The 288358-nt window shown below is 46.9% G+C and overlaps 3 protein-coding genes and 2 long non-coding RNA genes across 16 annotated transcripts; 4 read left to right on the forward strand and 1 right to left on the reverse strand.

Annotated features, from left to right (window-relative positions):
* The first annotated feature begins 8483 nt into the window (after positions 1 to 8483).
* LOC116968123 lies at positions 8484 to 19861 on the forward strand. Its single transcript, XR_004410411.1, has 3 exons — positions 8484 to 8514; positions 17388 to 17394; positions 19852 to 19861. It is a non-coding gene; the product is annotated as an uncharacterized LOC116968123 (long non-coding RNA).
* Positions 19862 to 85034: 65173 nt separating this feature from the next.
* On the forward strand, positions 85035 to 127795 carry tpm1 (tropomyosin 1). Of its 12 annotated transcripts, none has more exons than XM_033014896.1 (10): positions 85116 to 85362; positions 85902 to 86027; positions 86201 to 86326; positions 96949 to 97082; positions 101414 to 101531; positions 102414 to 102484; positions 104099 to 104174; positions 105326 to 105388; positions 105474 to 105543; positions 126517 to 127529. In XM_033014896.1, the coding sequence occupies exons 1-10, from the start codon at positions 85249 to 85251 to the stop codon at positions 126597 to 126599; spliced, it is 981 nt and encodes a 326-aa protein (XP_032870787.1). In that variant the 5' UTR covers positions 85116 to 85248; the 3' UTR covers positions 126600 to 127529. The 12 variants fall into 12 exon arrangements, with proteins under 12 accessions (XP_032870776.1, XP_032870781.1, XP_032870779.1 ...); XM_033014886.1 differs by lacking the exons at positions 86201 to 86326; positions 126517 to 127529 and adding exons at positions 106913 to 106991; positions 109901 to 110104 and having other exon boundaries at positions 85117 to 85362; XM_033014887.1 differs by lacking the exons at positions 85902 to 86027; positions 104099 to 104174; positions 126517 to 127529 and adding exons at positions 102882 to 102957; positions 106913 to 106991; positions 109901 to 110104 and having other exon boundaries at positions 85122 to 85362.
* LOC116968220 lies at positions 116437 to 120386 on the forward strand. The gene is made up of 2 exons (XR_004410424.1): positions 116437 to 116871; positions 118759 to 120386. It is a non-coding gene; the product is annotated as an uncharacterized LOC116968220 (long non-coding RNA).
* A 16379-nt stretch (positions 127796 to 144174) lies between the features above and the next one.
* On the forward strand, positions 144175 to 213529 carry lactb (lactamase beta). Its single transcript, XM_033015138.1, has 6 exons — positions 144175 to 144662; positions 170407 to 170473; positions 184755 to 184945; positions 207821 to 208082; positions 210058 to 210223; positions 212772 to 213529. Exons 1-6 carry the CDS (start codon positions 144381 to 144383, stop codon positions 213346 to 213348), a joined length of 1545 nt encoding a protein of 514 aa, XP_032871029.1. The 5' UTR covers positions 144175 to 144380; the 3' UTR covers positions 213349 to 213529.
* On the reverse strand, positions 154396 to 155811 carry LOC116968353 (vimentin-like). Its single transcript, XM_033015140.1, has 2 exons — positions 154540 to 155811; positions 154396 to 154503 (listed from the first exon to the last, which is right to left on the reverse strand). The coding sequence occupies exon 1, from the start codon at positions 155660 to 155662 to the stop codon at positions 154622 to 154624; it is 1041 nt and encodes a 346-aa protein (XP_032871031.1). The 5' UTR covers positions 155663 to 155811; the 3' UTR covers positions 154396 to 154503; positions 154540 to 154621.
* Positions 213530 to 288358: the final 74829 nt, after the last annotated feature.

Genomic DNA, 288358 nt, shown 5'->3' on the forward strand with positions numbered 1-288358 from the left:
CTTTAATTCTGAGGCTGTGGTCTCTGGTCCTAGATTTTGATTTTGAGCCACAACTTTCAGAATCAGACCAAGGTTAGCACGCTTAAGAGTCGTTTTTCTGTTAAAATGAGCCACTTCTTGCACTGCCAGCCTCTGTTTAAGAAACATTACCAATAATGGAGGGCAGCCTGCTGCTATTATAGTTCAATCCTCCAGGCCTGAGCTCCAGGGAGAGGTTGGGCAGGCTAGGACTTTATACCTTGGCGTGCAGGATGCTGAGGGGTGATCTTATAGAGGTAAGGAATAGATAAGGTGAATGTACAGAGTCTTTCACCCAGGGTAGGGGGATCAAGAATCAGAGGACATAGGTTTAATAGGTAACTTTTTCATCAGAGGACGATTGCTTTATGGAAAGAGCTGCTAGATGAGGTAGTTGAAGCAGGTACAAATACAACACTTAAAAGATGCTTGGCCAGATATGTATATGGTTGTGGATATGGGCCAAATGCTAGCAAATGTGAACAGCTTAGATGGGTCAGCATGGACGAGTTGGGCTGAAGGGCCTGTTTATGTGCCGAATGACTCTGACTCTCTGGTGCAAGGTTTATTCAGTTACAATTATCTGCAGTTCTCTGGAACTCCACTAGGTGGAACCTCCCAACAACCATGTCGTTTGGATTGGGAAGCAAGATTGGAAGAGCAAACTAGTGGGATCATGTCAGACAGACTGAGATGGTACAAAACTCCCCTCCCCTCCAATGCTCACACACAACCCACTGAATCCACAGCAAGTGGAACTGATGGTCCTTGACTTAAGATAGACACAAAATGTTGGAGTAACTCAGCGGGTCAGGCAGCATCTCTGGAGAAAAGGAATAGGTGATGTATAGGATGAGAGTGGATCTGATAGAAACATATACAATTCTTAAAGGAATGGAAGGTTACATGCAGGAAAAACGTTCCCGATGTTGGGGGAGTCCAGAACCAGAGATCACAGTTTAAGAATAAGGGGTAGGCCATTAAGGACAGAGAGGAGGAAAAACATTTTCATTTTCTCAGTTGTGAATCTGTGGAATTCACTGCCACAGAAAGCAGTGGGGGGCAATTCACCTGATGTTTTCAAGAGAGAGTTAGATTTAGCTCTTAAGGGCTAGAGGAATCAAGGGATGCGCGGGGGAAAGCAGGAACAGGGTACTGATTCTGGATGTGAATAAATGTGAGGTTATCCACTTTGGTGGCAAGAACGGGAAGACAGATTATTATCAGAATGGTGTCAGGTTAGGAAAAGGGGAAGTACAACGAGATCTGGGTGTCCTTGTACATCAGTCACTGAAAGTAAGCATGCAGGTACAGCAGGCAGTGAAGAAAGCGAATGGCATGTTGGCCTTTATAACAAGAGGAGTTGCGTATTGGAGCAAAGAGGTCCTTCTGCAGTTGTACAGGGCCCTGGTGAGACCACACCTGGAGTATTGTGTGGAGTTTTGGTCTCATAATTTGAGGAAGGACATTCTTGCTATTGCGGGGTGCAGCATAGGTTCACGAAGTTAATTCCCGGGATGGCGGGACTGTCATATGATGAAAAATGGAGCGACTGGGCTTGTATTCAATGGAATTTTGAAGGATGAGATGGGATCTTATAGAAACATATACAATTATTAAGGGATTGGACACGCTAGAGGCAGGAAGCATGTTCCTGATGTTGGGGGAGTCCAGAATAAGGGGCCACAGTTTAAGAATAAGGGGTAGGCCATTTAGAACTGAGATGAGAAAAAATATTTTCACACAGAGTTGTGAATTTGTGGAATTCTGGCCCTCAGAAGGCAGTGGAGGCCAATTAACTGGATGCATTCAATAGAGAGTTAGATATAGCTCTTAAGGCTAGCAGAATCAAGGGGTATTAGGAGAAGGCAGGAACAGGGTACTTATTGGGGATGATCAGCCATGATCACATTGAATGGCAGTGCTGACAAGAAGGGCCGAATGGCCTAATCCTGCACCTGTTGTCTATGTTTCTATGTATTGGGTCGAGACCTTTCTTCAGACTGAGAGTCAGGGGAGAGGGAAACTAGTGTTCATAAGTTCATGTCTTAGGGGCAGAATTAGGCCATTCGGCCCATCAGATCTACTCCATCATGAGTTATGAAAAGGTACAACGAATGAATGAATGAAAGGTATGTAAAGAACAAATCAAAGCCAGCCAGATGATCAAGGGAAGGTGGAGCCCACAATGGTCCATTGTTGGCTGTGGAAGAGGTGTTAATGAATGGATACAAACAGTGAAACTAAGCAGGACTACAGTGAAACTGGAAGATGATTAGTTGGGACTGAGAGAGGGAGGAATCAAGGGTTACACTTTAGCTGAAAGCGGCCTGTGAGAATCCCCGGGTCACACAGCATGTGGAGATCCACAGCCATCAGTTCAATGTCTGGGCCACACACACACACGCTCCTTCACCGTGATGTGACCTGAGTTGTACCGACCGCTGTCACTCTCTCTGCAGTCCCTGTTCATCCGAAGAGTCAGAAAGCCGTCCACACTCGCACCAGACTCCGGGATGTCCTCATGGAGCCATGTCCCCGCAAACACCGTGTTCGCTGCACTCACGGCACTCCCTCCGAGTCCCCACCAGCGCAGACAGCATCCATCTTGTTTTTGGGCAACCTCACGTTCCCCACTGTGATGGAAGGCAACTAACTTTTACCTTCTTCCTCCTCTTTAGACAGTGAAGATGGTTATCAAAAATTGCAGCAGGAACTTGATCAGCTGGCCAAGTGGGCTGAGGAATGGCAAATGGAGGTTAGCGTAGATAGTTTCGTTTCGTTTAGTTTAGAGGTGAGTGTTGCAGGTGTGTAAATAGGGGAGAACTTTGGGACTAGGGACCACCATTCTCATGGTTTTTATGCAATTCTGGTAAAGGACTGGAATGATACAGAGTTTGATGTCCTAATTGAGGCAAGGACAATCTCTGTGACATTAGTGAAAGGTTGAATGGGGAGAGGCTGTTTGCAGATAAAGGGGCATCTGGCAAGTGGGAGGATTTTACAAGTTATACATGGCCAGCATATCCATGGTAAAATAATGGGCAAGGCTGGCAGGAGTAGGAAGGTGAGATGACAGAACACTGAGGCTCTGGTCAAGATAAAGAAGGAAGCTTGTGTCAGCTGGGTACCGGCATCTGGGATCAAATGAACCCCTTTCATAGTACAGGGGTGTAGCGCATGTAAGAGGAAATCAGGAGGCAAGAACAAATCAGGAAATACCTTTGGCAAAAAAGGTAAAGGAGCTCAAATGGATTCTGCATGGCACAGTGGGTAGAACTGCTGGGTTCGATCCTGACCTCGGGTGCTGTCTGTGCAGAGTTTGTATGTTCTCCCTGTGGCCGCGTGGGTTTCCTTCAGGTGCATATATTTTCCTCCCACATCCCAAAGACGTGCAGGTTTGTAGGTTAATTGGCTTCCGTAAAAAAATGCCCGCAGTGCGTAGGATGCAAAAGTGGAATAACATAGAACGTGTGAGCAATGGACAGTATGGACTCAGTGGGCCGAAGGGCCTCTATCCACATTGGATCTCTAAGCTAAACCAAACTAAAGTGTATTCATGGCAAAACAGGAACTAGGGAGAGAATAGAGAGTCTTAAAACTCAAGGAGATCATCGACGTGTGGAGCCACAGGAGGCGGTGAGGTGCAACATGAATATTTCTTACCTGTATTTACCCTGGAGATAGACATGGATGTTACAGAAGGTACAGAAGGAAGTAGGCAACGTTTCGGGCCGAAACCCTTCTTCAGACTGATGGGAGGGGGGGGGGGGGGGGGGGGGGGAGAAGAAAGGAAAAGGAGGAGGAGACAGCCCAAGGGCTGAGGGAGGAGACAGCAAGGACTAACAAAATTGGGAGAATTCAATGTTCATGCCCGCAGGATGCAGACTCCCCAAGCGGAATATGAGGTGCTGTTCCTCCAATTTCCGGTGTTGCTCGCTCTGGCCATGGAGGAGACCCAGGACAGAGAGGTCGGATACGGAGTGGGAGGGGGAGTTGAAGTGCTGAGCCACAGGGACATCAGGTTGGTTACTGCGGACCGAGCGGAGATGTTCGGCGAAACGATCGCCCATCCTCCGCTTGGTCTCACCGATGTAGATCAGCTGACATCTAGAGCAGCGGATGTAATGGATGAGGTTGGAGGAGATACAGGTGAACCTCTGTCGCACCTGGAACGACTGCTTGGGTCCTTGAATGGAGTCGAGGGGGGAGGTGAAGGGACAAGTAAAGGGAGGTAAAGGATATTACAGAACTCGGAGAAGTTAATGGTGATGTCATGAGGAATCCACACGGCCGAAGAAGAGGAGCTCGAGGTCTTAAAATAGATCAAAGTAGATAAATTCCACGGACCTGATCAATTGGAGCTAGGATATGGTGGGAAGTGCGGAGAGAAGCTGCGTGGTGGAGATAGTTGTATCACAATTAGCCACGGGTGAAGTGCCGGGCGTCTGGAGGGAGGGAGGCTCATGATGTGCCTTCATAGAAACATAGAAATTAGGTGCAGGAGTAGGCCATTCTGCCCTTCGAGCCTGCACCGCCATTCAATATGATCATGGCTGATCATCCAACTCAGTATCCTGTACCTGCCTTCTCTCCATACCCCCTGATCCCTTTAGCCACAAGGGTAACATCTAACTCCCTCTTAAATATAGCCAATGAACTGGCCTCAATTACCTTCTGTGGCAGAGAATTCCAGAGATTCACCACTCTCTGTGTGAAAAATGATCTTCTCATCTCGGTCCCAAAAGACTTCCCCCTTATCCTTGAACTGTGACCCCTTGTTCTGGATTTCCCCTACATCAGGAATTGATTTCAGGAAGGCTTCAATAAAAGGCCATAGTCATCCAGTTATAGAGTGATACAGCGTGGAAACAGACCCTTCGGCCCAACATGTCCTACCTGCCCACGTTTGGTCAATATCCCTCCAAACGTGTCTGGTGATCAGGTAGGTCAGGGAACTGCTGTCTGGTAATACATCAGTGGTGGGAAAGTGATTGTAGGACATTCTGAGAGATAGGATCTAGTACATTTGCAATAGACATTAGACAATAGGTACAGGAGTAGTGATCACGGCTGACCAGCCACAATCAGTATCCCATTCCTGCCTTCTCCCAATACCCCTTGATTCCGCTAGCCCTAAGTCAGGATGGAACCTGAGTCTCTGGCGCTGTAAGGTAGCAGCTCTACCGCCGTGCCATCGTGATGCCCCTTTTACTGTGAATAAAAGACTATCTATTCCCCTCATGATCCTATATAACCTCTCATCCTCCTACGCTCCAAGGAAAACGTGCTCAACCTCTCTATTGCTCAGGCCCTTAAGCCCTGTCAGCATCCTTATAAATATCCTTTGTACTCTTTCCAGGTTTCCTATAAGAGGGTGATCACAACTGAACACAGTACTCCAGATCTGGCCTCACCAATGTATAACTGTAATATAACATCCCAATGTATGCTTTATCTCACTCTAATCATAATAATTCTAATCATACTTTATTAGCCAAGTATGTTTTGCAACATACGAGGAGTTTGATTTGCCGTGCAGTCATACTGATAAAAGGTAACAGGACACACAAAATACATTATAACATAAACATCCACCACAGTGACTCCTCCACATTCCTCACTGTGATGGAAGACGAAAAAAAAGTTAAATCTCTTCCCTTCTTTGTTCTCCCATGGTCGGGGTTCTCCCAAGATCGGGGGTGATCTTGGCTCCTGTAGTGTGCGGTTGGGCCCTCCACGACGGGGTGATCAAGCTCTGCATTTGGGGGGGGGTCTCAACTCCCCCGCGCCGAATGATTGACCCCGGGTCGGGGCTGGTCGAACCTTCTGCGACTGGAGCTTCCCAACATCGGTTTCTACCCGGGACTGCGAGCTCCTCCATGGTGAAATCCGCAGGCCGCGATTGGAGTGTCGATCTCAGGCAGGGATCGGCTGCGATGGTAAGTCCACGGCTCAAAGTCAGTCCCGAGCAAGGTCTCCAGCTCCATGATGTTAGGCCGCAGAGTGACCGGAGATACGATCTGGAAAATAATCGCATCTCTGGCCAGGTAAGAGATTGAAAAAAGTTTCCCCTTCCCCACCCCCCCCCCCCACATAAAACAAACCAGAGAACATTAATACAAACTTTTAAAACACACTACAAATAACAAAAAAACGACAGAAAGACAGACTGTTGGCGAGGCTGCCATCGTGCAGCGCCCCCTGGTGGTAATGAAGGACACTTCTTGTCCACCCTGTGATGCCACTTTCACGGGACTATACACCTGCACTCTAGATCCATCAGTTCTACAACTCTCCCCAGGGCCCTGCCCTTCACTGTCAAGGTGACTTCCCAAAATGCAGCACCTTGCACTTATCTGTATAAACTGCATTCACCATTACTCAGCCCACTTGTCCAACTGATCAAGATCCTGCTGTAATTGTTGATAACCATCTACAATAGTACTTTAGTGTCATCTGCAAACATACTAATCATGTCTTGCACATTCTCATGCAATGGTTGATATAATGGTGATATAAACCACAAACAGCAATGGGCCCAGCACTAAACCCTGAGGCACACCACTAGTCACAGGCCTCCAGTCCAAACATTAACCCTCCACCATCACCCTCTGCTTCCTTCCGCTATGCCAATTTTTGATCCAGTCAGCTCACTCTCCCTAGATCCCGTGCAATCTAACCTTCCAGAGCAGCCTACCATGTGGAACCTTATCAAATGCTTTGCTGAAATCCAGCTACGGCTCTGTCCTTATCAACCTTTTAGGTTACATCTTTTATCAGATTCGTGAGACATGATTTGTACAAAACCAGGCCAACTCCCGTTTATCTAAGTGTATATATCCATCAGAGTAATCTCCAGTGAGCTGCCTGCTAGAGATGTTAGGCTCACTGAACTATAGTAAATAGAGGCTGAACTTTAGCCACCCTCCAAATTTCTGGCACCTCACCCACATCTAATGATGATTCATACATCTCAGCTGGGGCTTTTCTACCTTTGTCCTCGCATATATCTAATCAGGCCCATGAGATTTGTCTACCTACATACGCTTTAGTATGGTCGGTACCTCCATGTCCGTAATACTGTCTGTCCTCAAGACACTGCCATTAACTGTCCCAAGATCCCTTGTCTTTATGTCTTTGTCCGCAGTAAAAACAGAGGAGAATTGTTCATGAGGACCATGCCCATCTTGTAACTCCACACAGGGATGGCCATTTTGGTTTCTGACAGCCCTGTTCGCTCTCTCTCTCTCTCTCTCTCTCTCTCTCTCTCTCTCTCTCTCTCTCTTTTTTCAAAACTTTATTCGACACAATCACACGATACATCACATCAAAACATAATGAGAAATACAATATAACAAATAATCATAGTACAATGATGGATTCATTGTTTACGATACTCTCAACCCCACGTGGTGACCACCGCCCACAGAAGGCCTCCAGAGTCCCCGTGGACACCGTGTGTTCCCTCTCCAGGGACAAGCGAGCACGGGCGTCGGCCCGGAAGAGGGGCAGGCATCCGACTCTAGCCTGACCATCGACCGCCCGTTGCCTGGACCCGTGAATGGCCATCTTTAGCCAGGCCCAGGAGCAAACCGACAGGGAAGTCCCACCCCCCCCGATCGGCTCTCCTCACTCTCTGCCTTGTGTCCAAACACTAGAATCATGGGACTAAAATGCAACCAGAACTTGAGGAACAACCCCTTCAGATATTGGTACAGGGGCAGTAACCTCTCACACTCCATATATACGCGTGGAACACGGTCTCCTCCTCACCGCAGAAAATACATGCGGCAGACGGGCCCGTGAACCGACTCAAAAGTTTATTACACGCCACCGGTCTGTGCAACACTCTCCACCCCAGGTCCCCGATGTTAAGGGGGACAACTCCCTTGTAGCTCTTTCTCCCTCTCTTTCTCTCCCTCTCTCTCTCTCTCGTCACTCTCTTTCCCTTAATGTACTTATAAAACTTTGGATTTCCGTAAATATTACCTGCCTGTCCTCCCTCCTGCCCTTGTTTGTCCTTCTGCTTTCCTTCTTAACTTGCCGTCTCGACTTCCTTCAAACATATGTGAGTGTAGGTGGCAAGGTTGGCAGGTCTGTGGGTAGCATGGTGGTACGCTAGGCCGTGAAGAAAAGGTATCTATAATTACAACAGGATTTATTTGATACAACTTGATAAAGTGGGCCAAGGAGCAGAGCAATAACAGATGAGGTTTACTTCAGATAAATGGTGTGATGTTGCAATGTGGTAAGACACACCAGGGCAGGACTTCCAGCGTAATAGGTCGGGCCCTGGGGGATGTTGTAGAACAGAGAGATCGAGGTGTAATGTATATATTTCCATGAAAGTGGCAACGAGGTACATGGTGGTGATGAAGACATTTGGCACGCTTGGCTTCAACTGTCAGTGTATTGAGTATAGGGTTCGGGACATCATGTTACATCTGTACTAGATGTTGGGAAGGCAATATTAGGAATATGGTGTCCAGTTCTGTTCACTCCGCTATTTGAAAGATGTCATTAAACTGGAGAGGGTGTAAAAATAGATTTACGAGGATTTCTGAGGATGCCAGTGTACGGATAGGGAAGTGAATATGGGCCGGATGCAGGGAAGTGAATATGGGCCGGATGCAGGGAAGTGGGTCGAGCTCGGTTAGGGCCTGTTTCCAAGCTGTCTAGCTCTAACGCTCCAAGATAGACACAAAAAGCTGGAGTAACTCAGCGGGTCAGACAGCATCTGTGGAGAAATGGAATAGGTGACGTTTTGGGTGGAGCCTTCTTCAGACAGAGTTAGGGGAAAATGGAAACGGGAGATATAGATGGTGATGTAGAGAGATATAGGTAAATGAATGAAAGATTAGCTGTTTGTTAGGTGAGAACGAGTACAGATAATGAGACTCAACTTGAAGTTAGAGAAATTAATATTCATCCCACTGGGTTGTAAGCAGCCCAATACTGTTCCGCCATTTTGCGTTTGGCCTCACTCCGACAATGGAGGCCTAGGACAGAAAGGTCAGTGTGGGAATGGGAAGGGGAATTAAAGTGTTTGGCAACCGGGAGATCAGGTAGGTCCAGGTGGACTGAATGAAGGTCTTCCGCGAAACGATCGTCCACTTTACGTTTGTTCTCACCGATGTATAAGAGTCCACATCCTGAACAAATAATACAGTAGATGAGGCTGGAGGAGGTGCAGGTGAGGCTCTGCCTAACCTGAAGGGACTGTCGGGGTCCCCAGACAGAGTCGAGGGAGGAGATACAGGGGCAGGTGTTGCATCTCCTGTGGTTGCAGCGGAAGGTTTTATTACCAGTTTCTACGAAGCTTTTGGTGGGAGCCTTCAACTGTTTCACATCTGAATGAAGGGGGGGGGGGGGGGGGGGGGGGGTGAGCCAGCCTACCCCAGGACAGTAGGGGGAGGAGTTTGATAGCCACAGGGAAGAAGGATCTCCTGTGGCGTTCTGTGCTGCATCTTGTTGGAACCAGCCTGTTGCTGAAGATGCTCCTCAGGTTGACTGACCAGTGTGTCACGGAGGGGGTGAGCTGTATTGTCCAAGATGCTCTGCAGTTTGAGGAGCATCCTCCACTCCAACCAACCTCCCATGAATCCAACTCCGCCCCCAGGACAGAGCCGGCCTTCCTGATGAGCTTGTTGATCCTGTTGGCGTCCGCGGGCATTCACCCTGCTGCCCCAGCACACGGCAGTGACGGAGATGGCACTGTCTACCACTGATTGGTAGAACATCTGCAGCATCTCACTGCAGACATTGAAGGATTGGAGCCTTCTCAAAATGTACAGCCAGCTCTGTCCCTTCTTGTACAGAGCCTCAGCGTTCCTGGACCAGTCCAGTTTACTGTCCAGGTACACTCCCTGGTAAACTTCACATCCACACCATTAATGGAGAGGAACAGGGGTGTTCCTCTCCTCCTAAAGTCCACCACCAACTCCTTAGTCTTGTTTGTGTTGAGCTGCAGGTGATTCAGCCCACGTCACTCAACAAAGTCGTTGACAACACCCTCAACTGTATTCAACTTCCCTCCCCTCACTGATGCAGCCCACAATTGCAGAGTCATCCGAAATCTGTGTCCGGAATACATCTGAAGTCTGAGGTGTAGGTGGTGAATTCATATCTATATATAGGAGATGTGAGCAATCCATAATCTGGATGCCTCGGCAACTCAGATTGAGACCTCCTGGGGAAACATCCTAAAACCATGGATTGTAACTCCCCAAAGTCGATCCACCTTCGACAGGGCTTGATGCAGGCGTGTAATAGAATGTATTTGTCTTCAACAGCGTTCCTGGAACTCAGGACATAGCAGCTGATTCAATTGTCACCCCATTCACCACCATTTGCTCAATCCACCACTGCCCCACTGCACTGCAGTATGTACCATCTACAAGATGCACTGCAGCAACTCTGCAACACGTCTTAGCCAGCACCTTCTAAATGCATCACCTCTACTGAAGAAGGGTCTCGACCCAAAACGTCACCTATTCCTTTTCTCCAGAGATGTTGTCTGAACCGCTGAGTTACACCAGCTTTTTGTGTCTATCTTCAGTTTAAACCAGCGTCTACAGTTCCTTCCTACACCTCCAGCAGCTCGGAGGGCAGGGGCAGCATGGAGACGCTACCACCTGGAAGTTGTCCTCTAAGCCACTCACCATCCTAAGCTGCCTTCACTCTCACTGAATCAAAGTGCTGGAGCTCCCTCCCTAACACCACTGAGCATATTCACATCTCCAGGACAATACACAATAAACAATAGGTGCAGGAGCAGGCCATTCGGCCGTTCGAGCCAGCACCACCATTCAATGTGATCATAGCTGATCATCCCCAATCAGTACCCCGTTCCTGCCTTCTCCCCATATCTCCTGACTCCACTATTTTTAAGAGCCCTATCTAGCTCTCTCTTGAAAATATCCAGAGAACCGGCCTCTGGGGCAGAGAATTCCACAGACTCATAACTCTCTGTGTGAAAATTTGTTACCTCATCTCCGTTCTAAATGGCTTACCACTTATTCTTAAACAGTGGCCCCTGGTTCTGGACTCTCTGAACATCGGGAACATGTTTCCTGCCTCTAGCGTGCCCAAAGCCTTAATAATCTTATATGTTTCGATAAGATCCTCTCTCATCCTTCTAAATTCCAGAGTGTACAAGCCCAGCCATTCTTTAACCTTGTAAACATACACTGTACTCCCTCAATAGCAAGAATGTCCTTCCTCAAATTAGGGGACCAAAACTGAGCACAATACTCCAGGTGTGGTCTCACTAGGGCCCTGTACAACTGCGGACGAACCTCATTGCTCCTATACTCAACTCCTCTTGTTATGAAGGCCAACATGCCATTCGCTGTCTGCTGTACCTGCATGCTTACTCTCAGTGACTGATGAACAAGGACCCCCAGATCCCGTTGTACTTCCCCTTTTCCCAACTTGACGCCATTTAGATAATAATCTGCCTTCCTGTTTTTGCTACCAAAGTGGATAACCTCACATTTATCCACATTAAACTGCATCTGCCATGCATCTGCCCACTCACCCAACCTGTCCAAGTCACCCTGCATTCTCATAGCATCCTCCTCACAGTTCACACTGCCACCCAGCTTTGTGTCATCTGCAAATTTGCTAATGTTACTTTGAATCCCTTCATCTAAATCATTGATGTATATTGTAAATAGCTGTCCCAGCTCTGAGCCTTGTGGTACCCCACTAGTCACTGCCTGCCATTCTGAAAGGGACCCATTAATCCCTACTCTTTGTTTCCTGTATGCCAACCAATTTTCTATCCATGTCAGCACTCTACTCCCAATACCATGTGCCATAATTTTGCCCACTAATCTCCTATGAGGGACCTTATCAAATGCTTTCTGAAAGTCCAGGTACACTACATCCATTGACCCTCCCTTGTCCATTTTCCTAGTTACATCTTCAAAAATTCCAGATGATTAGTCAAGCATGATTTCCCCTTCGTAAATCCACGTTGACTCAGATCGATCCTGTTACTGCTATCCAAATGTGTGGCTATTTCATCTTTTATATTTGACTCCAGCATCTTCCCCACCACCGATGTCAGGCTAACTGGTCTATAATTCCCCGTTTTCTCTCTCCTGCCTTTCTGAAAAAGTGGGATAACATTAGCTACCCTCCAATCCACAGGAACTGATCCTGAATCTATAGAACATTGGAAAATGATCACCAATGCATTTACGATTTCTAGAGCCACCCCCTTGAGTACCCTGGGATGCAGACCATCAGGCTCTGGGGATTTATCAGCCTTCAGTCCCATCAGTCTACCCAACACCATTTCCTGCCTCATGTGGATTTCCTTCAGTTCTTCTGTCACCCCAGATCCTCTGGCCACTATTACATCAGGAAGATTGTTTGTGTCCTCCTTAGTGAAGACGGATCAAAAGTACCTGTTCAACTCATCTGCCATTTCCTTGTTCCCCATAATAAATTCACTTTTTTCAGTCTTCAAGGGTCCAACTTTGGTCTTAACTATTTTTTGCTCTTCACATACCTAAAGAAGCAGCACTTCCCACCACCTTCTCCAAGCCCTTTAGACTTTAGACGTTGAGGTACGGCGCAGAAACAGGCCCTTCGGCCCATCAAGTCCACGCCGACTAGCAATCCCCACACATTAGTACTATCCTACACACTAGGGGTCATTTACAATTTTTCCAAAACTAATTAACCTACAAATCTGTATGTCTTTGGAGTGTGGGAGGAAACCGGAGCACTCAGAAAAAACAGGCAGTCACAGGGAGAACATACAAACTCCGTAAAGACAGCACCCATAGTCAGGATGGAACCCTGTATCTGGTGCTGTAAGGCAGCAACTCTACCGCTGCACCACTTTGCCATCCATTGGGAATGGGCAATGAAATGCTGGCTCAGTCTGGGAAGCCCACATGCCCTGTATAAATAACAAGTGTATCAGAGAAGCTTGAATTCACAGCACAGTTTCTTTAGATACAGATTAGTTCCAGTTATGGCCAACAACAATAAGCCATCCTCATCGAGATTTAGAAGCAAGGAAAGACAGTGTAATTTAGTGTGACTCAGCGAGTTAAGTGACATCTCTGAAGAAGGGTCTTGACACGAAACATCACCCATTCCTTCCATTCAGAAATGTCTCACTGAGTTACTCCAGGATTTTGTGTCTATCTTCAGTGTGAACATCCCTGACGTTTCAGGACACTTGTTCAGCCTCTAATCAACTTCAGATTTCTGCAAACAGTCTGAAGAGGGTTCCTGACTCAAAACGACACCTATTCATGTCCTCCAAGGATGCTGCCTGACCCACTGAGTTACTCCAGCAATTTGTGTCTTTCCTCTTTGAGATTAGTTGTGTTTGGTAGGTTGGGTTGGTGACTTGGTACCTGTTGCTTCCGTTGTTGGAGAGGTTACATCTGACGTTACTAATACTGCTACTGATCACAGAGTCACAAATTCATCAAGTTGTGCAGCACCAAAAACCCCAAACTCTTCTATGTTTTCCAGACGGCAATAGTAGCAGTTTGGAATAGATGGGGATTCACAAACTACACAGCGGCATCAACACAACTGGTGAATCTTTACAAAAATCCAACTGGTTTTGCAGTTGTTGTATATGGTACAAGCTCAGTAACTAATCAGATTTACAGTAGTCAATAGACAATAGATAATAGGTGCAGGAGTAGGCCATTTAGCCCTTCGAGCCAGCACCGCCATTCACCGTGATCATGGCTGATCATCCAGAATCAGTACCCCATTCCTGCCTTCTCTCCTTAACCCCTGACTCCGCTATCTTTAAGAGGTCGATCTAACCCTCTCTTGAAAGCATCCAGAGAATTGGCCTCCACGGCCTTCTGAGGCAGAGCATTCCACACATTCACAACTCTCTGGGTGAAAAGGTTTTTCCTCATCTCCGTTCTAAATGGCCGACCCTCATTCCTAAACTGTGGAACTGTGGATGTCTCCATCCTTCCAATTTAACCTTAGTCTCTGGATTAGAAAATAGAACAGTGCAGCACAGGTCAGGCCCTTCGATCCACATTGTGTGTGCTGAGCATGATGCCAAGTTAAACTAATCTCCTCTCCTGGCACATCATGCATATTCCTCTTTTTCCATCATATCCATGTACCTATCTAAAAGCTTCTTAAATGCCACTGACTTACCTGCCCCCCACCACCTTCCCTGCAGCACATTACAGGTACCCTGCTCTGAAGAAAATAGCCCCGCACGTCTCCTTTAAACATTGCCCCTCTCACCTTAAAGCTTCACTATATAGCTTTTGACATTTCCACTGGGGGAAAAGGTTCTGACTGTCTATCCTATCTATGCCCCCCCCCCCCCCCCCTTCTCATCATTTTATATTCTATCATCGAAAAGGGAAATGCCAAAGCAATTAAATAAATATTTTCTTTACAGGAAGTACAGGAAAGCAGTAATTGCTGACAGCTGTGGTTAATTAGTTATTGGAGCTCTTTGAAGGATCACAATAAGCTTAAAGGGGAACCAGTTTAATTTCAGAAGCAATTTGCTCAGATGCGGCATGAAAACTAATTGTAACAAATAAAAATGTACAGGAAGCAACATATTATATAGTAAACAGGAAATGGGAAGTAATGGTAAATAGGTTTCCTGGTTGGCAACATGTACGGAGTGGTGTCACAGGTATTGATGTTGGGCGTGCATTTACACAATTGGAGGCGGCACGGTGGCGCAGCGGTAGAGTTGCTGCCCTAAAGCACCGGAGACCCGGGTTCGATCCTGACTACCGGTGCTTGTCCGGGTCTGTACAGAGTTTGTACGTTCTCCATGTGACCCGTGATGGGTTTTGTCCGAGAACTTCGGTTCCCTCCCACACTCCAAAGACGTCTGTAGATTAATTGGATTGGTTTAAATGTAAATTGTCCCTAGTGTGTGTAGGATAGCGTTAATGTGGCGGATTGCTGGTCGGTGCAGATTCGGTGGGCCGAAGGGCCTGTTTCCACGCTGTATCTATACTAAACTAAAAACGAATGTATATGACTATGTGAATGTGGGGTTCTGAATGTGGAGAGAGTGGAGGGCAGGAACGAGGAGGTCTCCTCAGGGACGATCAATGTTTGGAGCCAGGGGAAGTGGGCAAGCTGTGACAGAATATTCTCCATACACACCGGGGACACTGGCATGGAGACGGCAGGGTTAAGCGAATATCGCTGATATTCTGCAGCATGTCTGTATCAGGAAGGAAGAGGCGCGAAAAATATTGGACCACGTTGGGTGCCTCAGGCGATCTATCCCTGGGATACCAAGGGAAGCAAGGGATGAGATTACTGGATGGTGAATCTGATGAATTTATTGCCACAGACGGCTATGGAGACCAGGTCAATAGATATTTTAAAGTTGGAGATTGATAAATTGTTGATTAGTACGGGTGTCAGGGGTTACGGGGAGAAGGCAGGAGAATGCGGTTGAGAAGGAAAGATAGATCAGCCATGACTGAATGGCAATAGACAATAGACAATAGGGGCAGGGTTAGCCCATTCGGCCCTTCGAGCCTGCACCGCCATTCAACATGATCATGGCTGATCATCCCCAATCAGTACCCCGTTCCTACCTTCTCCCCATATCCCCTGACTCCGCTATCTTTAAGATCCCTATCTAGCTCTCTCTTGAAAGTATCCAGAGAACCAGCCTCCACTGCCCTCTGAGACTCATAACTCTCTGTGTGAAAAAGTGTTTCCCCATCTCCGTTCTAAGTGGCTTACCCCTTATTCTTAAACTGTGGCCCATGGTTCTGGACTCCCCCGACATCGGGAACATGTTTCCTGCCTCTAGCGTGTCCAAACCCTTAATAATCTTATATGTTTCAATAAGATTCCCTCTCATCCTTCTAAATTCCAGAATATACAAGTCCAGCCGCTCCATTCTCTCAGCATATGACAGTCCCGCCATCCCGGGAATTAACCTTGTAATCCAATGCTGCACTCCCTCAATAGCAAGAATGCCCTTCCTCAAATTAGGGGACCAAAACTGCACACAATACTCCAGGTGTGGTCTCACTAGGACCCTGTACAACTGCAGAAAGATCTTTTAGCTCCTATACTCAACTCCTCTCGTTATGAAGGCCTACATGCCATTAGCTTTCTTCACTGCCTGTTGTACCTGCATGCGTACTTTCATAGACTGATGTACAAGGACCCCCCAGATCCCATTGTACTTCCTCTTTTCCCAACTTGACACCATTTAGATAATAATCTGCCTTCCTGTATTTGCTACCAAAGTGGATAACCTCACATTTATCCACATTAAACTGCATCTGCCAGCTTTATTCCCAGAGCTATAGCGGCTCTGAACCGGCCCTGCTGAGTGCCCCCCACCCCCCCTGGACTGTCTCCCTCGGATGGTCATAACACACAGCTTATTTATTTATTTTACTTTTCTTTTTCATCGGTTGGAGCTGCATACTAAATCTCGTTGCACTGACGTGCAATGACAATAAAAGATATTATTATTATTATTATCTGCCCACTCACCCAACCTGTCCAAGTCACCCTGCATTCTCATAGCATCCTCATCACAGTTCACACTGCCACCCAGCTTTGTGTCATTTGAAAATTTGCTAATGTTACTTTGAATCCCTTCATCTAAATCATTGATGTATATTGCAGATTTGATTGGCTTAATTCTGCTCCTATCACTTATGAATTTATGACTGGTGGAGATATACATCTTCACTGTCGAGGGTGAGGTGAGGTGAAGTTAAATTTGTCCCCTTGCACAGAAAGGGCAGCGGCCAAAGGGCAGAACAGTGACCCTATCAGTGGCAGGGAGGTTGTTGGATAGAATGTGAGGGACAGGATGTATGAAAGGCAGGTGGGACTGACTCGAAGAAGACAGTGTGATTTTGTGCAGATGACTCACATTTAATTGAGTTTTATGATGAGATAAATTTAAAAATAGACCCGACAGGTCGATGTTGTCCATATGTTCTTCAGTAAGGCTTTTACCGTCGGCACGGTGGCATAGCAGTTGAGATGCTTCCTCACAGCGCCAGAAACCAGGTTCGATCCTGACTACTGGTGCTGTCTGTACAGGGTTTTTACATTCTCCCTCGGACCACATGGGTTTTCTCCGGGTGCTCTGGTTTCCCCCAACACTCGAAAGACGTACAGTTTTGTAGATCAAGTGGCTTGGTAAAAATTGTAAATTGTCCCTAGTGTGTGTAGGACAGTGTTAGTGTCGGTTGGTCAGAGCAGACTTGGCTAGGCAAAGGGCCTGTTTCTGCACTGTATCTCTCAACTAATCTAAACTAAACAAGGTGCCACATCCCAAGAAAGATTTGATGCAGGGTTGCAAAGTGGATGTAAAATGGGCTTGGTGTTCGGAGGCAGAGGGTCACGGTGGATGGGTGTTTCTGACTTCAAGCAGCATCACTGGAGGGAAGGGATGGGTGATGTTTCGGGTGGAGACCCATCTTCAGCCTGTAATCAGTGGTGTACCCTAAACATTGGTGCTGGGACCTGTGAGGTTTGTCTTTTATGTGAGTTGAGTGTCCTGGTTAAGAATGTAGGGGCATAATCAGTACATTTGTCGAAGACTCTAGGGCCTGAGCTGCAGGGAGAGGTTGGACAGGCTAGGTAGGACATTATTCTTTGCAGCTCAGGAGGATGAGGGGTGATCTTATAACCGTGTATAAGATCATGAGGGGAATAGAAGGGGTGAATAGAATCACAGTCATACTGCACATCAACAGACCCTTCGGCCCAGGTTCTTCATACTGACCAAGATGCCCATCTAAGTTAGTCCCATTTGCCCTCATTCGGTCCATTTCCCTCTAAACCTTTCCTATCCATGTCCAAGTGTCTTTTAAATACTGTTAGATTACCTGCCTCAACTGCCCCCTCTAGAAGCTCGTGTAATATACCTATCACCCTCTGTGTGAAAAAGTTGCCCCTCAGGTTTCTATTAAATCTATCCCCACTTCACCTTAAACCTATGTCGTCTGATTCCTGGTTCCCTACTCTGGATAACTGACCCTATAACTTCCCCTCGTGATTTTATACACCTCTATAAGATCACCACTTGACTTCCTGCACTCCAACATGAAGTCTCAGCATGGCCAATCTCTTCTTACAGCTCAGGCCTCTGAGTCCTGGCAACCTCATAAATCATCTCTGCATTCTTTACAGCTTAATGACATCCTTCTTATAGCATCTTTCGTAATGCAGTCTTTTCCCTAGGGTCAGGGAATCAAGTATAAGTGGCGAGAAGGGAAAGATTTAAGAGGAATCTGAGGGGTAACCTTTTCACACAGTGGGTGGCAGATATGTTGAGTAAGCTGCTAGAGGAGGTAGTAGCGGCAGGTACTTGAAAAACACTTGGACAAGTATATGGATATGAAAGGTTTAGAGGGATATGGGCCAAAGGAAGGCAAATGAGAAAAGTTTAGATAAAGTATATTGGTGAAGTATATTGATCTTATAGAGGTGTATAGAATCATGAAAGGAATAGATTGGGTAGATGCACAGAATCTCAAGTCAAATCAAGTCAAGTTTTATTCGTCACTTGCACATAAAGTACAAGTGAAATGAATTTGCCAGCAGCGGTACAATAAAAAAAGATCACACAATACACAATAAAAATGTAACACAAACATCCACCACAGCATTCATCACTGTGGTGGAAGGCACAAAAATTGGCCAGTCCCCCTCCATTTCCCCCCGTGGTCGGGACCTCAAACCTCAGCAGCCGTCGCTGCGGGCGTCCAGATGTCCAGACAAGGTAACATATATAACATATATATATAACAATTACAGCACGGAAACAGGCCATCTCGACCCTTCTAGTCCGTGCCGAACACGTATTCTCCCCTAGTCCCATATACCTGCGCTCAGACCATAACCCTCCATTCCTTTCCCGTCCATATAACTATCCAATTTATTTTTAAATGATAAAAACGAACCTGCCTCCACCACCTTCACTGGAAGCTCATTCCACACAGCCACCACTCTCTGAGTAAAGAAGTTCCCCCTCATGTTACCCCTAAACTTCTGTCCCTTAATTCTCAAGTCATGTCCCCTTGTTTGAATCTTCCCTACTCTCAGTGGGAAAAGCTTATCCACGTCAACTCTGTCTATCCCTCTCATCATCATGTTAAAGACCTCTATCAAGTCCCCCCTTAACCTTCTGCGCTCCAAAGAATAAAGCCCTAACTTGTACAACCTTTCTCTGTAACTTAGTTGCTGAAACCCAGGCAACATTCTAGTAAATCTCCTCTGTACTCTCTCTATTTTGTTGACATCCTTCCTATAATTAGGCGACCAAAATCGTACACCATAGTCCAGAATTGGCCTCACCAATGCCTTGTACAATTTTAACATTAGATCCCAACTTCTATACTCAATGCTCTGATTTATAAAGGCCAGCACACCAAAAGCTTTCTTTACCACCCTATCTACATGAGATTCCACTATCAGGGAACTGTGCACAGTTATTCCCAGATCCCTCTGTTCACCTGCATTCTTCAATTCCCTACCATTTACCATGTACGTCCTATTTTGATTTGTCCTGGTAAGTCCAGGTAAGTCCTGAATCGGTGCCTCCCCACCGGAGGCCGCGGCTTTAAGATGGTGTAGGCCGCAGGCCGGCGGTCGAAGATTTAAAGTCCCCGCCGCACCGCAGCCAGAAGCACCGCAGACTGCAGGACCAGCGGTCGGAGCTTATAGCCCTCTTCTTGCCAATCTCTTGCCCAGAGTAGTGGAATCGAGGACCAGAGGTTCAAAGTGAAGGGGAAAAGATTTAATACGAATCTAAGGGGTAACTTTTTCACACAAAGTGTGGTGGGTGTATGGAACAAGCTGCCAGAGGAGGTTGTTGAAGCTGGGACTATTCCAATGTTTTAGGAACAGTTAGACAGGTACATGGATAGGACAAGTTTGGAGGGATGTGGACCAAATGCAGGTAGGTGGGACTAGTGTAGCTGGGACATGTTGGTCAGTGTGGGCGAGTTGGACCGAAGGGCCTGTTTCCATAATGTTTGGGACAAAGACCCATCATTTATTTATTTGCCTCTGTACTCCACAATTTGAGATTTGTAATAGAAAAAAATCATATGTGGTTAAAGTGCACGTTGTCAGATTTTATTAAAGGCCATTTTTATATATTTTGGTTTCACCATGTAGAAATTACAGCTGTGTTTATACATAATCCCCCTTATGTCAGGGCACCACAATGTTTGGGACACATGGTTTCACATGCGTTTGTAATTGCTCAGGTGTGTTAAATAGTAAGATTAAACGAGAACTTACCAGTTTGAAGTTTGATCTTTATTTTACGAGGAGTAACGTTGAGGGATTACGTGAAGACCCCGTCCAGTACGCATGCGTGTCAATCTTCAAAGCAGCGGTGTGAAATCACAGATAACAGTTATTGAACTGAACATAGTAAGATAAGAGAACCATAATACCAGTTGAACTTTATGATAGAGGGCTGGGAGCGGAGGGCAGGTAATCCCTCAACGTTACTCCTCATAAAATAAAGATCAAACTTCAAACTGGTAAGTTCTCGTTTAATCTTACTATTTTACTTCGGAGTCACGTGAGTGACTACGTGAAGATTTTAAAGCTCTGTGATTTCATGCCGTGGAACCGAGTCCAGGCGTCATACACTGCATCAGTAGGCCAATGATGAGTGAACATTAAGAATGCATTCAGACATGACATAGATAGAGACATGTTGATGCTATTAATGAATAATAATGGCAATAGTAACCTCCCTCAACCTGGAGGAAGTATGAACCATACCTAACATAGAGTTTGCAAATATCTCTGATCTGGCAATAGGTTTATTCTGAATATTTGGACAGATCAATAGTTTGACCATCCTGCAACCGCTAGGATGTGGTCCATCCCTGCTGCTGAGGTATGGTGGTCCTGGTGGAGTGAGACTCAATGTCAATGTACACTCCTGTATATGCCAGACCCATATAACCATCTGGAGAAGGTTCGTAGTGATTCCTTCTAACAAGATTTTATGTAACTAATAATATTGCTGTCAGTCTATAAGGTTCTTAGGAACCTTGACATACTGGTGTAAATGCGTGATCACACGCAACCCAAGGTCCATGGGATATGCAACATCTAGTTTGGTCTTGTGTCCCTGTCTAATCTCATTGATTATTCATAAACAAAACATGTTATTATAGCCCGCAGATATGATCATCCTATCCAGTGTTGCAATGACTGGACCCATAGCGCTGTACTCAGTGCCATGGCGTAATCACTAGTACGTGAGTATGACCATGGACAGGGATGTTGCTGGTGCCCATCGGTGAAGTGACGTAGTACAATGTTAACAACCCATATCTCTGCGTCCCTAAGCCTGGGAGGTTTTAAGCTGACGATACCTTCATATTCTGGATATCAGAGGGTGAGACCGGACAGAGCGGTTTATGTACTCCTCAGCCAAATGATGAGGAGGTACTTAAGGCACAGTAATGGAATAGTAACTTAATGTTATAATCCCATAAAACTGAATTTTAATGTGTCAGTCATCCGTGCCGAGTTAAACGTAAAGAAGCATAAACAATGCTTCCCATCTCCTATGCAGATTGCTGCTATTTGGTGCTATCCCTGCAATCTGTAGTGAGCACTCTTAACGCTTATGGTTTGACAACCCGAGCCGCAGAAACGATCTCTCAGAGTCTGTAAATCTATGAATTGATTATATCATGCAGAGAATGGTTTCAACATCACAACTGAACCAGCATCTTTTTATCCGGAATTAACCATGTAAGGTTTTATGTTCATTCTTCACCTCAGCAGGAGCCATAGGTATATAACCCAGGCAGGCACTATGAAAACCCGGAAGCGGGAATCTTGCTGAATTTTGCAAGACCCGTCTATTGAGGCCAAATGGAGGAAGACATAAAAGAACATTCCTTCCTAGTGTAGCGAGAATGCACCCTTCGCCACTGTATACCTCGTTCACTGTTGATTGAAACTGGATGCAAGCAACTCAATAGTTAGTGTTCTATCAATCCACATTGTCATTAAATACTTTGTGATCACACATTCATTCTGTGTTGTCATTGATTTTGCATAATAATACACCAGTGCTAAATGCGGTTTGGTAAAACTATCACCGGATACTTTGATTTGATTGTACCTTTGTGATTAACATATACCACCACCAAAGTGTATCACCTTGGACTTGTGCATGCCGTATATGCATATCCACACACCATTTAATGCACAGAATGCACCTGGTGTCCATTGGCAGTTGATACCATGACTGAACACTTGATAACTCATGCTAATCCCATCTGCCTCCGTAACTAGAGATGGTATTAATAAATTACCCATCTTTGGGCAATAGCATCAGTTTGGAAATGACTGAAGATTTACGGATAAGAGGTTTTAGTGGAGCAAAGCTGTCCATCATTGTGACTTTGATTGTTTCAGCTAAAAATAGCAGAGGTCTAATTTTTTGTCTCAGAGCTGATCCCAGACCAATAAATGTATCCAATAATCAATAGTTTCAGTTGGTATCAACTTAATTTAAATTTAACTGGACGGGTGAGAACCAATTCCTCAAATATAGCTATGTTGCTGATAAGGCTAATTTAGTAAAATACAGTATGTTCAATATCATCCAGATTGGCCATGTTACTTATTTGTTAGCTCTGTGCAGCCGAAGCACTGATAGTAGTGATTTGGTAAATAATCTGGAAACTGGAGTTAGCCCATTTTGTAACGCTTCTGAGTATATCGTTGCTTCATCCAGTTAAATTTCAAATATCTTCAACCCTGTGAGCGGAAATGATCACATGTTAGAAATAACCTTTTTTTTCTTCGGGCACGGAGCTGGAAATTTTTTTTTTTACAAAGGCTACGGAAGTCTTTAGAATTCTAGCCACGTTAGTGTGGCTATCACTAACTACACTAATTGTAGATGTAGTTCTTTTTCTTTCACCCTATACTAACCAACTCTATCACTTTTTTCACTTTAAATATTTTTATAATTTAATGTTTGAATGGAAAAATAAGACTAATACAAGGAGATGTGTTCGGAAGAGCGATGTATATGATTTTAAATTCATCTATTTGAGGTTCGGGAGCAGGGTCAGGTTCTATGTGTTGTACCTTCTGCTCGGTTATAGACCACCTTAGAAACAATATGCAAGATGTTAATATGATAAGAGGGGGTCAGGGAATAACATTTTGTAGTTGGAATGTCAAGGGAATTAATGAACCAATTAAGAGAGGTAAAGTTTTGGCACATCTAAATTTAATCAAAACAGATATAATATTTCTACAAGAAACACACCTTAAAAAGGAATCCCAACATAGACTTAAAGCTAAGTGGATCGCTGAATCATATCATTCCTCCTTTTCCCATAAGTCCAGAGGAGTTGCAATACTAATTCGTAAAGGAATACCTTTTAAGAACTCTTCAACAATAGTGGATATTGATGGTAGATATATTATATTAGTTGGAGAGTTAAATGGAGAAAAAGTGATTCTTCTTAATGTTTATGGGCCTAATTTTGATAACCCCAAGTTTTTTAATAAAACATTTAATAAAATTCCTGAATTTACACAATATAAATTAATAATTGGAGGAGACTTCAATTGTACACTAGATCCATACTTAGACAGATCATCAAGGCAAAAAAAAGTAAAATCTCAATCAAGTGTATTTCTAAATTCATTTATTAATACCACTAATATTAAGGATATCTGGAGAATAGAAAACCCAACGGGACGGGAATATTCATTTTACTCACCAGTACACAAAACATACTCAAGAATAGATTATTTTTTAGTTGACTCTACGTTTATCCCATTTATTTATAATTCAAAATACCATAACATTATAATCTCAGATCACGCACCTGTAACATTCATGATTAAATTAAATGGAATGTCCGAGAAACAAGCATATTGGAGATTTAACCCACAAATTTTGAACGAAAGATCATGCCAGGAATATATTATTAAACAGATTCAAATATTTTTTGCGGTAAATGACAACCCTGAAACACCTACTTCTCTTATGTGGGAAACGTTTAAAGCGTATGTTCGAGGTACATTAATTTCTGCTCAAGCATTTTATAATAAAGAGAACAGGATTAAGCAACAAACATTGGAAATTGAAATCAAGCAACTAGATATAGAAAATGCGAGAATGCCATCTACTTTAAAACATAATAAAATTGCTGTATTGAAATATAAATTAAATAAAATGTATTCAGAACAAGTAATAAAACTTTATCAAAAAACCAAACAACTACATTTTGAATTTGGAGACAAACCACAAAAATTATTAGCACGTCAGTTACGAAAAATGGAAGGGGAAAAAACAATTCATAAAATTAGAACAGAGACAGGAGAATTATTAAAAATGCCCAAGGACATAAATGATAGATTTCTCCAATACTATCATAACCTTTATTCAACTAAAACCGTAGCACAATCAGAAGGAATAGCAGATTTTTTAATAAAATGTAATTTAAAAGGTTTAGATTCAAACGATAGAGAATTATTAGAAAGGGAGATTACGATAAAGGATATTGAGGAGTCTATTGGCTCTTTAAAAAATGGTAAAGCAGTAGGACCAGATGGTTTATATTCCGAATTTTATAAAAAATTTTATGATTTGCTTAGCCCACGTTTACAAAGACTGTATGAGTATATCTATACTCAACAGAAACTTCCAGACACTTTAAATGAATCAATAATAACACTTATTCCTAAAGCTGATAAAGATCTGGAAGACCCGGGATCATACAGAGCAATTGCACTTTTAAATACAGATCAGAAAATTTTAACTAAAATACTAGCGCATAGATTAGGTACAGTGATGAATAAATTAATACACCCTGACCAAACAGGCTTTATTCAGAAACGGTACTCATATTATAATCTAAGAAGATTATTTAATATTATATATTCTAAGAGAATTATTAATGAAGATCTAGCAATAATTTCACTTGACGCTGAAAAAGCATTTGATCAGGTCGAATGGCCTTATTTATTTTCGGTGATGGAAAATATGCAGCTAGGGGAGAAATTCTGTACATGGATAAAACTGTTATATACAAATCCCACGGCTAGAATACTTACAAACCAAAGGTTGTCACCTAAATTTAGCCTATCTAGAGGTTGTAGACAAGGATGCCCATTATCTCCATTATTATTTGCGCTTGCTATTGAGCCACTGGCAGAAAGAGTTAGGGGGCATCCGGAAATACATGGGTATAACACAAAGGACACAGTGAAAAAAATTTCTCTATACGCAGATGATGTATTAATTTACATTACAAAACCAGAAATTAGTATTCCAAACTTATTAAAGCTAATAACCCAATTTGGTTCACTTTCAGGATACAGAATAAATTGGAATAAAAGTGAAATTATGCCAATAAGGGAACATAACAAACAGACAATACAACAATTTCCATTTAAAATAGTAAATGAAAAATTTAAATATCTAGGTATTTATGTAACTAAGATATATACATCATTATTTAAAGCAAATTTCCCCCCATTACTGAACAAACTACATAAGAATATTCAATACTGGAAAACACTTCCTATCTCAATGGTAGGCAAAATCAATGCCATAAAAATGATTTTTTTACCGCAAATACTATATCTTTTTCAGACAATTCCGATATATCTGGCAAAAAACTTTTTTAAAAAATTGGACTCTATTGTTAATGATTTATCTGGGATTATAAGAATCATAGGATAAACAAAAGACACTTGTGTAAATCAAAAATAAATGGAGGCTTGGTTTTACCCAATTTTTTGTTTTATTTCTGGGCAGTTAACATTAAAAATATGAATTTCTGGTTGGAAGAAATAGATCATCAACCAGACTGGTTAAAAATGGAAAAGGAAGATTGTTTACCTTTTGATATCGGTTCGATATTATTTGCTACGTCTAAATTAAACAAAAAAATTTATAGGGAAAACCCTATAATATTTAGTGCTATACGAATCTGGAATCAATTAAAAAAGACATTAAAATTAGATAATTTATCACTTTTCTTCCAATTGTGAATAATCCTTTGTTTAAGCCTTCATGGTTGGACGGGGGTTTTACACAATGGAAGAATTATGGAATTAAAAATATGGGACAACTTTACAAGGAAGGTACTTTTCTGACATTTCAGGAATTGCAACAGACTTATGGACTTCGAGGAAATGATTATTTCAGATATCTTCAACTTAGAGATTATGTAAAATCGAACTCCCAAAATTTTCGAATTAGAAATTCAGAAATTCTTGATGAATGTTGGAACAAACATCCTAATACAGAAAAATTAATATCTTATATATACAATATTTTATTAGACAGTGACATTCCCTCGACGGACTTACACAGACAAACATGGGAAAAAGAATTAAATCAAGTAATAACGAAAGATACTTGGGAAGAAAGTTTGCAACACATACATCAGTGTTCACTAAACGCCAGACATTCTCTAATACAATTTAAAGTAATACATAGGTTACATTATTCAAAAACAAAACTACATAAAATTTTTCAACATATCTCACCTATATGTGATAAATGTCAACATTTAGAAGCTACATTATCTCATATGTTTGCAAACTGTATAAAAATAAAAAAATTCTGGGTAAATATTTTAGTATAATATCTAAAGTAACCAGCATACAATTGGACCCAGATCCAAAATTAATAATACTCGGAATATTAGAATTAAATCAAACACTTAGAACAACACAAAGAAACTTTATTGATTATAGTTTAATAACAGGAAAAAAATTAATTCTAAAATTTTGGAAAGGCCCTACGGCCCCCACAATCAAAATGTGGATTATAGAAATGACGGAGACCTTAAACGTGGAAAGAATCAGATTTTCCCTGTTGGATAAACAGGAATCATTCGTTGGAACATGGTCTCCTTTTATTGATTACTTAAAGGGTCAGAATGGTTCAGCACAGGAACCTGACTAGCACGCGGGCTAAAGAATGGATGAAATATTATACTCTGAAATGTACGAAAATATCTCGAATGAAGTCTTTTTTATTTTAACAAATTTTTCCATTCTTCTCTAACTACCTTTTTTTTTTTGTTTGTTTGTTGTTTTGTTTTTTGTTTTCTTCTCTTTCTTTTCTTTCTTTACTTCATCTATCTCTTTAGTTCTATCTAGTTTAAAAAAAAAAAAGGTAAAAAGTATTGGAGACAATGTAATAATAATTGACATGTAATGATGTATTTTGGTTATGTACCTATCTCCAATAAAAAATATTTTCAAAAAAAAAAAAAAAAAAAAAAAAAAAAAAAAGGAAATGATCACATGGAAGTTATTCAGAAAAGTCTATACTGCACATGCGGGTTGAGGCTGTTGACAATGATCAGTCCACATCCCATTCTTGTGAGCCTTGTCTTGAAACTCCAACTATACCTGTGTGCAGTATAAACTAATCTAGTGTTATCCCAAACCAGTGTAAATATTCAAACCAGTTTAATATTACCAACTTTTATCCGTGACAGGAGACATCATCGATGAGGTTCCATACCTTTATCCGAATGGGAGGACTTATGCAACCCGAACCAGGAGCTGCCTCAAACATGTGTGCATGATTTTACATCTGCTCCTGAGAGGTAGAGGAGCTCGAGTACGAGGTTGGCGCATCTTCCAGGAAGGCTGTTCTGGGCTGTGGCCTAAAAAAGACCTTTGTCCTGGTTGTACGGCCTTCAAGCTTTCACCAGCTTCAGTTCATCGTGGTTTGCTGGTGGGTGCGTAGGGGCGCTGCCGTCGAAGATGTGAGGTCTTGCGTGATGATGTGGCCTTCGTGAACCCGACGGCCACTCGTCGAGCTCCTGCTGCTTGTAGTGTTGTTCCTGCACACCCTGCACACTTGTGGTTTCTTCAGCCAAACCCCTGTCTTCAGAGTCAGCCCAGAAGTGACTCCTAATGCTCCCCTCTGTCGAGGGAGATGCATTATGCAGCCCTCAATAAGGTGCTGCCATGGGCGTCCCAGGACCCCCTGGTGACTAGACTCCATATACCGGAGCATGTCACATTGGAGCTTCTGATGCATCAACCGCTCCATGCGGGATATGCGATGCAGTCTGCAGCTGCTGACTGCCCGCAATTCCGCCGTCCTCCGCAGTCAGTCTGGATGTGGTCCTTTCCTGTAACATATTCTCACAAAATAGCACAAAACGACCTTCGAGTAAGGAATTTACCTGCATGTCCTTTTTAAACATTCTGCTGCGGGTCAACGCTCCTCCCGAGCCTGGTCTCGTGGTCGTGGTTTGTTACAGCTGGGGTTCCCTCTGTGGTCCTTGTAGAAAGGTTTCCATTGCGGGTTATTTCTCCCCCGAGCTTTTTCTCTGTGGTCCCTTATAACAGGGCTTCTCCACGGTGCTCTCCAGTCGGGGCTTTCTTCCCCCCGGGGTTCCCTGAAGTTCGAGACTAGGGTTTCCCCTCCGTCCCGACTGCCCCGGACTTTTAGCAGGACCTCTAAGTAGAGGTTCCTGCAAGAAGATTTAACCTGAAAGTTTAAAAAAAAACTTACCTCAGGGATGTTGCTGGCAGGAGAATCACGTTCACCCTGCCAGTTGTCACGCAATGCGATAGATGATATGCAGGGCTTTCATATGAGGAAAGACTGGATAGACTCGGCTTGTACACGTTGGAATTCAGAAGACTGAGGGGGGATCTTATAGAAACTTACAAAATTCTTAAGGGGTTGGACAGGCTAGATGCAGGAAGATTATTCCCGATGTTGGGGAAGTCCAGAACTAGGGGTCACAGTTTAAGGATAAGAGGGAAGACTTTTAGGACCGAGATGAGGAAATCATTTTTTACACAGAGAGTGGTGAATCTGTGGAATTCTCTGCCACAGAAGGTAGTTGAGGATAGTTCATTGGCTATATTTAAGAGGGAGTTAGATGTGGCCCTTGTGGCTAAAGGGATCAGGGGGTATGGAGAGAAGGCTGGGATGGGATACTGAGTTGGATGATCATCCATGATCATATCAAATGGCGGTGCAGGCTCGAAGGGCCGAATGGCCTACTCCTGCACCTATTTTCTATGTTTCTATGTTTCTATGACACGCATGCGTACTGGACGGGGTCTTCACGTAGTCACTCACGTGACTCCGAAGTAAAATTGCCTCCTTAATGCAATTATAAGAGAGCTCTCAGCACCTAGTCTTTCCTCCAGTCTTTCCATCACCTTTGGAAACTTTTATTGCTGTTTATCAACATGAGGACCAAAGTTGTGCCAATGAAAGTCAAAAAAGCCATTATGAGCCTGAGAAACAAGAATAAAACTGTTAGAGACATCAGCCAAACCTTAGGCTTACCAAAAATCAACTGTTTGGAACATCATTAAGAAGAAAGAGAGCACTGGTGAGCTTACTAATTACAAAGGGACTGGCAGGCCAAGGAAGACCTCCACAGCTGATGACAGAAGAATTCTCTCTATAATAAAGAAAAATCCCCAAACACCTGTCCGACAGATCAGAAACATTCTTCAGGAGTCAGGAGTGGATTTGTCAATGACCATTGTCCGCAGAAGACTTCATGAACAGAAATACAGAGGATACACTGCAAGATGCTACACTGGTTAGCCGCAAAAATAGGATGACCAGGTTACAGTTTGCCAAGAAGGACTTAATAGAGCGACCACAGTTCTGGAAAAAAGTCTTGTGGACAGACAAAGATTAACTTATATCAGGGTGATACATACATAGATACAAAGAAAATAGGTGCAGGAGTAGGCCATTCGGCCCTTCGAGCCTGCACCGCCATTCAATATGATCATGGCTGATCATCCAACTCAGTATCCCGTACCTGCCTTCTCACCATACCCCCTGATCCCTTTAGCCACAAGGGCCACATCTAACTCCCTCTTAAATATAGCCAATGAACTGGCCTCAACTACCTTCTGTAACAGAGAGTTCCAGAGATTCTCCACTCTCTGTGTGAAAAGAGCAAAGTATGGAGGAGAGAAGAAATTGCCCAAGATCGAAAGCATACCACCTCATCTGTGAAACACGGTGGTGGGGGTGTAATGGCCTGGCCATGTACGGCTGCTGAAGGTACTGGCTCACTTATCTTCATTGATGATACAACTGCTGATGGTAGTAGCACAATGAATTCTGAAGTGGATAGACACATCCTATCTGTTCAAGTTCAAACAAATTCCTCAAAACTCATCGTCCGGCGGTTCATTCTACAGCAAGACAATGATCCCAAACATACTGCTAAAGCAACAAAGGAGTTTTTCAAAGCTAAAAAATGGTCAATTCTTGAGTGGCCAAGTCAATCACTCGATCTGAACCCAATTGAGCATGCCTTTTATATGCTGAAGAGAAAACTGAAGGGCACTAGCCCCCAAAACAAGCATAAGCTAAAGATGGCTGCAATACAGGCCTGGCAGAGGATCACCAGAAAAGACAACCAGCAATTGGTGATGTCCATGAATCGCAGACTTCAAGCAGTCATTGTATGCAAAGGATATGCAACAAAATACTAAACATGACTACTTTCATTTACATGATATTGCTGTGTCCCAAACATTATGGTGCCCTGAAATGGGGGGACTTTGTATAAACATTGCTGTAATTTCTACATGGTGAAACCAAAATGTATAAAAATGGCCTTTATTAAAATCTGACAATGTGCATTTTAACCACATATGATTTTTTTCTATTACAAATCTCAAATTGTGGAGCACAGAGGCAAATAAATAAATGATGGGTCTTTGACCGAAACATTATGGAGGGCAGTGTATCACTCTATGACATGGATTTTGGGCTAAAGGACCTGTTTCCTTGCTGTATACTCTATGACCCTAAACCACCAAAAGATGTGATTGTAGATGAAGAAACGTTGTCTAAAGATGCAGTGGGAAAGTTGGTCAGATGGAATTGAATCCAGACGGATGTACGATGTTGTACTTTCAGTGGTCAAATTGCAGTTGTAAATATGGAGTTAATATTAGGGAGGGTATGAGTGTTGATGTGCATCGACACCTCGGTGTGCAAGTGCATGGCTCCCTGAAACTGGTGACACAGGGTGGTGAAATTGGCATTCGGTGTGCTTGTCTTCATAGGTCAAGGGTTAGTGTGTCAGAGAAACACAGAAACAGGTCCTTCGGCCCGACTCGTTCATGCTGACCAACATGGTCCCATACATTTGCCCCATATCCGTCTAACAATTTCTCATCCATGTTTTTGGCTAAATGTCTTTTAAACTTCACATTTGTACCCGCCTCTACAGCTTCCTCTGGCAGTTCGTTCCACGCACCCACCATCCCAGATATACTTCACATCACTTTCAAATCTTTCCCCTCCCAACTTAAATCTATGCCCTGGAGTTTTAAAGTGGCCGACTCTGGGAAAGGATCAGTGTCGACCATCCATCTTATCTCTGCCCCTCATGTGTTTATACATGTCCTCCGCCTCCTGCACTCATAACTTAAACCCTCCCGTCCCTGTAACATCCTCGTGAATCTTTTATGCACCATTTCTAGATATGATACCTTCATTCGAACAGGGATATGCTGACCCTGAACTCTCCCTATCTCGCTCTTAAAAGCTTCCAACTTGATAAGTATTTTTTTACCTGATGTCAAATACCCTGGGCCTAATGGTCTACATCCCAGGGTCCTCAGGGAGGTGACTCTAGAAATAGTGGACGCATTGGTGATCATTTTCCAATTTTTCATAGATTCAGGATCAGTTCGTTGACATGGATGGAAAATTGGTTGGCAGACAGGAAGCAAAGAGTAGGAGTGAATGTGGGCCCTTTTCAGAATGGCAGGCAGTGGCGAGTGGAGTGCCGCAAGGCTCGGTGTTGGGGCCGCAACTGTTTACCATATATATTAATGATTTGGAAGAGGGAATTAGGAGCAACACTAGCAAGTTTGTGGATGACACAAAGCTGTGTGGCAGTGTGAACTGTGAAGAGGATGTTAGGAGGTTGCAGGGTGACCTGGACAGGTTGAGTGAGTGGGCAGATGCGTGGCAGATTGGATTGGGTTGGATTGGATTCCTTTATTGTCATTCAGACCTTTTGGTCTGAACGAAATTTTGTTGCCTGCAGTCATACATATAATAATAAATAACGAAACATACAATAAACACAAATTAACATCCACCACAGTGAGTTTACCAGGCACCTCCTCACTGTGATGGAGGCAAAAGTCTTAAAGTCTCTGTCTCTTCCCTCCTTGTTCTCCCTCTGCGCTGAGGCGATCCAGGCTTCCGTTGTTGTGACCCCGCCGGATGATGGTGAGTAAGTCCCGCGGCTCAACCGTGCTCCGCGAACGGGCCGGTTCAAGCTCCGTGGCCCGGGGTGGTTGAAGCTGCCGAAGATGCCGCCCTCCAGTCCAGCGGACGCAGCTGTAGTTGCGGGAGCTCCGGAAAAACAGGTCACCAACCTGTGACCTGCGAGCTCCCGACGATGTCGTCCACTGGGCCCGCGTCCGTGCCCCGAATTCAGGTCACCGCCACCGGAACGCCGGAACACCGCCTCAGCCCCAAAGCCGGGCCACCGCCACCTGAACGCCGCAGTATAATCTAGATAAATGTGAGGTTATCCACTTTGGCGGCAAAAACAAGGGGGCAGATTATTATCTCAATGGGGTTAGGTAAAGGACAGGTACAGCGAGACCTGGGCATCCTTGTACACTTAAAGTTGGCGTGCAGGTACAGCAGGCAGTGAAGAAAGCTAATGGAATGCTGGTCTTCATAACAAGAGGATTTCAGTATAGGAGTAAAGAGGTTCTTCTCTGCAGTTGTATAGGGCTCTGGTGAGACCACATCTGGAGTATTGTGTACAGTTTTGGTCTCCTAATTTGAGGAAGGACATCCTTGTGATTGAGGCAGTGCAGCGTAGGTTCATGAGATTGAGCATGAGTATCCGAGGAATTTGTGGGTAGCAAGGGAAGAAATGACAGGGCGCCTGGCAGAGATGCTTGTTTTATCGATAGATGAGTGAGGTGCCGGAAGGCTGGAGGGTGGCCAATGTTGTGTCTCCATTTCAGAAAGGCGGCAAGGAAAAACCTGTGAATTACAGACTTGTGAGCCTAACATTAATGGTGCTTAGAAACAAGGAACTGCAGACACTGGTTTACACAAAAGGACACAAAGTACTGGAGTTACTTAGCGGGTCAGGCAGCATCTCCGGAGCGTAGGAATGTTCTCCGAAGTGTTGAGTTACTCCAACACTCTGTCTCCTTTATCAGTGGTGATGAACTTGTTGGAGGGGATTCTGAGACACAGGAGCCACATGCATTTAGAGTGGCAAGGACTGGTTAGAGGTAGCTGGCGTAACTTTGTATGTGGCAAGTCATGTTTCACAATTTGAGTGTCAAAATGGCCTTTAGCAAGGCCTTTGACAATGTACCACATAATAGATTGGTCTGGAAGGTTAGGTCACGTGGGACCCTGGGTATACCAGCTAACTGGAAACAGACCCGAAACGTCGCCCATTCCTTCTCTCCAGAGATGCTGCCTGTCCCGCTGAGTTACTCCGGCATTTTGTGTCTAACTGGAAACAAAATTGGTTTGAAGATAGAAGACAGAGAATGGAGGTGGAGGGTTTCCTTTTAAACTGGAGGCCTGTAGTAATTGATAGTAAGTGACGAGATTGAGACCTGGGATGGCGGGACTGTCATATGAGGAAAGATTGAAAAGACTAGGCTTATATTCACTAGAGTTTAGAAGGATGAGGGGTTATCTTATAAATACATATAAAATTATAAAAGGACTGGACAACCTAGATGCAGGAAAAATGTTCCCAATGTTGGGCGAGTCCAGAACCAGGGGCCACAGTCTTAGAATAAAGGGGAGGTCATTTAAGACTGAGGTGAGAAAAAACTTTTTCACCCAGAGAGTTGTGAATTTATGGAATTCCCTGCCACAGAGGGCAGTGGAGGTCAAATCACTGGACGGATTTAAGGCAGAGTTAGATAGAACTCTAGGGGCTAGTGGAGTCAAGGGATATGGGGAGAAGGCAGACACGGTTTATTGATAGGTGACGATCAGCCATGATCACAATGAAGGGTGGTGCTGGCTCGAAGGGCCGAATGGCCTCCTCCTTCACCTATTTTCTATGTTTCTATGTAAAAAGGCAGAAAACCGGAGACGCAAAACATCACCTATTCCTTTTCCCCAGAGATGCTGACTGACCGAGTTACTTTGGATTTTTGGTCTATCTTCGGTGTAAACCAGCATCTACAGTTCCTTCCTCCATAACCTCTGCAAGTTTCTGTCTAAGATCCTGTGTCGCAGCTGGTACAGCTGCTGTCTCAAAGCTGCTGCCTCAAGACCTGAATTTGATCCTGACCTCAGGTGCCCACAGTGTGGAGTTTGCGTGTTCACCCCTGTGACAGCGTGGGTTTCCTCCGGGTGTTCTGGTTTCCTCCCACATCCCAAAGACGTGGGGATCTATAGGTTATTTGGCCTCTGTAAATTGCCCCTAGTGTGTAGGGAGTGGATCAGAAAGTAGGATAACATAGAACTGGCAATTAATTGGTGATGGTTGGCGTGGCCTATAGTACAATCCCATCAAAGAGATCACCCTTCTTACTTTATAGTTCCATCCATGCAGCCTCACATGGACCACACCCTCAGACTCATAACAAGAGGAGTTGAGTATAGGAGCAATGGGGTCCTTCTGCAGTTGTACAGAGCCCTAGTGAGACCACACCTGGAGTACTGTGTGCAGTTTTGGTCTCCAAATTTGAGGAAGGACATTCTTGCTATTGAGGGAGTGCAGCGTAGGTTTACAAGGTCAATTCCCAGGGTGGCGGGACTGTCATATGCTGAGAGAATGGAGTGGCTGGGCTTGTATACTCTGGAATTTAGAAGGATGAGAGGGCATCTTATTGAAACATATAAAATTATTAAGGGTTTGGACACGCGAGAGGCAGGAAACATGTTCCCGATGTTGGGGAGTCCAGAACCAGGGGCCACAGTTAAGAAGAAGGGGTAAGCCATTTAGAACGGAGACGAGGAAACACTTTTTCTCACAGAGAGTTGTGAGTCTGTGGAATTCTCTGCCTCAGGGACTCCATTTCAAAAAGGCTGCAAGGAAAAACCTGTGAATTACAGACTTGTGAGCCTAACATTAGCGGTGCTTAGAAACAAGGAACTGCAGACACTGGTTTACACAAAAGGAGACAAAGTACTAGAGTAACTCAGCGGGTCAGGCAGCTTCTCCGGAGCGTAGGAATGTTCTTCAAAGTGTTGAGTTATTCCAACACTCTGTCTCCTTTATCATGTGGTGATGAACTTGTTGGAGGGGATTCTGAGACACAGGAGCCACATGCATTTAGAGTGGCAGGGACTGGTTAGAGGTAGCCAGCGTAACTTTGCGTGTGGCAAGTCATGTTTCACAATTTGAGTGTCAAAATGGTCTTTAGCAAGGCCTTTGACAATGTACCACATAATTGATTGGTCTGGAAGGTTAGGTCACGTGGGATCCTGGGTATACCAGCTAACTGGAAACAGACCCGAACCGTCACCCATTCCTTCTCTCCAGAGATGCTGCCTGTCCCGCTAAGTTACTCCGGTATTTTGTGACTAACTGGAAACAAAATTGGTTTGAAGATAGAAGACAGAGGAGGCCTGTAGTAATTGATAGTAAGTGACGAGATTGAGCCCTGGGATGGCGGGACTGTCATATGAGGAAAGATTGAAAAGACTAGGCTTATCTATATATTACTAAAAGTCTGTTCTTGACCGTTTTGGCCATCTGTGCTGCGATTTCCGAGAGAACGCCACCACCTACGGCCGTCATTTTTGGCCACCTTGCTCAGAGCCCCCCTCCGCCATATGTGTGCCGAGGATTTTTCCCGTCGATGAAAAATGACAGAGATATTAATGTTTTTACAAAATTCCCAATTCTCTCTGCTGCCCCTGCTGGCGGCAGGGGGGAGGAGACTATAAAACCAGGAAGTGGTGTGCCTCACAGACTCTTCAAGATGGAGGAAGGCAGAGGGTCACGTTTCTCTGAGCTGTGAATAACACTGAACACATGTGTACTCAAATGTAAGTGGCCTTAGTGGTTCTAAAACGCTTGCAGAATGTGTCCTATTGGTTCTAAAATGTTTGCAAAAAGTCAATTGGTTCTAAAATGTTTGCAAAAAGTTTCTCTTTTGGTTCTACAATGCTTGCAGAATGTGTCTTTTTCGGTTCGAAAATGTTTTTTAGGTTCTCCCCCCTTTCCTCTCCCCCCTCTCCTCTCCCCCCCCTCTCCTCTCACCATCTCCTCTCCCCCCCTCTCCTCTCCCCACCCTTTCCTCCCCCCTCCCCCTTCTCCCCTCCTCTCCCCCCCTCTCCCCCTCCCTCCTCTCCCCCCTCTCCCCTCCTCTCCCCCCTCTCCTCTCCCCCCCTCTCCTCTCCCCCTCCTCTCCTCTCCTCTCCCCCCCTCTCCTCCCCCCTCCCCCCCCCCCCTCCCCCCCCCCCTCTCCCCCCCTCCCCTCTTCCCCCCCTCTCTCTCCCCCCTCTCCTCCCCCCCTCTCCTCTCCTCTCCCCCCCCTCTCCTCTCCCCTCCCCCCTTCTCTCTCCCCTCTTTTTCTCCCCCCCTCCCCTCCCCACCATTCCTCCCCTAAATACCCCTCCCCTCCCCTCCACACACCCCTACCCCCTTCCCTCCCTCCCTCCCCCTCCCGCTCCCCACCTCTCCCCCTCCCCTCGCAGCACACCCCTCTCTCTCCCCCTCTTTCCTCTCTCTCCCCCTCTTTCCCCTCACTCCCCTCTCTCCCCCCCTCCCCCCTCTCTCCCCCCTCTCCTCCCCCCTCTCTCCCCCCCTCACTTCCTCCCTCTCCTCCTCCCCCTCTCTCCTCCCCACTCCCCTCCCCCTCTCTCCTCCCCCCTCTCCCCCCCTCTCTCTCTCCCCTCCCCCACCCTCCCTCCCTCCTCTAAACCCACTCCCCTCCACACCCCCTACCCTCTTCCCTCCACCCTCCCCCCTACCTCCCCCTCCCTGCTCCCCACCCCTCCCCTTCACCCCCATCTCCTCTGCCCCCACCTCTCCTCTCCCCACCCCCCCCCCCCCCCCTCCTCTCCCCGGGTTATTGATTGGGGACGATCAGCCATGATCACAATGTATGGCGGTGCTGGCTCGAAGGGCCGAATGGCCTCCTCCTGCACCTATTTTCTATGTTTCTATGTGCTGGGTGTTATTAGAAAGTATAGAACATAGAACAGTACAGTACAAGAACATCCCACTGTGTCGAACATGATGCCAAGACCATCACTGATCTACCTGTCTCCATTCCCTGCATATCCATGTGTCTATTCAAAAGTCTCTTAAATGCCACTAACGTAACTGCCTCCACCACCAACTCCAGCAGCACATTCCAGGCACTAACAACGCAGTATAAAAAAAAGTTACAGCGCACATCTCCTTTAAACCTTGCTCCCACCACCTTTACAACTTCCAGTGTAAAGAAAAAGCTGCCCTCTAGTGTTTGACTTTTCCATCCTGGAAAAAGGTTCTGACTGTCTACCCTGTCTATATTTCATCCTTTGTAATACTTCGATCAGTTCTCCTCTCAACTTTCAGCATGCCAGAGAAAACAATTCAAGTCTGTCTAACCTCTCCCTGTAGCTAATATTCACTAATTCAGGCATCATTCTGGTGAGCAGAACTGCATACTACACTCCAAATGTGGCCTCATCAACATCTTATAAAGCTGCATCATAACTTCCTGAACATTATACTCACTGCCCCGGCCTATGAAAGCAAGCATACCATATCCTTCTTTACCACTCTATCTCCTTGTGTTGCCATTTTCGGGGAGTTGTGGACTTGGACCCCATGAACCCTCTGTACATCAATGCTGTTAAAGGCCATGCCATTAATTGTATATTTCTCAAACTGCAGCACCTCACACTTGCTCGGATTAAACTCCATCTGCCATTTCTCCGCTCATTTCTGTAGCTGATCTATATCCCGCTGTATACTTTGTCAGCATTCTCACAGCCTGCGATGGTGTCGTCTGCAAATTTATTCAGCAAACCAACTACGTTTATGTCCAAGTCATATATACTGCATATATCACAGACAGCTGCGGTCCCAGCATAGATCCCTGAGGAACTCCACTGCTCACAGTCCTCCGACCTGACTATTGTCCTTCCACCACAACCCGCTGTCTTAAATCTGTAAGCCATACTGAATCCATACGACCTAGTCAATGTTAATCCCATGTATCTTAATCTTCAGGATCTGCCTACCATGGGGCACTGTATCAAATGCCTAACTAAAATCCATGTCTCTGTGACACAGTCTCCAATACTCCAGTGAGAATAAACCAGTGTCTCCTTCTAAATTCGGCGTTCCTTGCCACACAACATCCCGGGGAATCTCTGCTGCTCTCCCTCTGTTGCTGCTACATCCTTCCCAATGTTCTCTACAAGTCCCATCATGTTGTATGTGTACAAGACATTGGATAGACAATAGGCAATAGGTGCAGGAGTAGGCCACTCAAGCCAGCACCGCCATTCAATGTGATCATGGCTGATCATCCCCAATCAGTACCCCGTTCCTGCCTTCTCCCCATATCCCCCCACTCCGCTATCTTGAAGAGCCCTATCTAGCTCTCTCTTGAAAGTATCTTGAGAACTGGCCTCTTTTTAAAAAAATATTTTTAATAGAAGCAAGTACATAATAAGAACATTTCATGTATATCAGTCGTACATTGCTAATATTATCAGTTATTTAATGACTGCTTCTATTTTATTTATAGATAGAAAATAATAAAGAGAGGGAAAAAAAGGCATAATAAAGAAGAATGTAATAATTTACTAATAATACAACATTGGAGATAGGTTCGAAAATTATTAAGTATAACTTTTCATCTAATCCTGAGTTCGAGCTTCAGTCAGTTTTTCGTGCCGAACCATTCTACCCCTTCAAATAGTCAATAAATGGAGACCATATTCTGACAAAAAGTCCTTGTTTGTCCATTTAGACAAATCTAGTTCTTTCCAAATGTAAGGTCTCTGACATTTCCATAATCCAGATTTTAATTGTGGGGGTTGTAGGGCCTTTCCAAACTTTTAATATTATTTTTTTCCCAGTTATTATACTATAGTCGAGAAAGTTTCTTTGGCTTGTAGTAAGTGTTAGACTTTGTTCTGATATTCCTAGTATTATTAGTTTTGAGTCGGGATCCAATTGGGTGTTGACAACCTCCAAAATTATTTTATGTTTATATAATGTTTAATTTTTATATTATTTACAAATGTGTGAGTTAGCCTCTAAATGCTGACATTTTTCACAAATAGGAGAAATATGTGGGAAGATTCTATTTAATTTCATTGTTCAGTAATGTAACCTATGTAATACTTTAAATTGTGTTAAAGAATGTCTGGCATTTAACGAGCATTGACGTATATGTTGTAAACATTTGTCCCAAATATCTTTCATTATTGGTTGCCCTAGTTCATTTTCCCATGTTTGCTATCCAGTCAAATCACGTTATACATGTGTACAAGTAATCCATACACAAATACACAATAATTATAGGAAGGGTGTCAACAAAATAGAGAGCGTACAGAGGAGATTTACTAGAATGTTGCCTGGGTTTCAGCAACTAAGTTACAGAGAAAGGTTGAACAAGTTAGGTCTTTATTCTCTGGAGCGCAGAAGGTTAAGGGGGGACTTGATAGAGGTCTTTAAAATGATGAGAGGGATAGACAGAGTTGACGTGGATAAGCTTTTCCCACTGAGAGTAGGGAAGATTTAAACAAGAGGACATGACTTGAGAATTAAGGGACTGAAGTTTAGGGGTTACATGAGGGGGAACTTCTTTACTCAGAGAGTGGTGGCTGTGTGGAATGAGCTTCCAGTGAAGGTGGTGGAGGCAGGTTCGTTTTTATCATTTAAAAATAAATTGGATAGTTATATGGACGGGAAAGGAATGGAGGGTTATGGTCTGAGCGCAGGTATATGGGACTAGGGGAGAATACGTGTTCGGCACGGACTAGAAGGGCCGAGATGGCCTGTTTCCGTGCTGTAATTGTTATATGGTTATATGGTTAAGATCAACAGGTAGTGCAAAGAAAAAAATAACCAGAGCGCAGAATGTCGTGTTACAGCATTAATGTCTTGCAGTTACAGAGAAAGTGCAGGTAAAAAAGTTGCAAGGGGCAAGTCGAAATATGTTGGGTGACAGACAAAACTGCAAATGCTGGAATCCTGAGTAGAGCACGAACTGCTGGAGTTTACTCAGCGGGTCAGTCAGCATCTGGGGAGGGAATGGATTAGGGTCAGAACCTTTCTTCACACTGGAGAAGGGTCCTGATCCAAAATTTTACCTATCTATTCCCTTCCCAGATGCTGCCTGACCCGCTGAGTTACTCCACACACACGTTGTGTTTTGAAGTCGGGTGGCCTGGCACCTCCATAGTAAATACAGATGGGAAATATGCCTTTAACATCTGCTGTGGCCCCAGACATTGATCACCGTGTTGATCTTCTAGCTCCCCTATTCTATCCCAAGTTACTCTCTTGCATTTAATATATTCGTAGGTTCTCTTTGGGTTTCTCCTGTACCTCATCTGGCAGATCCATCTCCTGATCCCACCACCTCCTGAATTCCCTCTTGGTTTCCACAGAAGAATCATCACCGTTCCATTTACTGCACCCACAGAGTCTCCCCAACCCTCTCCTCCCCTCACACCCCTCTGCTCCCCTCCCCACCCAGGTCTCCCATCCCTCCCAACCCCTCTCAACCCTCCCAACCCCTCCACTCCCCTCCCCACCCTCCCCACCCTCCCCTCCCCACCCTCCCCTCCCCTCACACCCCTCTGCTCCCTTCCCCACCCAGGTCTCCCATCCCTCCCAACCCCTCCCAAACCCTCCCAACCCTCCCAACCCTCCCAACCCCTCCACTACCCTCCTCTCCCCTCCCCACCCTCCCCTCCCAACCCTCTCCTCCCTCTCCTTCCCCCTCTCCCTCTCTCCCTCCCCCTCTCCTTTCCTCCTCCCCCTCCCTCTCTCGCTCCCTCCCTACCTTCTCCCTCTCTCCCTCCCTCTCCCTCCTTCCCTCTCTTTCCCCCTCCTCCCCATTCCCCTCCTCCTCTTCCCACTCCCTCGCTTTCTCACTCTGTTTCCCTCCTCTCTCTCCCTGTCTCTCTCTTCCCCTCCTCCCCCCTCCCCCCCTCTTATCTCCCCCCCCTCTCTCTCTCCCCTCCCCTCTCTCTCTCCCCCACTCGCCCTCTTTCTCCCCCCCTCTTTCTCCCCCCCTCTCTCTCTCTCCCATCTCTCTCCCTGTCTCTCTCTCCCTGTCTCTCTCCCCCTCTCCCCCTCTTTCTCCCCCCCCCCCCCTCTCTCCTCTCTCCCCTCCCCCCCTCTCTCTCTCTGTCACTCTCGCTCTCTCTGAGAATGGAATTGTTGCAAGCCGTGCTTTTAGCTAACACCATATTTGGCCTTTTCCAGTCGCTGCCGTCTCCCTGCATCCACCAGTTGTGTAACTTTGCTCAGACTCGGACAGTGTGTTGTTCTGCTTCAGCGTGTGAATGGAATTTATGTAGAAATACATCTCTTTTTTTGCAGTTTTGTCAACTAATCTGATGAATAAAAATTAACTCTTTCACACCCTTAAACCCAGAAGAGTTGGAAATAGTTTTGGCAATCAGAATAAGAAGGCAGATTTGGAATAGAACATAAAACATAGAACATAGAAAAGTACAAGAACTGACCCTTCATCCCACAGTCTGTGGTGAACATGATGTCAAACTAAACTAATCTCTGCCTGTGTGTGATCTGTATCTCTCTAGTCCCTGCATATCCATATTGTAGTTTGGTTTACTTTTAGAATTACAGCGTGGAAAGGCAGTGAGGCTCCCAGAGTCCCCGCTGAACAACGCCCACCCGTACACTAGTTCTTCCACATACCCCGACTCCATCCTATCCCCCCTGTTAAATCCCTCCCGACCTATGTTCAAGACACCTCAGACACTCTCCGTCGTCTCCGAGCATTCCGTTTTCCAGGCCCCCATCCCCTCATCTTCACCATGGATGTCCAGTCACTCTACACCTCCATCCCCCACCAGGAGGGTCTCAAAGCCCTCCGGTTCTTCCTTGATCGGAGAACCCACCAATCCCCGTCTACAGATACTCTCCCCCGCTTGTCCTTACCGTTAATAACTTTTCGTTTGTCTCCTCCCATTTCCTCCAAATACAAGGCGTAGCTATGGGCACGCGCATGGATCCCAGCTACGCCTGCCTCTTTGTAGGGTATGTCGAACAATCCTTGTTCGAGACGTACCAGGGCCCCATCCCCCAACTCTACCTCCGTTACATCGACGATTGCTTTGGTGCCACCTCCTGCACCCACACACAACTTACTGACTTCATCAACTTCGCCACTCACTTCCATCCGGCACTCAAATACACCTGGACCATATCCGACATTTCCCTACCATTTCTTGACCTCACTATCTCCATCTCAGGTGATAGACTTCTGACCGACATTCACTATAAACCCACTGACTCCCATGGCTATCTAGACTACACGTTTTCCCACCCTGCTTCCTGTAAGAACTCCTTCCCCTACTCCCAATTCCTCCGTCTACGCCGCTTCTACTCCCAGGATGAGGTGTTCCACAGCAGGGCATTGGAAATGTCGTCATTCTTCAGGGAACGGGGGCTCCCCTCCCCTACTATAGATGAGGCTCTCACCAGGGTCTCTTCAATACCCTGTAACACTGCTCTTTCTCCCCATCCCCCCACTCGGAACAAGGGCAGAGTCCCCCTAGTCCTCACCTTTCACCCCACTAGCCAGCACATACAACAAATAGTCCTCCGACATTTTCGCCACCTCCAACGTGACCCCACCACTCGCCACATCTTCCCATCTCCCCCCCTGTCTGCTTTCCGCAAAGACCGCTCCCTCCGTAACTCCGTGGTCAATTCTTCCCTTCCCACCCGCACCACCCCCTCCCCGGGTACTTTCCCTTGCAACCGCAAGAGATGCTACACTTGTCGCTTTACCTCCCCCCTCGACTCCATGGAAGGACCCAAGCAGTCGTTCCAGGTGCGACAGAGGTTCACCTGCATCTCCTCCAACCACTTCTATTGCATCCGCTGCTCTAGATGTCAGCTGATCTACGTCGGTGAGACCAAGCGTAGGCTTGGCGATCATTTCGCCGAACACCTCCGCTCGGTCCACATTAACCAACCTGATCTCCCTGTGGCTCAGCACTTCAACTCCACCTCCCATTCCGAATCCGACCTTTCTGTCCTAGGCCTCCTCCATGGGCAGAGTGAGGACCACCGGAAATTGGACAAGCAGCACCTCATGGGCAGTTTGTACCCTAACGGCATTAACATTGACCTCCAATTTCTGGTAGCCCTCTGCCTCCTCCTCTTCTCCCCTTCTCAGCTCTCCCTCAGCCCTCTGGCTCCTCCTCTTCCTTTCTCCTTTCTTCTCCCCACCCCCGAACCCCCCACCCTCCATCAGTCTGAAGAAGGGTTCCGGACCAAAACGTTGCCTATTTCCTTCGCTCCATAGATGCTGCTGCACCCGCTGAGTTTCTCCAGCACTTTTGTCTACCATCGATTTTCCAACATCTGCAGTTCCTTCTTAAACACTAGTTCGATGTTATCTCAGTTTTGCATCCTACACATTAGAGGCAATTTACAGAACTCAATTAACCTGCAAACCTGCATGTCTTTGGAATGAAGGTGGCAAGGGGGAGGTGCAGCGAGACCTGGGTGTCCTTGTACACCAGTCATTGAAAGTTGGTGTGCAGGTACAGCAGGCAGTGAAGAAAGCTAATGGAATATTGGCCTTCATAACATGAGGATTTCAATATAGGAGCAAAGAGGTTCTTCTGCAGTTGTATAGGGCTCTGGTAAGACCACATCTGGAGTATTGTGTACAGTTTTGGTCTCCTAATTTGAGCCTTGTGATTGAGGCGGTGCAGCGTAGGTTCACGAGATTGATCCCTGGGATGGCGGGACTGTCATATGAGGAAAGATTGAAAAGACTAGGCTTGTATTCACTGATGTTTAGAAGGATGAGGGGTAATCTTATAGAGACATATAAAATTATAATAGGACTGGACAAGCTAGATGTAGGAACATTTTTCCCAATGTTGGGCGAGTCCCGAAACAGGGGACACAGTCTTAGAATAAAGGGGAAGCCATTTAAGACTGAGGTGAGAAAATACTTTTTCACCCAGAGAGTTGTGAATTTGTGGAATTCCCTGCCACAGAGGGCAGTGGAGGCCAAATCACTGGATGGATTTAAGAGAGAGTTAGATAGAGGTTTAGGGGCTAGTGGAGTCAAGGGATATTGGGAGAAGGCAGGCATAGGTTATTGATTGGGGACAATCAGCCATGATCACAATGAATGGCGGTGCTGGCTCAAAGGGCCGAATGGCCTCCTCCTGCACCTATTTTCTATGTTTCTATGTTTCTATGAAACTGGAGCACCTGGTGAAAACCCATGCGGTCACAGAGAGAACGTACAAACTCTGTACAGACAGCACCCGCGGTGAGGATCAAATCTAGTGCCAGAGATCTGGGTCCAATCGTGACTACGGGTGCTGTCTGTACAAGTTTGTACGTTCTCCCCATGACCTACGTGGGCTTTCTCCAGGAGCTCCAATTTCCTCCCACATTCCAAAGACGTCCAGGTTTGTGGTTTAATTAGCATGGCAAAATTGCAAATTGTCCCTAGTGTGTGCAGGATAGCATTAGTGTGCAGGGATCGCTGGTCCGCGTGGACACGGTCGGCCGGAGGGCCTGTTTCGATGCTGTATTCCTAAATTAAATTAAACCAAACTCTTTTAGTGATATTAAAGCAACTGGAGGTGTGGGGAACAAAGGCCATTTCTCTGAAGAAGGGTCTCGATCCGAAACGTCACCCATTCCTTCTCTCCAGAGATGCTGCCTGTCCTGCTGAGTTACTCCAGCTATTCGTGGCTATTTCACTATTATCACTTTATCCAATAGTAATGACAAACAAAGCCAGAGAATACTGGAATTACTCAGCGGGATGGGCAGCAACTGCAGGGAGAAGCAGTCACTCATTAGCTCCAGCCTCCCAGGCAGCTTGACATTGTCTCCAACACAACAGGTCATGACAGACCTAATTTCCCCGACCCTTCACTCATCTGTGGAACATCTACACACAAGGACCTCGGACTCTGATTTATTGAATATAGCTCTGCCTTCAACACTGTAATCCCACCTAAACACGGACCTGCCCATCAGCACCCCTCCTCTGCCACATCGATGTCCTGACCCACAGACCACAACCAGTGATGATAGGTGACAAAATAACCTCCACAATCATTCCCAACATCACAAGGAGGTGTTCTCAACTCTACATTTGCAGATAACATCACTGTAATGGGCCAGATAGAGTTTAGTTTAAAGATACAGCATGGAAACAGGCCCTTTGGCCCACTGAACCTGGGCTGACCATTGACCCCGTACACTAGCCAACATACCAGGCACATTTTACAATTTACAGAAGCCAAATTAACCGACAAACCCGTCCGTCTTTGGCCTGTGGAAGAAAACCGGAGCATCTGGGAAAAAGCCGCGTGGGTCATGGGGAGAACGTGCAAACTCTGCAAAGACAGCACTCAGACTCAGGATGGAACCTGGGTGTCTGGCGCTGTAAGGCAGCAACTCTACCGCTTCACCATTGTCCCGCCCCATCTTGAATAATGATGAGACGGACTACAGGGAGGGATTGAATGTTTAGGAACATAGTATTGACAACAATCATCCCTCAATGTGGGCAACGCAAAGGAGATAGTCATTGACTTCAAGCAAGTAGAGTGCGTGCCCCAGTCAGCATCGATGGTGCACAAGTGGAGATGGATGAGACTTTCATGTTCCGAGGTATGAATATCAACAACAATTTGTCCGGAACCAACAGCTATTGCCAGGAAAGCACACCAATGCTTCCACTTCCCCAGGAGACTAAGTCCGTCAGGTCTTCAATTATGTTTCCCAGCTTCTACAGATGCACTGTTACAACCATTCTACCAGAATGCATCGCAGCAATAGCTCTGTCCAAGACCATTGTAGACAACTGTGGATGTCCATCACACAGGCCAGTCTTGCCACCATCAATCCATCCACACTTCACATTGCCTTGGGAAAGCATCCAAGACAATCAAGGACCATTTACAACCCTGTCGTTCATACCTGTCCCCATTCCCGTCAGGCTGAAGATATAAGAGCCTGAAAGCATGTATCACCGTACGTGTGCGGACAAGGTGCCGATGGACGAGAAGCCGGAGCCAAGAGGCCGGAGCCAAGAGGCCGGAGCCAAGAGGCCGGAGTCAAGATGCCGAACGGTTCTTGGCTTTGACCTCCCGTCATACCCAGGAACAGATTCTTCCAGCTCGTTATCACATTACTGATAGTTTTCCCAATCAGCTAGCGTATCGTCCCAATCTCCCAACCTATCTCATTGTAGCTCTTGCACTTTTTACTACTTGTTCTTTCTCTAAGTGTAACGCTATAATGCTGTGACACTCTCTCCCCAACTGTGGTGAATGAAGAAGGGTCCCTACCCGAAACGTCACATATCCCTGTTCTCCGGGGATGCTGACTGACCCAGTTACTACATCATTTCTCTGGTATATTCTGGTGTCTTTCTTTGGTAGTTTACTCTTTGCTCTACCGTTTGTACTTGTGTGTGGCTTAGTTGTACATAATATGAGTTGTCTGGACAGCACTAACGCAGCTTTTCACTGTATCTCAGTACATGTGATGATAATAAACAATATAATACAAGATAGACACAAAAAACTGTAGTGACTCAGCGGGACCGGCAGCATCTCTGGTGAGAAGCATCTGCAGTTCCTTCCTACACACTACAATACAAGAGGCGCCTGTCTATCATGCGATTATTAATTTTTAATAGATTGCTAGCCACATATAATTATTACATGTTTGATAAAATCTGGTGAAGATGAACAAGAGGTGAAAGAAATTCTATCCTTACTCCTCCAGCTCTTTTCTTTCTTTCTTGGATCCAGATGTTATCAGCTGGGGCAGATGTTAGTGCCTGACCTGACTGCCCTTGAACTGAATGTATTGTTAGGCCAGTTACGTGCTTGTGACATGTGAGCAGCGCACATTATCCAGACAAGGGACAATATCAGACCACTTTCCCAGAACCACGTCAGTTCATGTTTTCCCGGCCACCATCAGTAAAACAGCACCCTGACTACATGATGGCAGATTACATCACGATAAATCACTACAATGAATCTTTGCCTCGTGTAGCAGTGCAGCGGGTAGTGCCACTGCCTCACAGGGCGGCATCGTGGTGTAGAGTCGCGGCCTCACAGCGGCAGGCAACCCGGGTTCGATCCTGACTACGGGTGCTGTCTGTACGGAGTTTGCACGTCCTCCCCATGATCCCGTGGGTTTCCTCCCACACTCCAAAGATGTACAGATTTGTAGGTCAATTGGCTTGGTATGTGTAAATTGTTCTTAGTGTGTGTAGGATAGTGTTAAATCGGTGCGGACTCGGTGGGACGAAGGACCTATTTCCGCGGTGTATCTCTAAACTAAACTTTAGATCCTGACCTCAGGTGCAGTCTGTGTGGAGTTTGCATGTTCTCCCTGTGAACACGTGGGTTTCCACTTGTTCTGGTTTCCTCCCACACCCCATGGATGTTTAGTGTCAGTGGAAGTACAGACTACCTTCTGGTGTGCTTTGAGTGGTGCAATCTGATCATAGAAACATAGAAACATAGAAAATAGGTGCAGGAGGAGGCCATTTGGCCCTTCGAGCCAGCACCGCCATTCATTGTGATCATGGCTGATCTTCCCCAATCAATAACCCGTGCCTGCCTTCTCCCCATATCCCCTGACTCCACCAGCCCCTAGAGCTCTATCTAACTCTCTCTTAAATACATCCAGTGACTTGGCCTCCACTGCCCTCTGTGGCAGGGAATTCCATAAATTTACAACTCTCTGGGTGAAAAAGTTTTTTCTCACCTCAGTCTTAAATGACCTCCCCTTTATTCTAAGACTGTGGCCCCTGGTTCTGGACTCGCCCAACATTGGGAACATTTTTCCTGCATCTAGCTTGTCCAGTCGTTTTATAATTTTATATGTTTCTATAAGAACCCACTCATCCTTCTAAACTCCAGTGAATACAAGCCTAGTCTTTTCAATCTTTCCTCATATGGCAGTCCCGCCATCCCAGGGATCGTGAGAATGTGGGCAGAATGGAACTGTAAAGGGGGGGTTGATGGTCGGCATGGACTTAGTGGGATGCAGGGCCTGTTGCTGTGCTACATCGCTCATTCTAACAGTGTAGAATGGTGACAGTTATTCCAACTGTGGTTAATGAAACTGAATTTAACTTGTTACCTGTCACAAACAGTTTGCACGTTTGACACCAGGGCAGGCTGGGCAACATATTTTTAGTTTTAGAGATACAGCACGGAAACAGGCCCTTCAGCCCACCGGGTCCATGCTGGCCAGTAATCCCCGTACACTACACTCGCCTATATACCAGGGACAATTTACAATTTTTACTGAAGCCAATTGATCTGGAGCACCTGAGAAACCCTATGCTGTTTCAGAGAGAAGATGCAAACTCTGCACAGACAGCACCCTTAGTCAGGATTTAGCCCCTGTGTCTGATGTAGTAAGGCAGCAACTCTATCTCTGCGTCGCCATGCTGCCCCGACTTTATTATGAAGAATTACAAATCAATAGAACAATTTTAAATAGACGTATTTGAAATATGGTTCAGATCAGGTAGTATCTGTGAAGAGAGAAACGGGCGTCACTTTACAAATCAATGCCCCACCGACAGCCTGGAAGGTGTGAGCCCTGTGTTTAATGATTTGAGTTTGAGTTTAGTTTAAGAAAGAACTGCAGATGCTGGTTAAAATCGAAGGTAGACATAAAATGCTGGAGTAACTCAGCAGGTGAGGCAGCATCTCTGGAGGGAAGGAATGAGCGACGTTTCGGGTCGAGACCCTTCTTCAGTAAAGTTTAGTTTATTGTCACGTGAACCAAGGTGCAGTGAAAATCTGTTGTTGCGTTCTAACCACTCAGCAAAAAGACAATACATGATTCAAATCTCCAATCAAAGTGCACAGAAACATGATGGATAGAATAACATGAATAATGCTCAGTGCATAATAAAGTCCAGTAGAGTCCAATCAAAGATAGTTCAAGGGTCTCCAATAAGGTAGATAGTAGCTATGAACCACTCCCTAGTTGTTGATAGGATGGTTCAGTTGCCTGATAACAGCTGGGAAGAAAGCGTCTCTGAATCTGGATGTGTGCGTTTTCACACTTCTAAACCTTTTGACGATGGGATAGGGGAGAAGACGGAGTGACCAGAGTGCAACTCGTCCTTGATTATGTTGCTGGCCTTTCCGAGGCAGCGTCAGGTATAAATGGAGTCAATGGAAGGGAGGTTGGTTTGTGCGATGGTCTGGGCTGCGTCCACAATTTTCTGCTCTCTGAAGAAGGGGAGAGGAAGGGCGAGGGGGGGAAGAGAAAACTGCACATGACCGGACCTTTCCCTCTGCACCCACTGCCTCTCCTCCATCACCCACAACGCTCTCCTCTTCACACTGCATCGCTCCGTCCACTTTCCACAGTTCACAGTCAGTTCATATGTTCATAAGTTTTAGGAGCAGTATGAGGCCATTCAGCCCATCAATACAGCATGGCTCATCTATCTTTCCCTCTCAACCGCATTCTCCTGCCTTCTCCCCATAAGCCCCGACACCCTTATTAATGAAGAAGCTATCAATCTCCAGGTTCTCTAAGGCCAGTTAGTTATAGAGTTATAGTTATGTAGCATGGTAACAGGCCCTTTGCATATGATGTCCCATCTATATAGTCTCACCTGCCCACATTTGACCCAAATCCTTCTCCATACTTCTATAAGATCACCCCTCATCTTCCTGCGCTCCACGAAATAAAGTACTAACCTGCCCAAACATTCCCTATAGCTCAATTCCTCAAGTCCTGACAACATCCTTGTAAATCGTCTCTGTGCTCTTTACAGCTTAACAATATCCTTCCTTCAGCAGGGTGACCAAACTGAGCACCATACTCCCAATACAGCCTCACTAACGGTTTGTAGAACTGTAACACAATATTCAAAATTCTATACTTAATAGCCTGACTGATGAAGGCCAATGTACCAAAAACCTTCCAGACCACCCCGTCTACCTGTGGTGACATTTTCCTAGAACTATATGCCTGCACTCCGAGATTCCTCTGCTCTACAACACTCATCAGAGCCCCGCTATTCATTGTGGGTCCTGGGTACACTCGTCCATTCTCATCCAAATCAACCACAAACAGCAATGGGTCCATCCCTGATCCCTGAGGCACACCACTAATCACAGGCCTCTGAAAAACAACCTTCAACTACCAGCCTCTGCTTTCTTCTATGAAGCCAATTTGCTCTCCAGCTGGCGAGCTCTTTCTGGATCCCATGCGATCTCACCTTCCAAACAGCCCACCATGTGGGACCTTATCAAATGCTTAGCTGGTAAAACACGAGAGGCAGGGAGAAGGAAAAACAGATGGAAAAGGAAGATGCAAGTCCCCAGGGAATCAATGAATCAGGGAATCAATGGGCTGAACTGGGAACAGAAGATTCACCGACCTGTCTGAGAGACTGGATAGATCAACAATTTGGATGAGAATGTAGAAGGCATGATTAGTAAAGCCCCTGTCCCACTTACGTGTGCTTGGCACGCAAATAACGCGACCACGAGCCGCGACGGTCCCGCGAAGGTAGCGCGCGATTTCATGCGCCCGCACAGCTGTCTGGAGCGTGTGATGTCATTTGAAGATGGACACAAAGCTGGAGTAACTCAGCGGGGCCGGCAGCATCTCTGGAGAGAAGCAATGGGTGACGTTTCATGTCGAGACTCTTCTTCAGTGTGAAAAGAAGGGTCTTGACCCAAAACGTCACCCATTCCTTCTCTCCAGAGATGCTGCCACGACAGGCCGTTGGCGCGCAAAGATTTCGTTCGGTTCAAAACTTTTGGAGCGCCGCACGATGTCGCACACAACTACATACCCCTCCGCGCTTCTCAGTGGGACCGGCCCTGCGCGGCCATGTTGGCGCCTCAAAGCCACCACAAGGTCGCGTAATTTACATGCCAGGGACACATAAATGGGACAGGCCCTTAAGTCTGCAGATAACTCGAATGTAGATGGTATCATGGGCAATGAAGATGGTTGTAAAAATGCTGTTGCTCACATTTCCATTGAACTGTGGTGGAACACAGTTGCAGCCTGAGGATAGCATGGTCCAAGAGGGGCTGAAAGTCCAGGGTCAGGACTGTGGGCCGATTGGAGGCATCCGGCAGAGCAACTTTGTTCAATACAAGGACACAAAGGAAAACCTCATTGAAACATCGAATAATGAAAGGCCTGGATATAGTGGATTTGGAGAGGATGTTTCCACTAGTGGGAGAGACTAGGACCAGAGGGCCTCAGAATAAAAGAACGTTCCTTCAGAAAGGAGATGAGGTGGATTTTCTTTAGTCAGGGTGGTGCATCAGTGGAATTCATTGCCATAGGCAGCTGTGGAGGCCGAGTGAATGAATGTTTTTAAGGCGGAAATTGACAGATTAGGGGTTATGTGGAGAAGGTAGGAGAATGGGGTTGAGAGGGAAAGGTTGCATGGCAGAGTAGACTTGATGGGTTGAATATCCTAATTTTGCTGCTATAACTTATGAACATGAAGGAAAAAGAGACTGCAGTGTGAGCAGCAATGCAGTGTAAAAATAATACTGAATGACTGGAGGGTGACTAATGTTGTGCTTCTATTTAAGAAGGGTGGCAACGAAAATCCTCGCAACTATAGACAAGTGAGTAACATCTGTGGAAGGCAAGTCACTCGAGAGTATTCTAAGGGATAAGATATATATGCACCAGCTTCTCATTTTCATCCTACAAACAGTTTACAATTTGCCTTTATCATCGTTACATTTTTGCATATTTTTCATTCATTATTCTTTATCTCTCCACATCACCGTCTATATCTCTTATTTCCCTTATCCTTAACCACAGATATAACCATATAACCATATAGCAATTACAGCACGGAAACAGGCCATCTCGGCCCTACAAGTCCGTGCCGAACAATTATTTGCCCTTAGTCCCACCTGCCTGCACTCATACCATAACCCTCCATTCCCTTCTCATCCATATGCCTATCCAATTTATTTTTAAATGATACCAATGAACCTGCCTCCACCACTTCCACTGGAAGCTCATTCCACACCGCTACCACTCTCTGAGTAAAGAAGTTCCCCCTCATGTTACCCCTAAACTTCTGTCCCTTAATTCTGAAGTCATGTCCTCTTGTTTGAATCTTCCCTATTCTCAAAGGGAAAAGCTTGTCCACATCAACTCTGTCTATCCCTCTCATCATTTTAAAGACCTCTATCAAGTCCCCCCTTAACCTTCTGTGCTCCAGAGAATAAAGACCTAACTTATTCAACCTTTCTCTGTAACTTAATTGTTGAAACCCAGGCAACATGCTAGTAAATCTCCTCTGTACTCTCTCTATTTTGTTGACATCCTTCCTATAATTGGGCGACCAAAATTGTACACCATACTCCAGATTTGGTCTCACCAATGCCTTGTACAATTTTAACATTACATCCCAGCTTCTATACTCAATGCTCTGATTTATAAAGGCTAGCATACCAAAAGCTTTCTTTACCACCCTATCTATATGAGATTCCACCTTCAAGGAACTATGCACGGTTATTCCCAGATCCCTCTGTTCAACTGCATTCTTCAATTCCCTACCATTTATCATGTACGTCCTATTTTGATTTGTCCTGCCAAGGTGTAACACCTCACATTTATCAGCATTGATGAAGGGTCTCAACCCGAAACGTCACCCATTCCTTCTCTCCAGAGGTGCTGCATGTCCCGCTGAGTTACTCCAGCTTTTTGTGTCTATCTTCAGTTTAAACCAGCATCGGCAGTTCTTTCCTACACATTATGTCTGCTCCACTGTGAAATCTCCTCAAGGTATGTCTACTTTGAAGAAGTTCTCCTCCTATGTGCAACATCCTCTCTCGCTGCTCACCTTCTGTGATTCCTCCTGCACTGTCTTCCAGGGACCACCGAAGCAGCTGCTGAGGACCCGTATCTCTACTCCAGTCCTCCACAGGCTTCCACCAGCGACTCCGTCGATCCTCACCTCTCCACCGCCCACCAGCGGGCCAGAGCTATTGCCTCACCAGAGTTCCAGGTTCAGCACCGGGCCTACAGCGTCCATGATGCAGACTACCACACCATGTGGTCTGACTCTGCTGGGTCCCACTACCCCATCCGGGTTCGCCACAACGTAGAGTTTTTCTTCCGTTGCCTCTGCCTCCATGCCTTGTTCTATAGGACAGAGTCCTCACCGCCCAGTGATGACCCCTTCTCCCATCTCTACCTGTCCCTCTCCTCTTTTGGACTCCACAAAACAACCTTTTTATTTCTAACTGCCGGCGTGACTTCAACCGCATTAACTTTTCCACTTCCCTTACTACTCTAACCTCACCCCCTCTGAACGTACAACCCTTACATACGTACAACCCTCCACTCACTCTGCAGCAACCCTGACATTATAATCAAACCCGCCGACAAGGGAGGTGCCATGGTAGTCTGGCGCGTTGACCTCTACCAGGCATAGGCAGCTCTCAGACACCTCCTCCTACTTATCCGTGGACCATGATCCCACAGATGAACATCGGGCCTTAATCTCAAACACCATTACTGATTTCATCATTTCCGGCTGTCTGCCTTCCACAGCCTCCAACCTTATCGTTTCCTAGCCCCGCACAGCCCAGTTTTACCTTCTCACCACAATCCACTATTACAACTGTCCTGGCAGACCCATTGTTTCTGCCTGCTCTTGTCCCACGGAAATTATTTCCACGTACCTCGACTCCTATCCCCCTGGTCCAATCTCTCCCGACCTATGTCCAAATACCTCACATTCCCTTCGTCTCTTTAATGACTTCCGCTTTCCGAGCCCCCACTCCCTCATCTTTACTATGGATGTTCAGTCACTCTACACCTCCATCCCCATCAGGAATTCCTTAAAGCCGTCTATTTCTTCCTCGACCGCAGAACCATCCCATTTCCCTCCACTAACACTCTACTCTGCCTAGTCCTCACCCTCAACATCTTCTCCTCTGACTCCTCCCACTTCCTCCAAGTCCAAGGCGTAGCTATGGGCACCCGCATGGGCCCCAGCTATGCCTGCCTCTTTGTAAGGTACGTTGAATAATCAGTGTTCCAGGCTGCACTGGCCCTATCCCGGAACTCTATCTCCGTTACATTGATGACAGCATTGGTGCTACCTCCTGCACCCATGCAGAACTCATGGACTTCATAAACTTCACCACCAATTTTAATCCTGCACTCAAATTTACTTGGACCATCTCCGACACCTCCCTCCCCTTTCTTAATCTCACAGTCTCCTTCTCAGGAAATAGACTATTTATCCAGCACTTTTGTCTACCGTCTATTACAAACCCACGGATTCCCACCACTATCTCGACTACACTTCTTCCCACCCTGCTTCCTGCAAAGACTCTATCCCCTACTTCCAATTCCTATGTCTACGAGGCATCTGCGCCCAAGATGAGGTGTTCCATACTAGAACATCCAAGATGTCCTCATTGTTTAGGAAATGGGGATTCCCTTCTCCCATCATAGATGAGGCCCTCACTCATGTCTCCTCACTACTTCTTAGCTCTGCCCTTGCTCCCGCTCCCCCTAGTCGCAACAGAGCTAGCGTCCCCCTAGTCCTTACCTTCCACCCCAACAGCCAACACATAATCCTCCAAAATTTCCACCATCTCCAACGGGATCCCACCATTAGCCACATTTTACCATCCCCATCCCTTTCCGTATTCCACAGAACCATTCCCTCCGCAACTCCCTGGTTAACTCATCCCTTCCCACCCCCTCCCCAGGTATCTTCCCCTGCAATCGCAGAAGATGCAACACCTGTCACTGTACCTTCTCCCTCGACTCTGTCCAGGGACCCCCACAGTACTTTCAGGTTAGGCAGAGGTTCACTTGCACCTCCTCCAACCTCATCTACTGTATCCGCTGTTCAAGATGTGGACTCTTATACATCGGCGCGCCAAACGCAGACTGGGCAATCGTTTTGCGGAACACCTTCGCTCAGCCAGCGTGAACCAACCTTATCTCCCGGTTCATATAACCATATAACCATATAACAATTACAGCACGGAAACAGGCCATATCGGCCCTACAAGTCCGAGCCGAACAACTTTTTACCCTTAGTCCCACCTGCCTGCACTCATACCATAACCCTCCATTCCCTTCTCATCCATATGCCTATCCAATTTATTTTTAAATGATACCAACGAACCTGCCTCCACCACTTCCACTGGAAGCTCATTCCACACCGCTACCACTCTCTGAGTAAAGATGTTCCCCCTCATGTTACCCCTAAACTTCTGTCCCTTAATTCTGAAGTCATGTCCTCTTGTTTGAATCTTCCCTATTCTCAAAGGGAAAAGCTTGTCCACATCAACTCTGTCTAACCCTCTCATCATTTTAAAGACCTCTATCAAGTCCCCCCTTAACCTTCTGCGCTCCAGAGAATAAAGACCTAACTTATTCAACCTTTCTCTGTAACTTAGATGTTGACACCCAGGCAACATTCTAGTGAATCTCCTCTGTACTCTCTCTATTTTGTTGACATCCTTCCTATAATTGGGCGACCAAAATTGTACACCATACTCCAGATTTGGTCTCACCAATGCCTTGTACAATTTTAACATTACATCCCAGCTTCTATACTCAGTTCCTGGACACTTTAATTCTCCTTCCCATTCCTACACAGACCTTTCTGTCCTCGGTCTCCTCCATTGTCAGGGTGAGGCTAAACGCAAATTGGAGGAACAGCATCTCATATTTTGCTTGGGCAGCTTATAGCCCAGTGGTATGAATATTGATTCCTCTCACTTCAGGTAGCTCCGGCATTCCCTCTCTCTATCCCTCCCCTACCCAAGTCGCCCTAGCTTCTCATTTTCACCCTACAAACAGCCTGTTTCCTTTATCCGTTACTTTGTTATATATCTTTCATTCATTGTTCTTTATCTCTCTACATCATCGTCTATATCTCTCGTTTCGCATATCCCTAACCAATCTGAAGAAGGGTCTCTCCCTGAAACGTCACCCATTCCAGAGATTCTACCTGTCCCGCTGAGTTAATGAGTTGGATGTGAATGTATAAGGCATGAGTAGTAAGTTTACAGATGACACTACAATAGGTGTTGTAGATGGTTATCAATAATTGTAGCAGGATTTTGATCAGCTGGCCAAGTGGGCTGAGGTGCGGCTCATGGAATTTAATGCAGTTAAGTGCGAGGTGTTGCATGTGGACAGTGAAAAGTGGAGCTCTGGGGACTGTTGTAGAGCAGAGGGATCAATGAGTTCAGGACATGGTTCTCTGAAAGTGGCAGTCACTATCGTGGTAAAGAGGACTTTTGGTACATTGGCTTTCACCAGTCAGGGTATTGCGAAGAGGAAAAAGGCACAGAGTGCTGGAATAACTCAGGGTGTCAAGCAGCATCTCTGGGGTCAGTGACTTTATAGGTCAGGACACTTATCCAGCACTTGGTGTCCTTTTTTTGTAAATTAGCATCTGCAATCGTCTCCTATTGAGTATTGAAGTTGGGACGTTATGTTGCAGTTGCACAAGATGCTGGTGAGGGTGCATTTGTAGTATTCTTCAGTTTTGATCATTACGCTGGAAAGAATGCAGAGAAGATTTATGAAGATGTTGCCGGGGCTTGAGGGGCTGAGATATAGGGAGAATTTGGGCAGGCTAGGTCTATATTCTTTAGGCCATAGGAGGATGATGGGTGATCTTATAGATGTGTATAAAATCATGAGAGGAATAGATCAGGTGAATGCACAGACCCTTTTACACAGAGTTTGTGCAACCCGATGTCAGAGGTTTAAGGTGAGAGGGGAAAGATTTGAGGGGAACCAGAGGGGCAACATTTTCACACATAGAGTGGGTGAGTGAGTGGAAGAAGGTTGCTTCACCTGGGTTTGCTGAGAAGACCATGGTGGGTTTTGTTGAGGATACCAGTGCTTTGTGTTTCCTGTGTGGCGTTCCCGCCTCTCAGAGACGCAGATGCCTGGCGGTGGAGTTGGCGCTGGAGAACACTAGATGCTTCTGAGTCAGCAAGGAGTAAGCTTTCTAAATCAGGCCCGAGCTAATTTAGGGAACGTCCTAATTTATCACGAAGGAGAAAGTCTCTCCCAGTCCTCAAGCTGCTGCAATAGACTCCGAGCAATAGACTCCGGCTGCGGGGAAAGGTTTAAAGACTCAGCTGGGATCTAAAATGGAGCGATTTCGATCCTTCATGAACGCCCCCCCCCCCCCCCCCCCCCCCTCCCCTCACCTCCGGCCACACACCTGGCCCTGTCTGCTGCCGCTTCATTCTTGCTGCTTGCACGGCGGGGCTGGATGGTGCGTAATGCGCTGAGTGAGCAGATCAAGCCCCAATCTTAGTGAGCTGAGCTCATCAGCTGAAACCTGATGCCCAAGGAGCCTGATCATCCTCCTTCTTCAGACTCCAGTCATCTCCCGCGTTCCACAGGGTCTAAATCAGTGGAGGCTTTCAGCCCAGACCCAGACTGCCCCTCGCACTCTCCTCCATTCTGCCACTTATCCTCATTCTGCTGCCGTGGAGCTAAATATCACAGCAGCATCAGGCAGGTGTGAACATGTGTGCAGGAACAAGCCGCAGATGCGGGTTTATACCAAAGGTAGACACAGAGTGCTGGAGTAACTCAGCGGACCAGGCAGCATCTCTGGAGAAAAACGGTGGGTGACATTTCAAGTCAGAACCTTTCTTCAGATTAAACGTGAGGGGGTGTGGGGGGTTGGAAGCAGCCAGAACAAGGTTCAGGACAGAACAAGCAGAGGTTCAGGACTGGATCCACATGTTGAGGATCATTACTGGTTGTTATAGAGGCTCCAGGTCTGCTGATCATTGCCTCACTTGTCTCACTATGTCAGTAAAAGATAAAACACTGGATGAACTCAGCGGACCAGGCAGCATCGCTGGTGGCAATGGCCCATTGACGTTTGGACTGTCTGAAGAAGGGTCCAGACCCGAAATGTCGACTGTTCATTTCCTCCATAGATGCTGCCAGACCCGCACAGTTCCTCCAGCACTTAGTGTTTTGTTCAAGGTTCCAGAGCCTGCAGTTCCTTGTGTCTCCACTGGCTTATGTCAGGTGCAGTTGTCAGAAAATGTCAGCTGTGGACAAGATTCTGACCTTCTGTGGTGAACAGGTGGTGATAAAGAGTGTATGACTTGTCGCAGGGTGAGGGGGAGGGGGGGAGGGGGGGGGGGGGGGGTTGGAGATTGGAGATTGGGAGACTTCTGGCACAAAGGAAGCATGGTTAATACATTTGATCGCTTGGAGCTTTCATTCGATCACAAACTTGTCTCAATCTCACAATTTTGGGCGGTATCAACTATTTGTGCTCAAGGGCCTGTTTCTGTGCTAGACACCTCTGACTGTTTAGTTTAAGTTTAAATTTCTTTAGAGATACAGTGTGGAAACAGGCCCTCTGGCCCACCACGTCCCCTCCAATCATCGATCACCTCATACATTTGTTCTATCCTACACTCTAGGGACTCTAGGGACAAGTAAGTAAGTAAGTACGTTTATTGGCCAAGTATTCACATACAAGGAATTTTCCTTGGTGCTCCGCCCACATTTACAGAAGGTAAATAACCGACAAACCTGTAAATCGTTGGAACGTGGGAGGAAACCAGAGCACCCAGAAAAACCCAGGCGGTCAAGGGGAGAACGTTCAAACTATGTGCAAAGAGCTCCCCTAGTCAGGATCGAACCCAGGTCTCCGGTGCTGTAAGGCAGCAACTCTAACACTGCGCCACCGTGCCACCTCTCGTGTAAGGTTGTGGATTGACTGGATGGCAAGCATCATGGGAGAAGTAATGGTGTTGGCCATGACAGTTGTGACGAGCCCACTGAGTTAGGCGGTTGTGGGTACAGAACTGGCCCCAGAGGGCCGTAGAGTGTCACTGACATACAGTGTGGAAACAGGCCCAACTTTCCCATGACGACCAACATGTCCCATCTGCCTGCATTTGGCCCATAGACCTCTCAACATGTCATATCCATGTATCTGTCTAAATGCTTCTTAAACAAATGTGACCAGGTAGTTGTGGAGGGAACGGTCTCTGCAGAATGCAGAAAGGGGTGGTGATGGGAAGATATGACTAGTGTTGGGATCCCGTTGGAGGTGGCAACATTTTGGAGGATTATGTGTTGTATGCGACGGCTGATGGGGTAAAAGGTGAGGACTAGGGGGACTCTGTCTCGGTTGCGACTAGGGCGAGGGGGAGATATTGGGCATCGATGAGACACAAGTGAGGGCCTCATCTCTAATGGGAGCGGAAGCCCCGTTCCCTAAACAATGAGGACATCTCGGATGTCCTGTAAAGAACACCTCATCTTGGGCGCAAAGCGGCATAGATGGAGGAATTGGGTGTAGGGGATAGAATTCTTATAAGAATTCTTATCCCTTCATCTTAAACCTATGCACTCTGGTTCTCGATTCCCCTACTCTGGGCAAGAGACTGTGCGTCTGCTCGATCTACGTATTCCTCATGATTTTATACACCTCATCCTCCTGTGCTCCAGGGAGTAGAGCACCAGCCTGCTCACTCTTCCCCTTTAGCTCAGGCCCTTGAATATTCCCCCCGCATTCTCGATAACATTCCCAGATTCCACTACTCGCCCACAATTAACCCACCAACCTGCAGGTCTTAGATATTAGTGTATTATTGTCACGTGTACTGAGATACCGAGATTTGTGTTTCTTATGACACTTGCTAGATTAATTTCCCCCCTGGCGTGCTACCCAGTCTAATCAAATCGTACCACAAATGAGTACAATCAAGCCATTCATAACTACACAGATGGGATGTGGGAGAAAACACAGCATTCGAGGAAACCCCACACAGTCACGGGGAGAACATACAAACTCCACACAGACAGTACCAGAGGTCAGGATTGAACTCAAGCTGCCTCACTGCTCCCCTACTCCCTTCCTCCTGTTAGTTTCAGAAACAATATCTTGTATCTTCAATCACAATCACAATAATACTTTATTAGCCAAGTATGTTTTGCAACATTCCAGGAATTTCATTTGCCAAGTCAGTCATACAAATAAAAAGCAACGGAACGCACAAAATACATTTTAACATAAACATCCACCACAGTGACTCCTCCACATTCCTCACTGTGATGGAAGGCAAAAAAAAGTTCAAATCTCTTCCCTTAGCTCTCCCGTGGTCGGGGACCTTGAGCCCGCCATTGACGGCACAATCTTGATTCCCGTAGTTGGCGGTGTTTGGGCCCTCCACATCGGGGCGATCAGCTCCTGCATTGGGGGGATGTCAGCTCCCCTGCGCTGGCGATCAGACTCCGGGTCGGGGCTGGGGTCAAACCTTCCGCATCGTCGGAGCTCCTGCCCAGGCCTCTCTCAAGACAGCGAGCTCCCGATGTAAAGTCCGCAGGTGGAGCAATCCCAGGCAAGGGATCGACACCGATGTTAAGTCCATGCCCAGCAGTGGGGTTCAAGTCAGTCCAAGGAGGCCTCCAACCGGAAGTGGCGGCACTGTGATACAGCTGCGGCTCGCCTGCAGTCTGTCTGTTTTTACTTTTTATGTCGGTTTTTTTTGTCTGGTTTAGTAATTTTTTTGGTTATTAGGTGGTGTTATGTGTGTGGGGGGAGGGTGAAAGAGCTTTCTGTCTCTCCCTTCGGGGGAATGCGACTTTTTGTCGTATTCCCCTTCTCTTCCCCCGTCTGCGCTGAGGCCTAATGGCGGAGCTGGCGACCTCCAACCTGCGACCGACCTCGAGGGTCCGGAGGTAGAGCCAGCCAGGACTCACCAACGCGAGGCTGGCCGTCTTCGAGCTGTGGCGACGTCCGGGTAGCGGCACGACTCGGCGCTCCGGTGAGGGCGAACGGTGCGGGGCTGAGACACTCCTGTGCGGCCGGCACGGCTACTGGCTGGAAGGCGCTCCCGAGCGAGCAGCCTGGTGCGGAGCTGAGACACTCCTGTGCGGCCGGCACGGCTACCGGCTGGAAGGTGCTCCCGTGTGAGCAGCCCGGTGCGGGGCTGAGACGCTGCCTTGTGGGCGGCCCGGTGCGGAGCGGAGACGGTGCTACGGCGGCTGAGGCGGCGGCGACCTGGATCCTGGGCTCGGCCGCGGGCCGGTGGAGGACAATGTCGGGAGCTCGCAGGTCACTGGCTGGTGCCTGTTTTCCGGAGCACCCGTTGCAACAGCTGCGGGCAGCTTCGACCACCCCCCGGGCCGCCATCGCCCGGTGGGGTATCGCCTCGGCGCAGAGGGAGAAGAGGAGGGAAGAGACAGTAACTCTAAGACTTTTGCCTCCATCACAGTGAGGAGGTGTTTGGTGAACTCACTGTGGTGGATGTTAATTTGTGTTTATTGTGTTTTGTTATTATTACATGTATGGCTGCAGGCAACAGCATTTCGTTCAGACCGAAAGGTCTGAATGACAAATAAAGGTATTCAATTCATTCAATTCATTGATGGTAGGCCGTAGAACGACTGGAGATGCGATCTGAAAAATAATCACATCTCCAGCAAGGTAAGAAACTGAAAAAAATGTTTCCCCCTCCCCCCACATAAACAAACCGGTGAATATTTACACAAACTTTTAACACACACAAAAAAAATTTAAAAAGACAAAAAACAGACTGCCAATCGTGGTCGGATACAAGGTGCAAACACGCTCCATTTTTGTGGTCGGGGCAGAGCTCCTGGCAGTCACTGTGCCTCTCAGTTTTGACATGTAACTCTGCACAACTAACTCCCCAGGAGAATGCCCATCTCATAGGATAAGTTGACAGGATATTGGATAAAGAAGCAGAGATTCAGTCTGCAAAATAAATAAAGTAGGTAATTTCCTCATATATTGAGATCAGAAAATTTCACTGTTTTGAATGACCTTTGAAAAAATATTATCGAATTGGAATCCATTAAATTAACCAAAGGGAAGGTCTAAACGTTCCTAGAACATAGAACAGTACAGCACATCACGGGCTCTTCAGTACAAACCTGTACGTCTTTAGTGTGGTAGGAACCTGAGATCCCAGAGAAAACTCATGCAGGTCACGGGGAGAGCATGCCAACTACATACAGACAGCACCCATAGATAGTCAGGATTGAACCCGGATCTCTGGGTTCATGACTGAAAATAAGGCAGCAACTCCACCACTGCGCTCCCGTTTTCAATGCCACAAACGTATCTGCTTCAAATACCACCCCCACATCACACTCTAGGCACTTATCACTATCTGTGTGAAGAAACTTGTCCTGCACTTCCTTTAAACATTGCCCTCTCACCTTAAAGCTATGCCCTCTGGTCTTTGATTTTTCTATCCCAGGCGAAAGGATTCTGACTGACTACCTACCTTTGCCTCTTAATAATTTCATCTACTTCCATTAGGTCTCTCAGGATGCAAGCAGAAGCCTCCATGTGGCGCATCCCGGGCAATGCTGATAACAGAAACTGTAGCACAGTGACTGACTGAAGTAGCCAATTCTGCAACCACCGACCGTCAACTGTCACTGACCGACCGGAAAGACGTGATATGGAAGATGGCCGGACATGAGGAAGAAGAAGAATTAGGTCTCCCAGTAACCTTCAGCAATAAAAAAAACCCAATCCAAGTATGTCTGACCTCTCCCTGTAGATAATACCTCGTAATCAAGACATCATTCTGGTAAACCCCTTCTGCACCCTTTACACAGCCTCCACATCTGGGGCGACCAGAATTGCATGCAATACTCCAAATGCAGTCTAACCAAAGTCCTATAATGATCTATCATAACTTCTTAACTCTTATACTCAATGTCCTGACAAATGAAGACAAATACATCATATCTGCCTTCCTTACCACTCAATCAAACTCTAACAGAGGGCAGTGGAGGCCAAGTCACTGGATGGATTTAAGAGAGATTTAGATAGAGCTCTAGGGGTTAATGGAGTCAAGGAATATGGGGAGAAGGCAGGCACGGGTTATTGATAGGGAACGATCAGCCATGATCACAATGAATGGCGGTGCTGGCTCAAAGGGCCGAATGGCCTCCTCCTGCACCTATTTTCTATGTTTCTATGTTTCTATCGACATTTGTTGTCACTGTCAGCGAGTTTCGGACGGACATCCACGGTGTTAAGTATCATGCCATTAATTATATATTTTCTTTTAGTTTAGTTTAGTTTTGAAACAGGCCCTTCGGCCCACCTAGGTCAGCGATCCCTGCACACTAACACTAGACACACATGAGGGACAATTTTATATTTATACCAAACCAATTAGCCTATAAACTTGTACGTCTTTGAATTATGGGAGGAAACCAGAGCTTCATCGAGAAACCCCACGCAGGTCATGAGGAGAACGTACAAACTCTGGACAGACAGCACCCATAGTCAGGATTGAACCTGGTGCTCTGGCGCTGTAAAGGCACCATGCCACACATCCTTATGTTAGACCTCCCAAATTGCAACACCTCACACATGCTTGAATTAACCTCCATCCATTTCTGTAGGTAATGCCGCTATATCCCGCTGTGTAATTTGACGGGCTTCCTGGTGTTGTTCCCTTGAACTCGAGGCATTCGTTAGCAGTGAGAAAGTGAGAAAGTGACGTGTTCCTGTCCAGATAGGCTCATGATGTCAGAAGTCCCAAAGCAATTCATAGCAATAAAGAGTAATGAGATAATGACTGAGATTATGTGATTTAATGCTGTAATTATGATCAGCCTGGGCCGGAGGGCCCGAGCTCTTTGATGAACGGGTTCACATAGTGACCAAGTGACACCTCATTGTGACAATGTTCCTGGGTTCAAAGCCACTGCAGAGGTTTGAGCCCGTGACCAGGTGTGAATCTTTGTGACAAATGGTACATTTCAGTTGAGACAGGCATTTCACTACTGTCTAATCCGGACCCAAGTCCAGCAAATGTTATCCAATTAAGAGTTTCGAACTGAAACGTCACCTATTCCTTTTCCCCAGAGGTACTGCCTGACCCATTGAGTTACTCCAGCACTCTGTGTCTATCTCCAGCCAACGTTAACATGGTAATGGAGGGGTTTCACTGTGACGTGACCTTGTACAGCCGGGCAGTGATCAGTCTGCGATGATTCACAGTCATGACCAGTGCAGAAGTTCCAGTTCCCTGCTGTCTCTCTGTCAGTCCCGGCTCCCTCATCCACAGACTTACTGACCTGCCCTTTCCCTTCGAAAGCATTCAAACAATTCCCACTTTGCCCTACAGGCTGAACTGCAAAGCTGGAATTTCTCTCAGATAGCAAAGATTTCACTGAAAACAAACTCCAGCTGCTTCCTCTTACTGTAGTTTAGTCGAAGTTCCACAACCCTTGCAGAGGGACCCCGCTCAGTCAGCGAGTTCTCACTAGTGGAATTATAGCACTGGTGCCCCATCACTGTGCCTCAATCAACCCTCGGTCCAACTCACTACTTCCCACTAGTTTAGAGGAACAGCACGGAAACAGGCCCTTTGGGGCACCGAGACCACAACGACCACTGATCACCCATTCACACTAGTTCCCTGTTATCCCACTTTCTCAGGGACAATTAGGGAAAGAGGGAAATTAATCGACAAACCCGCAAGTCATAGAGTCATATAGTCATATAGTGATAGATTGTGGAAACAGGCCCTTCAGCCCACCTTGGCCACACCGGCTAACTATGTCCCAGCTACACTAGTCCCACTTGCCTGCGCTTGGTCCATATCCCTGCAAACTTGTCCTATCCATGTACCTTTCTAACCGTTTCTTAAACGTTGGGATAGTCCCAGCCTCAACTGCCTGTTCTGGCAGCTCGTTCCATACACCCACCAACCTTTGTGTGGAAAAGGTTACTACTCCTGGCCTACTCCTGCACCTAATTTCTATGTTTCTATGTTTCTATTTCCCCTTGAACACTCTGGTCCTCGATTTCCCTACTCTGGGCAAGAGACTCTGTGCATCTACCCGATCTATTCCTCTCATGATTTTGTACACCGCTATAAGATCCAATCCTCATCCTCCAATGCTCTATGGAATAGAGACCCAGCCAACTCAACCTCTCCTTATAGCTCACACCCTCTAGTCTTGGCAACATACTTGTAAATCTTCTCTGAACCCTTTCAAGCTTGACAAATCATTCCTATAACATGGTTCCCAGAACTAAACACAATACTCTAAATGTGGTCTCACCAACGTCTTATACAACAGCAACATGACCTCCCAACTTCTATCCGCCTCTGGGGTGTGGGAGGAAACTCACAGGGAGAACGTGCAAACTACACATAGACAGCGCCGTAGGTCAGGGCTGAATCCAGGTCTCTAGTGCTGTGAAGCACCAGCTCTTCCAGCTGCCGCCCTTTTCAATATATGGGATAAAGTTATGAAGTTCAATGCCTCTCATAATTTTTGGATGCTTCCATAGTCTCCTCTTAATCTCGAATGTTCCAGAGAAAACAATCCAAATCTGTCAAACCTTCCCCCATAGTTAATATGTCCTCATCCAGGCATAATTCTGGTAAACCTCCTCTGCACCCTCTCCAAAGCCACCACAGGAGAGGAAAAGACTACAAAAAGTAATAAACACTGCCCAGTCCATCATCGGCTCTGACCTTCCTTCCATCGAGGGGATTTATCGCAGTCGTTGCCTCAAAAAGGCTGGCAGTATCATCAAAGACCCACACCATCCTGGCCACACACTCATCTCCCTGCTACCTTCAGGTAGAAGGTACAGGAGCCTGAAGACTGCAACAACCAGGTTCAGGAATAGCTACTTCCCCACAGCCATCAGGCTATTAAACCTGGCTCGGACAAAACTCTGATTATTAATAACCACTTTCTGTTATTTGCACTTTATCAGTTTATTTATTCATGTGTGTATATATTTATATCATGGTATATGGACACACTTATCTGTTTTGTAGTAAATGCCTACTATTTTCTGTGTGCTTAAGCAAAGCAAGAATTTCATTGTCCTATACAGGGACACATGACAATAAACTCACTTGAACTTGAACTTGAACTCCTTCCTGGAATGGGGTGAACAGAACTGCACACATTCATCCAAACACGACCGATCTAAATTGCTATTAAGCAGCTTCATGACTTCCTGACTCTTATACTCTATAACCATATAACAATTATAGCATGGAAACAGGCCATCTCCACCCTTTTAGTCCGTGCCAAACACGTATTCTCCCCTAGTCCCATATACCTGCGTTCAGACCATAACCCTCCATTCCTTTCCCGTCCATATAACTATCCAATTTATTTTTAAATGGTAAAAACGAATCTGCCTCCACCACCTTCACTGGAAGCTCATTCCACACAGCCACCACTCTCTGAGTAAAGAAGTTCCCCCTCATGTTACCCCTAAACTTCTGTCCCTTAATTCTCAAGTTATGTCCCCTTGTTTGAATCTTCCCTACTCTCAGAGGGAAAAGCTTATCCACGTCAACTCTGTCTATCCCTCTCATCATTTTAAAGACCTCTATCAAGTCCCCCCTTAACCTTCTGCACTCCAAAGAATAAAGCCCTAACTTGTTCAACCTTTCTCTGTAACTTAGTTGCTGAAACCCAGGCAACATTCTAGTAAATCTCCTCTGTACTCTCTCTATTTTGTTGACATCCTTCCTATAATTAGGCGACCAAAATTGTACACCATACTCCAGAATTGGCCTCACCAATGCCTTGTACAATTTTAACATTACATCCCAACTTCTATACTCAATGCTCTGATTTATAAAGGCCAGCACACCAAAAGCTTTCTTTACCACCCTATCTACATGAGATTCCACTTTCAGGGAACTGTGCACAGTTATTCCCAGATCCCTCTGTTCACCTGCATTCTTCAATTCCCTACCATTTACCATGTACGTCCTATTTTGATTTGTCCTGCCAAGATGTAGCACCTCACACTTATCAGCATTAAACTCCATCTGCCATCTTTCAGCCCACTCTTCCAACTGGCATAAATCTCTCTGTAGACTTTGAAAATCTACTTCATTATCCACAACCCCACCTATCTTAGTATCATCTGCATACTTACTAATCCAATTTACCACACCATCATCCAGATCATTGATGTACATGACAAACAACAGTGGACCCAACACAGATCCCTGTGGCACCCCACTAGTCACTGGCCTCCAACCTGACAAACAACCATCCACCATTACTCTCTGGCATCTCCCATTCAGCCACTGTTGAATCCATCTTGCTACTCCACCATTAATACCCAACCATTGAACCTTCTTAACCAACCTTCCGTGAGGAACCTTGTCAAAGGCCTTACTGAAGTCCATATATACAACATCCACTGCTTTACCCTCATCAATTTACCGAGTAACCTCTTCAAAAAATTCAAGAAGATTAGTCAAACATGACCTTCCAGGCACAAATCCATGTTGACTGTTCCTAATCAGACCCTGTTTATCCAGATGCTTATATATATTATCTCTAAGTATCCTTTCCATTAATTTTCCCACCACTGACGTCAAACTAACAGGTCTATAATTGCTAGGTTTACTCTTAGACCCCTTTTTAAACAATGGAACAACATGCGCAGTACGCCAATCCTCCGGCACTATTCTCGTTTCTAATGAAATTTGAAATATTTCTGTCATAGCCCCTGCTATTTCTACACTAACTTCCCTCAATGTCCTAGGGAATATCCTGTCCGGACCTGGAGACTTATCCACTTTTATATTTCTCAAAAGTGTCAGTACTTCCTCTTCTTTGATCCTCATAGTTTCCATAGCTACTCTACTTGTTTCCCTTACCTCACATAATTCAATATCCTTCTCCTTGGTGAATACCGAAGAAAAGAAATTGTTCAATATCTCCCCCATCTCTTTTCGCTCTGCAGATAGCTGTCCACTCTGACTCTCTAATGGACCAACTTTATCCCTCGTTATCCTTTTGCTATTAATATAGCTGTAGAAACCCTTTGGATTTACTTTCACCTTACTTGCCAAAGCAACCTCATATCTTCTTTTAGCTTTTCTAATTTCTTTCTTAAGATTCTTTTTACATTCTTTATACTCCTGACGCACCTCATTTACTCCATGCTGCCTATAATTATTGTAGATCTCTCTCTTTTTCCGAACCAAGTGTCCAATTTCCCTTGAAAACCATGGCTCTTTCCAGTTTTTACTATTTCCTTTCAACCGAACAGGGACATAAAGATTCTGTACTCTTAAAATTTCACCTATAAATGTCCTCCATTTCTCTTCCACATCTTTCCCATAAAACAAACTGTCCCAATTTACTCCTTTTAAATCCTTTCGCATCTCCTCAAAGTTAGCCTTTCTCCAATCAAAAATCTCAACCCTAGGTCCAGTTCTGACCCTCTCCATAATTATATTGAAACTAATGGTATTGTGATCACTGGTCCCGAACTGTTCCCCAACGCATACCTCTGCCACCTGACCCGTCTCATTTCCTAACAGGAGGTCCAGCACCACCCCTTCTCTAGTAGGTACTTCTATGTATTGCTGCAAAAAACTATCCTGCACACATTTTACAAACTCCAACCCATCCAGCCCATTTACAGAATGTGTTTCCCAGTCTATGTGTGGAAAATTGAAATCTCCCACAATCACTACCTTGTGCTTACTACTAATATCTGCAATCTCCTTACATATTTGCTCTTCCAATTCTCGCTCCCCATTTGGCGGTCTATAATACACCCCTATAAGTGTTGCTACCCCTTTCCCATTTCTCAGTTCCACCCAAATAGCCTCCCTTGACGAGCCCTCTAATCTGTCCTGCCAAAGCACTGCTGTAATATCTTCCCTGACAAGCAATGCAACACCTCCACCTCTTGCCCCTCCAATTCTATCACACCTGAAGCAACGAAATCCTGGAATATTTAGTTTCCAATCACAGCCCTCCTGCAACCATGTTTCACTGATCGCCACAACATCATACTTCCAGGTGTCAATCCAGGCTTTAAGTTCATCCACCTTTCTTACAATGCTCCTAGCATTAAAATATACACATTTAAGAAACCCACCATCTCTTATTCTCTGTTTATTTTATTTTTCTTCTCTCTCCCCTACATTTTGGGTCAGAGTGCTACCATTCTCTGCCTCCTGCCTTACACACTGACTGCTAGCTTTCCCAATTCGAGTCCCTCCCCCCAACCATACTAGTTTAAAGTCTCCCCAGTAGCCTTTGCAAATCTCCCCGCCAGGATATTGGTCCCCCTCGAGTTCAAGTGCAACCCGTCCTTTCTGTACAGGTCGCACCTTCCCCAAAAGAGGTCCCAATGATCCAGAAACTTGAATCCATACCCACTGCACCAGTCCCTCATCCACGCATTTATTCTCCACCTCGCTCCATTCCTACTCTCACTGTCGCGTGGCACAGGCAGTAATCCTGAGATTGTTACCTTTGCAGTCCTTCTCCTTAACTCTCTACCTAACTGTAAATTCTTCTTTCAGGACCCCTTCTCTTTTTTTACCTATGTCATTGGTACCTATATGTACCACAACCTCAGGCTCTGACTATAGAGTCCCCTATTACAATTGCCCTCCTCTTCTTTTCCTTAACCTTCTGAGCAACAGGACCGGTCTTTGTGCCAGAGGCCCGGCCGCTGTCGCTGCCCCCAGGTAGGCTGTCTCCCCCACCCTTATTCAAACATGAGTACTTATTTTCAAGGTGTACAGCCACCGGGGTACTATGCCCTGACCAATGAAGGCAACATACATCCCATTTGCCTAAGATAGACACAAAATGCTGAAGTAACTCAGCGGGACAGGCAGCATCTCTGGAGAGTAGGAATGGGTGACGTTTCGGGTTGAGACCCTTTTTCAGACTGGTTAGGGATAAGGGAAATGAAAGATATAGACAGCGATGTGGAGAGATAAAGAACAATGAACGAAAGAAATACAAAAACGTTTCAAAAGTTTCAAAGGTCTTTTATTGTCTCGTGTACCAATTAAGGTACAGTGATATGCAAATTACCATACAGCCATACGAAAAAAAAAGCAACAGTACATAAAAGTTAACATAAACATCCACCACAGCGGAATCCCCACATTCCTCACTGTGATGGAAGGCAAAAATGTACCAACATCTTCCTTTTTATTCTCCTGCAGTCGGGGCAGTCGGACCATCCATCGAAGCCTCTGCATTGGGGCGATCAAAAATCCCACGGCTTGGAGTCCCTGACATTGGTCTCTGATCAGAGACCGCGGACTTCGTGATATTAGACAATAGACTTTAGGTGCAGGAGCAGGCCGTTTGGCCCTTCGAGCCAGCACCGCCATTCAATGTGATCATGGCTGATTATCCACAATCAGTACCCCGTTCATGCCTTCTCCCCATATCCCCTGACTCCGCTATTTTTAAGAGCCCTATCTAGCTCTCTCTTGAAAGCATCCAGAGAACTGGCCTCCACCACCCTCTGAGGCAGAGAATTCCACAGACTCACCACTCTCTGTGAGAAAAAGTATTTCCTCGTCTTCGTTCTAAATGACTTGCCCTTTATTCTTTAACTGTGGCCCCTGGTTCTGGACTCCCCCAACATCGGGAACATGTTTCCTGCCTCTAGCGTGTCCAAGCCCTTAACAATCTTATATGTTTCAGTCCACAGGCCCCCACGGTTGGAGCTCCGAGGTCGATCCCTGGCTAAGAGATTGCGAGCTCCACGATGGTAAGCCTGCAAGCTCCGCAGTGGAGCTTCTCGAAGTCGGTCTCCAGCAAACGCCACCAACTGCTCGAGTTAGGCCACAATGTGGACGGAGATACGATAGGGAAAGAATCACCTCTCCGTCGAGGTAAGAGATTAGAAAAAGTTTCCCACACCCCCCACATAAAATAAACTAAAGATCTCTAAAAACATACATTTAACACATACTAATAAACACAAAGGAAAGAAAGGACAGACAGACTGTTGACGAGGCAACAGTAATGATGATAAAGGAAACAAGCCATTGTAAGCTGTCTGTAGGGTGAAAATGAGAAGCTAGTGCGACTTGGGTGGGGGAGGGATGGAGAGAGAGGGAATGCCGGGGCTACCTGAAGTGAGAGAAATCAATATTCATACCACTGGGCTGTAAACTGTAAGAGAAATATGAGATACTGTTCATCCAATTTGCGTTTAGCCTCACTGACAATGGAGGAGACCGAGGACAGAAAGGTCTGTGTAGGAATGGGAAGGAGAATTAAAGTCTGAAGAAGGGCTTCGGCCCGAAATGTCGCCTATTTCCATCGCTCCATAGATGCTGCTGCACCCGCTGAGTTTCCCCAGCAATTTTGTGTACCTAGGAGAATTAAAGTGTTCAGCAACCAGGCGATCAGGGTCGTTCAAGTAGACTGACCGAACGTACTCCGCGAAACGATCGCCCAGTCTGCGTTTGGACTCGCCGATGTATAAGAGTCCACATCTTGAACAATGGATACAGTAGATGTGGTTGGAGGAGATGCAAGTGAACCTCTGCCTAACCTGAAAGGACTGTCAGCGTCCCTGGACAGAGTCGAGGGAGGAGGTATAGCGACAGGTATTGCATCTTCTGCGGTTGCAGGTGAAAGGTACCTGGGGAGGGGGTGGGAAGGGATGAGGTAACCAGGGTTGCGGAGGAAACAGTCTCTGCGGAAGATGGAAAGGGGTGGAGATAGGAAAATGTGGCTAGTGGTGGGATTCCGCTGGAGGTGGCAAAAACTTCGGAGGATTATGTTTTGTATGCGACGGCTGTTGGGGTGGAAGATAAGGACTAGGGGGACTCTGTCTCTGTGGCGACTAGGGGGAGGGGGAGCAAGGGCGAGGCTGCGGGGTACTGAGGAGGCATGAGTGAGGCAGATGCGGCGTAGACGGAGGAATTGGGAGAAGGGGATAGTCTTTGCAGGAAGCAGGGTGGGAAGAAGTGTAGTCGAGATAGTTGTGGGAGTCAGTGGGTTTGTAATAGACGTCAGTCAATAGTCTATTTCCTGTGAAGGAGACTGTGAGATCAAGAAAGGGGAGGGAGGTATCGGAGATGGTCCAAGTAAATTTGAGTGCAGGATAAAAATTGGTGGTGAAGTTGATGAAGCCCATGAGTTCTGCATGGGTGCAGGAGGTAGCACCAATGCAATTATCAATGTAACGGAGATAGAGTTCGGGGATAGGGCCAGTGCAGCCTGGAACACTGATTGTTCAACGTACCCTACAAAGAGGCAGGCATAGCTGGGGCCCATGCAGGTGCCCATAGCTACGCCTTAGACTTGGAGGAAGTGGGATGAGTCAAAGGAAAAGTTGTTGAGGGTGAGGACCAGCTCCGCTAGGTGGAGGAGAGTGTTAGTAGAGGGAAATGGGGTGGTTCTGTGGTCGAGGAAGAAACGGAGGGCTTTAAGGCTTTCCTGGTGGGGGATGGAGGTGTAGAGTGACTGAATGTCCATAGTAAAGATGGGGGAGTGGGGGCTCGGATAGCGGAAGTCATTAAATAGACAAAGGGAATGGGATAACTTTACCACTCTGTCTATTTGTGTGGCCTCTTTCAGGGAATTATGGACTTGGACCCCTAGATCCCACTGTAATATGTCACATTGCTGGTTCCATGAATTCCTCGTGACTTGCCAACCCACCATTTTTGTTCCAGCTAAAACATTACAATGGTACACGCTGGGTCATCTTATATCTTGTGAATATAAACAGTTGAGGCTTTCAGTAACAGCATGGATCACTGTGACTCCATGCCAGTTACTGATGTCCAATCCAAAAATGACCCATTCATCTCAGTTGATTAGCTCTTCGCTATCCGTGCCAACATAATGCACAATCCCCACCTTGAGTAATATTCTTTTATGCGGCAGCGTATTAAATAACATTAGGAAACCCCGATGCACTTTTCTGCTCCCTTGCCAATCATTCATATTATTTGTAATATCTTTAAACAACCCGGGCAAATCTGCCAAATTCCATCTTCGCTCCTGGCTACAACCATGTTGATTTAGTTTCATTGATTTATGATTTTTCTCTATATTCTGAATCAATGCTTGGCAAAACTCCTCAAGTGCTTTTATCTTTAGCTTCAGGGGTTTCCAATCAGGTGGAAATGAAATGTAAAATTCTGCACAGTTGATTCTCAGTGCTCCATTCTCACAGGTGAAAGTGGGGATTGAGGTTATATGCTGCAGAATAGACAGGAGCCAGAGGCAGGCAGTGACTGGGCTGTGGTGGGATTGGCTCGTCTAAGTTTAGTTTAGAGGTACAGCGCGGAAACAGGCCCTTAGACCCGCTGACTTCGTGCAAAACAGCGATCCCCGTACACTAGCACCATCCTACACACAAGGGACAATGTCCAATCTTTACCGAAGCCAACTAACCTACAAACCTGTATGTCTTTGGACTGTGGGAGGAAAGCAGAGCATCCGGGAAAAACCAACGCCGATCACATGGAGAACGTACAAACTCCATACAGACAAGCGCCCGTCATCAGGATCGAACCCGGGTACTGGCACTGTAAGGCAGCGACTCTACCGCTGCTCCGCCGTGCTGCACCTTACTGCTTATCCCTTGCTCTATGAGAGCGGCAGTCTTCTGCTTCAACATTACAGCACGCCACACAGTGTAAACTGGAGCCCAGGGAAGCTAATTTCTCATTGCTCCTCATCCCTGGAATTCAGAAGGCTTTGCTCCTCATCCCTGGAACTCAGAAGGCTTTGCAGTCAGCCACTGCATCCTTCAGGTGAGCCATTCCAGACAGGTTATTGACCTGTTGTGATGTTTGCAGGCTACAAGGGAGCAATTCCAAACTGTCCCACCTACAAGCAACACATTCCAGAGAAACCTATCCATTCTGTTGGAAGGAACTGTAGATGCAAGTTTATACCGAAGATCGACACTAAATGCTGGAGTAACTGAAAGGGTCCGACTTAGTAGAAAAGGAATAGGTGACGTTTCGGATCGGAACCTTTCTTTAGACTTATCTACTGCTCGTGTGGATTACCGAATGCCGTAGGAGTTGTGATAGAACAGTGGAAGGGCTGCAGCTGAGATGGTCAGAAGGACAGCCAATAGAAATGAGACAGAAACAGAAAATGCTGGAAAATTCAGCAGTGCGGGCAGCATCTGTGGAAAGAGAAACAGATGACCTTTCAGGTCTGGGACTCTTCAGCAGAACTGAGAAAATGAGGAAACAGGTTTGTTCAGGGATTGTACAGTACAGAAGCAAGTCTATGATAGAACCTGGTCCATAGTCCATGATGCCTATCCACACAACTCCCATTAGCCTGAATTAGGCTGCCTCGCCAACAGTCTGTCCGTCCTTTCTTTCTATTGTGTTTAATAGTATGTGTTAAACGTATGTTTTTAGAGTTATTTCGCTTGTTTTATGTAGGGGTGGGGGCAGGGGAAACTCTTACCTCAACAGGGATGTGATTTTTTTCCCCTATCGTATGTCCATCCGCACTGTGGCCTAACATCGAGCAGTTGGTGGCGTTTGCTGGAGACCGACTTCGAGAAGCTCGTGGAGCTCACAAGCCCTTTGCCAGGGATCGACCACGGAGCTCCAACTGTTGGTGCTTGCAGAATTTAACATCATGGAGCCCGCGGTCACTGGTCAGAGAACGACTTTGGGAACTGCAAGCCGCAGGAGCTTCAATCGTCCCGACAGATGGTTCGACTTCCCCGACTGCGGGAAAATAAAGGGGAAGAAGATTGGACTTTTTTGCCTTCCATCACAGTAAGGAATGTGGGGAATCTGCTGTGGTGGATGTTTATGTTCACTTTTAAGTAGTTGTGTGTCTTGTTGCTTGTTTTTTGTATGGCTGTATGGTAATTTGCATATCACTGTACATTAATTGGTACACATGACAATAAAAGACCATTGAAACCTTTGAAACCTTAGGCCTGTATCCCTCTACTCTATTCCTATTCAAATGCCTTTGACTGTTAGAATTGTAACTGGCAGATCGTTCCAGATGACCGCCACTCACAGTGTTAAAACCCTACTCCTCAGAACTTCTTTAAATTTCTCCTCTCACCTCCGCACTCTAGTTCCAGACTCCATCTACACCCCTCATAGTATTATAAGCCTCCATTTCAATGGCAATCTAGGGTTGAGTGTAGTTTACTGTCACATATACCGAGGTACAGTGAAAAGCTTTTGTTGCGTGCTAACCAGTTCGTGGAAAGCAAATACCAGATTACAATCGAGCCATCTATAATGTACAGATACGTGATAAAAGGAATAACGTGAATAATGTTGAGTGCAGGATAAAATCCATTAAAGTCTGATCAAAGATAGTCCAAAGACAGTCTGGCAAGTGCCCATCAAGTCAGAATGTACAAAGAGGAATAGAGGAATAGATCGGGTAGATGCACAGAATCTCTTGCCCCGAGTAGGGGAATCGGGGATCCGAGGACATGGGTTCAAGGTGAAGGGGAAATGATTTACTAGGAATCTGAGGGGTAACTTTATCACGCAAATGTTGGTGGGTGTATGGAACAAGATGCCAGAGGAGGTAGTTGAGTCTGGGACTATCCCAACATTTAAGAAACAGTTAGGACTGGTTTGGAGGGATATGGACCAAGAGCAGGCAGGTGGGACTAGTGTAGCTGGGACATGTTGGCCAGTGTGGGCAAGTTGGGCCACAGGGCCTGTTTCCAGAAACAATGGTGATGTTTTAGGTCAGAACCCTTCTTCAGACTCACCCATCCTTTTTCTCCAGAGATGCTGCCTGGCCTACTGAGTTACTCCAGCATTTATGTCTATCTTCAGTATAAACCAGCATCTGCTGTTCCCTTCTACACATAGAACAGTGCAGCATAGGAGCAGGCCTTTTAGCCCACAATATCTGCGCCAAACATGATACCAAATTGAACTAAACAGTCTTTTACCCAAAGTATGGGAATTAAGAACCAGAGGACATATTGTAGGATGAAGGTGAAAGGGGAAAGATTTAGTAGGAAAATGAGGGGCAACATTTTTCACATAGAAGGTAGTTGGTATATGGATTGAGCTACCAGAGGAGGTAGGTGCGGCAGAAACTAGAACTACATTTAAAATACATTTGGACGGGTACGTAGAAGGGAAGGTTTAGAACGATGTGGGCCAAATGCAGGATAGATTTTGGCCTTGTTTCAGTGTTGAATGATTCAATGACTCTAATCCCCTCTAACTGCATGGGATCCATATCCCTCCATTCCCTGCATGTGCCTATCTAATTGCTTTTTAAATGTCTCTATGAACTAGAAGGAGAGAGGGCCGTGCCCAGATGTAACATGAGGTGTGTTTCCTGGAGCTTGGTGTAACGGCAAGAGGCACTGTGGAGGATGAGGGGAACATGCTCCTGCTCTGTCCAGGAGCAGAGTGTGGGAAACAAGATGAGACAAGGCCAGGAGCGCTGTGTGCTGTGGTAGTGGGGAAGCCCTCCAGAAGGGAGAATTCCTTTCGCAGTGAGTGGTCACTACCTGGATTGAGGAAGAAAATTCCACAGCAGCTTTCAAAGCAGAATTAGATATGAACAAGGGGAGATTCTCAGTGCGATTGAGAAAATGCTGGCCTGACCAGTGAACATAGTGCTGGCAGAGGCATGGCACTTCCTGGCTGCCAGTCCACGATTCTATGAAGCAAATTAACCGGTGCCAAAACCCAAATCGGGCATTTGGTGCTGGCCCATTGGCCCTTCAGCAATTCACTTCAAAACCTACTGATGGAACATAGGCACCAGGCCAGGCCCTTCAACCCACAGTGTCTGTACCATACATGATGCCAAGACCATCTCCTATCTGCCTGCACATAACCCAGATCCTCACATGTACATGTCTGATCTGATAATGAGGAACTGAGTTAGATTGTAATTCAGTGGTTTAACACAAGTGTGGAGAAGTCATAGAAAGAGTTATAGAGTCATGGAGCTGTACTGCACAGAAACCGACTGTTCGGCCCACCTACACCAGGCCAACCAAGTTGCAATAGCACTTGCCTTTGTTTAACCCATATCTTTCTGACCCCTTCCTATCTCGATATCTGTCCAAATGTATTTTAAAGGTTGTACTGTGGTATCATCGATGTCCATTCAGACAGCTGTATATCACTGGGGGCAGAGGTTGAATGGAGAGCATGTCTTGTCCATCCTTAATTGCCCTTGATGAAGGTAGTGATGAGCCATCAGCCTGAACTGCTGCTGAGTTATTAGTGCCATTCAATGGGCAAAACCTGTCCACATCCGAGTAGTGTTGATGGGGCAGTGGCAAGTATCTCAACTACAACCAGCTCACTGGGTTTGTGTCTCTACTGACAGCTGATTTGACCAACTGATGTAATTCTGCAGGATGCTGAATAATGCTGAATATTACTGAATAATGCTAAATAATGCTAAATATTACTGTATAATACTGGATCGAGCTGAATACTGCTTGACATGCTGGACATTGCTGTGTGATGCTTGATTTTGCCAAAGTAACACAAGATAATAAAGATAGACACAAAATGCTGGAGGAACTCAGTGGGTCAGGCAGCATCTCTGGAGAGAAGGAATAGGTGATGTGTCAGGTCGAGACCCTTCTTCAAACTGAGAGTCAGGGGAGAGGGAAACAAGAGATATGAAAAGGTCCAAAGAACAAATAAATGAAAGGTATGCAATAGGATAAATCACAGCCAGCAATGATGATGAAGGAAATGTGGAGCCCACAATGGTCCATTGTTGGCTGTGAGGAAGGTGACAATGAATGGATACAAACAGTGAAACTAAGCAGGATGACTGCGAAGCTTGTTGGACAACTAGGGTGGATGAGGCACACAGAGAGAGGGGATGCAAGGATGTTAGAGAAATCAATATTCATATCATTGGGTTGTAAATGAAGAATTATGTTTGTGATGTTAATCACTTATTGGAGCCCCATTTGTTCCTGGGTGTTTGAGTCACAAAACCAGACCAACTGCGTCTTACACCTGTAGAAATTCAATAGAGTATTCAGCGATATGCTGAACTTCTAAGGAAGTAAAGGCATTGATGAGCTTTCATTCAGCTTGGATCAATGTGCTGGACCCAGGACATGATCAGAGATATACACGCCCAGGAACTTCAATCTGTTCACTGTCTCCATCACTGTCCCATCGATGAATTTAGGTTCATGGACTCTCGACTTTCTTTTCCTGATGCCAACCATCAGTGGGAAGGTGAGAGCGGGATTGGTGTTCTGTCACCACTCGACCAGATTATCGCTCTCCCTCCTGTACTCTGATTATTGTTCGACGTCCAACAATGGTGGGATTATTGGCGAATTTAAAGATGGCGAGAGTAGAGCTGGAGACTGAGAGGTTGGTTTAGTTAGGTTGGGGAAGTGGGATTCCTTTCAAAGTGAAATAATGAGCATTCCTGCCATTGCCACCCTGTGAGGGTGAAGGGTAATGGGCGTGTCCCACAGGCGATTTTTATGAGTGACTATAGGCGACTGCCGCAAAATGTTCAACGTTGATAATTTTTGGGTGACAATGGCGACAATTTTTAGCTGTTGTAGGTTGTCGTAGATGTTGTCGTAGGTTGTCGCCAGGTGTTGTGAATTCCATTAAAACCAGTCCCTGGCAGTGGCCTAAAAAGTTGCCTAAGTGGGACAGGCCCATTAGGATGGCAAATTCCTGGAAGGCAAGTAATATTGAGGGTTCAATCAAGGCAAAAGGAGATGCATCTGAAGAAGGGTCCTGACCCCATTATTTTTCTCCAAAGATGCTGCCTGACCCGCCGAGCTACCCCAGCACTTATGTCTATCTTCGGTTATACCAGCATCTGCAGTTCCTTTCTGCACAGGGGATGTGGATAGTAGGTAAAGATACTGAAAAGAGGAGTAGGTTGTCAGGATTATAGTATTGGAGAGGTGTTTCAAACGGGAAGTACAAGGGCAGAGGGGCAATGGAATACATAAAACATCACTGGAGATCAGATTAAGAACAACTGTGGGCATGAGATGAGTATATGAACAGCAAGACAGCCCCCAGAGGAAGAATGGAGCCATTGGGAATAAAGGGACAATCAGTACATGGGCCGGGGCAACTCAGGTGTGGTGTGAAAGGAGTAATTCTCCTCTTTGGATTTTTCCACTATCACAGTGGACAGCGCCCCTGGCCTTCCCCACATAGACACTGCTGGAGTAACTCAGCGGGACAGGCATCATCAGTTTTGAATTGGATATCAGTAACTAATATGGAATCACAGTGATCCATGCTGATGCCTCAACTGTTTATGTTCACAAAATAGACGAAGGTACAGGATGTATTGTAGCATCTTGTCTGTTGATACAAAAATGTTGTGATTATCTGAGAGAGGGTGCGGAGCAGATTTGTTAGGATATTGCGTGGGATGGGAAGTTTCACTTCAGGCGTTCAGAGATACAGTGTGGAAACAGGCCCTTCGGCCCACTAACGATTATCCTGTACACTAGCACTATCCAACACACCAGGGACAATTTACAATTATGCAAAGCCAATTAACCTACAAACCTGTCTGGGAGGAAACCGGAACACCCGGAGAAAACCCATGCAGTCACAGGGAGAACATACAAACTCCAGACAGACAGCACCCGTAGTCATGATTGACCCCGGGTCTCTGGCTGTAAGGCAGCAACTCTACCCCTGCGCCACTGTATCATCATAGTTCTAGGGAGAGACTGGATCAGCTGGGTATGTTTTCCTTGGAGCAGAGAAAGAGAGAATTGTACGAAAGAGTAGACAGGAAGATAATGCCCATGGCAGAGGTGTCTAAAACCAGAGGGAATAGGTTTAATGTGAGGAGTGAGAGATTTGGAAGGATGTGAGGAAGAATTCTGTCACCTAGACATAGAGAGTGACAACAATCTGTACCAGTGGTGGAGGCAGAGATGCTCACAATTTTTAAGCTGGGACGAGCACTTGAAAGATCAAAGCACAGTGAGTTACAGACCAAGTGGGATAGGGAGCTGATGGTCGGCATTGACACAATGGGCTGAAGGGCCTGGTTCCGTGCTGCAACACCTTCAGACTCTAATTCAGGAGTCACATCTCATAATTTCAGGTCATTGTTGGATAAAACTGCAATAATTCTTGAACATCATAAAGCTGGATAATGTGGAAGATTGTTCTGCTAGGGTTGACGTAACGATGGAATAAGTTGGATGATCCGGAGTAATGCAGGGTTTCCACAGGGATTTGTCATGGTGATGCATCAAAGGGCATTGTGCAAAGGAAGCATGGTGGCAGAAGAGGTAATGTACAGGTCAGGGAAGAAACACTTTGTGTACGTGGAGACACAAGAGGCTGCTGCATGCTGGAGCAAAAACAAACTGATGGGTATTCATAGATATTCAACTGACTGACCTATTCCAAGTAGAACAGTGCAAACTGCAGAGACCCATTCATATCAATCAGAAAATTGTGTCATAAAATGGCACAAAAACATGGCGTCTCTTGCATGCGGGCTCAGTAGAGTATTTCTGTAAACGTGCTAATCAAGGATGTGGGAATACAGTACTGGACTGTATGTAAGGAAATAATTCCACTGTGCGTGTGCACGTGTGCCAATAAAAGCACGATCGAACCATTGAAGGGTCCTGACCCAAAACATTGAGTGTTCATTTCTCTCCACAAATGCTGCCTGACCCGCCGAGTTCCTCCAACGCTTTGTCTTTTACTCGGTGTGAATGGGTCATTTACTGGTTAACAAATGTAACACAATATGGAAATAGTTACCTGGCCTCAGCGTTTTACAGTTTATATCGATGGTTTGCTGAAGGTGTGGTAGTTGATATTAGGAGAGTGAGTTGTACAGAGGATTTGTGAGGACTATAGGAGGTGGGTTAAGTGGGCGGGCAACAATCTAGCAATGGAATATAATCTAGGGCAATGTGAGGTAGTTCATTTTGACAAGAGCAAGCCCGTTATTTAATATGTGAGAGATCACAGAGCAGGGACATGCACAGGGCCCTGGATCTTCTGGGGCACAACGTTTAAAAGTCTACATTACTAGTAACAAATGAAGCTAACAGAATAGAGTTGTTAATTTTCATAAGTCCACAAGCCATAGGAAGAGACACAAAATGCTGGAGCAACTCAGCAGGACAGGCAGCATCTCTGGAGAGAAGGAATGGGTGATGTTTCGGGTCAAGACCCTTCTTTATGCTCCACCTTCAGCTGCACAGCTTCATTTGAAGAACTTCCAAGTGTATCCTCATTCATTACAGCAGTAAAGCACATCTCAACCATGTTTGCTTTGACCTTTCCCTTTTGCACCTTAAGTGAATACATGGCATCCGATTTCATGACTGAAGCTGATATTGTAACTGGGGAATTCAGCACGGGAGATGGTGAAATCCAAGAACGTCAATATTAAGAGGAGGAGGCATAAGTGTGGGCAGGTCGGGGAGGGTGAGAGTAGGGGCAGAGTAGGGTGTGGCAGGGTGGGGTTGGGCTGGATGGGTGGGTGGGGGAGGGTGAGAGTAGGGGCAGAGTAGGGTGTGGCAGGGTGGGGTTGGGCTGGATGGGTGGGTGGGGAAGGGTGAGAGTAGGGGCAGAGTAGGGTGTGGCAGGGTGGGGTTGGGCTGGATGGGTGGGTGGGGGAGGGTGAGAGTAGGGGCAGAGTAGGGTGTGGCAGGGTGGGTTTGGGGTGGATGGGTGGGTGGGGGAGGGTGGGAGTAGGGGCAGAGTAGGGTGTGGCAGGGTGGGTTGGGGTGGGGCAGGAGGGTTGGGGAGGGTGGGGTCTGGGTGAGATTGGTGGGTGGGGATGAGAGGGTAAATGGGGCTGGGTGGGGGAGGAGGATGGAGAGGGTAGGGAAGGTGAGGCAGTGTTGTGGAGGGGGGTAAGGATGGTGGGTGGAGGAGGTTGATTCTTGTCCCTCTCTTGCTCAGTTCTGATGAAAGATCCCAGACCTGAAACATTAACTGTTTCTCTCTCCACAGATGCTGCCTGATCTTCTGGGTTTACCTGGAATTTTCTGCATTTATTTCAGATTTCCAGCATCTGCAGTTTTATTTTAGTTTTAATTTTTTTAAATATTTTCTAAGTCTGGATTTAGTGCTGAGATGAGGAGGATCTCCTTCACTCGGGTCATTTAGAATTCCCTGTCAGGAGGACCTCATGACCAGCCCTGGAGCACTGTGGTGCTGGCAGTTTCTCCTGAGGCTGGTCCTCATTCCTCACCCACTGCCCACCCTCCAGTGCCTCTAACTGTGTCCTTTTTGCAGGGAGACTGTTCCTCCCCATCCGGCCTGCCTGTCCCCTGCCCACAGCCTGGCCCTGTCCATTGGGAAGATCCATATCCCAGCCCTGGTTCCCAGACCAGGTGCAGGTTCCTACTGATCCTTCCTTCAGTATTCCATCCTGCTGCATTTCTTCCGACCCAACTCATGTTCATAAGTTCTTGGAGCCGAATTAGGCCATTCGGCCCATCAAATCTACTCCGCCATTCGATCATGGCTGATCTATCTTTCCATCTCAACCCCATTCTCCTGCCTTCTCCCCATAACCACTGACAACCGTACTACTCAAGAATCTATCTATCTCTGCCATTAAAAATATCCATTGACTTGGCCTCCACAGCCGTGTGTGACAATTTATTCCACAAATTCACCAAACTCTGACTACAGAAATTCCTCTTCATCTGCTTCCTAAAGGACCATCCTTTTATTCTGAGGCTGTGGCCTCTGGTCCGAGATTGGAACCATCCTCTCCACATCCACTCTATCCAGGTCTTTCACGATTCTGTAAGTTTCAATGAGATTCCCACTTATCTTTCTAAACTCTAGCGAGTTAGGCCTAGTGCCATCAAACGCTCATTATATGTTAACCTCCTCAATCATCTCTGCGATCATTCGAGTAAATCTTCTCAGGACCCTCTCCAACGCCAGCACATCAGATTGGTTGCAGGATTCCAAGTGCTTTCCTGGTACTGTTTCCATCTTTCTTGAGCTTTTGCCTTAACGAGGGGCTCCTCGCATCCATCACCCCCCTCCCTCCATGTATAGGTCGTTTAGATAATTAAGATCACTTGACTGCACATAAAGGTGTCAAATCCTATTCCACATTTGGCCACAAGTTTACAAATGCATTCAGAAATTCTATTTTTTTAATTGGAAAGCAATTTATTCTTGACCCTTCACTGCCCCGACATGGAGATGACCCATCCCTACTCCAGTTTATGTGATGAGAGCACAAGAAATGGAAGAGACGGGGGCATCCAGCGCCACCCGAGGGTCGCGCCCAAAGACGTCGCCTCCCCGTGTCCTCCACAGACGGTGCCTGGCCCGCTCACAACCAGTCAAAGGTCCTGTACCTCCCCGCCATGTCCCGGCACCAGCTACGCATCGGGTGGCTGGAGTAACTCTACTCCAGATGATGGGTCTCGACCCGAAACATCACCTCCAGAGATGCTGCCTAACCCATTGATTTACTCCAGCAATCTGTGTCTTTCTTAGCTGGAGTAACTCAGCGGGTCAGGTAGCATCTGAGGAGAACATGGATCGGTGACCTTTCGGGGTGGGACCGTTCCTCAGATCAATTCCAACACCCATTGATCCCCTTCATGGGCCTGCCGACCGCTGGCCTGAACCTCCTCGGTAGCAGCCTCCATGCAGCCTCGGTAACGATTCAGGGTTCCTGCCCGGGGTACATTTCTCTCCGAATATCAACTCCTGATATTTACAATATATGCTTTCCTGGTCTTGTGGCAAAATGAATGTCATCACCTTTCCCTATCTCCGCTTTCCCATCCCCTGCCCAGTTTCAGTGAGAGTCCCTGTGTCTGTGCCCAATGCCCAGTGCCCGGACTCCTGACTCCTCTCCCTGTCTGACTCCCTTTCCTTCACTGAACTCCGGCCACCATTCCCTCCACAGATGCTGCCTGGTCCGCTGAGTCGCTCCAGCTTTTTGTGTCCGACCCTCAGCTCCTGTCTGTGGGGGAGGCCCACTGCTTTCTACCCGGTAACCCGACACAAGGTGGCGCAGGGGGTGAAGTTGCTGCCTCACAGCGCCAGACACCCGGGCTCCATCCTGTCTACGGATGCTGTCTGTGCGGAGTTCGCACGTTCTCTCCGTGACTTGCGTATGTTTTCGCCGGCTGCTCCAGTTTCCTCCCACACTTCAAAGGCGTATCGGTTTGTAGATTAATTGCCTTGGAGTATTTGTAAATTGTCCCTAATCTGAAGAAATGTCTCGACCCGAAACGTCACCCATTCCTTCTCTCCAGAGATGCTGCCTGTCCCGCGGAGTTACTCCAGATTTTTGTGTCTTCGGTATAAAACCAGCATTTGCAATTCCTTCCTAAACGAAACTAAGTACGTGTATGAAACTAAGACACAAAATGCTGGAGTAACTCAGCCCCTGACTGTGTCTGAAGAAGGGTCTCGATCCAAAACGTCACCCATTCCTTCTCTCCAGACCCGCTAAATTACTCCAGCTTTTCTGTGTCTATCTGTGGCCGCTGGCGGGATGTGTGAAACATAGAAACATAGACAATAGGTGCAGGAGTAGGCCATTCGGCCCTTCGAGCCAGCACCGCCATTCAATGTGATCATGGCTGATCATCCCCAATCAGTACCCCGTTCCTGCCTTCTCCCCATATCCCCTGACTCCACTATCTTTAAGAGCCCTATCTAGCTCTCTCTTGAAAGTATCCAGAGAACCGGCCTCCACAGAGAATTCCACAGATTCACACGTCTCTGGGTGAAAAGGGTTTTCCTCATCCCAGTCTGTGTGATGGGAGACTCCCTATTCGTGTTGCCCAATGTAGACTGTGCGCCCTTCTGCCCGAGAGTCTCCCCGTGTCTGTCCCGGTCGGTGTGCGGGCGGGTGGGTGGTAGAGTCCCGCTTTCGTGTGGTTGAGAGAGAGGGGGGAATGTGCTGACGCGGAGCGGCGGCCCAGGCCGCTCCCCATATACGGTGCTGTGCTGGTCAGCGGCTCCCGCAACAAATCAGCTGGAGCCAGATCGCCATAGGGTAGGGCGGACCAGGCTGCTTCCAAAAAAGTATTAGATATCCAGAGGAATTCAATCTGCCCCCCCCCCCCCCTCCCCCCTACCAAGGAGATATTTCTGAGGCCACTGGAAGATTTGGTTCACTTCAGCCCCGACTCCGCTGCGCTCGCTGCTCCTTCCTCGCGGTCTCTCTCTCTCTCTCTGTCCCTCGCCACCACACACCGACAGCCATGGAGGCCATCAAGAAAAAGATGCAGATGCTGAAGCTGGACAAGGAGAACGCCTTGGACCGAGCCGAGCAAGCGGAGGCCGACAAGAAAGCAGCCGAGGACAGGAGCAAGCAGGTCGGCCGCGCTCAGACACCGGGGAGCCGGAGGGGGAGGGGGGGGGGGGGTGCGGGGTCTGCCTGTAGCGCGGGGTCCGGGGTCTAGACTGGTCCGTAACGCGGGGTCCGGGGTCTAGACTGGTCCGTAACGCGGGGTCTAGACTGGTCCGTAACGCGGGGTCAGGGTAGCGGGGTCTGCCTGTAGCGGGGGTCGGGGGTCCGGGGTCTGTAGTCCTTGCCTGCAGCGCGGGGTCCGGGGTCTAGACTGGTCCGAAGCGCAGAATCCAGGGTGTGATTTTTCCGTGGTGCGGGTTCTGGGGTGTATGATTGTCAGGGGCAAAAGTGAGCGTGTAGATGATGAAATGGAACTGTGTTGGGTTTAGAATGAGTCGAGCCGAATTATTGTCAGATTGAAGCAGGTTCTGGCGGGTTACTTTATCTGTAAATTGCAATTCACTGCACTGGGATGGGAACTGTCTCCAAACTCCGGGGAGTAACGGTGACCAGGGAGCGTGTGATGAATGCGCCTTTAATCTGTGCACGATTGATTGTGTGTAGTTTGAGGACGAGGCTTTGCAACTGGAGAAGCAACTGCGGACAGTGGAGGACGAGAGGGATAAGTTTTTGGAAGATTTCAACAAGGCGGAGGAGCGGCAACTGGCGGCCGAGGATAACGCAGCGAAGGTATCGCGGCGGACGGATCTCTGTTTGCTAATCTCTCTGCTTCTCTCTCCTCTCTCTCTCTCCCTGTCTCCACATCTCTGACTGTCCACCTGGCTGCCTGTCGCCCGCTCTGTCTCCTCTCTGCTGCGCGCTCTCTGTCTCTCTCTGTGTCTCGCCCGCGGTGCGCCCTGAAGCTGGAGGATGAGCTGTTGTCGCTGCAAAAGAAGCTGAAGCAGACAGAGGATGAGCTCGACAAGTACTCGGAGGCTCTCAAAGACGCGCAGGAGAAGCTGGAGTTGGCGGAGAAGACGGCGACAGACGTGAGTATATGAGACGCCCGCTTGCAGTCACTCTCCGCCCGCTCCGGGCACACACTCACTCACTCTCACTCATTCTGCATGGGCAGCGCCGTCACACCTTCTCTCACCCCCCCCCTTGCCTGAAGAATCTCCTTACACCCACCTCCAATGCCCCCCGCCGGAGCCTAAAAATAACCGCGCAAGGGTTAAAACGGGCAGAGTAAACAGCAAGCGAGCGAGAGGCGGTGTAATAATAGTGGCAGCACTTTATAAGGCGCTGGGCTAATTGTGTCTTTCGCGGCCGAGGCGAGAACTCGTTGCCCGGTTGTGGTACAAGGTTGTCCCATGTTTGACAAGCCCCTGGGTGGCGACCCGGGGGAGTGCGGGGGGAGGGACTAATGACAGAGGCGTCAACACCCCCCCCCCCCCCCCCCGGGCCATCAGCGTGCAATGTGAGCGGAAGATCACGTTGCCGTTCACACTCCTTAAAAGGAAAAGTATGTGGAGTATTCGGCTCACCACTTACGTCCTTGGCATCCGGAGCAAGTGGAGTCCGCGCTGGACACAGGCTTGAGGGGACCGGCACGGGCCAGGCACGGCTCCCAGCCCGCTCGGTGTAAATCCCCTCTAACTGCCAGGGTCTTTACACCCAGGCCCGGCCAGCTCCCCACCCCGGCCGCGCCTGCCTGGGACAGCGCCCACAACCTTACCGGCCACACTGACACAATCCGTGTCCCAGGGGTAGAGTGAATCTTTTGCGGGGGAGAGATAATCTGTATCCAGGGAGTGTGAATCTGCGCCCCCAGATAGAGGGACAATCTCCTGAGACAATACTTAGTTTCAATGTTTTCAGAGAAAATTCCAAATAATTTAGTTTGCTGCTCTCTGATCCCCGCTCTCGGCCACACGCTGTCATTGCGAGTGGGCACCGTGGGGTCTGTAGTGCAAACACACACCGCTAAACGTTTACAAGGGTGCCGCCTGGATTAGAGGGAATTCTCTCCAAGGAGAGTTTGGACAAACTTGGATAGTTTTCTCTGGAGCCGACGGGGGTTGAGGGGAGACCTGATAGAAGCGATGTGAGGCAGTTTTGGGTAGATGGTCAGATACCACAGGGTGGAAACGTCCACCACTCGACGGCAGAACATTAAAGTGAGAGGGAGAAACTTTAACAAAAGTTGTGTAGTGCAAGTTTTTTACACAGAGCGTGATGTGCTTGGAATGCACGGCCAGGGGCGGGGGTGACGGTAGGTAGGACAGTGGCGATGAAGAGGTTTAGGAGACAGGTACATGTTTATGCAGGGGTGGCGGGATATGAATCAGGTGCAGACACAGGAGGTTAGTTAGCTTGGCATCGTGTTCGGTATGGACATTGTGGGCTGAAGGGCCTGTTCCTGTGATACACTACTCCAAAATCTAGTTAGTACTGGGGACTTTCCCCACAGGAATTGTTTTTTTTATCAATGATAAGCTGCCCAACACAAGCTGACCAGCTGCTCGCCGACCACCTTGCCACCACTGTGAGCACCCCCCCCCCCCCCCCCACCTCACCCACACAGTGAGACAACCCTGGGACAGACAGCTCTCCACTGGCCACAAGCATTGTCCATTCTGCTCAGGGGGTAGGTCTGGTCTGTCCCACACTGCCAGGGGGAGGGCCAGGGTGGTCTCACCTGGACAGAGGTCATGGTCTGACCATTGATGCTCCTGGACACAGATCATGGTTTGACCCCTACAAACAGGAACAGATGTCATAGGCTCCTGGACAGAGGTCACAGTACGGTGACCCATGGTGGCGATGGACAGTCATGCTTTGACCTCTGGGATCCATGGACAGGGAGTCACAGTCTGACCCCTGGTGCTCCTAAACAGAGGTCACTCTCCCCCAGTTACTATCTGACTCTGGGGCTTTGACACAGAGAGGTGAGACTGACCGCTGAGGTTCTTGGGCAGAGGTCACAGTCTGTCCTCTGAGGCCGAACACTAGGGACAATTTACAGAGCCAATTAGCCTGTCAACTCGCACGTCTTTAGGATGTGGGAGGAAACCGGAGCACCTGGAAAAACCCACATAGTCACAGGGAGAACGTGCAAACACCACTTCACCATGGTTAGAATCAAACCCTGGTCTCTGGCACTGTGAGGCAGCAGCTCTACCCGCTGCACCACCGTGCAGCCCTCCAACTTTTAGAATCGTAGACTCACAGAATATTACAGCAAGGAAACAGGCCCTGCGGCCCAACTTACCCACACCAGCCAACATGTCCATCCACTTGCATTTGGCCCATATCCCTCTAAACCTGTCCTATCCATATAATTTTGATTAAGTTGTTGCAGACTCTCTAACATCCCCTCGGAAGGGGAGAGCAGCTGAGGCCTGAACTGGTGGAGCCACTGTCTGACAGCTCCAGTGATCTGGTTCAGCCCTGACCTCTGCTGCTGTCTGTGTGTGTGGAGTTTTCATGTTCACCCAGGTGCGTGGATTTCCCCGGGTGCTCTGGTTTTCTCCCATGTCACAGGGGTGTGTGGATTTGTAGTCCCTATTATTCCCTCCCCCCTACCCCCGGGTGACCTGATGGGTGATCCAATTCATTTTAACAATATTTTATTGTCACATGTACCGAGGTACAGTGAAATGCTTTGTTAAAATCATACAGCAGACCACACCTAGACCGTACACAAGCGTTGCCATGTATGTGTTGCTGACAAAAGTACAATAGATCGAAAACAGTCCTATGTTCCACAGACGTACAGGATTGTATGTTAATTTGGCTTTGGTAATTTTTTTAATTGTCCCCAGTATGTAGAGTAGTGCTAGTGTACGGGGATCGCTGGTCGACGCAGTCTCGATGGGTCGAAGGGCCTGTATCTCTAAACCTAGCTAAAGGTAAAGAATGAACCAGAAATCTTTTTTTCATCTCACCTTTGCAGATGATGTGGCTTCACATTACAATGGAAAGCAACCCTCTGCCCCATGAAAAATACAGGAGTCACATACTCAGTGTCGCAGCCAATGAAGGAAAAAAACACATTTACCTCTCTGTCTGTGTCTGTGTCGCCACCCTCAGGGAACTATGTAGCACTACCCAAGCATACCTCTCTGTTCTACAAACCTCTTTGAGGCCCTATCATTTACCATGTAATTCCTATCCTAGTATAAATCACTAAGATACAACATATGCCACCTATCCGAGTTAAATTCCAGCTGCCATTCTGAACTGCTTGTCATGTTGATCCAGTTCTAGTATCCTGCTGTGACCTTAGATAATGTCTTCACCACTAATTGTCAGAACTGAACATGGGTTATTTTATCTGCAGTAATTACGGACAGTTTTGTGAAGCTAGAAGGTCCATTGACCATGGAGTGGGAAGAAGCATGTACAGGGTTGTAAGGCATGGTTGTAAAGTGACATTTAATAAAAAAGGACGATAATATATCAGAGGATGGTGTGCACACATTCTGCACACGTCCTCTCCAGCCCAGCTCTTGGTCATGGGGTTGTATAGAAACAGGCTCTTCTGACCCCCCTCCCTCCCTCCCACCCTGCTCCATTTCCCACCCTCCCCACTGCATCTCCTTCCCTCTCTCCCCATTCCATCTCCCACCCTCCCCCAATCCCTCTCTCCCCACCCCACATCTATCCATCTCTCTTTCTCCCCACTCCAACACTCTGCCCACTCTCTCTCTCTCTCCCCTCACCACTCCACCCGCTTCAGTACCAACCCCACATCCAACCCATTGGTCCATGGACCTCCATATCTTGGCAGTTCTGTTTGCCTGGATATTTCTTAAATCTTGTGCTAATATCTGCCTTTACGACTCTCACCACATTGATCTCCAGATTCCAACCATGTTCTGGGGGAAACAATCCTCCTCAGATCCCATCCAAACCCCTTACACATTCCCCTAAACATCTGGCCTTCTGGAGAAATGTTCCTTACTATCTACCTCTCTGGACCCCTTCATTTTGTATCTGAATTAGGACCGCCCTCAGCTATGTTTAAGAAGGAACTGCGGATGCTGGGATGTCTGAAGAAGGGTTTCGACCCGAAACGTTGCCTATTTCCTTCGCTCCATAGTGGCTGCCCCACCCGCTGAGTTTCTCCAGCACTTTTGACTACCCTCAACTATGTCCGCTCCAAGAAAATCGAACCCAGCCGTTCCTGCCTCCCTTCATAACCGAGATACTCCATTCCTGGCAACACACAGCTGAATCTCCTCTGCACCCTCTCCAATCTCATCCCTCCCATGATAATCAGCCATGATCATATTGAATGGCGGTGCAGGCTCGAAGGGCCGAATGGCCTACTCCTGCACCTATTTTCTATGTTTCTATGTGGAGAACGGAATTAATACTCCTTGCCCCCCCCCCCTCCGCTCTCTCATTTGCCTCCATCTCTCCCCCAGCTCTCCCTCCTTCACGTACCCTCCCTCCTTCACGTACCCTCCCTTCTTCCCGCCCAACCTCCTCCCTTCTTCCCTCGCCCTCTCCTTCCTCTTCCCCCTCCCTTCCTCACCCTCTCTCCCATCATTCCCTCCTCGTTCCCTCACTCTTTCCTTCCTTCCATCCATCCATCCATCCATCCATCTCTCTCTTTCCTTCCCTCCCTCCCTGGTGGCCGGCAGAGGGTTAAACAGCGCAGGTTAGCGGCGGGTGACTTCCGGCGGGAGTGCCTGTGCAGCGGGGAGGCTGAGCCGGCAACCTGCTGAAGGTTGTCCCGCGGGCGGGTGGGTGGCGGTGCCGAGAGCAGGGGGTCGGGAGCAGGAGCGGGGCGAGCGGATGGCCAACACCATGCCGGTGGATGCGGTCAGGAGGAAGATCAGGAGCCTGCAGGACCAGGCAGATGTGGCGGAGGAGAAAGCGAACAGGCTGCAGCGGGACGTGGACAGCGAGCGGCAGAACCGGGAGCTGGTGAGCGCCGGCCGGCGGGGCAGGGGCACGGGACTGGGGAAAGGAGCGGGGGTGGAGATGAGGTGGGGACAGGTGTGGCAATAGGTTGGGAAGGGAGTAGGGAGAGGGGGATAGGGATGAGAGGGGGAGAGGTGGAGAGGAGTGGGAGAGGAGGAAACTAGTGGGGGGGGGGGGGGGAGATAGGGTAGGGAGGAGGGGAATGCATGGGAGGGGGATAGGAGCATGAGGGTGGAGGTCGAGCTGGAGACCGCTCCTGCAGTGTGACCGGGCCGCTGACTCAGTGCCGGACCTGCACCATGGAGCGGGCGAGCTGGGGAAATGCGGCCGTTGTCTCCAGGGCTAAACCCAGTACAGGTCGAGGCAGAGGCGCCCTCTGTAGATGAAACCTTGCGCCGCCAGAAATCATGGCCCCATTTAATTCCAACCTTCCCTGCTACTGTGCACCGTAACTTCTGAGGTTGGAACTCGCCTCTTGTTCCCGTGTGAAGCGTGTTTACACAGTCCGATGCCTTTAATTTGGTCACGGCGGTGTATTGTTTAATAACACTAATGAGTTCATTCGGAGGTGAGACCCGTGTTTTATGTATACTGGTACATTCAGTTGTGGCTGTAATCCCGGATTTGGGCCCATGCAGTGTATGATTAACTGGCCTACGCTGAAGCGAGTCTGAGCGGCCAGTGCAAAGGTGGGGCTTAATCAGTCCAGCCCTGGGCTGTTTGCTTCAAGATCGCCGATCAGCCCCACGATGGTTTATCTAGAACTGAGGCTGTTTACATGCCAGGGACTGCTTCACAGGGCAATAGAAACCAATAGCGTTCAGCAGACAGCCTGCAACTGTATTCACCCATGTACCCCCGCTCCCCCTCCCTTACTACAAGATATCACGAATCAGTTTGGGTCCAACACCTATCCTGCATTGACTTAGAGTCCCCTCATGTATCTCCATCTCCCTCTCCCCTCCCCCCGCCCCAACCACCAAAATATCACGAATCTGTTGATATTCCAGTACCTTTAATTAAGAGTCTACCTTCGATTTAAACCAACATCTGCAGTTCTTCCCTGCAACTTTAATTGCGGTGCTGCCTGCCCCGCTAAATTACTCCAACATTTTTTGTGCCTACGTTTAAATTAACTCCATTTATTCTCCATTTTGGGACAAGGAGTTTGTGTTTGTTTATATTGGAAGGCAATGGCCTTCATTTCAAACATAAAATGTCATGCAAAGATTGCACGGATTCCTTATTTGGAGTTCAGTGTGCAGCTTTGGCCCGTGTCCAAGACATGAGGAGTGGAATTGCCGAGTCCACGGCTGAGCTTGTGGCTGTGGGTGGGGGTAAGGTGGGTCCACAGCCGGGAGAGCTGGCCTCATTGAGGTAGGCGTAGGACTTGAGAGCTGTGAGGACCTGAGGTCAGGGTAGAACAACCATGTGGGTGGGGCAGGTTGGAAGGGCCGAGTGGCATGCTCATTTTCCTATGTAGGAAGGAACTGTGGACGCTGGTTTAAACCGCATATATAAACAAAATGTAACTCAGCGGGACAGGCAGCGTATCTGGAGAGGAGGAATGGGTGACGGTTCGGGTCGAGGGTCTGAAGAAGGGTCTCGACCAGAAACGTCACCCATTCCTTCTCTCGAGAGATGCTGCCTGTCCCGCTGAGTTACTGCAGCATTTTGTGTCTGTCTTCGTGCTTCTATCTTTCCTGTGTATTTGTGAGATTCCCCAACTTCTGCGAGGGCTTGGCAGTGTCGATGCCGCAGTGTGGAATCGAGAACAATGTGTTAATGCAGGGGAACAAATGGCTACACAATTCTCCACCAGGTGATTATCCTTCACTGAGCCAGTCGCCTGGAGCCGCGGGCTGCCTGCCTGCCACTACTGTGTGACGGCCCAGACCGAGGGAGGGGAAGGGGCGGCGGTGTGTGTGTACCCGGGTTCAGGATGCAGCCTGACCTTGCTCCAAGGACACTCGCTCACTTTAATCATTGGTGAATCTTTAAAAAAAAATTCAAGCGAATCCAAAGCCTAAATTGTTTCTTATCACAACACGATAGTGCCGTGGTTGATCCTGTCCTGCCCCTCCCCCCTCTTGTCTCCCAGCTTACTCTCTCCACCCCCACTCCCCAAACAGTCTGAAGAAGGGTCCAAACCAGAAATGTGCCTATCTATCCCTTTTCCCCAGAGATACTGCCTGACCAGCGGAGTTACTCCAGAACTCTCTGTGTCTGTGTGTGTGTGTGTGTGTGTGTGTGTGGAAGCTAACTGGTTGCCTGGTGAATGTTGAGGCTAGGTCTTCATGTCATCCACGCTCCCCCTGACGGAGGTGATTTAGTGACCCCCTGCTCTGGGGCCTATCCCATCTGACCCACTGCCCGACACATCTCCCTGTCATCTCTTCTCTCTAGATGTCCTTCTGCAGATTTGACCTAAGCAGAATGTCACAAAGTTGTACGTGACTCCTTGCCCTTGTATTCTGTGCCCCGGCTGAGGGTAGGTATCCCATACTGCCTTGGCCACGTGACTACTTGCCCTTGTGAAATCTCTTCTCCTTGTGACGGGGATGGCAGGTACCTTGATCCTCCCTTGCCATGAGCTGTTTCGTACAATCATTAATGTTTATAGCTCTTTCTCAAAATAAAGTCTATAGGTCACCAAAGTAAAATGATGGTTATCGGTTCGGCTTGAAGGATTAGCTTCCTGACAGCGCCCACTCATCTTTATCAATTTGGCAAGAGCTTAGGGGAAAGGGCAGACGCTTCATGACCAGAACTCTAATAACACACTCCTGCTTTGATAATGCAGCATTATCAAGGCTTAAGAATCCAGAGAGAAGGAAACTGAGAGTATTGTATAAATACGGAAGAATTGAACCATGCAGCCAGGAAACTGACCCTTCGGCCCATCTAGCCCTTGTCGACCATGATATTGCTATCAATACAATGGCAGTTTTTGAAATACTCAGCCTGTAGTCTCTGCGCTTCAAGCATTCATCCAAATACTTCAATGTTGTGAGGCCCATTTCCCTCACCTATTCCAGATTTCAATCATCTTCTGGTGAAAAAACACTTCTTCCCCCCCCCCCCCCCCACCCCGCAGTCTCCCACCCAGTGCCATAAACCTATTTGTTTAAAGACACCTCTACCTTTGCTGATAATGTTTTTCACTATCTGTCCCCCTCAGTATTTTGGCCTGCCAATATTTTGTCTCCTCAATCTGCCCCCACCTCCCCTCGGCTTTCTCTGCTACAAAAGAAACAAGCTCTCCTCATAGCTGAAAGCCTCTGCCCCAGGTAACATCCTGGTGAACCTCCTCTACACACCCTCCAATACAATGGCATCCATCCTATAGTGTGGTGACCAGACCTGAGTGCCGGACTCCAACAGTGATCTAACTAATGGATGATACGGTTGTACCATATCATAGAAACATGGAACATAGGTGTAGGAGTAGGCTGTTCGGCCTTTCGATCCAGCACCGCCATTCAATATGACCATGGCTGATCATCCAAAATCAGTACCCCGTTCTGGCTTTTTCCTCATATCCCTTGATTCCCTTAGCCCTAAGAGCAAAATCTAACTCTCGCTTGAATCCTCCCTGTACTGATGAGGGCACAAGAGATTATAGTTGGGACCCTTCATGGAGGACATGGATAGGTAACATTTCAGGTTGGGAACTTTCTTCAGTCTGAAGAAGGGTTCCAACCCGAAACATCACTCATCCATGTCCTCCAGTGTTGCTGCCTGGCCCGCTGTGTTACTCCAGCACTCCCTCAACTTATGTTCTGTGCCCATGCAAATGAAGGCTATTATCCCAACCACACAGTTGAGGCCTCAGACCTGGAACGTTAGCTGTGTTTCTCCCTCCACGAACACTGCCTGACCTGCTGAGTGTTAGCAGCAGTTTCTGATTTCATTTCAGATTTCCGGCACCTGGAAATTATTTTAGATTTTCATCTATTTATGCCTCCCTAACCACTGTATCGACCAATGCTGTCACCCGCACTGCATTCCTCACTTCCTGCCTCTATTGCAGGATCCAGCTGTGCAGTGTATATATCCTGGCCATGTTCATCTGCTCAAAATGCATCATCTCACATTTCTCCATCTGTCTTGTAAAGCAAATGGTCAATATTCTTCTGTAGCTTCCTCACTATCAATTTGGGTGGCAGGGTGACACAGCGGTACAGCTGCTGCTTTACAGCACCAGAGACCCGGGTTTGATCCTGACTATGGGTGCTGTCTGTGCGGAGTTTGTACATTCTTCCTGTGACTGCGTGGGTTTTCGCCGGGTGCTCCGGTTTCCTCCCATACTCCCAAGATGTACAGGTTTGTTGGCAAATGGTTTCTGTAAAGATTGTAAATTGTCCTTGGTTGTGTAAGATAGCGTTAGTGTATGGGAATCACTGGTTAGCACGGACTCGGTGGGCTGAAGGGCTTGTTTCCACGCTGTATCTGTCAATTAAACTAAACAGAGAATATCTTTGGCAGCATCTGTGACAGTGAAATGGAGATAGTGGTTTGGGTGGACGATGTCTTGCCAGATCTGGTCACCAACCTGTAAAGTTAACTATATCCCTCTCCCCACAGGTGTGGTGGTGTGTTTCTCCAGCTTTGGCAGGACTTGTGTCTTTAGCTTGTGTCCGTCACCTGTAATATATCATCACAGCAGTGTGAAGTTAGGGGAATCTGTCAGTGGGAACCGAGCTGGAGCTTTTGACGGGATCATTGGCCATGTGGGTCAGAACCGAAAGCTGCCCACTCTGACCTCACTGGAAGTGTTTAGTGGCTGTTCCGCAATTTGAAGGAATTAATAGTAATATGTTTAAGGAGCCAAAATTGGAACTGGAGATTTCAGGGAATTCTAGAGACAGTGGAATGCTGTCCTGCTGGGAGAGGTTGGAAAGAATGTCGTTGTTGTATTGAGGGGGAAGCAGGAAAAGGCACAAATGAGGAAGGGCTGGATGGTTTTGCATACGGGAGCAGGTGAATAAAAGGGAAGGTGTGGCATAAACTGCAGCAGTGACTGAGGATAAAACACCTTGTTTGTAAATCATATGTAAATAGATGAAAGGTTAGGAGCTTTGAAAGTCCCGAACTGCTTTGCAACTGGGACCAAAAAGGTGCAAAGTTGAATCATTTAAGAGTCAAGAGTGTTTTATTGTCATATGTCGCAAACAGAACAATGAAATTCTTACTTGCAGCAGCACAACAGATAGTATTGCTGTACAAACATAGTGCGGTTGTACATACTGTAACAGTGTTCACTTCACAGTTCACATTCTGGTGAAGTGTTTCTGTGTAAAACAAGTGAAATGCCATCAGAAGGTCAGTGCCTCCATTTTGAAGAATGGGTACAATTGGGGGGGGGGGAGGGGGGGTAGGTTTAATTTTAGTTTAGTTTATTGTCACGTGTACCGAGGTACAGTGAAAAGCTTTTGTTGTGTGCTAAACCAGTTAGCGCAAAGACAATACACGATTACAATCAAGCCATTCACAGTGTACCTTATAGTGCTTGGAGCGCAGTTTATCTTCCATGGAGCTCAGGGTTAGTTACTTTAGTTTTATCCCCACTCCTAGCTCCATGTGGGGGTGGTCCGGGTATTCATACCAGGATGGGCAAGGGAATGACACAAGAATGTTTGTGGGTGGTCACATGCAACTTCCAACCCTGTGCCTTGTGTGTGAGACACAGCCTGTGTTGGTCCTGGGCTCTGACTGCTTGTTTCCCCCCAAGGCCGAGGCAGACGTGGCCTCTCTGAACAGGCGCATCCAGCTGGTTGAGGAGGAGCTGGACAGGGCCCAGGAGCGCCTGGCCACCGCCCTGCAGAAGCTGGAGGAGGCTGAGAAGGCCGCTGACGAGAGTGAAAGGTAAGATTTTGCTGAATAGGGGCACCTGCTGGCTCAGCCATCCGGTCCCGGGCTTTGTGTTTAATGCTGGGTTCAGAGAGTCATTGAGTCACATGCAGGCTCTTTGGCCCAACACGTCCATGCCAACCAAGGTGCCCCGTACATGCTCGGCCTATTGCAGGCGCTTGGCCCACATTCCTCGAAACCTTTCCAGCCAAGAACCTACATTTGGTTGTCGTAAAATGTTTTTATTGTACCTGCCTCAAGGACCTCCTCTATACACGCACCCACATTCCATACACCCATCACCCTCCGTGATAAGGTTGTCAACCAGACTTCCTGTGAGAGTTTGTTTTGCCTCTATTTAGCGATACTTTTCAATTGACATAAAGGCATGAAAAATTGAATTTATGTTGGGCCCTTTGAGTCACGGTTTGGCTCCTTCCAAGTTGTTGCTGTTTCTACACTAATGACTGACCTGTTGGCTATGTGGTAACGAGGGCTTGGTCCTCGACACTGTTCCAGATGCACAAGGCTCCTGTTTGGATTGCCAGTAGAGTGGGAAATCTGACACCAGCTCCCTGCCACTACAAGAGGGCATTGTTAAATTTCCCCTTTTTCATTTGCATTATCCAAATGAAAGGTGTGTGGGATATATACCGTGTTCTGTGCTGGGGCTGTAGCTGACTGCTCTCCACCCCACACCTTCCCATCCCTCCCCAATTCTGCCCTGTGGCTGCTCCTGTCAATCGCCCAGTCATCAGAAATTTACAACACAGGAGGAGGCCATTCGGCCCATTGCGTCCAGACCAGTTGAAACACAGCTCCCTAGGCTGATAGCACCTTCCAGCACCATTTGACTGAAAGATGGCAGATGGAGTTTAATGCTGATAAGTGTGAGGTGCTACATCTTGGCAGGACAAATCAAAATAGGACGTACATGGTAAATGGTAGGGAATTGAAGAATGCAGGTTGACAGAGGGATCTGGGAATAACTGTGCACAGTTCCCTGAAAGTGGAATCTCATGTAGATAGGATGGTAAAGAAAGCTTTTGGTGTGCTGGCCTTTATAAATCAGAGCATTGAGTATAGAAGTTGGGATGTAATGTTAAAATTGTACAAGGCATTGGTGAGGCCAATTCTGGAGTATGGTGTACAATTTTGGTCGCCTAATTATAGGAAGGATGTCAACAAAATAGAGAGAGTACAAAGGAGATTTACTAGAATGTTGCCTGGGTTTCAGCAACTAAGTTACAGAGAAAGGTTGAACAAGTTAGGGCTTTATTCTTTGGAGCGCAGAAGGTTAAGGGGGGACTTGATAGAGGTCTTTAAAATGATGAGAGGGATAGACAGAGTTGACGTGGATAAGCTTTTCCCACTGAGAGTAGGGAAGATTCAAACAAGGGGACATGACTTGAGAATTAAGGGACAGAAGTTTAGGGGTAACATGAGGGGGAACTTCTTTACTCAGAGAGTGGTGGCTGTGTGGAATGAGCTTCCAGTGAAGGTGGTGGAGGCAGGTTCATTTTTATCATTTAAAAATAAATTGGATAGTTATATGGACAGGAAAGGAATGGAGGGTTATGGTCTGAGCGCAGGTATATGGGACATGGGGAGAATACGTGTTCGGCATGGACTAGAAGGGTCGAGATGGCCTGTTTCCGTGTTGTAATTGTTATATGGTTATATGGTTATAGTTCTCTAGGTCACAGCCCCTGATAGGGTCAGTGGTATAGTGGACAGGGAAGAAGGGCGTCGAAGTTGAATAGGAAAGGTTCAGTGGGTTCTGGGCCAAACACAGGGAAATGGGATTAGCTTAGGTGAGCCCTTTCGTTGGCATGAACTAGCTGGGGGAAAGGGCCTGTTTCCGTGCGGTATTACTGACTCTATGGATTGAAATGAACATGGGGAATGACAGATAGAATTTAATTTCTACAAGTGCAATGTGGTGCACTTCAGTAATTTAAACGAGGGCAGGTCACGCAGAGTAATTGCCAGCCCCCGGAGAGTGTTGTCGAACAGTGTCCAAGTGTACAGCTGCATAGTTCCCTGAAAGTGGTGACGCAGGGTGGTGAAAGGTGTTTGGCTTCATTGGTCAGGGTATTGAGTACAGCATGTGGGACATGAGGGTGTAACTGTATAAGTTGTTTATGAGACCACAGTTGTACTGTGTGCAGTCCTGGTTGCATAGCTATGGGAAGGATGTCATTAAGCTGGAAAGATTGCAGAAAGGATTCCCAAAGGAATGAAGGGCTTGAGTTAAAAGGAGAGGCTGAGGCATTTGTACTCTGGAGTGTAGAAGTGATGACCTTGTAGAGGTGTATGAAATCATGAGGGGCATGGTCGCAGTCTTTTCCAGATTAGCAGAGACTAGAATTACAGAACACAGATTGAAGGTGAGAGGGGACGGATTTAAAAGGGAACTGGGGACAATTTGTTTGCACAGAGGGCAGTGTGTTTATGGAACAAGATGCCAGTTGAAGCAGTCAAGGGGAGTATTGTTGCAGTCCTTAAGAATTTAGGCAATAGGTGCAGGAGTAGGCCATTCGACCCTTCGAGCCAGCACCGCCATTTAATGTGATCATGGCTGATCATCCTCAATGAGTACCCCGTTCCTGCCTTCTCCCCATATCCCCTGACTCTGCTATTTTTAAGAGCCCTATCTAGCTCTCCCTTGAAAGCATCCAGAGATCCCGCCTCCACTGCCCTCTGACGCAGAGAATTCCACAGACTCACAACTCTCTATGAGAAAAAGTGTTTCCTCGTCTCTGCTCTAAATGGCTTACTCCTTATTCTTAAACTGTGGCCCCTGGTTCTGGACTCCCCCAACACACCTCCAGCGTGTCCAAACCCATAACAATCTTATATGTTTCAATGAGATAGCCTCTCATCCTTCTAAACTCCAGAGTGTACTAGCCCAGCCGCTCAGTACTAGCCCAGCATATGACAGTCCCGCCATCCCGGGAATTAACCTTGTAAACCTGTGCTGCACTTCCTCAATAGCAAGAATGTCTTCCTCAAATTAGGAGACCAAAACTGCACACAATACTCTAGGGTGTGGTCTCACTAGGGCTCTGTACAATTGCAGAAGGATCGCTTTACTCCTATATTTGATTCCTCTTGTAATAAAGGCCAACATGCCATTCGCTTTCTTCACTGCCTGCTGTACCTGCATGTTTACTTTCATAGACTGACAAACAAGGACCCCCAGATCCCATTGTACTTCCCCTTTTCCCAACTTGACGCTATTTAGATAGTAATCTGCATTCTTGTTTTTACTGCCAAAGTGGATAACCTCACATTTATCCGCATTAAACTTCATCTGCCATGCATCTGACCACTCCGCAAGAGCATGTATAGAAAAGGTTTAGAGGGATAGGGGCAAAGGCAGGCAAGTGGGAATGGTTCGGATAGTAATCTTGGTCAGCATGGATGGGTTGGGCTGAAGGGACTGTTTCCATACTGAATAACTCTCTGACAGACTCTCCACATGTCTGAAGTATTCAATCCCAGACAGCATCATCTTCTGCACATGAACAATGTACACACTATCACATTTTCCTACAGTGTGTTGACCAGAACCTCCTGCAGTATTTCACCTTCGTCCTAACCAGTGTTACATTGAGTAGAAACAAGGAACTGCAGATGCTTGGTTACAAAAATCGACATAAAGTGCTGGAGTAACTCAGTGGGGCAGGCTGCATCTCTGGAGAATATAGATAGACAACCTTTGGGACACTTCTGAGTTACTCAAGCATTTTTGTGTCTATTTTTGTAATCCAGCATCTGCAGTTCTTTGTTGCAACAAGAGAAAATCCATTGTTCCCTTATTTATAAATGGATAGATATAATCCATATAAATAGATTGGGAGCTATAAATGGATAGGATAGGTTTGGAGGGATATGTGCCAAACGCAGGCAGGTGGGCCATGTTGATCGGCAAGGGGAAATTGGGCTGAAGGGCCTGCTTGGTTGCTGCGTGACTCTATAAAGAGGAGGTCGATCAGGCAGTATTTGGTACTATCGGTGGTCTGTGATTTTTGTTGAGGGGAGCCAGGAATGTGAAGTTCGATGCTACCCAACTGGTGCTGACAAGACTTGTTGAGACTGATTGCCCAGGGGTGGGGACTGCTGACTTCTGACCCAGGAAGGCACAGCTTGAACCTCTGCCATCAGGGTGGGGTGGCATTTGCACATCGTTGCCCCCTAGGAACAAAATGAAAATGCTGGCGACTACAGTTGGTGGGATTCCTTCCCTTCCCAATCCCAACCTGACCAGTGTACGCCAACAGGAAGCGGTGCTCTGTTCACAGTGATGTTCATTGTCGTGTTTCTGCTCTTCCTTTCTCCAGAGGGATGAAGGTCATTGAGAACAGGGCCCTGAAGGATGAGGAGAAGATGGAGCTGCAGGAGATCCAGCTCAAGGAGGCCAAGCACATTGCTGAGGAGGCTGACCGCAAATATGAGGAGGTGAGACGTTTGTGTAACCCGAGGCTTGTGTGGGTACTGAGGCTGGTGCTGGCTGAGAGGCTGGAACATGCCCAGTGGTATCACAGCTATGGACAATGTGTAACGTTGCACTGGGCAACAGGAGACTTTTGGTCCAACTCTCACCCAACAGGGGTGGCATAGTGGCAGAGGGTAGAGCCGCTGCCTCATGGCGCCAGAAACCCGGGGTTGATCCCGATTCTGAGCGCTATCTGTGTGGAGTTTGTACATTCTCTCTGTGACCACGTGGGTTTCCACCGGGTGTTGCAGTTTCCTCCCACATCCTAAACTGGTGCAGCAGTAGAGTTGCTGCCTTATTGTGCCAGTGACCCGGGTTCGATCCTGACTAGGGGTCCATCTGTACGGAGTTAGTACGTTCGCCCCGTGACCATGTGGGTTTTCTCCAGGAGCTCCGGTTTCTTCCCACACTTGAAAGACAGGTTTGTAGGTTAATTGGCTTGGTATAATTGTAAATTATCCTTAGTGTGTGTGTAGGATAGTGTCAGTGTGCGTGGTCGCTGCGGACTCAGTGGGCCGAAGGGCCTGTTTCCGCGCTGTATCTAAACTAAACTAAACTTGTGGGTTTGTAGGTTAGGTACACAAAATTGCTGGGGAAACTCAGCGGGTGCAGCAGCATCTATGGAGCGAAGGAAATAGGCGACGTTTCGGGCCGAAACCCTTCTTCAGACTTGTAGGTTAATTGCCCCCAGTGTGTAGAGGGTGGATGTGAAAATGGCATACCATTGTGAATGGGTGATTGATTGGGCAGGGAGGCCTGTTTCCTTGCTCTATCTCAAAGCTAAACAAAGACTAGGTCAATGCGGTGTGTCTCAAACAGTGTTAACTCTCATGCTTCCCCATCAGGTCGCACGTAAACTGGTCATCATTGAGAGCGACTTGGAGAGGACTGAGGAGCGAGCTGAGCTGTCTGAATCGTATGTATACCGTCTCCTCTTGTGCAATGTCAGTGGCCACCGCTCATTAAATCCTGCTTGGACACAAAGTGCTAAAACATCCTGGAAAATTAAGTCTTTGAGTACAATGAGTGGAAATTGCAGCCTTCCCTTTGTTTGAGATGATGGATGAGAATAATTTTTCACATCTCTGGTCAACTTGTCGATCCAAAAAAAAAAATCAGTAGAAAACGTGACCTCATCCAGCAATGTGAACCAAGCTCTGTACTCAAAGATTTAAAGCACCAATGAAGCTTGTTCAGATGTTAAATGTCTTGGCCGTGTACTGTTTGGGGTTTTAACCTGTTATCTCTTCTTCACTGCATGTTTTCATTGCACACTGTTTGTGGCCATGTGCATTTCTCATGATATCTCATAGTCGTGCTCGCCGGGTGGACGAGGAGGTTAGAATAACGGACCAAACCTTGAAATCATTAGTGGCAGCAGAAAGCAAGGTACTGGAACTAATACTGTCTGCACTGGCTCACATTGCAATGTGCTCTGGTACAATGACACACACTCGGGTGGGAGGTGGGGGGGGTGGGGGTGGGGGGGGAGGTTATTGCTTGTGTGAAATCGATGCTGCCTTTGTGCTCAGGAAGGATTTGCTGACTTGCTTCTCTCTGCTGCCTCTCCTACACTCTGCAATCTGTTGGTACTGGGTTTCCAGTCTTGATGTGTTATTTCCTCCAGGGACCTTAAAGCAATTGCCGTTTTAAAAGAGAAATTGCTGGCCTATTTTCCAAAGACATGGGGAATTATTGTCGATATTCCCTATTTTCCTGGCCCAAAGGGAAGATGAGAAATGGGAGCAGGTGTCGACTAATTGGCCTCACGATCCTGCTCTCTCAATCAATGGCTGATCCAATCTTGGCCTCAACACTATTTTCCTGCTCTCTCCCCAAATTTCTCCACTTCCTCCTAGTTTAAATCTCCATCACCTGTGCCCAGAATATTTGATGACTGCCTCCACTGCTCTCTGGGGTAGAGAATTTCAAAGACTCGTGACCTGAGAAAATACACTCCTCATCTTGGCCTGCAGTGGGCATCCACTTGCAGATCCCACACCAGGAGTAAAATCTCTCGACATCCATTCAGGCAGTCCCATGCTGAGCATGCTTCAATAAGATCACCCCGACAGTTTTCTAACCTCCAGCTTGCTCAGCCTTTCTTCTCGAGTCAACTCCCCTTCTCCCAGGAATCAACTTCCTCTATTCCTGAACTGTGGAGTACACAAGTGTTTGTGGCAGTGCAGGTGTGATCTTGCCAATGTCCTGTAATGTAGCAATAACCAAGCATTCCTACACTCCATCTCTCGTAAAAGTCCAACCTTCCATTGGTCTTCCCAGTGACAAGAAAGTAGTGATTGAGCCAAGTTTTATATTGGTCGACTTCTCGAGGCCCTGCTGCTTTAAGGCCACCTGTTGTGCTCAGTTAGAGCCATTTCATTAAATCTTTTTCTTTCTTTCTTTCACTTGCCCCCTCTTCACCTCCCTTCCTGTTGCTGTTTCCTCCCCCCCCCCCTGCATCTCCACCCTTCCTGTTGTTTTTTTATTTTTGCTTTTCCTTCCCTTTTTCTATTCTGACTTGAAACAGTAAATCTGCTGAGCTTGAAGAAGAGTTGAAAACTGTGACCAACAACCTTAAGTCACTGGAGGCACAGGCTGAGAAGGTAGGCCATGGGATAAACACTGCTGTAGTGTTACCCGTGTGAAGCATCCTAACTTACTGATGGGTTTAGTGCTGCACTGCGGCTCAGTTTGTGGAGCTGCTGCATTACTGCTCCAACAACCTGGATTCCACCTCCGGTATAGTTTATGTGATGTTCATAAGTGATAGGATCAGAGTGAGGCCATTCGGCCCATCAAGTGAACTCCACCATTCAATCATGACTGATCTATCTTACCCTCTCAACCTCATTATCGTGCCTTCTCTCCATAACCCCTGACACCCATACAAACCAAGAATATCGATCTTTGCCTTAAAAATATCAATTGACTTGGCCTTGTGTGACAATGAATTCCACAGGTTCATCACCCTTTGACCAAATAAATTCCACCATATCTCCTACCTAAAGGAACGTCCTTTCATTCTGAGGTCCGAGACTCTCCCACCAGTGGAAATATCCTCTCCACATCCATGCTATCCAAGCCTTTCACTATTCACGTTCTCCCTATGACCTTGTGTTTCCACCGGGAGCTCCGGTTTCCGGAGTGGATGGGAAATAGGGATAACATAGAACTAGGTGATCGATGGTCAGTGTGGACTTATTGGGTCGAAAGGCCTGTTTCCATGTTATAATCACAAAAGTAAAGTAAATTGTGCAGGTGAATGGTGGGCGTAAGATAGTTGATGGGAATGTGGGGAGAATAAAATGGGATTTGTATTTATGGGAGTTCAATGGTTGAGGCAATCTCAAACATAAGTGCCCGTTTCCCTGACTCTCATCTCTCTTGACTCTGGCTAGCACTGTTGTAATTTTGAATACTTGTATTCTGATGTAGTCTGATTATTTCTGGCAGCTTTTGGTTCGGGTATTTTGTCACTCGGATTGGAGAAAGGAACTTGCAGGACAGTTCTGACCGATAGGTCTCTCATTGAGGAAGATAACTCTTGAATAGCATGTCTTCAAAGTAAACATGTTAAGATGCTCCATAGTCGAGAAAACGATTGTAAATAGTAATTTAGATTCCCTAGCTACCCGCACTGGAATTGCTCTCCATTTGTTTTTGGGGGTTGGTGGGCTGGTGAGGCGGTGAGGCTGATATTTGTGGCCCAGGATTCGTCGCTGATGCAGTGTTTCTTGGTCCTCTCTTTGTGCAGTACTCACAAAAGGAAGACAAGTATGAAGAGGAAATCAAAGTCTTGACTGACAAACTGAAAGAGGTAAGTGGAGTTTGCTGTTGGAATTGGATCTGGCTGTGGTTCTCTGGCTGGGCAGTCCTAACATGTGCACTCTTGGTTATTTCAGGCTGAAACCCGTGCTGAGTTTGCAGAAAGGTCTGTGGCCAAGTTGGAAAAATCCATTGATGACTTGGAAGGTATGGCTGTTACCTGTTAAAGTCTCACTGTAACGTTCAAGTCTGCCTGTACCTGTGGGGCGCGGCTGTTATTTCTTGTAGTCTGACTAACCTGTTGAGGTGTGACTGTAAGTTGTTGGGGTGTGACTGTAACTTGTGGAGGGGGCTGGGCTGGGCTAAGCGCAGCCGCACTGTTGTGAGTTTAGTGAGGGGAAACATTGGGGGCAGGAGTGCATTTGACCCATCAGGCTCCTCTGCTGCTCCCTTCTGTGAGCACCGTCCTGTGGTTCAGAGCAGCGTGGGTGGAGGTTGGTTAAAATGACCCGCTTTACCTCTGTTAGATTTCCCGTAAGGTACTGTGGTAGGTGACGGGCGCATGGGTGACGGGATGGCGAGGGTGGCACTGCGGCTGCTGCAACCTTTAGGGGTGAAGTTTATGGGGTTGATATCTCAGTTGGGTTTGGTACAGATCAATAGTTTGCTGGGTGAGGATTCTCAACGGAGTTTGGAGTGTTTTCTAACTGGCTATTCAGGTGGAGGGTATTTGTAAGGGTTTGCGTGTGAGGTGTGAGTGTTCGGATGAGATTGGAGGGTTTTGGGGGGGGGGGGGTTATTGGAGGTTGGAGGGGCTTGTTGGGCGTATGTAGTTTTGGGTTAGAGGGCTTGTCAGACGGGGTGGGGGAGGGAGTGTAGTGAGTGGGGGCTTTGATTGGGAGTTTGGGTCGGGTATGTTTGGGGCTTCTTTGTGACTACTTGGAGAGTGGTTTGAGTCTGGAGTGTTTGCTAGTGGGGAGGTCTAGTGTGTTTGACTCGTGTTTGCTGGGTGTTTGGGTGAGTCGGGGTCAGGGGTTTTCTGAGGAGGGTGTTTAAGTTGGGAGTCGGTGGTGGTTTAGATCTGGGTTGGTGTATGTTGTCAATGTTTGTGCTGGGGTTGGAGTATGTTTGGGCCGGGATTGGGAATGTTGGATCTGGGGATTTGCTGGGAAGGGTGTTGATGTCGGGATCGGCCATTTTTGTTGTTTAGAACAGACAGCTGGGAATAGTTTGCTCTCCGCATGGATTTGATTCTTATTCAGTCTAGCCATTGTTGTTCTGTGTCTCGAAGGGTCCTGGGGTGGTCTTTGTGTTGTTGGGTGCCGTTTGTCTTGTGAACAATATGTAAAACTCATCAGTTTGACCAGGGGACAGTAGCTTTCTTTCTCGGGGCAGTAAGGTGCCTGTCTCTTCATCACTATTTTAATTTGTTCCCGTTTTGTTTTTCCCTTGCATTTGCTGTTCACCGACTCCTCTCTTTCCTGCTGTCCTTTCCGCACTGGCGCTGGGACCTGTCTTCACCCTCTCCATTCATCACATCGCATTCTGCTTGCCTCTGCCTCGTCTGCCTCTGCAGATGAGCTCTATGCTCAGAAGCTGAAGTACAAGGCGATCAGTGAGGAACTGGACCATGCTCTCAACGACATGACATCAATGTAAATCTTTCTCTCTGCTTGTTTCCACCTGTACTCCACATCACCATCATACTTGTGCATAACATCTAATAAACTCCCATAGAACTCACTGCACTTCTTTGTGTCTCCCTAAAACTGATTCGTAACTCTCTTCATTCTGTCTCTTAACATTAGTTAACTTGCAGTGCACTAACTTTATGATTCAGGAACTGATTTATCTTGACACTCTTTCCAGGAAAATAATTGTCTTAAAAGTGGAAGTACGATAGTTCCTCTCGCATAATGGTACCTGTGTATAGCGGGATTTCAGTATTGAACATCAGTGTGCTATATTTAAATCTATGGTTCCGTTTTTCTAACCAAACTTAATTCTGAAGTTCATTTGCTTTGTTTAATTAAAAATTGGATTTTTTCCCCACCCAAAGCAAATACTTAGAATTTACTATAAACAGGAATGCAAATTGCATTCTTGCACGTTTGGTCGGCTCTACAACATTGTGTGTACATTGCTGGATTAACCTTCTGTTTAATAGCCAAGATTCATTTGCTTTGCAAGTGATACACTATCTCTCCCCAAGCAAATGTATCCCACACAGAATTAACCATGCCTTGGTTGTGGGCATCCTGTGTAGTCTGAGTCTGGTCACATTCACTCACGTGTGTGTGTGTGTGTGTGTGGATATCAGTGCAACTCTGATAACTTTCATTGAGTTCCATTATGTTGTACTAATCAATAAATTATTAGAAAACTCCTCCTACCATTGACCACATCTCCATCTTTTGCGTGTCTTTAACTTGGCGTTCTTTCGGGTATTAAATGCACCTCTCTTGCACTAACACAACACTGGAGATCAACCAGAGATGCTACTTTTCCCAGATTTGGGCGCACAGCCTGAGGTTGAGGCCGGAACTAGACTTGTTTTAGTTCCTGCACACTTGACTTTGAGACCTTTGCAAAGCCTCTGGCCATTCATGTAGCGTCCACGTTGGCCATCTGCAAATTAATCATGTGTCTGGCTGGTTTGATTCCAGTTGGAAACTATAAGCAAAATTGCAGATGCTGGAAATCTGAAATAAAAACAGAAAATACTGGAAACAGTCGGCAAGTCGGGCAGAATCTATTGAAAGTGAAACAGTTAACGTTTCAAATCCAAGACCCTTGGTCAGATTTTATCAGTTCTGACAAAGGATCTTAAACCTGAAAACACCACATCTGTTCCTCTGAAGGGTGTGAAGAGCTTGCAGAAGGGTGCCCACCCGAAACGTCACCTACCCGTGTTCTCCAGAGATGCGGCCTGACCTATTGAGTTCTCCAGCACTTTGTTTCAGTTTGTGTAAACCAGCATCTGCAGTTCCTTGCTACTATGTGTTTCACTGTCCTAAGGTGCTGCCTGACCTGCCGAGTGTTTCCAGTATCTTCTGTTTATAGTTCCAGTTCGGATGAGCAGTGATAAAGGAGTATTAGTATGTAGCACGTGATGCCAGTGCATAGGCCTAACATCTGGTCCCAGCACAGCAAGATATGGCAGTGAACTGTCTACATTGGGTCATTTTGTAAGAAGACTATTATAAAAGCCCCATCAGCTCATCTGCTTGTCCTGCACCTGAGAGGACATAGCACGTCATTTGGTACAAAGCTGGCCATCTTTGGAATCTGTATGGATAGTCCTTTATCTATGTTCATAAGGTCAAGAAGCAGGTCTATTCTGCCATTCAATCATAGGTGATCTATTTTTCCCTCTTAACGCCATTCTCCTGTGCCTTCCCCATAGCCCCTGATCCTTTACACCCTGACACCCACTCCTTGCTCTGTCCATGCCTCAAACCACTATATCACTCTCTCCACATCACCGTCTATATCTCTCGGTTCCTTTATCCCGAACCAGTCTGAAGAAGGATCTCGACCCGAAACGCACCCATTCCTTCTCTCCAGAGATGCTGCCTGTCCCGTTGATTTACTCCAGCTTTTTTGTGTCTATCAAAACATAGAATTGTGTAGCATGGAAACGGGCTATTTGGCAATTATCAGAAACCTTTGTGATCCTTTTGGCAGCGGCCCAAGTAAGAGCCTTTCTGAACCCTTTAAAATGTCCTCTTTATTCCAGTCCAAGGACCCCCCCAGTCTCCATGTAAGCAATCCTGTGTCCATACTGAAGTAATATTAGAACAAGGAGAATAGGAGACCATGGGTCAATTATTTATGTGTTGGTTGCTCCTCTGTTCTCATCCTCAGTCACTTTCTAAACTTGCCCATCCGAGTTGTAGGATGTAGTGTGCAGATGGTACATTGTGGGTTGGTCAACATCCATGCAAGATAGTGTTCTAGCTCACTACTTTAGCCATTCATGACATTATTTGAAGTTCCATGGTGGACTCTATCTACTAATCTATTCCAAACCAGTAGTCGGAAAGTACACATTGTAAATGCGATTGGTCACACATGTTAACCCGTGTGGCAAATTGTAACCTGACTCCACCACTTGATGGCCTGCTTCAGCTTCAGTGGGAGGTTGGGCTGTGGGTGAGGTGGCGTTGTCCGGTACTGGACATTGTGGAGGGCGGGAACGTACTGTGGAAACGAGGACAATGTTGGATCGGACCTTGATCCTACATCTTGGTATGGTCTGTTTTGGTCTTGGCTCCTTTTAACATCCTTGACCTTCCTGTTGGGTCACATTGAGTTGGAGCTGTTCCAACTGACAGCATTTGGACAGCTGGATATGCATTGATCCATCTTCTGCAACCTGGCATGCAACTAATTAGCTTCTGTTTGACTGCTCCCTCCTTGTTGTGTTACCATAGTGACGAGTAACCCTGCACTAAAACTGAGATGGCGACGTAGCCAACGTTTTTCCATTGATTTTCTTGAATCTTTTTGTTTTGCTTTCACCTGTTTCATTTATTTCTGTTCTGTGCCTTCTCTTGTGCAGATAAACTGCTTCTCTGCAATGCCAAAGATTTCTCCAACCAGCTGGCTTTAGTAATTTCTGATTCGACGCGAGTATTTAAATGGGCCGAACGGTTGCCCCACCCACTGTGCTGCTTCCTGCTTTTGGTAACATTCGCAATGCTCTTTGTACAGTGCTACTCCTCCCAGCTTCACTGTAAAATAAATACTTTCTAGATCAACTGTATCCTTTTGCAATTTCTTCAACTTATTTTCAAGCAGCAACTTTGAAAACTGAAGCAGAGGTCACAACTAGCGTGGAAACAAATGGTTTTAATTTTGCTTTTCTCTCCTTGTACTGGTACAGTGAGATGAGACTTCAACTTGTAATTGGTGAAACGTAAGATTCACTGTTGATCCTTGCAAACATTTTGTATGATTTACTCCAAATTGTGTACAATTGGAAGTGTATTCCCTGGTTTGTGTAGAGGAATGGTAGGGCACTGCGAATAATGAGCTGGAAAAAGTGGCATAACTACAGCAAACTGCTCAAATCCAAACCAAGGCACAGCTACATGAAGGAAATCTATAAACATCTCTCAATATCTGTGGAAACTTCTGAAATCTATTAGTTCTTCCTGGAAGTAGTCATTGAACTAAATGTTTATTTCTTTACGAGAATAAGAAACTGATTCTTTCTCAGAAAACTATCAGTTTGTCTGAAATGATAAACATTGTTTATAAGCTCTGTGCCATTGACATACAGCACAAGAACATTGCATGTGTTGTAATTTCCACCAGTTTAGTTTAGAGGTGCAGTGAAGAAACAGGCCCACCGACTCCAGGGCAACCAGCCATCCCGCACACTAACACTATCCTACATGCACTAGGGACAATTTTGCAATTATACGAAGCCAATTAGCCAACAAACCTGTAGGGTTTGGAGAGTGGGAGGAAACTGAAGCACCTGGAGAAAACCCACGCAGTTCACGGGGAGGACGTACAAACTCCGTACAGAGAGAACCCGTAGTCAGGATCGAACCCAGGTCTCTGGCGCTGTAAGGCAGCAAAACTTCTGCTGTGCAAGCTTGCCGCCCTAGTTGAAAGTTCAGCAGCGTAATTCTCCAACAAAACTCTAGTCCTTGGAGTGCAGGAGGATGAGAGTCTCTTGCCCAGAGTAGGTGAATAGAGAACCAGAGGACATAGGTTTAAGATGAAGGGGAAAAGATTTAATAGGATTCTGAGGCGTAGCTTTTTGCACACAAAGGATGTTGGGTGTATGGAACGAGCTGCCAGTGGAGACAGTTTTCTGGGACTACCCCAATGTTTAAGAAACAGACAGGTACATGGATAGGACAGGTTTGGAGGGAGGTGGACCAAACGCGAGCAGGTGGGACTCGTGTAGCTGGGACATGTTGGCCAGTGTGGGCAAGTTTCCACGCTGTATCAGTCCATGACTCTTAAGATTGATGGTCTGATCTGCAGGCCAGGGAATTGGCAATTTTATCCCAAGAAGTTTGATGTGTCACAGGCTAGGGATGGTGGAGCAAGTGGCAGCATATTAACTGTGGAGGAACTGAGCACCACTGATTCATGACATGGGGCTGCTTACTCTTCCAAGGAATTGTTACGTTGACTGGTACAACATTGACGAGTTTCAGAGTATGGGTCTCAATCTTAGATCTCTCGATCTAAAAGGGCTGTTGAAGCATGTGCTGAATTTATCAAGGATGATTTGGAGTTAATACAGGAAAATGTTGCTGAGGTGGAGGCTTCCTGATTGAACCATAGAAACATAGAAAATAGGAGCAGGAGGAGGCCGTTTGGCCCTTCGAGCCTGCGCTGCCATTCATTGTGATCATGGCTGATCATCCACAATCAGTAACCCGTGACTGCCTTCTCCCCATATCCCTTAATTCTGCTAGCCCCTAGGGCTCTATCTAACTCTCTTTTAAATTCATCCAGTGAATTGGCCTCCACTGCCCTTTGTGGCAGAGAATTCCATTTCACAACTCTCTGGGTGAAAAAGTATTTTCTAATTTCAGTTTCAAATGGCCTCCCCTTTATTCTTAGACTGTGGCCCCTGGTTCTGGACTCCCCCAACACTGGGAACATTTTTCCTGCATCTAGCTTGTCCAGTCCTTTTATAATTTTATACATTTCTATAAGATCCCCTATCATCATTCTAAATTTCAGTGAATACAAGCCCAGTCTTTCCCATCGTTCCTCATATGACAGTCCAGCTATCCCAGGGATTAACTTTATGAGCCTATGCTGCACTGCCTCAATAGCATGGATGTCCTTCCTCAAATTTGGGGACCAAAATTGCACACAATACTCCAGATGTGGTCTCATCAGGGTCCTGTACAACTGCAGAAGGACCTCTTTACTCCTGTACTCAAATCCTCTCGTTATGAAGGCCAACATGTCATTAGCTTTCTTCACTGCCTGCTGTACCTGCATGTTTACTTTCAGCAAAAGTAAACCAAATGCCCGCTTCTGTTATTGGACCATGTCCAAGAACCTTGAAGGTAGCAGGGCAGGGTGACAGCAGCCTGGAACCTGGTATGTGAGCGGAGTTCTTGGGCACAGACGTGTACTGTACAAGAACCAGTGTTGAAGGGTGTGTCTGTACCAGTATGGTAGTGGGGAGGGGGTGCTGTTCAACTGGCATCAATGTGATGGGTTCAGTGCACACCTCCTCCATAGTAGATCAACAATTTACCCGCATCAAAAGCTGTTTGCTGAAGATTATTCCAAATCTTTTCCACTACCTGCACTTGGAAGTGTTCCAAAACTTCTAAATAATTGTTAAAATTTAGTCAATACAGCACAAATACAATTAACCCTTGGCTATCACCAACTGCATTCCCTCCAATCCCAGTCTATTCATTAATTCATTCATCATTCATTTGGGTGGCGCAGCTGGTACAGCCATTGCCTCATGGCATCGGCGACGCGGGTTTGATCCTGGCCTCTCGTGCTGTCTCTGCAGTTTGCACGTTCTCCCTGTGGCCGTGCGCATTTCCTGCAGGTGCTCCGGCTTCCTCCCACATCGTATAGACGTGCGGGTTTGTAGGTTAATTGCCCCTGGTGTGTAGGGAACAGGAAAGTGGGATAACATAGAACTAGTGTGAAGAGATGATCGATGGTTGGCGTGGACTCTGGGCTAAAGGGCCTGTTTCTTTGCTGTATCTCTGAACTATCTGCTGAAGGTGTGACGGTTGGAATGGGTCCAGTGTCCCAGGTGCAAACTCACCAGGATATTGAGGAGCTGCAGTGTGATTTGCAGCCTTTGGATTTCAGCCACTTAGAACATTCCCCAGCCTTGGTCGCTCACGGTCACAGACTCCTTGCAAATTCCTCTGGTGATCCGAGTCCATTGGCATCTTCAGAGACTCCATGTTCAAGTACAGTTTGAGAGGTGCAATGGATACTTGTATTTTGTGGAGTGAGTAAGGGAAACGTGAACTAATTTCCGAATGCTAAAGGAAGGCTGTGGGACTCCGTGGGTGCAAGCAGAACAGTTTGTCTGTTAATAATTGAAACAAAACACTGAATCCATGGAATGAAGTAGAAGAACTTGTTTAACAGTGTGGCAGGTTGGTTGCAAATGTGGGGTTGAAGCAATTTAACACTTTATATGTGTAGAGAACATGAACACACTCCAGCTTCATCACCAGCCTGTCCTCTTCCCACTGCTGATTCAGTGTGACATCCACATCCTATTTTCCAGATAACATGATGCCATTGTCTGTTTAAATAGTGTAGAATTGTTTTCTTTGTACAATCCAGACCTAGACCCAGTGCTCCACCCCACTGCAAATGTTGCTTTGTCTGCTTCGGCTGTGGTCTATAAATTTTGATTTCTGAATAAAGCTGGACTGTGCATCACTTAATGTCGCATCAAGTCTACTCTCATTCCTTGTCTCCTACTGAGTCTTTCTCTGGTTGACCAAGGCATCTAAGCGTGACTTCACTAGGCTGTATCTTTTTCAGATTTGTACAAACCTTTACAGTCATTTTTAATGTTCGCGACATCTTCACGTGGCTCGAGTATTTTTCTGCATTTCTCCTGTACACAGTGCAGACGTCTTTGCATCAAACATCTCTGCTAATCACCTGCTGTTTCCTTGTCCTTCCTAACTACCATCAGTTCTGTTAGACTTGCTTCTCATAGTTCACTATGATTTCATTAGTTTGGCCCAATCCTCAGCTTAGTTTGATGTGGAGGCAAAAGGAACTGCAGACACTGGAATCTTGAGTAAAGCACAAAGTGCTGGAGTAACTCAGTGGGTCAGGCAGCATCTCTGGAAGACATAGATAGGTGATGTTTTGGGTTGGGATCTTTCTTCAGACTGATTGTAGTAGGGGGTGAAAGTTGGGAAAATGTTGGAAGAGGGAGGGATGAAGCTTGGCAAGTGATTGGCCGGTGAGTGAACACAGGCGAGAGATGTAAAGGATACAAAAGGATGTTAGGAGAGGTAAAAAGAGGAGTGAAGTGTAAGGCCAGATGGAGGAATTAAGGTGGAACGGGCTGGGAAGAGGAGAAAGGGGGACGGGTTGGTGGGAGAAATGGATGCGCATTGAGGTGAGAGGTCTCAGAAAGGATAAATTGAAAGGTGGAGAGTGTGCTGTTCGTAAGCTATCCACTTTAGTTGAGTTGTAAGCTATCCACTTGAGTGTGAATTCTTGAGCTGGTTGGAGCTTCATGGTGCTTTCCTGCAACAGTCATCACGGAGTGCATCAGCACAATGGTTGCCGCATTGCTGTCCTTGCTCTGACTCCAGTCAGAAGATTGATGCATTGCGCATGTTCACCCGATTCATCTACTGGGCTGAGTACAGCACTGGTATTATCTTTGACTAATTTCATTAAAGCGTGCATGAGTCATTTCCAGTATCGATATCTGCATTAACCTTCCTCCTTGTTGCCTGTTCATTTATCTTATCCTCTGTTACAGTTAGTCACTGGAAGGATGCAATGTACCTTGTTGAATTGTCTGGTAAACCTAATATCAATAGTCAGATCCCCCTGTGCTGTTATAATGTCACACTATTTCAGATGCTGTGAAAACTGCTGGATTCATGAATATAGCCGAGAATCAGGCCCTCTGGCCGAGTATGTCCATGCTAGGAACGCACCAATATGTATAGTATAGATATAGAGTGCGGAAACAGGCCCTTCGGCCCACCGAGTCCGTGCCAATCAGCGATCCCCGCACATTAACATTACTGTTCACACACTAGGGACAATTACCAATCCAGAATGCCATTAACCTACAAACCTGTATGGCTTAGAATAAACAGTCTTAGAATAAAGAGGAAGCCAATTAAGACTGAGGTGAGAAAAAACTTTTTCACCCAGAGAGTTGTGAATTTGTGGAATTCCCTGCCACAGAGGGCAGTGGAGGCCAAGTCACTGGATGGATTTAAGAGCGAGTTAGATAGAGCTCCAGGGGCTAGTGGAGTCGAGGGATATGGGGAGAAGGCAGGCACGGGTTATTGATTGGGGACGATCAGCCATGATAACAATGAATGGCGGTGCTGGCTCGAAGGGCCGAATGGCCTCCTCCTGCACCTATTTTCTATGTTTCTATGTTTCTTTGGAGTGTGGGAGGAAATTGAAGATCTCGGAGAAAACCCACGCGGTCATGGGGAGAACGTACAAATTGTAGACAGCACCCGTAGTCTGGTTCGAACCTGGGTCTCAGGAGCTGAAAGCGCTGTAAGGCAGCAACCCTTCCACTGCGCATCGTGCCGCCCTTTCTCTACGTATCCCATTTGACAGCACTTGATCCATACACTTTTATGGTTTGGCAATTCAGTGCTCGTCTAGTTACTTGACCAACCCCCTTGGCCAGTGACTTCCAGATCCCAACCACCCTCTGGAAGGAAATATTCATCCTCGGATCCCATTTAAACCACTTATCCCTTAAATCTGTGCCCTCTAGCTTTAGATATTGCTCTACCATGGGGAAATATTTCCTACCATCTTTCCTATAGTGCCCCTCCTAATTTTCTATACCGGATGGAGGGGAGGAGGGTCAGATTCCCCCCCTCGCTCACACATGCACAACTTGCCATATTTTGGCGCCAACTGTATTTTAATTTCTGAAAAGCTGAGCAGGCTTATTGCTGGCGGACATAGATAGAGCAATAATGGCTTTCACTAAACTCACCACAACCCAACTGTCTAACTGGCAATGAGATCTTTTGAAATGGAACGTGCATTGGACTGAGGGAAGTGCTGCAGCCAGTTTGAGCACAACATGGTCCCCCAAATTTTGAGACAATGTCCACACCATCATTTGATGTGATGTTGATTGAAGGCTAGCTATTAGCCATGACACAGGGAGAACATCCCTGCTCTTCCTCACAAAGTACCATTGGGGAATCTTTCATATCTGCTTGAGAAGAGAGATGATGAGATAGGCACACAATACTGGAGTAAATTAGTATACAATGTATATTACATGAAATTCAGGTGTAACTCAGCAGGGCAGGCAGCATCTCTGGAGAGAAGGAATGGGTGACGTTTTGGGTTGAGACCCTACATTCTCTCCAGAGATGCTGCCTGTCCCACTGAGTTACTCTAACATTTTGTGTCTATCTTCGGTGTAAACCAGTTTCTTCCTGCACCAGAGAGATGGGAAGATCAATTTGATATCTTATCCAAATAAAAATGTGCAGAAACTTCAGAAAACTTGGAATCGATTCCTCTGCTCCTGTCTGATTAGCCCTGACCTCACCTTGAAAACCACTAACGACATTATTCAAAGGTATTCGACATTATCTTACAACTTTACAAAAGACTGTTGAAGCCACAATAGATTGTGCAATATGCATTGGTTTTCTCAATTACTGAAGAAACTAATGAACATTGTCATTCACGAACTCGCTAATCATCTCTCCATCATTCACATCAAGATTCTTCATGGACATCATAAGCAACAGGGTTCCGGCAATGATCTCCACAGCACATCACTGGACATCGACTTCTAATAGACAATAGGTGCAGGAGTAGGCCATTCGGCCCTTCGAGCCAGCACCGCCATTCAATGTGATCATGGCTGATCATCCCCAATCAGTACCCCGTTCCTGCCTTCTCCCCATATCCCCTGACTCTGCTATTTTTAAGAGCCCTATCCAGCTCTCCCTTGAAAGCATCCAGAGAACCTGCCTCCACTGCCCTCTGAGGCAGAGAATTCCACAGACTCACCACTCTCTGGAAGAAAAAGTGTTTCCTCGTCTCCGTTCTAAATGGCTTACTCCTTATTCTTAAACTGTGGCACCTGGTTGTGGACTCCCCCAACATAGGGAACATGTTTCCTGCCTCCAGAGTGTCCAAACCCTTAAACATCTTATATGTTTCAATGAGATTCCCTCTCATCCTTCTAAACTCCAGAGTGTACAAGCCCAGCTGCTCCATTCTCTCAGCATATGACAGTCCCGCCATCCTGGGAATTAACCTTGTAAACCTATGCTGCACTCCCTCAATAGCAAGAATGTCCTTCCTCAAATTAGGAGACCAAAACTGCACACAATACTCCAGGTGTGGTCTCACTAGGGCTCTGTGCAACTGCAGAAGGGCCTCTTTGCTCCTATATTCGATTCCTCTTGTTATAAAGGCCAACATGCCATTGGCTTTCTTCACTGCCTGCTGTACCTGCATGCTCACTTTCATAGACTGATGTACAAGGACCCCCAGATCCCGTTGTACCCCTTTTCCCAGCTTGACGGCATTTAGATAGTAATCTGCCTTCTTGTTTTTGCTACCAATGTGAATAACCTCACATTTATCCGCATTAATCTTAATTTACCATGCATCCGCCCACTCCACGAACCTGTCCAAGCCACCCTGCACTCTCATAGCATCCTCCTCACAGTTCACACTGCCACCAGCTTTGCATCTCAAATTTGCTAATGTTACTTTGAATCCCTTCATCCAAATCATTGATATATATTTGCGGTCCCAGCACCGAGCCTTGCGGTACCCCACTAGTCACTGCCTGCCATTCTGAAAGGGACCCGTTAATCCCTACTCTTTGTTTCCTGTCTGCCAACCACTTCTCTATCCATGTCAGCACTCTACCCCCAATACCATGTGCTATAATTTTGCTCACTAATCTCTTATGCAGGACCTTATCAAATGCTTTCTGAAAGTCCAGGTACACTACATCCACTGGCTCTCCCTTGTCCATTTTCCTAATTACATCTTCAAAAAATTCCAGAAGATTAGTCAAGCATGATTTCCCCTTCGTAAATCCATGCTGACTCGGACCGATCCTGTTACTGCTATCCAAATGTTCGGCTATCTCATCTTTTATAATTGACTCCAGCATCTTCCCCACCACCGATGTCAGGCTAACTGGTCTATAATTCCCTGTTTTTCTCTCCCGCCTGTCTTAAAAAGTGGGATAACATTAGCTACCCTCCAATCCACAGGAACTGATCCTGAGTCTATAGAACATTGGAAAATTATCACTTATGCATCCACGATTTCTAGAGCCACTTCCTTAAGTACACTGGGATGCAGACCATCAGGCCCTGGGCATTTATCAGCCTTCAGTCCCATCAGTCTATCCAACACCATTTCCTGCCTAATGTGGATTTCCTTCCGTTTCTCCATCACCCCAGATCCTCTGGCTACTACTATATCAGGAAGATTGTTTGTGTCTTCCTTAGTGAAGACAGATCCAAAGTACCTTTTCAACTCATCTGCCATTTCCTTGTTCCCCATAATAAATTCACCTTTTTCGGTCTTCAAGGGTCCAACTTTGGTCTTAACTAATTTTTTCCTCTTCACCTTCCTAAAGAAGCTTTTACAATCCTGCTTTATATTCTTGGCTAGCTTACCTTCGTATCTCATCTTTTCTCCCCATATTGTCTTTTTGATCAGAAAAGTAGCAGTGCCCTCTGCCCCCTGCATAGACAACATCTACTGCCATGCCACCATTAATCTCCCCTGTTACTCCCTCAGGCAACTCAAGGTCAATGAGGTCAGATCTACCCCACACAAACCTATGCTATCTCTCTCTGATCAGCTCCTGGCTTTCTAAATGAACATAGGTTCTAACTTTCAGGAGTTTCTCCAATAAGTTCTCCGGCACCGTCGACAATGTCATGGAGCTGTACAGCACCAAGATTGGCCCAAGTTGCCCAACCGCGCTAGTCAGACTTCTCTGCATCTGGCCCCTATCTCTCTGAACCTTTCCTATCCATGTACCTGTCCAAGTGTATTTTAAATGTCATAAATATCCCCTCCTCTACTTCCTCTGGCAGCTCATTCCACATACACATCATCCTTCTAAAAAAGTTGCTCCATTGGTCCATTTATTTAAATCTTCCCCCTCTCACCTTAAACCTATACCTGCTAGTTTTGGACTCCCTACCCTGGGCAAAAGTCTGTGATTATTCACCTTGGCTGTGCCCCTCGTCATTTTATATAACCATAAGATCACCTCTCAGTGTTCCGCGATCCAGAGAGAAAAGACACGACCTATCCAGCCTCTCCGAATAACTGAAAACGTCCAGACCTGACAACATCCTCACATCAATTTGCATGCTTTCCAAATTAATTACATATTTTCTATAGCAGAGTGAGAACAGGACTGTGCACAGTACTCCAAGTGTATGTCTTGTACGATTGTAACATCACGTCCCAGCTCCTGTAATAAATAACCTGACTGATGAAGGCAAGCATGCCAAATGCTGTCTTTCACATTCTGTCTACCTGTCTCACCACTTACATGGATCTGCATTGTACATGCACCTCGTGGTTTCCAAGGTCCTACCATTTACTGTACAAGTTTGTCCTGGTGTGACTTATCAAAATGCAACATCTCACATTTATCTGAACTCCACCTGTCATTACTTGACTCATTGGTCCAGTTGATCACATTGTAACCTTTCTCACCGTTTACTATACCAATGTGTTACGAACCATGCCATCCACATTCACATCTATAATAGACCCTGTAGGGCATGACATGTTATAGGCTAGTCATGCTAGACCCTCTACCACAGCTCACCTTCATCTACCTCCAAGCCAATTGTGGCATTAAGCTGGAAATAGTGCAGAGAAGTTTTACCAGAATGTTGCTGGGACTCAAGGGCCTGAACTATGAGCAGAGAATGGGCACGCTAGGACTTTATTGCTTTGAGTGCAGTAGGTAAAATCATGAGAGCAATTGTAAAGGTCAATTGTAAGCACAGTCTTTTAACCAGCGTAAGAGAATCAAGAACTAAAGAACAGAGGGAGAAGGTGAGACGGGAAAGATTTAATAACAACATTTAAAGGACAATTGGACAATTACATGGATAGAAAAGTTATGAAGGGATATGGGCCAAATGCCGGATGGTGGGACAAGCGGGGACAAGTGAGTCAACAATGTGGATTCCGTGTCCGTGCAGCTAACTGGAAAGAAAGTGTAGGAAAGGTCAAGTCTAAACTAACAGGGCAGGAGGATGGGACCCAATGCAAGAGACAGAGGGCTATAAATGGAGGACAGAAGCAGAGGGAGATAAGAAAAACTTAATGCATAAGGTGGATGAATTGAATGTGCACTTAGTAGTTAAGGAATATAATATAGTTGGAATTACGGAGACATGGCTCCAGGGTGACCAAGGCTGGGAGCTAAACATGCAGGGGTATTCGATATTCATGAAGGACAGACAGGAAGGAAGAGGGGGTGGGGTGGCATTGCTGGTTAGAGGAGATTAATGCAATAGCAAGGAGAGACATTAGCTTTGATGCTGTAGAATCAGTACGGGTAAACTGGGAAATAGCCAAGGGCAAAAAACGCTTGTTGGAGTTGTATACAGACCACCAAACAGCAGTAGGGAGGTTGGGGATAGCATCAAACAGGAAATTAGGGATGCGTGTAGCAAAGGCCTAGTGGTTATGATGGATGACTTTAATCTACATATAGATTGGGCCAACCAAATTGGCAGCAGTGCTGAGGAGGAAGAATTCCTGGAATGTATACGGGATGGGTTTTTAAACCAATATGTAGAGGAACCGACTAGAGAGCAGGTCATTCTAGACTGGGTCTTGTGTAATGAAGGATTAGTTAGCGATCTTGTTGTGTAAGGCCCCTTGGGCAACAGTGACCATAATATGGTGGAATTCTGCATTAGGATGGAGAGTGACACGGCTAATTCAGAGACTCAGGTCCTTAACTTGAATAAAGGAGACTTTGATGGTATGAGATGGGAATTGGCTGGGATAGACAGGTAAATTATACTTAAAGGGTTGACGGTGGAGATGCAATGGCAAAGATTTAAGGACCGCATGGATGAACTCCAGCAATTGTTCATCCCTGTCTGGCGAAAAAATAAAACTGGGAAGGTGGCTCAACCGTGGCTGACGAGGGAAGTCAAGGATAGTGTTAAAGCAATGGAAGAGGCATATAAATTGGCCCGAAGAAGCAGCAAACCGGAGGACTGGGAGAAATTAAGAACTCACCAGTGGAGGACAAAGGGGTTAATTAAGAGGGGGGGGGGGGAAAGAGCATGAAAGAAAGCTTGCAGGGAATATAAAAACTGTAAAGGTTTCTTCAGGTATTTAAAAAGGAAAAGATTAGTGAAGACGAATGTGGGTCCTTTACAGTCAGAGGCAGGTGAATTTATATTGGGAAACAAGGAAATGGCAGAACAGTTAAATGAGTATTTTGATTCTGTCTTCACTGAGGAAGACACAAACATTCTCGTGAAAATACTAGGGGACCGAAGGGAATCCACATTAGTCAGAAATGGTGTTAGGTAAACTGTTGGGACTGAAGGCAGATAAATCTCCAGGGCCTGATGGTCTGCATCCCAGAGTACTCAAGTAGGTGACCCTAGAAATTGTGGATGCATTGGTGATCATTTTTCAATGTTCTCTCAACTCTGGATCAGTTCCTGTGAACTAGAGGGTAGCCAATGTAACTCCACTTTTTAAGAAAGGCTGGAGAGTGAAAATGGGGAATTATAGACAATTAGCCTTACATCGGTAGTGGGGAAGATGCTGGAATCAATTATTAAAGATGTTATAGCAGCGCATTTGGAAAGCCGTGATGGGATCGGTTAAAGTCAGCATGGGTTTATGAAGGGGAAATCATGATTGACTAATCTTTTGGAATTTTTTGAGGATGTAACAAGTAGAATGGATAAGGGAGAGCCAGTGGATGTGTATCTGGACTTTCAAAAAGCCTTTGACAACGTCTCATACAAGAGATTAGTGTGCAAAATTAGAGCACATGGTATTGGGGGTTGGGTATTGACATGGGTTGGGTATTGACATGGATAGTGAACTGGTTGACAGACAGGAAGCAAAGAGTAAGAATTAACAGGTCCTTTTCAGAATGGCAGGCAGTGACCGCAGAATGGCCGCAAGGCTCAGTGCAATAACTCAGCGCAAGACCCCAGTTATTTACAATATGTATTAACAATTTAGATAAGGGAATTAATGTAACATCTCCAAGTTTGTGGTTGAAACAAAGCTGGGTGGCAGTGTGAGCTGCGAGGAGGATGCTATGAGGCTGCAGGGTGAATTGGATAGATTGGGTGAGTGGGCAGATGCAGTATAATGTGCATAAAAGTGAAGTTATCCACTATGGTGGCAAGAACAAGAATTGAATTGAATGAATTGAATTGAGTTGAATTTATTTGTCATTCAAAAAGAAAATTGTACAAAATGTCATTACCATACAGTCGTACCAATAAACAGCAAAAAACCCCACACAATTACATACATTTAACATAAATGTTCATCACAGTGACTCCCCTCCAGGCACTTTACTGCGATGGGAGGTAAAAACAAGTCTTATCTCTTCCTCGCTTCTTCTCCGAGAAGGCAGATTATTATCTGAATTGTGTCAGATTAGTAAAAGGGGAGGTGCAACGAGACCTGAGTGTCCTTGTATATCAGTCACTGAAAGTAAGCATGCAGGTACAGCAGGCAGTGAAGAAAGCTAATGGAATGTTGGCCTTCATAACGAGAGGATTTGAGTATAGGGACGAGGCCCTACTACAGTTGTACAGGGCCCTAGTGAGACTACACCTGGAGTATTGTGTGCAGTTTTGGTCTCCTATTTTGAGGAAGGCCAATCTTGCTATTGAGGGAGTGCAGCTTCCCGGAATTGCGAAACTGACATATCATGGGTCGACTAGGCTTGTATTCACTAGAACTTAGAAGGATGAGAGAAACATATAACATTCTTAACAGATTGGGCAGACTAGATGCAGGAAAAATGTTCCCCATTTTGGGGGAGTCCAAAACCAGGGGTCACGGCTTAAGAATAAGGGGTAGGCCATTTAGGACTGAGATGAGGGGAAACCTTTTTCACCCAGAGAGTTGTAAATCTGTGGATTTCTCTGCCACAGAAGGCAGTGGAGGCTAATTCACTGGATGCTTTCAAGAGCGAGTTAGATTTAGATCTATGGGCTAAAGGAATCAAGGGATATGGGGAAAAAGCAGGAACGGGGTACTGATTTTGGATGATCAGCCAAGATCATATTGACGGGTGGTGCTGGCTCAAAGGGCTGAATGGCCTACTCCTGCACCTATTTTTCTAGGATGAGGGGAGACCTCATTGTAACTTTGCGAATAGTGAAAGGCTTGGATAGATTGGATGTGGAGAGGACGTTTCCACTATTGGGAGAGTCTAGGACCAGAGGGCACAGCCCTAGAATAAAAGGATGTATCTTTGGAAAGGAGGTGAGAAATTTATTTAGTGAGAGGGTGGTGAATCTGTGGAATTAATTGCCACAGATGGCTGTGGTTGCCAAGTCATTGGGTAATTTTAAGGTGGAGATTGACAGATTCTTCATATAATAAGGGTATCAGGGGTTATGGGGAGAAGACAGGAGAATGTGGTTCAGAGGGAAAGATAGATCAGTCATGATAGAATGGCAGGGTAGATGATGGGCTGAATGGCTTAATTCTGCTCCTAGAACTTATCATGAATCATGAGAGGCTTATATAAGGTGAATGCACAAGGCCTTTTTTCTCAGGCAGTGGAATCAAGAACCAGATGACATAGGTTTAAGAAGAGAAGGGCAAGATTCAATAGCAACCTGAGGAGTAGCTTTTTCATTAATAGGGTGGTATATATGGAACGAGCTGCCAGCGGAAGTCGTTGAGGCAGTTATTGTAACAGAATTTAAAAGACTTTTGGACAGGTACAAGAATAGGAATGGTTTAGAGCGTTATGGGCCAAATATAGACAATAGACAATAGGTGCAGGAGTAGGCCCTTCGAGCCAGCGCCGCCATTCAATGTGATCATGGCTGATCATCCCCAATCAGTACCCCGTTCCTGCCTTTTCCCCATGTCCCCTGACTCCGCTATCTTTAGGAGCCCTATCCAGCTCTCTCTTGAAAGCATCCAGAAAACCTGCCTCCACCGCCCTCTGAGGCAGAGAATTCCACACACTCACAACTCTCTGTGAGAAAACGTGTTTCCTCGTCTCCGTTCTAAATGGCTTGCCCCTTATTCTTAAAATACAGTTAAACTGGACAAGTTTGGAATGGGCATCTTAACATGTCATGGACAAGTTGGGCTGAAGGGTTTGTTTTAATGTTGCATGATTCTGCTAATTTGTTTTTTAAGTTACCCCAAACACACTCGACCCCCCCTAAATTGCCATTCTGTTTTCAGAGCCCTATACCTACCAAATGCGTTTTCATAGACATGTGTAGGGAGAAACTGCAGATGCTGGTTTACACCAGAGATAGAGACAAAATTCTGAAATGACACGGCGGGACAAGCAGCATCTCTGGATAGTAGGAATGGGTTACACCGGACATAGACACAAAATGCTGGAGTAACTCAGTGGGACAGGCAGCATCTGCGGATGGAAGGAATGGGTTCTGCTGATATTACTTGATGTCCAGGTTCTGTATTTGAATGTGTCTCTAAGTTCTTGATTTACTTGAATTCTCTTGGGAAAGGAAGTTTCCAACCCTGTCCAATGCAGGCTATACTTGGATTACAGGTCACTGCCGATGGTTAATGATTGTCCAGGTTGTGAATGCATGAATGCAAGTCACTTGTACATGATAATGTAATCCTCAATCCTCAATGAATTGTGTACAGAGCAAATGACAGAGTAATGCAGAGGAATTGTAACTTCACTAACAACCTTCCCAGTTCCAAGCATGGCATCTAGGAGAGGAGTTTTATTTAGCAGATTTGGTGACACTGTAGTCAGTAGCAGAAGCCACTCTTCTGCAGAAAAGGTTTGGCCATGTGGCACACATTCAGGGTGGCATGGTCGTGCATCGGTAGAGTTGCTACCTTACAGCCCCACTGACTTGGGTTTGACCCTGACCACGGGTGCTGTCTGTACAGAGTTTACGCATTCTCCCTGTGGCCTGCGTGGGTTTTCTCCAGGATGTCTGGCTTCCTCCCACACTCGAAAGAGACACAGGTTTCTAGGCTTATTGGCTTGGTAAAATTGTAAATTGTCCCTTACAGATACAGTATGGAAACAGGCCCTTTTGCCCACCGAGTCCACACCGACCAGCGATCCCCGCACACTGTGGGGATTGCTAGTCGGTGCGGACTTGGTGGGCCAAAGGGCCTGTTTCCATACTGTATCTCTAAAACAAAAGCTACAAATGTATTGAATCTGACATTGCTGCGAATGGGTTTGGAATTGTGGCAGGCTGTAGATGTGATGCTGGTGTATTGTGCCTTGTGTTGGCGATTGTGTACTCACGAGCATGGTACTGTGACACTGCAGAGGGTGGAGATTAATATTAACAAGAGCCACTTGGATTTGCTTTGCTGCTGACCTCTGCTGTTTTTTTTCCTGACATGTTATCTCACCCTAACTGGATCTTTTCTGCTTTTGTTTCCTGCATCTTGCCTGGGATCCTGAAGACCGTCTGTATCACCAACTTGAGCAAAACCGCCTTCTTGCTAATGAGCTTAAGCTGGCATTGAATGACCTGAGTGACTGATTTGCGGGGTGATATCTAGCTTGTTTCTGACAATTGTCACTTGTTTGTTGTACTTTCTCCTCTGACTAGTTTTGGATTATTTTGGGGATATGGCGATATTATTTTGGGGATATGTCCTTCGCCTATCAGAGTCAGATAATTTAGCTAGCTTTGCCAAATTTTGATTTTGATTTCTCAGTAAGTTAACTAGTCTACTGGAGAACAGTCGGTACAGTGCAAATGCTATGCCATGATTGAACGGTGGGGTGGATTCGATGGGCTGAGCGGCCTAATTCTGCTTCTATGCCTTCATTCCATGGCATAAACATTCTGATTTGTGCATCATTAAGCCAGTATTTTTAGATGTGCTCGTCCTACCAGATGACACTGGGCCATGCTTATTTTTGTACTCAAGTACTATATATCTTTGCATCGTCCTAGCTTGTCATCTTTGCTAGTAAAAAAAATAACATTCTGCAGGATCCTGGCATACCCTTTTGTCCTGATGCCTTGGAATCATGACATGTAGTCTCTCGCATAACATGAGAAAAGTAGATACCTTATGTTGCTTTGGAGATAAGTTATCTTTATTTTCCTACTTTCCGGACTAGAGTTTTCTGCGTATGAGTAAATGGCTTGACCTTGCTGGCTAAGTACAGTGTGCATGCCTTGACTGTGAATCTTGGAGATAATGTGTGCTTTATTTAACTATTTTTTAATCTTGCAACAGAGAAATTGGCACAAGCCAAGGAAGAAAACCTCAACATGCATCAGATGCTCGATCAAACCCTGCAGGAGCTTAATAATTTGTGAGCGGCGTAGCTTAGCTGCGCACAGGTTGCCCTCTGTTGCCAAAGCCCCGACTTGAGAACAGGGGCAGCCTGCATTTACGTGGATGTTCGGGGAAGGGGCTTGAAGCCTGGAATCAGACACGCATGATGAATGATGAACCATTTGATGGCAACACTACTGTGCAATTGAATCGATTGCAAATAAAAAACCTGCAGTATCTCAATTTACACTTAAAGTTACACTTTATTAAGAAACACTCTCCCAATTGTTTAAAAGTACTCCAATTGCAGGCTTTTTGTAATTCTAAAAAATCGTTCTCTTTAAAAATAATTGGCTCCACCCTCGATTTTGATGTTTTCCGGAATTTTAATTCCTTACCAAATGTCTTACACCCCTGCTTTATGTTCTTTTTGCTGCTTGAGTTTTTTTTAACGGACAATTGCACTGCTAACCAAACAAAGGTGGCGTTTGGAGCAACATTTTAAACCCACTTTTTTTTTGGTAAAACACTGGGTTTTTAAATGCCAGCAAGTTTCCTTTTGGAGGGAAGAGGAGGAAAAAGGAATGTTTTAATTGAAGCTGAGGGTACTGCAGCCAAGAATATTGCCTGCTTAGTCACAAACTCCGTAGCTGCCCTTGAGACCAAGTCACTTGGACTAATGTCCGAGTCATAATCTTCCCATCTTTTAGTTCAACATTCCCCAATGTGGTTTGAAGTCAACTTTTTTAAAATGTCACAAACTTAACCCACAAATTTGTATCTTAAATATGAGCATGCTTGAGCTCTCCACAAAATCACAATGCAGTTTGTTTTACGAGCGATGTTAATGGCATCACAAAAGTTTTGGAATATATTTGATAAATCAAGCACTCTGCTTGCAAGTTGAGGGATGGGCTGATCAGAAATGTTGTCACAATGGAGTAATTATTAAAGGGGTGTCTCCATGCCAACCCTGTTTTATCTTTTCTTTGGTGAGTTATTGAGACCACAAACTTGAGAATAACAACATGGCAAAATTAATTGTCTTTTTTCTTTGTACTCGATGGAACATTGTACAAAATGCATTAAAAAATAAAATCCAAAGACTATTTTGTTGCAAAAACGTAATAACGAATGGAACATTCTAAGTCTTCCCTGTGCACGCTTAATTGTGAATTGGTTTAACAATATATCTGTCCATAGACTGTATAATGGTAATAAACACACACTGATGAGATTTTGTAAACATGTCCTTCATATTTCTTAATGAACTTCCTCTGTCATGAATTTCGAAATTGCATTCACATCGGTTGTTTTGCAAGCTTCATCTCAAAGCCCATTACTGCTAATGGAGCAGTGTTGAAATGTTGCAGCTGTTATGACTGGGCGACTACTTTGTTTGCAGCATGAACGAGTTGGGCTCAAGGAACTGTTATGACTCTGAGATATAGATATAGAATTTGGGCGGCATGGTGGAGCAGTAGAGTTGCTGACTTATGGGTCTGTCCTACGGAGGCAATTTTACTGAAAAACCGGCAACTGGAACGGCGACTGTCAGAGTGGAACACGAACACACACGCACGCACACCCACCCCCCCGACACACACCGCGATGAACAGGAAGGTTGGCGCTCTGATTAAGACGGCTAAAGCACAGTGTACAGTATGTCCTTTAAGAGAGGGGGGGGGGGGAAGGAGTGGAGACATATTTTAAGAAGCCAGAGATACACGGCTGAGAAACTCGGCGGACATTTAACATTACTGGTCGGTTATCCTTGGTTCTGAAAACTACTGCTTACATTTTCTTTCCCCAATGAGCCAATGAAATTCATTGGTCAGCACCGGCTACAATCTACAATAACCTTCAACCTCCTGGCAACCCACGTGAACCTCCTGGCGACCCACCTACGGCACGAGAATTCTCGCTAGCCTCCATGGCGGCTTCATTCTGGTCGCCGCTAATTTTTCAACATGTTGAAAAATTTGCGGTGACAATAATGATGCCGCAACTAGTTCCCAAAATGCCGGGAACTCCTCACGAGCATGAAGGCGACTCCCCGAAAACCACCCGCGAACATGTGGCGACCGCAGAGTCTCCCGCAGTCGCCTAAATAGTTGCCTAAGTGTGATAAACCCATTACAGCGCCAGGAACCTGGGTTTGATCCTGACTACAGGTGCTATCTGTACGGAGTTTCTACATTCTCCCCGTGACCTGCGTGGGTTTTCTCCAGTTTCCTCCCACACTCCAAAGACATACAGTTTTGTAGGTTAATTGGCTTGGTAAAATTGTAAATTGTCCCTCGTATGTATAGGATAGTCTTAATGTGCCGGAATCACTGGTTCCCGCGAACTCGGGCCGAAGGACCCGTTTCCGCGCTATATTTCTGAACTAAATAAAACTAACCAGATGAAAGACTAGAAACTGCTGACTCGAAGGGGCGAATGGCCACCTGCATCTATTTTCTATGTTTCTAAGGTAGACACAAAATGCTGGAGTAACTCAGCAAGATAGGCAGCATCTCTGGAGAGGAATGGGCAACGTTTCGGGTCAAGACCCTTCTTCAGACTGACAAAGGAAAATGAGACATATAGTCGATGTAGGGAGATATAGCACAATGAATGAAAGATATGTAAAAAAGTAAAGATGAGAAAGGAAACGGGCCATTGTTAACAGTTTGTGTAAGAAGGAACTGCAGATGCTGGTTTAAACCGAAGATAGACACAAAGAGCTGGAGTAATTCAGCGGCTCTGAGAGAAGGAATGGGTGACGTTTTGGGTCAAGACCCGTCTTCAAACTGATTAGGGATAAGGGAAACAAGAGATATAGACAGTGATGTGGAGAGATAAAAAACAATGAATGAAAGAAGTGCAAAAAAGTTTTGATGATAAAGGAAACAGGCCATTGTTTCCTTGTTGGGTGAGAAAGAGAAGCTGGTGCGACTTGAGTGGGGGAGGGATAGAGAGGGAATGCTGGGGTTAATTGAAGTTGGAGAAATCAATATTCATACTACTGGGTTATAAGCTGCCCAAGCAAAATATGAGATGCTGTTCCTCCAATTTGCATTTAGCCTCACTCTGACAATGGAGGAGACCTAGGACAGAAAGGTTAGTGTGGGAATGAGAAGGAGAATTAAAGTGTTTAGCAACCGGGAGATCAGGTAGGTTCAGGCGGACTGAGCGAAGGTGTTCAGCGAAATGATTGGCCAGTCTCGCCGATGTATAAGATCCACAAAGGATACAGTAGATGAGGTTGGAGGAGGTGCAAGTGAACCTCTGCCTAACCTGAAAGCACTGTAGGGGTCCTTGGACAGAGTCGAGGGAGGAGGTATAGTGACCGGTGTTGCATCTCCTGTGGTTGCAGGGAAAGTATCTGGGGAAGGGTGGTTTGTTTGGGAATGGATGAGTTAACCAGGAAGTTAAGGGCGGAGCTGCGGGGTACCGATGCGGCACGTGTGAGGGCCTCATCTATGATGGAAGAGGGGAACCGAGACCGCCGCGGGCTTCCATCGGTGACTCGGCCGACTCTCGGCGCTCCATGGCCCACCAATGGCCTGGAGCCATCGCCTCACCAGGCTCAGCACCAGGCACACAGCCTCCACAATGCCGACTCCCACACCACGTGGCCTGATTCTGCTCCCCCCCCCTCCTACAGGGCACCACAGTAACGTTGGGTCTTCCTCTTCCCCATCTTTTAACTGGGTTACCCTGACCACCCACACCCAAACAATAGTCCTCACACCCCCCTCCTCTGAACACCCACCATCCCCCTACTTGAACTCATCGCAATCTCTGTCTACTTCCCAGCCCACCTCTAATTCCAACTCCCACCCTTGTTGTGTATTCATCACCCCCCCCCCCTGACTTCCCCCTTTCCTCAACAGAGGCCGCACCTTTGTTCCCCTCCGCCCCCACCTCATCGAGTTCCAGTTTCGCCGCGACGTGGAGCTTTTCTTCCTCTTCCTCCATGCATTTTTCTATGGGAAGGAGTCCACACTACCCAGTGATGACCTCTTCTCCTGTCTCCACTGGTTCCCCTCCTCTTGGACTACCCTGGACAGCCATCTATCCTCATTAGACCTCTTCATTTCTAACTGCCGATGTGACATCAACCATCTCAACTTTTCCACTCCCCTTACCGACTCTAACCTCGCCCCCTCTGAACTTGCAACCATCTGCTCACTCTGCAGCAACCCCGACGTTATCATTAAACCCGCCAACAAAGGACATGCCGCAAGCTGACCTCTACCACACTGAGTCACCACCTCCCACAGATCCTTGGACCGTGATCCCACAGATGAGGACCAGGCCATAATCTCACAGACCATTTCTGATTTTATCATTTCCGGCTGTCTGTGCTCCACAGCATCCAACCTTATTGTTTCCCAGCCCCGCACAGCCCAGCTTTACCTTTTCCCCAAAATCTATAAACACAACTGCCTGAACAGACCGATTGTTTCTGCCTGCTCCTGTCCCACGGAAAATATATCCACCTACCTTGACTCCATCTTAGCCCCCTGGTCTAATCTCTCCCGACCTAAGTCCAAGGTACCTCACACGCCCTCCGATTCTTCCTCGACCGTAGAACCATCCAATTTCCCTCTAATAACAGCAGAGCTGGTCCGCACCGTTAACGACTTCTCCTTCAATTCCACCCCATTCCTCCAAATCAAAGGCATAGCTATGTCGCTTGCATGGGGCCCAGTTATGCCTACCTCTTTGTAGGGTACATTGAACAATCCCTGTTCCAGGCGCACACTGGCCCTATCCCCAAATTCTATCTCCGTTACATTGATGACTGCATCGGTGCTACCTCCTGTACCCAATCATGGACTTCAGTATCTTCAGCACCAATTTCCATCCTGCACTCTAATTCACTTGGTCCATCTCCGACACCTCCCTCCCTTTCTTGATCTCACAGTCTCCATCACACGTGATAGACTATCGAATGACGTCTATTACAAACATGCTGACTCCCACAACTATCTCAACTACACTTCTTCCCATCCTGCTTCCTGCAGACTATCCCCTACTCCCAATTCCTCCGAGATGTCCTCATACTTTAGAGAACAGGGGTTCTCCTCTTCCATCATGGATGAGGCCTTCACACGTGTCCCCTAGTCCCCTAGTACCCTGCAGCTCCGCCCTTGCTCCCCCTTCCCCTAGTCCCCCTCGTCTTTACCTTTCACCCCATCAGCTGTCACATACAACACATAGTCCTCCAACATTTTTGCCATCTCCAATGGGATCCCACCATTTTCCTATCATCAGCCATTCCCGCCTTCCACAGAGACCTTTTCTTCCGTAACTCCCTGGTTAACTCATCTCTTCCCACCCAAACCAGCCCCTTCCCAGGTACCTTCCCCTGCAACAGCAGGAGATGCAACATCTGTCCCAATACCTCCTCCAACCTTATCTACTGTATCCGTTGTTCAACATGTGGACTCTTATACATCAGCGAAACCAAACATAGACTGGGCGATCGTTTCACTGAACACCTTCTCTCAGTCTGCCTGGACCGACCTGATCTACTGGTTGCTTAAACACTTTAATAGTAAGATTAAATGAGAACTTACCAGTTTGAAGTTTGATCTTTATTTTATGAGGAGTTACGTCGAGGGACTACGTGAAGAAGGCCGTTCAGGCGCACGCGCATCAAACTTCAAAGCAGCGGTGTGAAATCACAGATGATATACTCCGAAGCATAATAGTAAGCTACGTGATACAAACTTAACTTACCTTTGATCTTATTAGGGTGGGAGCGGAGGGCAAGTAGTTCCTCAAAGTAACTCCTCATAAAATAAAGCTCAAACTTCCAACTGGTAAGTTCTCGTTTAACCTTACTATTTTACTTCGGAGTCACGTGAGTGACTACGTGAAGATTTTAAAGCTTCTGTGATTTCAGGCCGTAGATTGGGTTCCGGCGTATCACTGCATTTTGCTTGACTCTATGAGTGAAAAACAGTCAATAACATGCACACCATCATACTTTTTAAAATTAATTAATGGTTTATTTTATGGTAAAACATTATGTGTCTCATTTTAATCTCTAGAGACATTTAATACTGAATTCAAAATAGTACCACCAAATACACCAGGGTCTGCAATTTCTTTGTGATAATACTTGTGCAACATCCTTTCATTTTCCCAACCTGCGGCCGCAAGGATATGGTCTATTGGAACGTCCAAATCCTTGGCCGCCAATGTTGCCGCCGCCCTGGGGGAATGAGGTTTAAATTAGCCAGTATCAATTCCTGCATCCAATAGCACCTTCTTCAGCCATCTTGAAATTGTTTGTGTTGCCACTTTTTTGTGTGGCTTTTATGGCTAATGAATAATCCAGATTCTACACCTCTAAGATGTTTGGTAGTCTCAATGTAGTATTTTAAATATGTAACTACACAAAGTCTTTGATCTGCAGGATATGCTGAAAATCAATTTACACCCCGAGACTCCTGGTCTGCTCTGTTTTAGCAGGTCATAGACATAGAATGTAATTTCCTCTGTTTTCATACCCATTCTGTCTATCCTTAACTTGTGTAATGTTTGTACTATTTGAGCTGATACTAAAGCCATTAACATGACTACTTTTATCGTAATTTTGTCTAACGACAAATTTGAGATGGGATCCCAATCCCTAAGTAGCATTAAAGATGCCCTTCATGTATCTACAAGTCAAAGGGTGTGATCCTAGAACTTGATGTTCCGATGGTCTCGATAAGTATGCCGACAAAGCATTCCTTGCTGTGTTGATCACACTATAGCTTAAATTATCATCAAAATGTAATTTTGACAAATTTCTGCAACATCTGAAGCGTCTGCAGTGTGGTAAGAAATATTTTGTGTTGAAGAAACTGTTCCCATTTCTTAATGTAAGAAATGTACTGCTTCTAGGTACTTGTTAGAATCTGCAAATCAATAAATCAATACGATCATGTAAAGGATGAAATTCACCAGTTACAGGGTGCACAAGTAGGTTTTCTTGTCTAAAGACATCCATAATGGGTTCAGTCACCATTAACCCTAATGGATACCATGTTTGTGTGGGCCAATCTGGAACCACCAACAATCCTGAAGCATACTCTTGTTTGATTCTGTAGACACCTATTGATGAGACAAAAGGGAGGAAATGCATACAAAACATTCCACCACAATTTAACGTAAACTCATCTCTCGGTGGTTCCCAAATTTTTTCACAATTTTGTGGAAAATGTCACGATTTAACATCCATTCTGTGTTGTCATTGAAATTTCTTGACCTAGTATCTGCAATTATGTTGAATTTACCTGGTAGGTAAATTGCAGAAAGCCAAATATCTTTCTCAATGCACCAGTGCCAAATCATGTTTGCCAATCTGTCACATGCTTCTGACTTGATTCCACCCATGTGATTGACATGTGCCACTGCCGTAGTGTTGTCAATCTGAACCTGTACATGCAAATTTTGTACCTTTCGGCAAAGGGCTTTCAACCCATGCAATACACTTAGTAATTCAAGATAATTTATGCCATGTGTCTCGAGCAAAGGTTCTTCCTCTGCATTCCATCTATCTCCACAGCTTGAGATGGCATCCGCAGCTCCCCATCCCAGTGCACTTGCATCTGTTTGTAAAATGGTAGCTGGTGATTCAATCAGAATTTTCCTGTAAGAGTAATCCACATTTTTAATCCACCATTTTATATCCTCAATTGCTGTGTTAGTTAGTTGCATAGGCCTATCGAAATGTCCAGCATGTCTTCCCAATACTGATATCTTTGCTCACTGCAGCTGCTGATAATGCAGTGGTCCAAACTGAACAGCTGGAAATGAAGCAATTAACTTGCCAATTAGACTTGCTACTTGCCTGATTGATGGTTGTTTGCCTGCAATTAGCTCTTACAACCCTTAATCACTTGCAACTTTTTGTCCTAGGGTAAGCTCACTGTCTTGTGTTCTGAATTAATAGTGAACCCCAAGTAATCAATTATTTTGTTGTGTGTCAGTCTGGATTTTTCTCAGTGAATCACAAAGCCCAGTTATTGAAATGTAAGTTTAAGTTTTAAAACTGAGGCTTTTTGCCATGTCTTCAGTGACTCCCACAATAACATGTCATCCAAATAAGCCATTATCAAATGGCCTTGAGCTCTTAACAATGCTAAGATTGGTTTCAGCAGTTCTGTAAACAATCTAGGAGTTGAAGTTAATACATTAGGCAATGCTTTAAATTGCCACAATTGAGTCATCCAGACAAATTTGAAATCTCTACAATCTTTATCTTGGAGATGTATGCTTGCCATATAGCATTCTGTTGAAATTAATTGCAAAGCATTAGTAAAATCTCAATTTTGAAATGTTTATACTGTACAAAAAGATTTGAGATTTGTGAGGTTTTTTATAAGGTCTCTATTACCCCCTTTTTTTTTTTAACTCAAAATATCAATTTCTATTTGAATTTTCTAATCTCTTCTTTAGAGAAAATTGAATACTTTTTGGAATATGTTGAGTAGGGGAATTTCATTCTGTTAAAATTCAATTCTAAACCTCATTATACTGCACAGTATATATGTATCAGATGTTATTAGTTTCCATTCTTTTAAAAAGAATTGTAACCTACCCCCAATTTGTAAGTAGGACACATCTGATATTCTTTCAGAACCAGAACCACCTACCTCAGGGTTTACCGGTATCACTTTTTGTACCTTGCCCCTTGTGGGAATACCATGTCCTCCACGTCCTGGGGTTTTATTCAGTTCCCCTTCGGTATGGATATTACCTTCTAGCTGTGCTGCCAAACATCGGTGGCTTCATCATCCCGATGGTTATTGATTCTTCGTTGAGAACCTTCCGTTTTTTGGCAAGCACCACTCCAAAGAGTAAGTGTGGCAATTATATATTAGATGGTTTACAAAGCCCTGCAAACTTAGGATGTATGTTAGGTCTTTATCACAGACTTACTACAAAATGTGCATTACACATCATTTCCATCACGTCCTGTTGTGACGTTGTCACATTTCCTTCTTCCAGATCTCTGGCTAATGCCGTAATGCTTGACCCCATTAATTTTAATACCCGCTGTAATCTCATTTCTTAAGCTCTTACTGCAGTGCCCATATAATTCCACACTTCTTTGTTAACAGCTGGAACTCCTAACCGAGCACAGTTCTGCGGGATTTTATATTTGTTCACAATTTCATCCATCGTTGGTCTTCCAACTGATGGGAAAGCAGGTAATTTATACTCTCTGCTATCTCCTCTGATAGAGGTTGGCACTTGTTTCCGGGACTAGAGAACTTTTGGGCCAGCCCTGGCACTTTTCTTTTTTGCATTGGCTCTGGTCCTCAACTGATTCGTTATCAGAGTATTCTGGATATTCCTCCTCATAATGGGTTTCACCTGGATTTTCATATCAGGTATTACATGCGATGGCTCTATGATAAGCCTACGCTTTTTTGTCCCTCTTTGGGATACATCAAGCTCTTCCATTGAGCTGTATATTGGCAGCCCACTTTTGGGTGCTGCTCCATATTCTGGGTCTCCTGTAGACCAACGTCTGTAGTATCTTTCAGACATTTCTGGTGCTGCCTCCGTGTCAGGCCAGCCCTTTTTCCTCTTTGAGGTACATCAAGCTCTTGCATTGAGCTGTATATTGGCAGCCCACTTTTGGGTGCTGCTCCATATTCTGGGTCTCCTGTAGACCAACGCCTGTATTGTCTTTCAGACATTTCTGGTACTGCCTCCCTTTCAGGTCAGCCCATATATTCATCTTTATCATCAGGCATTTCGGTCGCTGGCTCAAATCTGGGCCAACGTTTCCCAGAACCTCTTCTGGGTGTTCCATGCGGTTGCTCTTTAAGCCCGCGTCTTTTATACTCCTTCTGGAGTTTGTTTTACCCATGAGGAATTCCAGTTTATAAATTTTATATTTCAGACTCCTCCGAGTCTTCCAGGCCTATTATTTCTTTATGGCCTTGCTCCCTATGAGAGTTTCAATGGGACTCCCCCCCCCCCCCCCCCCCCCGCCCGCTACTCTCAGACACTTTGTCTTATAGAGTGCTTACTGCGGTGCGCTTACTATTCTTCCTCCCACCTTTCTCCATACATAAGACCTGCCTGTGTCTCTGCACGCAGTCTCCGAAGAAAAGCAGCCTGAAAGTAAAAGTAGAAAATACTTACATTCAGGTTTTCTTTCACTCACCGCTTGGAGGTCCATCCTCCTACCGCGGTCGCAGCGCAATGCGTCTGACGAGATGACGCGCGTGCGCCTGGACGGCCTTCTTCACGTAGTCACTCATGTGACTCCGAAGTAAAATTCTCCTTCCCATTCGCACACTGATCTTTCTGTCCTAGGCCTCCTCCATTGTCAGAGTGAGGCTAAGTGCAAACTGAAGGAACAGCATCTTCGCTTGGGCAGCTTACTACCCAGTGGTATATTGATTTCTCTAACTTCAAGTAACCCCTGCATTCCCTCTCCCTCCATACCCCCCCAATTTGCACCAGCTTCTCTTCTCACCCAACAAACCGCTAAAGGGCCTGTCCCACTTTCACAATCTAATTCACGACCTCTGATGACCTTAACCGACTATGTCTACGACCTCCTACGACTATGTTGAAGACCTCCCACGACTATGAAGAAGACCTCCCACGACTATGTTGAAGACTGGCTTCGACCATGTATGTTTTACTGCTGTTTGCAGTAGCCCTTTTGCTTCAGCAACCTTTTAAGAAAAGCAGAAGGGGAAGAGCAAGGGTGAAGAGGAAGCACAAGAAGAGGTCTCAATGAGTGAATGGAGATGATGTGATAGACTGTCCCAGTACACCAGATGACTGGAAGAGAGTGGCGCTGGGCTTTGACAAAAGATGGAACTTTAAGCACACATGTGGGGCAGTGGATGGCAAGCATGACATTCTTGTCCCTGTCCCTGTACCCCTCGTTTTCCTTTTCATACAGGATGGCATTCTGCTGGAACCATTCCTCAAGGTCCCCTCCTGCTGCCTGGTGAAGGTGTAGGGCATAACTTTCCTCCAGCCCTCCCTCGCCACCAATGGGGCATCTGCCTCTGATGCTGTGTCAGACACAGGAGAAAGGGCTGCTTTGCTGCCTTCAAATGAGGCAGTGAAGTATGGGGTGGTGGTGAGGACATATACTACCGCCCTGGTCTCCTCCTCCAGGGGTCTCTCATGCAGGGCTACCTCCTCCTGCACTATCACCTCCTGTGGCATAACCTCCTGCACTCCTCCTCCTGGGTGGGCAACACCTGCATGACAGTTTTTTTTTTAGGGTTGTACCCTTCCCCTGCGCTGCTGCCTTTTTGGTGCCATCTCTAAAACACAAGTCTCCTCTCCAAAAAAACTCTCCAGCTATGAATGAACATGCCTTGGAGTGAAAGAGGTGATGTTCTGCTGTTTAAATTACCTTTTGTTCCTACTGATCTTTTTTTCACCCCGGAGCTATTACCTTCGACTACCTACGACTAGCATCAGGATCTACTACGGCATTGCGGAGAGGCGGCAGTGCGGAGAGTCGGCACCGACTTTTTCATCGGGAGCCTGGGAGCTCCAAACCGGCGCGGCCTTGTCGGCTTCGGCAGCCGCGGTCTCCAACCAGGAAGCGGCCGTTCCAGGTGGCCCAGCCGCCGAAAGGACTCTCCCGACGCCGGGGCAAGACCACCCGGTGAGAACGGCCAGGGACATCGGGCCTCCGTAGAGGCAATTGCGGTGGCCTCAATAGGCCTGACTTTGGGGTGAACATGGGGTGGGGACTGGACATTGTGCCTTCCCCCACAGTGCTATCCACTGTGGGGGGATGATTTTTTTGTCTAATTGTAGTCCTGTAGGTCTGTGTCCAAGATGGCTGCTGTGAAGAGAGAGTGGACGCTGGCGCGCTTTGGCTGCCGCTGCTCTCTCTTCACACTGTGTTTTTGATTTTCTGTTTTTGGATTGAATTCTGTTTTTAATTTGTGTCTCTGTGATGTCTTTATTACTTGTTATATTCCGATTATATGTTTTTATTCCGATTACTATGTAAGGTGTCCTTGAGATGTCTGAAAGGCGCCCATTAAATAAAATTTATTATTTTTATTATTACTACGACCGGCTTCGACTAGACCTACGACTAAAAAAATATAGATTTTTCCCACGGCGACCTATTTTTAGTCGTGGACAATTTTTATCATCTTGAAAAATACCTAACTGAAGCCTCGACTACGCAGAGACCACTCTTGACCATGAAGGAGAGTGATGAAGACCTCCTACGACCTCGTGGCGACCTTGCCGCGACTATGGATCACAGGCAAACCTGCCAGAGGTCGCGGTGGAGGTCGCCCAAGTGGGACAGGGGTTTTACAGTGCCAGAGACCTGGGTTCGATCCTGACCTCAGGTGCTGTCGGAGTGCAGTTTGTACCCACATCCCAAAGACGTGTAGTTTAGTAGCTCAAGATCAAAGGTTTGTAAGGCAGCACAGTGATGCAGTGATAGAGTATCTGCCTCACAGCACCAGAGACCCGGGTTCGATCCTGACCTCGGGTACTGTCTGTGTGGAGTTTACAAACTCTCCCTGTGACCATGTAGGTTTACCCCGGGTGCTCCGGTTTCTGCCCACTTCCCAAAGCTTTGTAGGTTAACTGGGCCCTCTGTAAATTGGCCCTAGTCTGTTGGCAGTGGAAGAGGGAGAGAGGGGGAGAGAGAGCTGTGAATATCAGGCTAGAAAAAACGCCGTGACCTACTTGATGCCACGAGTACCTACGACTAACATCATGGCCTGCTACGACCTTATGACGATCATGCTGCGAGTATGAGTCAAGGGCAAACTCGCCCGAGGTCATGAATTAGGTCGTCAAAGTGGGACAGGCCCTTAACAATGGCCTGTTTTCTTCATCATCGTTACTTTTTTGCATATCTTTCATTCATTGTTCTATATCTCTCTACACCATCATCTATATCTGTCATTTCCCCTTTCCCGTGACTTTCTGTCTGAAGAAGGGTCTCAACTAGAAAGGTCACCCATTCTTTCTCTACAGCGATGCTGCCTGCCCCTCTGAGTTAAGGGCCTGTCCCCCTTCACGAGTTATTCATAAATTCTTCCGAGTTTTCCCCTTGATTCAAACTCGTAGAATGTTCGTAACGCGTCCGTTGGAGATTGTAGAAGTTTGTGGATATATCGTAGCGGCTCATTATCCTAGCTGTAGGTACTCGTGGCATCAGGTAAGTCGGGACATTTTTTCCAGCCCGATAAAAAATGTCCACGAGTAAAAAAATGGTCGGGATGAAAGAAACTGCAACTTTTTACTCGTAAGGAGGGCATCGAAATAGTTGTGGGAATTTGTAGACATACTCATAGGAGTTCGTGAACATAGTCGTGGAAGGTCCTAGGAATTTGTAGATTACCACGATCTTGATTTAATTTTCAGGTCCTTTAAACTCGGCAGAGGTTTTGAATTAAGTCGTGAAAGTGGGACAGGCCCTTTACTCAAGCTATTTGTGTCTGACATTAAGCTGTCAGTCCTACCCTACCTTATGCCAGGTTTCCAAAATGGTTCTAAAGTCCCAGACGTACATACTTAGTTCATCAACCTTACCCATCAGGCTTCCAGCTTTCCACCTTTCCTCCTGCACTCCTGGCCTTCCAGTGCACCCATCTTACCCTTCATTCTTCAACAGGAGTTTGCATACCTTCAACAATCACTATGACCCTTTTAAAACAATCCCACTTTCTCTTCTTTCAGCTATTCCATTATTCTTTTGCAAGTTCCTGCCTAGTACTATTAAATGGAGAGGGAGAGGGTTGTGGAGTTACCTAAAATGGAGAATTCAACGTTCACACCATTGGGTTGCAAGTTACCCAAGCGAATATGTTCCTCCAGTTTGTGTGTGGTCTCACTCTGGCAATGGAGGAGGCCCAAGACAGAAAGTTCAGTATGAGGATGGGAAGAGGAGTAAAATGGTCTGAAACAGGAGATTCAGCATGCCTTGACAAACCTTTTACTTTAGTTTAGAGATACAGTGTAGAAAAAGGCCCTTTTGCACACCGGGTCAGTGCTGACCAGCACACTAACATGATCCTACACACTAGGGACAATTTACAATTTTACCAATCAATAAGAATCAAGAGTCAAGAGTGTTTTATTGTCATATGTCCCAGATAGAACAATGACATTCTTACTTGTTGCAGCACAACAGAATATGAACATAATAAATAATATAACAAAAACTCAGAGAAAGGAAAAGAACAAAAATAACAGTGCAATAATAATAATAATCTATTCTCACATACATCTTCTGACTCCAAAGCATAGATTCCCTCCTTTATCCTTCCCTGCTCCTTGGTCACCCTATTGTTTTTAAGGTAGACAAAAAAGCTGGCAAACTCAGTAGGTGAGGCACCATCAATGGAGCCAAGGAACAGGCGACATTTCGGGTCAAGACCTTTCTTCAGACTTCAGGGTCTGAACGTATGTCTAGTAAGCCTTGGTATTTTCCTTAATACAACTTGCCAATGACATTTCATGGCTCCTTTTGGCCCTTCTAATTCCCTTCTTTTGTTCTTTCCTTTCGCTTTATATTCCTCATATTCCTGATGCCTGACCTGACATGCTTCTCAGACTTGACATGCTTCTTTTTTCTTCATGACTAAGTTTACAACCCCCTTGGTCATCCACAGTTCCCTTTTCTTGCCATTCCTATCCCTCCTCCTTTCTTGAACATGATGATCTAGAAAACAAAAACAGGGATGTATTGCTGAGGCTCTATAAGGTGCTGGTCAGACTGCATTTGGAGTATTGTGAGCAATTTTGGACCCCATATATGAAGAAGGATGTGCTGGCATTGGGCAGGGCCCCGAGGGGATTTACGAATATTATTCCAGGAATGAGCAGGTTAACATATGATGAGCGTTTGAAGGCACTGGGCCTCTACACGATGGAGTTTAGAAGGATGGGGGGGGGGGGGGGGGACCTCACTGTAACTTAGTGATACAGTAATATTCTTAACTGATGATGGTCAATGTGCCAAAAGCCTTTTTGACCACCTTATCAACCCATGACTCCACCTTGAAGGAACCATGCACCTGTACTCCTAGATCACACTGCACTACAACACTACCCAGAGCCCTACGACTTCCCAAAACGCAACACTTCACATTTCTCTGTATAAGCGAGTTCGGTTTTCCGACTGCGTAGAAACAGCCCTGGAAAGCAGTGGAGCAGTGAACCTTCATTTCTTCTGTTTTTTTCCAGCTTTGATTCTTCTAGGTAAGAAAATACTGCATTCAAACTATGGAATAGTTGTATTTATTGTTCCTTTGTTCAAAGCTAAGATTATTTTGTCGTCAAGTCAAGTCAAGTTTATTTGTCACATACACATACGAGATGTGCAGTGAAATGAAAGTGGCAATGCTCGCGGACTTTTGTGCAAAAAGACAAACAACCAAACAAACTATAAACACAATCATAACACACATATTCTTTTACATAATAAATAATGGAAGGAAAAACGTTCAGTAGAGTTAGTCCCTGGTGAGAAAGGCGTTTACAGTCCGAATGGCCTCTGGGAAGAAACTCCTTCTCAACCTCTCCATTCTCACCGCATGGCAACGGAGGCGTTTGCCTGACCGTAGCAGCTGGAACAGTCCGTTGCAGGGGTGGAAGGGGTCTCTCATGATATTGTTGGCTCTGGAGTTGCACCTCCTGATGTATAGTTCCTGCAGGGGGGTAAGTGAAGTTCCCATAGTGCGTTCGGCCAAACGCACTACTCTCTGCAGAGCCTTCTTGTCCCTGGCAGAGCAATTCCCAAACCAGATGGTAATGTTCCCGGACAAGATGCTTTCCACCGCCGCTGCGTAGAAGCACTGGAGGATCCTCGGAGACACTCTGAATTTCCTCAATTGCCTGAGGTGGTAAAGGGGCTGCCTTGCCTTACTCACGAGTGCTGAGGCGTGTGACGCCCATGTCATATCCTCGGAGATGTGGACTCCCAGATATTTAAAACAGTTCACCCACAGGATCCCCATTTATCCTCAATGGAGTGTATGTCCTCGGATGATGTGCCCTCCTAAAGTCCATGATCAGCTCCTTCGTTTTTTTGATGTTCAAGAGGAGGCTGTTATCCTGGCACCAGAGTGCTAGATCAGCCACCTCCTCCCGGTAGGCCTTCTCGTCGTTGTCTGAGATCAGGCCCACCACCAGTGTCATCAGCAAACTTAATTATTGAGTTGGAGCTGAACCTAGCCACACAGTCATGTGTGTACAGGGAATACAATAGGGGGCTGAGGACGCAACCCTGGGGCGATCTTGTGCTCAGGGTGAGGGACTTCGATGTATTTCCTCCCATCTTGACTACCTGGGGCCTGGCGGTGAGAAAGTCCAGGACCCAGGCACACAGGGAGGTGTTTTGCCCCAATTCCATTAGCTTTCCGGCCAGTCTGGTGGGGACTATCGTGTTGAAGGCTGAACTGTAGTCTATGAACAGCATCCTCACATAGCCCCTTTCTGGCTGTCCAGATGGGAGAGCGGTGTGCAAGACCTGGGAGACCGCATCGTCCGTGGATCTGTTCGGACGGTATGCGAACTGCAACGGGTCCATGTTCCGAGGGAGGAAGGCGCAGATGTGTTTCTTCACCAGCCTCTCAAAGCATTTCATGACTACCGAGGTAAGGGCCACCGGACGGTAGTCATTCAGACAGGCTGGGGAGGCATTTTTTTGTACCGGTACAATGATGGATTTTTTGAAGCAGGCAGGGACCACGGACTTGTCCAGGGAGAGGTTGAATAATGTAGTGAGCACTGGAGCTAGCTGCGTAGCACAGGACTTGAGTACTCGCCCCGAGATGCCAACGGGGCCTGCAGCTTTTCTCGTTTCTCGCTTGCGGTCCCCGGCCCGTAGGGGAGCGGGGTTGGGCTGGAGTTGGTACTTATTCTCTGCGCTGGCTGTGGGACTGGGGCCGCTGGTGTCGTCGGTCCGGGGCCGTCGGTTGGCCCGGAGGGAGTTGAGCTGGGTTTGGCTGAGGAATTCTAATATCTTGAAATTAACAGAATAGTGAAAGGCAGTAAAATTATTTAGCCAAGCCCAGCTCAACTCCTGCCGAGCCAACCGACAGCTCCGGACCGACGACACCAGCGGCCGCAGGCCGACAGTCGGCGCAGAGAAGCAGTGCCAACTCCAGCCTAACCCCACCCCGGCGCCGGCGAAAGCCGAGCACCAGCCATGCACACAAAGCGCTGCAGCAACTCATCCTTTATCCCTCGCCGGCTGCAAGCCGGGCCCGACACCTCCGGCCGCTTCCGGACACCCGGGAGGGGAGGGGGAGGGGGACGTGGACGGCCCAGCAGCAACTTAACAGACCCGGGCCCGACACCGACAAGCACGATCTCACTCACTCACCAAAGCATAATAAAGCAATAAAAATGGCAAAATAATCTTAGCTTTTAACGAAGGAACAGTAAATACAACTATATCATAGTTTGAAAGCAGTATTTTCTTACCTAGAAGAATCAAAGCTGGAAAAACGGAAGAAATGAAGGTTCACTGCAAAGATCTTTGGTTCACCACTTCCCGGCAAAGATCTTAGAGCAGAACTCTAAGATCTTTGCTTCCCGGGGTTGTTTATGCATCGTGACCTTTGACCTGGGCATGCGCAGTCTGAATTCCCTAAGCCACCTGCTGCAATTATTTAGAACTGTCTGCAAAACCGCCCACTGTCCCCCTCCTTCCCGCTTCATCTCTCCCTCCGTTCTCCTCCTCCCCAGGCATCTCCCTCTAGCCCATCTTCACCCCCTGCCTTGCCCAGCCCTGCACATCACCCAATCCACCACCACCACCACCACCACTCTCTCCCTCGTTCCGCGGGCGGGATATGTCGGGCTCCGTTCGCCGCCCCGGGAGATCCCTGAGCCGGCAGAGGCCTACCTGGCGCTGGCAGCGAGCGGGAGGCTGGTGGGCCCGAGGCTGGGGCCGGCGCCTGGGCCTAGGCCTGGGCCTAGGCCTGGGCATGGGCCTCGGCCTGGCCTTCACAGCCGGCCTGGGGCGTAGCTTGCGGACGCCGCTGTCCGACAGCCAGTGGGAGGAGGAGGAGCGGAGCCGGGAGCCCGGGGTCCCGGCGGCGGCCGTGGGGCGCGACCTACTGCAGAGGATCAAGGTGAGCGGTGCAGGGCGGAGGGACTGGAGGCTTCGGGGATGATGCGGGGCAGCTCCACAATGCTGCCTGGGTAAGGGGTATTAACCAAACCTAGCGATGGGACTGACTTGCATTGGTTTCTCTGGAAGGCCTGAAGTTGAGCGAAGTGTATACATTTCTGAGAATTAATAATTAGGGTAGACAGTCAGAACCTCTTTCCCTTGGTGAAATGTCCAACACTACAGGGCATAGCTATAATGTTTAGTTTGAAGAAAGGTCTCGACTCAGAACGTCACCTATTCCTTTTCTCCAGAGATGCTGCCTGACCTGCTGAGTTACTCCAGCATTTTGTGTCTATTTAAGGTTTAGTTTAAAGATACAACATGGAAACAGGCTCTTTGCCCCACCGATTCCATGCCGACCAGCGACCATCCACGTACACTCTAGACGTACACAAACTTACATGTTTTAATGAAGCTACAAAACTTGTACGTCTTTGGAGTGTGGGAGGAAACCTGGAGAAAACCCACCCAGGTCATGTGGGGACCGTACAAACCTCGTACAGGCAGCACCTGTAGTCCGGATAGAACCCGGGTTCTGGCACTGTAAGGCATCAATTGCTGCGCCATTTTGCTGCCCAAGGTGAGAGATGACCATGTTTAAAGGAGATGTTGAGGACGCTTTTTCTATACAGAGAATGGTGGGGGCCTGGAACGCATTACCAGGGGTGGTGGTGAAGGCCATTAGAATAGTCTTTTAGACAGGCACATGGTTATGCAGGGAATGGAGGGATAAGGAATATGCGACAACATATATTTGCTCACCCCTCAAGGTCCATTGTCCGTAGAAACCGGTCTAAGTCTGTTCAACTGTAGGTTTGATTAGTATGCATGTCAGGGCTTATGGGAAGAAGGCAGGAGAATGGGGTTGAGAGGGAAAGATAGATTGGCCATGATTGAATGGCGGAGTAGAACTGATTGGCCGAATGGCCTAATTTGCTCCTCTAACATGAACAAAGGCAACCTGTTTGGCATGGGCACTGTGAGCAAGAGGGTCTGTTGCTGTGCTGTAGTATTCTATTTTCTATGTTTTATGCACTAATGTGGAATGCAAACCAGCTGCTGTCAGGAAACAAGGAGGGAATAAATGGATTTTGTCAAACTGACTGGGAAGGGCAGCATATCAGAGAGATCCACCTACTCACAATATATGCAATTGATTTGGTGAAGGGATGTGATATTTCCAAATTTCCAGGCATCGCAAACTGGGTGATATGTGAGGTGCAAGGAGGATACAGAGAAGCTTCAACACATTTTTCTCTCACCCTCTCCTCCTCTTCCCCCTCCTCCCCCTCTCTTTCCCTCCTGGCGACATTTTCAATGACAGCCTGAAAAGACGTTGTCGCGTCGTGGTCGGGATGTGATGCGTGGTGAGGCATTTAGTGACGCGAGGTTTCTACCTGTCGCCCCAGGATTTGTAATGTTCAAAATCCAGGGGCGACATCTGGGTGTCTCATCATGCTATGCGCCCTGTCACACGCTTGACGTATGTTGTCGTGCGGGTGAGGCCCGGTTAGGGACAGGGACCACAGCTGTAAAATATTCTTCCTTCAATGCATGGATTTTAAACATTAATATATTAAAATTAATACAATAAAGTCAATTGTGCAAATGAATGGATGTCTGAGTCGTTCAGTTTTATTTACAGATGTATTCACAGGGATGGATTCAGTGAGTGTAGACTGAACTCCGCTCTCCGCTCCATCCCCCTCCCGCCCCCATCCCTCTTGGGAGGTGGGGGGTGGAGAATGCGAGAAGGTAGGGATAAGGGGATGCGAGGGGAGGGGGCAAGTGGAGAAGAGTGGAGCGGGGAGAAGGGAGGAAGAGGGGGGAAGGGGGGGGGAGGGGAGGGGAGAATGGTGGGGGGGGGGGGGATTGGAGAAGGAGGGATGGGGCGGGAGGGGGGTGGAGAGGAAGGGGGAGTTCAGTCTACACGCACTGAATCCATCCCTGTGAGGATTGGATCTGGAAGCGGACCAATACATTTGTAAATAAAACAGAACAACTCAGACATCTTTTCATTTGCACAATTGATTTTATTGTATTAATTTTAATATACTAATGTTCAAAGTCTATGCATTGAAGGAAGAATATTTTAAATGCATTGAAGGAAGAATATTTACAGCCCATCTGTGGTCCCAAACCTTAACCTTAACCCGAGCCTTAACTAATCGGGCGTCACCCGCAGGAGAGCACATGTCAGCTTGTGTCTCGTATAACTTGATGGTTTTACGGGCGTCAGTCACTGACGCTCGAAGTCGCCGGAAAAATTGCAAAGTGGGACATGCCCTTGTCTCTGTCCCTCTTTTTCTCTCCCCCTCCCCCTCTCTCTCACCTCCCCCTCTCTCTCCCCTTCCCCCTCTCTCTCCCCTTCCCCCTCTCTCTCCCCCTACCCCCCTCTCTCCCCCTACCCCCCCCTCTCTCCCCCTAACCCCTCACTCTCCCCCTACCCCCCCTCACCCTCCCCCTACCCCCCCACCCTCTCTCTCCCCTCCCCGTCCCTCCCTTTCCGTCCCTCCCTCTCCCTCCAATGTAATGTAACAATTGTTCCTAATGAGTGTAGGATAGTGTTAATATGCGGGGATCACTGGTCGGCGTGAGCTGAAGGGCCTGTTTCTGCGCTGCATTTCCAAACTTAACAAAAACTCTGACAATGGAGGCCGAGGACAGAAAGGTCAGTGTGGGAATGGGAAGGGGAATTAAAGTGTTTTGCAACAGGTAGGTCCAGATGGATTGAGCGCAGGTGTTCAGCTAAACGATCGCCCAGTCTACATTTGGTCATGCCAGTGTATAAGAGTCCACATCATGAACAACGGATACAGTAAATGAGGTTGGAGAACCTCTGCCTAACCTGACAAAGTCGAGGGAGAAGGTATAGGGACAGGTGTTGCATCTCCTGTGGTTGTAGGGGAAGGTAACTGGGGAGAAGGTGGTTTGGGTGGGAAGGGATGAGTTAACCAGGGAGTTGCGGAGGGAACGGTCTCTGCTGAAGGCGGGAAGGAGTGGAGATGGGAAGATGTGACTACTGGTGGGATCTCGTTGAGGGTGGCGAAAATGTTGGAAGAACAAAGCCCTGGTTAAAATTTATGAGTCGTCCTTAAATACAGGACTGGAGGAAGACTGGAGGGTGGCAAATGTGCCTCTATTCAAGAAGGGCTGCAGGGAAAATGCTGGAACTATAGGCTGGTGAGCTTAGTTGGAAAGTTACTAGAGTATTCTGAGTGATGTTATACTGGCATTTGGATAGGTAAGGGCTAATTAGGGATAATCAGCTTGGTTTAGTACATGGAAGGCCGTGTCTCACAAATCGGAGTATTTTGAAGGCATGACCAAAAAGATCGATGAGGGCAGAGCTGTAGATGTTGTATACATGTATTTCAGTAAGGCATTCGACAAGGTTCCGCATTGTAGACTGCTCTGGAAGGTTTGATTGCGTAGGATCCAAGGAGAGATAGCTGAATGAATAGCAAATTGGCTTAATGGAAGGAAGCAGAGGGTGATGGTGGAAGGTTGCTTCTCAGACTGGAGGCCTGAGTAGTGGTGTGCTTCTGGGTTCGGTGCTGGGCCTGTTACTGTTTGTCAACTACATCAGTGATTTGGATGAGAACACACAGTGCACGATTAGCAAGTTTGCTGATGATACAAAGGTGGGTGGTTTTGCAGATAGTGAAGATGGTTGTGATAGATTGCAGCAGGATCTTGATCAATTGGCTAGGTGGGCTGAGGAATGGTTGATGGAATTTAATAGAGAAGTGTGAGGTGTTGCATTTTGGGATGTCTAACAAGGGCAGGACTTACACAGTGAATGGTAGGCATCTGGTGAGTGTTGTAGAGCAGAGGGATCAAGGAGTGCAGGTGCATGGTTCCTTGAATGTCGAGTCGCAGGTAGATAAGGTGGTCAAAAAGGCTTTTGGCACATTGGGCTTCATCAATCAGAGTATTGAGTATAGAAGTTAGGAAGTCATGTTGCAGTTGTATAAGACGTTGGTGAGACCACATTTAGAATATTATGTTCAGTTCTGGACACCGTGTTATGGGATATTGTCAAGCTTGAAAGGGATCAGAGAAGATTTACGAGGATGTTGCCAGGACTAGAGGGTCTGAGCTATCGGGAGAGGTTGAGTAGGCTGGGTCTCTTCCATGGTGTGCCGGAGGAGGATGGGTGATCTTATAGAAGTGTATAAGATCATGAGAGGACTAGATAGGATAGATGCGCAGTCTCTTGCCCAGAGTAGGTGAATCGAGAACCAGAGGACAGAAGTAGGAATCTAAGGGGTAACATTTTCACACAAAGGGTGGTAGGTGTATGGAACAAGCTGCCAGAGGAGGTAGTTGAGGCAGGGACTATCCCAACGTTTAAGAAACAGACAGGTGCATGGATTGGACAGGTTTGGAGTGATGTGGGCCAAACATAGACCAGGTGGGACTTGTGTAGCTGGGACATGTTGGTCGGCGTGGGCAGGTTGGACCAAAGGGCCTGTTTCCACGTTGTATCACTCTACGATCTCATACTTATCTGCATTAACCTGCATTTGCCATTTCTCTGCCCACTTGCCAGCTGATCAATATTCTGCTGCAACTCATCTGCACTTGGATTTAAGATAGACTAAAGGCAGGGTGGGCCTGCAAGTTAAGATTCCAAATTCGAGCATGACCAACTGTGATGTTTGGTGGACTGTGTGGCGCTGCACAAGACAATGGGAGATTTTTGTATATAGTTTTCTCCTGTCTGTGTGTAGTGTGTGTGGGTGCAGCCATTTTGAGTAGTCTTGCTGCCAGCATTGGGTGAGCAGAGTCCAGAACCAGGAGCCACAGTTTAAGAATAAGGAGTAAGCCATTTAGAACGGAGACGAGGAAACACTTTTTCTCACAGAGAGTGGTGAGTCTGGAATTCTCTGCCTCAGAGGGCGGTGGAGGCAAGTTTTCTGGATGCTTTCAAGAGAGAGCTAGATGGGGCTCTTAAAAATAGCGGAGTCAGGGGATATAGAGAGAAGGCAGGAACGGGGTACTGATTGGGGATGATCAGCCATGATCACATTGAATGACAGTGCTGGCTCAAAGGGCCAAATGGCCTGCTCCTGCACCTATTGTCTATTTCTGTTGTAAATTGAACTATCAAGTTTTGTGCAGACCTAGAAGAACACGAAAGTGGTGTCAGAAGTGGGATATTTCGGATTGCGTCCAAAGATCCAGATAGGAGCCTATTTTTCGATTAAAAAAAAAAAAGAAAAGTTCTGTAGTGTACTCAAACTAACATGTCTCGGTAATTCGATTGTTTCGATCCCGAGCGAGAAAGGTGGTCGTCGTATTTAATGCGAGCTGAGTTTTACTTTGAAAGTACGGCAATTACTACTGATCTGAAGAAGAAGGCTCTCTTGTGTTCATCAATGTCTCCAGAAACTTTTGCACTGCTTTAAGATTTACTTACTGAAGAAGTAACTGAAGTTTCATCTGCTGAAATCACAACAGCTTTGCAGCTGCATTTTGAAGAAAGTCGAAATTTCCTAGCAGCTCGTCTCGATTTCTATCGGACAGTGCAACAGGAAGGGCAATCGATCACCGAATTTCTTGCTGAACTTTGCACCAAGGCAAAGGCATGTAATTTTAAAACTCAATGCTGCGAAAAGTGCCAAGACAATGCGTTCCGGAATAGACTGGTCATGGGCTGCAGGCACTCATTCATCCAGCAGGCGATTCTCAAGGAACCGGATGCCTCATTGAAGAATGTGCAACAGTGTTCAAAGATGGCCGAGCTGCTAAGTAAAGAACTGCACAAAATGGCTGGCGAAACAGTGTCGAAGCTCCATCAGGAGGTGCATACAGTTCGTCAGCTATTTACAATATATATTAATGATTTGGACGAGGGAATTGAATGCAACATCTCCAAGTTTGCGGATGACACGAAGCTGGGGGGCAGTGTTAGATGTGAGGAGGATGCTAGGAGGCTGCAAGGTGACTTGGATAGGCTGGGTGAGTGGGAAAATGCATGGCAGATGCAGTATAATGTGGATAAATGTGAGGTTATCCACTTTGGTGGCAAAAACAGGAAAGTAGACTATTATCTGAATGGTGGCCGATTAGGAAAAGGGGAGATGCAATGAGACCTGGGTCATGGTACACCAGTCATTGAAAGTAGGCATGCAGGTGCAGCAGGCAGTGAAGAAACGAATGGTATGTTAGCATTCATAGCAAAAGGATTTGAGTATAGGAGCAGGGAGGCTCTACTGCAGTTGTACAGGGTCTTGGTGAGACCACACCTGGAGTATTGCGTACAGTTTTGGTCTCCTAATCTGAGAAAATACATTCTTGCCATAAAGGGAGTACAGAGAAGGTTCACCAGACTGATTCCTGGGATGGCAGGACTTTCATATGAAGAAAGACTGGATAGACTCGGCTTGTACACGCTAGAATTTAAAAGATTGAGGGGGGATCTTATAGAAACTTACAAAATTCTTAAGGGGTTGGACAGGCTAGATGCAGGAAGATTATTCCCTATGTTGGGGAAGTCCAGAACTAGAGGTCACAGTTTAAGGATTAGAGGGAAGTCTTTTAGGACCAAGATGAGAAAATCATTTTTTACACAGAGAGTGGTGAATCTGGAATTCTCTGCCACAGAAGGTAGTTGAGTCCAGTTCATTAGCTATATTTAAGAGGGAGTAAGATGTGGCCCTTGTGGCTAAAGGGATCAGGGGGTATGGAGAGAAGGTAGGGATGGGATACTGAGTTGGATGATCAGCCATGATCATATCGAATGGCGATGCAGGCTCGAAGGGCCGAATGGCCTACTCCTGCATCTATTTTCTATGTGTCTATGTTTCTATGTCTGTGTGTGTTGCAGCCATTTTGAGTAGTCTTGCTGCCAGCATTGGTTAAAGCATTAAAGATTTCTGTTGTAAATTGAAGACTCAAGTTTTGTGCAGACCTCGAAAACGAACACGAAACCAACTTTGATGGTATGACAGGAACTCGCTGAAGTTGTTTGGTGCAGGTTGTTTGAATGAAAAGGAATGTCTGGAAAGCGGGATGCTTTTAAAAGTGTGATGACCAGCTTGCATGTAACTGTTAGAGTGAAAGGCAAGGCAGGTGGGTGCCTTGCCAACTTGTAACCAATTGGCCCACTCACCCTGGATCCCATGAGTTCTAATGTCCTAAACCAGTCTACATGCAGTAATTTACATCGGTGAGACCAAGCGTAGGTTGGGCGACCGTTTCGCCGAACACCTCCGCTCAGTCCGCCTTAACCTACCTGACCTCCCGGTGGCTCAGCACTTCAACTCCCCCTCCCATTCCCAATCCGACCTCTCTGTCCTGGGTCTCCTCCATTGCCAGAGTGAGCAACAGCGGAAATTGGAGGAACAGCACCTCATATTCCGTCTGGGGTCCTTGCGCCCTTATGGCATCAACATTGAATTCCCCCAATTTGGCTAGCCTGTGCTGTCCCCTCCCCTTCCTTCACCCTCTAGCTGTCTCCTCCCACCCTCCCATCCGCCCGCCCTCGGGCTCCTCCTCCTCCTCCCTTTTTCCTTCTTTCTTTCCCCACCCCCCATCAGTCTGAAGAAGGGTTTCGGCCCGAAACGTCGCCTATTTCCTTCGCTCCATAGATGCTGCTGCACCCGCTGAGTTCCTCCAGCTATTTTGTGTACCTTTGTCAAAGACCTTGCTGAAGCTCATGAAGACAACTGTCCTCAGCTCGTCAATCCTTTTGGCCATCTCTTCAAAAAAACATTAAATTCATGTGTCATGATTTCTCACATACAAAATCATGTTGCCTTTCACTAAACAAATGGAACTAAATCCTTGTGGATCTTTTTACTCGGAATCCCTCCTGGAATTTTCCAAGCACGGACCTTGGGCTCATTGGCCTGTAGTTTCATGGCCTGCAGCACTGAACAATACAACAAAGAAACAAGCCCTTCGGGCCACAATGTGCTTGCAATCATGATGACAAGTTAAACTAATCTCTACCTGCACAAGATTCATATCCAACTATTCCCTGCATTTCTAAAAAATGACCTTATCGTAAGTGCCTTGGCCACCATGCATGGCTGTGCATGCAGGCACTCAACAATCGATGCAAAATAAATTGCCCCATTGATCCCAGCTCATAGAACAGTGCAGCAAAATATCTGGTCCTTCAGCCAACAATATCTGAGCTGGATTTCATGGCAGCAACATCACTTATCTGCATGCACATAACCCATATCCATATGCCTATCCAAAAGTATTTTAAATGAACAAACGTATCTGCTTCAATGGTCACCCCGCCTGACGGCACATTCCAGACACTCACAACCTTGTTTAAAGAAAGCATGTCCATCACACTAGCTGTCCCCTCGTCAGCCAGCAGTCTAGTCCTGCCAGCCTCGTCGTCATTCCAACAGGATATGTTTGCCCTCAACTCTCTGTCTCCCACTTGCCACGCATAGAATTGTGAGCGTTTTGGGTTGCGGTGGTACAAAGACGTGGGGTGCTGGGAATGCGATGGTAGGTGTTGTAGCTGGAGGCTGTAATGACAGGATGTAATAGAGGAGTTGGACGGGGGAAGGGTGTCGAGGGTGGATGGGTGGGTCAGGTGGCATAGGGTAGGGTGGGCAGAGAATGTTTTGGATATGATGGGTGTAGTTGGTACTGCATTGGCAATGGAGAAGTCCTTTTCTCGATTAATCCACAGAACAATGTCATTTGTGAGGTAGTTAGGATCTTCCCAATGGGTCAAATGCAATATACCATGTACACTAGAAGTATATTATCAATACATATGTGTTGTATCATTTCAGTATGCAGGTCTATACACATGTATCTTCATTTAACCAATAAATGAGCATGGAAAAACATTGTTTACAATGTGGTTTAATGAGTTAAGTAGGACTTAATTTAACATATGTTATACATTAAATGATCAGCCATTTTTCCACATTTGAATGAAAGCCTAAAACAATATCAATAAGTGTTTGCAGGTTTATTACAAACTACAACAAATAAACTGTACTAATGCCAAAACACAATCGGGAATGGCGTTTGCAATTTACTAATTCAAAGACCAAAAAAAAGTTCATCCATCCAGATTGATTCATAGCAACAGTGGGCTATTATAAATAAAAACAAATCTGTTCTTATGACACGTTCCATGCAGTTGGAATTTGAAGACGTTTATTTTTGTCTTTAAACTGGAGCATCACTAAAATCAGATAATTAAATAGTGATCTTACAATGAAATTTCAATGAGCTGAGAGCATTGCTGCGCGTTTAAACGCCTAAATACTCGGACTGTTGTCGGCTAAGGAGATGGTGTTTTAAAAAGGTATCGTTGAAGGTGGTTAGCTGAGGGTGGGCAGGACTGCCACGGGGAGGGCTGGGGAGTTGGGTGCACAGTGCCGGAGTTAGCACGATTGCCCCGGGGAGAGCTTGGGGGGGGGGGGGGGGGGGGGGGGGGGAAGAGTGCCCGGGCCGAGGTTGGCAGGTGCGCCGCGGCTATGCAGGGGAAGGGGTGCCCTGGGCTGGGGTGGGCTAGGGTGTACTGGGGTAGGGAAATGAGAGGGTCCCAGACCGGGCTGGGGAAGGGATGCCACGGTCTGGGTCGGGCACAGGTACCCTGCGGAGGGGTGGGGACAGGGTGCCTCGGGCCGGAGTAGGTCGCGTAGCGGTGTCCTGCGGAGGGGTATCTTGGCCTGGGCAGGAGTGCCCCGGAATGGGGAAGGCGTATCTCGGGTTGGACAGGGGTGCTTCGTGCTGGGGTGGAGAGGACAGGGCAGGTGTACCCCGGGGAGGGGACAAGGTATCCCGGCAGGGGTGGGCAGGATTGCCTCGGGCTGCAGCGCATCAAGGGTAGACAGGGGTGCCCCGGGCTGGGCTGGGGTATCTTGGGCTAGGCAGGGGTGCCCCGGAACGGGGGTACTGTCCCCTGCCCGGACGGCCGGTGCACTAGCACCACATCTTGTTATTGTCCTCGGCCGCCTTGGCGGGCTGCGAACCGCTGGTGATGCAGGCGGCGTTGGAGTAGTCCCGCGACTTCTTCTCCACCTGGTTGAGAAGACTCTTGTAGCCGGAAAGCTCCTGCTCCAGCGCGTTCTTGACGCCGAGCAGCGTCTGGAAATCGGCCGTGTGCGTCTCTAGCTTCTTCTCCAGCGCCTTGTTGTAGTCGCGGATGCGGCCGATCTCCCGCTCCTTCTCCTGCAGGTGGTTCTTGTGCATCTCGTCGCGGAGCCGCAGGTCGGTGACAGCGTTGCGGTAGCACTCGGTCTCCTTCTTGATGCGCTGCAGCGGCACGCTGTTCTCCTCGAACTTGTGCCGGTAGCGGGCCAGCTCCTCCTTGTTGCGCCGCGCCATCTGCTCGTACTCCTGCCGCATGTTGCGCAGCGCCTGCTCCAGGTCGAGCGAGCCGTTGTCCGCCTGCTCCGAGTTCTGCAGGTTGTCCAGCTTCTGCTGCCAGTAGATGCGCTCCTGGTCCCGCACCAGCCGCAGCTGCGCCAGCTGAGCCTCCAACAGCTTGAACTGACACTGCAGCCGCTCCAGGCCGCCGCCCGCTTCCTCCAGCCGCTTCTTCAGGTCCTGGAAGTCGCGGTCAAACTCGCGCTTCAGCAGGCACTCCTTCTCCAGCCGCGACTTGAGCTTGTCCTTCTCCAGCTTCAACAGCACCAGCTCGTTTTGGATTTCATCCACCCGGGACTGGAAGTCCTGGTAGTCCTTCTGGTACGCCTTCTCGGCCGCGTTGAACTCCTCCTTCTCCAGCTTCTTCACCTCGGCCAGCAGCTCCTTGTTCTTGCGCTGCAGGCTCAGCACCGTGTTGTTGATGTACTTGGCGAAGCGCTCGTTCAGCTCCTTGATTTGGTCCTTGCCCTCCTGCATACCGTCCTGCAGCTCCTTCTCGTTACCCTCGCACGCCGCCATGTCGGTCTGCCGCTCCGCGCAGGGCCCGGCCGCGGTGGCCGAGCCCGGCGACGACGTCCTGGAGCCCGAGAACATGCTGCCGCGCCCCGGCGTGTGTGGCCGGCGAGTGCTGGGGCTGGCGGGTGGGATGGCGGATCAACAACCGTCGCCCGGACAACCGGCCGCCGTCAACTTCAAAACAAAGCGCGCGTCCCCGGGCCGTCGTCAGCGCGCGCTCCCGAACCACCAACTCTTGTCAGAGCGAGTCCCCGCGCATCAACCGTCTTGTGCGCGCCACGTGCAGCCAACTGCGGGACGCGCGTGTCCTCGAGCCACAAGCGCCAACTGCCGTCAGCGCGCGCCCCCAGGCCTCCAACTGCCGTCAGCGCGCGCCCCCAGGCCGCCAACTGCCGTCAGCGCGCGCCCCCAGGCCGCCAACTGCCGTCAGCGCGCGCCCCCAGACCTCCAACTGCGGCCAGCGCGCGCCCCCAGGCCGTCAATCCCGTCAGCGCGCGCCCCCAGACCTCCAACTGCCGTCAGCGCGCGCCCCCAGACCTCCAACTCCCGCCAGCGCGCGCCCCCAGGCCGTCAATCCCGCCAGCGCGCACCCCCAGGCCTCCAACTACCGTCAGCGCACGCCCCCAGACCGCCAACTGCCGTCAGCATGCGCCCCCAGACCTCCAACTCCCGCCAGCGCGCGCCCCCAGGCCGTCAATCCCGTCAGCGCGCGCCCCCAGGCCGTAAATCCCGCCAGCGCGCGCCCCCAGGCCTCCAACTACCGTCAGCGCGCGCCCCCAGACCTCCAACTACAGTCAGCACGCGCCCTGTCGTCGCCGACTATATACTGTTCACCGGACAGTAATGGAGATGTAGAGCAGGTAAACAGGCCCTGTTGCCCACCCCCTCCATCCATGCCCAGTAAGTGAGCATACCCGGCTGCTCCCTTTTGCCCCTTGCCCTTCAACCCCTTCCTATCCACACCTTCATCAAGTCTTCCATTCAATCATGACTGATCTATCTCTCCCTCCTAACCCCATCTTTCTGCCTTCTTCCCATAAGCTCTGACACCTGTACTAATCAAGAATATATCTATCTCTACCTTAAAAAAAATATCCAATGACTTGGCCTCCACAGCCTTCTGTGGCAAATAATTCCACAGGTTCACCACCCCAGAGATGAGGAGGAAATACATTCCTCCTCATCTCCTTCCTGGAGGTATGTCCTCTAATTCTGAGGCTACGACCTCTAGACCTAGACTCTCCCACTAGTGAAACATCCTCTCCAAATCCACTCTATGCAAGCCTTTCAGTATTCAATAAGTTTCAATGAGGTACCCCTTCATCCTTCTAAACTCCAGCGAGTACAGGCCCAGTGCTGTCAAACGCTCATCATATGTTAACCCACTCATTCCTGGGATAATTTTGGGAAACCTCCTCTGGACTCTCTCCAGAGCCAGCACATCCTTCCTCAGATGTGGTGGCCAAAATAGCTCACAATTCTATCTGTCCAAGTGTCTTTTGAAAGTGGTGTGTCCACTTATGCAGCTTCATCTGGCAGCTCATTCCAGATATAGGAATGTGTCTACAAATAGCATTGTGTTACCAGCACGCATCCTGATGAAGTGCAATTCACACAATTCGTTTAGACCATGGCATATTCTAAGAATACATTATAACAATGGACAATAGGTGCGGCAGTCGGCCATTCGTCCCTTCGAGCCAGCACCGCCATTCAATGTGATCATGGCTGATCATCCACAATCAGTACTCCTTTCCTGTCTTCTCTCCATATTCCTTAACTCCACTATCCATAAGAGCTCTATCTAACTATCTCTTGAAAGCATCCAAAGAACCAGACCTCTGAGGCAGAGAATTCCACAGACTCGCAACTCTGTGTGAAAAAGCTTTTCCTCATCTGCGTTCTAAATGGCTTACCACTTATTCTTAAACCATGGCCCCTGGTTCTGGACTCCCCCAACATTGGGAACATTTTTCACACAGAGAGTGGTGAATCTCTGGAACTCCCTGCCACAGAGGGTAGTCGAGGCCAGTTCATTGGCTATATTTAAGAGGGAGTTAGATGTGGCCCTTGTGGCTAAGGGGATCAGAGGGTATGGAGAGAAGGCAGGTACGGGATACTGAGTTGGATGATCAGCCATGATCGTATTGAATGGCGGTGCAGGCTCGAAGGGCCGAATGGCCTACTCCTGCACCTAATTTCTATGTTTCTATGTTTCTAACATGTTTCCTGCCTCAAGCGTGTCCAAACACATCTAATATGTTTCAATAAGATCTCCTCTCATCCTTTTAAATTCCAGAGTATATAATAAGCCCAGCCACTCCAATCTATCAACATATGACAGTCCCGCCATCCCGGGAATTAACCTACGCTGCACTCCCTCAATAGCAAGAATGTCCTTCCTCAAGTTTGGAAACCAAAACTGCACACAATACTCCAGGTGACGTCTCACTAAGGCCCTGTACGACTGCAGGATGACTCTTTGCTCCTAAATCAACACCTTTTGTTATGAAGGCCAACAAGCCATTCGCTTTCTTCACTGCCTAATGTACCCGCATGCTTACTTTCAGTGACTGATGAACAAGGACCCCCAGATCCCATTGTACTTCACCTTTTCCGAACTTGACACCATTTAGATAGTAATCTGCCTTCCTATTTTTACCTCCAAAGTGGATAACCTCACATTTATCCACATTAAACTGCATCTGTCATGCATCTGCTCACTCACCCACCCTGTCCAAGTCACCCTGCATTCTTATAGCATCCTCCTCACAGTTCACACTGCCACCTAGCTTTGTGTCATCTGCAAATTTGCTAATGTTACTTTTAATCCCTTCATCCAAATAATATATATATTGTAAATAGCTATAGTCCCAGCACCAAGCCTTGCAGTACCCCACTTGTCACTGCCTGCCATGCCGAAAGGGACCTGTTAATTCCTACCCTTTGTTTCCTGTCTGCCAACCAATTTTCTATCCATGTCAGCACCCTACCCCCAATACCATGTGCTCTAATTTTGCCCACTAATCTCCTATGTGGGACCTTATCAAATGCTTTCTGAAAGTCCAGGTAGACTACATCCACTGGCTCTCCCTTGTCTAGAACCTACAATCCTGCTTTGACTGCACTGATTGGAATTTGTTCAGGGAAGCAACCACAAGCCTCGATGAGTATACAGACACTGTATCATCATATGTCAGCTTTTGCGAGGACAGTTGCATTCCAACTAAGACCCGGAGATGGTTCAACAACAACAAGCCCTGGTTCATTGCAGAACTCAGACAGCTCCGACGGTCTAAAGAGGAGGCCTACAGGAGTGGGGATGCAGACCTCTACAGGCAGGCCAAGTACAAGCTAAGAAGAGGAATCAGAACTGCCAAGGACAGGTACTCTGAAAGGTTGAGGAGCAAGTTCTCAGCTAGTGACTGTTCTTCAGTTTGGAAGGGCTTGTACGAAATTACCAGCTACAAGAGGAAAACCCCCCGCTCTTTGGACAATCGTCAGCTGACCAACGACCTGAATGAGTTTTACTGCAGGATTGAAAATCAGAAACGTAACCCTGGTACTCCCTCCCCCCCTCCCCAACCAACACAGCCAGACCCCAGTCTACAAAGAATGGACCCTCTCCTTCCCATTCTCCATTTCACACCAACTTAAGGCAAGACTCCGGTATGAAAAGACTGGACCATTTCCCACCCCGACCAATACTTCACACCCACTCACATCCTGACCTCAGTCTGCAAAGACTGGGCCTTTCTACACCCACCCCCCTCCAATCATCACTTCACACCCAATGACCCGCACCATCTGTGCTGCACAACATAACTTATCCAATATCAATAATAAAAAGAGGTGGAGAGGCTTTTCAGAGGACAAAAGAGCCAGAAATCTCCAGGACCTGACAATGTTTCCCCCTCTACTCTTAAGCTCTGTGCCAAACAGCTGGCGCCGGTCTATCCAGACATTTTTAACCAGTCCCTGCAAACCTGTACTGTTCCTGCCAACTTCAAAGTCTCCACTATTGTCCCTGTACCCAAAAAGGTAAGGATTACTTGTCTTAATGACTACAGACCTGTCGCACTGACCTCTGTAGTCATGAAGACACTCGAAAGGCTTGTGCTGGCCAAGCTGAAAAATATCACAAATCCCCTGCAGTTTGCATATCGGGCCAATAGATCTGTGGATGATGCAGTCAACCTGGGCCTGCACTTCATCCTACAGCACCTAGACTGCCAGGGGACCTATGCGAGGATCCTGTTTGTTGATTTTAGCTCTGCATTCAACACCATTGTGCCAGACCTACTACACTCCAACCTTTCCGGGTTGACTGCCTGAACCCCTCTTTCGGTGGATCACCAGCTTCCAGACAGACAGGAAGCAGCATGTGACGCTGGGAAAGCACATCTCGGACCCGCAAAAGCTCAGCATAGGAGCACCGCAAGGCTGCGTACTCTCTCCTCTCCTCTCCTCTCTCTACGTCAACGACTGCACCATCACCACCACAGACACCTCCGTCGAGCTTCTCAAGTTTGCGGATGACACACCCTGATTGGACTGATCCAGGATGGGGAGGAATCTGCCAACAGACAGGAAGTGTCACAGCTGGCGTCCTGGTGCCGTTGGAACAACCTAGAGCTCAATGCTCTTAAGACAGTGGAATTGATTGTAGACTTTAGGAGAGCTTCCCCTCTCCTTACCCCACTCATCATCAATCATCATCAGTCTCATCTGTGGAGTCTTTTAAGTTCCTGGGAACCATCATCTCCAAGGACCTTAAATGGGGGGCTACCAATGACTCCACTGTCAACACCACTACACAACAGAGGATGTACTTCCTACGGCAGCTGAGTAAGCACAATCTGCCACAGGCAATGATGGTCCAATTCTACACGGCCATCGTAGAGTCTGTTCTCACCTTCTCCATCATAGTCTGGTTTGGCTCAGCCACCAAGCACGACAACTGGAGGCTGTAGCGAATCGTCCGTTTAGCAGATAAGATTATTGTCTGCAACCTTTCCTCCATTGATGAACTGTACACTGCAAGGGCCAGGAAGTGAGCGGGCAAGATCATCTTTGACCCCTCTCACCCTGGCCACAAACTCTTTGAATCATTTCCCTCTGGAAGGCGACTCCGGATTGTCAAAGCTGCCACAGCCAGACATAAGAACAGTTTTTATCAACGAGTAGTAGCTCTAGTCAACAGCTAAAGATCTGTAGCTTCCCTTTGATCCGGTACTTTGATCTGGTATTTTGTTCGTTCACATGCTTGATCAATGGTGTTTTATCATTAATGTTTTATTATTATTAATGTTTAGTGTTTTCTGAGTCATTCGTAACTGTCACTGTATGTCATGTTGTTACTTGTGGGCGGAGCACCAAGGCAAATTCCTTGTATGTGAATACTTGGCCAATAAACTTACTTACTTACATATCCTGGTTACGTCCTCAAAAAATTCCAAAAGATTCGTCAAGCATGATTTCCCCTTCGTAAATCCATGCTGACTCAGACCGATCCAGCTACTGTTATCCAAACGTGCCGCTATTTCATTTTTTTAAATTGACTCCAGCATCTTCCCCCCCACTGATGTCAGGCTAACTGGTCCATAATTCCCTGCTTTCTCTCTGCCGCCCTTCTTAAAGAGTGGGACAACATTAGCTACCCTCCAATCCACAGGAACTGATCCAGAATCTTTAGAACATTGGAAAATGATCGCCAATGCGTCCACGATTTCAAGAGCCACTTCCTTAAGTACCCTAAGATGCAGACCATCAAGCCCTGGGGATTTATCAGTCGTCAGTCCCATCAGTTTATCCAACACGATTTTCTGCCTAATGTGAATCTCCTTCAGTTCCTCTGCCACCCTAGACCCTCTGGCCACTAGTACATCAGGAAGATTGTTTGTGTCCTCCATGGTCAAGAAGGATCCAAGAATTTTTCCTCTTCACATACCTAAAGAAGCTCCTTTATATTTTTGGCTAGCTTGGCTAGCTTACCTTCGTACCTCATCTTTTCTCCTCGTATTGCCTTTTTAGTTATCTTCTGTTGCTCTTTAAAAGTTACCCAATCCTCTGGCTTCCTGCTGATCTTTGCTATGTTATATTTCTTCTCTTTTATTTTTATACTCTCCCTGACTTCCCTTGTCAGCCACGGTCGCCACTCATCACAGCTCCAGTAAATGATAGATTATCGTTTATCCGGCCAATAATGCCGCATAGCAGACTGAAGCTTTAATAACCTCCAAACTCACTTCATTAACTCAGCAGTCTGTAGAGGGGACTCAATCCGAAATGTCACCTATTCTCCCACTTTCACCAGCATCTGCAATTCATTCCTACTCATTAACTCTGAAACAGTTCCTGATTTCTGGAGTAAGTCGACCTCAGACTTTATTTTCAGGCCAGATTTCAGTTCAGCTGAATTGTACTTTGCAAAAGTCAGCTGTCCCAACTTTTGGAGCTGGCAAAACCGGTGAACAAGCTGTGCATGATTACATTCAGGGTAAATACACAAATATGAGATTGTAAGAAATTAAGGGTTGCTCAGCAATGAAATAAAATTGAATGCTGGTGCTAAGAGGGTACCGAACACAGTTAAATAAGATATTTAAAAAAAATGATGGCATGGTTACAAATTGGCAGATATCATATTGTGGGCATCACAGTCATGGCTGAAAGAGGATAAGAGCTGGTAGCTGAACATCCAAGGATTAACAATGTCAACTCCTAAATAAGATTCAAGGACTCTTATGATTAACCATCAGCAGTGGGTTTTACTTGCCCAAGGGGAGAAGTGTCTCCGTCAAAGGCTGTGATCACAACTCCATAGTTAAGTCAGTACAGCAGGACATTTATACACCAAAAAGATGACAACTGAGGAAGTACAAAGGCGAGGTAGATTGATGTGTTAATTACAGGATATATACTTTACTCTTATATAATTCAAAAGTCACGACTCTTGCAATGCAATGGAGTACAAAGGTAAGGATACTTAAAGTTAATAACAGATACTAGATTGCAACTTCTTGGTTCTGCATGAAACGGGATACAAAGATAATGACAGTGAATGTGTTACTAGTAATTACTGGCTGGTGGCTTCTGAGTGCCTCATGTGTCAAGGTAAGGATTATGAATATGTTGACAACTGGTAGACACAAAATGCTGGAGTAACTCAGCGGGCCAAACAGCATCTCTGGAGAGAAGTTTTGGGTCGAGATGTCAGGGAAGTGGACGATACAGAGATAAAATTAGTCGGAGACTTTAAGACTGTTGGGAGAATTGGGAAGGGAGGAAAAGCAATGGGTATTTGAAGTTAGAGAAGTTAATGTTCATACCGCTGGGATGTAAGGTACACAAGCGAAATATGAGGTGCTGCATCTCCAATTTGCGCTGGGCCTCACTCTGACAATGGAGGAGGGCCAGGACAGATTGGGAATGGGAGGGAAAGTTGAAGTGCTGAGCAATTGGGAGAACAGGTAGGTTAAGGCGGACTGAGCGGAGGTGTTCAGCTAAACGATCGCCAAGCCTGCGTTTGGGCTCGCCGATATTGACAACTGATACTAGCTGGCATCCTCCATCCTCTGAGCTTCGTATGCAGTGGAGTTTAAAGGTAGTCTGTGTGTATTGGAAGGATAATCGTAATGACAGTGTTAAATAGCAAGTACTAGCTGGCATCTCCTGAACTCCGCATGGAATGGAGTTCAAAGGTAGGGAAAATGAATAGGTAAATAACAGATACTAACAGGCAGCTTGATTTAATGTATTAATGAAGTGTACACCTTCAACAGCTTTTGGGACTTCTACAGGATACACATTCTATCAGAGGAGGGGGGGGGGGGGGTGGTCGCTTGTTGGTAAGGAATGTTATTCAACCCGTAGCAAGAAATGACATAGAATCAGAAGTTGTAGAATTCGTGTGGTTCCAGTTAAGAGACTACAAGGGTGAAAAGATCCTGAGGGGAGTTATATGCCGGCCTCCGGACAGTAGACAGGATGCAGGGCACAAATTAAATCATAGGAAAGGCATGTGAGAAAGGCACGGTTATAGTGGTCACAGGGTATTACGACATGCAGATACACTGGCAAAATCAGGATGGTACTAGATCTCAAGAGAAGGAATTTGTAGAATGCCCACGAGATAGCTTCTTAGAGCAGTGCATGGTCGAGCCCTCTGAACAATGTGCAGTGAACTAGATTTGATGAGGGGGCTTAGTGGAGGAATCCAAAGGAGGCAGTGATCATAATATGATAGAACTGAACCTGCAGTTTGAGAGGGTTAGAAAATAGTTTTAGGCTGGAGGAAATGTAAGATTGAAGTGTCAGTGTGGATGAAGCAAGAGGATTGGGAAGCTTTTGAAAACTAATAGAAGGCAACTAAAAATAGTAGATCAGGGTCAGTCAGTAGTCTATCACCTGCGATGGAGATAGTGAGAAATGGAAGGGAAATGTCGGAAATGGTCCAGGTGTATTTGAGTGCCGGATGGAAGTTAGTGGTGAAATGGATGAAGTCAGTGAGTTCTGTATGGGTGCAGGAGGCGTGTGCCCAAAGTATGCCTTGTATTTGGAGGAAATGGGAGGATTCAAACGAAAAGTTGGTATGGGTAAGGACCAGTAGTAGGAAGTCCTAGGCAGAGGAAAGTTCTAATACTAATAGACGGGGATTGGTTGGTTCTGCAGTCGAGGAAGAAACTGAGGGCTTTAAGATCCTCCTGGTGGGAGATGGAGGTGTAGAGTGACTGGACAATTTTCAACAAAATTGTATAAGGGGTAAGAGTGTTGTAAAAACAAGCCTGAAGGCTTTGTGTCTCAATGCAAGGAGCATTCGTAATAAGGTGGATGAGTTGAATGTGCAGATAGCTATTAATGACTATGATATAGTTGGGATCACGGAGACATGGCTCCAGGGTGACCAAGGCTGGGAGCTGAACATCCAGGGATATTCAATATTCAGGAGGGATAGAGAGAAAGGAAAAGGAGGTGGGGTAGCGTTGCTGATTAGAGAGGAGATTAACGCAATGGAAAGGAAGGACATTAGTTTGCAGGATGTGGAATCGGTATGGGTAGAGCTGCGAAACACTAAGGGCAGAAAACGCTGGTGGGTGTTGTGTACAGGCCACCTAACAGTAGTAGTGAAGTTGGAGATGGTATCAAACAGGAAATTAGAAATGCGTGCGACAAAGGCAAAACCGCTATAATGGGTGACTTCAATCTACATATAGATTGGGTGAATCAAATTGGCAGGGGTGCTGAGGAAGAGGATTTTTTGGAATGTATGCGGGCTAGTTATCTAAATCAACATGTAGAGGAACCAACGAGAGAGCAGGCTATTTTAGACTGGGTATTGAGTAATGAGGAAGGGTTAGTTAGCAGTCTTGTTGTACGTGCCCCCTTGGGCAAGAGTGACCATAATATGGTTGAGTTCTTCATTAGGATGGAGAGTGACATTGTTAATTCAGAAACAATGGTTCTGAACTTAAAGAAAGGTAACTTTGAGGGTATGAGACGTGAATTGGCCAAGATTGACTGGCAATTAATTCTAAAAGGGTTGACGGTGGATATACAATGGAAGACATTTAAAGACTGCATGGATGAACTACAAAAATTGTTCATCCCAGTTTGGCAAAAGAATAAATCAGGGAAGGTAGTGCATCCGTGGATAACAAGGGAAATCAGGGATAGTATCAAAGCGAAGGATGATGCGTACAAATTAGCCATAAAAAGCAGCATACCGGAGGACTGGGAGAAATTCAGAGACCAGCAGAGGAGGACAAAGGGCTTAATTAGGAAAGGAAAAATAGATTATGAAAGAAAACTGGCAGGGAACATAAAAACTGACTGCAAAAGTTTTTATAGATATGTGAAAAGAAAGAGATTAGTTAAAACAAATGTAGGTCCCTTGCAGTCAGAAACGGGTGAGTTGATCATGGGGAACAAGGATATGGCGGACCAATTGAATAACTACTTTGGTTCCGTCTTCACTAAGGAAGACATAAATAATCTGCCGGAAATAGCAGGGGACCGCGGGTCAAAGGAGTTGGAGGAATTGAGTGAAATCCAGGTTAGCCGGGAAGTGGTGTTGGGTAAATTAAATGGATTAAAGGCCGATAAATCCCCAGGGCCAGATAGGCTGCATCCCAGAGTACTTAAGGAAGTAGCTCCAGAAATAGTGGATGCATTAGTAATAATCTTTCAAAACCCTTTAGATTCTGGAGTAGTTCCTGAGGATTGGCGGGTAGCAAACGTAACCCCACTTTTTAAGAAGGGAGGGAGAGAAAAAACGGGGAATTACAGACCAGTTAGTCTAACATCGGTAGTGGGGAAACTGCTAGAGTCAGTTATTAAAGATGGGATAGCAGCACATTTGGAAAGTGGTGAAATCATTGGACAAAGTCAGCATGGATTTACAAAAGGTAAATCATGTCTGACGAATCTTATAGAATTTTTCGAGGATGTAACTAGTAGCGTGGATAGGGGAGAACCAGTGGATGTGGTGTATCTGGACTTCCAGAAGGCTTTCGACAAGGTCCCACATAAGAGATTAGTTTACAAACTTAAAGCACACGGCATTGGGGGTTCAGTATTGATGTGGATAGAGAACTGGCTGGCAAACAGGAAGCAAAGAGTAGGAGTAAACGGGTCCTTTTCACAATGGCAGGCAGTGACTAGTGGGGTACCGCAAGGCTCAGTGCTGGGACCCCAGCTATTTACAATATATATTAATGATCTGGATGAGGGAATTGAAGGCAATATCTCCAAGTTTGCGGATGACACTAAGCTGGGGGGCATTGTTAGCTGTGAGGAGGATGCTAGGAGACTGCAAGGTGACTTGGATAGGCTGGGTGAGTGGGCAAATGTTTGGCAGATGCAGTATAATGTGGATAAATGTGAGGTTATCCATTTTGGTGGCAAAAACAGGAAAGCAGACTATTATCTAAATGGTGGCCGACTAGGAAAAGGGGAGATGCAGCGAGACCTGGGTGTCATGGTACACCAGTCATTGAAAGTGAGCATGCAGGTGCAGCAGGCAGTGAAGAAAGCGAATGGTATGTTAGCTTTCATAGCAAAAGGATTTGAGTATAGGAGCAGGGAGGTTCTACTGCAGTTGTACAGGGTCTTGGTGAGACCACACCTGGAGTATTGCGTACAGTTTTGGTCTCCAAATCTGAGGAAGGACATTATTGCCATAGAGGGAGTGCAGAGAAGGTTCATCAGACTGATTCCTGGGATGTCAGGACTGTCTTATGAAGAAAGACTGGATAGACTTGGTTTATACTCTCTAGAATTTAGGAGATTGAGAGGGGATCTTATAGAAACTTACAAAATTCTTAAGGGGTTGGACAGGCTAGATGCAGGAAGATTGCTCCCGATGTTGGGGAAGTCCAGGACAAGAGGTCACAGCTTAAGGATAAGGGGGAAATCCTTTAAAACCGAGATGAGAAGAACTTTTTTCACACAGAGAGTGGTGAATCTCTGGAACTCCCTGCCACAGAGGGTAGTCGAGGCCAGTTCATTGGTTATATTTAAGAGGGAGTTAGATGTGGCCCTTGTGGCTAAGGGGATCAGAGGGTATGGAGAGAAGGCAGGTACGGGATACCGAGTTGGATGATCAGCCATGATCATATTGAATGGCGGTGCAGGCTCGAAGGGCCGAATGGCCTACTCCTGCACCTAATTTCTATGTTTCTATGTTTCTATGAAGTTGAGGTAATGGGGGCTCGGAAAACGGAAGTCATGGAGGAGACGAAGAGCGTGTGAGGTGTCTTGAACAGAGGTAGGGAGGGATTTAACCAGGGGGGATAGGATGGAGTCAAGGTATGTGGAAATAAGTTTGGTGGGACACAAACAGCTAGAAAGAATGGGTCTGCCAGGACAGTCAGGTTTGTGGATTTTGGGAGAAGGTAAAATGGGGCCATGCCGGGCTGGGGAACGATGAGATTGGAGGCTTGGGAGGGCAGGGAGCCGGATGTGATAAAGTCAGTGATGGTGTTCGAGATCATGGCCTGGTGCTCGTCTGTGGGCTCATGGTCCAATGATAAGTAGGAAGAGATGTCTGAGAGTTGGCGCGTGGCCTCAGACTTGTAGAGATCAGCGTGCCAGACTACCACGGCACCTCCCTTGTCGGCGGGTTTGATCACCCAGTCAGGGTTGTTGCAGAGTAAGTGGAGGGCTGAACGTTCGGGGGGAAGAGAGGTTAGAGTGAGACTGGGGAGTGGAGAAGTTGAGGAGGTTGATGTCCCGCCGGCAGTTTAAAATAAAAAGGTCTAAAGCAGGTAGATGTCAGGGGAGATGGTGAACACACGGCAAGGAAAGTGGTTGGGGCCGGAGGTAGGCAGGTGAGTGGACGGAGGTCGAGGCGCTGTCTGGTAGGGGGCTGGTGGGTGGTCAGGGAGGAGGGTGGATATGAGGACTGTAGTGTGGGTGAGGAGGAGTTGGGGTCACATGGTTTGAGGTGGAAGGGGAAGACCCAGTGGAACAACCACTGAGGTTCCCTGTGTTAGGGTGTGGAGCACTAGGACCCAGCACAGTTATAAGGGCCTGTCTCACTTTCACAACCTAATTCACGACCTTTTTTACTCGTGGACATTTTTCATCATGCTAGAAGAAACGCCCTGACCTACTTCATGCCACGAGTACCTACGACTAGCATACCGCCCTGCTATGACCTACCTACGACCTCCTACGACCTACGACCTCGTGACGACCTTGCTGCGAGTATGATTCAAGGGCAAACTCGGCAGAGGTCGTGAACTAGGTCGTGAAAGTGGGACAGGCCCTTGAGATCCCGTGGTGTTAGAGTCTGCAGCGTGGAGACTTCAGACACGGTGCTGAGCCTGGTACTCAGATTAGGTGATGGCTGCGACCTGTTGGAGGGCGGTGGGGTGGCGAGGGTCGGTGGAGTCAATGGTGGAGGCCCGCGGGGAGTGGAGTCCGGGTCAGCGGGCGAAGCGTTGGTGGTTCCGGTCAGCGGATGGCCAGTGAGGCGGAGAGGTTCGGTGGTCCCGGTGAGCGTCGAGGTGAAACGGTCCCGGTGAGGCGGCGAGATTCGGCGGTCCCAGTGAGATGGAGAGGTTTGGCGGTCCCGGTGAGGCAAAGAGGTTTGGCGGAGAGGTTTGGCGGTCCCATTTTGGTGCCGATAGTCGGTGGGAACCAAGGAGGTAGCGAGGGTCGGCGTCATCAGTGAGGCGGCCGTAGAAAGTTACCGGCGAGGCAGCGAGGATTGGCGTAATCGGTGGGTGGGTGAAGGTCGGCAGCAGCAGCCATGTGGAGGTTGGAGATGTGGTGTTGTTTTTTTGTCCAACAATTTGATATGGCTGGTCCAGGACAAGTTGCTGATGATATTTATTCTTAAGAACTTGAAGCTTTTAACCATCTCTACTTCGGCAGTGTGCACTGCTTCACGTCCTGAAGTCCATCACAATCTCCATTGTCATGCTAACATTGAGGGAGAGGTTGTGGTCTTGGCACCAGGTAACGAGGTTCTCAAGCACTTTCCTGTACTCTGCCTTGTCATTATTTGATATCTGACCCACTATGGCGGTGTCGTCTGCAAATATGTAAATTTAGTTGAATTTGTATTTTGGCTCCACAGTCACGAGTGTAGGAGTATAGGAGGGATCTGAGAACACTTCCCGGTGGAACACCAGTTTTGAGGATTATCGTAAGGAATGATTTGTCACCTATCCTCACTGATTGTGGTCTGTTGGTCATGAAGTTGAGGATTGAGTTGGAGAGATGAGTTCCACGAGTTGGGGAGATGCGTTGGATGGGATAATGGTATTGAAAACAGAGGTGCAGTCGGAAATAAGGGGCCTTCTTATCCAGGGATGAATGTTGTGCCAGGGAGATGGCATTAGCCATGGACATGTTGTGGCGATAGGCAAACTGCAGTGAATCAAAGTTGCTTAATAGGCTGGATTCAATGTGTTCCCTAACCAGCCTCTCAAAGCACTTCATGATAGTGGATGTCAATGCCATTGGACAGTAGTCATTAAGGCATGAGACCTTGCTTTTCTTCGACACCTGGAGATAATGGTCTTCAATCATGGCATCCTGATGCCATGAGTCCGTGCATTCCCTAAGGATGAGGCCAGGGACACCGTACAGGCCAGTTGCCTTCCATGGACACATTCTCAGGAAGGCTGATTTAACTTCTGCAACAGTGACCCTGACAAAAGGCACACTCGAGTGACGTCATCGGATGTCATTCTTTGGCCTTCTGCTCAAAACGATATAGAATACATTGTTCATCAGGGAGAGCTGCACTATCACCAGCGATGCTGCCTGACTCCATGCTTACCAGCCGTTTATAGAATTCAGCTCTTGTCAGTGTCTGTGGGTGTACAAATTATTATACTGGAGCCCAGGTTTGTCCCCATATTGTCTCTTGATATTCCTGATGGCTTTGCAAAGATTGTAGCCAGATTTCTTGTACTGCTGGTGTCTGGAATCTGTTGAATTGAAGGAACATCCATCTTTCACATTCATTGATTAAGTACCCAATAAGAGATGGATAGGCTCTGGATTTCTACCCTGTTTCTCACAGCACGGGTATGTTAAAAATTAGATGGCCAAGGTTAAAGATAGGAGGGAAGTTTAAAGGAGAAACTTTTCACCAAAGGTATCTGGACAGGTAACTGAATGAGCAAGGCTTGGAGGGATCAAGGCAAGCAAGCGATTAGTATGGATAGGCATGATTGTCAGCATGGACATAGTGGGCCGAAGGACCTGTTTCTATGCTATACAACTCTATTACTCTGAGTAGTAGATGTCTGATGTTTATTGTTCAACTCATAAAACTTGCCTTTCAATTTTTTTTTCTTCTATAGGATGAAGTGGGAGCTCCTGGGATAGTGGTTGGTGTTGCTGTGGATGGAAAAGAAGTTTGGTCTGAAGGTTTGTATTGTGTTCTGATTCATGATGGCTGACATAGTTAACTGTTCAGTGAAACTGTGCAAAGCAAAAATAAATTGTACAGCAAGGGAACCCATGATGTCTGGCGAACATGATGCCAAATGAAAGTGATCTCTTTTGCCTGCATCTCCTGCATATTTGTGCTTATCTTAACCCCAATGTTATATCTGTTTCATCACCCATGGCGGCATATTCCAGGCACTCTCATGTCCTGCACATCACCTTTGAACTTTCCACGTCTCACCTTTAGCTATGGTCTGTAGCATTTGACATTTCGCCCTAGGAGACAGCTTCTGACTGTCTACCCGATCATAGAAACATAGAAAATAGGTGCAGGAGGAGGCCATTTGGCCCTTCGAGCCAGCACAGCCATTCATTGTGATCATGGCTGATTGTCCCAAATCAATAACCTGTGCCTGCCTTCTCTCCATATTCCTTGATTCCACTAGCCCCTAGAGCTCTATCTAACTCTCTTAGAAACATAGAAACATAGAAAATAGGTGCAGGAGTAGGGCATTCGGCCCTTCGAGCCTGCACCGCCATTCGATATGATCATGGCTGATCATCCAACTCAGTGTCCCATCCCTGCCTTCTCTCCATACCCCCTGATCCCATTAGCCACAAGAGCCACATCTAACTCCCTCTTAAATATAGCCAATGAACTGGCCTCAACTACCTTCTGTGGCAGAGAATTCCACAGATTCACCACTCTCTGTGTGAAAAATGATTTTCTCATCTCGGTCCTAAAAGACTTCCCTCTTATCCTTAAACTGTGACCCCTAGTTCTGGACTTCCCCAATATCGGGAATAATCTTCCTGCATCTAGCCTGTCCAACCCCTTAAGAATTTTGTAATTTTCTACAAGATCCCCCCCTCAATCTTCTAAATTCTAGTGTGTACAAGCCGAGTCTATCCAGTCTTTCTTCATATGAAAGTCCTGCCATCCCAGGAATCAGTCTGGTGAACCTTCTCTGTACTCCCTCTATGGCAAGAATATCTTTTCTCAGATTAGGAGACCAAAACTGTACGCAGTACTCCAGGTGTGGTCTCACCAAGACCCTGTACAACTGCAGTAGAACCTCCCTGCTCTTATACTCAAATCCTTTTGCTATGAAATCCTCTTAAATCCTCTATGAAATGCTCTTAAATCCATCCTGTCATTTGGCCTCCACTGCCCTCTGTGGCAGGGAATTCCACAAATTCACAACTCTCTGGGTGAAAACGTTTTTTCTCACCTCAGTCTTAAATGGCCTCCCCTTTATTCTAAGACTGGCCCCTGGTTCTGGACTCGCCCAACATTGGGAACATTTTTCCTGCATCTAGCTTGTCCAGTCCTTTTATAATTTTATATGTTTCTATCAAATTCTCCCTCATCCTTCTAAACTCCAGTGAATACAAGCCTAGTCTTTTCAATCTTTCCTCATATGACAGTCCCGCCATCCCAGGGATCAATCTCGTGAACCTACGCTGCACTGCCTCAATCATAAGGATGTCCTTCCTTCAATTAGGAGACCAAAACTGTACACAATACTCTAGATGTGGTCTTACCAGAGCCTTATACAACTGTAGATGCACTTCTTTACTCCTATACTGAAATCCTCTTGTTATGAAGGCCAACATTCCATTAGCTTTCTTCACTGCCTGCTGTACCTGCACGCCAACTTTAAGTGACTAGTGTACAAAGACACCCATGTCTCGCTGCACCTCTCCCTTACCTAACCTAACCACATTGAGATAATAATCTATACTCATAATTGTATCTATACTCATAATTTTATAAACGTCAATCATCATCCTCCAATGCTCCCGGGAAAATGTGTCCAGCCTCTTCATAGCACCTCCTCCCTTTATGACATGGCAGGTCAGGCAGCATCTCTGGAGGACATGGATAAGTGACGTTTGGGTCTGAACCTTCAGACTGATTGTAGTAGGGGTCAGAGAGGTAGAAGAGAGGTGGGAGTGGGACAAAGTCAGGCAAGTCATAGGTGGATACATAAAAGGGAGATTTGATTAGCAGGGGGTGGACAAAGGCCAGAGATGAAAAGAAGCCAAAAGGCTGTGAAATCAGTCTGAATCATTTACATCCAAGTTGTTTACTGTCAAAAACAGCAGAAGCCTCAGCATAGATACCTGTGGAACACCATTGGTTACAGACTACAACCAGATTGAATGACATCCTTATTATATCAGTGTACTATAAGAAATGCTATCAAATGCCTTACTAAAGTGTATGTTGACAACATCCACTGCCGTACCCTTATCAATCATGTGCGGCACCTTCAGTAAAACTGAACAAAACCACACTAAGTCCCTAATCATCCCATTCTTTTCCAAATGGGGGCAAATTCTATCCGAAAAAATCCTTTCCAATTGCTTCCCTACCACTGATATGAGGCTCACGGGCCAACAATTTCCTAATTTGTCCACATTTCCCATCATAAACAAAAGAAACACAACACATAAAGTCACAACACATAAACACATAATAGGCCCGACTATGGGTGAACTGGGGTTGGGGACTGGACTTTGTGCCTTCCCTCATGGTGGGAGCCATTGTGGGGGGATGTTCTATGTGTTTAAGACTCTCATTGGTGTTATGTCTGTAGTTTGTTTTGTGTGCTGCAAAATGGCAAAAAGCATTTCACTTCACTACACCTAGGTGTATGTGAATGTGACTAATAAAATACCTTTGATACCTTTGATCTTGTACCTCATGGTTTCCAGCTCCAGTTCCCTACCTCCCAGTTCGGACCCAAGCTGGACTATAGATCCCGACTGGCTATCTCACGCTTTACACGGCAGTTCTCCTTCCGTGCTCTGCGATCTACTCTAGCTGCAATGCGCTGGCAACAGCAGGACCTCGCTTTGACTCTCCCGAAACTTCGGACCTCACTCACCCAGACCTGCAATGAACCCCAACTCTACTTCATCCAACGGCAGATCCACGTCTTCAATCAACGATTCCTGGCCCATTTGGACTCCACCAAGGACCTTAAACTCGCCCGCCTCCAGGCTGCTCCTGCCACCGACACTCTACGACTCGACCGCCTGCAGGCCCCGGCCCATTCGCTGCCCGCGCCGCCCGCCCTAACACCACCAGGCCGAGTCCCGCGACGCCATCTTTGCCACAAGGAGCAGCACCAGCACTCACCGCCTTCCTGGCCGACTTCAGGCCCGGACCCACCGAAGATGCCGCCTTCGGCGACCTCCACGTGGCCGCTGCCACTGACCTTCAACTACCCACCGTTGATGCCGATCCTCGCTACGTCACCGTTAACGCCTCCTCACTACCCCCTTGATTCCTCCGACTATCGCCACCAAAAAGGGATCGCCGAACCTCGCCGCCTCACCAGGACCGCCGAACCTCTCTGCCCCACCGGGACCGCCGAACCTCTCTGCCCCACCGGGACCGCGGAACCTCTCTGCCCCACCTGGACTGCCAAACCTCGCCGTCACACTGGGACCGCCGAACCACGCCGCCTCGCCGTCCATCCGCTGACTGGGACCTATGTCCTTCGCCCGCTGTCCCGGACTCCACTCTCCGCGGGCCTCCATCATCGACTCTACCGACCCTCGCTCCTCCACCGCCCTCCAGCAGGCTGCAGTCGTTGCCTTACTTGAGTCCGAGGCTCAGCACCGGGCCTGAAGTCTCCACGCTGCAGACTCTGACATCACGGGGTCTAACTGTGCTGGGTCCTAGTGCTCCCCCCCCCAACACAGGGAATCTCAGTGGTTGTTCCACTGGGTCATCCCCTTCCCCCTCAAACCATGATACCCCAGCTCCTCCACACCTACACTAGAGTCCTCATACCCCCCTCCTCCTTGACCGCCCACCACCCCACGACCAAACATCGCCATAGCCTCCGTCCACTCACCTGCCTTCCTCCGGCCCCAACCCCCATCCTTGCCGTGTGTTCACCATCCCCCCTGACCTCCCCCTCTCTGATACCGAATGGTCTGTCCTCAGCAGAGGCCTCACTTTTGTTCCCCTCCGTCCCCACCTCAATGAGTTCCGCGTTCGCCACGATGTGGAGCTCTTCCAACGCCTCCGCATCAAAACGTTTTTCCATGGGAATGAGTCCTCACCAATGATGACCCCTTCTCCAGTCTCCAACGGACCCCCTCCTCTTGGAGTCCCCCTCATGGCCATCTACCTGCTTTAGACCTTTTTATTTTAAACTACCGGCGGGATATCAACCGCCTCAACTTCTCCACTACCCTTTCTCACTCTAACCTCTCCCCCCCTCCCCCCGAACGTTCAGCCCTCCATTCACTCTGCAACAACCCAGACTGGGTGATCAAACCCGCCGACAAGGGAGGTGCCGTGGTAGTTTGGCGCGCTGATCTCCACAAGTCTGAGCCCACGCTCCAACTCTCAGACATCTACTCCTACTTATCATTGGACCATGACCCCACAGACGGGCACCAGGCCATGATCTCTAACACCATCACTGACTTCATCACTTCTGGCTCCCTGCCCTCCCAAGCCTCCAACCTCAACATTCCCCAGCCCCGCATGGCCCGATTTTACCTTTTCCCCAAAATCCACAAACCTGACTGTCCTGGCAGACCCATTGTTTCCGCCTGTTCTTGTCCCACCAAACTTATTTCCACATACCTCGACTCCATCCTATCCACCCTGGTTAAATCCCTCCCTACCTATGTTCAAGACACCTCACACGCTCTTCGTCGGCTCCATGTCATCCGTTTTCCAGGCCCCCATTCAATCATCTTCACCATGGATGTCCAGTCACTCTACACCTCCATCCCCCACCAGGAGGGTCTTAAAGCCCTCCATTTCTTCCTCGACCACAGAACAAACCAATCCCCGTCTACCGATACTTTCCTCCGCCTAACGGAGTTGGTCCTTACCCTTACCAACTTTTTGTTTGACTTCTCCCATTTCCTCCAAATACAAGGCGTATCTATGGGCATGCGCATGGGCCCAAGCTATTCCTTCCTCTTTGTAGGGTACGTCGAACAATCTTTGTTCGAGGTGTACCATGGCCCTATACCCCATCAATACCTCCGCTACATCGACGACTCCATTGGTGCTACCTCCTGCAGCCATACAGAACTCACTGACTTCATCCATTTCACCACTAACTTCCATCCGGCACTCAAATACACCTGGACCACTTCTGACATTTCCCTACCATTTCTAGACCTCACTATCTCCATCGCAGGTGATAGACCACTGACCGGCATCCACTATAAACTGACTCACTCCCTTGGCTACCTGGACTACGTTTCTTACCACCCTGCTTCCTGTAAGTACTCCATCCCCTACTCCAAATTCCTCCGTCTACGCCGCATCTGCACCCAGGATGCGGTGTTCCAAACCAAGGCATCGGAGATGTCCTCACTCTTCAGGGAACGGGGGTTCCCCTCTTCTACTATAAATGAGGCTCTCACCAGGGTCTCTTCTATACCCTGTAACTCTGCTCTCACTCCCATCCCCCCACTCATAACAAGGGTAGAGTCTCCCTTGTCCTCATCTTCCACCCTACCACCCGTCACATACAACTAATAATCCTCCAACATTTTTGCCACCTCCAACGGATCACACCGCTGGCTACATCTTCCCATCTCCTCCCCTGTCTGCTTTCCACAGAGACCACTCCCCCCGTAACTCCCTGATCAATTCATCCCATCCCACGCAAACCATCCTCTCTCCTGGCACTTTCTCTTGCAACCGCAGGAAATGCTACACTTGTCGCTTTATCTCCCCCCCCCTTCTCTCCTTTCAAGGACCCAAGCAGTTTTTCCAGGTGTGGCAGAGGTTCACCTGCACCTCCTCCAACCTCATCTATTGCATCCTCTGCTCTAGGTGTCAGCTGCTCTACATCAGTGAGACCAAGCGTAGGCTTGGCAATCGCTTCGCCCAACACTACCGCTCAGTTTGCAATAACCAACCTGATCTCCCGGTGGCTCAGCACCTCAACTCCCCCTCGCATTCTGAATCAGAACTTTCGGTCCTGGGCCTCCTCAATGGCCAGAGTGAGGCCCACCGTAAATTGGAGGAGCCGCACCTCATATTTTGATTGGGTAGTTTACACCCCGGTGGGATGAACATTGACTTCTCCAATTTCAGGTAGTCCCTGCTTTCTCCTTCTTTCCCCTCCCCATCCCAGCTCTCCCTCAACCCACTGTCTCCACGTCTTCCTTTCTTCTTCCCACCTCCCCACCCTCACATCAGTCAGAAGAAGGGTCTTGACCCGAAATGTCGCCTATTTCGTTCTATAGATGCTGCCTCACCTGCTGAGTTTCTCCAGCATTTTGGTCTACCTTCGATTTTCCAGCATCTGCAGTTCCTTCTTAAACATAAAGTCCCATGCATCTTACAATTGCCTTGGATTGAGCATATGAGGCCCTGGGGACTTGTCTATCTCAAAACCCTTCAAGATACCAAACACCACCATCTTCCTTATCTGAGAACTGTCTGAACATTATTATACCCCACACTGATCTCAATATCTTACATAACCTTCACCTTGATGAATTTAGATGCAAAGTACTTGTTTAGTATTTGTCTATACCCCCTGATTCTAAGCATTAATGTCCTCCTTTAGACTTGAGGGGGCCAATCCTCTCACTAATTTCCCTCTTGTTTTTAATATGATTCTCTTTAATTCAACTCGCCAATGGCTTTCCTGGCCCTTCTTTCTCCCAGTTTGAGTTCTTTCCTCAAAGGCCCTGCTTCATTTCATCTTCCAACACGTTACATTTAGTTCCTTTATCTTTTTGACGAAATCTTCAACCCCTCCTTTCATCCACGGTTCCCTTATCTTTCCATCCTAATCCATCCTCTTTACTGGAACATGCCGCTCCTGAACTCTGATCAGCTGGTCTTTAAACAACTCTGACGTGACAACTCTGGGTGGCTGGGCGGCACGCGAGCTGGGCAGCTCTCGGGCTGGGTGGCTGGGCGGCCCTCGGGCTGGGTGGCTGGGCGGCCCTCGGGCTGAGCAGTTCTCGGGCTGGGCAGTTCTCGGGCTGGGTGGCTGGGAGGCGCTCGGGCTGGGCGGCTCGGCTCACTCACGGCTTCTGGACTGTCACTCACGGACGCTGGACTCTTTCACTCACGGACTCGGGACTCAGCCTCGCCACCAGGACTTTATTCTCCTTGCCCCGGTGATTGACAGCAGGTGCTGGAAAGGGCGTTACCTTCATGGTGACTGACAGGCGACCAATCTGCTGATCTCACGATTTTTAAACCTTCATAACTTTTGTAATATTCCACTGATCAGAGCAAAACTTGGTGCGCTTGGAGCAGAGGAGAACGGTGAGTAAGATGGCGAAAAAAATCCTGGCGATACAGGGTACATTTTTGCGCAAATTTAAAAACAGTGCAAACCGCAAGAGGACAAGATGAAAGTTTTAGTAATAGTATAGATGATTCAAACATCATTATGCTTTGTAGTTCAGTCCATTATTAGAATTGTTTTATTGAAAATAAGATGGAATAAAAACAATGCCTTGCTAATTTATTAACATAGAAACATTAAAAATAGGTGGAGGAGGAGGCCATTCGGCCCTTCAAGCCAACACCACCATTCATTGTGGTCATGGCTGATCATCCAGAATCAGTAACTCGTGCCTCCCTTCTCCCCCTATCCCTTGATTCCGCTAGCCACAAGAGCTCTATCTTACTCTCTTTTAAATGCATCCAGTGAATTGGCCTCCACTACCTTCTATGGCAGAGAATTCCACAAATTCACAACTGTCTGGGTGAGATTTTTCGCATCTCAGTTTTAAATGGCCTCCCCTTTATTCTTTGACTGTGGCCCCTGGTTCTGGACTCCCAAACATTGGGAACATGTTTCTTGCATCTAGCTTGTCCAGTCCTTTTATAATTTTATATGTATCTATAAGATCCCCTATCATCATTCTAAATTCCAGTGAATACAAGCCCAGTCTTTCCAATCGTTCCTCATATGACAGTCCCGAAATACCGGAGATTAACCTCGTGAATCTATGCTGCAGTGCCTCAATAGCAAGGATGACTTTCCTCAAATTAGGAGGCACTTCTCTTTTTCCTAATCGGACACCATTGAGATAATAATCTGCCTCCTTGTTCTTGCTGCCAGAGTGGATAACCTCACATTTATCTACATTTATTCTGGTGTAGAAGAAGACCATGCCGATTTTCAGCAGAACTATCCCATTAGCCTTCCATTTATTTCCCTGTGTTGCTGCAAGTTAACTTAATTAAATGTTCATCCATTGACCGTTTTGCCATTTATCTTTCAATGGTCTTGGTAATAGCTAAATAGTCCATCAGTACATCTTTGCGATGTGCGAAGAAACTAGAGTAGCCAGTGGAAACTTCCTGGAGAGAATGCATAAACTCCACACAGATAGCACCAGGAGTCATGATTGAAACCTTGTCTCCTGTCTGTGCCGCACAGTTTTTCACAATTGTTGCATCTCAGTGCCAAAAAATTACTTTTGAAATAAAGGAAATTGTAACCTCCACAAAGATCAATGAGGTAAAATAATATGGAATCTGTTAATAGTTGTAGTGGACAGATACCTTTTAGAACCTGAGGGGCATCTTTTTCACACACACAGAGGTGCCGGAGGAGGTAGTTGAGGCAGGTACTAACTAGAACAAAATTTAAAATACATTTGGACATATGCATGGATAGGAAATGTTTAAAGGGATGTGGCCAAAAGCACAAATGGGAATAGTGTGGACAGGGCATCTTGGACGGATTGGCAAGTTGGGCTGCTGAGGGTTTTAGCTACAGGGAGATGTTGGGTTGTTTTCCCTGGAAAGCTATAGATTACGAGGAAACCTGGGAGAAGTATATAAAATTAAGAGAGGTATAGATAGGCTAGACAGTCAGAACCTTTTTTCCAAGATGGAAACCATAAATATTACAGGCAATAGCTTCAAGGTGAGAGGGGCAAAGCTTAAAGGAGATGTGTAGAGTAAATTTGTTACACATGGGGCGGTGAGTGCATGGAACGTGCTGCTAGGGGTGGCGGTTGAGGCAGATACGATAGTGGCATTTAAGTGACCTTTGGTTAGGCACATGGGTATGCAGGGAATGGAGGGATATGGATTATGTGTAGGCAGATTAGAGTTGGTATCATATTGAGCACAGATATTGTGGACCAAAGGATATTGTGTTCTCATGCTGGACAGTTCTGTGTTCTATGTTCAAGCCCCGAGTTCTGGTAACATTTTTGTGAATCTTTTCAGCACCTTTTCCAGTTTAGTGATATCCTTCTTTTGGCTGGGTGACTAGAACCATACATACTGTAGTCTTTAGAGAGTTGGAAGGTGAATCACACAGTGCAAAATGACCTGAGATTTATCTATCTAGTTAGTAGTTGTTTCCTTTAACCTTTTTGTGCTTTCCAGAGTGGCATTTTTTAGCTTTAAAGTAATTGTAATATTGTTGAATGCCAAGAGGAGATGATTTTACTTCGGAGTCACGTGAGTGACTACGTGAAGAGCCCGCTCAGCACGCATGCGCGGCATTGCGTTCAGCAGTGCAACAGCGGCCGCATCGGGAGTCAGGCGCTCCCGCTACAGATTGAAAGAACGGACCGTCAGGTAAGTACCCTGAGGTCGGGTTTCTTTCACAGGAGAGCCTTCTGCTTTGTTTTACAGGCAGAGAACAAAAAGGCTCTTGAACAAACCTGTCCCCCGCTCGACTTCCAACGGAGGAGCGTTCCATCTTGGGGGGGGGGGGGGGCAGCAACAGGCGGTAGGACTGCTTACCGGGCGCTCCGCCATCCCCGACACCCTGCCGAGCCCAGTCCCGCTAGCACCTGAGCAGCGGGCTGGATGTAAAGCTACCCGAAAAAGCGTCCGGCCGGTGGCTTCCGACTTGTCGGACGGGGACGTCTCTCCACCCGCACGGGGGAGAGACAGCCGCCTGAGCCGCATGGAGCGGCTCCTGGTGCACGTGCTCCAGCGAGATGCGCTGCGTGAGGGGCGCTCTCGCAGGGGGAGTTCAGGCACTCCCTTCACAGTGCCTTGTGCACTGGCCATCGCTTCCTCCTTACCCGAGGGTAGCTTTGGTGACCAGGACTGGGCTGGTCAGGAAGAGGGGACGCTGGCTGAAGAAGTCGGGAGTATGCAGGACCAGGAAGAGCTGCTGGGTGTGGTGGACCGCTACGTGTCAGCCCCACGTGCAGGAAGGCCATTAGAGCCTAAACTAGCGGCCAGCATCAACCACCTCTCCAACAGGCCCCTACAGGAGCAGGTGGTTAATGAGGCCTTAAAAATGTACACAGCTCCAGAAAATTGTGAGTCCCTCAAAGTGCCGGCTGTCAACAGCCAAATCTGGGGGCACGTTGGGACAAATATTCAGAACCAGGAGCTGATACTGCAGTGGATCCTCAGGCTCCTGATGTCAGCCATCACATCATTGCTCGTTCTGTGGACAATACGGAGATGACCACAACCAACAAGACACTCTCGCACTGTTGTACAACACGCAGTTCGAGATAAATAACCTCCGTAAATAAATCATAAGACCTGCCCTAAATCCAAAATTCGCGGGGTTGTGCAAAACCCCAGCCACTGAGCCAGACACACTGCTCTTTGGCAAAGACCTCACGAAAAAAGTAAAAGATATGGAAGAGGCCTCTAAAACATTTGGTCTCATGAGGGCAGGCCCCGGGACGAGCAAACCCAAAACAACAATACCCAAGCGGCAGCACCCCACCGCGTCCACCAGTCGACGTCTACCATATGGGACTGGTGAAAGCTCGGGGTCCGCATTTTATCACCGGAAGTCTTTTTTAGACCAAGGCCCAGAGCGGACCCCATGGAAAATGCGCCACCCCCCAACATCACCGTCACGTCAGACAACGCGCAAGACTCGCTGGTCTGGGAAGAGACAGAAGAAACACCCATAACCATGGAGGTAGGTGGGTCTGGCTCCTACCAGCATATAGAAAGTAGGGGCACAACAGGGGGGAGATTACACCTGTTTAAGGAAGCATGGGAGTCTATCACGAGTGACAAGTATATACTCAATAGCATTAGTGGATACAAAATACAATTTATACTATAAAAATTGCCACCAGTTCAACATTCACCCCAGAGGGTCTTTTCCCTCTCAGTTAAAGAGAAACGAGAGGGACAAGCTGAACTGGTGAGACTAATCACTAAGGGTATCATGGGAAAAAACAAAACATGGACCCTTGGAATTTGTGTCAAATATATTCACTAAAACTAAAAAAGATGGTGGGTATCGCATCATCATTGACTTAACTTCACTAAATATGTTTTGTTAAGTATGTACATTTCAAAATGGAAACGTTTGTTACTGCCAAACAACTGATTTCCAAAGGACACTTCATGGCAAACATTGACCTCAAAGAAGCTTACTATTCAGTACCCATTCACAAGGATCATCGCAGATACCTGAAATTTACCTGGATGGGGCAGCTATGGCAGTTTAAAGCATTACCCAATAGGTTAACATGAGCCCCAAGATTATTCACCAAGATACTAAAACCAGCCCTGGCAATATTAAGAAGACAAAAACATATGGTCATGGCATATCTTGATGATATCTTAATAGTAGGCAAGACCATGGAATTGGCATATCAGCTGTGTCAGCTACCAAACAGTTGTTCGAAACCTTGGGATTTGTCTTACATCCAGATAAATCTAAGTTGAAGCCATCCACAACCATGGACTACTTGGGCTTCACAATTAACTCAGCCCACATGTCTGTAACTTTGCCAAAAGACAAAACAACTGAATTGGCACAATCATGCAACAATTTAATGGTAAACGAGCGACCAACTCTTCGACAAGTAGCAATAGTAATTGGGGAAATGGTAGCAGCATTTCCGGCTACACAATTTGGACCTTTGCACTATCAAAACTTGCAAAGAGCAAAGGTACAGGCATTAAAACGACATGCAGGTCATTATGATCGTATCATGAAATTACCCACTGAAGCAATATCAGAACTACAGTGGTGGGCAGAAAACGTTTGGCATAGTTTCAGCCCTATCATCATCATTAACCCTACTTTAGTTATCCAAACAGATGCCAGTGCTCAAGGCTGGGGAGCGACTAACTCCATATCCAGCACAGGTGGTAGATGGACTAACCTAGAGTCATCATTACTACTTACACTGGGCATTAACTATCTAGAGATGTTGGGTGCCTTTTATGGTTTAAAAGCGTATGCATCCAATATGCATCACTTGCATGTACGGTTACAAACAGACAAACAGTAGGTGGCCTACATTAACCATATGGGCGGCATAAAATCGATATCATGCAACAAATTGGTCAACACAATTTGGCAATGGTGTGTCGAAAGACATATTTGGCTATCAGCAACTTACCTGCCAGGTAAGCTAAATACAGTGGCAGACACCAGGTCACGCATATTTAATGACAACACCGAATGGATGTTAAACCCCAAAGTGTTTGCAAAGATTATTAAGCAATATGGCACGCCAGATATCGACTTATTTGCATCAAGGCTAAATCACCAGGTACCTATGTATGTCGCTTGGGAACCCGACCCTGAGGCAGCAACGGTAGATGCGCTCGCGCTGGATTGGGGAAATTTCTTCTATGCATTTCCTCCCTTCTGCCTCATCAGCCGTGTACTACGCAAAATACAAATGGACTCTGCTTCAGGTATTTTGATAGTACCCGACTGGCCTACACAGCCATGGTTCCCATTACTCCACGACATCCCTCCGAACATCCACAAGAAAACAGTACTTGTCCAGCATCAAAAAGTGGGAGAAGTACTGCTTGGATACAGGGACCACCTACTCAACCGCTACAGTTACCAACGCACTGGAATTCCTGGCGAACCTTCACCACGATGAAGGACTCAGCTACAGTGCCATCAACACAGCTAGAAGTGCCCTGTCTGTCTATTTAAAACAAGCTCCAGGACAACAGGCCATGGGGTCCCACCCGCTGGTGGTCAAACTAATGAAGGGTATTTACAACTCTAACCCCACTAGACCAAGGTACACCCATACATGGGATGTCAGTGTGGTCCTGACATACCACAGGGGATGGTCACCAGCCAGATCCCTCAACCTGGAACAATCTACGCTCAAAACACTCATGTTGATGGCACTTGTATCTGCACAGAGGGTCCAGTCACTACACCTATTGCGACTGGACAACATGATCACAGCTCCAGACCAGATTTCTTTCATTATCCAGGGACTGATCAGACAGAGCAGACCAGGAACACCTAATCCAGTCGTAGAATTCCGGGCTTACCCGCCAGAACCACGGTTATGTGCCATGACCCACCCACTGTCCTACAGAGACACAACCAAAAATATTCGAGGGAGTGAAAAAGCCTTATGGGTCAGTCATAAAAAACCTTATGGTCGGGTGACGAGCCAAACCATTTCGAGATGGCTCAAGCAGGTGCTAAAAGCTGCTGGGATAAACACTAACATGTACAAATCTCACTCCACCAGGGCAGCATCCACGTCGACGGCCAAAAGAATGGACGTGCCTATAGACCACATCCTGGCTACAGCAGGATGGTCGGGGGAAAGAATGTCCAGAACTTTTTATAATAAGCCGTTGGCAAAACCTGCTTTATTTGCAGAAATTTTTTTACAGACTGCAAATATTTAATTTAAGCCCAGGGGAGCAATTTAATTTCTTTGTTGTTATTGTTAAAAAATACCGTTGTGTTTTTCTACAAACAGATTCATTGGTTGATTACGATAACACACTTCCTCCCTCAAGGACTTCGGCAGTGAGTGAAGTATGAACTGTTACACGGTTTGAAATCACAGAGCTTTAAAATCTTCACGTAGTCACTCACGTGACTCCGAAGTAAAATAGTAAGATTAAACGAGAACTTACCAGTTTGAAGTTTGATCTGTATTTTATGAGGAGTTACGATGAGGGATTACGTGCCCTCCGCTCCCACCCTCAATAATATGGGTCAAACTGATAACTGATGTCTCCTTTTCTTTACTATGTTTATTTCAATAACTGTGTCTATCTGATTCCACACCGCTGCTTTGAAGTATGCCGCGCATGCGTGCTGAGCGGGCTCTTCACATAATCCCTCATCGTAACTACTCATAAAATACAGATCAAACTTCAAACTGGTAAGTTCTCGTTTAATCTTACTATTAAACTCCTTCTTGTTGCAGATGCTCATTGCTTGCCAAAGTGTAAAGAATATTATATCATCTGTTTAATCCTTGGTGTTGCCTAAGCTTTTGATTTGCTGTGTTCCTAAGCAAGTTCTCATTTCTGATTCTGGCTTTCTTCAAGGTCTGGGGTACGCAGATGTGGAGAACCGAGTGTCGTGTAAACCGGAGACTGTCATGCGAATCGCCAGCATCAGCAAACCACTGACCATGACAGCCATTGCCAAGCTGTGGGAGAAAGGAAAGCTGGACTTGGATGCTCCTGTGCAGATATATGTGCCAGAATTTCCTGAAAAGAAATATGACGGTGAAAAAGTAAGAACGTTTCAAAGACGCATTTTGGCAGTTGTTTGTTAAGTCCACGATATGTTTTATATCACGTTTATGTTTGTTTCACATGTATCACTAAATTATGCCATGGAGGTTGCCTATCCATTCTTGTCAGAGGTGATGCCTGACCTGCTGAATTACTCCAACAATTTATGTTTTGCCCGTTCAGCAATGTTGGCTTATTTTTCTTTCGAACAGTTAACCTTTGTGGCTGCTATTCTCAGATCTCTTAATGGCACTATACTTCAAACTCCCACTATGCCTACTTTCAAATGTTGGCATGGCATTGATACAGTATTGTGTTCTGGACGGAAGTCAGGACATAAAATATACAAACTAGTAGAAACAAAGAACAGCAGATAATAATAATAATAATAATAATAATAATAATAATAATAATATCTTTTATTGTCATTGCACGTCAGTGCAACGAGATTTAGTGTGCAGCTCCACTGATGTACAAGAAAGGTAAATAAATACAATACATAAATAAGCAAGCTGAATTGATTGACGTGACCATCTGAGGGAGACTGTCCAAAGGGCAGTGGGTGGGGGGGCACTCATTAGGGCCGGTTCAGAGCCGCTATAGCTCTTGGGATAAAACTGTTCCTGAGTCTGGAGGTTCGGGCGTAGAAGGCCTTGTAACGTCTGCCGGAGGGAAGTAGTTGAAACAGACCGTGGCAGGGGTGTGATGAGTCCTTATGGATGCTGAGGGCCTTCCTGAGGCACCGAGTGTGGTAGATGCCCTCCAAGGCTGGTAGCTCTGTCCCGATGATCCGCTGCGCTCTGTTGATGACGCGCTGAAGAGCTCTCCTCTCCGCCTCCGTACAGCTGAGATACCACACTGAGATGCCATACGTTAGTATGCTCTCTGTGGTGCAGCGGTAGAACGTTGTCAGCAGCTGTTGGGGCAGACCAGTCTTTTTTAATGTCCTCAGGAAGAACAGTCGTTGCTGTGCCTTCTTGAACAGCGTGGCGGTGTTTGTGGACCATGTGAGGTCTTCTGAAATGTGAGTGCCCAGAAACTTAAAGCTGGACACTCTCTCCACACTTTCCCCGTAAATGGAGATTGGGGCGTATTCTCCAGAATGGGACCTCCTGAAGTCAATAATCAGCTCCTTGGTCTTGGAGGTGTTTAGTGCCAAGTTGTTATTGGCGCACCAGTCCGCCAGGTTCTGCACCTCCGCTCTGTAGTTTGTTTCATCACCGTTGGTGATCAGCCCAATCACTGTTGTGTCGTCTGCAAACTTCACGATGGTGTTGGTGTCGAATGCAGGGACACAGTCGTGAGTGAAGAGGGAGTAGATGCTGGGCTATATCAAAGATAGACACCAGGTGCTGGAGTAACTCAGCGGGACAGGCAGCATCACTGGAGAAAAAAGATAGGTGGGTCGAGACCCTTCTTCAGAATCTTGGAGTTTTCAGAGACTAGTTTGGTTCAGCTCTCAACTTATTGGTTGGCTAGCTGGTTTCATGTTATCAGCCTTGGCATAGTAATATAGATATTATTGTTGCTGCCTCACAGCTAGTGAACCCTGGTTTGATCTTGCTCTCTGGTGCTGTCTGTATAGACATTGCATGTTCTACCTGTGACTGCATGGATTTCCTCCGGTTTCCTCTCACACCTCAAAGATGCGTAGGATGGCGCCTGTCAGTGGCGACATGTTGCCAGCAGCACAGCAGAAAATCATCAAATATTGTAGTTCTCAGCTTACCTGTATAAAAGAAACAGCAGAAGCCAGCGCTGTAACTGACAAGCTGCTCATGCAATTAAACGCATTAACGCTATTGCGATCTACCGGCAGCAACCTTGCTGACTGTAAGAGAATTCCCGATCACAGGGGAATCCCCGACCTGGCTGTGGATCACAGGAACAGTACGTACTGTACCTGGAAACACCAGGGAGGCCACCATGGTGTCCGGCAGGCAGGACTACAAGTCAGACTGAAGCGCAGGGGTCTACGACCCCCTCTCCCTACCATCCTGCTAGCCAATATACAATCAATGGAAAATAAAGTGGAGGACTTAAGATCAAGGCTGCTTTACCAAAGGGAGCTGAGGGAATGCTCTGTGTACTGTTTCATAGAGACATGGCTGCTCCCCAGACTCAGCCATACAGCCTGAAGGTTCCTCCATCCATAGTATGGACCGAACGCAGGCATCTGGGAAAGGGAGAGGCGGAGGCTTCTGCCGCATGGTCAACTCTTCGTGGTGCTCAGACGTGGCAGTTCTGTCTAACTCCTGCTGTCTGCACTTGGAACATTCTACCTCCGGAGGGAATTCATCTCCATCATCCTGAACTCATTCTAAATCCCACCCTAGGCAGACGTCCATCTAGCATTGGAGCAACTGCACGCCATGGTTAACGACCACCAGACAGCGTACCCCGAAGCCTTTACTACATTAGCCGGGGACATACACTCACTCACCCACACACTCACTCACTGACTGCAAGGGACCTACATTTGTTTTAACTAATCTTTTTCTCTTGACATATCTATAAAAACGTTTGCAGTCAGTTTTTACGTTCCCTGCCAGTTTTCTTTCATAATCTATTTTCCCTTTCCTAATTAAGTCCTTTGTCCTCCTCTGCTGGTCTCTGAATTTCTCCCAGTCCTCTGGTAGGCTGCTTTTTCTGGCTAATTTGTATGCTTCATCTTTTGTTTTGATACTATCCCTGATTTCCCTTGTTATCCACGGATGCACTACCTTCCCTGATTTATTTTTTTGCCAAACTGAGATGAACAATTGTTGTAGTTCATCCATGCAGTCTTTAAATGCCTTCCATTGCATATCCACCGTCAACGCATTAAGAATCAATTGCCAGTCTATCTTGGCCAATTCACGTCTCATACCCTCAAAGTTACCTTCCTTTAAGTTCAGGACCCTTGTTTCTGAATTGACAATGTCACTCTCCATCCTAATGAAGAACTCTACCATATTATGGTCACTGTTGCCCAAGGGGCCACACACAAGACTGCTAACTAACCCTTCCTCATTACTCAACACCCAGTCTAGAATAGCCTGCTCTCTCGTTGGTTCCTCTACATGTTGGTTTAGAAAACTATCCCGCATACATTCCAAGAAATCCTCTTCCTCAGCACCCTTGCCAATTTGATTCACCCAATCTATATGTAGATTGAAGTCACCCATTATAACTGTTTTACCTTTGTTGCACGCATTTCTAATTTCCTGTTTGATGCCATCCCCAACTACACTGCTACTGTTAGGCGGCCTGTACACAACTCCCACTAGCGTTTTCTGCCCCTTAGTGTTTCGCAGCTCTACCCATATCGATTCCACATCTTCCAAGCTAATGTCCTTCCTTTCTATTGCGTTAATCTGCTCTCTAACCAGCAACGCTACCTCACCTCCTTTTCCTTTCTGTCTATCCCTCCTGAATATTGAATATCCTTGCATTTTATTCCTTAATCTCGCAATTGGCCCTGGCCTTACTCTGTTGTCCAATCTCGAGCTTTCCTTCCCATTAATTCGAGAATCTTTTGTAATTTTTCCTGTAGCCACTTCCCCTTCAACTCCATCTTTATACTCCCAATTTGTCAATACCTCCCCCCACTATTTAGTTTAAACACACATGTGTAGCATTAGCAAACCTGCCTGCCAGAATGTCGGACCCCCTCCAGTTAAGGTGTAACCCGTCCCTTTTGTACAGGTCCCTAGCCAGAAGAGATCCCAGTGGTCTATAAATCTAATCCTTGCTCCCTGCTCCAGCCCCTGGTACTGGAAGCAATCCAGAGATAACCACCTTAGAAGACCGGCATTTTATGTCTTCTTCCCAACTCTCTGAAGTCATGTTGGAGAAACTCCTTCCTCTTCTTCCCAATGTCGTTTGTGCCTACTTGCACAACTACTGCCGGCTGTTCACCTTCTCTCTCTCTCGAGGATGTTCTGAATTTGGCACGTGACATCCTGAACCCTGGCACCAGGGAGGCAACAGACCATCCTCGCATCTCGTCAGCCGCCACAGAACCTCCTGTCCACTCCTCGGACAATGGAGTCACCCACCACTAGGGCTCTGCCCGAAGACGGTCTCGCCGGTCGAGTCCCATCTCTAGGATTGGAGCCACCGACGTGTCCGCTACTCGGACTGGAGTCAACATCTCCCCGGATAGCTCCCAAGAGGGCGTACCTGTTTTCATTAGGTACAGCCACCTGAGTCTTCTGAACTCCACGATTTCCACCCTTTCTCTCCGTCACACATCTTGGTTCTTTCCGTGTCATCGGCGTGACTACCTCACTGTAGGTCCTGTCCAGGAAACTCTCATTTTCCCGGATGGCCCTGAGGTCATCCAGCTGCTTCTTCACTGCCCCAACACGGTCCTTTAGGAGCTAAAGCTGGACGCACTTTCCACAGTTGTAGCAGCCAGAGGCTCCATCGGTGTCCCTGGGCTCCCACATTCTGCAAGCCTCGCACTCTCATCTGCCCCAACATGTGTTTACCACGCTCCGCCCTCTCGAGCTTTATACGTAGCCTCCTCCCCTGAGCCTCCTCGCCGAAGACTCTCGAGCCAAAGACTCACACTTTACTCACGGGCACTTCCCTCACTGCCACTCCCTAAGAGCCATCTTGCTTATATTGACTGATAAATTGCCCAATTTACCAATTTCCAAACCAAATTCCTCAGTTTTAAACTGTTTTCCCCCTATGACTCACCTAACTGCTCCCACTCGGGCTAGAGCCAATCACTGCTTTGTCCTGCTTCTCTTTGCTGCTGTTTCTTCAAAATCCACGGTAGCTCTGAGTTAAGTCTGCCTGTGCTTTGCCTCTCCTTTTAAACTGTTTTCCCCCTCTGACTCACTTCTAACTCTCCTCCCATTCGGCCTAGAGCCAATCACTGCTTTGTCCTGCTTCTCATGGCTGCTGTTTCTTCAAAATCCACGGAAGCTCTGAGTTTTCCATTGACTTAACCAAAAGCTGTGACCGAGGACAGTCAAAAGCCCATAACATTCTTAAAAATTAAGCGAACTGAATGAAATGTTTAGATATTATAGATTGAAGCATTCTGAAACAAATATAAAACATCTTACTTGGATGACCTGAAATTAAAGCATATAATTGGTTAATTACCTTATTGTAGTTAATTACAAAATTGACCGTTGTGACAGAAATAGTAATAAACACCCAGACTGCCTTGAAAATTCAAAAATGTGATATTCTGCAGATCAGAACTAATATTATTGTATTATATGCTGTAAGTATGTAACAGATAGGTAAATAAATTACAATTTCTAGCTAAATACCAAAAGTCTTTATGGAGAAGGTCTGTTGCTAGCTGGTACATTGGCATATCATAATCAGTAGCATCATCATACTCCTCAAATTGTAACCAAAAAGCAACTGTACACCTTGTTTTTTCTCAACTGATATTTAGTGTAAAAATATTGACTATGGATCGACAATAACACAAAATATAGACGATTTAGATGCTCTTATGATATTGTCTAAAAAAAAAAGAGCATTTAAATCATCTTGCGAGTGGGTTTTTCTGGAACGCGATCGATTGGAACGTTGCATTTGCGGTGAATTTGAACTCCATATCGGAAGGAAAAACACTGCCGGTTCGTATGGGGCCCAAATCACATTTTCTCAACGTAAAATTAGATTAAAGCCACCCCAAGAAGCAAGATTATATGTAAAATATACGACTTACCCTTTGCTTTGTCCCGTTCTTGCAATCCGTCACGTTGTAGGCGTTGAGGGCGTTAGAATTCGATTTTTATTTTAATCTAATTATTAAATTTAAAAAAAACGGGAACGAAAGTCGGCCTGGGCCTCCCTCCCCCCGTCCCCCCCTCTCTCTCTACCCCCCCCCCTCTCTCTCTACCCCCCTCTCTCTCTCTCTCTGCCTCTCTCTCTCTCCCCCCCTCTCTCCCCCCTTTGCTCCCCCCTCTCTCTTCACCCTCTCTCTCCCCGTCCCCCCCTCTCCCCCCTCTCTCTCTCTCTCCCTCTCCCCCCCCTCTCTCTCTCCCCCTCTCCCCACTTCTTTCTCCCCACCTCTCTCTCTCTACCTCTCGGTCTCTGTCCCTCTCTCTCTGTCTCTGCCCCCTCTCTCTGCCCTCTCACTCAACCCCCACCCCTCCCTTTCCCTCTCTAGACTTGCCTGCGAGTTGGGGGCTATGTGTGAGTGGATTTGAATTTAAATTTGAATTTTTTTTAAATTTAAACAGAGACAGTGCATATTGATGAACATTTACATGTAAATATGCAAGATTGTAGCCAATAGCTAATTTCCATCTTTAGTCCCTTTGGCAGCAAAAACCCCCCAATTATACAAGACACACAACCAACTCAATTCATACAAACATCCATCACAGTGAATCTCCTCCTCACTGTGATGGAAGGCAGAGTCTTGACCCTCCCCTGCGTTCCATCCTCTCCCAATGTTAAAGCCCCCAGCGGGCGATGGTAAGTCATGCGGCTGTTAGGGCCGCACCGGCGATGTAAGGCTCTGCTCCGGGTCTTAATGTTGGAGCCCCCGGCGGGTGATGGCAAGTCCCGCGGCCGTTAAAGCTGCGCCAGGCGATGTCTGGCCCTGCTCCAGGCGATGTCTGGCCCTGCTCCAGGCGATGTCTGGCCCTGCTCCAGGTCGCCTTCAACCACGCAACTCGGGCGGGAGAAGCTGCCGTCGCGGGAGCTCCGAAAAGCGGTCTCCCACCGGGGATCCGCAACCTCCCGATGTCACCGTCCACAGGACATAGACATAGACATAGAAAATAGGTGCAGGGTGAGGCCATTCGGCCCTTCAAGCCAGCACCGCCATTCATTGTGATCATGGCTGATCGTCCCCTGTCAATAACCCGTGCCTGCCTTCTCCCCATATCCCTTGACTCCACTAGCCCCTAGAGCTCTATTTAACTCTCTCTTAAATCCATCCAGTGACTTGGCCTCCACTGCCCTCTGTGGCAGGGAATTCCATAAATTCACAACTCTGGGTGAAAAAGTTTTTTCTCACCTCAGCCTTAAATGACCTCCCCTTTATTCTAAGACTGTGGCCCCTGGTTCTGGACTCGCCCAACATTGGGAAAATTTTTCCTGCAATTCAACGTGATGTACAGAAACGCTTCTTTCACAAATCCAGCAAGCCAGTTGCACGTGGACAAGTGGTCCGTCTCCAGAACAACAAGGGCCACGCATGTCTGGGTCACATCTGCGGCCCTGCCAAAGAACCGTGCTCTTATCTGGTTGAAGCGGACGGGCGCAACCGTCAACAGCCATCTACAGACGCAACCGTCAACATATCCTTCCGGTGCAGGAACCGCGTCCTGTGACTCCGCATCCAGATGTTTCGTGTTTCGTATACCCTCCCACGGTCGGTCCCGCGACCCCACTGCCAACTAACGTTTCAACTGAGGCTTCCCCGCGGCGTTTGGCGTTAGGCTCGCCTATATCATCACCCTCCGTGCCTGTTGGGTTGCCCCGATTCCCTCCCCGGTATTTTCTCCGGTGAAAAGAGGTGAGGCGGATTCGTACCGTACATGGGTCGGACGGGTTTGCAGGTCACCCATTATATACAGTGATTTTGTGTAATTTTACAATCTTTCCCAAATGTGTTATTAACATTCCACCTATATTGCTTAGCCAATGATGCTTCTTTTCTTTCTACAAGGAAAGATGTAGATTGGCTATTTCATACTAGCCAATTATAATGCTTATTAGTAGTGACTCGCCTAGTATGTACTTTATATTATCAAGAGCTTGCCTACACTAGTTAGTATGAGTAGCTGCTAGGAAATGTAATGTCCTGAAGATCCTTGCTGTAAGTAGATTTAATAAACATGTGTTGTATCTTGATATGTGTTCGACTCAACTCATTACATTGATTGTTTTCATTTGCATTCTGATTCCAAGGTGTTCTCAAGGGTCTACCATAAACAATTTCAGCTGGGCTCAGTCTAGATTTCCCTACAGGCGTAACTCTCACCTGAAATAAAGCTATGGGAAGTAATTTAATCCAACCAAGTGCAGCCTCTGCCTTTAATTTAGCTAATTTAAGTTTTAAGGGTCTGATTTTTGCATTCTATAAGTCCAACAGCCTGTGGTCGATAAGCACAGTGCAATTGCTGCTGGATCCCCAGCTGTTCACAAAATTCCTTATTAATTTGTCCAATAAAGTGTGGACCGTTATCTGAACTAAGTTGAATAGGGATGCCAAATCTAGGGACAATTTCTCTCATTAACACCTTGATAACAGTAGCTGCTTTATTGTCAAGGGTTGGATAAGCTTCGATCCAACGGCTGAATACATCGTCTATGACAAGGACATACTTATAACCCTGGCACCTCTCCAATTCGATGTAGTCCATCTGCATTGTCTCAAACGGACCCATAGGCAATGGTGTTTTTCCCTCTTCACATCCTATTCCTTTCCCTGGATTGTATTTCTGGCAGACAGGCAATTACTGCTTACCTTACGAACTAAAGTTTGTAATCTTGGATGCTACCAAGAAGCCAAAAGAGTGTCTCCTACTGCCCTTGCCCCACAATGGGTTGCACAGTGCATGCATTGTATAACCCATTCTGCCAAATAATCTGTCATGCACGTTTGCACTGTTATTTAGAGTGGTCCACAGTCCAGTCATACAACCCAGTACACACCCAAGTTGCCTCTATTTTTATTGATCCCTTTCAGTAGCCTCCTCTTGTACCGGAATAATTTATTTGATGGTTGGCATCAGTCCCTCCGAGGGGCACTTGTTACTTAAACTTTTAGTCTGCCGCATCATTTTTGGTACTACCACCTTATGTTCCTGGGATATTCTCTCTGCTGCTAAATCAGCATTATGATTCCCGATATCTATTGGGATCTGTCCTCTTATGTGCGCTACATTTCATAACAAAATGTGTCTGGGTAGCATTAAGGCCTTTAATAAATCTGTCACAAATTGTTTATTTGAAATTTGAATCCCTGCTGAAGTTAGAACTCCCCTATTTTTCCATAATTGTCCAAAATCATGTACTATTCTGATGCATACTGAGAATCAGTGTAAATATTTACCTTTAAATTTTCCCCAATAATGCAAGCTCCAATTAAAGCAAATAATTCAGTTTGTTGTGCTGAATAAGGTGACTCAAAGGCAGCTGCTTCTACAATTTCCCCATTCTGATTAACAATTGCATACCCAGACAATTTCTCACCCCATGGTCCAAGAGATGAACTCCCATCTACGTGCAATGTCATGTCAGAGTCCTCTATGGGTGTGTCTCTCAAGTTCTTACAGATGTTTCCTTCTCTATGACAAATAGACAGTCATGTCCTGCTTCTGTTTGCTCTTCAGGGAGTGAGACAAGAAAAGAGGCTGGGTTAATTAATGTACAATGTCTAAATTGAAGTTTTGGATTGTTTAAGAGATAGATCTCATACTTATTTTGGCGAGCCATTGTTAAGTGCTGGGTCTGGAGCTGCCCCAACAATGCTGCTACTGAATGTAACCTTTATACTACAATCTCCTGCTGGAGGGTCAAATTTGCAGCTGATTGTAAACTATTATATATAACTTGGAATAGAATTTGGGTGCAGAGTGGATGTCCCCTGGCTACAGGATCTAATTTAGAAGAGTAATAGGCAACTGGTCTATGTCTATCCCCATGTTTTTGTGTCAGAACTGAGGTTGCACATTCGGATAAAATTGCGCAGTAGAACTGGAAGGGCCTGTCGTACAATGATTTTCCCAATGACGGGGCTTGCATCAGCGATCTCTTTACGTTTTCAAAGGCCTCCCGTGCTTTCTTGGTTACTTTAAACTCGTCCTCCTTGCTGGTTTAGGGTGTTAGCTCTTTGCTTTCTAGAGCTATGTTACGGATCCAAGGTCAACAATAATTGACCATGCCAAGCCATTGCCTCATTTGTTTGGTTTCTCTAGGAACTGGGAATTCGCAGATGGGTTCGAGTCTGCTTTTTTCTAGACTCCTTTCGGTTGCCGAAATGATGATCCCTAAAATGTTTACTTTCTCCTGGGCCATTAGTACTTTTGACTGGGAGACTACATATCCCAAATTAGCCAGATGATTTAGTAATTGTGTAGTATCTTTACGGTTGCTTGATTCGTCTCTGCTGGCCACCAATAAGTCATCAACATACTGCACTAATGTAGACTTCCTTTTGAAATTTTAAGTACTCAATTGTTCTTGTAGACATCTGGAAAATAAAGTAGGCAAATTGATGAACCCTTGAGGCAATCTGGTCCAGGTGTATTGTTGGTCCCTATATGTGAAAGCAAACAAATATTGGCTGTCCTTGTGCAGAGGCAAGGAAAATAATGCGTGCTGCAAGTCGACTATCGAGAATATTTTTGCTTCAGCTGGTAATTGAGTTATGATATGGGCAGGATTTGGCACCGGGGCATGGAGCGGTTCTACAACGGAGTTGATTTCTCGTAGATCTTGTACTAGTCTATATTGGCCTTCTTTAACTGGTTTCGGAACTGCAAAAATAGGGGTGTTACAGATCGATTGACATTTCACCAGTATACCTTGTTCTAGCAGTCCCCGAATCAATTTGTCAATGCTGTTGATGGCCTGTGGTTTTAGTGGATGTTGTTGCATTGAAGGAAGTGTTACCCCTTTCTGGACAGCTGCTTGGATGGGATTGATATTCACGCATCCTACCTGAGCTGTGTCTTTTGCCCGCACTTAAGGGTCCACATACTTGCATATCTCATTCCCCAGATGATGACATAGAAACATAGAAAATAGGTGCAGGAGGAGGCCATTCGGCCCTTCGAGCCAGCACGGCCACTCATTGTGATCATGGCTGATCGTCCCCAATCAATAACCCATGCCTGCCTTCTCCCCATATCCCTTGATTCCACTGGCCCCTAGAACTCCATCTAACTCTCTCTATACACACATGACTGCTTGCCCCATCACCCCGCAAATAGGATCATAAAATTTGCGGACGATACAACCGTGGTGGGGCTCATCTCAAATGGGAACGAGGTCGCCTATAGAGAGGAGGTGCACAGACGTTTTGAGTGGTGTGTTCACAACAATCTCTCTCTGAACACTAAAAAGACAAAGGAGATCATCACTGATTTCAGGCGACATAGAGCGGAGCTCAGGCCACTGGACATAGGGGGCGAGGAGGTGGAGAGGGTGCCTAGTTTTAAATTTCTGGGGATCAACATCAGTGAGGATCTTAAATGGTCTGTGAACTCTGCTGTAGTTGTAAAAAAGGCGTTACAGAGACTTTACTTCCTCAGAACACTGAGGAAGGCCCATCTGTCTGCTAAACTGCTGGGGTCTTTCTACTGCTGTTCGGTAGAAAGCATACTGACTTACTGCCTAACTGCCTGGTTTGGGAACTGTTCAGCAGCTGACAGAGCAGCTCTCCAGAGGGTGATAAAAACTGCCCAGGGTATCATTGGACTCCCCCTGCCCCCTCTGGAGGACATTTACCACTCCAGATGCCGCAGCAGGACCTGTAATATCGTGAAAGACATTACACATCCTTGTCACCACCTTTTATCACTGCTGCCCTCAGGAAAAAGGTACAGGTCGCTAAAGTCACGCACTGCCAGACTCAAGAACAGCTTTTACCCATCAGCAATCTTGGAACTGAACTCTGTCTCGGGAGTGGGTTATGGGGAAGGAGGGGGGGTGGGAGACAATGTTAACTTATGTAAATGTGAATCCATGGGTGGGTTTGGGGAGGGAGGGAGGGAGGGAGTGTAAAAAGTATGAGTATGTGAATGTTTGAAGTTCTTTTAAATGGAGAGACACAGTAATCTCGTTGTGTGTGACACATGCAATGACAATAAAGCATTCTGATTCTGATTCTGATTCTGATTAAATCCATCCAGTGATTTGGCCTCCACTGCCCTCTGTGGCAGGGAATTCCACAAATTCACAACTCACTGGGTGAAAAAGTTTTTCCTCACCTCAGTGTTAAATGGCCTCTCCTTTATTCTAAGACTGTGGCCCCTGGTTCTGGACTCGCCCAACATTGGGAACATTTTTCCTGCATCTAGCTTGTCCAGTCCTTTTTATCTATATTACCAAAAGGCTGATCTTGAACACTTCCTGTTGTTCTCTATATTGATTTTAGAAAAAACGCTTCCACTTACGGCTGTGATTTGTGGCTATCTTACTCAGAGTCCCCCTCCGCTGCGCAGGACAAGAGGATTTTTCCCATCGATTAAAAATAAAAGAGTTATTAGTGTTTAAAAAATGTTGAAATTCTCTCTCCTGAAGGCCACGCCCCTTCCGGAGGGTCTATAAAACCCGGAAGTGTGGATATGCCTCAGTTCTCTGCAAGATGGGGGAGCGAGAGGTCACAATTCTCAGTCTGAGCTGTGAATAACACTGAACACATGTCAACTAAACTGTGAGTGGTTTTATTGACCTGTCTGGCCTTAATGTGGTTCGAAAATGCAAAAGTGTGTTTTGGTTTGAAAGTGCTAAAGCTGTGTTGCCTTTGGTTTTGAAAGTGTTAAAGCAAGCTGTGTTGCCGTAGGTTTTGAAAGTGCTAAAGCAAGCTGTGTTGCCTTTGGTTTTGAAAGTGCTAAAGCAAGCTGTGTTGCCTTTGGTTTTGAAACTGCTAAAGCAAGCTGTGTTGCCTTTGGTTTTGGAAGTGCAAAAGCAAGCTGCGTTGCCTTTGGTTTTGGAAGTGCTAAAGTAAGCTGCCTTGCCTAATTAGAGCTGCCTTGCCTAATCTGCCTTGCCTTCTATATAATTAAAAGTCCACTTGACCACTTCCTGTTTGCGCTTTATATTGAATTTAGAAAAAAACGCTCCCACATACGGCTGTGATTTTTGGCCATCGTACTCAGAGTCCCCCTTCGCTCATCAGGTGCCGAGGATATTTCCCATCGATGAAAAATAAAAAGTTATTAGTGTTTAAAACATTTTGAGATTCTCTCTCCTGTCAAACACGCCATGAAGGCCACGACCCTTCTGGTGGGACTATAAAACCCGGAAGTGTGGGCGTGGATCAACCTCTGCAAGATGGGGGAAGGAGAGGTTACGACTTGCTGTCTTTACTAGCCTTGCACTCTGCTTGAAATGGTTTGAAACTACACTTGAATTTGGTGCCCTTGCACCCTGCTTGAAATGGAATTTCAAGGAATAGCCGTGAGTCAACTGTGAGCCAACCAGCCGTGAGTGAGTGAGCTGCCAGCACAACAGGCTTGAATGACTTAGCCGCCAGCCCAAGAATCCATTCGGCCCACAATGTCCATACTAGCCCTCTGGAAACCAGTCCCTTCAGCGCACAACACCCATACTAGCGCTCCAGCAAGCTCCCCCCCCCCCCCCCCCCCCACACTGACCCCCAATATTGGAATTGGTGGAGAAGTGGAATATTGCGTTTGGGGACCAGCCCTCCCGTGTGATGCTGGGACCCAACGGGTCCCACTTAGTCTAGAGATTTTATATGTTTCTATTAAATCTCCCATCATCCTTCTAAACTCCAGTGAATACAAGCCTAGTCTTTTCAATCTTTCCTCATATGACAGTCCCGCCATCCGAGGGATCAATCACGTGAACCTACGCTGCACTGCCTCAATCACAAGGATGTCCTTCCTCAAATTAGGAGACCAAAACCATACACAATACTCCAGATGTGGTCTTACCAGAGCCCTATACAACTGCAGAAAACCCTCTTTACTCCTGTACTGAAATCCTCTTGTTATGATGGCCAACATTCCATTAGTTTTCTTCACTGCCTGCTGTACCTACACGGCAACTTTCAGTAACTGGTGAACAAGTACAACCAGGTCTCGCTGCACCTCCCCCTTACCTAATCTAATCTAACCCCATTGAGATAATATTCTGCCCCCTTGTTTTTGCCGCCAAAATGGATAACCTCACATTTATCTATATTATGCTGCATCTGCCACGTATCTGCCTCAACCTCAATATATATATGGTAAACAGTTGTGGCCTCAACACCGAGCCTTGTGGCACTCCACTCGCCACTGCCTGCTAATCTGAAAAGGACCCGTTCACTCCTCTTTGCTTCCTGTCTGCCAACCAATTTTCTATCCATGCCAATACCCTACCATGCGCTCTAATTTTAGTCACCAGTCTCCTGTGCGGGACCTGATCAAAGGTTTTCTGAAAGTCTAGATACACTACATCCACTGGCTCTCCTTCATCCATTTTACTTGTCACACCCTCGAAAAATATGGGCGAATTGGAAAGTGGTGCGCGATATTGCTTATCCCGCCAGCCATGCCGATGACTGAAGACAGTAGCTGTAAAGTTGTATCTGCAGCCGTTTGCTTTGCCAGGTACCTTAGGCATTCTGTAGGGATGTACGACACCATAATTACCGTGAACTGGTCATTTTCAGACGGCTGTTCGCAGGTTGTTCGTGGGGCTCTTGATAGCATGTCAGCCAGATGCATGTCCTTGCCCCTTTTGCAGACAAGTGTGAAATTGAAACCATGTAGCTGCATCATCATGCGTTGCAGGCGAGCAGGAGCAGCATGAATGGGTTTGTTCAGAATAGTGACCAAAGGTTGGTGGTCTGTTTCAACAACAACCGTCTTCCCAAAAATAAAGTCCTTGAATTTCGTGCAGGCAAAAATACTCAATAAATACTGTTGTACCAGATCCGTGAGTACGTGTGATTTACTCAACATAGTGTCAGACGTGTCCGTCCCACTCCACTTTTAAGCATATCGGTTTTTATTTTCTTTCCAGTGTTTTATTTCACCCGTTTTGTCCCATATCTCGTGTTGCTATGGCCAATTCGTTCCGCAAACTTGATCCTCTGGTTTTTGACTCGGACCTCGCTGACGTTGGTGGATTTTTGAGCGCAATTTTAACTTCGTGCTGCTCATCGCAAAGTTCCATCAGACCACCATGCCTCTATCCATCTCAACATCACTGGCCCAGAAGCTATCAAGTGAGCAGAGCGCTTCGTCCTTGCTCCTGCAGTCTGGATCACAACAATCAGATTGTGGTACCTGCTGAAACTAGACGATCCCACTTCTGACAACATGTTGAGTAAATCACACACACTCACGGATCTGGTACAACAGTATTTATTGAGTAACGTATACAACACACAGGAGCATGCTAATTCTGCCACACTGCATCACCAACTAACAGCACATGTCGGGTTGCAATAATGTGAATGGTGTAGTAGTAGGCGGAGCTTATCTTAACAAAGCACTACATTGGCTAGTAGGTAATGTAACAAATCTACACACTGGCACTCCCTTGCCCATTTTCCTCAAATCATTCCCGAAAATTAGTCAAGCATGATTGCCACTTCATAAATCCATGCTGACTTGGATCGATCCTGCTACTGCTATCCAAACGTGCCGCTATTTCATCTTTTATTATTGACGCCAGTATCTTCCCCACCACCGATGTCAGTCTAACTGGTCTATAATTTATTGTTTTTTCTCTCCCACCTTTCTTAATAAGTGGGATAACATTAGCTACCATCCAATCCACAGGAACTGATCCTGAATCTATAGAACATTGGAAAATGATCACCAATGTGTCCACGATTTCTAGAGCCACTTCCTTAAGTACCCTGAGATGCAGACCATCAGGCCCTGGGGATTTATCAGCCTTCAGTCCCATCCGTCTGCCCAACACCATTTCCTGCCTAATGTGAATTTCCTTCAGTTCCTCTGTCACCCTAGATCCTCTGGCCACTAGTACATCAGGGAGATTGTTTGTGTCTTCCTTAGTGAAGACAGATCCAAAGTACCTGTTCGGCTCCTCTGCCATTTTCCTGTTCCCCATAATAAATACACCTTTTTCAGTCTTCAAGGGTCCAACTTTGGTCTTAACCAATTTTTTCTTCTTCACATACCTAAAAAGGCTTTTACTATCCTCCTTTATATTCTTGGCTAGCTTACGTTTGTACCTCATCTTTTCTCCCCGAATTGCCTTTTTAGTTAGCTTCTGTTGCTCTTCAAAAGTTACCCAATCCTCTGGCTTCCCATTCATCTTTGCTATGTTATACTTCTCTTTTATTTTTATACTATCCCTGACTTCCCTTGTCAGCCACAACTACTACAGGTACTTAATTTAAAAAAAACAAGACCTCTAGGGTTGTAATTTCAACGTTAATCTCTATGCCAGGCGAACAAGAAAGATGCTAAGGATGCTGCAGGTATATAGATCTTTGGAGAAACAAAGAGCTACAGACGCTAAATTTCAAAAAAAGACATAAAGTGCTGCAGGTCAGGCAGCATCTCTGGTGAACATGGATCACTGTGCAGTGTACTTGGGACCTGTGCAAGAGGAGGTGTTACATTTCAACTGGAGTGTAAGACGATCTTCAAAGTTTATTTCAAAGATTTGTCAAAGGTTTTTCAACAATGGAATACTGCCTTAAGAAGGAACAATTAAATTCTTACTTACTGCAGCATAACAGGCCTTTAAGCACAGTACACCTAGATGATATAGTGGAAACAAACATTTAATAACCCTAATACTTGTAGAAAAATAACCCAACACCCATTGTGTGACTAAATACACTCCATTGTTGAGGTTAGCGTCGTGGTGTGTTCTAGAACCTGATGGTTGTTGGGAAGAAGTTTTTCATGAACCTGATGCTCATGGTTTACAAACTCCCATCCCTTCTTCCTGATGGTAGGAGTGAAATGGGAGCATGGTATGGGTCTTTGATGATGCTGGTTGTCTTTTTGAATCAACGCCTCGTACAAATACCTTTGATAGTGGGGGGGGAGTCAGTACCTGTGACAATGTCTCGCACTCTTTTGTAATAGACAATAGGTGCAGGAGTAGGCCATTCGGCCCTTATAGCCGGCACCGCCATTCACGGTGATCTTGGCTGATTAACCACATTCAGCACCCCATTCCTGTCTTCTCACCATATCTCTAATCTAATCTCCTAATCGAATCTCCATATCTCTAATCTAATCTCCAACTAATCTCATTCGTTCCTGGGTGGTTGAGTTGACAAACCAGACTCTGATGCCTCTGGTCAAAATGTACACCTGCAAAAGTTCAAGAGAGTACTCATCGACCCATCAATACTCCTCAGTCTTCTGAGGAAGTGGAGGCATTGATAGGCTTTCTTTATGATTGCATCAATGTGCAGGGTCCAGGCCAGGTTTAGAGATATGCACGCCCAGGAACTTGAAGTTGTTCCATCACCATCTCTCTTCATTACCAAACCGTTGATGAAGACAGGTTTGTGGATCCTATGCTTTTCTTTTTGAAAGTTCATCATCAGGTGGCGCCGTGAACGGCAGCCTCTCCAGCAGCCCGTCTGTCCTTTTGACTTTTTTGCTATTTTTAGTGCGTCTAAATGCGTGTTTTAATGTTTCTCGGTATGTCTGATATGGGGGGTGGGGGGGGGGGGGGGAGAATAGGGGGAAACCGTTTTCAGTCACTTACCTCGACGGAGATGCAAATTTTCTCTTTGTCGCATCATCGTCCCCGTCGTGGCCTAATAACTGGTTTGGTGCAGCCTCTCGGAGACCGGCCCAGAGCATCAGCGGCAGGTGCGGCGCGGACTTACCATCGCAGAGCCTTGGATCCCTTGCCGGGGATCGCCAGAAGAAGTGCTCCGACCGCTGGTTCATGGTCTTTTAACATTGTGAAGTTGTGGTCTCCAGGTAAGAAGCGGCCGATTCGGGAACTCCAAGCTGCGGAGTGTGTTCTGATCCATCCCAACACTGGAGTTTCGATCATCCAGACGAGTGCTGTCCATAGCGGCGACTGTGGAAGGTTCAAATGGAGAAAGATTGACTGAACTTTATTGCTTTCCATCACAGTGAGCAATGTTGATTCCACTGTGATGGATGTTTATGTTAAACTCTATCGTGTATTCTGTTCTTTTTACTTGTATGGCTGTATGGTAACTCAAATATCACTGTACCTTAATTGGTGCGTGACAAAAAAATGTGAACTTGAACTTGAACTAAAGTTAGTATTTAGCTCCTTGGTCTTGCTGATGTTAAGGGCAAGGTTGTTGTTCTGGAACCATGCAATCAGAGTTACAATCTCCCATCTGATTCATTAGTAAGTTATTCATCCAACAACAGTAGTATAGTTGGCAAATTTAAAGAAGGCTTTGGAACTATGTTTGGCTACACAGTCAGGGGTATAGAGTGAACAGAGCAGAGGTCTGAGCAGACAGTCATTAGGTGTTTCTGCGCTGGTGGGATGGAGTTCAAGGGTGGCTGATAACTTGGTCAGTGTATGAAAATATATTCCATTGTAAAGTCATTCTTTCCATCCAACCTTATTGGGTTGTTATTCAAAGTTTAATAGCAATGTTGCAATGTTGAATGAAAACTTGGCAGCTTTCTTGTAAATAGACACAAAGCCCTGGAGTAACTTAGTGATGCGGGCAACATTTCTGAAGATGCTTTGTAGTGCTGGTTAATGTGCTGAGCTGAGCTGAAAAATGGATAGGCTGTGGGCCGAGGAGCTTTTTCATTCAAGTTCGTGACCCAACTCACGGAACTACCTGAATTTTTTAACATATTGTGTAAAAATATTATATAAATCATACCAGAAACTCGTCAAGACCAAAACATGCACATTTAAAAAAAAATATGAGAAAAACCTCAAATTTTCCGAGTAGTAATTGCCCAATCAATGCACGTTTGACATTGAGGTCGGACGCAGATTGACCAATCCCGCGCTTTGTTTTATGGTCACTAGGCAGCGAGCACCCTGGGATCATGGCTGCCTCCTCATTACATCAAAACAATAACAAGGTTTCCAAAGAATAAAGGTAATGCTAACCTTGCTGATCATTTTGTTTTTCAATTGATTTATCTTTATAAAGTTATGATGTGACCTGTTAAATAAAATGATAAATAACAAATGTAGAGTTAGGGTTAGGATTAGGATTAGGGTCAGTCAGTCTGTCGGTCGGGCTTGTCGGTAGGCCGATGGATGCTGTGGAGGATCGGTCAGGCTGTCGGGTCGCCTGGTGGGTGTTGCGAGTGGCTGGTCGGGCTGTCGGTAGGCCGGTGTTCCAGCGAGCGAGCGGGCGAACTGACAGATCCGGCGCTATGGGGGTGCTGAAGGCGTCCCGGGCGGCGTGCAGGGCAGTGCTGCATCCCACCATCATCACCACGATAATCCAGAAGGGCATGCTGGCCGAGGTGGACGAGCTCTGGAAGGGGAGAGAGTTAGGGTTAGGGTTTGGCATTTTCCTGTCAGTGGAAGATGCCAGCCTTCCCCCAGCCTGGCACTGCCCCAGTCCCACTATAGCCATGACCCCCACTCTGCACACTGGCAGTCAGTGGGGTTCGGTAAACGGAGGAATCCACAGGAACTGTCCTCACCCATTAATTAGGCGGGTTCAGGAGTCGGACCTCTGCAGCAGTCTCATTCAAAATACACACTCACAATTGTATTTATTATATTATTTTTTTATAATATACTTATGCATAATTATATATGATTACAGTCATATTAACAAGTCATATATATTTATTTATATATAGTATAATAATATATGGTTTAAATAGACCGCAGCACAGAATTAGGCTCCCCATGGTGTAATATGGGCATTGGACACTAGATGTCGCTTACTTTTTCGATCTCATTGTCTAATTAGTTTAACTAATTAATGTGCAACTTTTGGCAATGACGAGTTATGGCTTCCTTCTCAATTATATTTTATCTAAATGTGCAAAATTTCATGTCGTTCCGAGACATGGGTCACAAAAGTTAAATTCTAGACACATTTTTGATGCTCGGCCCACAGCCTAGGAGGCATAACATTGCTAAAAAGTGACAATTTTCCCATGTCAACTTAACACAGGTAATTTCCATCACAACATTTATAATGGTACATCTTCATGCAAAAATGTTGCAACTTTTAGATTTTTTAGAACTTTTAGACTTTTAGATAATATATATAAGCATCTGGATAAACAGGGTCTGATTAGGAACAGTCAACATGGATTTGTGCCTGGAAGGTCATGTTTAACTAATCTTCTTGAATTTTTTGAAGATGTTACTCGGGAAATTGATGAGGGTAAAGCAGTGGATGTTGTGTATATGGACTTCAGTAAGGCCTTTGACAAGGTTCCTCATGGAAGGTTGGTTAAGAAGGTTCAATGGTTGGGTATTAATGGTGGAGTAGCAAGATGGATTCAACAGTGGCTGAATGGGAGATGCCAGAGAGTAATGGTGGATGGTTGTTTGTCAGGTTGGAGGCCAGTGACGAGTGGGGTGCCACAGGGATCTGTGTTGGGTCCACTGTTGTTTGTCATGTACATCAATGATCTGGACGATGGTGTGGTAAATTGGATTAGTAAGTATGCAGATGATACTAAGATAGGTGGGGTTGCGGGTAATGAAGTAGAGTTTTAAAGTCTACAGAGATATTTATGCCAGTTGGAAGAGTGGGCTGAAAGATGGCAGATGGAGTTTAATGCTGATAAGTGTGAGGTGCTACATCTTGGCAGGACAAATCAAAATAGGACGTACATGGTAAATGGTAGGGAATTGAAGAATGTAGGTGAACAGAGGGATCTGGGAATAACTGTGCACAGTTCCCTGAAAGTGGAATCTCATGTAGATAGGGTGGTAAAGAAAGCTTTTGGTGTGCTGGCCTTTATAAATCAGAGCATTGAGTATAGAAGTTGGGATGTAATGTTAAAATTGTACAAGGCATTGGTGAGGTCAATTCTGGAGTATGGTGTACAATTTTGGTCGCCTAATTATAGGAAGGATGTCAACAAAATAGAGAGAGTACAGAGGAGATTTACTAGAATGTTGCCTGGGTTTCAGCAACTAAGTTACAGAGAAAGGTTGAACAAGTTAGGGCTTTATTCTTTGGAGCGCAGAAGGTTAAGGGGGGACTTGATAGAGGTTTTTAAAATGATGAGAGGGATAGACAGAGTTCACGTGGAAAAGCTTTTCCCACTGAGAGTAGGGAAGATTCAAACAAGGGGACATGACTTGAGAATTAAGGGACTGAAGTTTAGGGGTAACATGAGGGGGAACTTCTTTACTCAGAGAGTGGTAGCTGTGTGGAATGAGCTTCCAGTGAAGGTGGTGGAGGCAGGTTCGTTTTTATCATTTAAAAATAAATTGGATAGTTATATGGATGGGAAAGGAATGGAGGGTTATGGTCTGAGCGCAGGTATATGGGACTAGGGGAGTTTATGTGTTCGGCACGGACTAGAAGGGTCGAGATGGCCTGTTTCCGTGCTGTAATTGTTATATGGTTATATGGTTAACTTGAAGTGCACTCAGATTGTTTCATTTTAACATGACACTTTTGAAAAATATAAAAGTGGATAAGTCTCCAGGTCCTGTCAGGATATTCCCTAGGACATTGAGGGAAGTTAGTGTAGAAATAGCAAGGGCTATGACAGCAATATTTCAAATGTCATTAGAAACGGGAATAGTGTCCGGGGATTGGCGTACTGCACATGTTGTTCCATTGTTTAAAAAGGGTTCTAAGAGTAAACCTGGCAATTATAGACCTGTTAGTTTGACTTCAGTGGTGGGCAAATTAATGGAAAAGATACTTAGAGATAATATATATAAGCATCTGGATAAACAGCGTCTGATTAGGAACAGTCAACATGGATTTGTGCCTGGAAGGTCATGTTTGACTAATCTTCTTGAATTTTTTGATGAGGTTCCAAGGGAAATTGATGAGGGTAAAGCAGTGGATGTTGTCTATATGGACTTTAGTAAGGCCTTTGACAAGGTTCCTCATGGAAGGTTGGTTATGAAGGTTCAATTGTTGGGTATAAATGCAGGAGTAGCAAGATGGATTCAACAGTGGCTGAATGGGAGACGCCAGAGAGTAATGGTGGATGGCTGTTTGTCAGGTTGGAGGCAGGTGATTAGTGGGGTGCCTCAGGGATCTGTGTTGGGTCCACTGTTGTTTGTCATGTACATCAATGATCTGGATGAAGGTGTAGTAAATTGGATTAATAAGTATGCAGATGATACTAAGATAGGTGGTGTTGTGGATAATGAAGTAGATTTCCAAAGTCTACAGAGAGATTTAGGCCATTTGGAAGAATGGGCTGAAAGATGGCAGATGGAGTTTAATGCTGATAAGTGTGAGGTGCTACATCTTGGCAGGACAAATCAAAATAGGACGTACATGGTAAATGGTAGCGAATTGAGGAATGCAGTTGAACAGAGGGACCTAGGAATAACTGTGCATAGTTCTCTGAAGGTGGAATCTCATGTAGATAGGGTGGTAAAGAAAACTTTTGGTATGCTAGCCTTTATAAATCAGAGCATTGAGTATAGAAGTTGGGATGTAATGTTAAAATTGTACAAGGCATTGATGAGACCAATTCTGGAGTATGGTGTACAATTTTGGTCGCCCAATTATAGAAAGGATATCAACAAAATAGAGAGGGTACAGAGGAGATTTACTAGAATGTTGCCTGGGTTACAGCAAGTAAGTTACAGAGAAAGGTTGAATAAGTTAGGTCTTTATTCTCTGGAGCGCAGAAGGTTAAGGGGGGACTTGATAGAGGTCTTTAAAATGATGAGAGGGATAGACAGAGTTGATGTGGACAAGCTTTTCCCATTGAGAGTAGGGAAGATTCAAACAAGAGGACATGACTTCAGAATTAAGGGACAGAAGTTTAGAGGTAACATGAGGGGGAACTTCTGTACTCAGAGAGTGGTAGCTGTGTGGAATGAGCTTCCAGTGGAAGTGGTGGAGGCAGGGTCGATTTTATCATTTAAAAATAAAGTGGATAGGTATATGGATGGGAAAGGAATGGAGGGTTATGGTCTGAGTGCAGGTAGATGGGACTAGGGGAAAATAATTGTTCGGCACGGACTTGTAGGGCCGAGATGGCCTGTTTCCGTGCTGTAATTGTTATATGGTTATATGTAATAAATAATGTTAAATATTTTGCAACCTTTAAGCAACACAATGAAATCTCTTGCAATAGGTGACGATAACGACACGGTTGTTAGTGTCTCATCTGAGTGGCATTCGGCACTATGAGAAGGATGTTAAGAAGGTACAGGAACAAAAGGCAAAAAACAAGAAGGAACAAAGTCTTGTTAAAGAGAATGTGGAGCGCAAAGTCCAAGAAAGGAAAAAGACCAAGAAAGAGTTTGAACACGAGGAATATTACATCAAAGACAAGTTTGAAAATATTTCCAAAGCATTGAAACTGTTTGAGAATGATCCCTTGATTTTCAAACCTGGTAAACAATACTGTTAAATTATATAGAGCAGTTCTAAGCTTCAATTCAAATGAATTTATGTAACAATGTAAGTTTTTAAGATGCACATTGCAGCATTTCATTAGATTTGATTTGATTTGATTCAATTTATTGTCATTGCACTTTTCAGTACAACAAAATGGTTTAGCCTGCAGTCATAACATAGAATAAATAACAAACACTCAACACAGTTTAAGTCCCAAAGTCATTGTCTCTTCCCTAGGAGAGCAGAACTGTATAAGAAGGGCAAAGCAAAGGCGCGGGGCTCCCGACACCCTTACTTCCTTCTCAGATGGCTATATGGATGGAGACTCCCCCACTCCATCCATATAGCCATCTGAGAAGGAAGTGAGATTATGGATGGCATCCACCCTATGGTGTTCAAGATGCACATATACACTCCTTCAAAAGTCACTAACTTTGAATCCCCTGTAATGGGATTCTACCACTAGCCACATCCTCTCCTTCCCATCCATTTCCACCTTCCAGGGGGCCCACTCCCTCTGTGAGTCGTCGCTCCCACCTCCTTCTTCCGGACCCCTGTCACATTTCCCTACAACAGCAGAGGTGCAGCATTTGTCCTTATATCTCGTCCTGCATCACAATTCAGGGATGTAATCAACCCTCTGCAAAGCTTCACATGCATCTCCACTGAATTTGATGACTTCATTCAGTGCTCTGGGTGTGGCCTCCTCCACATTGATGAGATCAAGCACAGACCAGGCATCCCATTTGCAGAACACTTGCGTCTGACTGCAATGGCCACACGAGCTCCCGGTTGCTTGTCATTTCATCTCTCCTTCCCATTCCTGCAACGACCTGTCCCTTCCAACCTTCTGTATGCCAGGACAAGGCCCAGTGGAAATTGGAGAAACAGCAGCTCGTATTCTGCTTGGATAGTCTACAGCAGAATGGTATTAATGTTGAATTATACAATTTCAATTAACGCGCACCTCTTGCGTTCCCTTTCTCAACTAATCCACCTCTGGTCCTCCCATTTTTGTCCCTTACCCCATACCCCTATCACCTATTTTCATCACCACTCTATTCCACTACTGCATCCATCCACCTTCTGCACACACATTTCACCCACTAGCCGTTGCCCATCTGGTTCCATTTGTCCTTGTATAGGAGCGATATGCAGATGCTGGATAACACCGAAGATAGACACAAAATGCTGGAGTTATTCAGTGGAACAGGCAGCATCTCTGGAGGGGAATGGAATGGGTAACATTTCAGGTCGAGATCCTTCTTTAGGCTGCTGCCTGTCCCGCTGAGTCACTCCAGCATTTTGTGTCCATATGTCCTCCTTTCCTCGTTCTCATTTTAACCTTATTTCCTTACCAGATTCCAGCCCTGGCAAGCTTTGTGTTCCCGCTTATCACTCCACAACAGCTATCTCCACCTTTATCCTCACCTGGCGCCATCAGCTTTTTTTCTCTTTATCGCTTCCAGAATGACTCTCGCTCCCCTTCCTTGTCCTCCTCCTGACTTCATCTGTCCATCATCCTTCATTTCTCATCAGTCCACCTAAATAGTAGCAGGGCCTGTCTCACCCCACCCACTCCCTTCCCGCTTCCTTTGGTCCTGAAACATTGACAGCTCCTTTCCTTCACATATGTTGCCTGACCAGCTTCTTCCAGCAGTCTGCTTTTAGCTCCAAATTCCAGCATCTGCAGTCCCTTGTGCTGGCAAATCAGAACATGCCTCTGCAGAAAATTGTTATGCCACAAAAGTTAATTATCCAAATGAAGTGCGAGTTTGTAGGTTATTTGAACTATGTAAAAATTACCCCCGAATGTGTCAACAGTGGATGAGAAACTGGGATAACATAGAACTAGTGTGAACAGGTGATCGAATGTTGGCATGGGTTCGGTGGCCTGAAGAATTGTTTCCATGCTATATTTTTTAACTAAATTAAACTAAACCAGACATTTCCCACTTATGTGTTTCACAGGGAGCAAATTTTTGTATTCAACACACGCTTGGACACTTCTTAGTGCTGTTGTGGAGAAGGCTTCTCAACAAAGTTTTCTGCAGTTCATGGTTAAACTGTTCAATGATCTTGACATGCTCAGAACTGTGCCAGATGAACATGAGCCAATCATCTATAACCGAGCACGGTAAGGTCTGCTGGTGAGCACCTCGGTATCAACTCTCTTCTTTGTCAAATGGGTTATGTTCTTAGTTCTGCTTCTGTAAGGATAGTAGCTCCTTGTTCAATAGCATGGCGAGAAGAAAAACCAAGGCCAGTTGTGCCGAGACTGTAGAGGTGGCGAGGACCTAGCAAGGTTACTAGCTCCCTGGCCATCCAATGGGAACTTGCAACATTGATTGGAGTCTAGAAGGTAGCGGTTTAAATAGGCAAACACTGAGATTGAGCTTAGTCATAGCGCATTCCTTAAAATGGTATGGTCGGCAGTTTTATAACAGAATGTAGAACAGTACAGGACAGGAACAGGCTTTTCAGCTCACAATGTCTGTGCTGAACATGATGCCAAGACCAACTCTTATCTGGTTATACATAATCCACATCCTTCCATTCCCTTTGTATCCATGTGCATATGTCTGTCACCACCACACCCTGCTTCACTCTCTGAAGCCAATTATGCACCGTTTGCTTTGTCTCCCCACATCCCATGCGATCTAACCTTCCTGAGCAGCCTACCATGCAGAATCTTATTAAAGGCCTTGCTGAAGTCTATATAGGCAACATCTATGGCCTTTTCTTGTCAACCTTCTTCGTTACTTCTAAAAACTCAATCAAATTCATAAGACACGAGCTCTCACATACAAACCTTCTCTTCCCTGCCTAACAAAATACACATATATCTTAATCCTCAGAATCCTCTTCAGCAGCTTGCCTACGACAGATGTGTGGCTCACTGGTCTATAGTTGCCAGGCATCTTTCCTCACAGAAGAATCTGACGCAGTAGAAACTGCTGCTGTGTGGAACCACTGCCCACGGGGAGGATGTAATTATGCTCCTAAAGCTTACCCCGTTGGTCTAGTTCAGTAAAACACTGAGTCAAGCATTGGATCAACTAACTCTTTATTCTCACTCACAAACAAACTTCCTATACGATACCTAACCAACCCTGCGGGCCCGATCCTTGTCTCTACTCATCCAAGCCCTTCAGCCTCGGGCGAATAGGCACCTCCAGACAGTCAACACAGTCCCAAGTGCATATCCAGAAACATAGAAACATAGAAAATAGGTGCAGGTGGAGGCCATTCGGCCATTCGAGCCAGCACCACCATTCATTGTGATCATGGCAGATCGTCCCCAATCAATAACCCGTGCCTGCCTTCTCCCCAAATCCCTTGACTCCACTAGCCCCAGAAGAATGACTCCAATCCATCTGGCGTCCCCTCTTTTATACTGTTTCGGACCCGTGGCGCGAAAACACATTGGGGGGGGAACCCCTACAAGCCAATCTCAAATAAAGATCATATAATACATTTATTGACAGTTCCCTAACCCAATCACAAAGTATCCCATTACATTGTTTCCACAGAAGGTTCCAGTTGGAAGACAGTTCACCAAAGTAAAGAAACATTTGCCCAGGTAGTATAAACAATTTAAACAAGGCTCCATACTTTGACCAATCACAAGATAACAGTGCAAAGACTCTGCAACATAATTAACAAGACTTTACAACACCCCATTCTATAACCAATCCTGATCATGCATTTCTAACCCAGCTCAGCTCTTTCTGCAAAACCCTCATACATATTAACAATAGAGGGGACATCTGGACATCACCCTGTGCTTGACTTCCTCCCAGGGTCCAGACACCCTGGAGCCATGGCTTTGCAGCTTTTCACAGAAAGATGACACGCATACTTTGCAAATGCAGAGATCCTCCATTTTGTGACATATTTATTTGGCCAATATTATCAAGGATATTGAACCCAGCTGCAAGGGATGGATGTGAGTGGTCTCAGCACTATGTGGGAGAACAGCAGAGGAATTTTCCCTCAGTTGCTCACAAATATTTATCTTTCAACAAATGTTCGTAAAAAACAGATTAATTGGTTTAGCCAGGGGATACATCAGCACCTCTTTGTGTAGGAAGGGACTGCAGATGCTGGGTTACACCGAAGATAGACATGAAATGCTGGAGCAACTCAGTGGGTCAGGCAGCATCTCTGAAGAAAAGGAATAGGTGATGTTTCAGGTTGAGACCATTCATCAGTCAAAGGGAGAATTAGAATATTTTTTGCCAGCGTAGAAATGTAAAAGGCTAGAGAACAGCTTTAAGGTGAGAGGGTAAAATTTACAGGAGATGTGCGAGTTTTTACTGAATGCCAGGAATGAGTTGCCACGAGTGGTGGAGGTCAACAGTGATGTTTGAGTGGCTTTTAGATGAACACAGATAAATACGTAGGAAATGGAGGGATATGGATCACGCAGGCAGATGAGATTAAGTTATCTTTGCCTTATGTTTGGCACAGAGATTATGGGGCAACTGACCACTTCCTGTGTCGGATATGCCCTATTTCCTGTGTAATTGCTTATCGCAACATTGAATTGGGAACCAACTTGAAAATTGATTGAAATATTTCATATTTACAACCCTTCAAAAGCTGTGGAATGTGCTTTCTGTGATTAGCTTCACTGCTGCCTGTTCTAGTGAATAATGGACTTGTTTGTCTTTCTGCGACAGGTACTATGTTTACAATGAGAAGGGACGCCTGGTTAACTCTCCCTACGTGGATTCCTCCTACAAATGGGCTGGAGGCGGCTTTCTCTCCACGGTACAAGACCTGCTGAAATTTGGCAATGTGATGTTGTACAGCTCCCAGGTGGAAGAGGAGGGACAGCAGACGCTGCTCCTGGGCTACCTCAGGCCAGCCACCATGAGCATGATCTGGAGCCCTGTGGAGAGAACAGAACTGAGCTGGGACAGGGACGGCAGCTACGCCATGGGCTGGGGAGTGGTGGAGGAGGGGCAACAGTGGGGCCAGTGCCGGCGACTGCGGCAGTACCTCACCCACACGGGAGGCTCAGTGGGTGCCAGCAGTGTCCTGCTGATCCTCCCCAAGGACCGTCCAGGCCCCTCTGCTAGCCCACCCGAGGCAGGTGTCCCTCCGCAAGGGGTAGTGGTCGCCATCCTCTGCAACCTGCAGTCTGTTAACCTCAACGCCACTGCTCTGAAAATCGCATTAGAGTTTGACAGGGTCAGGACAGCTGAACCCATTCTTCCACCATCTGAAGCTGACGGCCCAGTCACAGCCGGCTGACCTCTGCAAGTCTGTCAAGGACCCAAATATGAAGACTGGTGGTGGTGCCCCATAATGTCTGTGCCAAACATAAGGCAAAGATTTGGGGCTGGTGGGTAGGATGTGCCCGTGTGGCTGGGACAGAAAATTAGTTTTATATTTGCTACCTCCAATTTGCCTCTATCTCCACATCATCAATAACATAACTTGAGGAGAAGGGTTTCGGCCCGAAACGTCGCCTATTTCCTTCGCTCCATAGATGCTGCTGCACCCGCTGAGTTTCCCCAGCAATTTTGTGTACCATCAATAACATAACTCTGTGTTCAAACCATTGGTTTATCAAAATAATGCTGGGTTTGATTGAGGAGTGACTGGGGATTAATGATGAAAACTGTACTGATCAGCTGGCAACACTGCCAAAACATCGCCCTTTGTGCACATCTTGCAGAATCGAACATTTATATATTTAATTAATCAATTCCAGTGAACGATACAGTAATGATGGTAAATGATTTTGAGCTGTATTTTTACAGACTAGAGTGACAAACTGGGATCTCAACCAGGAGAAAATCTGTCCTCAGTGCCATGTGTCCTGAGATGGGGAATCCACTCCTGAGATCTTGTTTGTCTTTCTACGAAAACCACAAAAGAATTGTCTTTAAAAATATAAAAGCATTTAATACTTTGACATTGCATAATGCAAACACGGTGTACATTATTTGACGCAGGATCTGCCTACCTGACAAGCTGGGCCTGCTTCACCATTTATGTCGAGCATGGCTAATCACCCATTTTCACGCAAAGGGTGGTGGGTGTATGGAACGAGCTGCTGGAGGAAGTAGTTTAGGCAGGTACAATGTTTAAGAAACATATTGACAGGAACATGGATAGACAGGTTTAGAGGGATATGAGCCAAATACAGGCACGTGTGACTAGTGTAGATGGGACATGTTGGCCAAGGTTGCCAGATTGGCTTTTTTTTGTGTCAAATTCCAGAAATCTGCATTTTTTAAATTTGTTTGGCGTCAGAAAACTCATTTGGCTTTTGGGCTTTTCCCTGTCTTTTTTACATGCTAAAAATAACTGCACGAAAATTACATACCATCCTTTTTCTAAAACATTTAACTTTTAAGAGCCTGGTGCTTAGGGTCTGGATTTCTAGTGAAGCTCTAAGTAACCTGCTTTTTGTGACACCCTGGTCGCATTGAGACTGGGTTTCTGCAAGAAACATCAGGTGTTTCTATGTTTGTGGCTTCTCTGAAGACATCAAGTCTAAACACCTGCTGAGCCTAAGCCTGTGATCGAATAGAGGATTTTGTGTTTATGTTTAGTATATGGGCGTTAAAAGGGTTTTGTATACATTGTTTGTAAGTAACCAAAGTAAGTGCCTCTTAATGTAATTTCTTGTGACTTTTAATGTGAGCCGTGACATAAGTATCCCCGCCTCCGTTAAGGGGTATAAAAGTGTGTGGGTGTGTCGTGTCGGTTGATTTTACCTTCTGTTCTGTTTGTACGAGGATATTGTTGGCTCGCGTGAGTGGACCTGCAACCATCCATGCAGTTTGTACAAATAAAGGATTTGGACTTCAGTGTTCTACTGAACCAGACTAGAGGTAAGATAAATCCGGGCATTCACATGTGTGAGTGGGACAATGGGTGTGTGTGTGAGTGGGTGTGTATGAGTGGGTGTGTGTGAGTGGGTGTGTGTGAGTGGGTGTGTGTGAGTGGGTGAATGGGTGTGTGTGAGTGAGTGTGTGAGTGAGTGTGTGTGAGTGAGTGTGTGGGTGAGTGGGTGTATGTGAGTGTCTGAGAAGGCAGTGGACACGTCCTGGACCTCCGATGTGGTTGGATGTGGTTTATAACCATACGAATCGACCGTGAAGTGTACTTTCTTTACGTAATAACGTTTTGTGATGAAGCTGTGACACAATGTGATAGCAATAGTAAGTACAATAGCAAACGGGAAGAAACATTTGTATGGGTCTAAAAGGCTGCTGATGGATCGGAGGCAGCTTATTGTAAATTGTGCCACTGCAACATTGTACCAAGAATTAGCACCCTCTCAAATCATGAAAAAACGGAGAAACAGAAGCAGAGAACTCCATTACCAAGCCAGAAGCAATTCAATGTAAGAAAGACACCGAGGCAAGATAATGATAAAGTTTGTTTCCAAGTTACCCTTTATACACCATGCAGAAAACAACGTCAACAAAATTGAAGAACAAAACGGACAAATTGCTTTTGTCGATTGGAAGAAGAAGCTCCATTTAAGAAAGATGGACTGTCTACAGACACTGAACAATTTGGGATTGGTGTACTTCATCAACGAGCTTGCCACCTTTGCCCTTCCTTGCCTAATAACAACTGTCAGCAATGCTGTAGTCGAGAGGATATTTTCTCTTGTATCCTCCGTTAAAATGAAGGCAAGAAACAGAATGCAGCAGAATCTTCTTGATGCTATTGTGAGAATCGGGGCTGAACTATTGCTTTCAAACAAATGTTGCAAAGACCACTGAATCTCCACAAATTCTGAAAAACTTCGCATCAGACAAGGTTTATGCCATATGTTCCACTCATTCCAGTGTGGAGGATAGTAATGACCTGGATCTGGAGCTTTTCATGTGATGATACAGCAGGCAGTGAAGAAAGCGAATGGCATGTTGGCCCTCATAACAAGAGGAGTTGAGTATAGGAACAAAGAGGTCCTTCTGCAGTTGTACAGGGCCCTAGTGAGACCACACCTGCAGTATCAGATTTGTTCCGATCGGTGAAATAGTACAAACGCTATGAAGGTTTTGAAGGTTCCCCCTTCCCCACACCCCCCTACGCCACTCCCCCCCCCCCCCATCCCCAACTCGGCCCTTCGAGCCTGCACAGTCATTCAATGTGATCATGGCTGATCATCCCCAATCAGTACCCAAATATCCCCTGACTCCTCTATTTTTAAGAGCCTTATCTAGCTCTCTCTTGAAAGCATCCAGAGAACCTGCCTCCACCGCCCTCTGAGGCAGAGAATTCCACAGACTCACCACTCTGTGAAAAAAAGTGTTTCCTCGTCTCCTTTCTAAATGGCTTACTCCTTATTCTTAAACTGTGGCTCCTGGTTCTGGACTCTGCTCCCCCCCCCCCCCCCCCAACACCGGGAACATGTTTCCTGCCTCTATCTTATATGTTTCAATGAGATATCCTCTCATCCTTCTAAACTCCAGAGTGCACAATCCCAGCTGCTCCATTCACTCAGCATATGACAGTCCCGCCATCCTGTGAATTAACCTTGTAAACCTACGCTGCACTCCCTCAATAGCAAGAATGTCCTTCCTCAAATTAGGCGACCAAAACTGTAGATTGATGGTGCATGTGAGCTAATCTCACACAAGCCAGCACCACTAACTCTACCCCTCCATAACACTTATACTAACGCCCCATTCCCGGCACTTCTGTTTGAGCAGCCAGGATGTATTGATAACCTGTTGTCCCAAGTGCTGCTAAGTGCTCATTTAAGATGTGTTTAAATCACACAATGACTTTGGCGTGTGCTTACATGGTGTCAGAAGTGAGAGACGAACTGCACACAATACTCCAGGTATGGTCTCACTAGGGCTCTGTACAACTGCAGAAGGACCTGTTTGCTCCTATATTCGATTCCCCTTGTTATAAAGGCCAACATGCCATTTGATTTCTTCACTGCCTGCTGTACCTGCATGCTTACTTTCATAGACTGATGTACAAGGACCCTCAGATCCTGTTGTACATCCCCTTTTCCCAACTTGACGCCATTTAGATAGTAATCTTCCTTCCTGTTTTATGCTACCAAAGTGGATAACCACATTTATCCGCATTAAACTTAATCTGCCATATATCTGCCCTCTCCCCCAACCTGTCCAAGTCACCCTCCATTCTCATTGCGTCCTCCTCACAGTTCACACTGCCACCCAGCTTTGTGTCATCTGCAAATTTGCTAATGTTACTTTGAATCCCTTCATCCAAATCATTGATGTATATTGTAAATAGCTGCAGTCCCAGCACCGAGCCTTATGGAACCCCACTAGTCACTGCCTGCCATTCTGAAAGGGACCCGTTAACCCCTACTCTTTGTTTCCTGTCTGCCAACCACTTATCTATCCATGTCAGCATTCTACCCCCATCTAGGGTTTAGAGGTGTTTAGAGGGTTTTGGAAGGGGTTCCAAGTTCTACAGAGGTGTTTGCAGTGGTTTAGAGGGGTTCGGAGAGGTTTAAGATGGGTTTAGAGAGGCTTAACGGGGTTAAAGGAGGGTTAGAGGTGTTTAGAGAGGTTTAAAGGTGTTCAGATGGGTTCGGAGTGTTTTAGAAGGGTTGAGATGGATTTAGAAGGGTTTAGAGGTGGTTTAAAGGGGTTCTGATGGGTTTAAAGGGGTATGGGTTAGAGCGATTTGGAGGGGTTTAGAGTTGTTCAGAGGGGTTCAGGTTTAGAGGGTTGATGGGTTTATAGGGGACCAGAGTGGTTTAGAGGGATTTCTAGGATTTTAGAGTGGTTTCGAGAGGGTTTGAGGGGATTTAAGATGGTTTCGCGGGGGGGGGGGGGGTTTAGAGTGGTTTAGAGGGGATCAGAGTGGTTTGGAGGGGTTTAGAGTGGTTTAGAGTTGTTTAGAGGGGTTTTAAGATGTTTAGAGGGGTTTAGTGGTGTTCAGAGAGGTTTAGAGGGTTTATAGTGGTTTAGAGGGGATTAACATAGAAACATAGAAAATAGGTGCAAGAGTAGGCCATTCGGCCCTTCGAGCCTGCACCGCCATTCAATATGATCATAGCTGATCACCCAACTCAGTATCCTGTACCTGCCTTCTCTCCATACTCCCTGATCCCTTTAGCCACAAGGGCCACATCTAACTCCCTCTTAAATATAGCCAATGAACTGGCCTCAACTACCTTCTGTGGCAGACTGTTCCAGAGATTCACCACTCTCTGTGTGAAATTTATTTTTCTCATCTCTGTCCTAAAGGATTTCCCCTCTATCCTCAAACTGTGACACCCTTGTCCTGGACTTCCCCAACATCGGGAACAATCTTCCTGTATCTAGCCTGTACAACCCCTTAAGAATTTTGTAAGTTTCTATAAGGTTCCCCCTCAATCTCCTAAATTCTAGCGAGTACAAGCCGAGTCTATCCAGTCTTTCTTCATATGAAAGTCCTGCCATCCCAGGAATCAGTCTGGTGAACCTTCTCTGTACTCCGTCTATGGCCAGAATGTCCTTCCTCAGATTAGGAGACCAAAACTGCACGCAATACTCCAGGTGTGGTCTCACCAAGACCCTGTACAACTGCAGTAGAACCTCCCTGCTCCTATACTCAAATTCTTTTGCTATGAATGCTAATTGGCTTTCTTCACTGCCTGCTGCACCTGCATGCCTACTTTCAATGACTGGTGTACCATGACACCCAGGTCTCGTTGCATCTCCCCTTTTCCTAATGGGCCACCATTTAGATAATAGTCTATATTCCTGTTTTTGCCACCAAAGTGGATAGCCTCACATTTATCCACATTATACTGCATCTGCCATGCAAGGGGTTCAGAGATGTTCAGAGTAGTTTGGAGGGGTTTAGAGGGGTTCAGAGGGGTTTAGAGGCGTTTAGAGGAGTTTAACCATATAACCATATAACAATTACAGCAGGGAAACAGGCCATCTCGACCCTTCTAGTCCGTGCCGAACACGTATTCTCCCCTAGTCCCATATACCTGCGCTCAGACCATAACCCTCCATTCCTTTCCCATCCATATAACTATCCAATTTATTTTTAAATGATAAAAATGAACCTGCCTCCACCACCTTCATTGGAAGCTCACTCCACACAGCCACCACTCTCTGAGTAAAGAAGTTCCCCCTCATGTTACCCCTAAACCTCTGTCCCTTAATTCTCAAGTCATGTCCCCTTGTTTGAATCGTCCCTACTCTCAGTGGGAAAAGCTTATCCACGTCAACGTTGTCTATCCATCTCATCATTTTAAAGACCTCTATCAAGTCCCCCCTTAACCTTCTGCGCTCCAAAGAATAAAGCCCTAACTTGTTCAACCTTTCTCTGTAACTTAGTTGCTGAAACCCAGGCAACATTCTAGTAAATCTCCTCTGTACTCTCTCTATTTTGTTGACATCCTTCCTATAATTAGGCGACCAAAATTGTACACCATACTCCAGAATTGGCCTCACCAATGCCTTGTACAATTTTAACATTACATCCCAACTTCTATACTCAATGCTCTGATTTATAAAAGCCAGCACACCAAAAGCTTTCTTTACCACCCTATCTACACGAGATTCCACTTTCAGGGAACTGTGCACAGTTATTCCAAGATCCCTCTGTTCACCTGCATTCTTCAATTCCCTACCATTTACCATGTACGTCCTATTTTGATTTGTCCTGCCAAGATGTAGCACCTCACACTTATCAGCATTAAACTCCATCTGCCATCTTTCAGCCCATTCTTCCAAATGGCCTAAATCTCTCTGTAGACTTTGGACATCTACTTCATTATCCACAACACCACCTATCTTAGTATCATCTGCATACTTACTAATCCAATTTACCACACCATCATCCAGATCATTGATGTACATGACAAACAACAGTGGACCCAACACAGATCCCTGTGGCACCCCACTAGTCACTGGCCTCCAACCTGACAAACAACCATCCACCATTACTCTCTGGCATCTCCCATTCAGCCACTGTTGAATCCATCTTGCTACTCCACCATTAATACCCAACCATTGAACCTTCTTAACCAACCTTCCGTGAGGAACCTTGTCAAAGGCCTTACTGAAGTCCATATATACAACATCCACGGCTTTACCCTCATCAATTTTCCTGAGTAACCTCTTCAAAAAATTCAAGAAGATTAGTCAAACATGACCTTCCAGGCTCAAATCCATGTTGACTGTTCCTAATCAGACCCTGTTTATCCAGATGCTTATATATATTATCTCTAAGTATCCTTTCCATTAATTTGCCCACCACTGACGTCAAACTAACAGGTCTATAATTGCTAGGTTTACTCTTAGACCCCTTCTTAAACAATGGAACAACATGCGCAGTACGCCAATCCTCCGGCACTATTGCCGTTTCTAATGACATTTGAAATATTTCTGTCATAGCCCCTGCTATTTCTACACTAACTTCCCTCAATGTCCTAGGGAATATCCTGTCCGGACCTGGAGACTTATCCACTTTTATATTTCTCAAAAGTGTCAGTACTTCCTCTTCTTTGAATCTCATAGTTTCCATAGCTACTCTACTTGTTTCCCTTACCTCACATAATTCAATATCCTTCTCCTTGGTGAAGACCGAAGAAAAGAAATTGTTCAATATCTCCCCCATCTATTTTGGCTCTGCAGATAGCTGTCCACTCTGATTCTCTAATGGACCAATTTTATCCCTCGTTATCCTTTTGCTATTAATATAGCTGTAGAAACCCTTTGGATTTAGAGGGGTTTTGAGGTGGTTAGAGGTGTTCAGCGGGGTTTAGAGGGGTTCAGAGGGGTCTGCAGATGTTTAGAGCGGTGTGGAGGTGTTCAGAGGGGTGTTTAGAGGGGTTTAAGGGGGTTTAGAGGTGTTCAGATGTGTTCATAGGTGTTTAGAGGGGATTCAAGGTGTTTAAAGTAGTTTCGAGGGCATTAGAGGAGTTTCCATGGGTTTAGAGGAGGTTAGAGGGATTTAGAGGGGTTCAGAGGGGTTTCAGAGGTATTTAGACGGGATAAGTGGGGGTTCGAGGAGTTTCAACGCGTTTAGAGGGGTTTCTAGGGGTTTCAACTGTGTTCAGAAAGGCTTCGAGGGGTTTCGATGGGTTTAGAGGGTTTCAGAGGGGAGTGGGGGGATTTAGGTTAGACAGCAGGGTTTAGAGATGGGTTTAGAGAGGTTCAGAGGTATTTAGAGGATTGTAGTGGTGCAGAGGTCGTTGGGAGGGATTTAGAGGGGTTCGGAGGGGTTGAGAGGTGGTTAGAGTGATTTAAAGGGGGTTAGAGTGGTTCAGAGGGGAGTAGAGGTGTTTAGAGGGGCCCAGAGGGGTTTACATGGATTTAGACGGTTTCAGAGTGGTTCAGAGCGATGTAGAGGGGGTTAGAGGGGCTTAGATGTGTTTAGAGTGGTGCAGAGATTCAGATGGGTTTAGAGGGGTTCGCAGGTGTTCAGTTTGGTTTCGAGGGGTTTACAGGGGTATAGGGTTCAAAAGCAGTTAGATGTGTTTAGACGTGTTCAGATGGGTTTGGGGAGGTTTAGAGTGGTTCAGATGGATTTAGAAGTGTTTAAAGGGGTTTAGATGGGTTCAGAGGTGTTCAAATTGGTTTGGAGGGTTAAGAGGGATTTGAAGGGGGTTAGAGGTGTACAGATGGGTTCAGAGACGATCTGAGGGGTTTGGAGGGGGTTAAAGGGATTTACAGGGATTTAGAGGGGGTTTAGATTTGTTTAGAGGGATTTAGAGGTGTTCAGAGGGGTTTGCAGATGTTTAGAGGGGTTTGCAGATGTTTAGAGGGGAGTAGAGCTATTTAGAGTTCAGAGGGGTCTGGAGGGGTGTTTTGAGGGGTGTTTAGAGGGGTTTTGATGTGTTTAAAGTAGTGTTGATGGCATTAGAGGGGTTTAGAGGTGTTTAGAGGGTGCTGGAGGGATTTCGAGTGGTTCAGAGGGGTTCAGAGAGTTTTGGAGGGAGTTAGTGCAGTGTAGAGGGGTATAGAGTGGTTCAAAGTTGTTTAGAGGGATATAGGGGGGTTCAGAGGGGTTTCGAGGTATTTAGCGGAGTTCGGGGGTTTCGAGGTGTTTTTGAGGTGTTCAGCAGGTTGTCGAGGGGTTTCGATGGGTTTAGAGGGTTTCAGAGGGGTGTGGAGGAATTTAAAGGGACAAAGGGGTTTAGAGGGGTTTAGAGGGGTTTGGAGTGGTTCAGGTGGGTTGGGAGGGATTTGGAGGGGTTGAGAGGGATTTACAGGGGTATATAGGGGTTCAAAAGGAGTTAGATGTGTTTAGAGGGGTTCAGATGGGGTTGGAGAGGTCGAGGGGTTTAGATGGAATTAGAAGTGTTTAGAGGGGGTTTAGATGGGTTCAGAGGTGTTCAAAGTGGTTTAGAGGGATTTGAAGGGATTTAAAGGTGTTCAGAGGGGATCGGAGGGTTTCAGAGTGGTTCAGAGGGGTTCGCAGGGAGTTAGAGGTTTAGAGGGGTTTAGATGTGTTTAGGGGGGTTTAGTGGTTCAGAGGGGTTCGGAGGGAGTTAGAGAGGTTTAGAGGGGTTTAGATGTGTCTAGGGGGGTTTCGAGGGGTTCTGATGTGTTCAGAGGTGTTTGGAGAGGGTTTAGTGGTTTAGATGGGTATAGAGGGGTTCAGAAAGGTTTAGGGGCGTTCACAGGGGAGTAGATAGGTTTAGAGGGGCTTAGGGTTTAGAGGGGTTCAGATGGTATCCGAGGGGTTTAGAAGTGTTTAGAGAAGTTTAGAGGGGTTTAGAGCAGTTCAGAGGGGTTTAGAGGTGTTTATAGATGTTTAGAGGGGTTTAGAGGAGTTTAAAGGGATTAAAATGGGGTTCTTGGTGTTTAGAGGGGTTTTGGGTTCAGCGGGGTTCGGAGGGATTTAGAGGGGTTTGGACGGGGTTCCGCATTGTTCAGAGGTGTTTGGAGGGGGTTTCGAGTGGTTTAGAGGGGTTCAGAGTTGTTTGGAGAGGTTTGAAGGGGTTAAGAGGGGTTTAGAGGCATTTAGAGGAGTTTAGAGGGGTTTAGAGAGGTTTAGAGGGGTTTAGATGGGCTCAGAGTGGTTCGGAGAGGTTTGGAGGGGTTTAGAGGTGTTTAGATGGGTATAGAGGGGTTCAGAAAGGTTTAGAGGGATTCACAGGGGAGTAGAGAGGTTTAGAGGGGCTTAGGGTTTAGAGAGGTTCAGATGGTATCGATGGGGTTTAGAAGGGTTTAGAGGTGTTTAAAGAGGTTTAGAGGGGTTTAGATGGGTTTAGAGGGATTTAGATGAGTTTAAAGGGATTCAAATGGGTTTCTTGGTGTTTAGAGGGGTTTAGAGTGGTTCAGACGGGTTTGGAGGGATTTAGATGGATTTAGAGAGGTTTAGAGGGGTTTGGATGGGGTTCCGCATTGTTCAGAGGTGTTTGGAGGGGATTTAGAGGGGTTCAGAGTGGTTCTGAGATGTTTGAAGGGGTTAAGAGGAGTTTAGATGTGTTTAGAGGGGTTTAGAGAGGTTTAGAGAGGTTCAGATGCGTCCAGAGGGGTTTAGAGGGCTTTGGATGGGTTTATAGGGGTTAGAAGGGTGTAGATGTGTTCAGATGGGTGCAGAGGGGTTTAGAAGGGTTTCGATGCGCTTATAGTGTGCTTAGAGGGGTTTAGAGGGGTTCAGATGGGTTTAGAGGTGTGTATGGGGAATTAGAGGGGTTTAGAGGGTTCAGAGGGGTTTGGAGTGGTTTACAGGGATTTAGAGTGGTTCAGAGGGGTTCAGAGGTGTTAATATGTGTTTTGAGATGGGATGAGGAGTTCAGAAGGATTTAGAGGCTTTACATGGGTTCAGAGGGGGTTAGAGGCATTTACAGGGCTTTAGAGGGGTTCAGAAAGGTTCAGAGGGATTTAGAGGAGTTTAGAGGGGTTTAAAAGGGTTCAGAATGGTTCAGGGGTTCAAGGGGTTTAGAGGGATTTAGAGTGGTTTGGAGGGCGTTTGAGGGGTTTCGATCTGTTTAGAGGGGTTTTAATGAATCTTGAGTGGTTTACAGGGGTATAGAGGGGTTTATTGAGGATTAGAGGGGTTCAGAGAAGTTTAGAGGGGCTTGGAGGGGTTTAGTGGGTTTCAGAACTGTTCAGAGGGGTTTATCGGGGTTTATACAATACAATACAATACCTTTTATTTGTCATTTGAACCTCACATGAGGTTCAAACGAAATTTGGTTTCTGCAGCCATTCAAGAAAAGAACCAAGACACACACCAACACAATTTACACAAACATCCATCACAGTGAGTCTCCTCCTCGCTGTGATGGAAGGCAAAGTCTTGTCTCTCCCCTGCTCTCCATTCCTCTCCCGAAGTCGAGGTCAAAGCCCCCGGCGGGCGCTAGCAAGTCCGCGGCTACTCAAAGCCACGCCGGGCGATGTAAGGCCCTGCCCCAGGTCTTGATGTTGGAGCCCCCGGCGGGCGCTAGCAAGTCCGCGGCAAATTAAAGCCGCGCCGGGCGTTGTAAGGCCCCGCTCCGGGTCACTCTCAACCCCGCAATTCGGGCGGGAGAAGTCGCCGTTGCCGGTGCCCCGCAAAGCAGTCTCCCAGCAGGGACCCGCGGGCTCCCGGTGTCACCATCCACCGGAGTCGGGTCGCAGCAGCGCGCCACCGCAGCTCTCCACGCTCCGAAGCTGGCCAGCTCCACGGAGGTAGGTCCGCAGGTCCGCAGCACCACGGCTCCACGGAGGTAGGTCCGCAGCTCCACAGGCTCCGTGACTTGAACCTCCAGGTCGTTCCGGTTGGAGGCCGCTCCACGGCGCCAGGCCCCAACGGCAACGGAAACCCAACAGGGAAAAGGTCGGGTCTCCATGCAGGGAAGAGATTTAAAAGTTTCCCCCACATATACACATTTAAAAACCCGCTACAAACTAAACCCTCAACAGGACAAAAAAATAAAAAATACTCAGACAGACTGCAGAGGCCGCTGCGACGTCGGTCACGCCCCCGCCGTCCCACTAGGTTTAGAGGGGTTCAGAGGGGTTTAGAGGCGTTTGGAGGGGTACATGGGGGCTTAGAGGCGTTTGGAGGGGTTTAGATGTGTTTAGAGGAGTTTAGATGTGTTTAGAGGTGTTCAGAGGGGGTTCAAGATGTTTAGAGGGGTTCAGACGGGTTCAGATGTGGTTTGATGGTTTTAGAGTGGTTTAGATTGGTTCAGGGAGGTTCAGAGTGGTTAGGAGGTGTTTAGAGTGGTATAAAGGTTTTTCGAGGTGTTTAGAGGGGTTTCGAGGGGTTTCGAGAGGGGTGTCGAGGGGGTTCAAAGGGTTTAGAGGAGTTTAGAATAGATTAGAATAGAATAGAATGCCTTTTATTGTCATTCAAACAGCTTGTTTTGAACGAAATTGCATTTTTACAGTCTTACATTACATAAAAATCCAAGACCCGCACTTAACACAGTTTACATAAACATCCATCACAATGGATCCCCAACACCTCCTCACTGTGATGGAAGGCAAAGTCTTATCTCTTCCCTTTGTTCTTCTCCCGCGGTCCAGCAGTCCAACTGCAGCATCGAGGCGAACTGGGGCTCCCGATGTTAAAGCCCCTGGCGGGCGATGGTAAATCCTGTGGTGGTTTAAGCTGCGCCGGGCGATGTTAGGCCCCGCTCTGTGTCCTTTAAACCCCGCGATTCCAGCTGGAGAAGTTGCTGCTGCGGGAGCTCCGCGAAGCGGTCTCCCACCAAGGACCTGGAGCTCCCGATGTTCCTGTCCACCGGGCCTTCGACCGGAGCCTCCGAAGCTCTGAAGTTGGGTTCAGAGGGGTTTAGATGGGTTCAGAGGCGTTCACAGGGGTTTAGAGGAGTTTAGAGGGGTTCAAGGGGGTTTGGAGGGATTCAGAGGGCTTTAGAGTGGTTAATGGGGGTTCATAGGAGTTTATAGGGGTTTAGAAGGGTTTAGAGGTGTTTAGAGGGGTTTGGATGGATTTAGAGGGGGTTCGAGGTGTTTAGAGGGCTCTCGAGGGGTTTCAACGGATTTATAGAGGTTTAGAGGAGTTCAGACGGGGTTTGAGGGGTTTAGATGGGGTGTTGTGGTGTTTAGAGTGGTTCAGAGGGGATCAGATGACTAGAGGGGGTTTGAGGGATGAAGATGGGTCTAGAGGGATTCAGAGTGGTTCGGATGGGTTTTGAGGTGTTTAAAGTGTTTTAGAACGGTTGACATGATTTCAGGGGGATCAGTGGGGTGTGGAGGGGTTTAGAGGGCTTCAGATGGGTTTAGAATGTTAGAGGGGTTTAGCATCAGCAGAATCAGAATCGTTTATAGTCATTTGGACATAAGTTCTAATGAAATTGCGTTTCTGCAGTCATCATCAGAGGGGTTGAGAGGGGGTTGGATGGGGCTTAAAGGGGTTTAGAGGCATGTAGAGGGGTTCGGTGTGGTTTAGAGGGGGTTAGAGGGATTTAGATGGGCTCAGAGGGGTTTGGATGTGGTTTAGAGGGGTTTAGATTGGTTTACGTGGGTTTAGAGGAGTTTAGAGTAGTTTAGATGGGGTTAGAAGGGTTCATATGGGTTTAGAGGGATTAGAAGGGATTTGATGCGTTTAGAGGTGTTCAAGGAGTTTAGATGTCTTTCGAGGAGTTCAGACGGGTTTGGAAGGATTTAAAGGAGTTTAGAGGGGTGTAGAGGTGTTCAGGGGTGTTCAGATGGGCTTAGAGGGGTTCAGGGGTTTAGAAGTGTTGAGAGGGGTTTAGAGGGGTTCAGATGGCTTTAGAAGGGGTTAGAGGAATAAAGATGGGTCTAGAGGGGTTTGGAGGTGTTTCACAGGGTTTATAAGGGGTTAGATGGGTTTAGTTGTGTTCAGAGGGGGGTTAGAAGGGCTGAGAGGCGTTTAGAGAGGTTCAGAGGGCTTCAGAGGCGGTTAGAGGGATGAAGATGGTTCTAGAGGGATTCAGAGGGGTCCGGATGGGTTTAGAGGGGCATAGTTCCCTGAAGGTTGAATCTCAGGTAGATAGAGTGGTAAAGAAAGCTTTTGATGTGCTGGCCTTTATAAATCAGAACATTGAGTATAGAAGTTGGGATGTAATGTTAAAATTGTACAAGGCATTGGTGAGGCCAATTCTGGAATATGGTGTGCAATTTTGGTCATCAAATTATAGGAAAGATGTCAACAAAATAGAGAGAGTACAGAGGAGATTTACTAGAATGTTGCCTGGGTTTCAGCACCTGTTACAGAGAATGGTTGAACAAGATAGGTCTTTATTCTTTGGAGCGCAGAAGGTTAGGGGGGGGACTTGATAGAGGTCTTTAAAATTATTAGAGTGATAGACAGAGTTGACGTGGATAAGCTTTTTTCATTGAGAGTAGGGAAGATTCAAACAAGAGGACCTGATTTGAGAATTAAGGGACAAAAGTTTAGGGGTAGCATGAGGATGAACTTCTTTACTCAGAGAGTGGTGGCTGTGTGGATTGAGCTTCCAGTGGAAGTGGTGGAGGCAGGTTCGATTTTATCATTTACCATATAACCATATAACCATATAACAATTACAGCACGGAAACAGGCCATCTCGACCCTTCTAGTCCGTGCCGAACACGTATTCTCCCCTAGTCCCATATACCTGCGTCAGACCATAACCCTCCATTCCTTTCCCCGTCCATATAACTATCCAATTTATTTTTAAATGATAATAACGAACCTGCCTCCACCACCTTCACTGGAAGCTCATTCCACACAGCCACCACTCTGAGTAAAGAAGTTCCACCTCATGTTACCCCTAAACTTCAGTCCCTTAATTCTCAAGTCATGTCCCCTTGTTTGAATCTTCCCTACTCTCAGTGGGAAAAGCTTATCCACGTCCACTCTGTCTATCCCTCTCATCATTTTAAAGACCTCTATCAAGTCACCCCTTAACCTTCTGCGCTCCAAAGAATAAAGCCCTAACTTGTTCAACCTAAACACCTTTAAAAGATAAATTGGATAAGTATATGGACGGGAAAGGAATGGAGGGTTACGGTCTGAGTGCAGGTAGATGGTACTAGGTGAGAGTAAGTGTTCGGCACGGACTAGAAGGGCCGAGATGGCCTGTTTCCGTGCTGTAATTGTTATATGGTTGATACTGTATATGGTTAGAGGGGTTTAGAGGGGTTTAGATGTGTTCAGAGGGTGTCAGCGGGGTTTATAAGGGTTTAGAGGTGTTCAGAGGGGTATGGAGAGGTTTAAAGGGGGTTAGAGGAGTTCAGAGGGGTTTGGAGTGCTTTGGAGGCGTTTAGAGCGGTTTAGAGGGGTTAGAGTTGTTTAGAGAGGTTCAGAGGGAGTTTAGAGGGGTTGATAGGGGTTCGTGGGAGTTTAAAGGACTTTAGAAGTGTTCAGAGGGGTTTAGAGTGGTTCAGAGGAGTTCAGAGTGGTTCGGAGGTGTTTAGAGGGGTTTAGAGGGGTCCAGAGGGTTTGGAGGGGTTCAGAGGGTTTCAGAGGGGGTTGGAAGAGGTTTTGAGGGGTTGTGAGGGGGTGTCTAAAGTGGTTTAGAGGGGTTCAGTGGGGTTTGGAGCAATTCGGAGGTGTTTAGAGGGGGTTAGAGGGGTTCAGAGGGGGTTAGAGGGATTGATAGGGGTTCGGGGGAGTTTAGAGGAGTTTAGAAGTGTTTAGAGGGGTTTAGTGTGGTTCAGAGTAGTTCAGAGGTGTTTAGAGGGGTTCGGAGGGGTCCAGAGGGTTTAAAGGGGTTCGGATTATTTCAGAGGGGGTTGGAAGGGGGTTAGAGAGAGTCTAGAAAGGTTTAGAGGGGTTCGGAGCGATTCTTTTACCATATAGGTACCATATCATAGGCGTTTAGATAGGTTTAGAGGGGGGTTAGAGGGGTTGATATGGTTTTGTGGGAGTTTAGAAGTGTTCAGAGGGGTTTAGAGTGGTTCAGAGGAGTTCGGAGTTTGGAGGTGTTTAAACATAGAAACATAGAAAATAGGTGCAGGAGTAGGCCTTTCGGCCCTTCGAACCTGCACCGCCATTCAATATGATCATGGCTGATCATCCAACTCAGTATCCTGTACCTGCCTTCTCTCCATATCCCCTGATCCCTTTAGCCACAAGGGCCACATCTAACTCCCTCTTACGTAAATATAGCCAATGAACTGGCCTCAACCACCTACTGTGGCAGAGAAATGCTTTTCTCATCTCGGTCCTAAAAGACTTTCCCCTTATCCTTAAACTGTGACCCCTTGTTCTGGACTTCCCCAACGTCGGGAATAATCTTCTTGCATCTAGCCTGTCCAACCCCTTAAGAGTTTTGTAAGTTTCTATACGATCCCCCCTCAATCTTCTAAATTCTAGCGAGTACAAGCCGAGTCTATCCAGTCTTTCTTCATATGAAAGTCCTGACATCGCAGGAATCAGTCTGGTGAACCTTCTCTGTACTCCCTCTATGGCAAGAGTGTCTTTCCTCAGATTAGGAGACCAAAAATGTACGGGTTGGGTTCATGCCAGTAACCCACTCACTCACCGCTGCTGCGGCGATCCGGGCGCGGAGCCACCGCATTGTGGCCGGGGAAGGAAGCAGCTCGCGTGGCTACGGGCGGTCATCACCGGACAGCGGAACCGACTGCCATGTCAGTGCCTTCTGCCGGCACCCTCAGCTCTGGCAGTGCTCTCCGTCTGAATAGTGAGGGGACCAGCTCAAGAGCAAAGATCATAGAGCGGAGTGGGTCAGCGGGTGATGGATAACATCACAGTGGGCGGTGGAGCTTAGTCCTGTGTCAGTGCAAACAAGGGATCAATTAAGATTACTCGCCCTGACATGGAGTAAGCTCCACTGCCCGCTGTCCTGTTATCCATCGCCCGCTGACCCACTCTTGAGCTGGATGCTGGCATGATCCCCGACCCCCTCCTTCTCAACGCTCCTGCCCTCCCCGCAACTTTACCCCTGGCCAGACTACCCCCACGCTGTGAAAGGAACTCTCCCCCCACCCCCCGCCAGCAGCGCTGTCTTTTTACAGTCGCTTCCCATCAGCTACTAGCAATGAGGGATAGAATTGGCTGTCCCTCAGTACAGCAACATCATTCTTGGATAACAAAGTCTATCTTTCTTGGCAAACAACCTAACCTTCGGCCTCCAAGATGCAAGTACATTTTCTAGCAATGTTACAACATTTTGAGATTTAAAAAAATCATGTCTGCACTTTATCCCATCAGATAAAGCATAAAAATAAGTTTAATTTAACACCTAATTCACTTGCATATCTTCAGTATTAAAAATGTTATGGCCATTTTCATACTTGGAAATTAGCCTCTTGTTCCCTATTGCTTTTCCATTGACTTAACACAAAAGCTGCGATCGAGGACAGTCAAAAGCCCATCTTTCTTAAAAATGAAGAGAACTGAATGAAATTTTCAGTTATTATAGATTGAGGCATTCTGAAACAAATATAAAACATCTTACTTGGATGACCTGAAATTAAAACATATAAACATATAAAACATATAATTAGTCAATTGTAGCTAACTACAAAATTGACCGTTGTGACGGAAATAGTAATAAACATCCAGACTGCCTTGAAAATTCAAAAATGTGATATTCTGAAAATCAGAACTTTAATATTATTGTATTATATGCTGTAAGTCCGTAACAGATAGGTAAATAAATTACAATTTCTAGCAATAGACCAAGTCTTTATGGAGAAGAACAGTTGCTAGCTGGTACATTGGCATATCATAATCAGTAGCATCATCATACTCCTCAGATTGTAACCAATAAACAACTCTGTGCACCTTGTTTTTCCTCAACTTTTCAATTCTGGCATTGTAAACTACATGTTTTTGCTCTTCAAACCATGCATGACATGCCTTTCTGCCCACTACTTTCCCATTAAGAATGTCCTGTAGATTCCATTTCGTAAGAAAAGGATATATTTTTTAAATAGCCTAAGTATCCAAATGTCAAACTAATCCCATTCACACAAGAATATAAACATGATTTTTAAATCTCACTGTCATGAATTTATATCATCAAGTCAGCTCGGCCGACCGGAATCACCAACAGACGGCAACGCGAACGCAAGCACCGCCATGGACGCAGAGGTGGGTTAAAGGCCAGGTTATAGCTAGCCCCACACAGGCTAGCAATTCCGAGCCTTGTCCTCGTCAACGTGCGCTCACTGGCAAACAAAATGGACGAACTCCGGCTAAGGATCACCTCCCACAACTGGATCAAAGACTGCAGCATCTTGATCTTCACAGAAACTTGGCTCAACACCGCTGTTCATCCATGGCTTCTGATTCGGGAATATGGTAACCCGTTTGAGAGAGGTGACACTGTTGATGGTGGAGTTTATAAAGTCCAGAACAGAGGAAGTATAAGAGTCAATGACCGTGTGGGAGTCAAGGGTGGCCTGGGCTGCAAACGCCTTCCAGTGAGTGTTTCCAAAACACTGCTGAAGTGTGGAGTCCGCCTCCTCTGACCAGACTTTAACTGTCCTCACGTCTGATGAGTGGGGAGTATTTTGGGAGCAGGAACATTGAGAGGTGATCAGACTGACCAAGGTGGGGGAGGGGGACGGCTTTGTAAGCTTCAGCCATGTTTGTGTAGACTTTGTCCAGTGTCTTGTCTTCTCTAGTGGGAAGGAGACATGTTGGTGGAATTTGGGGAGTACAGTCTTCAGGTTGGAGTGATTGAAGTCACCCGCAACAATGAAGGCTGCCTCGGGGTTGTGAGTCTGTTGTTTGCTAATGGCAGTATGCAGTTCTTTCATTGCAAGCTTAGCATTAGCATCAGGAGGAATATAGGCTGCCGTCACAACAGTGGAGGTCAACTCTCTGGGCAGATAGAACGGTCTGCATTTAACCAAGAGGAACTCTAGGTTAGCTGAGCAGTGACTCTCGATGATGGTGGTGTCCGTGCACCATGCCTTATTTACATAAATGCACAGACCCCCACCTCAGTTGCACTTACTCCCATCATCACCAAGTGCTTTGAAAGGCTGGTCCTGGCACACCTCAAAGCCTGCCTACCTCCCACACTGGATCCTATCAGTTTGCCTACCACAAGAACAGGGGTACGAAGGATGCCATCTCACCGGCACTTCACTCCGCCCTCTCCCACCTCGACAACAGAGACACTTACGTAAGAATGCTGTTCATCGATTACAGCTCAGCGTTCAACACCATCATACCCTCTAAACTGATCACCAAACACGGTGACCTGGGCATCGACCCCTCCCTCTGCAACTGGATACTGGACTTTCTAACCAACAGACCCCAGTCTGTTAGGTTAGACGAGCACACCTCTTCAACCCTCACCCTGAACACGGCGTTCCAGAGGGCTGTGTGCTGAGCCCCTCCTCTACTCCTCTTCGCCTACGACTGCACACCTGTATATAGTACTAACACCATCATCAAGTATGCAGATGACACAACGGTGATTGGCCTCATCAGCAACGATGAGTCGGCCTATAGGGAGGAGGTCCAGCTCCTAGCAGCATGGTGCGCTGACACCAACCTGGCCCTTAACTCCAAGAAGACCAAGGAGCTCATTGTAGACTTCAGAAGGTCTAGGGGCGGCACGTACACCCCCATCCAAATTAACGGGACGGAGGTGGAACGTGTTTCCAGCTTCAGGTTTCTGGGGGTCAACATCTCCGATGACCTCTCTTGGCCCACAATACCTCAACTCTGGTCAAGAAGGCTCACCAGCGTCTCTTCTTCCTGAGGAGACTAAAGAAGGTCCATCTGTCTCCTCAGATTCTGGTGAACTTCTATCGTTGTACTATCGAGAACATCCTTACCAACTGTATCACAGTATGGTATGGCAACTGCTCTGTCTCCAACCGGAAAGCACTGCAGAGGGTGGTGAAAATTGTCCAACGCATTACTGGTTCCTCACTCCCCTCCATTGAGTCTGTCCAAAGCAAGCGATGTCTGCGAAGGGCGCGCAGCTTCGTCAAGGACTGCTCTCACCCCAACAACAGACTGTTTAACCTCCTACCATCCGGGAGGCGCTACAGGTCTCTCCGTTGCCGGACCAGCAGGTCCAGGAACAGCTTCTTCCCTGCGGCTGTTACATTACTTAACACTGTACCTCGGTGATTGCCTGTCACCACCCTCCCCCTCCCCGACACTCCTTCCACCAGAAAAAAATACACTACTACGACTGTATGCACTGTATGTATATATTTATTTATTGCTCATATTCTATGTCGCTCTTCTAGGGAGATACTAACTGCATTTCGTTGTCTCTGTACTATAAACTGCACGATGACAATAAAGTTTGAATCTGAAATCTGAATCTTATGTGCCAGATCAGTGATGGAAATGGGTTTTAGGAACTAGGGGTACACTAAGGTTCGTGAGGCTGAGGTGGGGGGTGGGGGGGGGGGGGAGGTAGACGCTATAAGCCCCCCATGAGACATTTTATCTAACTCTGAAATTGAAGACAGACAAAAGCTGCAGTAGCTCTGTAGGACAGGCAGCGCAGCGACTCTGGAGAGAAGACCCTTCTTCAGACTGAACTGAACTCTCGTCGGTGAGAGTACTTGTGATTATCTGAAGAAGGGTCTCGACCAGAAACGCAACCCTCTCCCCAGAGCCCCTGCCCGTCCTGCTGAGCCACCACAGACAGGGAGTTGAAGGTAGATACAGGAGGGGTCCACCTTCAACTTCAGAGCAAAACAAAAAACACAGAGTGCTGGAGGAACTCAGCGGGCAAGGCAGCACCCGCGGAGGGAACATATCACTTATTTTCGCGAGCATTTCTAAACGTAGTTTCCAGTGACCGTTTGACGAAGTAACTAGCAGTGCCAGGAATACACAATGCATTACGTCTGAGGCGGGGTGTCCAACAGTGGAGGTAATGTTCACTGAAAACATTTAGTATATACGTGGAAACAACATACAAGGAAGGGTCCAAGGGTCACTCGGTCGAATAACGCTAGGCTACAGATAGACACAAAAGCTGGAGTAACTCAACGGGACAGGCAGCATCCCCGGAGAGAAGGAATGGACAACGCTTGGCTGTGGCAGCTTTCGGCCTCGTAAGTGTTATTAATATTGACCTCGGTCAAAAAAGCTGAAACAGGGTAGGTGGCATATTTTAACAAACTTTAAAATCTCCAGTATTGCACTGAACCACATACGGACATGGTTCCGTGTGTCATAGAGAGACAAGACCACTGGAGATTTTTTTTAAATTATTGGGGCTTGTGCTAATATTTCTAATAACATAACAAATACAAGAAATGTATGCCAAGGCAAGTCCATTATGGCAGCCCATTGTTCGAACACGTACGGCAGCTGTCAAATGCACCACTCTCCTTCTACCAGCACCCTGCCTCCACAGTCTACCTTCGATTTTCCAGCATCTGCAGTTCCTTCTTAAACACTATATCACTTATCAGGAGCCGCCACGGGCCAAGACCCCCCCCCCCCAACAGACAGGAACTACAGATGCAGTCGTCAGCGCAAAACGTCTAAGAAGGAACTGCAGAAGCTGGAAAATCAAAAGACAACGTTTAATGCCGGGTCTGAAGAAGGGGTTCGACCCGAAACGTTGCCTAGTTCCTTCGCTCCATAGATGCTGCCTCACCCGCTGAGTTTCTCCAGCATTTTTGTCTACCACAAAACATCAGTGGTTCCGGGAATGCCGAGGTAACAGGGTGAGAGAATGGATGACCTCACATTTATCCGCATTAAACTTCATCTGTCATGCAGCTTCCCACTCCCCCAACCGTCCAAGTCACCCTGTATTCTCATAGCATCCTCCTCACAGTTCACACTGCCACCCAGCTTTGTGTCATCTGCAAATTTGCTAATGCTACTTTGAATCCCTTCATCCAAATCATTGATGTATATTGTAAATATACTGCTCGGTCCGAGCACCGAGCCTTGCGGTACCCCACTAGTCACTGCCTGCCATTCTGAAAGGGACCCGTTAATCCCTACTCTTTGTTTCCTGTCTGCCAACCACCTCTCTATCCATGTCAGCACTCTAACCCCAATACCATGTGCCCTAATTTTGCCCACTATTCTCCTATGTGGAACCTTATCAAATGCTTTCTGAAAGTCCAGGTACACTACATCCACTGGCTCTCCCAATCCATTTTCCGAGTTCCGAGGACCTAGCTCTTTCTGCAAATTCTCATACATATTACCAATTACAGGCTATCTGGACATCAACCTCTATTCAACTCCTTCCCATGCCGCCGATTTTCTGGACCTATCATGGTCTTCCAACTTACGAAAGATGCCAAGCAGGTTCTATAGATCTTTTAAACAGACATCTTCCATCTTGTCAAGTACCCCAAAATGTATGATATTAACATTATAAAGACCCCATTGTCTGGGTCCTCCATGATGGTTGGGTAGTTTGCCCCAGCAGCTGATTATTGCCCCTGTCCCGCCTAGCCCATGGACAGGCTCACATGGCAAAGGTGGGGATGGAACAATGGTAAGCACCCGGTATATCAGTCATAATTGATAAAGTTGCAAGAACATGTCTGTTGTGTCAACAAAATAATAGAGGGAAGATGCCTGCAAAATTTGATCACCGACCACAACCTGAAATGCACTGTTGTACACCCACCGGTGCTGCCGTAGCCCGACGACTGGGCAATGCTCTTGCCGCAGGTGAAGCAGCCATAGGGCTTCTCGCCCGTGTGTACCCGCCGGTGGGTCCCAGCCGGCTCGGATACTGCCAGGCCTTGCCACACACGTCGCACTCATAACGCTTCTCCTTGCTGTGCCACGTCATGTGCTCCTCCACCGAAGCGCAACCCCTCGAAGCTCAGCCCGCACACCGAGCTGATGGGGGGGGGGGCTCACCAGCACCCTGGCCGCCCTCAATGGCTGCTCACGTCCCCGTCTCTCCTTCCACAGCAACGGCTCCTAAATCTTGCAGGAGGGAAACACAGAGGGTCAACAAGCTGGCAGACAGGACATTACTAACGCAATGGGGAGCGAGGGGGCTGAGGGAGGGGGGCGAGGAGATGGTGAGGAGGCAATTGGGAGAAGGGGGGCCACACCGACCTGTGGTGCCGAGTGTCCGGGCACCGTGCCTACACGTCCGTTAGCCAGCTGCCCTGTGCCGTGACATACGAGGGGGACTGCCGGCACCGCCCCGCCGGTGATTGCCGCATAGTCACGTGAAGGGCGGCATGCAACTTGGGAAGAAGGTCACAGAGTGCTGGAGTAACTCAGCGGGTCGGGCAGCATCTGTGGGGAATGTGGATAGGTGACATTTCACAGAAACATAGACAACAGTGGCAGGAGTAGGCAATTCGGCCCTTCGAGTCAGCCATTCAATATGATCATGGCTGATCATCCAGAATCAGTACCCCGTTCCTGCTTTCTCCCTATATCCCTAGATTCTGTTAGCACTGATAGATCGAACTCTCTTTTGAAAACATCCAGTGAAATGGCCTCCACTGCCTTCTTTGGCAGAGAATTCCACAGATTCGCAACTCTTTGGGATTTCTCCGTGCTGGAGTAATATAGCAGGTCAGGCAGCATCTCTGGTCAACGTGGATAGGTATCGACGTTTCAGGTCTGCAGCAGAAGGGTCGAGACCAAAATAAAGTCCCCTTTCCGTGTTCTCGAGACGCTGCCCGTCCCGCACTGTGACCTTATTCCCATGATGCTTGTCACCCCACACGTGACTCTGTGGAATGGCATGAGCAGTGACTTCAGGGCGCTGTGCGTGCGGATGACATCACGGCGCAGGTGGATCACGTGCGGGCGGGAGGTTCGGCGCGGTGCCCGGATGCTCTCCTTTATTCGTAAACTGCATCTATCCTGTCCTATCCTCTAACAATTTTATATGTTTCGATAAGATATCCTCTCATCCTTCTAAATTCCAGCGAATACAAGCCTAGTCGACGCATTCTTTCATCATATGCGCAGCACTCCCTCATTATCAAAAATATCCATCCTCAAATTTGGAGACCAAAATTGCACACAATACACCACATGTGGGCTCATCAGGGCCCTGTACAACTGCAATAGGAACTCTTTGCTCCTAGACTTGAATCCTCTCACAATGAAGGCCACCATGCTATTCCCTTTCTTCATTGCCTGCTGTACCTGCATGTTTACTTTCAGTGACTGATGTACAAGGACACCCAGGTCTCGTTGCACCTCCCCTTCTCCTAATATAGGGTGATTTCACGAAAGGTCACTGGAGCGTAAATCCCCACTCACGTGACCGAAAATTTTAACTGGGGGACAAGCGTCACTTCCGGTACATGTTAGTGGATGCGAAAATACGCACTTTCACACCCGTTAAAAACATCGAAAACGGCTAGGTTTTGAGCTGCAATTTACGGAGCCAGTCGGGGTGACCGTGAGGAACAGCTACCTAAATTTACAGTCCAAAAAAAAGATAGAAACTAAGGTAAATACAAGAGGGAGCTGAAGGTGTAAAAAAGGCGGAAGTGCTAGCGGACTTTTTTCTTGGAGATTTAAAGATCCAAAATATCGGGAATTATCGCGTTTGCTCGCTGCATTTCATCAAAAGTGGCATTATTGACTTTGTTATCTTTATTCATCTGTTATATGAAAAGTATTAAAAGTTAGAAACCCGTCAGTAAAATTGCAAAATCGCCCATGGTTCTCGGGTGGGTTTTAACATGCAAAATGAACACGCTTCTGAAGCTCCATTTACCATTTAAATAATCGTAAGCTTGCATCTCAGTAAAATTGATTTCCAAACGCATTGAGAGTTTACGATTATTTAAATGGTAAATGGAGCTTCAGAAGCGTTTTCATTTTGCATGTTAAAACCCACCCGAGAACCATGGGCGGTTTTGCAATTTTACTGACGGGTTTCTAACTTTTAATACTTTTCATCTAACAAATGAATAAAGATAACAAAGTCAATAATGCCACTTTTGATGAAATGCAGCGAGCAAACGCGATAATTCCCGATATTTTGGATCTTTAAATCTCCAAGAAAAAAGTCCGCTAGCACTTCCGCCTTTTTTACACCTTCAGCTCCCTCTTGTATTTACCTTAGTTTCTATCTTTTTTTTGGACTGTAAATTTAGGTAGCTGTTCCTCACGGTCACCCCGACTAGTACAGTTAATTGCAGCTCAAAAACTGGCCGTTTTCGATGTTTTTAACGGGTGTGAAAGTGCGTGTTTTCACATCCACTAACATGTACCAGAAGTGACGCTTATCCCCCCGTTAAAATTTTCGGTCACGTGAGTGGGGATTTACGCTCCAGTGACATTTCGTGAAATCACCCTATTGGCTCATTACCGTTCCATGTACCGAGATACCGGTGTCAGGGTTTATGGGGAGAAGGCAGGAGAACGAGGTTAGGAGGGAGTGATAGATCATCCATGATAGAATGGCGGAGTTGACTTGAATGGCCGAATGGCTTAATTCTGCACCTATCACCTTTGACCTTATACAGGGAGAAACCTTGTCTCCGCACTGGAGTCACACAAGTCTTCAGGCAACGTTATTCCCTTCATCCCGTACCCTGCGGACGGATCGATTGTAAACATGTGTTGTCTTTCCGCTGACTGGGTAGCAAGCAACAAAAACGCTTTTCACTGTACCTCGGTACACGTGACAATAAACTAAACTCAACCCTCCGGCCACCAGGGGGCGCAGAGGCCGACTGAGGCCAGAGACGCTGCACCGCGGCTTCCCGCCGCCAGAGGCGCTAATATTGGAAGACCAGAGACGCTGCACCGCGGCCTCCCGCCGCCAGGTAGGCGCTAAAGTCGCAGCACCAGAGGGCGCCCAGAGCTTCCCTCCCTCACTCACTGATGTCTCCCCCTCCCCGCAGGACTCGGGCTCCGGCCGCAGAATCGCCCTCGCGATGGGAGGAGGGGGTGGGTGATGGACGCGGGCCCGAGCGGCGGCTCTTCCCAGCTGATCACCGGCGCAGAGCTGGCCCATGTGACGCACGGCGGACGGCGACGGACCGCCACACGTGACCGGCATAACCAGGTCCTTCCCTCCCCCACTGACGGGCAGCGTCAGCGGCCAATGGGAGCAGGTCCCGCCTCCCCTTCTGACTGGCAGGGCCAGCGGCCAATGAGAGTGGGTCCCGCCTCCCCTTCTGACGAGCAGCGCCAGCGGCCAATGAGAGCAGGTCCCGCCTCCCCTTCTGACGAGCAGCGCCAGCGGCCAATGGGAGCAGGTCCCGCCTCCCCGGGCTGACGTCACAAAGGACCAGGTCCCGCCCCCTACTTGAGTCTGCCACCCCTCCCCCATGATGGAGTAACTCAGCGGGTGAGGTAGCATCTATGGGGAGAAGGAACAGGTGCCGATTCGGGTCGAGATCTTTCTTCAGACTGATGGTGTTGGTGAGGAGTAGCTTGGGTCACATGGTTCAAGGGGGAAGGGGAAGACCTAGTCTTACATAGGAGATTAGTGGGCAAAATTAGGGCACGTGGTATTGGGGGTTGAGTTCTGACAGGGATAAAAAATGGTTTGACAGACAGGAAACAAACAGTAAGGATTAGTGGGTGCCTTTCAGAATGGCAGGCAGTGACTAGTGGGGTACCGCGAGGCTCGGTGCTGGGACCGCAGCTATTTGCAATATAAATCAATGGTAAAGATGAAGGGATTCAAAGTAACATTAGTAAATTTGCAGATGACACAAAGCCGGGTGGCAGTTTGAACTGTGAGGTGGATGCTATGAGAAGGCAGGTTGACTTGGACAGGATGGGGGAGTGGACAGTTGCATGGTAGATGCAGTTTAATGTGGATAATGTGAGGTTATCCACTTTGGTAGCAAGATCAGGAAGGCAGATTATTATCTAAATGGTGTCAATTTGGGAAAAGGGGAAGTACAACGGGATCTGGGGGTCCTTGTTCATCAGTCACTGAAAGAATGCATGCTGGTACAGCAGGCGCTGAAGAAAGCGAATGTCAGGTTGGCCTTAATAACAAGAGGAGTTGAGTATAGGAGTAAGAGGTCCTTCTGCAGTTGTACAGGGCCCTAGTGAGACCACACCTGGAGGATTGTGTGCAGTTTTGGTCTCGAAATTTGAAGAAGGACATTCTTGCTATTGAGGGAGTGCAGTGTAGGTTCACAAGGTTAATTCCCGGGATGGAGGGACTGACATATGCTGAGAGAATGGAGCGGCTGGGCTTGTATACACTGGAATTTAGAAGGATGAGAGGATATCTTATTGAAACATTTAAGATTATTAAGGGTGTGGACACGCTAGAGGGAGGAAACTTGTTCCCGATGTTGGGGGAGTTCAGAACCAGAAGCCACAGTTTAAGAATAAGGGGTCGGCCATTTAAAACGGAGATGAGGAAAAAAAATTTCACCCAGAGAGTTGTGAGGCTGGTTCACAGGAACTTTCAAGAGAGTTAGTTAGGGATCTTAAAGATAGCGGAGTAAGGGTATATGGGGAGAAGGCAGGAACGGGGTACTGATTGTGGATGATCAGCCATGATCGCATTGAATGGTGGTGCTGGCCTGAAGGGCTGAATGGCTTACTCCTGCACCTATTGTCTATTGAGGTTCCCTGTGGGAGGAGGGGAGCATTAGGACCCAGTGCCGTCAGACCACGTGGTGTGAGAGTTTGCAGCGTGGAGACTCCGGGCCCGGTGCTGAACCAAGGACGCTGGTAAGGCGACAGCTGTGGCACACTTTTGGGTGGCAGAGTCGCTGGTCGAGGCCTGCGCCATGTGGCACGGCACGCGGGCGAAGTGTCAGAATTGCCGGTCAGTGGATGAACGGGAAGGCAGCGAGGGTCGGTGGCTACGGCGAGAGAGGGAGGGTCGGCGACTCCGGCAAGGCAGCGAGGGTTGGCGTCATCAGTGAGGCAGCGAGGGTCGACGGTGTCAGTGCGTCAGTGAAGGTCGGCGGCAATGGCCACGTGTAGGCCACGCGGGGAGGTCGACGACAGCGGCATCCTCGATGGTCCATGGCCGAGATCGATCCGGAAGGCGGTGAGTGTTGGTGCTGCTCCTCGTGGCAGCAATTATATCGCGGGACTGGGCCTGGTGGTGTTCGGGCAGGCGGAGCGGGCCAGAGGTGGGGCCCCAGGACTGCTGGCAGACGTGCTGCGGATCGTCGGTTCTTCCCTCCCCTTACTCCCACAAGTGTGCATAGTTCCCTGAAGGTGGAATCTCATGTAGATAGGGTGGTAAAGAAAGCTTTTGGTTTGCTGGCCTTTATATATCAGAGCATTGAGTATAGAAGTTGGGATGTAATGTTAAAATTGTACAAGGCATTGGTGAGGCCAATTCTGGAGTATGGTGTACAATTTTGGTCGCCTAATTGTAGGAAGGATGTCAACAAAATAGAGAGAGTACAGAGGAGATTAACTAGAATGTTGCCTGTGTTTCAGCAACTCAGTTACAGAGAAAGGTTGAACAAGTTAGGTCTTTATTTTTTGGACCGCTGATGGTTAAGGCGGGACTTGATAGAGGTCTTTAAAATGATGAGAGGGATAGACAGAGTTGACGTGGATAAGCTTTTCCCATTGAGAGTAGGGAAGATTCAAACAAGAGGACCTGACTTGAGAATTAAGGGACAGAAGTTTAGGAGTAACATGAGGGGGAACTTCTTTACTCAGAGAGTGGTAGCTGTGTGGAATGAGCTTCCAGTGGAAGTGGTGGAGGCAGGTTCGATTTTATCATTTAAAAATAAATTGGGTAGGTATATGGACGGGAAAGGAATGGAGGGTTATAGACTGAGGGCAGGTAGATGGGACTAGGGAAATATAAGTGTTCGGCACGGACTTGAAGCGCCGAGATGGCCTGTTTTCCGTGCTGTAATTGTTATATGGTTATATGTTATCTGGTTATAAGCTGCCTACCTCCCGTTCCTCTTACTCACCCAAGCTTGCTTCCCCTCCCATTCCCCTTACACTACCAAGCTGGCTACAAATCATCCCTTATTCCTCCTATCTGGCGACCTCCCATTACTTTCTCCTGGAAGTTGGCTCCCTCCCTCCCATCCCTTACTCCCCTAAGTTGGCTTTCTCCCATCCCCTTTCCCCCAAGTTGGCTTCCTCCCATTCACCTTACTACCCCTCCCCCCCCCATTCCTTACTACCCCAAGCTGGCTACCTCCCATTCCTTTACTGCACCAAACTGCCTTCCTCCGAATGCCTTACTCCCCCAAGCTGGCTAACACCTAACCATGACTTCCCGAAGCTGCTACGCCCATCCCGTATTCCCCCAAGCTGGCTTGCACCCAGTCCTTACTCCCACAAGCTGGTTACCTCCCATCCTTTATTCCCCCAAGCTGTCTACCTCCCATTCCCATTACTCCCCCAAGCTGACTACCTCCCAGCCTTTATTCCCCCGAAGCTGGCTGTCCCATTCCTCTTACTCACCCAAACTGGCTACCTACCACCCCTTACTCCCCCAAGCTGGCTTCCTCCCATCTCTTACTCCCTCAAGCAGGCTTCCTCCCATCCCTACCTACCGCAAGCGAGGATCATGACAGAACCCACCTCGTGGTGATCCCTGGAAGCGATGACGCGATGCACTCTGTGATGCGTAGCATGACAATTCTGTCAACATTTTTGACGACGACAGAAGCCTACATCGTCTGACACACATGCAAACGAACACCCCCAAGCTGGCAACCTCTCATACACCTTACTCCCACAAGCTGGCTACCTCCCATTCCCCTTACTCCCCTAATCTGGCTTACTCCCTTTTCCCTTACTTCCCCAAGCTGGCTCCCTCCAACCCCTTCCTCCCCCAAGCCGCCTTCCTCCCATACCTTTACCCCTCAAGCTGGCTACCCTCTCCCCATTTCTCCCTCAAGCTGGCTTTGTCCCTCCCCTTAACCCCAGGTTGGCCACCTCCCATCCCTTACTCCCCGAAGGTGGCTACCACCCATTACCCTTACTCCAGCTAACTCCCATTCTGCTTACTCCATAAAGCTGCCTTCCTCCCATCCCGTAATCCCCCAAGCTGGGGCTACCTCCCATTCCCCTTATTCCCCCAAGCTGGCTCTTCCATTTCCCTTACTCCCTTCACCAAGCTGGCCACCTCCCATCCCTTACTCCCCAAGTTGGCTACCTCCCTTTCGCTTTACTCCCCAAGCTGGCTCCCTCCCTTCCCTTAATCCTCCAAGCCATGTCCATCCATCCCTTACTCCAAATGTGTCTACCACTCATCCCTTATTTGCACAAGCTGTCTACCTCCTATCACTTACTCCCTCCAAGCTGATCCATTCTCCTTACTGCCACAAGCTTGCTTCCTACCGCCCCTTACTCCCCCTAGCTGCCTTTCTCCCATTCCTTACCCCTCCCCCGCAAGCTGACTACCCACCCCTTACTCCCCCAAGCTGGCTTCCTCCCATCCCTTAATCAAACAAGCGAGGATCACGACAGAAGCCGCCTAGTGGCGATCCCTGGAAGCGATGACGCAATACACTCTGTGATGCTTTGGGTGACAATTCTGTCAACATATTGGACGACGACAGACGCCAACAGCGAGCTACATCGTCTGACACACGTGCGAACGAACACCCCCACACTGGCAACCTCTCATACCTCTTACTCCCACAAGCTGGCAACCTCTCATTCCCCTTACTCACCCAAGCTGGCTACCTCCCATTCCGCTGACTCCCGTAATCTGGCTACCTCCGTTTCCCCTTACACCCCAAGATGGCACCCTCCCATCCCTTACACCCCCAAGCTGCCATCCTCCCATACCTTTACCCCTCAAGCTGGATACATCCCTTCCCTTACTCCCTCAAGCAATTGTACAGGGTGAGACCACACCTGGAGTATTGCGTACAGTTTTGGTCTCCTAATCTGAGGAAAGACATTCTTGCCATAGAGGGAGTACAGAGAAGGTTTACCAGACTGATTCCTGGAATGGCAGGACTTTCATATGAAGAAAGACTGGATAGACTCGTCTTGTACACGCTAGAATTTAGAAGATTGAGGGGGGATCTAATAGAAACTTACAACATTCTGAAGTGGTTGGACAGGCTAGATGCAGGAAGATTATCCCCGATGTTGGGGAAGTCCAGAACAAGGGGTCACAGTTTAAGGATAAGAGGGATGTCCTTTAGGACCGAGATGAGAAAATCATTTTTTACACAGAGAGTGGTGAATCTGTGGAATTCTCTGCCACGGAAGGTAGTTGAGGCCAGTTCATTGGCTAGATTCAAGATGGAGTTAGATGTGGCCCTTGTGGCTAAAAGGATCAGGGGGTATGGAGAGAAGGCAGGTATGGGATATTGATTTGGATGATCAGCCATGAATGGCGGTGCAGGCTCGAAGGGCCGAATGGCCTACTCCTGCACCTATTTTCTATGTTTCTATGTTTCTAAACTGGCTTTGTCCCTCCGCTTAATTCCCCAAGGTGTCTATCTCCCATCCCTTACTCCACCAAGGTGGCTCCCACCCATTACCATTACTCCCGCAAGCTAGCTGACTCCCATCTGCTTACTCCCTAATGCTGCCTTCCTCCCATCCCGTAATCCTCCAAGCTGGAGCTACCTCCCATTCCCCTTAATCCATCCACCAAGCTGGCTTCCTCCCATCCCTTTCTGCCCCAAGCTGGCTGCCTCCCATTCCTTACTCCTCCCAAGCTGGCTACCTCCCATCCCATACTCCCCCAATCTGGCTGCCTCCTGTCCCTTAGTTCCTCTACTTGGCTTTCTCGCTTTCGCCTTTTCCCCCCCAAGCTGGCTACCTCCCATCCATTACCCCCCACAAGTTGGCTTCTTCCCGTTTGCCTTACTCTCCCAAGCTGGCTACCTCCCATTCCTTACCCCCACCCCCAAGCGGGCTTCCTCCCTTCCTTTACTCCCCCAAGTTGCTTTCTTCCCATTCCGTCTCCCCCCCCAAGCTGTCTCCCTCCCATCCCTTATTACCCCGAAGCTCTACCTCATAACCCCTACTCCCCCAAGCTAGCTACCTCCGATCTTTTTAAGCCCCAAGCTGGTTAACACCCATCTCTTATTCCTCCTATCTGGCTGGCTACCTCCAATTCCTTTCTCTCAGAAGCTGGCTGCCTCCCATCCCTTACTCCCCCAAGCTGTCTCCCTCCAATCCCTTACTCTCCCACAAGCTGCCTTCTTCGCATACCTTTACCCCTCAAGCTGCCTACCTCCCTCCCCTTACTCCCTCAAGCCGCCTTTGTCCCTCCCCTTAATCCGCAAGTTGGCCACCTCCCATTCCTTACTCCCCCAAGGTGGCTACCACCCATTACCCTTACTCCCGCAAACTTGCTAACTCCCATTCTGCTTACTCCATAAAGCTGCCTTCCTCCCATCTCGTAAGCCCCCAAACTGGGACTACCTCCCATTCCCCTTTCTCCCCCAAGCTGTCTCTCCCATTCCCTTACTCCTTCAACCAAGCTGGCTACCTCCCATCCCTTACTGCCCAAGCTGGCTCCACCCTTTCACCTTACTCCCCAAGCTGGCTACCTTCCATCCCTTATCCCCTCAACTTGCTAACTCCCATTCCTCTTACTCCCCCAAGCTGGTTACCTCCCACTCCCCTTACTCCCCCAAGCTGGCTACCTCCCTTTACCCTTACTCCCCAAGTTGGCTACCTCCCATTCCCCTTACTCCCCAAACTGGCCGACCTCCCTTTCCCCTTACTACAGCAAGCTGGCTCCCTCCCTTCCCTTAATCCTCCAAGCCATGTACCTCCATCCCTTACTCCCCAAATGTGTCTACCTCCCACCCCTTACTCCCCAAATGTGTCTACCTCCCACCCCTTACTTCCACAAGTTGGCTACCTTCCATCCCTTACACCCTCAAGCTGACTACCTCCCATTCTCCTTACTTCCACAAGCTTCCTTCCACCCCTTACTCCCCCTAGCTGCCTTTCTCCCATCCCTTACCCTCCCCCAAGCCGGCTACCTCCCGCCCCTTACTCCCCCAAACTGGCTTCCTCCCTCCCATTACTTCCCCCAAGCTGGCTTCCCCTCTCCCCTTACTCCCCCAATCTGGCTTCCCCTCTCCCCTTACTCCCCCCTAGCTGGCTACCTCCCACTCCTTACCCTATGTAAAGAGTTCCAATAACGCACTGTTGTCTTTACTGCTTTTATTAATAACTCACAAACAATACTGCACTAGCTGTACGTGGTCCGTCACACGAGCTAGAGAGAGATCAAGGGGTGGGGAGGTTACATTTATACTTGTGATATAGGGAGTGGTTAGTAGTGGTGAGGTCACTATGTTAAAGGAACATCTACATCCTTTCCCTTGGAAACAAGCAATACAGTAGTGACATAGCGACCACGTCTCATGCGCTACGAGCAGGTAGGCAAACAGTTAAACAAGCAGAGGAGCGTACAGCTAAGCAAAATCACCATAACGGACAGGCGGCTTAACCAGTCGGCCGGACCGGGTCCGCAGCTCGCCATCTCCTCCCTCTGCAGGAAGAGCAGCAGCCGGAGCGGTGGAAGGAGCCGGGGAACCCGGAGCAGAAAGAGCCGGCGGAGGCAGAGGCGGGGACATAGAGGTGGGATCGGGTGGACGGGCAGGCGAGCTAGGGGAAGCAGGCGGCGAGTGAGGCTGAGAGAGCTGGGAAGGCAGGGACCGAGGCATACGCGGGGCGGCAGGCAGAGTATCGTTCAGGGGAGGGGAGAAAGGGACGGCAGGAGGCGGAGGAGGCTCGTTGACGGGCCGAAGATGTTGGCGGGTCCGCCTGTAAATGGTGCCGTCGTGGTTGACCAGGTAGGAGCGCGGCGATCCAGCATCACCGACAACGGTGGCAAGCTTAGAGGGACCTGAGGGGGACTGCATCCGGACGACCTGGCCGGGGAACAGACGGGGAAGGGGGCGGCATGACTGGTCGTGGGAGCGCTTCTGCACTGCGTGCTTGTGGGCAATGCGCTCCTGGACCGCAGCAGGCTGGAGGGGAGAGGGCACGAGGGACCGCTGGGTCACAGGGAGTGGTGGTCTCGTGGTGCGAGACATCAGCCGTTTGGCCGGCGAGCCTAGGGCAGCGTCGCGGGAGATGTTACGGATATTAAGAAGGGCTAAGTAAAAATCGGATTCGGACAGTCTACAATGTTCCAGCAAGTCCTTGGCACTGCGGACAGCGCGCTCCGCCAGGCCGTTACTCTGCGGGTACTCTGGACTGCTGGTGAAATGACGAAAGTTCCAGCTGGCAGCGAAACCCCGGAACTCGGCACTGGTGAACTGGCTGCCGTTGTCAGATTGCAGGGTCGCCGGGGAGCCGAAGGTTGCGAAGTGGCGGCGCAGCTTGCCAATGACGGCCGAAGAGGAGAGGGAGTGCAGCTGATCCACTGCCCAACACCCAGGGCTTCGAAAGCCGACTGATGGTGCGGGAACCAAACCCAGGCGACGTCCTTCTTGGTCAGTTCCCTCAAAGGCGCGCTCATTTCGCTGAGGTCGGGGATCAACTTCCCCAGGTAATTGACCATGCCTAGGAAGCGCTGCAGGCTTGGCACGTCGGTGGGCGAAGACATACTGGAGACGGCAGCCGTTTTCTGCGGGTCGGGCTTCAGACCCGAGGCGGTGAAAACGTGCCCCACGTACGTGACCTCCGGGACGCGGAAACGGCACTTCTTGGGGTTGAGCTTGAGGTTTATATCACGAGCCCGGTCGAGGACCAGGCGAAGGTGGAGGTCATGCTCGGCTACGTCCTTCCCGTAGACCAGGATGTCGTCCACGATTATGGCACACGGCAGACCGGCAAATAGCTGCTCCATGGTCCGCTGGAACACCTCGCTGGCAGAGTTGATCCCGAATGGCATGCGGAGGAAACGGAAACGTCCAAAAGGCGTGCTGAAGGTGGTCAGGTAGGAGGATCGCTCGTCCAGCGGTATCTGCCAGAACGAGCTCTTGGCGTCGAGGACAGAAAAGACAGTGGCTGGACCGACCTGTGCAGCGACGTCCTCTACAGTCCGCATAGGGTAGTGCGGTCGTTTGATCGCCAGGTTCAGGTCCTTGGGGTTGATACAAATGCGAATTTCACTTTTGTCCTTTTTCGCGGCAACGACCATGATGGAGACCCACCGGGTTGGATCGCTCACCTCTTTGAGGATGCCCCAGGTGACCATGTCGCGCAGCGTTGATTCCACCTTGTCCTTCATGGCGAAGGAGACGCGGTGTGGCGGGCGGATCACAGGTTCGACATCGGGGTCGACGACAATCTTGTAGCAGCTGGGCAGCTTGCCCAGCTTGTCGTCGAAACGGTCGGGGTATTCCCGCAGGGGGTCCATGAGGGTCCGCACCAGGTGGATGTCACGGTGGAAGGAGACCAGGCCGAGGTCTTGACACGCCTGGGCACCCAGTAAGGTAACGCTGTCAGAGTCTAGCAGATAGAAAGTGACGGGCCGAGAGGCCTGCAGGATCTTGCAGTGCAGGGTTGCCTTTCCCACGGGAACGAGAACCCCTCCCCCGTAGGCATGTAGGCGGGAGTTGTCAACAGTAACTTTCTCATCGGTTCTAATCTTCTTGAAAAGGCTTGTTGACATTACATTTGTAACTGCCCCCGTGTCTAGTTTCGCAGTGAAGGTCGAACCATTAACAGTAACTCTGACCGAAGGGTCTGCTATCAGGGCATGTGCATCTAAGAGCGAAAAGATGCCTGCCTCCCCCTGGGAGCAACTGGTATCAGACAAAGGGAGTTCGTCAGGCTGGTGCTGGGAATCAAACTCGCTATCAGCCTGTGCAATGTTGTTTAACATTCTCCGTGGAGCGGGTACTGGCTTGCCCTTGGAGCGGCAAGCTGCAGAGAAATGGTTTAATTTCCTGCAAAAGTTACATGTCTTTCCCAAAGCTGGGCACACATTAAACTGATGGGAGGAAAAGTTGCAGTTGGGGCAACGCCGTGGGCTGCCGACGCCGGGTGCAGGGGAGACCTTGTTGCCAGTGGCGGGCCAGTGTACCGCCGGCGGGCAGCAGCACTGGCAAAGTTAATGTCATGACCGGCAGGCGACGAAGCCGAGGCAACCGTCTCAGCCATGCGGGCGGCGTGTAGAGCCTCGTCTAAGGACAGGTCGGGCTTCCGCAGAAGTTCAGCCCTAAGCTTATAGTCTAAAAGGCCATATACAAGAATATCCCTGGTCACTTGGTCTGGTGTGAGAGCGTCCAGGCGACAACGTCTGGCCATGTGTCGCAACGCGGCGATGTAGTTATCAACGGACTCGTCAATGATCTGACGCCGATTGAACATCTTGAACCGCTCTAGAATACAGTTAGTGGGGATGTCGCACATCGCGGTGAACTTAGCCATAAGACATACCGGGTCTCGCGCATCTTCACCTGCAGCATAGACAAACGACTCGGATCGTTCCAGGGCAGCGGGGCCGGCTAAGTTGAGGAGGAGAGACGCCCGCATCTCGGCGGTGGCTGCGGGATGGGCAATCGTCACGTAGTGCTGAAAGTCGGGTCTAAAGACATCCCAACGGTGGGCAATGTCCGAGTCGAAGACAAGAGGATCTGGTTTGCGGCACAAGGTAGCCATGGCACGAGAGATAGAGAAGGGTAGGTTACTGGGTCAAATAAAAAAAACAGGATAACGGGAGAACAGGAGGTGCAGAGTCACGATTGTGACACCATGTAAAGAGGTACAATAACGCACTGTTGTCTTTACTGCTTTTATTAATAACTCACAAACAATACTGCACTAGCTGTACGTGGTCTGTCACACGAGCTAGAGAGAGATCAAGGGGTGGGGAGGTTACATTTATACTTGTGATATGGGGAGTGGTTAGTAGTGGTGAGGTCACTATGTTAAAGGAACATCTACACCCTACAAGCTGGCTTCTTCCCATCCTTTACTCCCCCAAGCTGGCCTCCTCCCAACCCTTACTCAAACAAGTGAGGATCACGACAGAAGCCGCCTAGTGGCGATCCTTGGAAGCGATGACGCGATGCACTCTGTGATGCTTCGGGTGACAATTCTGTCAACATATTGGATGACGACAGACGCCAACAGCGAGCTACATCGCCTGACACACGTGCGAACGAACACCCCCAAGCTGGCAACCTGCCATCCCTTACTCCCTCAAGCTTCCCCCCTCCCATACCTTTACCCCTCAAGCAGGCTACCTCCTTCCCCTTACTCCCTCAAGATGGCTTTGTCCCTCCGCTTAATCTCCCAAGGTGTCTACCTGCCATCCCTTACTCCCCCAAGGTGGCTTCCACCCATTACCATTACACCCGCAAGCTAGCTAACTCCCATCTGCTTACTCCCTAAAGCTGCCTTCCTCCCATCCCATAATCCCCCAATCTGGGGATACCTCCCATTCCCCTTACTCCCCGAAGCTGGCTACCTTCCATCCCCCTTACTCCCTCCACCAAGCTGACTTCCTCGCATCCCTTACTCCTGAAAGCTGCTACCTCCCATCCCTTACACCCCAAGTTGGTTCCCCTTACTCCCCTAAACTGGCTCCTTCCCTTCCCTTACACCTCCAAGCCATGTCTCTCCATCCCTCACTCCATAAATCTGGTTACCACCAACCCCTACTTCTACAAGCTAGCTACCTCCCATTCCCCTTACTCTTCCAAGCTGGCTGCCAGCCATCCTTTACTCCTATAAGCTGGCTGGCTACCTCCCATCCATTAGACCCCCAAGCTATCTACCTCCCTTTCGCCTTACACCCCCAATCTGCTTTCCTCCCATACCTTCCTCCCCCATGCGGGGATTATGACAGAAGCCTCCTTGTGGCGATTCCTTGAAGGACGGCGCGATGTACGATGTGACGGGTCGGGCGACCGTTCTGTCAACATGTTGGACGCCGACAGAAGCCAACAGCAAGCTACATCGTCTAACAAAGGATCGAATGAACACCCCCAAGCTGGGATCCTCCCATTCCCCTCACTCACCCTAGCCAGCTATCTACCATTCCGCTTCGTAGCCAAAGCTGGCTACCTCCCATTCCCCTTACTCCCCAAGCTGGCTACCACCCATTGCGTACTCGCACAAACTGGCTTACTACGATTCCCCTGACTCCCCCAAGCTGGCTGCCTTACATCCCTTACTCCCCCAAGCTGTCTACCTCCCATTCCCAATAATCCACAAGATGGCTACCTCCCACCCCTTAATCCCCCAAGATGGCTTCCACCCAAACCCCCTAGCTGGCTACCTCCTATCATTTACTGCTCCAAGCTGGCTTCCGCGCATTCCTTTCTCCGCCAAGCGGGCTTTTCATCCCATCCCTTCCTCTCCAAGTTGGCTTCCTCCCACTCCCCTTACATCTCAAGTTGTCTACCCCCCATTCCCCTTGCTCCCGCAAGCTGGCTACCTCCATTCCCCTTATCCCCCAAGCTGGCTACCTTCCATTCCCCTTACTCCCTCCACCAAGCAGGCTTCCTTCCATCCCTTTCTCCCCCAGCTTCCTACCTCCCATAGCTTACTCCCCAAGTTGGCCTCCTCCCATTCCCCTTACACCCCAAGCTGGCTCCCTCCCATTCCCCTTCCCCCCCCCCCCCCCCCCCCAAGCTGGCTACCTCCCTTGCCCCTTACTTCCCCAAGTGGGGATTATGACAGAAGCCTTGTGGCGATTCCTTGAAGGACGACGCAGTGTACGATGTGATGAGTCGGGCGACTGTTCTGTCAACATGTTGGATGACGACAGAAGCCAACAGCGAGCTACATCGTCTGACACATGAGCGAATGAACACCCCAAGCTGGGATCCTCCCATTCCCCTCACTCACCCTAGCCGGCTATCTACTATCCGCTTTGTAGCCCAAGCTGGTGACCCCCCATCTCCTGCTTCCACAAGCTGGCTTACAACGATTCCCCTTACTCCCCGAATCTGGCTACCTCCCATCCCATACTCCCCCAAGCTGGCTTACTACGAATCCCCTTACTCCCCAGAACTGCCTTTCTCCCATCCCTTACTCACAAAAGCTGGCTAGCGCCCATCCATTACTCCCAACAAGCTGGCTTCCTACCACCGCCTTGTTCTCTACCAACCATTCACCCTTCACCCCCAAGCTGCCTACCTCCCTCCCCTTACTTCGCCATGCTGGCTTCCACCCATTCCCCCTACTCGTCCAAGCTGGCTACGTCCTATCCTTTACTCTGCTCCAAGCTGGCTTCCTCCCATCCCTTTACTCTGCCAAGCCGGCTTCATCCCATCTGTCACCCCCGAAGCTGGCTTCTTCACATTCCCCTTACTTCCCCAAGCTGGCTACCTTCCATCCCTTACTCCTCATATCTGGTTCCTTTCTCCCGGAAGCTGGCTGCCTCCCATCCCTTACTCCCCCAAGCTTTCTACCTCCCATTCCCTTACTCCAAGCTGACTAATTTCCATTCCCGTTTCTCCTCCCAGCTGGCTATCTCCCATCCTTTCCTCTCCCAAGTTGGCTCCCTCCCATTCCTCTTACTCCCCCAAGCTGGCCACCAACCATTCCCCTCACTCCACCAAACTGGCTACCTCCCATTCGCCATACTTCCCCAATCTACCTTTCTCCCATCCCTTACTCCATCAAGTGGGGATTGTGACAGAAGCCTCCTCTTGGCGATCCCTAGAAGGACGACGCGATGTACTATGTGGCGCTTCGGGCGACTGTTCTGTCAACATGTTGGACGTCGACAGAAGCTAACAGCGAGCTACGTCGTCTGACACATGAGCGAACGAACACCCCCAAGCTGGAAACCTACCATGCCCCTTACTCCATCAAGCTGGCTACCTCCCTTTCCATTTCTCCCCCAAGCTGGCTTACTCAGATTCCCCATACTCCCCCTAACAGGCTGCCTCCCATTCCTTGCTGGCTACCTCCCATCCCATACTCCCCCAATTTGGCTGCCTCTTGTCCCTTAGTTCCCCTACTTGGCTTCCTCGCATTCGCCTTTCTACCCAAGTTGGGTACCTCCCATCCATTACCCCCACCCCAAGCTGGCTTCCTCCCTTCCTTTACTCCCCCAAGTTGCTTTCGTCCAATTCCTTACACCCCACAAGCTGTCTTCCTCCCATCCCTTACTCCCCGAAGCTCTACCTCATAACCCATACTCCCCCAAGCTGGCTACCTCGGATCCTTTACTCCCCCAAGCTGGCTGCCTCCCATCCCTTACTCCCCCTAGCTGGCCTATCCCAATCCACTAACTCCCTCAAGCTGGCAATCTCCCCATCCTTTACTCCCATTCACCTTACTCCCCCAAGCTATCTACCTCCCATCCCTTACTCTCCCAAGCTACCTACCTCCCATCCCTTTCTCCCCCCAAGTTGGCTTCCTCCTATTCGCCTTACTACTCCCTCCAATCTGCCTTCCTCCCATCCCTTACCCCGCAAGCTGTCCTCCTCCATTCCCTTGCTCCCCCAAGTTGCCTTCCTCCCATCCATTACTCCACCAAGCTGGCTTAGACAATAGACACAAGACACTAGACAATAGGTGCAGGAGAAGGCCATTTTGGCCCTTCGAGCCAGCACTGCCATTCAATGTGATCATGGCTTATCATCCCCCAGTGGGTAGCCCGTTCCTAATAACAGCTTCCTCCCATTTCCCTTACTGCCCCAAGCTGGCTACATCCCATCCCGTATTCCTCCTATCTGGCGATCTCCCATTACTTTCTCCTGGAAGCTGGCTACCTCTCATCCCTGACTCCCCCAAGGTGGTAAACTCCCGACCCTTACTCCCCAATTTGGTTACCTCACACCCCTTTCTCCCGAAGTTGGCTTCCTCCAACTTGCCTTACTCTCCCAAGCATACGACCACCCATTCCTTACCCCCCCTCCCCCAAGCTGGCTGCCACCCATCCCTTACCTCCTCAAGTTGGCTACCTCCCATTCCCCTTACTCCCCAATGCTGGCCACCTCCCATCCCTTACTCCGCAAGCTGGCTAACTCCCATTTCCCTAAAACCCCCAAGCTGACGACCTCACATCCCTTACTCGCCCAAGTTGGCTTCCTCCTTCCTATTTGCTTTACTCGCCCAATCTGCCTTCCTCCCATCCCTTACTCCACCAAGCGGGAATCATGACAGAAACCTCCCTGTGGCAATCCCTGGAAGCGACGACGCGATGTACAATGTTCTGTCAACATGTTGGATAAGGAATGGGTGGTCGTATGCTTGGGAGAGTGAGGCAAGTTGGAGGAAGCCAACTTCGGGGGAAAGGGATGTGAGGTAACCAAATTGGGGGAGCTAGACTACAAAGACTGGATAGACTCGGTTTGTACTCGCTAGAATTTAGAAGATTGAGGGGAGATCTTATAGAAACTTACAACATTCTTAAGCGGTTGGACAGGCTAGATGCAGGAAGATTGTTCCCGATGTTGGGGAAGTCCAGAACAAGGGGTCACAGTTTAAGGATAAGGGGGAAATCTTTTAGGACCGAGATAAGGAAAACTTTTTTCACACAGAGAGTGGTGAATCTCTGGAATTATCTCCCGCAGAAGGTAGTTGAGGCCAGTTCATTGGCTATATTTAAGAGGGAGTTAATAATAATAATAATGGATGGGATTTATATAGCGCCTTTCTAATACTCAAGGCGCTTTACATCGCATTATTCATTCACTCCTCAGTCACACTCGCTGGTGATAAGCTACTTTTGTAGCCACAGCTGCCCTGGGGCAGACTGACGGAAGCGTGGCTGCCAATCTGCGCCTACGGCCCCTCCGACCACCACCAATCACTCACACACATTCACACACAGGCAAAGGTGGGTGAAGTGTCTTGCCCAAGGACACAACGACAGTATGCACTCCAAGCGGGATTCGAACCGGCTACCTTCCGGTTGCCAGCCGAACACTTAGCCCATTGTGCCATCTGTCGTCCCAATTTGAGTTAGATGTGGCCCTTGTGGCTAAAGGGATCAGGGGGTATGGAGAGAAGGCAGGTACAGGATACTGAGTTGGATGAGCAGCCATGATATAATATTGAATGGCGGTGCAGGCTCGAAGGGCCGAATGGCCTACTCCTGCACCTATTTTCTATGTTTCTATGTAAATCGTCTGACACATGAGCGAACTAATATCTCTAAGCTGGGAATCTCCCATTTCCCCTTACTCCCCTAAATTGGCTGGCTCCCATCCCTTATTCCTCAAGCTGGCATCCTCCCATCCCTTACTCCCCCAATCGGTGATCAAGACAGAAGCCTCTTCGTTGCGATTCATGGATGCGACGACACGATGCACTGTGATGCGTCGGACGACAATTGTTTCAACATGTTGTGTGACGAAAGAAGCCACAGCGAGCTACATTGTCTGAAACACGAGCAAACAAACACACCCAAGCTGTGGGAACCTGCACAACATTACTACCCCAAGCTGGCTACCTCCCATTCACCTTGGTTTCCCAAGCTGGCCTCTTCCCTTCCTTTGCACCCCCAAGTTGCCTTCCTCCCTTCCATTACCCCACCACGTTGACTTACTTACATTCCCCTTACTCCCCCAAGTTTCCTACCTCCCATCCCGTACATCGACACGCTGGCTTCTTCCCATTCCCCTTACTTCCCCAAGCTGGCCACATCCCATCCCCCACCCCCACCATCAAGGTGGCTTTCTCCCTCCCCTTACATCCCCAAGCTGTCTACCTCCCACCCCATACTCCCACAAGCTGGCCACCTCCCATCCCTTACTCCCTCCCCAAGCTGGCTTACTCCGATTCCCCTTACTCCCCCAAACTGGCTGTCTCCCATCCCTTACTCCCCCAAGCTGGCTAACACACTTCCCCCTTACTCTCCCAGCTGACTTCTACCCATTCGCCTTACTACCCCAATCTGGCTACCTCCCATCCCTTAAGCCCACCCCCCAAGCTGGTTTCCTTCCTTCCTTTACTCCCATAGAATTTTCCCCTTAACCTTAAACTGTGACCCCTTGTTCTGGACTTCCCCAACTTCTACAATCTTTCTGCATCAATCCTGTCCAACCCCTTAAGAATTTTGTAAGTTTCTATAAGATCCCCCCTCAATCTTCTAAATTCAAGCGAGTACAAACCAAGTCTATCCAGTCTTTCTTCATATGAAAGTCCTGACATCCCAGGGATTAGTCTGGTGAACCTTCTCTGTACTCCCTCTATGGCAAGAATGTCTTTCCTCAGATTAGGAGACCAAAACTGTACGCAATACTCCATTTGTGGTCTCACCAAGACCCTGTACAACTGCAGTAGGAGCTCCCTGCTCCTATACTCAAATCCTTTTGCTGTGAATGCTAACATACCATTCGCTTTCTTCACTGCCTGCTGCACCTGCATGCCTACTTTTAATGACTGGTGTACCATGACACCCAGGTCTCGTTGCATCTCCCCTTTACCTAATCGGCCACCATTCAAATAATAGTCTACTTTCCTGTTTTTGCCACCAAAGTGGATAACCTCACATTTATCCACATTATACTGCACCTGCCATGCATTTGCCCACTCACCCAGCCTATTCAAGTCACCTTGCAGTCTCCTAGCATCCTCCTCACAGCTAACACTGCCCCCCCAGCTTCGTGTCATCCGCAAACTTGGAGATGTTGCATTCAATTCCCTCATCCAAATCATTAATATATATCGTAAATAGCTGGGGTCCCAGCACTGAGCCTTGCGGTACCCCACTAGTGACTGCCTGCCATTGTGAAAAGGACCCGTTTACTCTGACTCTTTGCTTCCTGTCTGCCAGCTAGTTCTCTATCCACATCAATACCGAACCCCCAATACCGTGTGCTTTAAGTTTCTATACTAATCTCTTATGTGGGACCTTGTCGAAAGCCTTCTGAAAGTCCAGATATAACACATCCACTGGTTCTCCCTTATCCACTCTACTAGTTACATCCTCATAACATTCTATAAGAATCGTCAGACATGATTTACCTTTCATACATCCATGCTGACTTTGTCCAATGATTTCACCACTTTCCAAATGTGCTGCTATCCCATCTTTAATAACTGATTCTAGCAGTTTCCCCACTACCGACTAACTGGTCTGTAATTCCCCGTTTTCTCTCTCCCTCCCTTTTTAAAAAGTGGGGTTACATTAGCTACCCTCCAATCCTCAGGAACTACTCCAGAATCTAAAGAGTTTTGAAAAATTATCACTAATGCATCCACTATTTCTGGGGTTACTTCCTTAAGTACTCTGGGATGCAGCCTATCTGGCCCTGTGGATTTATCGGCCTTTAATCCATTCAATTTACCTAACACAACTTCCCGGCTAACCTGGATTTCACTCAGTTCCTCCATCTCATTTGACCCCCGGTCCCCTGTTATTTTCGGTAGATTATTTATGTCTTCAATAGTGAAGACAGAACCAAAGTAGTTATTCAATTGGTCTGCCATGTCATTCTTCCCCATGATCAATTCACCTGTTTCTGACTGCAAGGGACCCACATTTGTTTTAACTAATCTTTTTCTCTTCCCATATCTATAAAAGCTTTTGCAGTCAGTTTTTATGTTCCCTGACAGTTTGCTTTCATAATCTATTTTCCCTTTCATAATTAAGCCCTTTGTCCTCCTCTGCTGGACTTTGAATTTCTCCGAGCCCTCTGGTAGGTTGCCTTTTCTGGCTAATTTGTATTATCCACCGATGTACTACCATTCCTGATTTATTCTTTTGCCAAACTGGGATAAACAATTGTTGTAGTTCATCCATGCAGTCTTTAAATACATTCCAGTGCAAATCCACCGTCAGAATGAAGTGCCAGTCTATCTTGGTCAATTCACGTCCTATACCCTCAAAGTTACCTTTCTTGAAGTTCAGAACCCTTTTTTCTGAATTTCTCCCAGTCCTCTGGTAGGCTCCCTCAAGTTACTTTCTTACCATCCCTTAACCCCCACCCCCCACCCTCCCCAACCCAAGCTAACTTCCTCCCATGCCTTACAACCCCCAAGCTGGCTACCTCGTTTTCCCTTACTCCATTCCCCAAGCTGGCTTCCTATCATCCCTTAGTCCCCCAGCCAGGATCATGACAGAAGCCTCTCCTCATGGCGATTCCTGGAAGCGGCAAAACGATGCACTCTGTGACGCGTCGGGTGACGATTCAATTCCTTCAACATGTTGGACGACGCCAGAAACCAACCACGAGTTACATCGTTTGACACACGAGCGAACATACACACCCAAGCTGTGGGAACCTGCCATTTACTCCCCCGAGCTGGCTACCTCCCATTCCCCTTGAACCCCCAAGCTGGCTACCTCCCCATCCTTTACGGCCATTCACCTTACTCCCCCAAGCCGTCTACCTCCCATCCCTTACCCCCCCCCCCCCCCCCCAAGTTGGCTACCTCCCCAACGCTGGCCACCTCCCATTTCTTACTCTCCAAGCTGGCTAACTCCCATCCGCAAAACTGGCTACCTCCCATTCCCCTTACTTCCCAAAGCTGTCTTCCTCACATTCCTCTTACTTCCCCCAAGCTGTCTACCTCGTAACCCCACCACCCACCAAGGTAGCTTCCTTCCTCCCCTTACACCCCAAACTGGCTACCCTCTCATCCCATACACCCACAAGCTGGCAACCTCCCCCCACCACTTACTCCCCCAAGCTAGCTTACTCCGATTCCCCTTACTGCCCCAAACTGGCTGCTTCCCATCCCTTTCTCCCACAAGCTGGCTACCTCTCATCCCTTACTCTCCCAAGCTGGCTGCCTCACATCCCTTAATCCTCCAACTGGGCCTTCTCCCATTTGCCTTACTTCCCCCATGCTGCCTTCCTCCAATCCATTACTCCCCCAAGCTGGCTAACACACTTCCCCCCTTACTCCCCCACCTGGCCTCCTCCCATTCGCCTAACGACCTACCCCAAGCTGGCTTCCTCCCATCCCTTACTCCCCCAAGCTGGCTTCCCCCCATCCCTTACTCCCCCAAGCTGGCTTCCTCCCATCCCTTACTCCCCCAAGCGGGGATCATGACAGAAGCCTCCTCGTGGCGATTCCTGGAAGCGCCAACACAATGCTCTCTGCGTCCGGCGACAATTCTTTCAACATGTGGGAAGACGACAAGCCAACAGCGAGCTACAGTGTATGAAACACGAGCGAACAAACACCCCCAAGCTGTGGGACCACCTGCCATTCCCCATACCACCCCAAGCTGGCTACCTCACATTCTGCTTACTTGTCAAAGCTGGCTACCTCCCATCCCCTTACTCCCCGAAGCTGTTCCCGCCCCGCCCCAAGATGGCTACCTCCCATCCCGTACTCACACAAGCCGGCTGTCTCCCACTTCTTAATCCCCCAAGCGGGCTTACTATCATTCCCCTTACACCCACACGCTGGCTGCCTGCCCCCCATCCCTTACCCCCCCCCCCCAACTTGGCTTCCTACCATTTGCCTACGCTGCCTTTCTCCCATCCCTTACTTCCCCAAGCTGGCTCTTACTAGCCCAAGCTGTCACACTCCGATTCCCCTTAATCCCCCAAACTGGCTACCTCCCATTCCCCATACTCCCCGGTTGCCTCTGTATATACCCTTACTCCCCAATCTGCGTTCCTCCCATCCCTTACTCTCCCCCAAGCTTGCTATCTCCTAACCCTTACTCACCAAGCTAGCTACCTCCCATCCTTTCTTTACTCCCCCAAGCTGGTTACCTCCCATCCCTTAGTCCTCCTATATGGCTACCACTCATTCCTTTCCCTCGGAAGCTGGCTGTCTCCCATCCCTTACTCCCCCAAGCTGGTAACCTCCCAACCTAACTCTACCAAGCCCGCGGCCTCCCTTTTCCCTTACTTCCCCAAACTGGCTTCCTCCCATCCCTTACTCCCCCAAGCGGGGATCATGACAGAAGCCTCCTCGTGGCGATTCCTGTAAGCGACGACACGGTGCGCTCTGTGATGCGTCGGGCGACGATACTGTCAACGTATTGGACGCCGAAACACAAGCTGTGGGAACCTCCCATTCCCCTTACCCCCAAGCGGCTACCTCCCATTCCTCTTACACCCCAGGTGGCTACTTCCCATTTCCCTTACTACCGCAAGCTCGCTGCCTCCCATCCGTTACTCCCCGAAGCTGGCTCCCTCCCACCCTTACTCCCTCAGCTGGCTGCATCCCATCCCTTAATCCTCCAACTTGCCTCCCTCCCTTTTGCCTTCCTCCCCCACGCTGCCTTCCTCCCAACCATTACACGCCCAAGTTAGCTTCTTCCCTTTCACCTTAATCCCCCAAGCTGGCTACTTCCTATCCCTTAACCCCCACCCCGAAATGCTGGCTTCCTCCCATCGTTTACGCCCCCAAGATGCCTTCCTCCCATCCCATACGCCCCCAAGCTTGCTACTACCATTCCCCCCTACTCACCCACGCTGGATCCCCCACCCCCTTACTCCCCCAAGCTGGTTGCCTTCTATCCCTTACTGACCAATCTGGCTTCCTCCCATCCCGTACTCCCCCCAAGCTGGCTACCTCCTAACCCTTACTCCCCCAAGCTGGCTTCCTCCCATTTCTCTCGGAAGCTGGCTGCCTCCCATCCATTACCCCCCAAGCTGACAACCTCCCATCCTTACAACTCCAAGCTGACTACCTCGCTTTCCCCTTACTCCCCCATGCTGGCTTCCTCCCATCCCTTACTCCCCCAAGCCGACAGCAGCCTCCTCTGGCGATTTCTGGAAGCGACGACACGATGCACTGTGTGACGCGTCGTGCGACGATTCTTTCAACATGTTGGACGAGGACTGAATCCAACAGCGAGCTACATTGTCTGATACTCGAGTGAACAAATACCCCCAAGCTGTGGGAAGCTCCCATTCCCCTTACCCCCCAAGCAGGCTACCGCAATACCCCTTACTCCCCAAGCTGGCTACCTCCAATTCCCTAACTCCCTCAAGCTGGCAATCTCCCCATTCTTTACCCCCATTCACGTTTCTCCCTCAAGCTGTCTTCCGCCCATTCCCCTTACTACCCCAAGCTTGCTATCTCCCATCCCATACTCCACCAAATTGGCTTCCTCCAATTCGCCTTACTCTCTCCCCCAAACTGGCTCCCTCCAATTCATTACCTCACCAAGCTGGCTTCCTCCAATTCGCCTTACCCCCCCCCCCCCCGCAGTTGCTTTCCTCACATCCCTGACCCTACCAAGCTGGCCTCCTCCCTTCCCTCGCTCCCCCAAGTTGCCTTCCTCCCATGTATTACCCCACCAAGTTGGCTTCCTTCCATTTGCCTTACTCCCCCAAGCTTACTACTGTCCCATTCCTTCCTCCCCTCAGCTGGATAACCTCCCAACCATTACTCCCCCAACTGGTTTCCACCATCCCTTAACTCCCCAAGTTGGCTACCTCCCATTCCCCTTACTTCCCCAACCTGGCTCCTTCCGAATCACATTACTCCCACCAAGCTGGCTATCTCCCAACCCTTACTCCCCAATGCTGGCCACCTCCCGTCCCCTACTCCCGAAGCTGGCTACCTCCCATTCCCCTTACTCCCCCAAACTGGCTACCTCCCATTCCCTTTACACCCCAAGGAAAATGGACAAGGGAGAGCCAGTGGATGTAGTGTACCTGGACTTCCAGTAAGCATTTGACAAGATCCCACATAGGAAATTAGTGGGCAAAATTAGGGCACATGGTATTTGGGGTACAGTGCTGACATGGATAGAGACGTGGTTGGCAGATAGGAAACAAAGAGCTGGGATTAACGGGTCCCTTTCAGAATGGCAGGCAGTGACTAGTGGGGTACCGCAAGGCTCGGTGCTGGGACCACAGCTATTTACAATATACATATGTGTGTATACATTTGGATGCATACAAGGGATTCAAAGGAACATTAGCAAATTTGCAGATGACGCAAAGCTATGCGGCAGTGTGAACTCTGAGGAGGATGCTATGAGAATGCAGGGTGACTTGGAAAGGTTGGGGGAGTGGGCAGATGCATGGCAGATGAAGTTTAATGCGGATAAATGTGAGGTTATCCACTTTGGTAGCAAAAACAGGAAGGCAGAATAGTAACTAAATGGCGTCCAGTTGGGGAAAATGGGAAGTACAATGGGATCTGGGGGTCCTTTTACATCAGTCTATGAAAGTAAGCATGCAGGTAACAGCAGGCAGTGAAGAAAGCGAATGGCATGTTGGCCTTTATAACAAGATGAATCGAATATAGGAGCAAAGAGGTCCTTCTTGATTGTACAGAGCCCTAGTGAGACCACAACTGGAATATTGTGTGAAGTTTTGGTCCCCTAATTTGAGGAAGGACATTCTTGCTATTGAGCTAGTGCAGCGTCGGTTTACAAGTTTAACTCCCGGGGTAGCGGGACTGTCATATACTGAGAGAATGGAGCAGCTGGGCTTGTACACTTTCGAGTTTAGAAGGATGAGAGGCGATCTCATTGAAACATATAAGATTGTTAAGGGTTTGTATACGCTAGAGGCAGGAAACATGTTTTTGATGTCCGCTTCCTCCCATTTGCCTTACTCCCCCAAGCTTACTACCTCCCTTTCCTTACTCCCCCAAGCTGGATACCTCCCATCCCTTACTCCCTCCCCAAGCTGGATACCTCCCATCGCTTACTCCCCCAAGCTACCTGCTGCTCCCATCCCTTACCTCCCCAAGTTGGCTACCTCCCATTTCCATTACTTTCCCAAACTGGTTACCTCCCATTCTCCTTACGCCCCCTAGCTGGCCACCTCCCCATTCCTTACACCCCAATGCTGGCCACCTCCCATCCCTTACTGCCCAAGCTGGCTAACTCCCATTTCCCTTACTCCCCCAAGCTGGCAACCTCCCATTACATACTCCCCTTACTCCCCCAAGCTGCCTTTGAGTAAGGGAGATATTCCCCTTACTTCCCCGAAACAGGTTTCCTCGCATCCCTTATTCACCCTGGCTGGCTCAGTCGCATCCTTTAGTTCCCCAGCTGGCTGCCACCCACCCCTTAATCCTCCAAATTGGCTTCCTCCCATTTGCCTTACTCCCCACGCTGACTTCGTCCTATCACTTACTACCCGAAGCTGGCTAACACACTTCCCCTTACTCCCCCAGCAAGCTTTCTCCCGTTCGCCATACACCCCCAAGCTTCAACCTCCCATCCATTACTCCCCCAAATTGGCTTCTTCCCATTCGCCTTAGTCCCCCAAGCTGGCTACCAACCATCGCTTACCCCCCCCCCCCCCCACTTGATGACTTCCTCCCTTCCTTTACTACACGTTGCTTTATTTCCATCCCTTATCCCCTCCTATCCTGCCTTCCACCCATCCCTTACTCCCCCAAGATCGCTACCTCACTCCCCTAAGATCGCTACCTCACTCCCCTTACTCCCTCAAGCTTGATAACACGCTTTCCCCTTACGCACCCAAATTGTCTATCATCCAGTCCCCTTGCTCCCCCAAGCAGGCTACATCCCTTGCCCCTTACTCACCCATGTGGCCTACCTACCATGCCCCTTACTCCCCCAAGCTGGCTACCTCCCACCCCTGACTCCCCAAGCTGGCTAACTCCCATTTCCCAATAGCCTCCAAACTGGCTACCTCCCATTCCACTTACTCCACAAAACTGGCTACTTCCCATTCCCCTAACTCTCCCAAGCTGGCTACCTCCCATCCCATACTCCCACAAGCTGGCCAACTCCCACCCCTTACTCCCCCAAGCTGGCTTACTCAGATTCCCCTTACTCCCCCAAACTGGCTACCTCCCATCCATTACCTCCCACCCCAAGTTTGCTTCCACCCTTCCTGTTAGTCCCTCAAGTTGCCTTCTTTCCATCCCTTCCTCCCCCAAGCTGGCAACCTCCCATCCCTTACACTCCCCAGCGGGGAATCATGACAAAAGCCATTCCCCACACTCCCCCTCAAGCTGGATTCCTCTCTTCCTTTACTCCCCAAGATTCTTTCTTCACATTCCGTACCCCCCCCCCCAAGCTGGCTTCCTCCCTTCCCTTACTCCCCCAAGAAGGCTACCTCCCATCCCTTAATTCCCCAAGCTTTCTACCGCTCTTTCCCCTTACTCGCCCCAGTTGGCTGCCTCCCATCCCTTACTCCCCAATCTGGCTTCCTCCCTCCCTTTACTCACCAAGTTGCTTTCATCACATCCCTTACACCCCCCAACCTCCGGCAAGCTGCCTTCCTCCCATCCCTTACTTCCTCAAGATTTCTACCTACCTCCCCTCACTCACCCAAGCTTGACACCACCCTTTCCCCTTTCACACTCAAGCCATGGCTCCCTCCCATTCCCCATTACTCTCCCAAGTTGGCTGCCACCCAACCCTTACTCCCCCAATCTGACGTTCTCCTAACTCCCTACTCCTGCACGCTAGCTACCTCCCATCCTCTACTCCCCCAAGCTGGCTACGCCCAATCCATTACTCCCCAAGTTGGCTTCCTCCCATTCACTTTCCTCCCCCAAGTTGGCTACCTCACTCACATCCCTTACTCGCCCAAGTTGACTCCCTCTCATTTGCCTCATTTGCCCAAACTGGCTTCCTCCCATTCCTTACTCCCCATGATGGCTTCCTTCCATCCCTTACTCCCCCAAGCTGGCGACCTCCCATTCCTCTCAATCCACCCAATCTGCCTTCCGCCCATCCCTTGCTCCCCCAAGCGGGGATCATGACAAAAGACTCCCCGTGGCGATCCCTGGAAGCGACGATGCGATGTACGATGTTCTGTCAACATGTTGGACGACCTCAGAAGCCAAAAGCGAGCTACATCGTCTGACACATGAGCGAACGAACACCCGCAAGCTGGGAAGCTCCCATTTTCCTTTGTCCCCAACGTGGCTACCTCCCATTCCCGTTACTCACCCAATGTGGATCCTACCTCCCATCCACTTACTGCCCCAAACTGGCTGCCTCCCATCCGTTATCCCCCCAAGCTGGCTACCTCCCACCCTTTACTCTCCAAGCAGGCTTACTCCGATTCCCCTTACTCCTCCAAACTGGCTTCCTCCCACTACTTACTCCCCCAAGATGGCTACCTGCCATCCTTTACTCCACCAAGTTGGCTGCCTTTCATACCTTAATCCCCCAACTTGGCTTCCTCCCACTCGCCCAACTCTTCCAAGCTGATTAATTCCCATCCCTTACTTCCCCAAGCAGGTTATCTCACATCCCTCACTCTCCTAAGCTGTGTCCCTCCTATCCCTCCCCCCCCCCCCCCCAAGCTGCCTTCATCCCATCCCTTACCCTCCCAAGCTGGCTTCCTGCCTTCCCTTACTCCCCCAAGTTGCCGTCTTCCCATACCTTACTTCCCCAAGCTGGCTACCTCCATACCCTTACGCAATCAAGCTGGCTGCCTGCCTCTCTTTCCTATTACATAGAAACATAGAAAATAGGTGCAGGAGTAGGTTATTCGGCCCTTCGTGCCGGCACCGCCATTCAATATGATCATGGCTGATCATCCAACTCAGTATCCTGTACCTGCCTTCTCTCCATACCCCCTGATCCCTTTAGCCACGAGGGCCACATCTAACTCTCTCTTAAATATAGCCAATGAACTGGCCTCAAATATCTTCTGCGGCAGAGAGTTCCAGAGATTCACCACTTTTTTTCATCTCGGTCCTAAAAGATTTCCCCCTTATCCTTAAACTGTGACCCCATTGTTTTGGACTTCTCCAATATCGGGGACAATCTTCCGGCATCTAGTCTGTCCAACCCCTTAAGAATTTTGTAAGTTTCTATATGATCCCCCCTCAATCTTCTAAATTCTAGCGAGTACAAGCCAAGTCTATGCAGTTTTTCTTCATATGAAAGTCCTGACATCCCAGGAATCAGTCTGTTGAACATTTTCTGTACTCCCTCTATGGCAAGAATGTCTTTCCTCAGATTAGGAGACCAAAACTGTACGCAATACTCCAGGTGTGGTCTCACCAAGACCCTGTACAACTGCAGTAGAACCTCCCTGCTGCTATACTCAAATCCTTTTGCTATGAATGCTAACATACCATTCGCTTTCTTCACTGCCTGCTGCACCTGCATGCCTACTTTCAATGACTGGCGTACCATGACACCCAGGTCTCGTTGCATCTCCCATTTTCCGAATCGGCCACCATTCAGATAATATTCAACTTTCCTGTTTTTGTCACCAAAGTGGATAACCTCACATTTATCCACATTATACCGCACCTGCCATGCATTTGCTCACTCGCCCAGCCTATCAAAGTCATCTTGCAGCCTCCTAGCTTCCTCCTCACTGCTAACACTGCCCCCCAGCTTCATGTCATCCGCAAACTTCGAGATGCATTCAATTCTCTCGTCCAAATCATTATATATTGTAAATGGCTGCGGTCCCAGCACTGAGCCTTGCGGTACCCCACTAGTCACTGCCTGCCATTGTGAAAAGGACCCGTTTACTCCTACTCTTTGCTTCCTGTCTGCCAGCCAGTTCTCTATCCACATCAATACTGAACCCCCAATACCGTGTGCTTTAAGTTTGTATACTAATCTCTTATGTGGGACCTTGTCGAAAGCCTTCTGAAAGTCCAGATATAACACATCCACTGGTTCTACCTTATGCACTCTACCAGTTACATCCTCGAAAAATTCTATAAGATTCGTCAGACATGATTTACCTTTCATAAATCCATGCTGACTTTGTCCAATGATTTCACCACTTTCCAAATGTGCTGCTATCCCATATTTAATCACTGACTCTAGGAATTTCCCCATGACTGATGTTAGACTAACTGGTCTGTAATTCCCCGTTTTCTCTCTCCCTCCCTTTTTAAAAAGTGGGGTAACATTAGCTACCCTCTAATACTCTGGGATGTAGCCTTTCTGGCCCTGGTGATTTATCGTCCTTTAATCCATTCAATTTACCTAACACCACTTCCCGGTAACCTAGATTTCACTCAGTTCCTCCATCTCATTTGACGCCCGGTCCCCTGCTATTTCCGGCGGGTTATTTATTTCTTCCTTAGTGAAGACATAACCAAAATAGTTATTCAATTGGTCTGCCATGTCTTTGTTCCCCATGATCAATTCACCTGTTTCTGACTGCAAGGGACCTACATTTGTTTTAATTAATCTTTTTATCTTTTTCTCGTCACAAACGTTTGCAGTCAGTTTTTATGTTCCCTGCCAGCTTTCTTTCATAATCTATTTTCCCTTTCCTAATTAAGCCCTTTGTCCTCCTCTGTTGGACTCTGAATTTCTCCCAGTCCTCTGGTAGGTTGCTTTTTCTGGCTAATTTGTATTATGCACGGATGCACTACCTTCGCTGATTTATACTTTTGCCAAACTGGGATGAACAATTGTTGTTGTTCATCCATGCAGTCTTTAAATACCTTCCAGTGCATATCCACGGTCAACCCATTAGGAATCAAGTGCCAGTCTATCTTGGTCAATTCACGTCCCATACCGTCAAAGTTACCTTTCTTTAAGTTCAGAACCCCTGTTTCTGAATTAATGATGTCACTTCCATCCTAATGAAGAACTGAACCAGATTATGGTCACTCTTGCCCAAGGGGCCATGCATAACAAGACTGCTAACTAACCCTTCCTCATTACTCAATACCCAGTCTAGAATAGCTTGTTCTCTCGTTGGTTCCTCGACATGTTGCACTACTAACCCAAGCTGTCAACCTCCCTTTCCCCTTAAATTCCCCCAAGCTGGCTACCTCCCATTCTCCTCACTCCCCCAAGCTGGTTACCTCCATACCCTTACTCCCACAATCTGCCTTCCTCCCATCCCTTACTTCCCCAAGCTGGCTACCCCCTAACACCCATGCCCCCCAAGCTAGCTACCTCCCATCCTTTACTACCCCAAGCTGGGAACCTCCCATCCTTAATGTCCCAAGCAGACTACCTCCCTTTACTTTATGCCCCCAAGCTGGCTACCTCCCATCCCATACTCCCCCAATCTGGCTGCCCCCTCCCTGTCCCTTAGTACCCCAACTTGGCATCGTCACATTCGCCTTTCTCCCCAAAGCTGGCTAACTCCCATCCATTAACCCCGAAGTTGGCTTCTTCCCATTTGTCTTGCTCCCCCAAGCTGGCTACCTCCCATCCCTTACCTCGCCCCCAAGCTGACTTCCTCCCTTCTTTTACTCCCACCAAGTTGCTTTCTCCCCATCCCTTACCCCCCAAGGTGTCTTCATCCCATTTCCTACTCCCCGAAGCTCTACCTCATAACCCCTACTCCCACAAGCTAGCCACCTGCCATTATTTATTCCCCCAAGCTGGCAACCTCCCATCCCTTAATCCTCCCAGCTGGCTGGCTACCTCCAGATTCCTTTCTGTCGGAAGCTGGCTGCCTCCCATCCCTTACTTCCACAAGCTGGCCACCTCCCAATCCCCTTACTCCCACCCCCCAAGCTGGCTACCACCCATTCCACTAACTCCCTCAAGCTGGCAATCTCCCCATCCTTTACTTCCATTCACCTTAATCCCACAAACTGGCTACCTCTCATTCGACTAACTCCCTCAAGCTGGCAATCTCCCCATCCTTTACTCCCATTTACATTACTACCCCAATCTGCCGTCCTCCCACCCCTTACCCCCCAAGCTGGCCTCCTCCTTTCCCTTGCTCCCCCAAGTTGCCTTCCTCGCATCCATTACCCCACCAAGCTGGCCTAGACAACAGACAATAGGTGCAGGAGTAGGCCATTTTATCCTTCGAGCCACACCGCCATTCAATGTGATCATGGCTGCTCATCCCCAATCAGTACCCCGTTCTTTATAACGGCTTCCTCCCATTCGCCTTATTCCTCCAAGCTGGCTACATCCCATCCCATATTCCTTCTATCTGGCGACCTCCCATTAATTTATCCTGGAAGCTGGCTGCCACCCATCCCTGACTCCCCCAAGGTGGTCACCTCCAGTCCCTTACTCCCCCCAAGTTGGTTACCTCTCATCACTTTCCCCCGAAGTTGGCTTCCTTTTATTTGCCTTACTCTCCCAATGTTGGCCACCTCCCATCCCTTACTCCCCAAGCTGGCTACCTCCCTTTCCCCTTACTCCCCCAAGCTGGAAGCGACGACACGATGCACTGTGATGCGTCGGGCGACGATTCTTTCAACATGTTAGACGACGACAGAAGCCAACAGCGAGCTACATTGTCTGAAACACGAGCGAACAAACAAACCCAAGCTGTGGGAACCTGCACACCCTTACTAACCCAAATTGGCTACCTCCCATCCCATACTCCCACAAATTGGCTATCTCCAATTCGCCTTAGTCCCCCAAGTTGCTTCCCTCCCATCCCTTACACCCCAAGCCGGCCTCCTCCCTTCCTTAGCTCCCCCCAAGTTGCCTTCCACCCTTCCTTTAACCCACCACCACGTTGACATCCTCCCATTCCCCTTACACCCCCAAGCTGGCTACCTCATCCCAACTTCTCAGATTCAGATTCAGATTCAACTTTAATTATCATTGTCAGTGTACAGTGCAGAGACAACGAAATGCAGTTAGCATCTCCCTGGATGAGCGACATAGAATATGATTTCAATAAATAAATATATTTACATGCATACAGTCATAGTGTTTTTCCTGTGGGAGGAGTGTCCAGTGGGGGGGGGGGGGGGCGGGCTGATTGGCAGTCACCGAGGTACATTGTTGAGTAGTGTGACAGCCGCAGGGAAGAAGCTGTGCCTGGACCTGCTGGTCCGGCAACGGAGAGACCTGTAGCGCCTCCCAGATGGTAGGAGGGTAAACAGTTCATGGTTGGGGTGAAAGCAGTCCTTGGCGATGCTGAGCGACCTCCGCAGACAACGCTTGCTTTGGACAGACTCAATGGAAGGGAGCGAGGAACCGGTGATGCGTCGGGCAATTTTCACCACCCTCTGCAGTGCTTTCCGGTCGGAGGCAGAGCAGTTGCCATACCATACCTGTGATACAGTTGGTAAGGATGCTCTCGATGGTGCAGCGGTAGAAGTTCACCAGGATCTGAGGAGACAGATGGACCTTCTTCAGTCTCCTCCGGAAGAAGAGACGCTGGTGAGCCTTCTTGACCAGAGTTGGGGTATTGTGGGTCTAAGAGAGGTCATCGGAGATGTTGACCCCCCAGGAACCTGAAGCTGAAAACACGTTCCACCTCCGTCCCGTTGATGTGGATGGGGGTGTGCGTGCCGCCCCTAGACTTCATGAAGTCTACAATGAGCTCCTTGGTCTTCTTAGAGTTATGGGCCAGGTTGTCAGCGCACCATGCAGCTTGGAGCTGGACATCCTCCCTATAGGCCGACTCATCGTTGTTGCTGATGAGGCCAATCACCGTTGTATCATCTGCATACTTGATGATCGTGTTAGTACCATGTACAGGTGTGCAGTCGTAGGTGAAGAGGGATTAGAGGAGGGGGCTCAGCGCACAGCCCTGTGGGACGCCGGTGTTCAGGGTGGGGGTTGAAAAGGTGTGCTTGTCTAACCTAACAGACTGGGGTCTGTTGGTTAGAAAGTCCAGGATCCAGTTGCAGAGGGAGGGGTCGATGCCCAGGTTACCGAGTTCGGTGATCAGTTTAGAGGGTATAATGGTGTTGAATGCTGAGCTGTAATCGATGAACAGCATTCTTACATAGGTGTCTCTGTTATCTAGGTGGGAGAGGGCGGAGTGAAGTGCCGTTGAGATGGCATCCTCCGTACTCCTATTCTTGCGGTAGGCAAACTGATAGGGGTCCAATGTGGGGGGTAGGCAGCCATTGAGGTGTGCCAGGACCAGCCTCTCGAAGCACTTGGTGATGATGGGGGTAAGTGCAACTGGGCGGTAGTCATTGAGGCTTGCCGCAGTGGAGTGCTATTGGCACCGGCACTATGGAGGTGGTTTTAAGGCACAAAGTTAAGGCACTCTATACTCAATGCTCTGATTTATAAAGGCTAGCATACCAAAACCTTTCTTTACCACCCTATCTACATGAGATTCCACCTTCAGTGAACTATGCACAGTTATTCCTAGATCCCTCTGTTCAACTGCATTCCTCAATTCGCTACCATTCACCATGTACGTCCTATTTTGATATGTCCTGCCAAGATGTAGCACCTCACACTTACCAGCATTAAAGTCCATCTGCCATCTTTCAGCCCATCCTTCCAAATTGCCTAAATCTCTCTGTAGACTTTGGAAATCTACTTCATTATCCACAACACCACCTATCTTAGTATCATCTGCATACTTACTAATCCAATTTACCACACCTTCATCCAGATCATTGGTGTACAGACAAACAACAGTGGACCCAACACAGATCCCTGAGGCACCCCACTAGTCATCTGCCTCCAACCTGACAAACAGCCATCCACCATTACTCTCTGGCGTCTCCCATTCAGCCACTTTTTAATCCATCTTGCTACTCCTGCATTTATACCCAACAGTTGAACCTTCTTAACCAACCTTCCATGAGGAACCTTGTGAAAGGCCTTACTAAAGTCCAGACAACATCCACTGCTTTACCCTCATCAATTTCCCGAGTAACCTCTTCAAAAAATTCAAGAAGATTAGTCAAACATGACCTTCCAGGCACAAATCCATGTTGACTGTTCCTAATCAGACCCTGTTTATCCAGATGCTTATATACATTATCTCTAAATATCTTTTCCATTAATTTGCCCACCACTGAAGTCAAACAAACAGGTCTATAATTTCTAGGTTTACTTTTGAACCCTTTTTAAACAATGGAACGACATGCGCAGTACGCCAATCCTCGGGCACTATTCCCGTTTCTAATGACATTTGAAATATTTCTGTCATAGCCCCTGCTATTTCTACACTAACTTCCCTCAATGTCCTAGGCAATATCCTGTCAGGACCTGGAGACTTATCCACTTTATTATTTTTCAAAGGTGTCAGTAATTATTTTTCTTTGAATCTCATAGTATCCATAGCTACTCTACTTGTTTCCCTTACCTCGCATAATTCAATATCCTTCTCCTTGGTGAATACCGAAGAAAATAAATTGTTCAATATCTCCCCATCTCCTTTGGCTCTGCAGATAGCTGTCCACTCTGTCTCTCTAATGGACCAATTTTATCCCTCGTTATCCTTTTGCTATTAATATAGCTGTAGAAACCCTTTGGATTTACTTTCACCTTACTTGCCAAAGCAACCTCATATCTTTTAGCTTTTCTAATTTCTTTTTTAAGATTCTTTTTACATTCTTTATACTCCTCAAGCACCTCATGCACTCCATGCTGCCTATAATTATTGTAGATCCCTCTCTTTTTCCGAACCAAGTGTCCAATATCCCTTGAAAACCATGGCTCTTCCCAATTTTTACTATTTCCTTTCAACCGAACAGGAACATAAAGATTCTGTACTCTTAAAATGTCCCCATTAAATGTCCTCCATTTCTCTTCTACATCCTTCCCATAAAACAAAATGTCCCAATTCAGTACTTTTAAATCCTTTCGCATCTCATCAAAGTTAGCCTTTCTTCAATCAAAAATCGCAACCCTAGGTCCAGTTCTGACCCTCTCCATAATTATATTGAAACTAATGGTATTGTGATCACTGGACCCGAAGTGCTCCCCAACGTATACCTCTGCCACCTGACCCGTCTCATTTCCTAACAGGAGGTCCAGCACTGCCCCCTTCTCTAGTAGGTACCTCTATGTATTGCTGCACAAAACTATCCTGCACACATTTTACAAACTCCAAACCATCCAGCCCATTTACAGAATGTGTTTCCCAGTCTATGTGTGGAAAATTGAAATCTCCCGCAATCACTACCTTGTGCTTACTACTAATATCTGCTATCTCCTTACATATTTGCTCTTCCAATTCTCGCTCCACATTTGGCGGTCTATAATACACCCCTATAAGTGTTGCTACACCTTACCCACTTCTCAGTTCCACCCAAATAGCCTCCTTAGACGAGCCCTCCAATCTATACTGCCAAAGCACTGCTGTAATATCTTCCCTGACTAGCAATGCAACACCTCCACCTCTTGCCCCTCCAATTATATCACACCTGAAGCAACAAAATCCTGGAATATTTAGTTTCCAATCACAGCCCTCCTGCAACCATGTTTCACTGATCGCCACAACATCATACTTCCAGGTATCAATCCAGGCTCTAAGCTCATCCACCTTTCTTACAATGCTCCTAGCATTAAAATATGCAAATTTAAGAAACCCACCGCCTCTTATTCTCTGTTTATTTTATTTTTCTTCTTTCTCCCCTAGATTTTGGGTCAGAGTGCTTCCCTTCACTGCCTCCTGCCTCACACTCTGTCTACTAGCTTTCTCTATTTGAGTCCCTCCCCCCAACCATTCTAGTTTAAAGTCTCCCCAGTAGCCTTTGCAAATCTCCCCGCCATGATATTCGTCCCGCTCGGGTTCAAGTGCAACCCGTCCTTTCTGTACAGGTCACACCTTCCCCAAAAGAAGTCCCAATGATCCAGAAACTTGAATCCCTGCCCACTGCATCAGTCCTTCAGCCACGCATTTGGCCTCCACCTCGCTCCATTCCTACTCTCACTGTCGCGTGGCATGGGCAGTAATCCTGAGATTGTTACCTTTTTGGTCCTTTTCCTTAACTCTCCTCCCAACTCCCTAAATTCTCCCTTCAGGTCCTCTTTTCTTTTTTTACCTATGTCATTGGTACCTATATGTACCACGACCTCAGGCTCCTCTCCCTCTGATTTCAGGATATCTTGGATGCGTTGAGACACATCCGCGACCCTGACACCAGGGAGGCAGACTACCATCCGGGTCTCCCGACTGCGTCCACAGAATCGCCTATCCGACCCCCTAACTATAGAGTCCCCAATCACTATTGCCCTCCTCTTTTTTTCCTACCTTTCTGAGCAACAGGGCCGGTCTCTGTGCCGGAGGCCCGTCCGCAGTCGCTACCCCCGGGCAGGCTGTCCCGGAGTGACCACCTCCCTATAACTCCTCTCTATGACCTCCACACTCTCCCTGACCAGATAGAGGTCATCGAGCTGCTGCTCCAGGTTCCTAATACTGTCCCTTAGGAACCCCATCTCAATGCACCTGGCGCGGATGTGGACGTCTGGAGGGCTATCCTACTCCATGACCTCCCACATCTGACATCCAGAATAGTAAACCGCCCTGGCCCTCATTTTCCCGCCTTATCCTGGATACAATACAAGTACAATACAATACAAACTGCTGGAAGAAATCAGCAGGGATCTGACTCACAATCAGCTGCTCTCTCTTGTCCTTTAAACTGTACCTATACTACCCTTAGCGCACTGTACCTTTACTAAAAAAAAAAGCACTGTACCTTAAACAGCAAGCAGAAATGCTAACCTGAGGTTGCACCCAATCAGCTGTTTCCTCTAATCTGCCTCCACCAATCAGCGGCTTCCATATTACCATATAACCATATAACAATTACAGCACGGAAACAGGCCATCTCGGCCCTACAAGTCCGTGCCGAACAACTTTTTTTCCCTTAGTCCCACCTGCCTGCACTCATACCATAACCCTCCATTCCCTTCTCACCCATATGCCTATCCAATTTATTTTTAAATGATACCAACGAACCTGCCTCCACCACTTCCACTGGAAGCTCATTCCACACCGCTACCACTCTCTGAGTAAAGAAGTTTCCCCTCATGTTACCTCTAAACTTCTGTCCCTTAATTCTGAAGTCATGTCCTCTTGTCCTCTTCCCTATTCTCAAAGGAAAAAGCTTGTCCACATCAACTCTCTATCCCTCTCATCATTTTAAAGACCTCTATCAAGTCCCCCCTTAACCTTCTGCGCTCTAGAGAATAAATACCTAACTTATTCAACCTATCCCTGTAACTTAGTTGTTGAAACCCAGTCAACATTCTAGTAAATCTCCTCTGTACTCTCTATTTTGTTGTCATCCTTCCTATAATTGGGCGACCAAAATTGTACACCATACTCTAGATTTGGTCTCACCAATGCCTTGTACAATTTTAACATTACATCCCAGCTTCGATACTCAATGCTCTGATTTATAAAGGCTAGCATACCAAAAGCTTTCTTTACCACCCTATCTATATGAGATTCCACCTTCAAGGAACTATGCACGGTTATTCCCAGATCCCTCTGTTCAACTGTATTCTTCAATTCCCTACCATTTACCATGTACATCCTATTTTGATTTATCCTGCCAAGGTGTAGCACCTCACATTTATCAGCATTAAACTCCATCTGCCATCTTTCAGCCCATATTTCCAAATGGCCTAAATCACTCTGTAGACTTTGGAAATCCTCTTCATTATCCACAACATCCCCTATCTTGGTATCATCTGCATACTTATTAATCCAATTTAACACACCTTCATCCAGATCATTGATGTACATGACAAACAACAAAGGCCCCAACACAGATCCCAGAGGCACCCCACTGGTCACCTGCCTCCAACCACGACAAGCAACCATCCACCATTACCCTCTGGCTTTTCCCATTCAGCCACTGTTGAATCCATCTTGCTATTCCTGCATTTATACCCAACAGTTGAACCTTCTTAACCAACCTTCCATGAGGAACCTTGTCAAAGGCCTTACTAAAGTCCAGACAACATCCACTGCTTTACCCTCGTCAATTTCCCTGGTAACCTCTTCAAAAATTCAAGAAGATTAGTCAAACATGACCTTCCAGGCACAAATCCATGTTGACTGTTCCTAATCAGACCCTGTTTATCCAGATGCTTATATATATTATCTCTAAGTATCTTTTCCATTAATTTGCCCACCACTGAAGTCAAACTAACAGGTCTATAATTGCTAGGTTTACTCTTAGAACCCTTTTTAAACAATGGAACAACATACGCAGTACGCCAATCCTTGGGGACTATTCCCGTTTCTAATGACATTTGAAATATTTCTGTCATAGCCCCTGCTATTTCTACACTTACTTCCCTCAATGTCCTAGGGAATATCCTGTCAGGACGTGGAGACTTATCCACTTTTATATTTTTCAAAAGTGTCAGTACGTCTTTTACTTTGATCCTCATAGTATCCATAGCTACTCTACTAGTTTCCCTTACCTCACATAATTCAATATCCTTCTCCTGGGTGAATACCGAAGAAAAGAAATTGTTCAATATCTCCCCCATCTCTTTTGGCTCTGCAGATAGCTGTCCACTCTGTCTCTCCAATGGATCAATTTTATCCCTCGTTATCCTTTTGCTATTAATATAGCTGTAGAAACCCTTTGGCGACTTCCGGCGGCGTCATGGAGAATTAAGGCGCGGCACTGAGCTTCTCCCCCGAAAAAAATTGTAAAAGTCGTTTAAGTCAGCACCGATTTTTTTTTTAAAAACTCACCGAAGTCGCCTGGTGTTGTGTAAGGGTGTTATCATCAGAAGGTGACGTGAAAATCGGGGAGATTAATGGTGAAATCGGGTGTTTAAATGAGTTTAAATGAGCAGAGATAATCGTTCAAGGGCGCCAAAGAAAAATACTATCAGCTTTCAGCTCGAGGAAGTTTTGGATACTCTGCAAACGATAGAAGAAGAAGATTCTTACAGCCAAGGGTCTCTGCTTGAAATGGCAACAAAAGGAGACAAGAAGGAGAAAGAGGTGAAGCAAATGCTTTTAGATATGACTGCTACAATTAACATGACACTGGAGAAGATGCAAAGTATGGACTCTCACATGGAAAGTAATAAACAGAGTATGGAAACTAATATGGAGAGTATTTCTCAAAAAATTGATAATACTTGCAGTGAGTTAAAAGAACTCAAAAAGCAGTATAAGGAATTTGATAAGAGATTAAACTCAGAGTGTGTCAGAATTGAAAATGATTACAACAAGAAATTTAAAGGTATAAGTGATGATATCGGAAAGCTGGATGAGATAATGGAAGAGATGGAGAATGAGATAAAAGAGATTGTCTCGGAAATAAAGAATTTGAAACAATCACAGAAAACTGAAGAGGAAAAACTTGGAAGAATGACTGATAAATGTCTGGACCTGGATTCAGGAAATCGGAGATATAACCTGAGGATTCTCGGAGTAAAGGAAGGACGAGAGGGACATGAATCTCAAACATGTACTTTCGTTACTGACTTACTCAAAGATGTGTTGGAATTGTCGGAAGAACCAAGAACAGACGTCGCTAAACGAGTTGGAAGAGGAACAAATGATTCAAGACAGATAATTGTGAAATTCCGTGACATCTCCTCAGTGGAATTTATATTGAAAAAGATCACTCATGGGAAAAAGCTGACATACCGTGGGGATGATGTGCGAATATTTCGCGATTACTCTCCTGAGGTAGTCCAGAAAATGAGATTGTTTACACCGGCAAGACACACTTTGAGGGAAGTCCCGGGAGTAAGATATGGAATTTTGTTTCCCGGAAAAATGAAGATAACTTATAACGGCGTTGAACGCTCATTTGCAGCTCCCGGAAAAGCTTTAAAGTATGCAGAGGATATTGTTAAGAAAACATCGGGTCAAGCTGCCGACAATGAAGAAATCTGAACTTTTTACAAAGCTCTGAACTGATTAAAATGGCCGAGCTACCCAGACAATTATAAAGCTTATCTCGTTGGAATGTGTTATTCAGAGAGCTTGGTTATATTCAACCTTGGATGCAAAGCTCAAAGTTTAACCCCTTGGCACCTGCTTGTACGGTAGTTAACCCTTTGGTACCAGCTTGTATGATGTATGGTAGTTATAGAATGGGATATTATGTAAGAATACAGGGTGGATATATATGGGAAAGTTTAGATTAGATTAAGATTGGATAAATTAGAGGGACATATATACTTATATAATCGTGTATATGTTTGTTCTATATTTGTTTTGTTTTTTTATTCCTTATGTCTCTTTTTTCTCTCGGCTGTCACTAGCACTGATTTGATAAACTCATATAAGAAAAAAACACAATATGAAACGATATGTAACTTTTTATGAGGATTCGCCTAGGGGGAGGAGCTCAATGTATAACAACATCACGGAGGTCTATACATTTTTTGCCATCGTTGATGGCTATTCGTCCTTAAGGTATCCTCCTTTAGATACCTTAATAGCACCTTTTTTTTTAAAGCACAAACAAGATTTTTATCTGTTTAATTTTTTTGAAAGTAATTGTGTATCACATTCTTTTTTTCTTTTTCTAAGGCACTTTACAAGAAGGAGATGCAATATAAATCTAATAAACCGGGATGACCACCCAAGTCCTAAAGTTCTGAGGTATTTGTTTGCACCATATGATTCAGGAATATTACCCTGATTTACAATGCAAGACGATAGACAAATAAAGAATGGAGGAATTACATTTTGTAGTTGGAATATACGGGGTGCCAACGAACCAATTAAGAGGGGTAAAATTTTTGCCCAACTAAAATCGTTGAAAAGCGACATAATGTTTTTGCAGGAGACACACATGAAACAACAAACACAAATAAGATTAAAGGCGAATTGGATAGGCCAAACATACTACTCCTCATTTACTTCTAAATCTAGGGGTACAGCTATTCTTATTAGGAAAGGTATTCCTTTTAAATTAAAGAATACCATATCAGATAAAGAGGGAAGATATATTATAGTTTCGGGTGAAATTTATGCAACCCCACTAACTTTGATAAATATTTATGCTCCGAATTTGATAACCCCCACTTTTTTGATAAAATTATTGACATAATATCAGAGTTTAATTACCAAAATGTGATAATAGGGGGGGACTTTAACTGTGTTTTAGATTCATATCTAGATAAATCAGCAAAACAAAAGAAGAGTAATTTAAAATCTAAAACTAGCGAACTTCTAAATACATATATAAAAAATACGAATATAATAGATGTATGGAGATCTGCTAATCCAGTTGGAAGGGAATACTCGTTTTACTCTTCGGTGCATAAAACTTATTCAAGAATTGATTATTTTTTAGTGGATATGAAATTAATGCCATATACAAACAACCCAACATACCACATTAGTAGTATCTCAGATCACTCCCCGTTGACATTCTCAGTAAAATTTGAGGGAATGCCGGGCAAAAATTTTTTTGGAGGTTTAATACACATATTTTAAATGATGTGCAAGGCTATCAATATTTAAAACAACAAATGGGACTTTTTTTCGATACAAATGATATACCAGGTACTTTGCCTTCTTTACTATGGGAAACTTTTAAGGCATTTATGAGAGGAATTATAATTTCATATCAAAGTTTACAAAATAAAAAGAATAAGACAGAACAATTGTTGTTAGAACAAGAAATCAGACAGTTAGAGATGGATAATGCCAAAGATTCCACGACAGATAAACACAATAAGATAATATTACTGAAATTTAAACTTAATCGAATTTTATCGGCAAGGGTAATAAGACTATTCCAAATGACAAAACAGGAACATTTTGAGTTTGGTGACAAACCACATAAGCTTTTAGCTCGCCAATTGAAAAAACAAGAAAAGGAAAATACTATAACCAAAATTAAATCAGAGAAAGGAGAATTACTAATACTACCTAAAGATATTAATAATAGATTTGCCCAATTTTATCAAAACTTATATACATCTAAAATTAAAAGAGAAGATAGTAAAATAAAAAAATTTCTAGATAATTGTAATCTTCCAATACTGGACCTTTTGGAACAAGAGGAATTAGGAGCTCAAATTACAATCAAAGAAATAGGTGAAACAATAAAATCGCTGAAAAATGGTAAGACACCGGGACCAGATGGTTTTAATAATGAATTTTATAAAAAATTTCAGGAGATAACAACCCCTTATTTATTTAATTTATACTCCCATGCTTTTAAAGAAAACAAACTACCTGAAACACTAACAGAATCAACTATTACACTTATTCCAAAAAAAGATAAAGATTTAGAAGATCCGGGCTCGTACAGAGCTATATCACTTTTAAATACAGATCAGAAAATTTTAGCAAAGATTTTATCAAGAAGATTAAGCAAATATATTAGTAAATTGATAAACCCTGATCAAACGGGGTTTATACCTAAAAGACACTCATTTAATAATCTGAGACGTCTGTTTAATATAATGTACTCGCATAAAGTAGAGGAAGAAGATATATCAATTATTTCTTTGGATGCAGAGAAAGCATTTGATCAGGTAGAGTGGCAATACTTATATAAAGTACTACAAAAATTTAATATGGGAGAGAATTTTATAAGATGGGTAAAATTATTATATGATAAACCGATGGCAAGAATTTTAACTAATAACATGTTATCTCAAAAATTTCAACTATCAAGGGGTAATAGGCAGGGATGTGCACTATCACCCCTGCTATTTGCCCTTATGATAGAACCCCTGGCTGAAAGTATAAGAATTCATCCGAATATTCAGGGCTATAATACCAGAGACTCAAAGAATAAAATCTCATTATATGCAGACGATATACTTTTATATATTACAAAGTCACAAACGAGCATACCAAATTTATTAAACTTAATAGAGGAATTTGGGTCTTTTTCTGGATATAGAATAAACTGGAATAAAAGTGAAATCATGACATTAAAACCTCAAGAACCTACACACTTACTGAAGTTCCCCTTTAAAATCGCAACAGAAAAATTTAAATATTTGGGTATTCAGATTACTAGAAAATATAAAGCATTATTCAATGCTAATTTCATGCCTTTATTAAATAAACTTAATACGTTGATTAAATTTTGGAAAACACTTCCCTTATCATTATTAGGTAGAATAAATGCAATAAAAATGATCTTCCTACCACAATTATTATACCTATTTCAATCTATACCGGTATATATACCAAAATACTTTTTTAAAAAATTAGACTCTAATATTACTAATTATATTTGGGACTATAGATCACATAGAATCACAAAAAAACATTTATGTAAACCAAAAGAGGTCGGGGGACTTTCACTTCCGAATTTTATGTATTATTACTGGGCAGTGCATATTAAGAATATGATTTATTGGTTGGATAGTGCTACCCAACAGACAGAATGGATAAAAATGGAGAAGGAGGATTGCCATCCTAGTAATATAGGAACGATCCTCTTCTCCCCAAAAAAACTGAATAACACAATATATAAGAAGAACCCAATTATATATGGTACAATAAGAATTTGGAAACAAATAAAATTATCTTTAAAATTAAGAAATCTATCACTGTTAATGCCAATAGCGAATAACCCTTTATTTAAACCATCTCTTATTGATAAGACATATAACCAATGGGAAAGTCTCGGAATTAGAAGGATCGGGGATATGTATGAAATGGGAAACTTACTATCATTCCAACAATTACAATTAAAATTTAAATTGAAAAACAACCAATATTTTAAATATCTTCAGATTTGCGATTTCGTGAAAAAATATATACAAGGATATCAAAAAGTAACTCCTGACTTATTGGAAGAGGCAATGAATATTGAAGCTGACTCACAAAAATTAATATCATATTTATATAATAGTATTCTAAATATAGACCTACCATCGACAGAGGTACTTAGAGAAGAGTGGGAACGGGAACTAATGATAAAAATTACGAAGGTTAAATGGGAAAAATACCTGATATATATTCACAAATGTTCAATTAATGTAAGACATAATTTAATTCAATTTAAAATTGTACATAGATTATATTACTCAAAAACAAGATTGAACAAATTTTATCCAAATATATCCGCCACTTGTGATAAATGTCTAGCCCAAAAGGCAACTATAACACACTCCTTAGTCTCCTGCATAAAACTTTATAGATTCTGGAATGATATTTTTGAAATATTTACAAAATTATTCAAGACAAGAATGGAACCTAATACTGAAATGATTATATTTGGCGTAATGGAAGATGGGAATAAATTGAACACATCTCAAAATCTATTCCTTAACTATGGTTTAATAATAGCAAAAAAATTAATTCTTAAATTTTGGAAAGGTACATCAATACCAACGCTTAAAATGTGGATTGCAAGTATGTTGGACACCGCTCATCTTGAGGAAATGCGATTCCTCCTAATGGATAAATCAGACCAATTCATAACGAGTTGGTCTCCATTCGTCGTTTTTTTGGAATCATATGGTGCAACACAATTGTAAAAAATAACTGTTTCAGGACTGGACGAGGGTTGGTCAAGACTATAAATAATGATCTCCTCTTTTTTTTTTTTTTCTTTTCTTCTCTCTATTCTCTCTCTCAACTTTTTTCATTTACTCGTTTTCTTTTTTCACACACTATATATTTCACATCTTTCTATCCTTTACTATCTAACTTCTTTTTCTTATTCTAATCTTTTTTCAGTGTAACAAAAAAAAAAAAGAAGTTGTACATAAAATGTATTATGAAAATATATATTAGGCACTTTGGTGCCATATGACTGTACTTACTTCTAATAAAATAAAATATTAAAAAAAAAAAAAAAAGAAACCCTTTGGATTTACCAGATCCACCGGAACCCTTCCTATGAAGTGTAGAACATTACAGATTTCGGTGAAAGGCCCGCGCCCGATTTAAAAACTCACCGCCCAGAAACTCCTCCTCTTCCTCCAACGGCTCCCGGGCCGCTGTGAAAGCAAGCCCCGCGCTCGATTTAAACACTCACCGCCCAGAAACTCCTCCTCTTGCTCCAACGGCTCCCGTCCAACAATTATGTGTTGTCATTTGAACCTCATTGAGGTTAGAGGGTGTTAGAGCGGTTCAGAGGGGTTTAGAGGGATTTAGAGCGGTTCTGGTTTGTTCATATAACCATATAACCATATAACAATTACAGCACGGAAACAGGCCATCTCGGCCCTTCTAGCCCGTGCCGAACACTTATTCTCCCCTAGTCCCATCTACCTGCACTCATACCATAACCCTCCATTCCCTTCCCGTCCATATAACTATCCAATTCATTTTTAAATGATAAAATCGAACCTGCCTCCACCACCTTCACTGGAAGCTCATTCCACACAGCTACCACTCTCTGAGTAAAGAATTTCCCCCTCATGTTACCCCTAAAATTATCTCCCTTAATTCTCGTCATGTCCTCTTGTTTGAATCTTCCCTACTCTCAGTGGGAAAAGCTTATCCACGTCAACTCTGTCTATCCCGCTCATCGTTTTAAAGACCTCTATCAAGTCCCCCCTTAATTTTCTGCGCTCCAAATAATAAAGACCTTACTTGTTCAATCTTTCTCTGTAACTTAGTTGCTGAAACCCAGGCAACATTCTAGTAAATCTCCTTTGACTTGCTATGCGCTCTGGTGTTGGACATTTCCACACTGGAATGAAGGTTCCGAGTATCTATCCTGTCTAATATTCTCGTAATTTGTATATGCAATTAACTCTCCCTTCTACTTCCGATGTTACAGAGAAAGCAATCCATGTTTATCCAAACTCTGCTCACAGCTGAACATTTTTAAGCAGCATTATGGTAAACATCATCCGCACTCTTTCCAAGTCTTGTAAATAGAGCAACCAGAACTAACTCTCGAGAGAGTTAGATAAAGCTCTGGGGGCTAGTGGAATGAGAGTTAGATTGAGTTATAGGGGCTAGTGGAATCAAGGGATATGGGGAGAAGCGCGAACTCCACGCCTCGGCCTAACTCGCTCCTCCACCCGATATGTCTACCTGAATTAGTCCCCTTTGACCATGACCCTGCGAAGATGTTCTAGCCGTTTCACGTGTCCTTTGGAAAAGCGGCTGCCTCAGCAACAGATATTCTGTGCCTGTGTGGATTTTCACATATTTACCTGCATTTCTCAAAGACAAATGGATTGATAGACTAATTGGCTAGTGTATATTTTCCCTAATGTGGTAGAATAGCAGAATCCAGGAGGAAGTGGATCAGAATATATGAAGAATAAATTGGGAATAATTTTAAGTTAGAGAAAATGTGTGACTGGTGGTGGGCATGGATTCAACTGGGCCGAAGGTTCTTGCTCCGTGCGAGGAACCAAATGAGTAATATGCGTGAAGCCAGGGGTATGTGGATGAGGTCCTAATTGATTATTTCACATTGAATTAACCGAGAAGAACATGAGCGCCAGTGCGTTTAGAGAAGATAGGACGGAACATAATTCGAGTGCTCGCTATCAAGGTAGTTATGTCTCCTGGGGTCTGTGAGATCTATCCCGGAATACTTCGGGAAATCGAGAAGGAAGTTGTTGGAATTCTATGTGAGGACTTTCATCTTCAGCAGTGACAGGCGAGGAAACAAAATACTCACGCTCATGTTGCTCCTATGTTTTAAAAGCGGCAGCGTGGAACTCCATGCGGGTAACTCCAGGCGAGTAACTCTTTGCTTCTATTGCGGGGAATCAAGGGGATGGCATTTGTGTATATTTGGGAAGGCTGCGATCGATTGCAGATGGTCAGCATGGCTTTGTGCGACGAACGTACAGTCTCGGTAATATGTGTGTTTATATCTGAGGTGCTGACAAAGGAGATTGATGAAGACAGTGTATCAGTGGTTGTCTGTATGTACGGGCAGGAGTGGGCGCCGTCTGTGTATGGCAGCCTGCCCGCAGTCCGTCTCTTCACCTTTTTTAAAATTTTAATTCCTGTTAAAAAATGTTAGTTAGTTAAGTTGGTCTTTATGTAGGGGGGGAAACTTTAATTTTTAGTCCCCTACCTAGTCGGAGAGGCAGCATCCCTCTAAGCTGCTCCTTCGCCCCGTCCTCGCGGCCTACCATCGAGAATGGAGTGGCGTTTCCTGTCGGGACCGGCCGGGACTACAGCTTCGGCGGCGGCGCAGCGCTGGGATACCAACACGGAGCGGGCGATACCATACCGTGTCGCCGTGCGGTAAGCTCCGGAGCGCTTTAGCCGCCGACTCCCAACATCGCGAAGCTGTGGCTGCGGGCGTCCGGCCGTGGGCGGCGCTGGATTTGGAGCGCCGCGGAGCCTGGGCTCGAGTTGCCGGGGTTGAAGCTCTAACCGGCGCGGCCTGAGGACTACGAGTGACCCGGTCTCCGGTGAGGAGGCAGCCGCTCCATACTTTCCAAGCCGCTTGAGGACTGTTTCACCCAACGCCGGATGTTCCATCTCACGGCAAGAGGGCCCTGAAAATTATCGGACTGGCTGCAAGGCCAAAAATGGGCCCCGACCTCGGGTGTTTCAGAGGAAGAGGACTTAACTTTCTGTGCCTTTCCCCACAGTGGAAATTATTGATTCTGCTGTGGGGGGACGTTTGTGTTGAACTTTATAATGTAATGTATTGTCTTTTTTACTTTTTCTTTTATGTAAAGCACCTTGAATTGCTGTTTGCACGAATGGTGCTATATAAATAAATTTACCTTACCTTACCTTACCTTACCTTAGACGGTACTGAATGGTGTACTGGTAAAGACTTCATGGTACCTGGGATAAATGGTGAGTTATCTATGGGACCAAGCATGGCGTGATAGTAAACAGAGGGTATTACTGGAAGATGTTTTCCTGATTGGACTTCTGTGATTAATTGTGCCCGACAGGATTTGGTGCTGGGACCTTGGGAGTTTAGGGGATGATTTCAATATAGTAATACGAGGTGTGATTGCTAAGTTCACAGGTGACATGAAATGATTTCCATCAAGTGAATTGCCATTGCCGCTAACCGCTACTCTCAATTTATCTGTCTCCGTCACATCTATTCCCAAGATGATTCTTTCTATTCCATAACATCCGAGATGTCCTCACGGCTTTGTCAACCCACCCCCCCCCCCCGATCATGTTTGCCACCTTCCCTTCCCTTTCACATGCGTGACTGTCTCCAGCTTCGTAATTAGCAACTCTTCAATCATTTAGTCTCACAACGTCAGACAATTGCTCTCAGGCCCTCGTCCAACCATAGAAAATAGGTGCATGAGGAGGCCATTCGGCCCCACGAACCGATCAATCCCCTCTATCACCTTCATAAACGTTTTACCTGCCAGGCTTTCTCCTGCCCCGCGTCTCGTTCAGTTTTCTCCCACCCCACCTCCCGTACGATGAGGCCGAAGAACAGTCACACCCGGAACCGTCATGTATCCATTTTCTCCAGAGATGCCGCCTGATCAACAGAGTTGCGCTAGCACTTTGTGTTGCATCTTGTAATCCAGCATTTGTGGTTCCTTATATCAACCAGAAATTTATTGTTGTCAAGTGTCATCGGGTGGTGATTTGTCAGTCATTTCACCCTTTTTGTCATTTTTTGTGTGTGAAAATTTTGTTTTTGGAGGTTTCTTAGTCTTTCTTATGGGGGGGGGGGGGAATATGGGGGGGGGGGGGTATGGGGGAGGGGATGTGGGGAGGGGGATGTGAGGGGAAACCGTTTCCCAGTCACTTCCTGGAGGAGGACGCGTCTCTTCTCCGAGTCGCATGTTCGCACCCCCCCCTCCCCTTCGTGGCCAACCAACTGGATTGGCGCTACTTTCCTACCGAAGACCGGCCAGAGCTTCAGCAGTGGCGCAGCACTAAATTCCAGGAGCGGGACGATGCCTCACCGAGGATCGCCTGTTGAAGCTCCGGAGTGTTGGGCTTGCTGAAATTAACACCGTAGAGCTGGGCGGTGCTGACTTTAACATCGCGGAGTCCTGGGATCCTTTGCTGAGCGTCGCCAGTGCTGAATCTCCGCCCAGCTCGGCCTGTGGACGTCGGGAAACTGCAAGCCGGTGAGTTTGTTCTTCCGTTCCGTCGTCGGAGTTCCGATCATCCCGGCGAGAGGGCCTGAATATCGGGCCTCCGTAGCGGCGACTGCGGAGGGCTCAAAGGCCCCGACCACGGATGAACAAAGAGGAAGATGACTGAACTTCATTGCCTTCCCTCAAAGTGGGAAACGTTGATTCCGCTGAATGGGGATGTTCATGTTAAATTCTATCGTGTATTGTGTTCTGTTTATTCGTATGGTAACCCAAATCTCACGGTACCAATTGGTACATGGGGCAATAAATGTAACTTACACTTGAACTCGAAGAAGGTTGCATAAGACTTGAGCTAGTTGTGGACGAGATGGGAAAAATGCTGATCTTGTTTTAGTTGGAATGTAATGCAGACAGGAACGAGGGTTTCATTTTGGCAAGTCAGAGCGGACCAGCCATATAGAGCAAATGGTAATGTGTCAGGTAATGTTAATGAATGGAGAGATCAAGGGATCCAAATTCCATTCTGCCCAGATGGAGACGGTGATGAAAACGGCATGTGTCGTTATTTACTTCCATGTGACATCATATTGCAACTTTATAAAAGTAATGATTACACCCAGATCAGGTGTGTACAGTTCCGAGCTGTCGATTATTAAGATGCAGATGTGCTTGAGATAGTGCAGAGTAAATTCAAAATGATGTTGCTTGGATTACAGGACATCCGTTACGGGGATAGATTGGATAGACTGTTTTTGTTTTCGCTGGAGAGTAGGAGTGTGAGAGGCGATCTGATAGATGGTTATATTGGTAAATAATGCATATATGACGTTGATGTCATGAGTCCAAACGTGGAGTATGTGTTACAAAGCATCCGTGCAACTTATTAGGATACTTTAGGCCACCATTGGCATTAATGCATGCCGTTCTGGTCACCCCGAAGGATGCGGAGGCTGCGGAGAGGGTACATAAGAGGTTTGCCAGAATGCTAACTGATTCAAAAGGTATTAAGTGCAGAGTGAAGTGGTACAAACTTGCGCAGTTTATCTCAGGACTGTCGAAGTACATCAACATACGCGAGTCATACATAGTGTAAACAGTCAGATTCTTTCATACAGAGTGGCAATGTCCAAGACTAGGGGGCATAGCTTTAAGTTGAAAGGGGCAAGGTTTCAATGAAATGAGTGGGACAGAGCGGGGAAGTAGAGGGGAAGCCGTATTGAATAGTGGCATTTGAGAGACTTCTTAGATGGGCACATATATGTGCGGGTAGTGGAGGTATATAGATCAGGCGCGGCTATTAAATAAGTTATCTTTCTATCAGGTTCAACATAGATTCTGTCATATAATTTCTGCTTTTATTATGAAGGAGATATACAACAATATGCCAGAGCCAGAGCGGTTAAATATTCGGGGGTTCCTTGATGACATAGGTTTCAGATGAATGAAAGGAGTTTTATAGGCCATCTGAGGTGTACGTTTTTGGCTAGAACCTGCTGCCGGTATAGGCATTGGACTCAGATACGATCACAATATTGGAGGCATTTCGATAGACATTCAAAGAGTCAATAGGCTGTGGGCCGAGGAGCTTTATTCTGCAGTTTCGTGTCCCAAGTCACCAAACTACATGAAATGTTCACATATTGTGTAAAATAAAATCATATAAATCACCCCTGAAACTCGTTATGAACAAGAGTTGCACATTTTTTTATTAAATTAGAGAAAAACCGGAAATATTTAGGGTAATTTTTAGTCCAACCAAAGCTCGTTTAACATTGATTTGTCTGCCAGTTGGCCAATCACGCGCTTTGTTTCAGTCTAGCACACAAAAGGCTAAGGGAGCTTCACCGATGCCTGTTTTACTGGAGATTCTGACGTGTTGTTCTGTGGAATACATGTCGTAGAAACTTGCAGCAAGGTAATTGTATTTAGTGAGAAAAGCATTAAAAAGGCCGAAGAATGTGCTGCTAAGTGGATTGAAGTAGAGGAAAGCCTTGAAAGCAAAGCAAAGAGGTGCTCCAACACAAAGTAGGCAGAATCAGAATCAGAATCAGAATGCTTTATTGTCATTGCATGTGTCACATACAACGAGATTACTGTGTCTCTCCATTTAAAAGAACTTCAAACATTCACATACTCATACTTTTTACACTCCCTCCCTCCCCAAACCCACCCATGGATTCACATTTACATAAATTAACACTGCCTCCCACCCCCCCCCCCCCCCCCTATTTCCCAATAACCCGCTCCCGAGACAGAGTTCTGTTCCAAGATTGCTGATGGGTAAAAGCTGTTCTTGAGACTGGC

This window comes from Amblyraja radiata, chromosome X, assembly GCF_010909765.2.
Source record: "Amblyraja radiata isolate CabotCenter1 chromosome X, sAmbRad1.1.pri, whole genome shotgun sequence".
In the NCBI taxonomy this organism is placed as follows: domain Eukaryota; kingdom Metazoa; phylum Chordata; class Chondrichthyes; order Rajiformes; family Rajidae; genus Amblyraja; species Amblyraja radiata.

What these genes read in the sequence shown, in the direction of transcription:
- tpm1 (XM_033014896.1), top strand. Translation starts at nt 85,249, where the DNA reads ATGGAGGCCATCAAGAAAAAGATGCAGATGCTGAAGCTGGACAAGGAG. An exon ending in TGGAGGCACAGGCTGAGAAG is followed by an intron (nt 104,175 to 105,325) that starts GTAGGCCATGGG and finishes CTCTTTGTGCAG; the next exon opens with TACTCACAAAAGGAAGACAA. An exon ending in ATCCATTGATGACTTGGAAG is followed by an intron (nt 105,544 to 126,516) that starts GTATGGCTGTTA and finishes ATCTTGCAACAG; the next exon opens with AGAAATTGGCACAAGCCAAG.
- lactb (XM_033015138.1), top strand. Translation starts at nt 144,381, where the DNA reads ATGTCGGGCTCCGTTCGCCGCCCCGGGAGATCCCTGAGCCGGCAGAGG. An exon ending in ACCTACTGCAGAGGATCAAG is followed by an intron (nt 144,663 to 170,406) that starts GTGAGCGGTGCA and finishes TTTCTTCTATAG; the next exon opens with GATGAAGTGGGAGCTCCTGG. An exon ending in ATCATCTATAACCGAGCACG is followed by an intron (nt 210,224 to 212,771) that starts GTAAGGTCTGCT and finishes TTTCTGCGACAG; the next exon opens with GTACTATGTTTACAATGAGA.
- LOC116968353 (XM_033015140.1), bottom strand. Translation starts at nt 155,662, where the DNA reads ATGTTCTCGGGCTCCAGGACGTCGTCGCCGGGCTCGGCCACCGCGGCC.